Source organism: Thunnus albacares, chromosome 14 (assembly GCF_914725855.1).
Source record: "Thunnus albacares chromosome 14, fThuAlb1.1, whole genome shotgun sequence".
Lineage (NCBI taxonomy): Eukaryota > Metazoa > Chordata > Actinopteri > Scombriformes > Scombridae > Thunnus > Thunnus albacares.
This window is the reverse complement of record NC_058119.1, coordinates 19,092,191-19,326,121: the sequence shown is the minus strand read 5'-3', so window position 1 is coordinate 19,326,121 and position 233,931 is coordinate 19,092,191. Positions and strand designations below refer to the sequence as shown.

Genomic DNA, 233,931 nt, shown 5'->3' with positions numbered 1-233,931 from the left:
CGATAACACAACCAAAACACACCATTTAAAAATTTTGGGGGGTAATTTGAGAGTCCTTTTGTGAACCAATATCTGTTTACCTCTGCCAGCATTTGCCCCCCTTTGACACATGATCCACACCATGTGTTAATTTAGCATAGAAAGGAAACAGATATTTAGGTAGGCATGGATTGCTATTAGGACCTATCTGGATGCCATCTTGTTTTTTTGCTCCCGCCAATATCCATTGCTCTGCCCTGCAGGCCTGTGAGATCTTCAGTAGGAGTTTCAGGTGTTTCTGTTGTGAGCATCTTCAAAGAGGATGTGGTTAGTGTCACCATGCGTTTGGCTGCTGCGTCCACTCTTGCATTTCCTGTGGAAAATAGGTCAGTGTAATTAGTATGAATTTCACATTTACAGCTAGAAAGTTGTTCTGGTAACACTACAGCATCACCCACCAGCTTGTGATGTGCTACAGGTTTTCCTATAGCTGTCAGAAATGTTCTATTTTGGATTCAGCTGTTAGTTGCAGCATTAGTGTTGTTTTTGTATGCATGCTTTGTGGTTGCAGGTGTACAACTCTTTTACCTATGAATGTCATACTGCACGCTATTCTGTATATTTTAAGACATTCAGTGTAATGCTTCGAAGGCCTGTCTGTGTTTTCCCACTCCCTTATTTCAGTACTATGCCTCACCCATGGTCCCAAGTCTTTTGACTGCTTTGTTTTACTTTTTGCTAGCGAGATGCATGGTGCTGAGTTGTACAGTTTGAAAAACTTGTTTGAGGTCTTCTGGTATTGTGGCCCCTGCTGCACACATATCTTCCCTCATAGGAATCTTGCTCATAGGAAATGTGCATAGTACAGTTTGTCTGCTACATTTACGGCACTTCCTGTTTCTGCCTGTGTGTATGTGTTAGCTTAATTATCTCTGTACTCACTTCTCAAGGATAATTTCCTTTCCTTTTGCTAACTGTCACTCACATTATGCCCAAATTAAACATCAGATCTCATCCCATTGGGTTTACTGGAGAACATGATGATAGGAGAATATCTATCATCTCTGACAGAGGAACTGTGAATCATTCTTTGACAATGTTGCCACTAGTTTCTCTTGTTACCATTGTTCTTCCACTCACTTTTGGAACTGGAGTTAAATCACATCCTTTTATCACTGATTCTGTTGCCCATGAGCCAACCAAAAAATCTGTTTTCTGGCTTGAAACCTGTAGTGAAACTGTAGGCATAACCTTGTAAGCATCATGGGAGAACATTTCATAATTTGGTTTGTCAATGTTATCATTATCATTGGCTTCTTCTTTTTGTTCTAATGTTTTTTTATGGCTTAAAAAATCTGGGTCTCGACCGCTCACCAGCCTCGTGCACTGTCAATCTCCTTCAGTCTGCTTTTGGCGGCAGTCTCGGGCAAAATGTCCAATTTTTTCCGCAAATGAAACACATCCAGTCCTCTCGCTGCTTCTACCTCTGCCTTGTCCTCCATGTCCATAGCCTCATCCTTTCCCTCAGCCATGACTCCTGGCTTGAGCCTCATACACAATCAGCTGTACCATTTGAAGTTTGGCCATTGTGTCTTTGGTCTTTTTGGTCTTTTTCTTCTCATTCTCTTGGAACCTCCTTTAAGCATGGATGGCATATCTCTTTACTGCTGCCAGTCTTCCTGTATCACAGCTAACACAATGTCTTTCGACCTCAGTCTGGATTTCTGGAAGCAGTCCTTTTGTTAAGTAGGCTATAAATGTGCTTCCCATGCTGTTATGGCTCTTTCTTTCTCTTCTTGATCTGGTGGCGTGATTCCACTGTTTGCTTTGTAAATTTTGGTCAGCTGCACCAGATAATCTGCTACAGTCTCATTCGGCTCTTGTTTGCAAACCATGATCTTTTTCAGGTCCATTTATGGTGTGAACCTGGTTCTGATGCATTTGAGCAATTGGTCAACATTCTGCCAATACAGTTGGTCATTGCCCATGTTGTACCTGAGGTCATCGTGTGCGAAATTTCCAGCCACCATTCCCCACTTCAGGTGCCATTGTAGGAGGAGTTGTATTTCACCAGTCATGGGGTGATGTTGGTGAATTATTAGAAGAAGCACTCAACCCTATTTAGCTACCTCAGCCTCTATTGGAACTGGTACCTCAAAACCCACTTCTTTCAGGGCTGACATTGTCCACAGGTGGTATACCCACTGTGTCTATTCCTGTTCTTGGTCATTTGGCTCCACACTAAATCATGGGAAAGATGGGTCCTGGAAGCAGGTTTCCACCAGTCTCACTTCTGGTGTCATGAGCAGATCCTGACTGTCCTGATGGAGGGCTCAACCAATGTCCAGCTGCCCTCATGAGCCTGCCTGTTATGGTCCAGTCCATTCCAGTGTCAGCGGCAGGAGGTTTGGATGGTGTTAGAGGCACTGAGGGTACAGAGGGAGTTTGTTTCACTGGTGTTGCAGCCTCAGGGTCTGTCCCAAATTAGTTGGTAGGACTCCAGTTCATATGATGGAGGCTGAGAAGTTTGGAAAGGAGCTAGAGGTGCCCCCTGGCCACCCTCTGGTTCTGCCCCTGCTGCTGTGGTTGCTGCTGCTATTGCGGCTGTGGTTGGCGTCTTGGTGGCGGGGCTGTTATCCAGGCTGAGATCCCTAGATGCTTTAAGACACTGCACAGATCTTTAATAAACCCTGCCGGCATTTATGCCTGCATCTGTTTATTCTGCCTGTAATCTGTTCCTTTCTGCCAATCCAACACTAATATGTTTTGCTCAGGGAAAAGCATGAAACAAGTTTTGGAAATAATCAAAGGAGATGAAAACTCTGAAGAAACGGTTTGACATTAATAAATTATCATAAAACTTAATCCCTTGTGTTTGGTAATTGTCTACTATTAAAATCATGATCAATGATGTTGAAAGAGAAGAGAACAAATACTTGGGAGTGATAATAGATCATAAACTCTGTTGGAAACCACACATAAATCATGTTAAATCAAAAAATTCTAAATCCATTGCATTATTATATAAAATTAAAGATATCTTGAACCAGAACTCACTATATATACTGCATTGTTCTCTTATAGTTCAATACATTACTGGGAAAACACATATGAAACCAACACAAATTCAGTGTATGTATGTATGAGGAATGTGTGTGTATGTGTCCTCCTATTCTTCCCACAGCTCCTCTCCCAGGCTGGGGTGGCTGCCCTACTCCTGCAGCAACCATTCCAACTTCCGGTGTAGAAGGAGACACACGTGCAATCAGCAAAAGCAAACATCTGGTCTTCCTCTTACACTGAAGGTGGCAATTTGGCATTTAGTGAACTGACAGAATCAGCATCAAATTTAATGAACTGTCAAGCACACAAACGACTCAACTCAAACATCAGCTGTCAAACCAAAAGCACTGCCAAACAAATTCTTTTTCTTTTTTTTACTTTTTACTTGGACTGTTAACTTACAATTCCTAAATCTAATTCCTGTCTATACTCCCTCTCTTTTCTACTTTCTGCTGCCTTGGACTAAAGCTTCCATCTGACAGGAAACCACATTCTTTTACTCAAAATTCAAACTAACTACAGCTCTGCTCTCCATATCTTTCCCTCATGTGTCAGACCATGGGTGGCCTTTGACCCTCACAACATCAGCAGCTTTTTCACACTTTTCCTTGTCAGTTTTGGTACTCATAGCGATCCTGTCACAATTATGTATAGCCTAACTTTATATCAAAATTATATAATGTATAATAAATACTTAAATTATAGCCTATGATATCAAAAAACTAACTGTTCTTACAGCAATACAGCTTTTAATAAGGAAAGGAAACTCTTTCTTGGAGATGCTTTTAAGCGAGTCAGTGCTGGTCTCATGTCTCCGGTGGTCCACTTCCTACCCACCCAACCCTGTTTAAGGAGTTATTGTTGGGGGAGGTATTAAGACCTTGTCAGGGAACCCAGTCTCCTGCATGCAACACAATTTTCCGGTCGGCAGTGAGCTCGACAGTGGCTCACATTCAGCATCCCAAACTCGTCAACAAATTGTTGTGGAAAATAAAGATGGATTCACAGAGAGCGAATTGTCTTTTATTCCAGAATTACACACACGTACGCATATGGGGACTCTAACCTGCATTTTGGCAGAGAGAAAACCAAGGCAATGTTAAATAACACAGATATATATGTAGTTCCAGTCACACTTCTTTGTGGAAAAAAAAACTTGAAAACTTGAATAAATGTTAAAATTCCTCAAGATCTAAGCCAAGTTCCTGTGTCTTGCTTGCCACCTGCTGATTAAAATGAAGGGGGTTAGCCCCAAAGTTAGTGACAACCTGACCAGGCTCACTTAGGGTGGACTGACCTTTAAGGTGGACCAACTTTTCCAGCTGAGATTCTCATTTTAGTGACAATCTCAGCCACTCCTCTGAGTTTTGCTCGGCAACGCCCCCCCTCTCCTCCCCCCATGTCCTGCCCTGAAGATGGGGGAGCAGAAGGGCTAAACCATGCTTAATCTTGATTTTCAGCATGAATACAGACTGTGAAAGTGGGGCCTCACGATCCCTCTGACTTTTTGGGTTTTAAAACTTTTTAGGTTTTAATTTACCCCCATCCCCCACTTTCATTTGTTGTATTAGTCATATTGTTCTTGCCAAAGACATTTATTTGAACTCTTTGTATTGAAATGACACATTCATAATAAATGTAAACCACTAAGGAAATGATGTAATACATAACTTTTGTACAACTTTTTCATCTTGCACAACCATTGTTTTTTTTGAGTGACAAAGGTACAATTTTACAAAATTCCAGAGAGGAATGTGTGTATAAACATTGCCATGTGGCCAAAGCTCTGTTCACTGTGGCATCTGTTCATGACATTGTTATTCTGACTGTATTGTAGTACAGATATAAACAGAGGACTTTTTGAAGAAACTGTCAAGCAGGCGAAACAAAAGTTTGTACAAACATTCAAATGATATTATGAAGGTAATAAATGCATGCAAATAAACACCTTTTTTGTGTTTTCTTCTGCATGTTGCGCAAAAATGTTACATCTGACAAGGGATCAGTGTCCACAAGTGTCTTAAATATCCTTCTCCACTGTCTGAGAGTGGAAGGAAGATAATAATGATGATGATCCTATCAGGAAATTTCTAGAAAGGTCTGGCTAAACTAATTCCTCTTCACTTTGTTTCTTCCAGAATATTCACATACAGCTGAAAAGCAGTGCTCAAAAATTGTTAAAATGCCTGTAGCAAAGCACAGATACACTGAAGCCCCTGCTGTGGACTACAGTATGATTGGTGTCTTTTCACGTGCCGAAAAACTCCACTGACAAATTTAGTACCCATAAAAAATGAGGCTTGTAAATATGGTTAGATTGTTTTGCCACACAGTACACTCACTTCATCTTGGTTTCACAGTTTGAAAGGCTTACTGCGACCCATAATCAAAAATTGAGCACAGCGTTAGTTCAGCCAGGCCACAAAGTCAAGCTCAGCTCACAAACCCTTGCTTTAATCTTTAGTCTCCTCCTCTACATGCTGTGTCTGACTTAATCAATGTCATTTGTGTTGTCATTGTTGCCTGCTCTGTTCTGTACCTGGGTTCTTTGTTGCTGCTCTCCCTGCCTTAGGCTTTCCATGTATGGAAGCACAGGAAGGTCTCAGAACAGGGGGATACCGCCAAATATAACTTACTGCAGATGGCAATAAAAGTTTTCTTCGAATAGAGTGGTCCTGATTGAAATGCATACAAACAACCTGGTTGCATGCCATGTGCTTATGGTGCCATGTATGCCTACATGAGGCCTAATCCGCAGAGCCAGGATCTGCTTAATCCATCAGAATGAATCTGTTCTGAGAGAATATATACTGTACCATGAGAAAATATATATACACTGTACTACAGGGGAATTAATTCATTTTAAGCTCAGTTTCAAGTCCCTAAATTACTGCCCATCTGTCATGCCCACCTGGCTACTGGACTATCAAACAACTGGCTTTTTTTTTTTTTTGTACTATTTTTCCTTTTCCTCTCTTTTTTTTATTTTCAGGCCTGATCCATGTCACATAATCCAACCCTGACCTGTTTACTCTCTACTGTGCGTTTTCATTGTCCCCTATTTAATATCTGAGCTGCTCAGCAAAATCAGGGAACAAGACCACAGACTGTAAAGAATAGATAACCACTTGGCTTAATGCATTTTTTTCATGCTAAATTCTGTGCTCGGCAGTGTTCTTTCAAACCTCAAGGAGGCAGTATTGCCACTTAGAATTACTCTTCTCTAGGAAACCATGGATAATTGTTACCCAGCAACAGATGTTGTTGGGTACATGTTTTGAAATTAATAGCTAAATAACATTACAAAATTACTCTTTGCTTATTTTGGGGATTGAACAAACATGCTTCAAAAGGAAAATGTTAATCAATTATGACAGCAGAGACACTAACTCAAATCAAGGGGGCATATACTGTCTTTAATACTTATTTTACTTAGTAGTTTTGAATGTCAGAATTTAGTTTTTAAATGAGGAGACTACTAGAAGAGATTAAATTAGGTGTGTGTCTGTGACTGCATGCATGTTCACTAAATACAAAACAAACTTTCTCAAGCCCCATTTTGCCTGAGGAGGGGAAGGTGATTCAATTTTCCATTTCATTTATGATCATATTAACTGCTCCAAACCTTGTCCACAGGCCCTTTGTTTATGGCAGTAAATTAATGTTCAGATGGTGCAGAGTGAGAGAGAGAGAGAGAGAGAGAGAGAGAGAGGGAGAGGGAGCCTGTCATCCAACACCAATGAGCCCTTACCAGAAACAGGTGGTGCCACTGAACTGTGTTCCATGGCAGCTTGTGACTCACTGACTTTCTCCTTCTCTGTCATTATTTTCCACAGAGGCTTTCTGAGGTAAAGAACGCAGAACACCCTCATATTTGTATAACACCATAACACTGAATATGATGTAAATATTGGTGTGTTATGCTGAAGAGCTCAGGGGAAATGTGTAGGAAGGATGTTAAGAAAACATTAATTGTGGCGTCTTGTTGCCAATTTCTCATGTGATAAATAGATCCGAATCAGAATCTGTTCATTAGCCAAGTATGTAAGAATACAAAGAATGTGTCTTGGTGTTTGCTCCCACAAATCCAACATAGTAGAATAAAAATAGAACAAAAGAAGTAAGGTAATAATATAATAGTAAAATAATAGTTTTGAAATGGAATATAAAACTTGAAATGAAACATTGACTGTATAAAGGAAATATGGACTGTGCTATGGAAAAAGAAATGAAGGTGGCAAGAGCAAAAATTAAATGTGACGTGCAAAAAATAATTAAATTGTGTTACAGTGGAGGTTGAATGTAGTGTACAATGTTCAGTTCAGTTTGATGAAATATATTAAAGTGACTAGTACAGGGATTAAATGAGGGATGTGAAATGTAAAGTCCAGTTTGATAACATCAGAGCAATACTGAAGTCTAAATTCTACTTTACTCAGAAAAATTCTTCCACAGGAATAAATACACTGGCATTTTACCCTATAAAACAATCCCGTGTACATCAAGCATAACAGTTCTAGATATAAAACTATTAAATCACAGATATCAAAGTCTCTTCTTCTCACTGAGGGCAATTATCTGTATGGCACAGCTGGCAATCATTCTCAGTGCCCAGCATGACTAATGCATTTTCATGTTCTATTGTGAGAGAGACGGAAAGTGAATGACAGATAAATTGTAGCAAAACGAAGCTGTGGGTTCTTTTTTATCACTAACAAACTGTGCATTTAGTCAACAGCCTGCTGGCCTCCCCACTTAAAGATCAGCAGATTTCGGAGCATCACATATTGTTCTCATGAGCAGCTTGCCTCTGCAGGAAAGGTGTAAATGAGAAGAGCTGTGACTTGGTTGCTCGTTCATCATATTGGCTTTAATCCAGTGGACAGTATGCTCACAGTGTCTGATAAGTCTGGATCGATGTCTGTCTACCTGTTTATTTCTCATCATTCATTCCATCTCAGGCAAAATAACACAAAATAACACAAGACTCACTGAGACTGATCTATTCTTACTTTTTTAAATATCTGCAGCTCTTAGTGCATTCAGTAATATTGTTATAGTATGAGAATAATTGTTTTAGAAATTTATGATGTATTACATGCATTTAGAGTTTAGAAAAACATCTGTGATGAGATGCATTTTATTGGAATTCTGAAGGTGTTAAATATGATCATTGTTGAAATATATGAGCTTTGTGGTGTAACTGAAAGAAACTAAACTACTATAACATAACTGCATAACATGCAGCAACAAACATTTACTAAAAGTAACTTTTAATCAGCTTTTACTGACGTCAAACTAACCTGTATAACTTCATATGGGTCAAAACCTAGAAAATGAATAGTTGACAAAAGCATCATAAGCAATAAATAGTTTTGGCAAGTAGTATTTAGGGGATTCTTTACAGCCCCCATTAAGTAGAATGGGACACAACCAAACTTTAATGTACACATATTGCTAGGATAAGTAGCTCATTATGCTCAAAAGGAGAACTATTCATATTTCAACCTACAGCGAGATACACTAATCGGTTCATGTGTCATTTGACCAGTGTAGAGGAAGCTGGCTCTCCACTGGGACATGTAGGCTTAATAAGCCTTTTTACAGTTATATAGATGTCAACCTTGCAGACTTTTTTTTCTGAAGAGGGAACATTTTCCAGGCCCAAATGAAGCTTAGTTCCAACATGAAGACTGCTTTTTATATCCTTACTCTTTTTCTTTTGCTGCTTCCACCTCAATCAAGTGACTCAGCATGTTTCCACTTGACTTCTGTGAACAAATCATCTTATTTCTATCAGAATTTAAAACTATTTCTCTCTGGGATCCTGTCAGCTTTCAGTGTCTGACTTATTGATCCCCAGGTATCCCCTTCCAAGTCTAATCCATCCATATACATCCATTTACATTATAGCTCTTCAGCTGCACTCTTTATCAATTTAATTAATTTTATTAATAACTCTTTCAGCCCTTCTTTTAATTAGTCTCCCTTAATTAAAATGTGTGGGCCAATCACAGGTGCTTGCTGTTGCATGTTGGAAACAGTGTCAGTAGATTTTACTGCAACAACAGGATCACAGGTGAAAAGTGTTTCATTCTTGAAAAAGCTCCAATAAAGGGGGATTTCATTTGGAGGCCCACATGGCCATTATCAGTCGAACTGCAGCTAAGGCCAGAGCTCACATTGCAAATCAATGACACGCTTCATTTGCTTCCCTCAGACAAACGTGTTTGTGGTACGCAGTGACACACACACACACAAACACACACTCAGAGAGAAAGAGAAAGAGAAAGAGAGAGCCCTGGAGACTTGGTGTTGTTTTCTGCTAATGTAAAATGTTGTGGCCTGTTTTCATATACTGGCTCATAACTGACCTCTTGGATGAGAAGTGATGTGTAGTGACTGTAGGGTGTGTCTATGTGGGTGGGAGGAAGCACGTAGTAAGATATTTGGATTTAAATGTGGCTACTGCTCAGTTTTTCTTAATCTTTCTATCATTTTTAAACCTATTTGGCTTGTTTTTTTCTCCTACTCTTACTACACCTCTCTCCCTGCTATGTCTCCATCTGTCACCGTGTGTTCTTGCGGCCTCTGAGCTCTAAGCACAGCGGAGTGAGCAAATCAGAGTGGACTGCCAATACAGGCCACACTATGACATATAGTCACACTCAAACACAAACTGACACTGTCCACTGCACACTAACATGCACTTTAAAAGATCTAGAGTAACAGCAGGGAGAGTGGAGGACAAGTGTCATAGAAAGAAAGATGGTAGAAGGGATATAAGAGGGGAAAAAAGGTAAAAGAGGTGAGGAGGAAAAGAGAGAGGATGTGGCTGAAGGAGGAGAAAGGGGGAGGGGATGAACTTGGCTGGGTGTGTGTTACATGGGACACAGTGTCGCTCTCCCTCGTCCTCCTGCAGCTCTGCTGGAACACTGATGCTAACACATGATGACTCTCGCTGGAGGGGATACGGGTGGGTGGAGAGAGGGATGGCAAGGAGGATGGATTGGAGGTAGAATGAGAAGGAACCCTCCAGAATCCGTCAGCCTCCTCCTCCTCCTCCTCCTCCTCCTCCTCCTCTCCCATACCAGATAAGCTCAGCAGGCAGAGCGGGGAAATGGGAAGAGGGAGGGAGGCAGAGCGACAAAGAGAAATAGATGATGGCATACATAACAATGAGCGTTTTTTATTTGGTGCATTTAGGCCCATTTGCTGAGCTCTGGTTCTTTTTGTTTATGTTCACTGCTCATGAACTTTTGATGAGCTTACTCAGTGGTTTATGGAATTATAGTGGAAATAGAGTCATTTAAACAGATGCTGTGTTAATCTGTGGATATCAGAGCAAAGCTCTTTAGTAATCAAGGCATCTTAGACAGCAGGAGGGCAGTTGATAAGTCATACTTACAAGCTGCGTAGTACAGTAAATGAGTAAAAAATATATTGCAATATATATTGCCACATATAACTTTCCTACACTAGAGATGCATAGCAAAAATAGCTAAGAGATCATTTCATCTGTCGATGTTGAATCTGTACCAGCATCTTGTCCTGAGACACAGATGGCTCTCTGTTTGCAGGGAGTAATCAGCAGGCTGACCTTCACTTTTAATGAGTTGTATCTCCTCGGCAGGAAATTTGAGCCAGATGCAGCGTTGCCCCATGAAATCAGAGTGAGGAATATATTCAGACCTTAAGTGGTGCGTCTAATATGTTTGAATATGAATGCCACAGTGATTATGGGCTTACCAGGAGTTTAATTCGCCTGCCCGCCATAACCCCATTTTCTAATCCTCCAATGTGCACGAAAATGGTCACCAACTAGTTTACAGTTATCTGCGTGAAAAATGAAAATGAGATATGGGGAGATGCAAATGGTCACGTTGATCTTTGCACTCTCTTTAGAAGTGATGATGACGCAGTGTCAGTATGGCTTACACAGAGTGTGGCTTTCCCTCCTGTAAATGTAGCCTATAGAGCAGCACTACCCCCTCCTGCCCCGGTTTTAAACAGGATGACTCAGGGGTCCCCATAGGCGCAGCTGCAGAATCCGTTGTCCGCTGAATAGATAAACGCTCTGTCGCCTCTCTTCAGGGCGCCTTGTATAACACTGAGAGAGACAAAAACAAATAGAAAGTGACACCGCCTCACTCTGATGCTCCCCTGTGGAGTGTGGAGAGGAGACAATATTGCTGCGGGAAATATTAAACTGAAAATGACTCTGGGATTATCAGAATTGACTTCTCCATGGCCCAAGAGTGAAGCCTTCAGTGTTTGTTTAGCTGCAATTTAGCCATGCACTTGACCTTTTATGTCTTGGCAATCCTGTTCCTGTGGGCCACTGATAAAGAGGGTGTAGTAAGGGGAGATAATTACAACACACACACACACACACACACACACACACACACACACACACACACACACACACACACACACACACACACACACACACACACACACAGCCAAACATAACGTGTGGTTTTCTGGCTATAAACTGACAGGGTTTTGCATTTCATTATGTGCCATAATGTCTAAAACGCAGACGCAGATGCAGTCCATTCATTATGTCTCGCAATATGTCAGAGTTGTCCCCCAGCTCATTATTGTGTGGTCCATTTGCACCTGCGCTCCTGCAAGAGAGGGCTACACCTCACCAAATAAGGAGATGTGAGAGACACTTGATGGGATGACGTTGAACGTGAAATAGGAAAGAACCGGAGTGTTTAGATGGAAACCAAAACCGGAGGGGAAACACCGGGCTAATCTGGTTACATAAGAAACCATTGGATTTGCGGAACGTCTCTGCACTAATCCTCTGAATGTTCAACTGTCCCGCGGCGGAGTAACACAAGACACACTTGTGGCTCTGAAGGCACAGAGGCGCTGCGTGCACAGGGAGCGCATGAAATAAGATAAACGCACTGACTGGTATAATTTGACGTCTATACATTTAAATACATCCCCGCAAAAGCTGCTATGCCTCACGTTGCAAACCCGAACTGGCGGCTTGTGCTGTTCGCGCCCGTGACGATTCCGCTGACGCGCCACTAGCCGCACCACCCAGGAGACAGAGAGGAGAGCTGTGCGCGACCGAACGAGCGGGGAACTGACTGGAAACCGGTTTCTCTTTCTCTTTCTTGTCTCCCTCCTTGACGACCGTGGAAGGAAAGCCTGCTGCGCAATCCCCGTGGACGATATTCAACGAGTGACAGTTATTCACCAGTAGCATCACCCAGGCTCTTCTGCAGAGATGGAGGTACCAGGCTTGGCGCACAACATCACCAGTCCATTAAGTCCCTGCGAGGGGATGATCAAGGACCTGAGCTTGGACGCCATACAGTTATGCGAACGAGATGGTAAGGAGAATCAGTGTGGTGTTGAGACATTTGCACGCATTGTCGGTGCATTAGGGCCTATTGTTAATTTCCAAGAGCTGCTGCAACGCATACAGCGTGTTTTGTCATTGGTTTTAGCTGCATGCTCTACCCTTATTGTGCGTTTGAAAGGAATAGGGGCCGGTCGCTCCACCGGTTCTTTGGATGAAGGGATGGATGGATGGTGCGTGTGTGGAATAGCAGAGTGTCTTTTCTGTGGCAACAAGCTTTTGTTCATCCATATGATAGAGATCTCTGTCCAAAAGAAACGTATATTCCTGCAAACTGAGCAATCACAGGCGATAAAACAATGTTGAGTGATACAGTTCTTTATTTCAGCACCACAGACAGGGACAGAGGCCGGCAGCCACCCCACCTATAACCGCTGCCTCTTGTCTTTTTCTCAGAGGGCTGCCTTAATCAATTTATTTGCACACAGTGAATACAGCCTGTATGGTTCCAAATTGCTCGATTTATATTCTTATATTCCAACATTAACTTGTAAAAAGCTCTAATTCTTCAAGTCATCCAGCTGCATGTATGCTGGATAGTCTGTAGTTTGACTTCTCCGAATTCAAAAGTTTTCTGGATATTTACCATCAAATAAAGAATTTATATGATTGTAATCATACATGAGAAGGCATCAGTAAACCAGTTATATGTTGTCAAAATAGAGAAGCAGTTTTTACATGAGCAGGCTGAACCCTGATGCGAATTTAATGGTGGGGGGAAAAAAAGCAAGTCATCATCAGGAGAAAATGAGAGGCTCAAACATGGCTGCACCCACATGTGTGTGTGCACAGGCGGTGCAGCCCTACACACCCATCAGTGCAATTACACACAATCGTTTCCACATCTGAGTCAAGACGCATGACCACAGAGATCCCTTTTTAATTAAGATTCTAGATTACTGACATGAAATGAGATCACACCTTTTCATGGCTGGATGGATGTATTTGGGCTTCTTTTTTTTTTTAACTTCACCAGATTTTCTTGATCTGTGTGAGGATAGGCTGGTTAGAGCCAGTCTGGTTTACACACCACCCATCCTGGAGTCAATGGTGTGTCTTCACTGAGACTCTAAAAGACCCCCAGCATCTGATCACAGTGCAGTCATTGTGCCTCATTTCCTCATCTGCCAGAGCTGCTCCTCATAATGTAATAGCCTACAGCAGGATGCATTATATCCTCTTAGTGCTTTGCTGGCCTGGTTTTAAAGTTGTAATTTTAATAATGGTAGACTGTAGGATGTGGCTTGACTTCTCTAATGGACCCTGTGCTAGCTTTGTACCTCCTAGGCTGCAGGTGTACTGGCAAGCTTTTTTTTCCGACAAGCTTGGCATTTGCAGCACAACAGCCACTTCCCTATTTGTCGAGTAGTTTACCCAGTGTAAATAGTGTCTCTGTCTCCTTGAGACACCCACATACTCCCTGTTTATGGAGCAACACAGTCACAATGTCTACCTTTCTTTGCAGATTCCGCAGAACAATTAGTGGTTGTCGTATGGCCAAGTAGTTTCTAGAAATGCTATTTAGAGAATAAAGCTCAACTAGAAACACGCGCATAATCATCACTGCACAATTGATAACATTGTTATAAATGCATTAATGCCTTGCATCCACTCTAATGCAAATTCAGTCTGATCTCCAAGATTTGACATTTGACACATGTGGTAGACACAGTACTGTACTGTACACTATAAGATGCAATCCAATAGAATATTCCTTCAGTAAATAAGTGAAGCTTGTGATGCTAAATTCTGTGTGATGGTTTGTGGTGTTGATTGGATTATATTGGTGTTTCTGTTATTTTGACCACCTCTTTTTTTCTATGTAGCTTAAAATGACCTCCAGTTCACTTTTCCTCTGCCACACCCCATGTAGAAGACAGCATATCTTGTCCTTTCCTTTCTTGGAAATAGACTTGTTTTATTATAAGTCAATAAGAACCTTTTTCCAAGGACCATATTCATTTCAGTTCCACATAGCTTTCTAAATTTATCTCCCAAATCCATTAATATTTAATTGCAAGCATGAGAGGCTTATGTGCCTATGCTGACCCAGCAAATGGAAATGCATGCAGCTTCAGTAGGCCTACTGTCTGTGGGAAAGTGCTCACAAACACACACACATACACACACACACACTGAGGACTGTTTGAGCATTTCAATGCACAAAAGAAATTGTGGGATACAAGTTGTTTCTGTGTGTACCCTGTGCTAGAGGCACAGCCTTAATGGTTCAGTTTAGTGATGGGATTGTGACATGAATAAGTGGGGGGTCGTGAGTGTTTTGTGGTGAGTAGTAGGGAAATGACAGAATCTGCTCATGTGAATAAGAAATCTCTGCTGCTGGTGCTCCAAGGTTTGGGTACACAGAGAACTGCTTCCATGATGTTGTACTGGATGCAAATTTGTCACCAACCTCTGCAACTCAGACCACCATTTTGATTTTATATCCACAGTTAATGTGTACTTACAGGGGGTAATGAAATACACACTACATGTCTCGCAATGCCTTTGTGTGGTGGCTGCTGACATAATTAGCCTAAGTTACCATCATAGATGGCTGCCATTTACGCAACCAAGTACTGTGTCTGCACTTTGTGAAACTTCTCTGCCCGAAATAGCTAGCTAGCTAGATAGATAGATAGATAGATAGATAGATAGATAGATAGATAGATAGATAGATAGATAACCCTCCTGATGAACCCACTCTGTTCTGATTGGTGAGCTTTTGGAAGCTGCGTCATTGCTGACTTCGCCTGACTGACCCTCAGGAGGCTACGGAAACAAACAGTAGTAGGGGGATTTCACTTCTCTTTTTTTGTTATTTACTTGCAATGTCAACTTGTCAAAAACATCTGTATATGTTCGAGCCAAAATCCAATCTGAAAGATGTGAGTGGACAACACAAACAACACATGGAAAAACATTAGCAACCACCTTAGCAACGAAGGCTACATAACGGACGGCCATTTATGAGCATGCACAAACAATCTGACATCAGCTTGTCAGCTAGGTAGAAAAAAACATTGCAAACAAAGCGTTCAGATCAAACCCTGGTTTTTGACTAGCAGGGACCATTTCTACATACATTAACCTTAAGTTTCGGAACTTTGACCATGTTTAGCATAACATCAGAACAGTATATAAACCACAAAAAGCATAATATGTCCCCTTTAAAATATTACCAATTAACTCTGTCCTGATGAAGAAAGATGCTTCAGTGCTGAGCTGCCAATTACAAGACAGTGATTGCGTTGTTTCCTCAAAAGCAATGCATCAACACTTAAACAAAGGGCTTACTTTGCAATCCCTGCAAAACAAAAACAAACATTTTGGACACTGTCAAAAGATTTTTATTGGCCATCTATGGATGGTAATGTCAGTTGGTCAGGTGGCCAATCCATCACTTTGGTCCAGACTGAAAAATCTCAACAACTTTTGGATGGATTGTGGATTTTGTACCTACATTCATAGTCACCAGAAGATGAATCCTACTGACTTTGGTGATCCCCTGACTTTGAGTTTGACTTTTTTTTACTGTCTTGAATGAGTTGCCTTTGGTTCATGTTCATGTTCAGTTTGGTTCATGTCTCCCTCAGGATTAATTTTATTAACTCTGCAGACACATTTTTAATTTGTCCAATACTTTAGTTTATGACTAAATACCTGCAAAATTAATGGCATTCCCATAAGCCTCTGCTGTACTTTGAGCTTACTAATCACCAAATGTTAGCATGCTAGCATGCTAAAATAAAAAGATGAACATGGTAAATATTATATCTGCTAAACATCAGCATGTTAGCATTGTCATTGTGAGCATGTTAGCATACTGGAATTAGCATTTAGCCTGAAATGGTCAAAACCTCCAGCTGCACTTGTAGTACAAAGAACAACTTTATTAGGAAACCAACACATTTTGGCTTGTGGCTTTCAAGGCTGTTACTGGAGTTTTGACCCATTCAGACATTTTCCTTCCCCATGCACCTTGGAAGTAGGTGAAGTTCTGCTAGAAATTCCTACTCTGCTATTAGCATCAGTCTTGTTTAGAATATTAACTCCTCTAATGCTTACTCGGTGGACATGTGTAGAGCATATCTAGTGTGATCCAACAACAGCAGGACGGCCTTATGACATACAGCATCGTCTGAGTAAGCTGGCATTTTAGTTTGGCTGTGTTTTATGTCAGCAGCTGCGTGCCATGACTGTGTTGGCAAGACTTACAGGTACATATTATGCAGCTACTTATCATCTGCATAATAAATTCACTGGCAACTGACTTTACTGTATTCATTAGTTTAGAAAATTCTTTGAGATTGTTTGCAATGCAGTCTGACCCTAAAAGTCAGGAAATCCCCTAAATGTCCTTTTTCAGTGCCTGACTGCTGGTAGATAAAACTCTACAGAAATTAAAGACTTGTACCACAAAGAACACAGTTGACGCAGTCTGTTGTTTAGGAATTCAAATTCAATGCAAATGAGAAACGGTGACTCATTCTGGTTTTGGACAAGTTTATAAAGACAGAGCTGTCCTCCCTAAAGGTCTGGATTGAATTAATTTGCAAGAATATGGATGGGTCGATCCTGAACATAAGACTTCTCTTTTGCACTGAAGGTTGTGTTATTAAAGTGTCTTTAGTAAGTCTTTGTCTGCTGTTCAGGAGCTTATTGATGTATAAAAGGTGGAACACAGACTACGTAACCCTGATGAACAGGGCATTGTTTATCTCACTCTGGGAGAAAGATGCTTTTCTGTTGGCAGCTTCTCTCACTCCCAGCATGGTTGCTGTCTCAGTCTAGCCTGTGCATTGAGAGGAACAAAGGCGTGCTTTTCAAAGGCTTGTGCGCATTGATGCCTATTGAGTGTTACACTGCCTACAGTGTCAAAGTCTACAGTTCAATTTTAGACCTACTACTGCAACTTAAAAAGTAGGAGTTTTGCCTGTCTGAGTGCAGTGCCCACTTTTGCAGTCAGTGCTAGTATCTGCTGCCAGTTCTTTTCTCACATAGCACTATTCAAATTGATTTTTCAACATTAACCTGGACCAAAAGTTGACTTGTTTTGAAATAAAGAGCCTCAGACCTTTAAATGGGTGCGCCGCAACCTGACAAGATGGACACTTTTATCACCAGACACCACTAAGAGTGTACATTTACGTTGCGTTGATGGCCTGAGTGGGAATGAAATCACGCTCCTCTTGCCGGTAAACAGTGCTAACAAGTAATTCACAATATCAAGTCAGGTGTGACTGGAACAAATCTTACCACAGAGAGCCATTAGGGTGGCCCTACGTATGCATGTTAACAAGATTTTTATTGATCCTCCTGCATCTATTGCTTTTCCACACTGTGGCATTTGACTGCATGCTGAGCAAAAGGGCAATACTAGTAAGGTCCATTTGATTTAGCAGATTTAACCAAGTGGGCTTTCCATCTCTTGATGTTTAATGCTTTTGCTATGCTGCAGATACGTTGCTCTGTTCTGCATTTTGACACACTGCTTAAGCATGTACTGATACATGTGGACTCGTTCACATGTATCAAGTTGAATGTGCTCATATGTCGGTTTGAACCCCCTGAGCATGTGTGCACAGTATGAGTAAGCTGTGTTCCTCTAAGCTCCTAAGCATGAGCTCAAAAACTGACTAATTTTTCTTGATCATGATGAAGCATTCCCCACCTTTCCCCTCCTGCACAACAATGCAATAGATAATAAGACAAAATAACAAAAGTGCATTACAGTATAATAGCTTATGGGGTAAAATTATGACTCAACAATATCAATATTAGCCACAGTAGCGATGTAAGTACAAAGAAGTGAGAGCCAATGTACAATTATGGTAAACAATAAATTCAAGTCAGTATGAGGGTTTAGGCCTCCCATGTGAGATTGTAAAAGGTTTTACTTTCTCCCTTACCGCCTGACCTTCATGCTGCTTGGCTTCCGCTCCTCCATCTTTCATCCTGTCCTCTCACAGTCCCAGAGGATTCAGAGTACAGCTTGGTACTGGATGTCACGAAGCCTGCGGCAAGTCTACCTGGTACACATCATATTCAGATTAAACCTAAATTCATTGCCAGCAAATTGTAGTTAATTTTATTTATATTATGAATTTCCTAGTATGTTGGCATACTAGTAGCTCAATTTTAGTGTTCAACCTTTATATTATGTTTATTAATGACATCCATGTTTCTATATTGCTTGCCATTATGGTGGTTGCAGATCTACGTCTGTCTCATCGGTGTTCCTGTTGATTTGAAACCTTCAGAGTTTGTTTTCTCTGATAACATAACTTTAAGCTTGACTGAGTAGTCTTAAGAGTGTTATGCAGGGAATATCGGAACTGCATTTGGAAAGCTTCACTGTGTTGGCGTAATACTTCTGTTTGCAGGTTAATTAGGAAAATGTTAGAGTAAACAGGAGCTAAGTCAGCACTGTGGATCACAAGGAGCTGGGAGCGCGTAGACCTGCATGAGGTCTCCTTGCAGAGTTTTGAAGGAAAACATCAGTGTTGACATTAGCATCGTAAGAAGCAGAGGACAAGGATGTTACTCTGCTTCAGGCACAACACAGCAACTAAGTTAGCAGGTTTTTCATATTTGGTGTTTGGTTTAGGTTAGTGTTTACAATAATATGCTGCAGGTAGCCTGAGGTAATGAGGATTTGGGATAGAATACCCCGAAAGCTTATGATTTGTGATGAATGATTTATGATGAATACTTATGATGAGTTGGCACAAAATTTCTCAGCATAAAAAGATTCAAGATTCAAGGTAGTACTTCCTATTAAATATAAAACAATATCCACCTTTGAAATAGTTTTACTATCTGTCCTTTAAGGCCTGTATCAGCATTTTTAGTTCATGTCTCAACTTAGACATTTTGAAAACTTACAAACAGAAACATTTCACTGCCTTCGAGTGTATTGCATTTTCCCCTGACTCAGATATCAGATAGTGACAACAGGCCTTGTCTTTTACTTGTTTTTGTTAAAGGTCAGCAACATAAAGTCTCAAGTGGGAGGATACAGTGCTGACATCACTGTCTGGTCCGTGCTGACTTAGTGGAGCATTTTCTGACAGTGGTCTGCTCTGTCATGTCCTTGTCTTGACCCCTTCAGTCTGAGCCAAATTTATCAGCTCAGTGGGGTTTAAGTATGAGATGAGATGGAGTTTAAATGTAGACCAACAACAGAAGATGTTTTCACATATCAAAGCAGAGAGGTGTAGGAGTAGACCTGGGAGCTGAGCATACTGCAGATGAAGATTTAACTGCTGGTTTGTTTACAGTTTTAAGGAATCCCCTTCCCCCATTGCCACTAAAATCTAGTTTAAGCCATGTGCATTAAGTCCAGATAAATAAGTCCTATGCGTAAATACATTGGCTCAGCATCAAGACTTGTTTCCCAAAGACCCATCTGTTTTATCACTAAAAAGTCATCTCTCCACAATAAATTCACAATTCCAGAAGATAGACTTGGTGTCTTTCATCATGAGCAGCAGGTTTGTCCAAGCACGTAACACTTGGTGGTCTCTTTTGCGTTGATGATTATTTTTGGTAATCAGCTAGTAGTGATTAAGAAGCAGTAATTAGGAGTAAAGTAAGTGGGGGGTGTGATCTGGTCTGGGGGTAAAGAACATACATTTATCTCTTATAGATGTTATTTTAAAACAAGTCTGGGCTGCTTTTAGCTGTTTTCAACTCTTAAGGGCAAGATGCACATTGCAGGAGTTACCTCCTGGCTAACTATTTCCTAGAATGACTCAATCTATAAATGCTCCACTGTTGGAGCGTCATGTGTATAGAGGGGAGACAGGAGAGTCCACACAGCCCAATTATGGGATTACTCTTTTATCTCACCCTCTCTCAGCTGATGAGCGGAGATGGATGTTCTATGCTCTGCTGCTTCTGCCATTGTTTACTCTCTATAGAGTCCAGGCTTGTTGTGCATTACTCCTAAATTCTGCATTCTTGTGTTTTACTCACTCTCGTGTTTAGACCCCAGAGCATGCACAGAAAACACATTGTTGCCATGCCAAGTGGGCGTCTCCCCGTTTGACGCAAAGTCTATATTCATCCCAATTCTACAAAGCACTTATTCAACCATATTTTGACATTTTCATTGGCCTCAGTGGTCACTCTGGGTTTTGCGCATGTGCTACATGTTGTGTTACTCATGACAGACCTGACAGATGCAGCTCAGAGAAATGTAAGATTTATCTTTTTTCTGTGATGAAAAACTATGTTGCATTGGCCTTTCTGTCCCGGCTTGGAATGACATGTCAAAAATGTCAAACCAAACTTAAACGAATGGCTGAATTTCTGACATTCACCAGCATTTTAAATGTCATTGTTGCAGACTTGTATGCACTGCCTGCCAGTGTGGTAGCTGAGGTTTTTTTTTTCTTACTGCTGATTATAGATGGATCCATCTCTGCTGAGAGGAGAGGAGATTCAATCAGCACCATTTGAAATATTTAATGCCTCGTGTGTTCTCGAAAGCAGATAGGTGTGTGTTGAGGGGCTGATGTGTTTCCATGGCAACACATATGGTACTCAGCTTCGCAGGCAGTTCTTTGTATGTGATATGGTGGATATACTACTGTAAAGTGTCTAACTGTGAGTACTGTGTCTGTGGAATAATTACTGAGAAACTGCAGTAGTATAGAAATTTGTGGTCAGTGAGAAAGAGAGAAGAAAAGAAAGAATTGTGCAAGCTGAATGAAAGCTAAGTGTTATTGATGTCTCATACTAGTCATTATGAGCAAAATTAACATTCAGAACTGATACTGTATCAAATTGAAATAAGCTTTGGTAAACCAGAACATGATGTGTGTTTACAAAGTATTTATTGTTCATATGTTTTTCTGTTTGACATTCATATAAATCACCGTCAATATCACTTTTCATCTACACAGGAAGTAAATCCCAGGATGGTAGTATCTCTGAGATGGAGGAGCTTCCTGTTCCGCAGAACATCAAGATCAGCAACATCACCTGCGACTCCTTCAAGATATGCTGGGACATGGAGCCACGCAGCAAGGAGCGCATCACACACTATTTTATTGACCTGAACAAGAAGGAGAACAAGAATTCTAACAAGTTCAAACACAAGGTAACACATGAATCAGCAAACACCAAAGATAAACACCACTAAGAGCAACACAACAGGGAGATGACTCACCAAAAGGCTTCTTTTTGCAGTCTCACTGGAAAGAATTTGCTACATTTCATAAATAAGACAGAAATGTGTCAAGAATTTGTTTTTAAAAAAAATGTGATTCATTGAGTGAAAAAGTGAACATTCACAATGATGCTTAAATAGCACAAACTAGGCAATGAGCCAGTGTAAATTGAGAAAATATGAATGAATGATTATCTAATAACTGAATCCTTGAATCCTGAAATTTAATGAAGTACTTTGGGGCTTGTAAAGGACATAACTTTTTATGTATTTCAGTGTAAAATGTATTTTGCCTTTTTAATAACTAGTCATAAAAATACTGCATATCTTATTCAGACGTACATTTAAATACTCTGGCCAGTTTTTAACAAACTATTGAATAGAATATTTGTAAGTCATACATTTATAAGTAATGTAAATTTAAGAAAACAAAGTTTTTCTTCTGTATTTCTTCTCGCCACTGTAGGTGCCTCTTCCAAAAAATAAAACCTTTACCTAATCAGATAATGTCATTGTGATTAAGAGCTCTCACAGCAAAAGACATACGAACAGAGATAAGACCAAACAAAAGCAAACACAGCCTGTCACACATAGGCACATACAAACAGGATCAGAAACACAGACATCTCTATCAAGGTCTAAAATTAAAACTTTTAATTCACCCAATAAGATAAGATAAGTTTTAAATACCTTTGTAATTCATTGCATTTACATAGTGCATTTACAAGTTTGAGATTAGGCAGCAATGTTTCTATAATGTTAAAGGCAGACTGTAATCGAGACATTGCTTTGGTTAAAGAAGAGCCATATGTATACAGAATTGCATCATCTGCATAAAAATGGATATTGTAAGTCTGTGTTGGGGTAATGATAGTGTATGCAGACTGTTTATAATAATGGGGAAGTACAGAACCTTGTGGTGCCCCCTAAACGGGAGGCTGATGTGAAACCATTATTATTTTCTTATTTAGTTTTTTTTATTATCCTTTCAGAAAGTATCACAATAAATCCATGTTTGATATGATGTCTCAATTTAAAATCTCCACTTCTGTTAATTATGCTTTTCGGATAACATGTTGCTGCGTCTATGTAGTGCACTTGCACAGAATGAGATGTTTCTCTTAACATCCACATCCATCTTGTAATATCATCTGTAGGTGTAAACCTAAAATGACATACGTAAAACAGGTACACCATGTTTTACCCCAAGATAACCTTTCCTTTCAGGCAAAAAACACAAATTCAAGGTGGTTTTGTTCAAAGACTCCCTGGTGAGCCGTAGCTCCAAGCACTAACAGGATAATATCACACTCACACAACCCTCTCTGCCTGAAAGTAATTGCACCAGCATTAGCAGGAACACTGCAGCTCCTTTAGTGGTTAGTCAGTGAACTGGTTTGGTAATCTTACAGGCTTGTTTCATCAGCCTCCTTCCTTTCCTCCTGGAGTCACTTCCTGGGTGCTGTGTCACCAAAGGTTTCTCCTCTTTCCACTCTGTGATGGTGGGTGACCCCATACCAGTATTTTGATTTTGGTGCGCAGCAACAACAGTGTTGGTGGATTAATGAGCTGCTAAGATCCACTCAGACTTCAGGGGTGAATAGTGTATAGAATGGTATACATACATAAACAAAAGGGCAGGGACAGGTATAAACTGCCACCTATATTTGAATTTTGTGCATTTGTGTGTGTCTACATGGAGTATTTTTAGAAATCCCTGCATGTGGGTGAAAGAAAATGGTCCATAAATGGAGTTTCTGACCCTTTCCTCCTCATTTTTCTTTCCCTTTCTCCAGGATGTTCCTACCAAGCTGGTGGCCAAGGCAGTGCCGCTGCCAATGACTGTTCGGGGCCACTGGTTCCTGAGCCCGCGTACAGAGTACACCGTGGCCGTCCAGACTGCATCAAAACAGACTGACGGGGACTATGCCGTCTCCGAGTGGAGTGAAATCATTGAGTTCTGCACTGCTGGTGAGTAATATGCAGCTTTATGGTGGCAAGTACCTACATTTTTAGGATGTGTGACCTCAGTGCTGCATTTAATTTTGGCAGTTAGTGACATGTGCTTGACCAACTGAACTGAGGACAATTAGTGGAGGGCATGAAGAGAGAGGTTATGGCAAAATAAATGGAGCAGAATATGAGGGCGAATATTAAAGGGAGGCTAATTTATACTGAGTGGAGGGTCAGGAAGATGGATAGAGAGTTGGAGGAGGGGATGTTGAGGAAAAAGAAGGATTAAAGGAAGGAGGGGGGCTATGCTGTATATCTTCTGATGCAGAGGTCATTGAGTTCAACCTTGCTGGCTAGAGGCTTACAGTGGGGGAGGGGGAAAGGGGAAAGAGGAAGTGATGGTGTGGAGACTGGAGGGTAGGATTTGAGGGTGGGGAAGGTCTTCCCCGTGGCCTAGTGATCCAACACATACCATGTCATTGCAATGTCCCTGGTTCAATTCTGGTTGGGGACCTCTGCTGCATTTCACTTATTGACTTTGTGTCTACTACAACAGAATGACACATTGATCTAGAAACAAACCAGAGAGGGTGGGGCATTTGCTGAAAAGATGAAAAGCAGCAGTTGAGATGGGAGGGAGGAGAACAGGCAGGATAGTGTGATGAGGGCGTAGAAAGTGAAATTGATGAAGGGGCATGGTTAACAATGTTGTTGATCATCTGCATTCCAAGTGGGCAAGAGACGCCGCTGCCAAAACCTTCCATTACTGTAAAATCCTCAGTGTCTCAGTTGAGTTGTTTAACCGCCATTGATTCCTCCTGTCTTCCTGTCAACAGTGCAAGCCTTGCCATAAAAAATAGGCCAAAGGTCTAAAAAAAACCCAAAACTGACCATGTGTTTTTACAGCTACATTGCTGAGTGCATTTTACTTATCTGACCTAACCCTAACTGCCTGTCTGCTTTCATTTTTGTTCATGGTACTTTATCATTGCATGAGAGAGCAGTTTCTTCTTTAACCCAAATCCAAATCCTTGTTGGTGTGTTCAAGTGCTTGTGGGAAGACTGGGATGAGGAAAATGCCTTCACAATTCACAATTACATTTTTAAAAAGTTTGCTTTGGATAAAATCCACACCCGTTTGGCAGAGCTGCTTACATGGTAGGGAGTGAAAGGAGATCATTATAATACTGAAAATGCTCTAAATGCTGGGTCATTTCACGCTATGAATATGAAAAATACAAGGATGGAAGAATCTCAGGATCATTGAGTGCAGATGCAAAGTTCATATTCCATTATTGTTCCCTCTAATGAATTAACTTTATTTCTACTATTTCTAATAACATTTATACATTGGTTTCTCATCCCTCTGATAGAATATAGATTTTCGTAACGATACATGTTGTGTCTGTTTCCAGATTATTCCACAGTGCATCTAAACCAGCTGCTGGAAAAGGCAGAAGTCATCGCTGGCCGGATGCTGCGTTTCTCTGTCTTCTACAGGAACCAGAATAAAGAATACTTTGATCATGCCAGGTAGGCAGTCTATCTAGGTATAACATTTACAATTTTTTAATGATATTAGAAATGTATCAAGATGAAAGTAACTCCCCAGTCTGACACTGTCTGAGAGGTAGTGTATATTATTGCTAATTAAACTTTCATTCTGAGCTCTTCTTTGTTTTTTGGTGGTTCATAAGATTTTGAATCAATGAGACCACTTTCATATTATCACAATTAGCCTGAAACAGTTGTAATGTGTCTTCACCTATTTTTGATCTCAAATGTTTGTCTGCATTGCTTTATTCCACTCTCTCTCTCTCTCTCTTTCTCTAGTTTCTCTGCTAGTTAAGGCTAACTATTTCCCCCTGTTTCCAGTCTTTCTGCTAAGCTAAGCTAACCAGTTACGGGCTGTAGCTTTATATTTACTGTACATACATGAGAGTATCGATCTTCTCATCTAACCATCAGCAAGAATAAGTATATATCCTCAAATGATGAAAAATTCCTTTAAAATTGGTCAGTTAAGAGGAATGATCCAAGTCAGTTCTTTTACATTAGTATCTGGTGCCCTCTCTGACCTTAGAGGCTTGTGACATTACTTGATGCTAGTATGACCTTTAAACTAAGGAAGCAAGGCATATACTGTTAACATACTGCTGAGATAACAATGCTGTGATGCTGATGATGTTGATATTGATAATGAGAACATAGCAATGAAATGCTACATTATTATATATCATTCACACTGCAGCTCCTTTCTGTATGCAAACAGCATGAGGACTATGTAATTTTGGGTTAATGTATTCCCCTCCAGAGAAAGCTGCTTGTAGCCAAGCAAAAGTGAAGATTCAGCTGAAGGGTGCAGCTGCAGAAAGCATGTTGATTAGTTCCATAAATCCACACAAGTACGTCAAACTGCTGTAGCAGCCAGCTGTACTAACAGTAATCCATAGAGTCCCATAGAGTCATGGATTTGATCTTCCAGTAACCTCCTCTGTACACATACATACGAGTACAACAGAAAATGCAGCCACTTTTTCATCCGCCTTGTGATTTCCTTGCAGAGTGCCAAAGCCTTGTGTAACTCTGTCTGACAATAGCAGACAGTTGTTAGGGGATGCGGGGGAAAAGAAAGAAAGGGGAAAAAAACATGCTTGTGGCAGCAAAAGCTGCTCAAAACTGTTTTGATGTTAGAGGAGAGTGTGACAGATGAGGGAGAGTCGGAATATCTCTGGAGTAGCCAATTTTAGTTTGTACTGAAGCATTCTGCAGTTACAGTATATACTACATATTGTCTGGGTTTATTTTAGAGTATTTCTCCAACTTCCTGTCTTAACCTCCTCATGTAATGGTGTTGTCCTTTCTTCTCATATCTTCTCTCCCTCTGAGGAAATGGTTACAGTTTACCAAAACTCACAGTTTCTGTACTAAAACCACAGCTTGTGAGCAGTCTTTTGTTGAAGCTTTACCGCATGACATCATCTGTACAGACTTCTCCCTTTTGCTGAGTTGCAGCTGCAACAGTGTACCGAATTAGCCTCTGTTAAATTGCACCATCATGTGGGGAGAAATAGTACTGACAACTTGATGGCTCTGCCTCTGTGGCCTGGGTGGGAGCAGAATAATTCTGTAATGAACGCAACAAAGCATCAATTATGGATATAATGACAACCTCTGGAGTGATAGCAGTATAATTACAATTCATAATTGGAGCTCTGGAACTCCGATTTCATAATAAAAATAATAATACATTTAATTCATACTGCACTTTTCAATTATAGTGAAACTCACAGTGCTACAGTATTAATTGCATAGAACACACAACATAAAGAAAATATTAATAAGAGTTAAAATGAAAAAGCCTTCCTGAATAAAAAGGTTTTTGGCCTTTTTTTTTGAAAAAGTCTAGGGTCTGTGCTGGCCTCAGATGGTTAGGAAGGCCGTTCCACAAGTGTGGTGCAGCAGAGCAGAAGGCTCAATCCCCCATGGTGTGGAGCTTAGTACTGGGGGCCCGGAGGAGCAAGCTGCTGGCAGATCTTAGGGTGCGGGTGGAGGTTTTTGGTGTGATCAGTAGGTAGGTAGGCGCATGTCCGTTGGTGGATTTGTGTGTGAGTAGCAGGACTTTGTAGTCAATCCTGAGGTAGATAGGGAGCCAGTGCAATGAAAACAGAATTGGTGTTATATGTTTGTGTTTTTGCACTCTCATCGGGATCCTGGCAGCGCTGTTCTTAATGTACTGGAGCTTCTGGATGCTCCTGCCAGGATTTACTCTGTGGTGAAGATATGCAGCTGCCACAGAAGCATTAATTGCTTTGAATGTTCATCTGCTAACTTGCTTTCTGAAAGCTGCTTTTGTTTCTGGCAGTTTGCGTCATAATGATAGAGAAATGTTTTGTTTTTCATTAGAGCAATTTTCTCTCCCTAGATTTCTGTGAGACACACTGTACTGGGCTAATGTTATTATAGCTCCAGAGATAACCAAACTAGATTTGCAGTTTCTTGCACATTTAATCAGCCTTTTTCCCATGTGTCACACTCTCTCACACACTGTTAAACTCAAACCTGATGAAGTGATGTATATTACCACAGTCTTCCAGCATTTCCAAAATTACTTTGATTGGCTGAGGGGGAGCACAACAACTGTAGATAAAAGCAATGTGGCAGTTTTGTTACTGATCGCCCCAAAAGGGAAACTGATGACATGATTGCTGCTTGCTCATGGCCAGTTTAATTCTCTTTTTTCCAAACCTTAGGGAGGCGCAGGAGAACCGGATGCTGCCTTCGGTGAAGGACAACAGCGGCAGCCACGGCTCACCCATCAGTGGCAAGCTGGAGGGCATTTTCTTTAGCTGCAACACAGAGTTCAACACAGGCAAGCCTCCGCAGGACTCCCCTTATGGCCGCCAACGCTTTGAGGTCCAGGCTGACACGCTCTTCAACCCCGACACCAACCTGTACTTCGGGGACTTCTACTGCATGTATACAGCCTACCACTATGTCATCCTGGTCTTGGCGCCAAAGGGCTCTAGAGGTGACGAGTTCTGCAAGCAGAGGCTCCCTGCTCTTGACATCACCAACAACCGTTTCCTTACCTGCAAGCAGGATGAAGGGGGTGACGGCGGTCTGGTGTTCCACCACGCTCAGGACGTGATCCTGGAGGTGATCTACACGGAGCCTGTGGACCTGGCATTGGGCACGGTGGCTGAGATCAGCGGGCACCAGCTGATGAGTCTGTCTACAGTAAACGCCAAGAAGGACCCCAGCTGCAAGACCTGCAACATCAGTGTGGGACGCTAAGAAAAGGCAGAATGTAGGACAGGGACGGAAGGACTAGGGGTGACTGACCTCTACACACACAGGAAGTCTGACGATGTACTGACGATGAAGCAGACCAACACATGCATGACGCAGCAGATTTAGTAGACTCCCAGAAATGCACACCAACATATCTCTGACACCGCTCTGTACTCTCAAGAGACCATCATTCCCAAAGAAGAGTGGAGAAAACAAACGAGGAAGGTACACACACTCCGACACCTGCACCATTGTCTCCTCATCTTAGAAGGATTTCCCTAAATGTAGAAAACATACATAAAAACATTCTTAAAGATATCCCACATAAGGGACCACCGAGTGAGAAATCTAAACCTGGGACACCAACAACACAGATCCATCCATCCATCCTGCAAGTCAACACTGGCGTACTGACCAAACCCTTTAACTGTACTAACAAACATGGGCTGCTTGGATTCAATTTTCTGTTTATTTTAATCAGTTGTCCCATGTTTTATTAATGACCTTTGCCTTGTTATTATTGATATGCTGTTGATCGAGTGTCCACTGTCTGTGTGGACAAGCATTTTGTTGTTTCCAATTACTCTGACTGTCTCTTTAGAAATGTTTTGTTGTCATTCAGCAGTAGACAAGTTCAAACTTCTTTTTACCTCCTACTAGTGGCATGGACTGGTACTACAATTTTCTAGGGCTCAATTGTCATCTTTCTTTATACCAAAGGTATTAAAAACCAGACATAAAACCGCTGTGGAATCTTAATAGTTACTAATGCAACAGCCTCTAAAATGTGTACTTTGATGACCAAGTGTGAACTACTTGTTAACTTGTTAACCTTTAAAAAAAAGCATGATGCAGTTCTGTGCAGCATGAGTATGAAAGCTGTCAGTACCTCTACCATAGCAACCTTCTCTGCAACAGCCGCTCTTATTTTATTGTAGACAGTGGGAAGAAAGAAAGTAGAACCATAAACTGTGTTTAGCAGAATAAATGTGAAAAAATATTTATTTTTATTGATACATTCATATATATATAGAGAGAAAAATATATAAACCAGAAGTGCACAATGTCAAAAGCTCTGATCATTGTCAACAATGGCATTTAGGGGGAATTAACTTCATACAAGCAAAGTAGGGGGGATAAATTACACAAATTATACAGCTGATATAACTTGCACTATGATGCCAACGTTCACATATTGTATTTTCCAAGATGAACATGTAAATTGAATGGTCACAATTTAGTTCAACTATGAAATTCCTAATGCATATCATAGCACAATGTAGGACTAAAAAACTGACATGCACAAACACTACAGGATTGTCTCATTGATTGCATTTAAGCTTACACCTTTTTTTGCCAAGATAGCACTTTTAAAAAATGCAGATTCCACATTAACTATGGACAAAGCTGTCCAAAAATAGTATTTTGGCAAGGAAAAAAAGCAAGTAACAAAGTGCCATAATATACGTACAGTAATATTAAAATTACTTATATGTAACTAACATCAAGTTGTTACAGCTCTTCATCCTTGACATGAATTAGTGCTACATAACATACGCTTGCTACATCAGGTTTGTGTTAAGATGTGTCATGAATGACAAGGGATGTGTTTTTGGAACTTAAAAAAAAAAAAAAAAAAATTCTGCAGTTGCCCAGCAGTTCATTCAGATTGTCACCAATATCCACCACAGTTTTCCTCATGTAAAGTGCATCAACATAATGAGCATGGCATGAAACAAGACCAGAGCCACCAGCTTCTCAACCTGATTTTCCAGAGATGATCAAGTCCTGTAAGGTTAGAATAAAGCCCCACTGTGAGAAACTCAACTGGTCTTGGTTGAGTCCTGTTGTTTACTGAGCAGGGCCTCCAGGAGACGGAGCTTTGCTTTGAGGTTCTTATACTGGCAGTACTCCTCCGCCATCGGTCCACGGTCCTCCTTTTGACAAGTCCTGTTAAAAATACACGGAGGAAAGAAGATGCAAAGGCAAAACTTTGTTTTAGTAGTTTCAAAACAACCTGCAGCAGCTTCCATAACTGGTTGATAGTCCCTATGTTGCCTTACTCAGATAGCTTTGTACAGTGTGTATTGTAATCAAAAACTTACTGTATTTACTTTGGAGGACTAACATGTACAGTTCAAAGGATGTGTACAGTTCAGAGCAAACGTCTATCTCTTCGTCTCTTCCCTGAGCTCTCTGTGCTGTATTAACGTTAAGTGAGTGTGCATTACACTGTCGTACCATTACGATGGAGTTTTTTTTGTGGATGTTTCTTTTTTTGTTTGTTTTGTTCTTCACAATGCATTGTTGAAAACCAAATGTTCCAAGTTTATTAAAAGACAAAATAAAATTCAAAAGCCAAGTAGTTTGGATGTGTTGTGTGTGTTGTTTGTGTGTTTGTGTGTGTGTGTAACCTTTACCTGCCCGTCTGTGTGTAGAAATGGTCCTCAAACTCCCGGAGCGCTTGGTGAAGCCTCCGCTTCTCTGATCGAGCCATCCTGAGGTGATCCAGTAATTCTGATCTGTATGAAGAAAGAATCATAGAATTTCTTAGATTTTTTAAAATTGTCTGTAATTGGGAGCACTTTCATTAACCGTTACTATGACAACAAAAAGGTTGAAGTACTCCAGAGCATGGCTTCAACTGCTGAAAAAAAACCTTTATGATCACTTTCTTTTGCTACAATAAAAAATATGAACTCTAAGAGAAAAGATAAAAATCCTGTGATTCCTGATAAAAATGACAAAATCCATTTCCTTCAACTATAGCATGCTACAACTACGCACACACACTGTACCTGGAAGCTTCATGTAGTGTTGCCATGGTGATGATCTGTGGCTGGAAACCCTTGACCTCCTCCAACGGGGACACCTGTGGCGTTTCAGACGTTTCTAGGGGAGGCAGGTGGAGCACCTCATCTGGCGACACACACCTGTGAGGTTTCAGCCAGAGTTTCTGCTGCTTGGGGCTTCGCTGTTTGGGATGGTCTTCATCAGTGCCCTCCTCCTCCTCCTATGTACACACACAAAGGTATCGCATGTTTGTCACAGAAAAAAAGATGAGGTAAACCATTTAAGAGCAAAGAGTAGCATTTATTCTGTTGAAAGAACTAAAATGTTTCATAATAGTTTCATGTAGCTCTTATATCTGGCCACTAGAGTGCAGTAGAGTGACACTCTTCTGCAATGCCCTCAGATGCTGTAATCAGTGTCCTCATGAGTGAAATATAGTATGTTTTCCTATGTTTCTGTTTTGTTTATGCATTTATTCAATTTCATCTATCAATTTCATCATTTGTCATGCTGTACATTTTATACTGTATGTATACATTTTTTTTCTACATGTATTTTCTTTTTCAGGTTTTTTTTTTTAATGTAATTTTATTTATTTAGTATTATTTTGGGGTTATTGAGGATATATAGGATGGGGAATGGGTAAGAGAAATGGTCTGCAGTTGTGGTTACAGCATGATGTAATACATTCCTATATGATATATTTAAGTGACCTGTTATGCATGCACCTGTGGATATAATCATGTAAAAACTCAATAAAGAAATAATCGTGCAAAAAAAAAAAAAGAAATATAGTAGGTTTGGGCAGTTCTAGAGATCTTCTCCCTCTCTACAAGAAAACCCTCTCCCGCACGACTGTCACCCTCACAAAAACATTGCTCAAGTTTTTACTCACAATGGTTGTAATGACGGTTGCAGCAGCGGAGGAGAGCAGCAGCTGCTTGAGAAGACGGTACCGATCGTAGAAAGATTTTATCAGAGTCCGCTCCTGCCTGGTACTCTGAAGACACAGAGGGAGAGACACAAAGAGAAACCCCTTTGTTATTGGTAGGAATATATATATTCAACAGACTAGAAACAAGTGATATAAGGACAGGGAAGAGAGAACAGAACTACTAAAGTGGCAACATCAAGTACATAAAAAATAAGAGATAAACACAAAAGTGAGTCATGCAGGCTAGTCTTACTGGTCGTCCGTGCAGACTCTCAAAGTAGAGCAAACACTTCTGCAGGCTGGTCTTCTCCATAGTCATCTGGAAATGGGACATCTCCTGTGCATGAAGACATCATGAAAACATGTTAACAAGTAATCAATCCAGTTGACAAATTTCATAGATTATTGAAACAATATTTGTGTGTGTGTGTGGTGAAGGCATTTCTGCAATACCAACCTTAATGGTGTCGGGGATACCCAGCTCTCGTCGTCTTTCCTTCAGTCTGTTAGTTATAATATTCACGGTTTCTTCCACATTTGGCTTGGTGTTTGTGTTGTTGTTAAGTTGCTGCAGCTCAGTCCCTGCCAATACTACCCCCCTCTGGTCTATGTTGGTCCTGCATGTCTCAGCTGGTGGGTTTAAACCTCCTTGCCCTTTTAACCCACCTTCTTCTGACTGTCTCAGCTTCAGCTCTGAAAGGTGAGAGGGCAGCAGTTCAGAAAAATATGGTGACATGAAACCAGGAGCCATGTGTTTTCTGATAAACAACGAAAATGCATTTTCCATGTTTATAACTGCATAATTGCTTTAAACAAGTTGTTAATGTATGTTTACATGAATTGTTTACATAAGTATGTTTGTGTATGTGTGTTTGTATCTGACCTTTAAGCTGCTTGCGGCTCTTGATGAGCTCCCTCATCAGTCTGGCTATCTCTGGATGTGCTATCTTGTCATTATGGGCCGGCTGAAAAAAACAACAAAATCATGCTCTGTTCCAGGTTTTACTTAGCAGTTATCCACATGAACCAAACTAATATTTTTCTATTATGTACCAGCCCTTCCAAGCAAGAAACTAAAGGTCCATTGTGTAACAAAATTGTAATTGTAATTTTTGCAATGCACCAGTAGAGAGAGACATTCACCCTAGTATGTTTATGGTTAGTATCAACAGCATCAATGTGATGAAACATCACTGATTCATACCCAGTCAGACATGCACACACACAAAAAACTAGAAAACATATCCCTCCCATGGCTCTGTGAGAGCTGGTTATTGGTTGTAGGAAAAAAGCGACACCAACAATGTGAGGCAATAACTTCCAATTCAATTATGACTCAAGAGAATCCATTTGATTAAGAAGCTCCGATATCCTTCCTCACCTTGTAGTGTTTCTCCTGTTCAAAACGCTCCTCAAAACGCCTGATCCTCTTCCTCAGGGTGTGGATGTGTCTGTTAAGCATTGAGATGGACACAGAGCCATCGTCTGGCTCTGTATGAACACTGCAGCGAGCCCTGAAGACAGAAAAGCACATGTATATCCACTTGCACTCTTCACATTCTGCATAACGTTCCACAAAATAAGGACACCTCATAACGTGCATTTATCTTTTAGCCACCGACCTCACCTGATATTTTCCAAACAACTTTCAACAGTGCATGATGAACATAAAATTATCCCATCTGTAAGCCACTATTCGTAAATAAAGTTAGTGAAAAAAAATGGCATCTTACATGCGGATGTGCTGTGAGCATGGTGGAGAAGGGGCTGTATCTGGGTCTAGGTTGTAGCGCAGGCTGTAGCTGAAGTTGGGGCAGCGCGGTGAAGGGACAGGGCAGTCGCTCGTCATAAAATGAGAGAGGAGAGGGCTGGTGTTGTACCCTGGTGGGCTCAGCAGGTTGTCATCTCCTGAAATTCCCTCAGAAAGAGTGGCAGCGGAGAGGAGAAGACTGGACTCTGATGAATGTGAGGATGGAGTGTGTACTGCCAGAGAAAGAGCAAGAAGACAATATTAACTGAAATCTATAATCATTTTGACTATTTCTCATTTGAGGCAGTTAGATTCAAAATGTTATCTATTTTAATTAGTAAAGGAGGATAGATGGGACAAAAATGAGAGATGAGCGAGAGGGAGAAAAAGGGTAGGGAGGAGGAAAACAAGAAAGAGTAAGGAAAGAAGAGCTCTTTCCTATTCAAGTTACTCATATCTTCCCTGGAAAAAAATGAATTTGGACCATTAGTTACAAATACAGTAAATTCACATTTGAATGGCTTTAATTATTACAAATTATATGGTTAAAAATATATATTTATGGTATATTTATTATATGGTTAAACTCTGGTTTACTTGTTGTGTTTTGACAGAATAGAGAATGAAAAAAACATTTAATTATCTGCATTAATGTTAAACATATTACATTATGCATCAGTACATACTGTAAATTGAATATACAGTATGTATGAATTCATCACGTCACAGGTGGCTGTGTAGTGTTGTGACAGTAGCAGCATTGTACCTTGATGCTCTGTTATTCAACTTATCAAGAAAAGACACACCCAGCTCAAGGAAATGATGAAGCTCATAGCTCACTGTCAAGATTCACTGACTGTTATTTAACATGCACTAAAGGAATTACAGCAGCTGGGAAGATGCTCTGAAGGAGAACAGATGATGAATAAGATACTATAAATAAAGCCATAAATAAAGTATGTATGAAGTGTGGTTATTCCACTGGCGGGGTAATGGGATTGATTCCCATTGAGACCCCCCAATGCTGAAATACTGTACTGTCAAGTGCTATGAATATATTAGAATTCCCTGAATAAATGAATGACAAAGGTAGAAACATTTAATAGTCGGCAATGGGCCATTACAACTTCTACATTGTTTTCCTCTTTGCTTCAGTCCAGAAATAAAATGTTTAACACTGGAAGTTAAGAAACTTGAACATTGTTGTTTCACTGTATCTGCACTTTATTATCATCGTCTTACCAGGCTGTGATGAGTCGACCGTGTCCTGATCCTGCGCTGATGGTGATGGTGGCGAGTGGAGGAGCAGCTCGTGGTTCAAATGCATTCTTGGCTCTTCTGTAAAAAGAGGCTGTTGCTGGGCAGGTAGATTATCCTGAGCTTGGGGGTCCACCGATGCCGGCGGGGAAACCAAGTCAGCCTCCAGAGCTTGTAGCTTGAGGGAGGGGCTCTGGAAACAGAAACAGAACATGGCTTCAGGGATGCAGACGGGCAGGGAGAGAAGAAGTCAGAAAGACATGTCGTAGTTTGCGTGGAGGGAGTCTTCTGCGCTTCACATGCTGCTCAGGAATCTTGAGAAGTCCTCTGGAAACATTTCACTCTCTCCTATTAAAAGAAATATTCTGAAGCGCTGAAGCGTGGTTGGGCAGAGAGTTGCAGGGTGAGGTGAGATGAGTGGTTGCTTTGTCTTCAAGAGAAACGTTTGAGTCAAAAGGCAGAGTACAGCTCTAATAAAAAGCTGCTTTTTGGGGGTGGTCAGTTACAAAAGCAGATAGAAAAGGTCATTGCACCCAGCACATGCGAGGTGGTGCGTATTTTCAGTGATCCAAAAACAGACTTTCCTCTTCTGTAGACCTCCTCAGGTCTCAAAGCTAATCAGCATTCAACCAGCTAGACAAGAATCCCACTGACTTTTCTCAGTCAATGAGTCAGATTCTTAACGTGTCAGCATCCAGCATGGGATCCCTCATGAGCAACACGCTGTAATTCCATTAGCAGTATCGCTGTGATGCCCAGATCACCTGATCCATGTGTTTGCATGTGAGTGTGAGAATCCCTAAATCCACATGGTTTTCCTTCCAACCGGCATTCCCGGCACTTCTGTTGCTGAACTGCCTCCACATGGATTATTCATCATGCACAGAAGAAGAGGGGGGCGGCAGGAATACCGCTCATGTCGGTGCGTGCGGTGTGGGTGTGTGCGAGAGAGGAGAGAGGTACTGTATATGACGAGGCGTTTCCACGGCAACATTGTCAGACTGAGTCTATTTGATGGAGCTCCGGGGAGTCATGTAGCTGTTTGCCTTGGTATGTGTGTGTGTGTGTGTGTGTGTGTGTGTGTCAGTGGGCGTATACGCAGTGAATTCTGGTGCTGTTCTGCAGAGTGAAAAAAATATATATAATTGAGCTGCATCAAAATCATTCTGGTTGGAATATAAAGCTGTTTGGTGTTTTGTTCTTTTAGGCGCTCTCACATTTTCAGCGTCATCATCATCAACAGCAGCAGCAGCAGATAAAGCTTCGGTTTCTCCTTTCTCACCCTCCTCGGCTGTTCATTCATAAAAAAAGAAAACACTGCTTTGTGCGTCACACAGAGGAGGTGGAAGGACAGAAGGGAGGGCTTCTATTACAGAAGCAAAAACACCCACAGACAGGCAAGCTCACACCTAGCAATACACATACAGGTATGCACGTAAACACGCACGCACACAAAACACGCACAATCCCTGCAGGTATCAGTGGTCCTGTTGTCATAGATACTCTCATCCTTAAAAAAAAGTGTTAGTTTGTGTATCTAAAAAGACCATGGGGAAGGATAACTTACGTCACAGCTGATGTTCCTGCCTCTGGGATCATCGTGTCTGTCAGCAGAACCACTACATCCTCCTCCTCCTCCTCCTCCTCCTCCTCCTCCTCTTCTCCCCTGAAGGAACAGACAACATCGATGAAGTCTCATACCTGAAGCCCACTTACTGACACACACCATTGTGGGCCCTCAAGCACTCACGCATCCAGTACTACAATGATACATTTAGACATATAATGAATTTTTTTTTCTTTTATCCTTTTCACCGGATGTAGTTTTTTTCCTCAACAGTTGAACTTTAACAAACGGCTGGACCAATATATTTTCAAATTAAACTCATACAGAAAATAAGTTACTGCCCCAAATTTGATAGCAATTACCCTCATCATTATCATCATCCAGCTGTGGATGCCAAACAAAATTTTATTTTGTTATGTGTTAATATGGTAATTATATCTGAATGTTTGTCCTGGTGTCAATGAATATCTGTTTACCATTTAAAACTTTCAGTTTTTTCTTCTATGTTTCCTGGGAATGTAACCAAACATTCATATTGCTTTTAAACATTGTGTTTAATCTAAATTGTTTGGTGAACAGACTAAACTTTTTTTTCACCAGTGCATTAAAGATTTAAGGCTAGACCTGGCTATCACAGAATGATCCTCACTGACTGAAATTTAAAAGGTTGCCTGTGGAAATAATGTGGAGATGGTTTGCAAACGTCTGTTTACCTTCCACTCAGACACACTAGTTTTGTCTTCTGTCTTGTACTCCGTGCAGCACAGCAGGCTGAAAAACAACATTTTGTCAACAACAGGCAAATGCAAAACAGTTCCATCAAATATTGGTAGAAAAACACTCACAATATCTGCAACAACATTGTTATTCCCTCTGTTAAGATCACAGTCCATGTGACTCTAATTCACATTGTGCTCTGTCTGTATTTATAATCAATACAGTATCAGATCTGCTCAAAGGCAGGACTGCTCAGCGCTCTATGTTACTTTTGAGGTCAGACGGTTAGAGGGTCATCTGGCACTGCTGTTAAAGTTATGGCTTATTCATGTCTGACATTAATGAGGTATAACTGAGATGACCTGTCCTGTGGCACTGTGGAAGCAGCACAAATATAAAGTCAGCGTGCCACCATGCTAGGTCAACCTGATTGAGATAGTTGGTATAGGTCCACGTGAGCCATACCAACCCCTGTGGCGAGTCAGTGTTATCTGGACTGGAATCATATCAAAAGCATGACTGTGAGCAACACACTGTTCCAATAACCTACTTCTCAGCTGACTGCAGGGCTTGGAGATGATGTGAACCGAAAAGAAGCAAGCAGGAGCAAAAAAGGACAAAAACAACTGTAGCATCCAGAGGAATCAGATCAAATTAAATCCAATACACACTAATTAACTGCTACAGAACAACTAACAGGTCCCCCTTTTTCTCAATATTGCTTCTATTTGATTAGTGGTTGTGTTTGAATCTTTGTGAAATCTGAAAGTGTGAAATTAGCCATTTTGATTTCATATAAATGTTTTCTTATAACAATTTTATCTGTCATAAGCAAATGTGTACTGTTACAGAAACAATACAAAAGAGAAACAAAGGCAACAACTGCAACAAAATGTCATCTTGTGTTGTGCAGAAGCTTTCCTCTTTCCTCTCACCTCTCTAGGTCTTGAGTCTGAGTTTGGGTTTTGCTCTGTGATTCATTGGTTATGCAGCGGTCTGAAATTGATGATGAGTGCCCTGCATCAGCGAAAGCCTGAAAAACAATTCAGTCCATGTCATATAACCTTCCAGACAGTCAATGGCCAAAAGATTTTCCACTTCAAACGGTAAACAGTAAAAGCATGCTTGTGCTTTCTTTCTTAATTTAACACGCACAGAAACCACACTACACAGAGTGTTTGTTGCAGCACATGCAGGAAGCAGCAGCTTGTTTTATTTACCACATTTCAATGGATCTAGAAATAAATGTGAATGACCGGAGACACAGCTGACACTGAATAATATTCACAGCTAGAGATGGTGAGTGCTAATAGCTGGAGACTCAGTTTGATGTGCTCGAGAAAGGAAGAGAGGCAAGAGAAAGAAAACAAAGAAATAAACAAAGAATATGACAACTAAAAAAAAAGAGGAAAATCAACAATGCACACCAGTGAGCAGTCGTCTTTGATAGGCGTGGAAGGTGTCCTTCTATCCTCTACCTCGTCTCCTTCTTCCTCCTCTTTCTCCTTTGATATGGAAGTAAATAGTGGAAGGCTGTTTTGTGAAGAAGTCCTGTTGATAAAGAAACACTCATTAAACTGTAGAGGACAATTTATATATGTTGTGGAGGAAGTGACTGGGCATATGTTTCTCAAGTTCTCAAAATGATGTGAATAAGTTTGACACTGCTATCACCTGGTCAAATCATTTTAAGTGAAAATATCATCTGTGTATGAAAAAAAGGGAAGACAAACAGGAGAACCACTCACCCTTGTGTGGTACACTCCAACTTTGGCAGCTCCCCCTGGATGTTTTGAGATGGTCCACTCTGGGACTGATGTTGCTCTGGGCCTGGGTCAGTGGGGCAGCCTGCCTCTGTGCTTTCACTGCTCTCCTCCAGAGCCTCCTGGTCTGGAATCAGCCTCTGAATGCCAGCGCTGATGTCAGAACTGGTTTCACAACCCAGCTGCAGAATGTCAAGACTATGGAGAGACAGAGTGAAACAGACAGAGGGATACACACACAGGGGGAGATAAGGAGAAAATAAAACACCACTTTTTAATTAGGCACTCTTTTTAAAATGTTGTAATGGATTGCTAATGGTTAATAAATAATTTACTAATGCTTTATATATCAGTAATAAGCCAAGAACAACTACTGCTTTACTTTTTTATTAAACAATCAGTTCTGTCACTAAATATGTTGATGATGTCATTAATAAAGAATCACAGGTTTCTCACTTTCTGATAAGCCATCAGCAAAAGTACACCAGTCATCTGCAATTATACATGTTAATATAAATGCTTCTTAAAATAATCCATCAAGTCTGCAGTTTTAAATAAGTTAAATAAGTTGTTCCAGTTGCTCTGAAGCCCTTTCCTGGAAGGTAAGTGGTTGAATGATCTATTGTAGAGGTGTTCCTGATGAACAAAAGAGCTAACTAAAAAAACAAAGCAAATGTCACACTGGAGGCAGATAAATACCAGCCAAAAAGATTTTTCATAACTTGACAACCCAGCTGTTGTTTTTAATTAAAAACAATAAAGAATTCAGAAATTAGGAATTTACCATTAATAAAGCCATAATTTATAAACCTTATATGAAGTAAAATAGAAAGTGGCACAGAAGTGGTGAGAATGGCCAGAAAGTAAGAGTGAGGAGAGTCAGACAATGACAAAGAAAACAGTTAGAGAGAGAGATAATCTTTGTCCTTTTTACAGAGACATTGATATAGCAAAAAGTGAATACATTCCACCCACTTCACCAGAATATTAAACCAATACTTTGAAAATTGAAAACTCAGATACATTGTCAAATCAAAACAATAGATAGAAGTGTATCACTTTACATGTGAACATGAATTAACTTGAATGTCCAACAGTTAATCACTGGGAAAACTGCTGACCTCTGCAGCAAGTAGTTTGGAAAGCAAACATCTAGCAGGTCATGAATCAGCAGTGCTTAATCTAATGCTGCTCTGTGACACGTCTCATGAAGCTCTAATGAGGCGCTCCCAGCAAAAACAAGCACAACTGATTTGCCGCGACATGAACCAAAAACAGTCCATTGGTCACGTACTTGCTTAAAGCAGTGCATGACTCCAGAGCTGAAACCTTCAGCAGATGGGTCAGTACAGCAGCAGCAAGAAACTAATGATAGCTGCTTAGGCTATTAGTCAAAGCATGAGTGGAGCAGACAGCAGCCTCCAGTATGAACATGAATTACTTTTCTTCCTCTAGTTTCCCTTCCTCAAACATCCTTCATCTTAACATAGCCTGGTCAAAAGTGGCAAAAACAAACAAAACTCTGCATGAACAACTAGGATAGATATGCAAATACAAAGCATGATTGACCCCCTTGCTCTAAAGCAACTACTCTCTTTCCGATCTAAGTCCGCCTTTAGCTCACTCACTTGTGAAGGACTGTAGACCCATGGTTGTTGTCATGGATGCTGAAGCAGATGAGACAAGAAAACATCCTTTGCCAAAATGCCTAAACTGACAGCAGTCTAGCATGCAGATTACACGTGACAATGAACAGCTTGCTGTTTTGGAGGGACAGAGAAAGGCGAAGCCATAAATACGAGAGAGCACAGATGATGAGAACTTGATGGTCAACAGCGACAGCGAAGTGACACCCGGGAGGCAGAGGGCTCACCCGCCCCCTTCATTTATCCGAACACACACACACACACGCAGAGGCAGATTTTCAACTCAAATGCAGCAGTACTTAAGTCGTATTTGGGGACAACAATACCAGTTCCTGCACTGAAATATAGATGCAAGTAGGCCATGGAGGTAGAGACAAGAAAGCACACACAAATAAATAGAAGGCTGCACACAGCCACATACAGTTGAAGTCATAAGTTTACATGCACTTTAGCCAAATAAATTGAAACTCACTTTTTCAAAATTCCTGACATTTATTTGTAGTATAAACATTCCCTGTTTTAGGTCAGTTAGTAAATCAAACAAATCAAATCAGTTTAAACGTAACGACTGATATGCACAAGCAGAATTACAGCTGAGAAGTTCAATACTGATTAGAAAAAATGTGACTACATAGAGCAAACTATTTATGTTTAGTGACCAACAAATCCAATTATATGACATATATTGCTTGACCTATATATCTAGAGTTGACCTAAAAATAGATAATTTTAGGAATACATGGAATGACTGAAATGGAAGGAACACATGCTGTAAAATATTATTGAAGTAAATAGATGTCTGCACATCCTTTGTCCTTTTTCTAAGAATTAAATTTGTGTTTTTGAAATGTTATCTCCTGGTAAGACACAGAAAACAGACACTTGTTTTGAAATCAAACCCTTTGTGGGTATAATTAGACCAAAATCAATATGGACTGTGACATTAATGGGAAGCATAGAGGTCCAGACGTGACCAGACGAAATAGCAGGCAAATGCCAGACATGTTTGGAAAAAGCACAAATTCCCAGTGAGAAGAAGCGATTAAACCAAAAATGGTTCCATTCTTGTTTTTTCATGCAAAAAAGTCAAAACTAAAAAAACTAAGACATGTGGTTACTTGTTCTGGATCCTGTGCTGCTGCTTTTGGCATGTGGGCAGTTAATAAATACATGCCTTGAATATCTTTTCCCACCCAAAAATTCACTGTAGTTATTTAATTTGGAGGCCCTCACTTAGTTGAGAAAACAAGGCTTACACTAATAAGGAAGGAGGAAAAGCAATGTGTTTTAGATTTCAGACTATATTTTAGATCTAGAAAGACAGACAGTTACACATGGAATGATGCCACATCTTATGCCTGCTAAACAGATGAGAGTGGGAGGCTGCTGGATGAAAATACATTGATTTTTGTTTGCCCTATGAGTGCTAAGAAACAGAAACAGTGAGAACACACAAAACAGGCTTAGTATAGCTGCTACATGAGGCTTGGCACTCCTCCTCAGCAGGTGTGACAGATTCTACAGCTTAGAATCTAATATCTGTAGGAGTATCCATGTGCCCAAATGATACACCTGCAGAGGGTCCATAATGCCTGGATAAGAACTCCATATTCCTTTGAAGATGAACCTTTTTTTGCTCTACATGGCTACATGGAGATATTGTCTCACTTTCTGGTTTTATCAAAAAGGGTGAGGGCAGACTGAGGGACGTAAACAGTCCTCAGGCAGGGGGGCAGCTGAACTGAGTGTTGTGCATCAACGTGAGTTGTGGTAATAAATAGGGAGCTGTGTCTGCCAGTGTGCTATGCAAAGACCTGGACGGCCACCAACCCTTTCGCTTGCCAGCTGGGAAAGACGGACAGACAGATACACACACACACGTTTCATGCCACTTGTTTGACCTGTATACCGGCATCTACTGACTCCTCTTTAAACTGACACGTGAGGGTAGTTTAATTATGGTCTGGGCCAGGGTGACATCTGGCTGCCATGCCACTGCCTTTAAATAATCCTGTGACCTTCACATCTCATTTTGCCTTTAGTCCACAAGGATTTTATTAGTAATACCTCATGCTTGTTTTCAAAAAACATCTGAGTTCAACTGAGGACAAATCTATTTTGTCACACAGTTAACAGAACACAAAGCATGTCAGCTTAAAATTACAACCATAGTGTTTTCATCTCCTTTAACTTTGAGCAGAATTCCCCCAGGCGCACAACTATACTCACATACATGGGTGACAGAATTAATCAGAAAGTCAACATGAATGTCATGACACATACTGACCAGGGGGCAAAAAATAGAAAATATATCAATGTAATTCAAGGTCTGTATTGTAACCTTTTGACAACCAGCCGTCAGAATGTTGATTCTGTCTGGGGGACCAATTTACCATTGTTCCACTTCTCTGCTCTCTCCAGCAGCGAAAAGTGTGTGATCCTATTTTTAATTGCCATCAGAATGAAAGGACAGTCAACTGTACAAGCAACAGTACTTCTTCCTGATGACTACAGACAATTTGTGTAACAGTTTCAGAGAGGGGGTGTGTTGCTTCCTGGCTTTAATCTAATATTTTTTTCAGCAATTTATCACCTGCACCTACTGACCATTATATCTTTATGTAAAGAGAAATGAAACATCCTGAGACTATAAAATGAATGAATAACTTTAGGTTACTTGCGTGACCCCGGTTCTCAGAGTAGAAGCATTTCAGAAACATTTATCTCATTATGCCAATCCTGATTGGCTGGTGATCGACGTCTGTGTCAGGCAGAATCACCTACCTTCAAATAGGTTACATGACGACACAGCGGCATTCAAAATAAGCACTGCTTCTCCCTTCGCCCCAGCAAGAGGGGTTGTCTGGTGAGACATCTCATTCATGCTATTCTGAGATCCAGGGTTACGCAAGTAACTTAAAGTTCTCATTCATAGCATCTGTTTTGATGTCTCATTATGGAGACTCCCGAGACATCCAGCTCATAAAACCGGACAAAGGTGAGTGGTGAAGACCAGCTTGCTGCTGCGCAAATGTCCTGGATGGAAACCCCTTTAAACAGGGCCCAAAGATGTAGCCAGACCATGAGTGGAATGAACTCACAGACCCGTATGCTCTGACTCGTATAGGCTAGAGCAGTTGCCCCAACAATCCAGTAGGAGAGCCACTGCTTTGTAATAGACTTGCCCATATGGGAATTAGCCCAGGATACAAAGAGTTGGTCACTTCTCCAAAACTCCTTAGTTTTGTCCATGATGAGCAAGGCATGAACTGGACACAGCATGTGCAACCATCATTCTTCAGAGGAAGAAAAAGGTGGTGAAGAGAATGCCACAAGGTCAATGGGACAGCATGAGCCAAGCACCTTGGGCACAAAGACGGGGTTAGGCTTCAGTGACACTCTACCATGCTGTGAGGCAAACTGAGTGCGTGAAGGATGCACTGAGAACATGTGAATGTCACTGACCTGTTTAGCAGACACCAAAGCCAGCAACAACACTGTCTTCAGAGACAGATGTTTCAAGTCGATTTCCTCCAGTGGTTCAAATGGAGGACCAGAGAGCCCATCGAAAACCACTGCCAAGTCCCATGGTGGCACCAGTGGCCTGGAAACAGGGAAGAGCCTACACAGCCCTTTCATATAACGGCAGACCAAAGGATGTTGGCTAGCTGTTTTACCTTCAAATCCCACATGACATGAAGCAATAGCAACCAGGTACACCTTAATTGTGGAGAAGGCTTTTTGTTTGTCAATCAAGTCCTGCAGGAATGACAAAATCACACCAACCAGACATTGAAAGGAGACATGTCCCTCATGGGTTGAGCCCATAGTGCCAGGCATTCTGGGGGTGGGTGAACTATTGCCCCACCGGGCATGTCCCTGTGTAGTGGGAGTTGCCATGGCTGTCTGTACAGGAGTTGATATATCCAAACCAGCCAGTACATTGTTGGCCAGTGCGGGGTTATTAGAATCAGTGTGTGGCGGTGATCCCTCACTCTGGACAGAGTGGGGGGTATCAGAGCCAAGGGAGGAACAAGAGGACGAGTGGCCAAACATGCACAAGCGCATCCACGCCGAGAGGCATGTCTAGAGCATGCATTGGGAAGAACAGTGGATACTGCGCGTTTTCTATTGACAAAAACAGATCCACCGCCCTCTCACATTAGAGAGAGAGGTAGCGGCCTCTGATGTGTCGTCTGCCCTTTGTCCCCCGAATAATTGTATTATAGGGCCCTCTAGTGGCAGAACCCTGACTGGCACTGCACATGCACGAGATATTAGTAGCAGCGAAGCAGGTGTTGTCACTGAACACAGTATCACAGTAATCTCCTCCAATACAACAGGGTCCGGCTTGGTCGCCATGTCCTCACATAGCTATGCTTGATACGCTGTGAGCATGGAGGAAACATTCTGCATATCCATGCTGCTGGGGAAGGTGGCATGCTCTCGTCCTTGCCCCGGGAGGGGCAGCCTGAGCGGACAGGATGATCATTTCGTTCTCATCCTCGTCCTTGGCTATGAGGAGCTCCGAGGTGTCCTCGTCATCATCCTTATAATTCAGCTTCAGTACATCTTCCAGAGGCGAAGCCGCCATGGCTAGGTCCAGTTGTGAGCCCCGGCCGTGTAACAGCTAACTGGATAAATGCTCCAGTCTATGGCGAGGACTGGAGAGTCGAAGCATATCAAAGGCAGCTAGCAGCCAGCAAAGGAGTGGTTAGAAAGAAAGGTCCAGTCTATGGACAGCTAAGCTAGCTAGCCTATACAACAGGAGATACGCTCTGAAGTGAGAAGAGGTGTTTGAATGGCTATTTAAGGGTAGGTGGTCCTGCCTGACATGGACGTCACAATCACTAGTCAATCAGGACTGGCGTAATGAGATAAATACTTCTGAGGAATATGCAAGAAGGCGCATCCTATAGTGAGACATTGAAATGAATGCTATGAATGAGAACTAACCTGTAGTCTAATATTCTTTCATATCTTATCATCATAAACATGGACGGACTCTTGCTCTCTGAGTCACTGGACAATCTTAGATAATGATAAGCTTTTGGATAATGGCAAATCTTGTTCAACAACTGACAGGGCTCGACATTAAGGCTTGTCCGCTTGTCTGGAACAAGGGGATTTTTTTTAAGGACAGTGTGTCTTCACGTTATGTGCCACTCATTATTCGGCTGTTTAGTTAAATGAATAAATTCGGAATACCGGTTTGAAACAAATGAAAATTTTCCCCACAATACGTCCATCTCAGAATGGGATAGCTCAATGCATATTTTGTGAGCTTAGTGAATGTGCAGTCAAGAGAGCGAGAAAGAGTGAGATAGTGGATGTGTGATGGTGAGGCTGGCAACAGCAGCAGAGTATGAAGTTATCTGTATAGCTGTGAACGTAGCAGTGCAGTGTATGTATAGTTTAGACTATTTGTCAGTGAATAAATGCTACAACTCCTCAAGTCCCAAGCCAAGTTCCCGTGTCTTGCTTACCACCTGCTGATTAAAGTAAAGGGGGTTAGCCCCAAAGTTAGCAACAATAGGTTAGCCTAACCTAGCAGTTCCCTTGGACATAAGAAACCTCACTGTAATATGATCATGTTTATATTTCATGTTTAAACCTGATCAATCTAAACGTGAATGCAAAGTTGGCTAAACTACTTTTGAACCAGACGCTGGTACAACCTCCTCTACTGCCCAGTGTGCTTGACTCTTCTGCTGACAGTGCTGTCAGCAGCTTGGCAGGAGAAACACTGCATGCTGCACTTAGATTTTATAACTGAACTAATACTAGGATGCACACTTTTTATTTCCCTAACTTGGTGGAAATCTGATGTTTTCACCTCACAGATGTTAAAAAACAGCATTAAAGTCCCAGTGAAACAGAAGTTAGAGCGTCTTTTAGCTTCTGTACCGTGTCATTTTTACCTAGACAAGTGACTTTTGTGCCTAGACATGTGAAAGGTAAATTTACTTGCCCAAAGAACAAGTGCCTCAAAAAGTTAATGTTGAGCCCTTACTGAGTTTTATTCTGCTAAGCATTTATAGGCTTTTGCATCAAAAATTATGGAATTCCTCAAGCCTCTCGTGTATTGACACATGAAAGAATACCTGAAGAGCTGAAACAGATCACAAGCCTGATAGAGAACTCATGTCAAAAATAGCAGTGATGTCCTTGATTAGATTTTCCCTTCCCAATGGAGGCACACCTCCTGAACCATGTATACCACTAATGAAAAGCCCTAGTTTACAGAGGAGAACAGGACTGTCTGACAATTATAAAAACAAAGCAACATGGTTTGACACCTTTGTGGACAGGGTGCAAATAACCTCAAGAGGTTGGCCTAGATTCCCTGAAAATAACATCTCAGCCTTGTCAACAATGGCACAACTATTAACCTGACAACTAACTAAACAATACTGAATATAGAAGGAAAAGCTTGTGTATATTCAAATAACATGAATGCTCACTGACAGTTTAACTGCAGTAAAGGGAGAAAAACTGTTTTAAAACAGCTCCACTGATATATGTAAGTAATATATCTTATCAGTGGCGGCTGGTGACTCAAAAAACTGGGGAGGACAGGAGGAAAACCAACATGGAATCTTACAACAAACCACATCATACTACATCATTGTCACCCACCCGATGAAATCGGAGGGGTGGAGGGCAATTTTATATGCCAATAAAACAATTTGCTTTCAAAAACAAAAACCCTTGCGTGGTGAAAAGGCTGCTTCTTTAAATAAATTTACTATATACATTAAGAAGAAGAAATGCTCATTTTAGCCGTGGAGTGGTTCACAATATCTCATTTTACCAACAAAGTTAAATTCAAATCTATAGTATTGTTCTATTGTGACAACAGATTTATGTTCTCATCAAAAACAGACAACATATCACATGATTTACACATGTTCGCTATGTATTTTCTCAGTATACAGAAATCTATAAAGTACCACAAAGCTTATAATGTGATACAGGTTCAGATCAGTGCTGACCACCTGAAAGACTGAACACTAAAAACATTCACAGATCTAAAAGTGTAGGTTTACATCAGAAAGTATTAATGCATGTATCAAACACATGACTTACACACTCTTATCTGTATGCACCGCGGCTCAGCTTAAAAACGAACTGAAGAAAATGTCACAAGCAAGCAGCCAGACCTCCTGCACACTTATTCACTAATCACACAACATCAACAGGTGACTAAACAACCACTTAATTAAAAACGGGATCAATTCCAAATGAATGAGTGAGTCCAGACAGCTCACTGTAACTTCAACAAGCAAACTACCCACAACACATTATATGATCTCTGCTGCATTCTTGTTAAGGAGATAAATTCACAAAACAGCCACAGAGACATTTAACCATCAGAGATTAAATTAGCGACCAAAGAGACAGAGAGAGAGAAGCTGTATCTGACTCATGTTATCTGATAACTTCTTTCTTTCATGGAGATGAAGTATCCATGTCATAACGTCCATTTGTGGCTGTTGGTCATCTTGCTTGTTAGTTAACAGAACTTTGTGGCTGCTGGTTAATCAGTCTGATATCATTAGCAACAATGGCAAACAAGCTAACTCTCCTAGTTATTTCGCAGTTGGTTCACCCAGCTGCTCCCTGGGGGCATCCTGCCGCTGCTGTGCCACACAGTCCAGATCCATTCTCCGGTTAGCTTAACAACAGCCCTTAACAGTCCTCCATGGGTGTATAGAGTCCTTCAGGCTGCTACAATGAGCTAAGCAGCTATCTACTGCTAGATAAAAGAAGTGAAACATAATTTATCTATATCATTTTACGTGTCTTGGCAAATCATAGATTAGCATGAAAAAAAATGAAGTACATTAAATTGATGTAGGAGATCCTGCCCTAAGGAGGAAAGCAGGGGCCCGTCCTCCTCTGTCCCCCACTCCCCCTCCACTGCCCCCCACCACCACTTCACACACGCTGCCCTTTCTCCTCCTGACCTGCAGGTGTCACTGTTGAAGCATTTTAATCAGAATTTGAATAATGGATTTTTTCCAAAGAAGAGAGAAAAAATATTTTATAAATAATGCTGAGATTTGGTAATGGTTTATTTCAACCAAATATTCTTTTTTATATATATTTTGATCTCCCTCTTGCCTCTCAAAATATAGAGGAGGAGCAACCTCCTCTGCCTCTATGGACCAGCCTCCACTGATATCTATATATCTATCTTGGATGTGCAGTAACAAAGTCACTGATGCTAAGGTGATGACAGTACCTGGTGAGTTGAGATTGTATCCATGTTGTTTGGTTAAAAGCAGCGATCAATGAGTCAAAGGTAGTGTCTCCCTCAAACCTCTCCATACCACTCTGCTCGGAGTAACAGCTGCTGGGTCGGACCTGCCAAGGACAACAAGGGTGAACACACACACAACACTATAGTTGTATTTGTTGATAAGTGCTGTGATCTCTTACTGTGATATTGATGCTAGCACAATGTGTAAAAAGACAGACCACGAAATTCAATCAATAATTTAACAAAAGGGGGAAAAAAACAACATGGTTCACCTCAAAGTGTGAAAGAGCAGAGAGAGTAGGGGGAGGGGGTGAGGAGGAGGCCACTGTGTCCTCAGATGGGGCTGGAAGGAGAACCTCATGATGTCTGAGAAGACGGAGTAACAGGGCATTGCACACACTCTGCTCCTCCAGCATCCTGGGTCCAGCTGGAACACTGCATATAGAAGAGGAAGAAGACAGGAGAAACCACAACATAATCTCACAGGTATTAAGTATTGTGCATTCAAAATGGTCCTTTGTGAACAAAAAGATACTGCAAAAAGGGCTCCATCTGGTGGAGGAACGCATATACAGCAGCAAATGAAGATGAACTGGTCAGACTCAAAGGTAAGGTGACTCAAAACGTGACACTTAAAATAAATTTCCCATTGATATAACTCAACAGCCGGGCAGTGATAGCCTGTAAGCTTCCCTTTGAAACTGCCAACTTCTTAATTTCAGAGATATGAGCTGCTTCTGGTCATAACATTCAAAATACAGCCACCTCAGACCAAAATAGTTCTTCACATGTTTATCTGGAGGAGGCTATTTGTTTACAATATGTCGTGCTGTTGAAGTCACAATCCATTCAAAGGGGTTTTTTTTTAGGTCTTATCCGATGTATACACAGTAAAGTTTAAGATAGCATACAGTCAGGGAAGAGAATTTGAAAAACTTGAGTATTAATAGAAGTGTGTTTACATGGCAAGCAGGTCAATTGCTATGACAGGACAGCAGCAGCTTGTCACACAGATTACATAACAGACACATATGAGGGCAACAGGCTTTTTAGAAAGAGGCTTAGATGACATATGTGTGAGTTATGGGAGGCACACTGCTAAAGAAGCTGTCACACATGCTGCATGGCAAGAACATGTGCTACAGTGTCTGTAATACCAAGTCAATTCATTCTAAATTGATAGCAATATTATTAAAGTGTTGAGTCAAGAAAAAAAGTAGGTATACTATGCAGGATTTTCCTAAAAAAACAATGTATAGACTAATAAAAAAGTAATCCCTCTCAATCATCACTTACGACCAACTAGTAGTGTGTGGCGGTGTATGCAGAGACCTGCCATCTGCCTGTATTTTCTTATTATTTTGCTGTGTTAATGACGTTTCTGGGCGTCAACATTTGGGCAGCGGCTGTGTAGCCCCCAGCTAATAACAGCATTCAGGGTGTGAGGTCGGGACTCGTAGCACAGCAACCAGGTTACATCGCTGTCTCTGTCTCTCTCCTCTGCTCCGCTCTGTTCTCTGTCTCTGTGTCATGCATGTATAAAGAGCTGCAGGTCTGCATGTCTGCTTGACCGAGGGCGGGGCTGAGATACACACACTTGCACAGCAGAGAGGCCACAGTGGACAGGATGAAGCTCTGCATTCACACAAAATCCAGCAATGCAGCACCGTCCCACAGGGTTGTGAGGAGGTGTGCGGATGTGTTTATTTGTGCCTTAGAACGTAACTGTCGTGAATCAGAAAATAATGTTTTATCTATCTGATTCACTGCTTTATTCTCACCAGTGCCGCTCACTCTCTTCTTTCACTCTCTAGATTGCTAAACCACTGCTGCTCTCTCTCTCTCTCTCTCTATCGCTAAGCTGTCCAGATGGGAAGGAGGGGCCAACTTTGAATGCTGTGTGTTCACAAACACTGACAAATCCTGCATAGTGTACCTTTAAATGTAGTTTAAAAGCTACTACTTTGGGCTTAATTGTAGCTTTGTTCAGCTGGACATTTTTCTGCAGCATGTATCTGTCTCTCATTCATTCTCTCCTCTTTGCCATTCATGTCATAATAGCTTTCCTGTGTTGTTATTCTAATGCCTTCTGGAACCAGAGTACAGGACATGCTCCAACTCTCTACAGCTATTGCAACACAAATCCACCCCCAACTTTTTCCAAGCCTCTGCTGCCAACTCCACTCCCCCTAACCAACTCTTCTTCCCCCAGCTATAATCATCTGACATTTTCCCCTCACATGCAGAACTTAACAGCATGACTAACACTACATTCCACTGACATGTTGTTAAGTTTTGGAGAAAACAGGGGTGACATAGATGAGACTGAGTGTCCCACAGTCAAAAGGGTGTTGACTATAATAAGTCTTTTCCACAGTGGCAGAAACAACAGAAATCTAATTGTGTCCCCCTAGAGATTGAGTTTGTTTACAGTGACGGCTGAGTTCTGTAAACAGGAGGGAAGACATAACCGACAAAATCCTGATGACCTCTGTTATATCTGTCTGTCTTTTTGTGCGTTATGCTATCAACCACAATCCACACCCATTTCCTTGAGGAGACAAACCCATCTCCACCCCAATTTAGAGGTGTAGCTGTGGAAAAATGGAGCTGAACACACAACCACTGAGGTTGATGAATTAGTCCAGACACTTAGAAGGTTGCTCTCATGTCAAACAGACAGTGTTGGGTTTTTTTGTTTTTTTTTCCCCACACCACCGAATATGAAGAAGAAAAACTTGAAGAGAGACCACAGCAATTCACTTCCAGAAGAATATTTCTGGCTGTGCCTCTCTACAAAAGTACTTGTGAAAACAAAATATTAAGATGTATATAAACAGTCTTTCTTAAAGTTATACTGAGATAAGTCATTACACTGTCTGCTCAAGCTTAGAGTGTGCCGAGACTGCACTGATTTGGCTGGCGGAACCTTGTGTCCCAGTACTGGTCTGGAAAGGATTTGAATGTGGCATTAGCAACAGCAACTTACTGAAAGATACAAGGCCCAAAAATGGTTGCTAGATTTTCCACAGGCATGTGATTTGATTGGCTGTGAGCAGCCACTCTGGACAGGAAGTGGATGAGGTGAGACAAAATAACAAGGTTGTCATCAGGAAGGTGGCAAAGATTTTCTCTCAGAGACCGGTTCATCTCTGCCTCATCTGGATATCCTAAAAGAAGCAAAAACATGACACAAAAACAGCACATGACATGACACTGCAGCCACAAATCTTAGATATATATAAATATATACAACCAGTCTCAGATTCCTATTTGGCAGGTTAACACACTTGACAAAGAACTTATCCAACACAGAAGATAGCTGAGATTAATTTAAACACTGCAAAGTACAAGATGCTGTAGACCTCTTAACTTTGTACCATTATACAAAGTTACCATTGTACTTCTTCTGCACCATTGTAGCAGAAGAAGTACCAATCAATAAACCTTTTATAGAACAAACTTCCTGCAAGTTCTCATGCTGGCTTCAATCATTTGCCCTTTCATCCGTAGCTTAAAGAGATTAATCATCTAGGTTTCAAATACCTGCGTCCATTAAGTGGACAACAATTTAACATCGTGTCTGTCTCCTGAAAATACGGCGTTCATCTTTCCTTTAAGTGTCTATACCTCCATTATTCATGATTAATTTAAGTGACTATATAGCAATTATTATTGATTTGTTGGACAGCTTACTTTTAATCAATGGTAGTCTGAGAATCTACTTGTATTATCAAGCTATTTTTTGCTTGTTTGTTTGTTTGTTTTTTATTGGTATTTTTGCTTTTATTGGACAGTCAACAGTGAAGTTGCAGACAGGAAACAAAGGAAGAGATAGGTATGACATGCAACAAAAGTCCACGGCTGGAATATAACTGGGGATGTTGCAGTTATGTGGCATGCACAGTAACCATTCGGCTACCATAGCGTTCCTATAAAGCTGTGTTTATTCACTTAAGACTCTGAAGTACCTCAGAGTATCTATTCTCTAACCACATAACACAAAGAAACTGTCTTCACCCATTACAATAACCTGCTTGACACTTGTATTGTAGCTCTCAAATGGAGTCTTGATGTATATATACTCAGGATAGACCAGATATTGATCGAGTTCAGCAATGCCTTACCTTAATCTAAAGAGTATCATTATCAGCATTAATTTATTATGCCTATAACTAAGATCTGAGAAAGCAAATTAAATCTGATCCCCAGCAATACCAGTCCAGCAGAATTTCCTAGTACCTGTGAGGCTCAGGACCAGCTCCTTGCGCTGAGGTTCGGGAACTATGGGGGCGGGCAGCTCCCGGAGGAAGAGTTTGAGGAGCGAGGCCACAGTGGGGACATCTCCATCATGCTCCAGGTCCACCCTCTCCCCACTATCCCACCGCTGCCTCAGCTGCCTGGTCCGCACCACAGAACCACACAGACGAAACAAACCCCTATGGTGCATTCCTGTGATTAAGGAACAAGTAGATACAATTAATTCAGTACATACAGGTGATGTTTGAGTATTGCTTTGTGCTGTGAAAGTGAGAGGAAGAAAGAGGCAAGTAAGGGAAAGGGGAAAAGAGGTGTAAAGGATATAAATGAATGAAAGACTAGCAGAGGAGTCAAAGAACAAGAGATGACCTTTCTTATCCAGGTACTCCACCATGTCTCTTAAAACAAGGGGTATTCCACAGACCATCTGCCCGTCTTCTCTCAGTTTTGGCAAGGCAACACCAAACACACACCTGGCAGCCACTTCAGGCTCTGAGACCAGGGTGGGAGCAATGGGCTCTGGGCTGACCTTAGCGCTGGACCTCAGGATTCTCACTGAGGCTGGGTTGCTCTGCATGGAAAGAGGACATGCAGAAGTTGACTCAATATGCAAAAATCATATTGTTCCATTGTTAGTTTACTGTTGTCAAATACTACTGGATACTGTTTTAGTGAAGTGGTGAGAACTTTTAATGACATGAGGATCTCTCACCTGGACCCCAGTGATTCATGCTATGATGTAAAAAAGTTAGCGCCATAACAATTATGCAGATACTCACTCAGTCAGGACATAATGGCATTATTTCATCGCTACAACAACCTGCTCAGGAATTTATGTACATTTAACTAGCAAAAACAACATACTGGTAACGTTAACTGTGGTATAGTCCTCATACAATGCGCATTTAAATGTTATAAAACCAGTTGGCTTAGTTTTGTGTGTGTAATTACTTGATAATAAAGCTGCGAGAGAAGTGCTATGCCCCCCATACTTAATAAAAGTACCCTTAACAAAGTGCAATCGATTGGGTTATCAGCTCAAAACAACAAAATTATGTAATAAGATGGTAACTGCTACCGCAGCTAAACTTACACAGAGAGACACCGAAGCGCTTGCTCCCATTTTTCAGCTCAGCAGACGGAGACAGCACTCCATTTTTCAAATTGTAGACGTATTTTCTTCCCTTCGACAAGATGCGCGTCTTCCAGAAACTATGTGAAAGTCCGACACGTGAGGAATAATTACCGCCATCGCCCTCACATCCCAAATTTAGTCTTACGATAATCGAAAGCACCGTTGGTGAAATGTTGCCCGTTAGTTGCAGTTAGCTTACTTCCCAGCTCCCTGGAAAATTGTTTATGTTGCTAGTCACGTGACGCATGCGTAACCATGGTGACCTGCGTTACGGTTGCCAGGAAAAGGCACAAGAGGGAGAGGTAGACGGCTCTAAAAGGGGATGCTAAAGCTCGAAAGAGTTTGTCTCATCTGTATAGTATGAAAAGTGCTGGTATTCAGATTCCCTCGGGGACTAGTTTGGTCATTTTCCCGTTTGAGGAGTTTAACTGCAAAAACAGGATATTGCCAGTTGTTGTCATGGGTAGGGCTTTTGCCAACTGCGTGCCCGGTTACTACTAGGTTGAACAAATATAGCCAAAACGCTGTATTTACCTTTTACTTGGAATTTAAAATGTGGTTCATATATGACAAATACATTAGAAATCTAAACACTCAATATCATTAATCCAAAAATCCTTTATTGGCACTTTTAAAATAAAACAATAGAACAGAAATACAGACTTAAATATTATAATACTGACATTAAAAAAAATAAGAAAAAGGTGACAGCCAAACACACTGTCTTTTCTAGGTCAGTACAATTGTACTTCATCTGCACCCTGTAATTGCTTCTACAAACAAAAAGCAAACACTAATGTTCCAGATTTACTCTTACTCTTGAAACTGGAACTGTCAAAGACATTTGTAGTGGTCTATTTAACAACATTCAAGTGATTCTAAAAGTCTATTGCAATGTATTCATTACAATGATCACAATTATCAACTTCCAACCTAAACAATAACATTTTTACAGCCCTGTGGCCAGTTTTGTGCATATAAAAGTCACTAGCACATAGGACTTTACAAACTAGTGCTAATACAAAAGTTTATCAAACAATTCACACACACACAAACCTGCACACGTACATGCATGTGCAAACACACACACACACACACACACACACACACACAACATACACATTAAACATACTCACACAACATGATGGGAAAGGACCAGCCTGGTCAAAATTAATGCCAGCAAAGGTCATGATAATCATGCCACAAAGAGAATCAACATGCTCTTAAAGTTGGAAATACACTAGGATCTCGTCAGTGTTTTTACATGTTTTTGAATCAGCATAACTTATTCAAGAAGGTCTCTGTCTGATCCAGAAACTGGAGGTATGTGAAACCGTTTCAGAAAAGTATCAATTGAGTCAATGCACTTGAAAACAAAAATTATCTAAAAAGCAAGGCAGTTGTATTGTTCCAACAGGCATTATGTGTTGACAGGCATTAACTATCATTGATGCTTTGGTAAGATACATAGTGGTGTAATTAAGATATACATTAAAACTAAAATACAAAATAAAAACGTGTTGCTAAATTTACTGTTATTAAAAAAAACTCCCTCCTTCATTCCAATCCCTGTGGTCTCTGTTCCAGGAAAGATTTCTGGAGCAGAGATTTCGTTTTTTTTTTGTGCATTTGCAGAGTGGTTTCAAATGTTGGTATAGTGTTAAATTATCACCCAACAGTTCTACAGATTTTTTTTTCTTCCCAGTGTTTAGAATAGCACCATGTCTTCTGTCAGAGTTACAACAAAGGTAAAACCAGTGTTTACATAAACACAAGAGTTCGGGAGTTAAACAATATATTGTTTAGTTGACCTCGTAAAATGAGGCTATAATATAAAATCAACACAGGCATCAGGGTCAAACATTTAGAAAGATCTGCAGTAAATGATACGGACCTGAGAAATGCAGGCAAAGTACAGAGGACAGGCCTTCAAAACCTATGGCAAGTATTTTGGTATATTAAAACCTGGCAGCAGATATAAGGGGAAAGACTTGTATAGTCAGAGGTGGTTCAGGTATCAATGGACAGTTGCTGGGCAGTAGGAGGGGTGGGGGATTTGAATCTCTATGAAATGTACTCATATTTAGGCTACAGAGGCAACTTTGTCACAGTTGCTGGTGTAATGGACATCTGGTCTGTCGTTCTCAGAGCGCTTCCTGTTCCAGCAGGGAAGGGTGAGCAGAAAGAGGATGAACGATCCCAGCACCACACAGCTCCCACTGAAGTAGAATGCCAAGTCATATGACTGCGTCCAGTCAAAGAACCACCCTGGAAAGTGATGAGAAAAACAGACATAGTAAGCACAGTGAGTAAAGATTCCTGGAGGATGCAGTGGTTTGTTGAGTAATGACTAATAATTGCTGCTTATTGAAGTTGACATGACCTTTGCTTTGGTCTGTTTGCCTGCCTGCCTGCCTGATTTAACATTTTGATTTTGAAACTTTTGAATCTTTATAACCAATAATTACCAGTGTAGCAATGCTTACAAATTCATATAAGTTGAGCCCACCTACCTACAACAGGAGGTCCGAGCATGATCCCAAATCCCCCGAAGAACATGAGGATGCCATGGGCTTGTGTCAGTCTCTCCAAGCCAACAATCTTAGTGGTGATGTAGGAGGTGATAGACCAGTTTCCAGAGAAGAAACCCAGGATGGCAGCCAGGATCTGCAGTCCCACATAAGTCTTAGTAATAGGGATAAGGAGCAGCGCCACACCTGCTGCGAACATGGTGAAGGCATACAGATAGATGCCGTTGATCCACCTAATGTCCACCAGCATACCCAGCACTAGTTTGCCTACGCAAGTGGCGATGGCCCCTATCGATACCAGAGGAATGACACTAACTTCTTCAATGAGTCCTTCGCTCTGCGCCACATCCTCAATGAAGAGCACAGGAGGGAACGCTCCCAAGCTGAACAGGAAGACACCAATACAGAAGGCCACCATGGCTTGGTCTTGCAGGATCTCATACATGGAGTGCATGTACTTGGAGTAAGCGTGCTTCTTCTTCTTGATAATTTTCATGATGGCCAACCCAGCCAGGCCTTTCTTCTTCTCTGTTTGAGTGGCCAAGTCCTTGGAATCAATGGTGATGAGCATCTCCTTCACCATCAGAGTTTTTTCTGGAGTGGTTGAGGCAGGGGAGCCAGTTGTGACCTTCAGGTCATCCAACGGGGGCTTTTCGAAAAGCTGCTCCTCTGTGTTGCGCTCCAGGGCGGCCTTCTGTTTGAGGTAGTACCCTGGCATGTTGAGGGGCCTCATGAAGCCAGCGCAGGCCATGAGATTTAGTGCTAGAGCTCCGATGATTAGCAGGCAGCCGTCCAGGCCGTAGAGCACAATCAGCTCATTCTGAGCTGTGGCATAGATGAATGCACCAACACTTGTGCCTGAGTGAGCAGAGGAAGACAGATTTTAGTGTGTGTGTCAGAAAGTGACAGATCAATCAATATAAGCCACTTTGTCTAGATTTTTTTCTTTATTATAGCACCTCTCAAATTATTCTGATGGCATGCGTTTTTATTCATAGAAAAATTAGTCAATCCTGGTGATAACTGGTACAGTCTATGTGTTTCTTTAGCTCATTCATTTCCAGGTTCTTAGGTCTGACTTTGGGGTGTCAAAGTCAGAAATTTTCAAATTATCACCAAAGTTTTGATTTTCAGCCAAACCAGACCTGGTCACTGGTCACCAGTCCTCGTCCCCACCCAATAAGCCACTCTGCCTGCACTACTCTACAGATGATTACCTCGGCATCTCAAGGCTCCCAGCATGCATGAAAGAAGTGAGCATGGAGAACTGGTGTGCACCCAGAGCTCAGGGCGGTAGTACCTGTGGTGACAATGCCGAGGGCAAGGCCGCGTCTCTTGTCAAAATACTGACAGGTGATTGTCAACGTGGCTGCGTAGACAAGACCGCAACCCAGGCCTATGTTAAGAGAGAGGACAAGGACAGACACAAGAAGAATTTCCATTAGTGAAAGGGTAAAAAGATCTTCACTTCTAAAAATACACAAGAATGGGAATTCCAATGTTTTGCACATATAAGGAAAATGTGTTATGTAAAGGCCATTTATATTTCTTCCACATTCTGGAAATATGTATATATTAGGCTACTTCTTTGCAGTTGTTGGTTATACAATACTGCAGAACGAAATTGTCCTCAGTATATTTCGGACAGTTATTACAAAGAAATCTGTGCACAGTACATTAGCAAAACATGAAGGAACCTTACGCTGAACAGTAAACAAGCCACACGTGCATGTGGAGCCAGACCATGATCTAAGGGCATCTCTAAAAATAAACGACTGTCTTCAAATATGCATGGCCTCCCCTCTCAGGCGCTTCCTCTGCGGAAGGCAGTGCTGACTGTAAAGGGATTCACCAGCATCAAGTGTGGCTGAGCTGTCACTTAATGCGCGATAACAGGTGGTGGTAGGCCCATGCAGGCACACTGGAGAGGGTGCAGAGGCAATAAAGGGTCACTTGGGGATCAGGTTAAGCCATTATGTTATTATTCTGTCAACATCCCCCATGAATACAAACAGCAATGTCAAACAAATGTTGCTCTGACCTGTATCTTCTCTTGTTGTGATTTTACATACTTTCAGTGGTATTCATTAACTGGTGATTGAAGATATAGTGAGCCTCTGATGTTGCATAACAGTTGGACTTGACATGTGCTCCTGCTTGTTTCAAATGATTATACAATGTGTTACGAGATTCTCATATGTTAGGGGGATAAGAAGCTTAGTTAACTCCCATGACCAAAGCCACATCAAATACAGACTTTTTTTCCCACACTGACAAAACCAAAGCCTCTACCTGACTGTCTGTTTGAGGCAAAGGCCACATGAGTTCTCAACGCTGACTACAGCATTAACTTGTCTCTGCTGGACTATAAAACACGGGGGAGGATGCACCACAATGTTATCAACAAGTGTTTCCTTACCAACAACAATCCCATAGGAAAAGATGAGGAACTGGACATTGGGAGCAAAGGCACTGAGCATCAAGCCGCCCGCCACCATTACACCACTGAAAATGGTGACAGGACGAGCCCCAAAGTTGTCCACGCAGGCGCTGCAGACAGGACCTGAGGGAGAAAAGGGAGAAAGACAGAGAAAAGAGACAGAAAGTGTCAGGTGGTGGAAGAGATATAGGAAGGAAAAATGAGTGCTACAGGATCAAAAACATTCCAGTAACAGTGGATGATAGTGATGATATTATGCTGCTTCTGGATATCAAACACAGTTTCCAAGAAAATAAAATCCTGGCTAACAAAGCACTGCTGTGTCTGACCGGGAAGCTGACACATCACATTAGGTTCAAACTGGTAACCTGTCAGAGGTGTTGTCACATTGCTCAGGAGGACCCTGAGAGGTCCAGTGTGAACATTTTACATAATGTAAACATTTCAGACAAAATTTCTTTTAAAATTGAAGGTTGGAAAAATCATTTTATTCTTCATTGTCCAACAGTATCACATTTATAGTGATACTATAAAGTCTAATATCTATAAATGAGACTATAAATTAAATATTCAAACCCAAGACTTTATTTTTTTTCCCATGCTTGCTGAAGACTCACATATCCTGAGGCTGCTTGACTCACACACCATGCGACATTTACTGTTTACCTCCCCTCTGACCAGGGGGAAGACCCTGCTGTTGTGCCGCAAAAACTGCAGTGCTGCAGCTGTCTGACAGCTGGGACACGTGTCCAGCACTTGGCCAGGCTTGAGGCCAGATCTGTCCAGTCATGATTTTCACCTCAGCCCTTTTGAGAGAGAGACATCAACAAGCAAGGCTAGTTGGCAGGCGGGCTCTGCCTTAGACGGAAATGTCAACTAAGACCTCTATCTATCACTGATCCTGTTTGCTGAGTACAGTCATGGAGCATGTTTTTATAATATCTTCAAAGCATTACTGAAAGGTGACTCTGTGTGTGTGTGTGTGTGTTTTTTTTTGCATTCTTTCTCATCTTACATTCAAACTTATTTTCCCTTTCACCATGTTGCCACACTTTCAGACTCTTCTCCTTTTCTATTTTCGCTTATGTTTGGTTTTATGTGAGTTCACATACACAACCTTGCCACAACCAACTTGCTCAACAAATACAATATTTGTTAAGTCTCCATGTTTCACTTCCTATTTGTCTCTGAATCTTTCTTTTCTTTCTTCTGTGGTTACATTAAGGGCTGAGTGATTCTCCTACATTCATAGCATGGATGACTTGCATTTGCTTTGCTCTCCTCGAAAAATCAATAACAGCAACTGTTCTTGGGGAGCCACAAAGTGCACATCTGTGAGACGGCATTACGTGTTCTCTCCATCCTGCTGAAACATTATAGTAACGAGAACTCTTTAACACCTGTAGCTATTGTAAACATCTTCCTTGGTGATAGTTTGATTGCCCCTATCACATAGACGTCAGTGCTCAGACTTTGAACAGACTATTGTGTCTGCTTTATCAGTGTCATCATGTGGTATGATGGTTGAGAGGGAAATGCTAGAAAGCCAAGAGTAAAGGTGAGCATTTAGTGCTCTGCTTTTTGCACTAAGCAGATATAGTATCTCCCCCTCAATCGCAAATGTCAGCAGATAAACTGCCCATACTAATATGTAGTACCAAAACATAAATTTCCAGCTCAGTGTTGATTTACCAGATACTACAAACAATATAAAGTGTCCATACTCAAATATTACACACATTTTTATCCATTTCCATCTATTTCTATAAAAAGCCTCTCAAACATGATTCTAAAACTTCACTGCAGTATCTGGACCCTCCCAGACCCATCCCATTGATCTAATTCAACGTCAACCCAATGTGGACCCACGGCAAGGATTATGACATTATTACTGTGTGTGTGTGTGTGTGTGTGGGTTACTTACTGGCTATGAGCCCCACTCCAGCCACAAGAGAGCCCACCCAAGCCGTCATGCCTTTGCCCTCCTGGAAGGCATGCAGCCACTCGGGGTAGAGGACGCCCACAGATTGGGGTGAACCGTAGGCCAGGAGCTGGGCCAGGAAGGAGGCCACAACAATCGCCCATCCCCAGCCTCCATCCAGCACTTCAGTAGATGAAGCCATGGTGCTGATGTTACTGCTGCCCTCTGTGATTTGCTACAGCTTTGACAGAGGAGTTCCTGGAAAGAACATTAAAAAAAACATTACAGACATACATTTGATAGCAAAATAATTAAAAAGATGAGCCTATGGCAATAATTTTAAACGGGACCTACAGTCCTACAAAGCCTTGATGTAGCGAAGGCTGCTGCAGCACTCGGACTGGCCTAACAGGCAGGTCACCTGTGTGATGTCCCGTACACAGACTGACTGCACCTAACTCATAGCCAGCTGCCCCTTTTGTTCGTTTCTCTATAACCACACCTTGGAGGAGGAGAAAGTAAAGAAAACTGCACTGCTCTGTGCCCCATCCCCCTGCACCTTTAACCTACCTCCTCCACCATTCAGCTCTGGTCCTTACTAGACACTTGGGAGAGGCTTGTCTCCTGTGCTGACCCAAGTTTTTCAGACCTCTTTCCATGAATAATTTGCAGCCAAGTGCAACTAAACTTCACTGCAGCAGCATTAACCACTACTGGTCACACTTTGTTTACAACAAGGCTTCTAAGTGGGGGAAAAGTTGGTGGACAGCTGCTCAGATTTCAGAAAATCTTTGCTTGCTTTCAGATCAGGATAAATATATTTTGACAGTAAACAGGATATTTTTACCCAAACATAAGACAATAATATCCTGAAGAAAATCAGCATATACCATATACGTTCTTTACATTTACCACCTACAAAATCCGTATTTTCTTACTATGTTGTCATCTTAACCGATGTCAACATAAGCACACTGTGCTTGTTATTTTAACGAAAGACATGCAGCACTCACCTCAGCATCTATAAAAACAGCAGCAGGCGCCTGCAGAGCTGCGCGCTCTATGGGAACTTTCCATGTAGGATGGCTTCCCTATTAAAATCGCTGCTAACAGAATCAGTACAAATGACGAGAAAGCGTCACATAATTACGTTGGGCTATATATAAGCTGGAATCTATGATATCCGCGCATAAAGAAAGCACTCTGCATCAACAATGCGCACTGTGCATCCGTTTCTTACAGCTTTGTAGCCGGCGACAAAACCGGTTCAAAGCTGTTCTTGCTGGTCCAGCAGCAGCTTGAACGCAGATACTGGAGGAAGAGCGCTGCTTCCTCTTGCGCGCCTGGAGCGCACAGAGTACACACAGCTCCTCAGAGATGTGACGGCTGGGGTTGGTGGGTCATAGTGTAGCTACACTTTATGATTTTTTCCACATCTTAAACTGTAAGTCACTGCAAACTCACACATGCACATGCACATAGGCACAAAACTGTTTACCTGGTATGTAACGGGCCGTGAAACAAAAATGAGGTTCTTTAAAAAAAAGAAAAAAAAGAAAAAAAAGAAAAAGAAAGAAAGAAAGAACGAAAGAAAGAGAGAACGAAAGAAAGAAAAAGAACCTCAAAAAGTATTTAAAAAAAATAATATTACACTTGAATGTAAAAAGCCCCTTTGCTCAGTTAACTCGAGGTCTACTTGCAGTCAAGCTGGAGTGAGTTGGGGGTTCGTGTACTAACGATGGGGGCTGGGTGTATGGGTTACTTCTCTCCAGGAACATTGTTAATATTGCCATCAGTCCAGTCTGAACCGGTTGATGGATGGTAATAACAACAACACCACACTACACCAGCAGGGCGCACTGCTTGGACTCCTCTGCCTGGTGAGCGCTGAATAAAGGAATATATGCATAAAACTCTTGAAACAAATCTCAGTCTGCCTTGTGATCACTATAAAATAAAAAATTGAAGATAAACGAGTATAAGAACGATACACAAGTTGGCAACAAAACGAGACAGTCTGTGCAGCTACTCTGAGTTAAAAATAGCCTGAGGGGAATCATACAGGAAGATAAATAGACCCTGCTGAATGTACTTACTGTTTTAGCAGCACCGTCAGATCCTGTATAAATATTATAGGAATAAAATAAATCTCAGTAAAAGATTGCAGTGACCTATGAAGCAAATAGATGTAGCCAAGGATACATTAATGTATTATGGACCTATAACCTGAATTTAGGCTATATATTGTCTACTTTCTAATCTCATTTCTATTTTTCTCTTTCTTCTCTTCTTTTACTTTGAATTGCACATTTTTTTTTTTTGCTTTTGTACTGTGAGAGCAGAGACAAGAATTGCTCCTTGTCACATTGCAGCATCATAAAAATTATATCACCCTCTGACTGCACCCATTCTCATAACCTCAGGTCAGAACCACCGAGTAACAAAGTTAGCAGAGTAAAGCAGAGGAGAGCAGAGGAGTGGAGAAAAGAGATGGGAAGGGAGAGCTCAAAGAAAAGTGGAGAAGGCAGATGAAAGGAGGAGAGTGGAGGAAGAATGGGGGAGGGATGAAGAGACCACACCACAGGTCAAACTGGTTTTCACACTGAATGCACCTAAAATTCTTCAGGAACTTTGATGCTTTTTCCCATAGCTGAGGTCCGTTGCCAGGAAGGGTCTTACAGGAAAGATTTAGGCTCTGTAATCCCCTTCTGCCTGAAAAATTAGGTGAACAAGGGAAGCACAGTTAATTGTACTCTACAATGGCATTACATTGACATGTTGTGCTAGACCAGTTTCAACCAGATATAGTGCATGTAGGGGACAGTGCAGGAAATGTGAGGGAGGGCAGGGAGTGGCTCATAGAGTGGCTATGATCCACTTCTAACACTATTGACCGATGCAAGCATCAGTGTTTGTGGTGAATTTCAGTTGCTTGCGTAAGTTATTCCACATTTTTCATTTATTGATTCATTTCTGTTTGTTGACCACAAATTCTATCACAAGTTAGATAAGGAGTAGAGGTTCGCTCTCGTACCATTATCAAGAATAGGAATACAGTTGAGCTTTGAATAGCTTAATTGTTCAACTTCACCATCTTATCTGTGTGATAACTAACCTATAGTAGCTGACGATTCATTATCTCATAACTGAGATGATACAGGGCACCTGAGGGCAGGAATAAAGTCTGGATGTAAACCCTCTTTGTCTCTTTGTGATAATGATCCTGACATTACAACATCAGGTGCTTACACTGCATTAAGGTGACCTGAATAATTATTGGCCTAAATCTAAGCTCCTAGAGTTACTGGTGAACTCACAAGTTCCTGGTGGTCAATAAATAATGTCTTCTAGCCACATCTGTCAGGGTTTAGACGTCATTGTGACTACTATAACTGATGCTACTCCTGTTGCACAATTTATTTTAGCTATTATCAAACTATTGGTCGCCCTCTTGGAGTATCTAATTCTACCACAATGACATTTGTACCTTTGTTAAACACTTGGAAAAACTCTCCTACTCAGCTATCAGAAGGATCACAAACTTGTCTAGGGCTGCAAACTAAGAATTATTTTCATTATCAATTAATCTGCTGATTACTTTCTTGATTAATCATTTCTTTTGTTATAAAATGTCAGACCATAGTAAGCATGTCCGTTATAACTTCCCAGAGTCGAAGGTCACGTCCTCAAACGTCTTGTTTTGTCTGATCAACAGTCCAAAATCCAAAGATACTTAATTTACTATCATGTATGACATCAAAAAGCTTCATAGCCCCATCAAGACATGTTAATCACTTACTTCTACCCTAGTTGTAGTGCTCAAATTACTCATCCGCAACCCTTTATTAAACACTCACACACACAAAGTTCCCAGCTGTTTTACATGAGCTGATCTGATACTCTGATGCTTTTATGTGTCTTTTCTTTTCCTCCAGCACTTTTGTGACACCTGAGAAGCAGCAGCCCGCTGTTCTTTTCCGTAAGAGGCTTGGCAGGTGTAAAAAATACAGAGCCACCCTGCAGGCTGGATAAATCTCTCTTGGTTCGGCCACCTAGCTCCGTAAAGCTGCAGAGGTGAAAGGCCACTTTCGCACCCAGCGTGGCTGCCCTGAGCCTCCAGTCCAGATTCCTGCTTGGATTAGTTCAGGTTGCTGGCTTCAGCAGCAAGAGAGAACACTGCAAAATAGTAGAAAAACACAGGATACACTTCAGTTGTGTCAGGACTCTCAGCAAGTCTTTGGACAAAGGTATACTCATGTCACTACGATGGGGTGTGTATTTTGATTCTGGTTGACACAACAGTATGTGCAAATGGACTTCAGTTACCTGTAGAGACCTAATGGACACCTAATGTGTTGCGTAGGCTGTCATCCGTGCCATGTTCTCTTCCCACACAGGTTACTGCAGTCACATTACAAAGGTTTACTGTGTTAAATGATCCTGGAATGATTGATTGGTGGAAAACACTTTTATACAGCCAGTTAGAACCGGTCAAAACCATGTAGACTGGAAATGAAAGTAAGATACTGGCACAGGATCAAGAGTCAATGGAGCTGCTGTGTGTAAGACACTTATCACATGATGTAGTTGTGTAACAATAGATTAACATCAGAGAATGACTGATTCAGTATTTAAGTTTTTAGCCATGCTAGACTTGGCAATATCAGTCTGTCAGTCTACAACTTTGGATTGATTTGAACACATTTCATTATAGTACACCAAGGCCTCGTAGCATGAGAACATGGGTGAAAGGCAGGTTTTTGTTAGTGTGAGTTAAAATGATTTGAAGGGTCAAATGTCAGGAACCCGGAAGTGAGCAAAATACAATCATTGTGATTTGTTATTAATACAGAATCAAAGCACGAAACATGTTGCTGCAGATATTTTCAGACACAACTGAATGACATACAGCATGTTTTAGTAGTGTGTGTACTGTATATTGTAGCATTAATTCTGTCTGAAGAAAACAAAGCTAAAAAAAGGGAAGTGTTTACTTACTTCAAAAGTAAAAAAAAATGAGAAGCGTTTACTTACTTCCAAACTGGAGTTACCAGTTTCTATCCAAACTATTTATTAGATGTTGTCTTTTCCACCTGAGATGCTGGAATTTGCACTGCCTTGTGTAGTTTTTTTTTTGCTCTTGAAGAAAATCATTCATTTAAATAGTTTGATTATGGACAGTTTTTGTCTGGCTTTCGTAAACAAAAACTCCAGAACAATGGAAAGTGCCAATTGGTTGTCAGTCCCAAACTCTGACTGCAGCTTTGAGCCCAGACAGTCACTCACTGCTCAAGATCTGTTAAGAAGACAGACCGACATGCTAACATGCTCACAATGTAAACACTAAGATGCTGATGTTTAGCAGGCATGTTTGACATTTGCTAAAACACAAAGTACAGCTGAAACTGATATGAATGTCATGAGTTTTTTTTAAGTATTTGGTCATAAACCAAAGTCAACTGAAATTTTGACCTGATGATGGCTCTTGATGAAAGGTCAGGGAATCCAATTTATTACAACTCAAAAATTCTGGGGACCATGGATGTCTGTACCACATTTCACAGCAATCCATCTAGTAGTTGCTGAGATTCTTAAATAAAAAACAAAAATGTCAACCTCTTGACGGCACCACCAGAGTCATTAATACTCATTATGATACATCGTCTGCACAACATGAACATCTGTACCAAAGTTTGAGCCAATCCAGGTAGTAGATGCTAAGATATTTCACTGAATAAGTGAAAACTTTAACATTAGAACCACAAAGTCAACCTGATGGTGGCACTTGAGGAAAAACTGGGCGATCACCAAAGTCTGTAGGATTCAGCCTCTGGAGAATAACTGTAGAAAATTTCATGGCAATGCATCCATTTTAATGTAATATTTTCAGTCAAGCCAGCATTTGGTCAGTCCACCACTTTGATCCATACTGAAATATATCATATATCCATAAATATTGGATGAATTGCTATCGAGTTTTGTACAGACATTCACGGCCCCACATCACTAAATTTACATCTAATGATAAATGTTAATATTTCTTTCTGCCTTCTCAGATAGGTTGTGAGCTTTGATGGTACGGATTTATTTAAAAAGGCACAAACATTTTCCATCAACTACTGAAGAGATTTGACGTGATGTCATGATTTCAACACAGAAAATTCAAGTGAAGCTAAATGCACAAAAAAGATCAATCTAGTTGTAAACCTGTACACCTGTTAGAATCTGTTAAATTCAGCATGTGCATCAAATTACAGTCTCCTGTCCCATTAAAGATACTGACTGTTATAGGCAACAGTTCTCATGTCAATATTAAACTGTTTCTCATAGTTCTCACATTACATAAAACTGACAATTAAAAACATAAGTTGTCATCTCAAGAGCTTTAATCATACATAGAAATTTAGTTCAACAGTACCATTCATTTAGAATGTTTTAGCAGTATGTATATTTAGTGTAAAGAGCATTATGTTTTTTTTTTCTTTTTCTGATGAGGAATATCCATAAGGATGATAGAAGCTTTCAGAAATACACCAGAGAGAGAGAGAAGAGCAGAGAAGAGACTGAGTACATGACTAAGTTGTAACACCTCAGACTACATTTTAAACACCTCAAAAGGCGACATTTATCTGTGGTTTATGTACCAGTGTCCATCCTTTTTTTTTTTCGTTTCATTTTAACCGTAGAGCAGCAGAGCCTTGAATGTTTTCAGGAACAAAAATAACTGTGGCGAGAGCTCCGTTTGATCAATGCCCTATAATGGATAATCCTAGCAGTCTTCTATGACACCTCTCGTTGACCTAATCAATGCCGTGTTAAACTTGGGGTCAGGGTGAATAGTTTACACTGCCTCAGAGACAAAGGGAGTGGGGTGAGCTGGAGTGGAGACATTACTGCAATCGAGTGTCATATTATAGGCATGAAAAGAATCGACCACATCCATTTATCAATTCATCCATTTCTCTAGCCATACATCCATCAATTGATCCAAACATCCAACCTATCAGAAAACACCACCATGACACATACAGTATGTGCTGTTTGTGCTATCTTAGAAGCGCCACAACAACAATTCCAACCAGCTAAAGTCCCAAGCAAAGAAAAAAAAAAACATAACATGTACAAGACAGAATGTGGAACAGATAATTGGCCTACAAATCCCAGAAGCGATTATTTTTCAGTCCATCCATTCCTTTTAAGAGTAGTTAAGTAACGCCACGCGTGGATTTGGCAGGCGACTAGCTTCACTGAGGGTGCGCTGCCGTCGTTTCTCTCCCCTCGAAAACTTTTGAAGCTGCTTCTTTTGTGGAGTTGGTAAAGAGTAAGAAACTTGACTTCCAGAGCTGTTAATGATGGAAGCTGCTGTTGCGGTAGCGTCGTGGCATTCAGTGGGCGCGCTCACGCGCAAAGACAGAGACTGTGTGTGGCGTTAAGGCTGGGAGGGAGGCTGCTGTGCTGCGTGCTGCGACATAGCTGCCGGGGAGGACATGGACTGAACCATGGGCTGGGCTGGTGGGGGCAGCGGAGGCTGAGGCTGCTGGGCCCCTGAGTGCGTGTTGGGGGAGGGTGGGGGTGTCGGACGTTTGAATTTGTCAGGGCTGGTGCTTCTTCTTGGGGAGGGCCTCTGTTTGAGAGAGAAATAGTGAGAAAGAGAGAAAATGCATGAATGAATATTCCTGATCTTACAGTGAGCAACTGGATGGCTGAATTCTAAACATTTCCTATAGAAAATGGAGTTTGCAGCAAACTGAGGTCTTTGGAGAAAGTTGGTCCAACCAATGTCACATGAGGATATTGTCATATATCTTTTTTTTCCAATTCTTTCTTTTATTTTAGGTAGATACAGAACATAAAAAAGAGAGGTAACTGTGGACAATGTATCCAGTATTACAAACTACTGAAGGAAAATAAGATTGTGAAGGGCTGTGGTTACTTGTCTCAGAGTTTTCCTCCCCTTAGCTGTTGGTCATGACCTGACAACTACAATCCCACTCAAAAGAAAGGAATGAGAAAAGAAAAAAGCAGTTTAGAGAAAAATGTAATCTGTCTGAGGTTCTGATCTCGCAGACAGACCTCTTTCCCAGTTTTACTCCTGGGTGGGCTGAGTGATGATGGAAAGATGTGGTCTGTACAATCCACATGCAACAAGGGAAAATGAGTGAGAGCAAGAGAGGGTGAAAACTAGAAAGACACGGGTCCATAATGGCATGAAACAGTGGAGGGAAAGGTTTAAGTATGGAAGGAATAAACTGCATTGAAAGGAATTTAAGCACTATCATTATTATTGTTGTTGTTGTTGTTGTTAAGTTATTCAATAATTTAAACTGTCTGTACATAAATATGGCTTTATGTCTTGAACAATAATCTTATGAATTCTGCTACTGCCATGGAGTTTGGTCAAAAGTTTCAACACTTACCACTGTAAAGCAACAACAAGGATGCCAATCACACTGAAGTGTTCAGTAAACACTGGTGTTTCCCTAAACCTACTTTCTAAAACTTGCCCACATTTTGAGACAGTTCCTCAAACCAGGTGGCATTTATAAAAAGGGCCTGGCTAACCAGGATTATTTAGGCCTCTAAAGTATCCGATTCTGAGAATTTAACTGACTAGCCAATATGCCACGTTATTCTGCTTTACTTTACTCATTTTGTTAAAGGACCAATGTGTAGGATTTAGTGGCATCTAGTGGTGACGTTGTAGATTGCAAACACTGGATAACCCCTTGCCCCCCGCCTCCCCTTCCAAACATGTAGGAGAACCTAAGGTGGCTGCGAAACTTGCAAAAAATGCAAAAGGCCCTCTCTAGACCCAGTGTTTGGTTTGTCCGTTCTGGGCTACTGTAGAAACATGGCAGGCTCCATGGAAGGGGACCCGCTCCTTATGTTTAAGTTAACAAAAACAAAACAATTCTTATTTTCAGGTGATTATACACTAATTAAAACATTGTTATGAATGTTATAACATGTAAAGGTTTGAATGAGAAAATAAAAAAGGGGTGAAAGGTAATTTGTGAAAAACACAAAAATAAATAGAGTTGAACTTGTAGGAAACAAAATCATTACAAAAGGTTAAGGGATTAGTCAAAGTTGTCTCACAGTTGTGGTCAAGATCTCGGTCACAGTGACCTGAATAGCACAAAACTGGTAGAGTTCCCAGGAGAATGAGAGTGGGAGACAGAAGGAGACATTACATAACTCTGTGGAGTAGTGAGCAGGTACAGATGAGCTGGGTCAAAGAAAATTCTTCTTCTACACTCTCTTTTTAAAATCACATTGTCAAACTGTTTTAAAACCAACAGATGACCCTCTGACATAAAAAGGAACCTTTAGTGCTCTTTTTTCCAAAACATAAGGTATTATGTATGTTAAAACAAGTGCACACAATCGCACAATTTCATTTACTAACATCTTTAAAAGTCCATTTCCCCCTTAATAGTAAACGTAAAACAGAGCAGTCAGGCTGTTTACAAAGCAGTCCTGCTGTCTGATATAACCTTATTTGACAGACTGTTAATGTAGGTGTCAAAACTAAAACTACAAATACAATCATTTGATAGGAGAGCGGTTTTAATGGGGCAATGACCCTGCTATAAAATAATAAAGTGATTAATAGTGCCATAAATAAAATGTGTTCATTCAGTTATCACAGAAAAGATAAACGCACAGCTGACTAGACCTTGGGACATTTATACAGCTAGATACGTTCTCCTTTTATCAATGGTATGAGTGCGCTATTTTATGTGATCTAACAACAATATCTGCATGAAGATCAAGCCTCCTCTTTGGCAGGATTAAGGTTTGTGAATGTTCACTACCATGTAGACTTTTAGCCCTTTTTACTCCTGTTGATAAATATTAAAAAATAGATATAAACCAACTACATTATCTACAGGGTTCATCAGATGTGGATGTAAAGACAGTCTACCTGAAAGACTGTAGTTAACCTCATAACCTCATAACATAATTATGCTGGAGTAGAGAAATAAAAGTGTCCCAATACTGACCGATTGCACTGTAAAGCTGCGTTTTGACGGCAGGAACTTTGTCCAGGAACTAAGAACCTTTTAAGGAACTCAGTTCCTCTACCTACATTTCCACCAGAGAGGGTCCCTGCTGGGTGGGGGATGGGGGGGTAGTACTTTACAAAAGTATAGGAACTTTGGGGGCAGGGTTTGCAGGGATGACCATCGTTGACAGGTCAAACAAACACAGCTGCTTCAACTTGTCTACTACTTCATTCATGAGACAAGAAGTGCTCTAGTATTGATTTGGGAGCAGTTGAGGAAGATTGGAGGACATTTCTCTTCGTTTGTTAATGTTAAAATAAAGTTAGGCTTTGTTGTCAGCTTCCTGTCTCTTTTAAAAATGAACAAAAGAAAAAGAGAGAGAGCACGAGCGACAGAGAGTCAGCGTGGCAGTGGTTGAGCGAGCTAGAGAGTGAATGAAGAGAGAGTGGCAGTAGTGAATGAGAGAAATAAAAGGTTATTTTCTGATTGTTTCATGGTGGTTGTGTTCAAAAGCATAAATAAATAAACATCAAACACTCAACAGATGATTTACTGTGGAGACAGATGCTCATAGTTTGTTTCATTTTCCTCCTCTGCATTTCTCCTCTTCATTGAATCATTCATCACATCCTACTCATGTAACAGTAAATAAAAACAACAACAACAGGACAAACCTGTGTTGTTTTTTCCTGATGTGTGAATGCTTTGTTTCAAATGCCGCCGTTATTTTTACAGTTCTCATGGGTCTAATTTGTATGGTCTCCCTGGTTCCTCAGTTGTGGTGGAAATGCAAACAGGACTACACCACAGGGACTTTAAGTTCCAAGTTTGGTTCCTGAGATTAGTTCCTCTGGTTCCAAAGTACCTGGAACTTTTGGTCAAAATGGGGCTTTGGCAACAACAGTGGCCTTGAGATTACAACTAAAAGACTGATTTATAAATATTTCAATGAAAGAGAAGGTGTTCTCATTTATTGTTAAAAGTCAAAACTGTCTGAGGCCTTTTTACCAACTATAATATTATTAATAGTGGAAAATCTCACTCTATAACATGTGTATGTACAAAAAAAAAGATTCTCTCCTTTATGTGCCTGAGCTCACAATTGAAACTTTTCATTATATGATTTGTTTATTATTTATTTCTATTTACTTGGAAAGCATCTTGCTTTTCACCCACAGCTTAAAAATGTAGCAATTTTGCAATACAACCATTTTAAATGTGAACCAGTATTTTTACATTTTAATTGGAGCAACAAAATTTTTATTGGATCCTCAAACCTTTTGCAAAAAAAAAAAAAAAAAAAGTTGAGACCCGCTTTGCAAACTCCAGACAACTACGACTAATCTGAGTAAAAATGGAAAATGCCATATCCTGAAAACACCGCTTGCCAGATGTTTGGTTATGGATGTGTGGGTGGATGTTACTTACCGCTACAGCGTGAGAGGAACTTCCGTGGACGTGCAGGGCGGGGGTGTTGTAGTGGGAGATGGCAGCTCTAGACAGCGTCGCTGGAGGGGTGAAGCCAACTGTGTGGCTGCCATATGAGAGACCTGTGACAGAGACAGGAAGACAAACAGGAAAAGAAAGTTTCACATCTGTACTTTTGTACAAGTCATTATTTAACTCTTGACTTCGGCTCTGGGTGTCGTTTATCGCTCTACTTAACGCCAGTTGCACTATTACAGGTGAATGCGACTCATAACCTTTCTGACAGAACAGAAAAACAGCAGTGCTCGGACACCTCGGGCTGCTCGATTTATTTTCAATTACGATTTTGGCTTTCAACGATTATGAAAACAAGATTATTGAGATAAAACGATTATTGTGCTGCATTCTGTTTCCTCGTTCTGTCTAGTATTACAAATCCAGCGCATTGTGTGTCGGAGCAGCCAGACAGCGCAGTGAGAGACAGACAGTGAGGCAGAGCGGAGTTCTTCCTCACTGCGCCAATGTGTCTAAATTTAACAAACTATCAAATGTTCAGCAGTGGAAACTGACTTATTTAGACATCTACAGGCTTCTTTGTTTTAGTTTCAGTCAGACTTTGGATGCTTTTATTTTAGATCCAAGGATTCTTCGCTCCATGTAACCGTCTCTCCTTTCATCCAGCCGCTAGGCGCCGTGCTTTCTCTGTCTGCAGTCTGTTATTGTGCACATGCTTACTTGTAAAAAGCTGATTAGAAACCTGGTTACGTGTATACATGGCAGAGAAATCGGTGTTCTTCAGAGAGTAAAATCTACCTGTGGAAACCAGGTTTTTCTAATCCCATATTCAGATTACAGAAAGCAGGTTTCTTGTTCACACAGTTAATGATTTCCGTCTAACCTCTTGTTTCTCAAAGTAACATGATGAATAATCATTTTAGTATTAATCACTCCGCACAACATGCATCTTAACAATCACTACAATAACATGATCTCAATTATTTTGATCTTATTTATTTTAATTTAGTATTTTTATATTATTTATTTTAAAAAATATATAATCTATTTATCTCTTTTTTAGATTTACTTTTTTAATTTGTTTTTCAGTTGAATTATATTTTAAGTTCAAGGAAATCCACTGTTGAAAAGACAATTAAAAAAAAAAAAAAGCTCACTTTATGCATGATGTTTGCAAAGTCAGTGAATAATCGTTAAATAATCGTGATCTCAATATTGACCAAGATAATGGTGATTATGATTTTTGCCATAATGGAGCAGCCCTACTGGCACCTGAGGTCTGTTTTTATCACTGAGCAAACCTTCAGCCTGTAATCTGATAACTTGCTGAATAATACCAAACATGATTAAGCAGACTTTAAAAGGCAACATTTCCCCCTGCACAGTGCACGGCATTTGGCAGAGAGAAAATAGTGGGAGGTTGGGGATTTATTATGAATTCCTCTATTTGCAGTTACTAACCTGACATGTTTGTGTAATTTTGTTTCTTTTCCTACACTTTTTTTACACTCAGTCATTTATCAACCAATTTTAGATCATTTATTACAATTTTGAAATTCTTACAGATGTGATAAACTTAAAAAAGTGCAACTTTGTTTTTCTAGTTTTGTGTATAGCAGTTCAGCAGTTGACTCCACTAGAATACTGAATTGTTATACACAAACACACACACACACACACACACACACACACACACATCATCTTTCATAAACTCTGTAATCCTAAAAATGAATTTGTTATGCAAGCATGATGACTTTTTATGATCCTCCTGATTTGCAGACATAAGGTTTTTTGATGCTGCCAGGTGTATTATGGAAGAGAGCAAGAAGTGGATTTGATTGGACAGTGAGGACAAACGTTTATTTTTCCACTGTGATTTCTTTATGGCTCCACTGACCTTTTGGAGACTTAACATTGTTAATGAATGCTTGTTCCAGATTTGACACTAGATAAATTGGATTTCAATGGTGAGCTTTGTAACAAAGATAAAGCTCGTTTTCTGGCACCAGTGATATTAACTGATATTAAAGGTGCTTTTTATTGTTGTGAGGCCAATTATCCTTGACAGAGCATACCTCGTTGACCTCTATATTACATGGACAGTGGCCACCTTAAATGCACCTACCAGGTGATATGGGTCGGCTAGAGCTGGGAGAGGGGGTGTAGGGGATGGGGCTGGACACGGTCCTTGCTCGCAAGCCCTGTGCAGACATCTCGTTGAAGTACCTGAGGGGATGAGACGACCGGTTAATGAAAATTCAGTAAAACACAGAAAGTTTAAGTAGAGAAAAAGAGTTGTACAACATGAATAAGGATGGTTAATGAGAGGCCCTTTCCGGTGCAGGGTGAAAATCTGTTTTACCATACTTAAAAGTTTGTGTTTAAAAAGTGCTCCATTTAGTCTAACTGGCAGATAAATCAACCATGAAAATTTGCAACTTAACTGAATTCTGTCCCTCTGGGGACCTGCTGCTCCCTTAATAGGGTTGGGGACCGAACCGACCGAATCACATTGGAACTAAGGAGTACTTATTCATATTAGATCAATCAGTGCCAAATTTCAACACAACCAACTTGAGAGCGGGCTGTATTATGAATTCAAATAACTATTTATAAGATTCCTTATGAGCCTTTCGGAATGAAAAATCCCTCCGAGTTCACCGCTTCTTGCAAGTGCACATCTGGGTGAGACAGTAGGCTCTATATGTTAGAAACAAAGAGACAGCGAGACTATATTAACCCTGCTCTAAACCTACAACTTGTTCAAGTCCGACACAGTCAGGGCAATGGCGAGCTGAAAACGGTTGAGTTTTCCCAACCCCACTAGTAACTAACCTCACTGCTACAACTCCTAGATCTTGGGAAGGATATCACATGTGCTTCCTCCAAGACACACACAACAGCGTTCTCACACTATGCACTGGTGACTGTGACAGGCTGGAGGTTGTACGGACGGGTTTGGGAGGGGAGAGGGAGGTAGGGAGCAATTTTATAAAATGTTGTAAATAAATAAAAGTGTTGAAATTGAGAAGTTTGGACTTATTTTTTACAACTGATATTACACATTTGTTATTACAGAGTAAAGTGCCAGAAAAATGGTACTATTGGGTACTGGTCCTGAAATCCAAATACTGGTTTAAATGTGAATGGTGGAGCGCTCCGTTAGCTGAATGGTTACTGCGCATGCCACATAACCACAACGTCCCTGGCTTCATACCCATCTCTCTCTCCCCTTGTTTCCTGTCTGGCTCTTCGCTGCTCATTGTCCAATAAAGGATAAAAAAAGATTAAAAAAAAAAAAAACAAGACCAGGTCAAAACCTAGTATATGGCTAGACTGTGTGTGAAAGGTGTGAAATTGTGGCCAATTTGTTACAGGGATCGTCAGTGGTAGTGTCTATAATGTAAATTCCTGGATATTAAATGTTCATCTGCAGTTTTCTGTAGTGGTCCCAGTAATATTTGCTACATTTGAGTCATTAAAAAAAAAAAAAAAAAAAAAAAGGTTATAAACGCAGTTACAAGAACAATATTTTCCACTCATATTTTGGGATGTTTGATTTGAAAGAGAACTTATTTTAATTGTAATTATAACTATTCTAATGACCTATCTGTTAACTCTCCCTGCTCTCTCATCTGTTTCACTCTGCAGATGTCTCGTTTTTCACGCTGCGTTGAGTGTTTTGTCAGTGTGACTGTTATTTGGGGTGCATGCGCCTTTCTTTCCCAGTCGATGATCACAGAGGCGGCGGTTGAAACTGTTAATTAAAACTTTTGACAGCATTATGGGTGTAAATTCAAGAGGCTTATCTCTGCCCGGTTACAGCAGTTAGTCAAATAAAGTGCACCTGCAGAGCGGCAGTCCCACACTAAACTGATATAACAGCCTACATGAGTCACATGTTTAACCTGCAAGACTCATTTGGGCATCACACTGGACAGTAGAGACGCTGGTACGCGTTTGTTTAAACAGGAGTTCAGCCAACTTCGCTGCAGTTAACAGCGGAAACACTCAGCCCAACCAATGGTGACACTCACTCACAGATAACTGCGGTTATAGGGCTGGTCCAGGAAACCAAAAAAACCAAAAAAAACTGACCCAATTTTTTTTTTTATCCAGTTATTATATGGCATCTTTTAAAAGGCTACAAAAGTGTATCAGAAAACAGGAGCACAAACATAAAAGCCTAATAACTAAATTAAATAACAAGGACACTGACATGACAGGCATTAATGTCAGTGCAGGAGGAAATATAAAAAGATAATGAGATGTTTACAGTATTAACTATACTAGATGATCTAATACTAAGGGAGATGGAGTATTGTTTCAGTGTTTTATGACACACATAAAAGTCCTGTCTGGATTTCAGCATGGAATTGGGGCCATCTTGGTACCACTTGGCTGTCTGAGCTATCGGGGTGATGACTGCTAGTAGTAAAGGGGATCTGAAATCGGAGTTAAAATAAACCGTTTGCTCAAAGAAAGAAGGCCGTTTTTGGCTAAATGGTCTTGATTTGGCTCCTTTTCAGTTACAGCAGGACAACACAGATCTGGCAAAATAAAACTGAGCTACTACTAATTATTTTAATGTTTGCCAGTGTAAACACTGGTTTCTGAAGCAATCATGACAGCATAGGCCTGAATTGGAACCGCATGTATTAAACATTTAAAACATTTATTTTTTATTATAGGAAAAGAAAAAATACTGAGGCAGTGTGGAGCTGTTTAAAGCTGGGTGGGTTGTGTGTCTGACGGCAGCCTTGCTTAATAGACATCATGTTGTTACTTTGCTAATCACTAAAAAAAGCCTAATACATCACTAACAATGACTGGCAACAGGGAGAGCAACTGCTGTGTGCTGAGGTGGCACACATGCCTGCTTTTTGTATCCCTCCCTCTTTTGTTCCTTCATCTTTTCATTCTCACAGGTTCAAGCCCCCTTCATCCAATCAGCAATGTCAGCCGTGTATCTGCTGATGCATGTGACGTGATTTTGCAACCAATCGGTCGTATCGTGTGTCCCATCCTTTACCTCTCGTCGTCCATCTCCAGACTGGATTCACTCTCTGACAGCTGTCTGCATAGGGCCTCCCTGCGCTCCATTTCTCTCTGAAGCTTTCTCTGCAGCCGGATGTTCTCCTCCCTCATGTGTCGCTCCTCCTCTATGTACTGGGCACGCTTCTCTGTGTCTGGGAGGGGACACAACAGAAGGAATGACATCAGTTGAGATATTGTCCAGCTGGGCTGTTACCAACATTGTCGATCAGTCTGCGGAATATTTTCTTGATTAATTGTTTGGTCTATAAATCATCAGGAAAAAATGATGAAAAAAGGCCATCATAATTTGCTAGAGCATAAGGTGACATCATTCAATCTCTTGTTTTGTCTGACCAACAGTCCAAACCCCCAAATTTTCAATCTACTATGATGTCAGACCAAGAAAAGCTGTTGCCGTTTTTGCTTGAAATGAGTAAACAATCAATCCATTATCACAATAGCTGAAGATTAAATTTATGTCAATCAACTAATCGACTAATTGTTGCAGGTCTTTTGACAAGCTCACATCCTGACCACTGTATGTCAACATGAACAATGACTGTATTAATATGCAGTATCGTTGCACTTGTAAAAACTCCACAACAAAAATAAAGAGCTTTATCCAAGAGCTGTACATAATCTCCTCCAAAGACCTCCAAGAGCAGCCCTGTTTGTTTGTTTGTGCAGTACAATGTTAGTTCTGTTTCAAAAAAGAACCGGAGTGGGTCAATGCCAATCTCTAGTAACTCAATGGATTAAAATAAGTCAAGCAATGTCATGAGCCGCTTTCTCATATGAACTCCAGACAATGTCCAGAGAATTAGGTCCAGACATTGTCTGGAGTTGCCTTTCACACATGTAGCACACAAAAGGAGATTGTGTCAGACGCTTGCTCGCCTAATGGAAATACTCTATCTGATTTAGGTGAGAGGTGGCACATGGGTAGAGCGTGCAGGGCAGGACGTGACGCAAAAAGTACGCTGCGGTTGCAAGTCAGCATTTTTAAGCTTTTCACCAGAAAACGGTTTTTATTTTACTAGAAATTGCAGTATGTCCTCTCTCCCATTAGTGCTAGCTTTCACAGCGGAGCGCTCAGGGCCAGTCAAAACAATGCAGCTTAGCTGGCCTTCTGTGTTTATCCGGTGCCAGCCGCGTGATAGAAACGTCATCAACACACCCACTTGCTTGCCATGAATTCTCTGGAAAATAACCTGCTGTATTCACACATGGGCTCAATTGGGCATTACACGAATTTTGTACTAGGGGGTTGGCGGGGTAAAGTCCGTTCAATGTCCGCTCCAACTGATTCAGACATTTGCTTTCTCACATACAGCTCCTCCAGGTGATGTCCCGATAACTTAATGGTTGCAGTGCATGTGTGAAAGGGGCTATGGAGGGTTTCTTTTAGTGGCACTACACTTCTGCTACTTCATTCAGCATCTCAAACTATGTGATAAAAGTTGGACTAGCTACTCCCTCTAGAGGCCAAAACAAGGCATAGGCAGAATAATGGTGAGTCAGGCTTTCAGGCATGTGTTTAGACTTCCATTAATTAATTAATTTCTTCATGTTCCCTCAAGATAAAACAAAACCCGACTGAACAACAAACAAGTGTTATTATCTTCACCAGAATTCTGCACTGTGAGATGTTTGTTTTATGATGTCCACGCCCTGACTTTGTTCTTCAGTGGAACCCATAAAACATGAAAAGCTCTGTTTTCAATGTGCCTGCAAACATAGATGATTATGCACTGGACTCATTTGGATTTCAGCTCCCAGTACCACAAGCCCTCCCAGTCTGTGCTCTCTCCATATGCATCATGTTTTGGGGAGACAATCCAAATATTCAAGCATGTTATTGAGGAGAGATACTAGGAGAAGATAGTTTCATGTCATTGGGATCCACAAGTAATAAAATGTTTACTATATTATTTAATTGCACTTTTGTTTAACTGGTCAGTGGACTTTCCCTGATGTTTTCTTTAAAGGAATAGTTAAACGTTTTGGGAAATATGCTTACTTGCTAAATATAAGATTACAGCCAGCAGGTGGTTACTTTAGCTAAGCACAAAGACTGGAAATCGGAAAACAGTTAGTCTGGCTATTTCAAAAGGTATCAAAGTCTTTATTTTCTGGTGCATTAGTTTTCAAAATAACCCAATATCCTAGGATTTGAGAGTCACCTTCCGAATAATGTTCGATTTACTGGCCATTTTTAAATAACCTGTTAGACAAAACAGAAGCATATGGGCATGTTATGGAGCAGATAATGTGAATATGGTTGTTTCATGCATTAAAAAGATTGCTCCAAGTCTCAGATGTTGGACCGCTGCTGAATGCATCAGCAAGATAATGTTTCAATCACAAGTGTCCTTAAATACACCAACAAGGACACTTCTCAGAATGGTACCTGCCAGCAACTGCATTTCCTTGCTGTATTAGTGCATGTAATATATATAATGCATCAGTTGAGCTGTTTAGCAAATCACAGGTATGGTCTCAAAATGTTTTATTATCTGTGTCTCTGGTTTTAGGTCATAACTTTTTACATCAACAGAAATGACAGACCGCAAGTGCAGACTGCGAGTTCAGCAATCGCCCATCCTCATGTCTTTGCCCCGTTCTGAGAGATGCATGTATGTAAATCAAATGCAAAGTCAGTCAGAACAAACAGAATTTGTTTAGGGGGTTAATACCTTACAAAGACTCAACTACGTCAAATTAAGATAAAGCTCAGATATCATGGGCACCTCTTTCAAGAGGGAAAAAGATTGTTGACCGTACATAATAAGACTTTCTTAGAGGCTTGTTCTTGACTATTGTGCTGTTCCACTTCTTCATATACCCTTAGGTATAAGATGACCAATGAAAAACAAGAGCTTAATGATGCTGTAAACTGTGTCATTACAAGGCAAGAAAGTATCCAGTTCCTTCTAGTCTACGTAAAACAAGCCCAGTCTGGGTGTAGGGTGAATTTACCCCTCATATCTTAACTGAGGATCAGTTTTACCCAATCACATCCTTCATCACCACTTGAGGGCACCTGCCCACCACAGAGCACACACCCCCTTGGATCATGTGACAGTTTGAGAGGCCACTTACGCTGCAGCTCAGTGGTGCGCAGGCTTTTCTTAAGCCTCTCCACCTCATTCTTCAGGAAGCGGATATGCCGCATCATGTTCTCTGGTGAGTCTATCTCCATGGAAACGTCTCTTGGGGAGGGAGGGGCTGACACGGGCTGGTCCAACTTCTCCTGAAGGATTCTAGTTTAGAAAAATATATAAAATACGCGTTATTAGAATTAATTAACTGAAATGACAGACAAAAACACCTTATGACTTTTAGAATATCAATCTATTTGAGATCCCCAACTTTTAACACGAGCCTAGACAGACTATTTATTCAGTTTTTGAAAAATGAAAAACCTTTTCACCCTTTTCTCATTTGTCGCATCTTCAGATTGAAAATGGCTGCAATTTGAAATAACTGACAAATTACAGATATTATCAGGCCATCAGGAGGTAATTATCTAGCCTAATATAATTTACTTTTCTAAAAACATTGCCCTGAAATGTTTAATATAAATCAGAAAGCTACTATTTTTCGATTATTAGTAATTCTAGTCTGCATCACCACTGAAGCGGAGTCACTTTCATTATTCATTTCACTACTCATTACTGAAATATGGGATACACTAAACTCAGTCCTGTCAAAATAATGCATTTATCCTCATGTAAGTAAAAACTTTTTTGGAAAGTCACAGCAGGCCACTGCAGGACAGCTTTCAGTGCAAGATTTAAATAAATCTATGGGAGAAATATTTATATTATTACATATTTGGAATGTAAGTAGAGTATTTTCATATGGTCCGTGTCACCGCCAACCAAGCGAGTTTAATATTTATGAGCTGTGCTGAAACTACAAGCCGCTTTACTGAGTAGTCAATCCATGAAAAATGAATCGACATCAATCTGATTAATTAATCACAGCTTCTGCAGTGTGGGAATTTGCAACTTCTCTCTGCAACATTTAATTAGAAACTGAATCCAGTTGAGTTTTTTTTAACCGTTGCTCAGACAAAAAAGACACTGAAAGTTGACACCCTGGGCATTAGGAACTTGTGATGGGCATTTGTGCTCATTTCTCACGATTTATAGATTAATTGATCAATTAATCAAAACATGAAAATCTAATGAAAATAAAACATTTCATCAGTTGCAACCTTATCTATTACGTAACATTATTTCAGTGGTCATACTGACAGTGAGAGCCTTTGTCTCTTCCGTTGTCACTACTGAAGAGATATAGTGATCAAACATGTTCAAGTATGGATACGGACTTAAACAAGCTTTAAATCCAGGCCTACAATACATAGATTGTAAGATATCCACCATGTCTAGATACTGCAATGGTTATTACATAATATGATCATTACATACCTTTTCTCAGCCTCCAGTTTGTCCATCCGTTTCCAAAGTCTGTTGACAAGGGCTTCTTGTTCCTGCTCTAATGTGTTCTCAAGGTCGATCTTCTCCCGCCTCAACTGGAGAATAAAAACAGAGACTGACATTAGGAGATAGAAAAACCTTGATATTGAAATGCATTCACAGGACGGCACACAAACACACTGTACAGCAAACCCTAGCTCTCTGTCCAGATAAGCTTCTCTTTCATCAAGTTACAGTCCCTATGCCTGTTTGTGAGTGAGCCACAGTGACAGAACAACAAAGCATGATAGTCTATAAAGATTCCTTTATTGCCAGCTGATATAAAATAAGCTACCCATTTGTGTTTTTTCTGTTGAAATTAGGGCTGTGCGATATGACGATATATATATATATATATTGTGTGATGATAGAAAAACGTCTATCGTTTCATATTATGCTCCATCTAGGGATGTAACGGTACACAAACTTCATGGTTCGGTGTGAACCTCGGCTTTGGGATCACAGTTTGGTACGATTTCAGTACAGCAGGGAAAAGAAAAGTAGAAAATAACATTTTTTATAAGAGGGGCTACTTCTGTCGCATGGACGCAGTTTAGGTATGAAAAGTCAAACACGGACCAGAAAACCATAATTTGCAAGTTATGCCGCAGATTGGTCCCCACAACAGACTCAAACACCACTAATCTCTTTTACCACCTACGCAAGAATCAGTGTCAAAGTATGTATGTGTGTGTGTGAGATTTTGGTCATATTGCACAGCCCTAGATTAAATGAAGTCATATTTTGGTAAACATGTTAAGCTCTGTATAGTCAACATGCACAGAAGCATTACAAATGAATCACTCTGACACATACATTAACAAATGAGCAGGAATAATGTATGCATGGCTGCATATTCACTGTCAAATCCCATCATTAGAGCATGGAAATATTATGGAGTGGCTTCAGCACACATGTTTGACTCGGCCACAGACGAAAAATGTTTTTTCCAGTGAACATTCAGTGGGAAGAATTAAGGATAGTTAAACTTTGGCATGTCACTCTACTACAATAACTGGACATGCAAGTTCAGGGATAAGTTGTTCCACACTGGATGCTGAAGTCTTTCTTGCACTACCACAATAAGTATACCTGTTCGAGGGTTAGCTGCTTTGAGATGGTTTCATTCTCCATCTTCTTGATCTTTTTCATGAGCTTGTTAACCTGGAACTCCTGCTCCTGCTCCAAGTGCTGCTCCAACTCTGCCTTCTCATGCTGGAGCTGGGATAATAAAAAAAAGAGGAGGATAATGCGGAGACAGAGGGAAAGAAGAGGAGGTGGATGAAACAAGAGAGATGAGAGAGCAGGAAGAGGAGTAAGAGCGCAAGAAGAGCCTCATGGTGAGTCACATAAAAACTATTTGATGACCACAGTGAACAAACACACTGTTGTCAGATCATCACGTTTAAGCTTACACATTGATAGTCAAACAAAACAGGAAGCCAATATTACAATTCTATCGGATTTGTGGTTTAAACTTCCCAGAGGAATAAACAGTGTAAAATAATGATCTGGCAACCAAAGTAACCACCTTTGGCAGTAAACCAATACAAAGAAAGGGTGCGGCTCAGCACCAATTCAAAATGGGACGGCTGTTTAATGGATTATATAAGCGATTACTCATTATGGGGAAAGGGATGCAAACTCATTTATAGGAAAAGACTGGAGAGGGAAAAATAACCATTTCCATTATGCTAAAAAAGTGGTAGAACACCTCACAACAACACCATTTGTTTTAACTTACAATGACTACATTCATATGGAGTTCTCTGAAGTATTCTGGATAAAAGAACGGGTCACCAAATTTTGCCACACCCAGTGCAGCCATTTTTTCCTCTAATTAACACACTGACAATTTGGAGGAGTTGTTTTGATAATGCGCCTCCCTTCAGCCATTCCAACTACCATCACAGCTATTGTATAACAGGCCTCCACCCCATTGTACTGTGTGGTGAGTGGCAACTATGACTCTGAGTCTGTGGTGTGTGAGCATGTATCTGTTCATTTTCAACCTCACAACACCTTGCAGAGATATTTTATCCTGCTTGGGTCCTTCTGTCCTTTCGAACTGTTTGTAAGCACCGCATGCTCTGAGTGCATGTGTGTATATATGAGTAACTTAGTGAACATTTTTTTCCATCCTTCTCTCATGCATTAGTAATAACAATTGAGCCAAAACAGTGTGAGACATTTTATCAGTGTCCTCTCTAAAAGAAACCTCTATATTGGCACTTAAAAAGATATCAGGAAGAGGAATGCAAATTACATTGTACATCAAATTGACAGTGTGTAGGTCATAAAATGTGCTGGGGTGAAACGTCCATCATCAAAGGTAATGTCGGGGAGAATGCAAGTCAGACAAAATTGTTTAAAAAAAAAAAGTGTTTCTGCACAGGAGCATTCGCACACCCAGTAAAATAAATGACCACATTTCCGCAGTTCTCTCTCTCTATCATCACAGGAGTATAACGCATGCCCCTGGATACACACACACGCGCGCGCGCACACACACACACACACACACACACAGAGACAGACACTATAAGCTGTCTACAGGCAAAGGCAGATACAGGCCTGTTTCATGTTAAGTGAGAATGCAAGATAACAAAATCCCAAACAAGTCCATCTGTATGACCTTAAGCAGGGTCTGCTGAGGCACTTGCACGTGTCCCTTCCAGATTCCCTCTTTTTGCACATCAACAAATCATTAGTCAGCCTACAGCTAGCCATCGAAAGTGTGAGAGCATGCTGTGTGCTCTGCAGTTGGAAAAATAAGATGTGGAAAACAGACTGAACCAAATAACCGACAGACGGGAGGAGAGTAATTTGAGAGTCATTTAGAGTAGCTACAAGCCGCAGTGAAGTCATCTTGAGCCTTTCCAGGCTTCAGGCAACTACCAATACAGTTGATGATAATGCACTAGCTGCTGAACACTCATACGTAAGGTTGCGTGCAGAGACACACAACCGGCGAGATCACTTTGAACAATACTACAACCAAATACTTTGCATAAGTGAGCATTAAATAAACATTGCTGTGCCACAGCGATATTTGCTATTAATATGATAGGTAATCACATAGGGTGACTGCTTGAGGCTATTCTCCATTGTGCAAAATAATAAGTCTGGTATAATCAACCTCAACCAGTAGACAAGCACTGGCATTTTCCCATCTTGTTCCCATCACTCACATGCATGAGTTTCCTTGACAGTTCATTGGTGAGAAATTCCTCCTCCTTCTCATAGTTGACCGCCAAGGTCTCCTTCTCCTTCTGGAGGGCCTGGATCTTCTTAAACAAGGTGTTGCTGATAAATTCTTCCTCTTGCTCCGCTCTTGCTTGCTGTAAGAGAGAGACAAATGAAAAACAGGAAAGCACCAGTGAAGCAGAATCATCGATCTGGCACATCAGTATGTTGGATTTGCACATTTATCTTAATTACATTGCTACAACAAGCAGTGTTTGCATATGGGCGTACTGTAAACACACATACTCCGATCAACCGAAATCTGCTGCAGTGAAGTGTGCCAGCCAAAGACGAAGCAGAATTTCCCCTGATGACTCGAGGTTTTGCAGTAATGGGTGGCTTACTAACAGTGAGGGGAAGAGTGAAACGTGGGGGCACTGAGGAAATGTGTTAGGACTGCTGCTGTAACAGCTACCATTACAGTGTGATGATACAGCACCAGTCTCAAATTCTCCATCCTCATTCTTCACTGACCTCAAAGCTAAACTGTTCTGCAAGCTGGGAGAATGTGTCCGTTATTAAAGAACAATGAGAGGGGACAAAAGAAACCCAACATCTAGTTATAAGCCTCACACATCCCCAGAGGATGATCAGTGTGGCTCACTTACCAACATATGAGGTTGGCATCAGGCTAGCTCGCTAAGTTTGGCCTACATACTTCCCATCTATCCAGATCGGTTACACATTTTTATGAAGCGGAGGCTGATTAACCGACCACGAAGACATATGACGCATTGGTCTATGCCAATGCTGCTGCTGCCGGGGTATTTATTTTCACTCAGTAATCGTGTCCTGGTTGGACATAACGTGGTGACAATGTCCAGCAGTGGGTAGTCAGCTGACACAAGTCCGGTAACTTACATCGTGAGGTGCACAGCTCATCTTTAACGCCTCTTAACTTAGCCGCTGAGCTAACGTTAGCCAAGATTAGCAACGCAAAAACAAAACAAAGCTTACTAGCTGGCCATCGCTGCCCAGCCATCTAGCAAACGTTAGCTCCCTGGCTAATTTAGCCACCTTGCTAATGTTAGTACAGCTAGCAAAATATTAGGATGCTGTGCTCCATTACAAATATTCTATACATGTAACGCATTAAATGTGGTAACATTTACTATTTAGCACAACACAAACAACACTGGCCACAGCTAAATTACTGACAAATGTAATATAATAATTGGCGTGGGGCTAGCATCTAGCTAGTTCGTTAGCTAACATTACTCACAATGGTGACGCTAGCTTTGCGGAGGTCCCGATTCTCCTCCTGCAGGGCTTTGCACTTGAGTTTGAACGTCTCCAGCTCAATTTTAAGAACTTTATTCTCTTGTTGTAGCGAGGCCAGGCGGTTCGTCAGTTCCTCCAGACGAAACTGTGAAATGACTATGCTGGGTTTCCCCGAATTTGAAGCGGAGGACGACATCGGGGTGGCCGAGCTGCTCCCCGCTCCGTCGGTGTCGCTCTCGCTTGCGCTGTCCGCCATGGCTGTGCGACAGTGTGGAGCAGAGGAGGGGAAGACGACGGCAGCTGCAGCGTGTGAGCAGCGCAGATAGCAGAATGGTACACCGTGTGACCTTGCTCACGCGTGTCTGCACAGTGCCACCATCAGGCTGTCTCCAGTACCGCCCAAATGCACCCCTGACGAATGAAACTGAAACATTTAATACATCTTTATCAGCTCCATGCACGCATGAGTTACCAACCGGACAAAGTACAGCACCAAGACCCCAGACCATAAATCACTTCATTAGCTGAAATCTAGAGGGCCTTAAAGTGGGTCATGTATCATTACCTTGTCCATCTGTCCTTTCTTGTTTTGTAGATGGGCTCTGAGTAAAAAAATACATCCTGGATATTCTAAAAAAATAGATATGAGTTTAACCAAAGGACAACAAACGGGGGTCACTAAGGGGCCACAGATGACTTTGTGGCATGTCATCATAAGGATGATATAGGAAGATCTGCTGTAGCCTATAGGATAATAAATAAACAGTAGGTGGCAGAGCATTTCCCTATTGTGTTCCACCTCTGTAACAAAGTACCACACTCATTTTGGACAGTACCACTAGTATTACTTTTATAGTAGTAACTAGTACTTTCACAGATTAGTCTCATCCCTCTGTGGGATGTATAAAGTTCATGTATAAAGAAAATGTTGAATAAATTGCATAGAATATCCAGTTGCTATGGGCTATGTAATGTCAATAAATCACACAGCAAACCCTACAGAGCCTAGACTAGGTTAGACTCCTTTGAAAGCATTTTTTCCCTCCACCTTATCATCTGTTATCACAAAGAGCGATATCCTTATAGGAAACTTTTGCCCCCGCAGGGTCTCCAAGCAGCCCCAGAGATTCTTGCTCAAGGACACTTTGGTGGGAAAGAAACACATAACTTTGAAAGGACACTGTCTGTCATTACTCTGTTACCCTGCTGCTAGTACATTACATCATGAAAAAATTTCAAGGACACAAAGACAAGAAGAGAAACAATCGTATTGCGAAATCAATGCATTTTTATTTATTTTTTTTATTTTTAGGTTGATTTTTTTTTAAAGACGTCTGAAACATTTGTGGTGGCATCATTGCTGCTATAGCCTCTAAAAGACCTTGAATAACCAAAGTGCTAGAATAGTTACATTTCAATGGCTTCACTCTGTTAGTAAGAATTGTACATCAAAAAATCTGCTCAGGTGAAAACACATATCAAACAAAATTGACAAAAATTGATAGTTCAACCATATCAAAGGATCCTCTACCCCCTGATTGACATAGTAGTATAAGGGGATGTGTACAGCACCCTTCCTGGCTTCCTTTATCCCACCCCCACCCCTCCCAAAAAAAAAAAAAAAAAAGTTACATAGTTTTCATGTCCACAGCATAGACATCAGCATACTGAGCCATCGCACCAGTAGAACACCACACTTGAACTACATGGGCATCTAATGAAAACCAATACAAAGATAATTCCTAATGTATTGTAAAGTAAAATTTGCCAATGAGCTAGTGAAAACAATTCTATTCGACACTGCATATACAGACTCTCAAGCCTAAAAAGATCACACAGTTTCAGAGTTAAACACAATTTATTTAATGCTTAAATAATTGTTTTTGACCATCCAGTGTTTTTGTCATACAATATGCTATTTAGAGCTACAATCAAATAATGTCTTTATGTATCCTTAATGTGAGTAGGTTTTTAAATGAGGGAAATACTTCACCAAAAAATTCAAAATGAAATGCCCCAGTTTTCCTTTAATACCACAGCAGCCGTTAGAAAACCAAATTGACACACTGCTAAAATGATTACAAACAGTCTAACAGTGTACAGAGACTCCTACACCTTATAGCCAATACGCACAATACAGTTATAATTTTACAGCGAGCCAGCCTACTAGCATTTACATTCAGATAATTTCGTTCTTGTAGCAGAAGCTGCCCTCCGGTTTTACATAGACAGACAAGACATCGCACCCTCAAGAAGCTATAGAACTTTTTTCATCCTCACTCCCAACATGATAAATGCTTTAATGGTATCCTTTTTCAATTTAAAATATAAAATCGGTGACAAATGTTAGGGCTATACTGTACGTGTACACAGATAAAGGGTTTTATTTGTCATTTGAATACAGTGTTTGCAAACTTGTAAAAATTGTACTTAAAATAATGTGAACAGCATGCATGAAAATATGAGTACTCTGAAAGGCTGCTTTTGCAGGATTAGATCCATTCCCACTTTGGGAATTACTGAAATTTGATTTTCTGGAAATTTCCTCTGTTAAAATCAAACCAGCTTTTTTTTCATGTACAAACATTATACCTGCTCTAATAATTAATTATACAAGAACCTGTGTTACACTCAAATCTTTAAAAGTGGAACTGCTTCAATACATTTTGAAAGCACTTGAAAAGGTTACTCTCCTCAGTGCGTTCTCAACCGTATCCTTTTTAAGAATTTTACACATTGTAATTCTATATACAGAAAAAAGCTTTTTGTGTTAGTTTAAGTTTTAAAAAGGAAGAAAAAAATTCCCAAACAATTTACATCCTGACAACAATGGGTTCAAGAAAAAACTATAAGGCGAGTGTTGAAGTTGGTTGAAGTGTTCCATTAGAATTTTTTTTGTGTGTTATTTGTGTCTATTTCATACTTTCCACCAACCATGTGGATTGAGCTCTTGTGCCATCTTTGGTCACAGTTGCACCTGTGTGGTTGTCAGTAATTGGAGTCTTTGTCGTTTCTCACAACAAAACGATGCTCCTCAAAAGCTCTCACGACAGCAGTGGACCGATGGCACGTAGTGTTTCACACAAAACAGGAAGCAGAATCATTGTCCACGGGTCCACAGTCGGAAAGTGAGAACCTCCCGGGTCCTTTGATTGACAGGGAGTGAGTTTTTCATGCTCATGCGTAAGTCAGAAGGGTCGACTCCTCTCACGTGAAAACCATTTGTTTGAAGCAGAAAGTTGCAGACTGGACCCTTGCCTGAAGTCCTCACACTGGAACTCCCCAGTCTTCTTCTGTAACACTTATTCCCAGGAAACATCTAACACGGTTCCTGTACATCTGTAAGACACAAAATAGGACATCAGACAAGTTTATAGATTATAATTACCAGAATTTTTTTGGCAGGAATGCTATTTCATAATATTAACCCATGTAAATGATTTCTAAGGAAAATATCATCATTTGAATATTAAATTCAATATCAAAGTGCAAACTTTTGCACATAAAATGTTTCTACATGAGAAATTACTTTTTTTCAAATCTCAATCACGATCTTTGTATGACAACGTGGTGACAAGACCTGATGGTCCGTGGGTTGTTATGGTGACCTCTGTTACCATAGAAACCCTTTGCCAGACTTCACATATTATTTCTAAGTCAGTTTTTGTACAGATGGAATGATTCACTGTGAATGTAACATAAGGGTGAGCAGCAGCAGGGATTAACAGTCTGGCTGGTGGGATAACAAACTCTTTCTGGATGCTACAATGCCGTTGTGAGTTGGGGATTTAGTGGACAAAAACAGGCACGGAGGGCATCAGTGGGACAATATAATGCTGAGTTGTGTACTGCCCATCGCCCCTGTTCCCTTTGTAACTGTTCCCTATTCACACACACTCAGTGAACACACAGGGCAGAAATGTTGCCAGGGGATAACCAGGCTCAGACACTAGTCAGCCTTTTGAACTTTTGAGTCTGTGTAGCAGAAACAGAGCAACTAAGGGAATAGTTTGACATTTTGAGAAATACACTTATTTATTTTTCTTGCTCACACTTAGATAAGAGGATAAAAATTAATGTCATGTCTGTGCATTGGTTTTGGAGCTGGAGCCAAGAGGCTTGGCATAAAGACCAGAGGCAGGGGAAAACAACTAGTCTGGCTCAAATATACCTACCAGCACCTCTTAAGCTAACTTTTTAACATAATGTATCTTCAGTTTAATCAGTTCACAAAACAATTTTTTTTTAAAATTACAATTTGTAGTTTCAATGGATGTTTTGTACTGTGACTATTCTTTGACGAACAACAGTTTATCCATCTGCCCAGCACTTCAGTGGTGTGACTCCGCTGGTTGCCAGGCAACTTCACAGTGACGTCGTGACTCTGGGAAGTCACTTTGCCTGGCTGTTGTTCTTCGAGAAATAGCTACAGCATGTAACTGCCCCTAAAACCACAAATTGTTGTTTCTAAATTACCGTTAGTGAACAAATGAAACAAGACACAGGTGTGCATATTTTTTAAGTCTAGAGATTCAACAATGCGAATAAGTGTATTTCCCAGAATGTTAAACTATTCCTGTTAAGTCAAGAGCAGTAGAGAGTCATTAAGTGCAGTGTACTGAAGTGAGTACACTGTAGAGTTCAACTAGAGTCAAATACAGGACCTGAGTATAACAAAGCTGAACGTATTAAAGGAGAGAAGAGCAGACCAGAGAACTGACTGTAATACAGAAGCACTGAACAGAGTAGCAATAGACTATATAAGGCAAAGACAGTGCAGATGTGCAGCACATTAGAAATGAGGATGGAGCAGTGGAGTATGGCATGAATGTAATATATGTAAAAAGGAAAAGAATGCACATAACACGATACATACACATGGACAACAAAGACAAGGGAACAATAATGGTTGTATTACAGTGAAGGTCGGCAAGCTACTGTACCTGGCAGAGCACAACCATCCCTATGAGTGGTGCTTTTTATCTCCAGATCTTCTATCCTCCTTTCGCCTGCTATTTCTTGATCCTTCTCCTTGCTAGAAAACACAAACACACACAGAAATATAGTTGAGACATGGTATTTTTATCTCCTGAGAGGAGGCCAAGTTGAAACCCAAAATGGCAAACTGAGAAACAAAGGAAAAAGCAACACTCCACACACCGTAGGAACAGAAATCTGAAACTAGCAAATGTTAGTAGTAGCTTTGTTGTTAGGTAATATAATTAGGGCCAAAAGTACACACCAAGACACCTGGAAGCCGAAAAATTGTGTAATTATGGAAAGAGTTAGAAACAAAAGAGACAGACTGTACTTTCACAGCAGAGTCACGACACTCATTAGTCATACTGTTGACTAATCAGTTAAACACTTTAAAATGAGTTCAAAATATAACCAGAATTGTGTCAGCGGACCATTAAAACCACACAGTCAGCATCCCCTTTGTTATGAACACACAATGGACACTACACAGTGTCAAAACACTACATGCAAGGTTGCACCTCGAATGGCAGCATTAATGTGTTTTGTATTTTTGCCCAGAGGAGAGATAGAGGGTTTTATCCCAAACCAATTAATGCAGTGTTAATCAAAAAATTCACCTCCACTGCTGGAGGAAAACCTAATCAAATCTAAATGATCCCCTTCCCTGGACACAACTGACTGACTTAAAGCTGCAATAACATATAACTTCAAGGTCTTCAATGCTTACAAATAACATTATGTGCTGTTCTGGAGAAAGTGGCATGATTTCCCCCTTGAATTTTCCCTCAATAAGCTTTAAAGTTGGGAAAAGCATTTCATCCACATGCATGACAATGTCACACACTGTTTATATTTTGTACTGTATCTGCTTGTCCCAAAACTTCAATTAAGTCAAATATTTGAACCCAAAACATGCTCTTCGCTATTCATATCCGCTCTGTCACAGAAATTGAAATATCTTATAGATGTTATTTGCAGAATTTCACACGCATATCAATTAAATTAATTAATTTGTAACCTTTAAAACCTTGTTAAATAAAATAAAGTTCTGTGGGTTTGAACAATGCTTGGCTACAGACCTCCTAATGATGGGCCTGCCAGTGGGACTCACAGGTTGGAAGAGGTTGTTCATGTACATGTTTTTTTTTCCACATAAAATGTTTTCTACTGCAGCTTTAAGCCTTACTGTTGCATCAGCTGTTCACCTTACTCTAATTTTGTTCTCCTAATTACTGTTTTCTGACAAGAGGATAACAATATTCCAGGCATCCCATCAAGATTAGACTTTGAACCCTGGATCAGTGTTAAAGGTTATCTTCGTGCCAACCTCTGGCCATTCTTCCTGCAGAGTGGGACTATGCTGAAGGTCTCGGTGCCACCTGTCATCTCCTTGGTTTTCTGGTGTGGGAGTAGACACCCGCCGAATGACCTTCCTGATAACCTGCCCGAGGCAGAAGGATGTCGACAAAGAAAGAAAAAGTTCTGATGGTGTCTGTTTTTATAAAGCCAATAATCTTCTCTCCCTGTAACAGGTTGTATTGTATTGCTGCATGGAAAAATGGAAATTATAAGTTATACATTACTTTTCTACTGATGAGGTTACCATCTCGGTCCATGTAGTGTTCCTCTGTCATAGATTCGCCAGGGATATTCTTTGCTTGTTCTCCCTGCAAGTGTGTGTGGTTAGCATATGAATATAGTGTCAGAAATGACCAATTGAAACATCAATCCTTCACCACCACCACACAAAAATTACACTTCAAGAGAGAGGAACATCCATGTCAGAAAGAGACGGGGCACTTGGTTAGTCTGCAACCAGCCAATGTAAACAGCATGGCGATGAGGTACCATGAACTGTGAAGACAGGCTCAGTTGTGCATGTACACAAACATCTACTGTATGCACCCATATGTCCACACAAACAAATAGAGCACAACTATCTGTACACCAAGCAAAACCACTACAATGCACACCAGACTGACCAATCGAAACTAAACCAAACCAAACCAAACCAAACCAGCGCCCAGGCCAGCCTCTGCTCCAGGTTTGCAGGGTACCTTTAAAATGAGACGGCGCCTGAAGATTCTGGTGGTTACAGTCTGTTCTTCCTCTGAGCCAGAATCTACACTAACTCGCTGCTGGAGAAGGCATTTCAAAATCATCAAAACATTAAGGGAGTCAAGAGGAGAAAGAAACACATGTAAAGGAAAGAGAATTTGTCAGTTGCAACATTTAGTTGATGTCATTTATATTCTTCAGCTCCATGGTTGGCTGTATCAGAAAAGAGACACCTGGAATAAAACACTGGAGTTTATGTTTCTTAAGCACAAGTTATAACATGCAAGAACAGAATCACAATACAATGTAGTGCTTTAGTAGATACAAAAAAAGAAGGGAATTTAGAGCCTTTTTTATTTGATTCTATTAATTATTATCATTGTTATTATTTATAACATTACCTGGACTTTCTTCTCCGACACCAGTGATCCCTCTTCCTTTTTGCCATTCGATGACTCAGATGAGCCGCCCTGAGGTGAGTGCCGTGAGTTGTCACCGTTGTGTCGGGACCTCCCTGATTCGCCCCTGGACGAGGAAGTGATGGAGTCACTAGAGTTCTCTTGGCTGTCGGGTAAAAAAAATCAGAATCAGGATTATATAGTACAAAGAACTGAGAAAACTGATCATCTAAGATCTAAGATTTCAGATAGATTTCAAATTTAGGTTGGCAAAAAAATTGTTGTCTTTTTAAGGGATGCTGTTTAAAGCTCCTAACGTTTTAAATTATTCACCTTTCCCGCCTGTCGAGCAAGTCCGAGCTGACACTGCGGCCTGGCGTTGGTGGTTCCACATTGACGCTGGATGAATCACTGTGCCAACCTGAAAGTGAACACATGTCTTTTTCTGCCTGTTCAACCTGATCGGGAATCTCCTGAACCCTGGCCTCGGTGATCTCCTTGTCCTCCTCCTTCTCCTCTGAGCCTTCTTCTTCGTTCTTCACCTCCTCCAACAGAGATCCTAATGCCTCTTCTGTGATTTCTTTGTCTCCATCTCCCTCATCCTCTTCCTCATTGGATCCAGACTCACTGGGCTGGCGTTCCCCAAGCGCTTCAACCCAGGCCTGAGGGGAGAGGTCAGTTGCAGCCTGGTCCTTGACTGCCTGGTCTCCTTCTGATTTCAAGGAAATCTCTCCTTCATTGCTACACAGCCCTCCTTCATCCTTGAATTGCAGTTCTCCTTCTGTGTCATCCACTCTGTCACCTTGGTAGACCCTTTCCTCACTGCTTCCATCCACTTTTTGTATCCCAGGTGTTCCATCAATACCCTCTTTGACAGTCTCTGCTTCTATTCTATCTTTTTCCATTTCATGCCCAATTTCTACCAAATGATGCTGCTCTTCTAACAGATTCTGCACATCTCTCACCTCCTCCACCTCACAGACTGTCTCCTTATTTCCATCTTGAATAGGGACATGCTGCTCATTTATCACATCTTTCTCCTCCTCTGCAGACCCCTCCTCCTTCTGTTCCACCAAAATGTTATTTTCCTCTTCCAACTTAAACCTATCTTTTGTCACAATCTCACATTTTCTTTCCACATTTTTAATCAAGTCCTGCTCTACCCACCTTTCCACTAATCCATTTCCCTCCCCTAACTCTGCTGCAACCATCTCAACAACCTTCTTCATTTCTTCTGTCACTTCCTTTTCACCTCCTTTCAAACCTACATCCTCTTGTACCCCATTGGGGTCAACCATCTGTACTCCTCTGTCTCCTATTTGTGCTCTGTCAGGCGATGAAGGTGTTATTGATGATACTGATGATACTGAAGGGGAAGATGTGGAGTAAGCCATGTCGATGTCTAACTCACACATCGCAGGGAAGGAGTGTGACTTGGGCTTGTGGCTGAGCTCCATTTCTTGACAAGACCTGTCCTCCTCCTCGCTCAAAAGCAGCTGATCGTTCAAAGCGATGTGGGGCTTTTTGACCTTGGAAGGGACAGGATCAGGGAGTTCAAAGACTGGGACGGCCAGGGCAAGCTCACAGGGTCTAGGGGGACTCTTAGGGGGGCTGTCTGGCTCTCCACTACCAGGCTCTATCTCCGGACTCCAGGGCAGGGTCTGAGGCTGGGAGTCAGCCAGCAAAGGGGTGTCTGGTGCTGGGTAATGGTGGTGTTGTTGGGGGGCAAGGGAAGGGTTGGGGGTGACGGGGAGTTCGGGCTCCAGGAAGTGGGGGTCAGAGTGCAGTGTGGCGGGGGACTGCAGCTCCGCTAGAATGGTCTGATAATCTGTAGGTGACAGGATGACAAATGTAGAGACATACGCTCACCGAAGCATGCTACGAAAGAATATAACAGACCACAACACACACACCCTGACACATACATATATGACACGGGCAATGGCACAGAGACTGAAGTGTAAAGCATGTATCCAGACAACCACTAGCAGCAGTTATAATGGCAATATGAAATACAAACATATGCAGTAAAATGTATTAAATATATTTCACTGTATATGTTTGAAAATGCCACATGTGACACAATAATAATAAAAACAAAAGTATATTTAATTTGACGGTAATCACAAAAGCAATGTCAAGTTTATCTGGAGTTCTGAGTGTTGAATGTTGACAGTTGTGGTGAGGTAAGACATTGAAAGTGGGACACATTAGTGACATAAGGCCATTATGTAGCGTGGGATGTGATGAGTGTAAGATATTAATATTTGCTAGGGTGTTCTGTTACATGCTCACATGAGATAGCTGACAGATGAGAGATGTGAGGTGGAAAAGGGGAGGAGAGGGAACTAGATAAAAGACAGCATGCTAAATAAATATTTCCATTGTGGAGGAGTTATTACGGGCTCGAGTGGGAGGTGGGGTGATGGAGGGCGAACAAGTACACTGGCAAGCAGGACAAGGAGACAGGGATCGGAGAGGAGGGGAGGAGGGACTGGGGCTAGGACAGCGGGATCCAGAGGGAGAGATGGGAGGGAGAGTAGACAAGGAGAGAGGTGAGACAGGGCGTGTGGAGGCAGCCAGCTGGGTCCCTAAAGACTCTCCGCTTGGAGAGGCAGTGACAGAAGGCGAGGCCCTGCTTGATGGTGAGGAGGGGATGGGTGAAACAGGTATGGTAATGGATTCGGTTAAGTTAGGGGCAGCAGACGAGGGTACAAAGCTGGTGGGTGTGGTTGCAGGTTCGGAAGGGGCAGCAGTATGACCAGACAGATCAGAGGTAGATCCAGATAAGAGAGAGGAGGAGACTGCTTCTGCTTGTGAAGTGTTTGGAGTGGGCGTGGTGAGTATGGGAGAGGTTGGGGGAGAAGTGGGGGAGGATGGTACAGGTGTAGCTGAAAAAGGAATGGGTGACGGAGAGTCAGCAGCTGATGAGAAAGGTAATGGTGAAGTGATGAGGGGGATCGGTGAGGACGGGTGGGGTGAGAAAGGGAAGGAAGGGGACTGACGTGGGTCAGCAGGGCTGAGCTGAGAGATGAGGGATGGAGAAGGAGGGCAGAGGAAGTTGAAATGCTGTTCAAATGGCGCTGGAGGTGCCAAATCTTTGAGTGAAATGGAAGACTCATAACTCGGTGAGCGGCGCGGGGAAAAGGGACGGCAGTGAAGTGCTGCAGTAGGTGTGAAGGGAGTGGGTGGGGGTGTTGGGGTTGGCGTTGTAAAGAAGGGAGTGGGTGTCTGCAGGATGAAGGCAGCCTGAGTGCTTCTGGGAGTTAGAGGGATAATTACACAAACTATAGGAAAGGAAGAAGGCAATATTTATGCAGAAGAGACCAAAAGAAACAAAAAATGAATTAGAAAAAGAGGGAAAAAGAATACATAAATGTTTGATGTGAAACATGCTTGCACAACAGGACGATGAATGAATAACGTGACTGGGGGATCTGTGGAGGAGGAGGCATGTGAGGGATGAGAGGGTACATAGATATCAGCAATACATGACTCTTAAATGATTAAGAGCTGTTATGTGCTGTTATCAGCAGTGGATACTGCTGTGAGGAAGTGATGGGAGGCAGGAGGAACAAGAGGAGGAGGAGGAGGAGGAGGCAGTCTGGTTTCACAGAGGAAGAGATTCTCTCATCTATCCAAGGAAGGCTCAGAGGAACTGGAGGAGAACTAGGAGAACTAAACTAAATCAACAAAGAAAGGCAGACTCTACAGGGTTACGTAATTTCTACTTAAGTCAGACATCATTGAAAAACATTTAAAGCAGTATGTTACAACATGCACTTAAAATTGGATTTTACAGTGGATATTGCTCATTTGTGACAACTGGATACACTATTTGGTAGAGGGGGATTTCAACTTGAGCCTGATTTAATAAAAAAATAAAAATGCATAAACAGGGTGATAAATTCCAAAGAAGCCAATTCAAAGTCTATTAAATATATGGGTATAATTCAAATTGAAAAGCAAGACGGATTCAAGTTAATAAACCGTAAAGCGTGGAAACCAGGAATGCATTCAGGGAACGGTAGGAGCCAGTTGTCCAAACAAAATCCAAATCTGAAAACTTCCCTAGAGATTAGCACTAGAACTACATGTGATCCATGCACTGGCACAACAAAAAAGGTAGCAGGGAGAGGTAAGAGGTCAGCTAGACAGAGCTAAACTTTACCATCAGCCTGATCCCGGAAAACAGCGTTATCATCGGCAAAACATCTCGTGCCTGAAATGTTACCATAGTCAAATATTGGGCCCTCCAGTAAAGTCACAATATCCATCCGATTGACTTTGGTCAGCACTGCAGTTAAGGCATCCGCTGTGGAAGAAAAGAAGAAGACAAAAAAATTTAAATTCAGACACCTAAAAACCGATGAAACAAGGTTTGTAAATATGAGCAAAATTGCTTTTTCCAATGTTGAGAACAATCAAATATATGGCAATTTTTAAGGAACATTATTCTCAATACAAAGAGACAGAAAAGTAATATTTTCACATATTAAAAATAGTCTTACTTGTGGCATTTTTCCCTTCCCGGCTGACCCATTTCTTTAGTAGCATGAAGCTCTGTGCTGTCAGAGAGTTGGGGTTCTCTAGCCTGATGTGGTTGATCTCATCCACTGTGAAGTTCATCTCCCGAGCCAGCTCTGCAATGTGACAGAAATAGCAACTCAGACATACACATTCAAACATTACTGTGCAGTATTTAAGTGTTTATTATTTTGTTCATAGTACAAACACACAACTGGGAGAGGGTAACATAGAATTGTTATGTACAGTATGTATTTTAAAATCATTAAATCATGTGATTGATAAAACAGCTTTTAACCTCAGTCGCATCATCACTCTCATCACTACATTTACTGGAAATTTCAATGCTTCTCTGTGACAGGAGATTGTTCTATTATTTTCTGTCCTTATTAAATGATCATTAGCTTTTCCTTTTAAGGGCTGTGTAAGAACAGCATAGATTCTGGGTAAGATATTCTGTTTGCCTGAAGATGGCAGTAAATAACACAGGTTAACACAGATGGGGCAAAGATAAATAGTGAGGTGGAAGGAGCCTGAGAGAGAAAAAAATAATGCTGAATGTTCTCACCTGTCCAACTGAGTCCCAGGTGATCTGCAACGATAGCCATGCGCAAGTCTGTTCGCTCACAAGGACTCTGGGGACCTGGGAAGATAGAAGACAATGACTCATCAATACCTTTCACATTCTTCTCCTCCTACACACAAATGTAAGAGAAAAATAAACATGTACATAATTTTCCTTTTCTGGCCACTTATTCATAAGTATTAACACAATATTAATCAAAGTAGTGTTTATAATACAATGGTCAGCATATTACTGTAATATGGTTGCAATATAGATTCAATTATTTCCCCAGTATGGCAAGAAAAGGACATTTCAAACTAGAGACATTATGGGCAACTTAAATATGTTCATAGAGTAAGAGGTGCTCTGTGACTGTTTGTGGTATGTATCCTCTAAGCAGGCAGTAATTGTCATGAGAACCACACAAAACAAAGCATAACATGACTCTCAACAACAGACTTGTGGTTCTATAAATCTAGGGTGAAAAGATCTATGTTAGAATCTAAAATGTCAACATGCGAAGACGCTTTTTTGTGTTCTTTGCTAACACTAGTTAGTTTAAATGACAATTGATAGCATGGAAAATTTTGTAAGAACAAATTACTAGAGTAACTCGATAGCCACCCTGCACAGACAGACAGACAGACAGACCAGGGAGTTGTCAAACAAGGGACTGGTTGTGCCAGTGGACCAGTCACTACTACTGGCATGCTCACTCTACTATACAGGGTTTAGAAAGGGTTGAAAGAGGGGAACAGAGGGAAGAGAATCTTACAACAAGGACAATACAGTACACAGTACATCAATGACAAAAAAAGAAATTTAAATGACAGCTACTGTTCTGAAGGAAATATGTAAACACTCCACAGGCATTCCAGTCAATCCATTAAACGATCACAACGATGTCATGCAACTAAAAGTGAAATATATAAATATATAGATGTATTTTAAACATAGTGTGAAAGTTTTACAAACTAGGCTTGATCTCTGCGATGGGAGGCGTTCGAGACCCTGTGAGTCCCTGACTGCCCTCCTTCCCACCAGTCCGCCTACTCCTCCTGCTCCTCTCACTGCCGGAGGCCCTGTCCGTCGTCGCCACCTTTGCCCTTACGGACGCGGCCCCGGCCTCAGCCCTCGAACCTCTACCAGACCTGGATGAGCGGGAGGGCTGGGAGGGCTGGGAGGGCTGGGAAGGCTGGGAGGCGTCCGACAGAGAGGTGCTCCGGGAGGTGCTGTCTTCCTCCGACTGCTCTGTCTGCGTCTTTTTCTCCTCGTCTGACAGGCGGTCCACCAACTTTAGCGTCTCCCCGCTAATGCCTTTAAAGTATTCGATGGTGCGCTTACAAACCTCACTAGGGTTCTCCTGTCTCTCCTGTCTACAAGCTCCCTCACTTGTAACATTGCTGACTTGATGCCTGTCCTTCAGTGGTAGCCTTGAGGGCAACTGTATGGCTGCTCTCTCTGTGTCCAATGCCCTTGTTGGCTGTGAGGTAACCTGAACTGAAACAAGTGAGCTAGCTGTGGCAGCAGGACTGCTCTTTTTAACATCCTTGATTGGTATTCTAGACCTGGGTTCTACTTTGGCTATGGCTGGCTCTCCTCTTTTCCTGACCTCAACTGTTACTGCTTGTTTGGGCTTCTGTTTGCCTATGGCTGTTCCCTGTGTGTGAAATGACCACCCTGATGCTTTCACTGGAAGCCTGGACTTGGGCTGCTTCACTTCACTTTCTTTAGCTGCTTCACTTTTCTGCTCCTGCTCTTGATTGCTGTTGTGTACTTCAACCCTCTCTTCTAAATCCCTACAGAACAGTGTTTCTATCCTGCTGGCTTTCTGAAGAGTGGGCTCAGAGGAGGACTGCAAATTAAACACCACACTACCACATTGAATGTAGTTGGCCTGAACGCTGGAGGACTCAAGGTTATTGTTGTTGTTGCAGTTTTCAGAAGGGTAATCTCTTCGTTCTAACTTGGGCTCAGTGTGTCTGCTAGACTGGTTCTCTGTACACTGACCCTCTATACTAATGTACTCTGGCACCATCTGACCCTCTGACATCTCAGCTTTACAATCAGCGAGATCCCCTGAGTCTTTTTTCACAGTTATAGAGGCAGCTATGCCCATCTTAATAGGAGTGCGTAATTTGGGATCAACCTTAGAGGCTGTGATTGTGCATGAGGAGGCAGTCTCAGCTATGGCTTCACAGGTGGGGGCATCAGTACCGGTATAGCCAGTGTCATTGCCAGGCTGTGCAGGGCTGCATTTTGCTGTTGTTGTTGCTGGTGTTGTTGGTGTAGTGCTGCTGTCTGTGGTAGTATCTATAACCTTCACCTTCCCATCTACTGTGGCCCCTGTTTTTGACTGAGAGGAAATTACACCCAGGATCTTGCCCCCTCTCCCCCTTTCCCCTGTTATAGGGTCAGAGGAATGCTCACCAATCTGGAAAAACTGAAGTCTCTCTTCAACAAAGTCCCGCTTGCTCATGTCAATAGCACCACTGCGGGTCATCTCAAACATCTTCCCTTCGTGGAAAGGGAAGGGGTTAGGCTCACTAGTCGGTGTGCTCTCATCAGTCGGTGTTCGAGCAGGGGTTGTGTCAGGTGTTGTAGCCTGTGATTTGTCCTCCACCGATAAACCAAAGGGCTTGGGATCGTCCTCTTTTGTTTTGGAATCAAAAACTCCATCATCACTCCCTTTGGTGGACCAGGGGTCAAAGTCCAGGCTTTTTGTGGCAACAGTTTTAAAGGTTGAATTCAGCTCCTCTTCAAGTTGGTAGCCAAAGTAGTCTTCTCCAAAGACCTGCCTATCTGGATGTCTTCCTTCAAGGGTATAATCTTTTTCATCTATACTGCTTTTTGCTGAAGATGTGCTGGTTTTAGTTTTTCCATTGTCCCCCCCATCCTCACATTTCTCTTCCTCTATCACTTCAAGCTTTGACTGACTAAACGAGCGGTCAGTGGTTTTTCCATCGTTGGACAGGCTAGATGTTTTAGGATCCGAGCTCAGTCCGTCATCCTCATCCTGAAGGTCATACCCATCTAAGGAGTCAACTTCAGTGGCATCTGTGTCATGGGAGAACTCAGCAGTAGTTGCTAAGGAGCAGTCAGTGATTGACTGGTCATTGCCATTTTGCTCAAAGTCAGCATCCTCCCCCTTTACGACACCATTGATCCCAGACTCCTTATTATTTCCGTTCTTCTCTGATTTTTTTTGTTTCAGGCGTTTCTCTCCCTCCTCTTTCATTTTGAAGGTGTACTTTTTGATAGGGATGGGGTGGAAGACAGACTCATCATCACTAGAGTCACTGTTATCAGCTCCAGGGGGAATTGGGGATGGAGGCTGGACCCTGATGATTGGCTCGGCTAAGAGGTGCCTATCATGCTCCTCTTGGAGATTCACCTCCATCATCTCTGTCTCTGCTTCAGAAGAAGCACATGACCCCCTTTTCTCAGGGTCTGACTGCTCTGCCTCTAAAGGAGGAGGAGGCGGAAACTCTATATAAGCCACTCTTTTCTCCTTTGACTTCTGTCTCTCTGCTTCCTGCTTTTTACTGTGGTTCTCTGAGGATGCTGGCTTAGATTTTTCCTTCGAAGGCTCCCTATAGATGAAGGTCTTCCCTGAGTCCTCCTCAGACTCCTCTGGGATAGGGCTTGGCATGCCAGGCATGAAGCCTATCACAGATTCTGGTGTTCTTGAAGTCAGACTCATTTCCTCTGAGCTGGGGGTCTCAGGGGTAACAGGACTCTTCCCAGAGCTGTCCATGAATGTCACTTGTTCTAGAGTGTCATCTTCTGGACTTCCTTGAGGAGATGGAGATTGCTTTTGTTTAACAGTGTAAAATGCACCCCTGGTCTCATGCACTGTCCTACTCTCATGGCTTACAATTTTTTTGTATGTTCCCAGCTGCCCCGAAGCTGTTTCTTTCTCATACTGCTTTCCTACTTGGATGCTGACATACACAGGTAAGGGTTTAATATCTTTGAAACCCTCTGTGACAACTACAGGAGTTACTTGATCTAAATACTCTACTTGGTCACTATCAACACCGTTACACACTACATTTGACTGGCTATAGTCTAATGAGTCTGTGGATTTTCCTACTGATGATCCACGAGTAGACTTGTTGGATTCAGAACTACTGTGTAATCGATTTCTAGCTAAAGTAGGTATATGAGACCCTGCCCTCTCATATGCTTCAACAGTGGTATCTAATTTTAAAGAGGTGGATTTCTGATTTTCTGAGAAATTAGATGGCTTTCTTACAGGAATTTCTGATTCCGAGTTTTTTTTTAGACTATCATTGCTATTTGGACTTTCTCGAACAACAAATTCTGTGTAGATAATTTTCTTGGTGGTTTCTTGTCTTTGGGAATCACTATTATTACCATCTTTCATAGAGTGACATAGTTTGGGGGACTGGGGTTTATAGTTCCCATACCCTTGGCTCTCCCATGTTTTGAATAACTTTTTCTCTTCCTGATCTTTTCCACTGATATCATGCTTTGGTGAGAACTTACTTGAATCACTATCTAGACCTCTTCTCTGGTTTCCTGGACTGTCTGGTGTTTTTGGAATGTTTGGACCGGCAAACACCTGATACACAGGTAGTTTACTTTCCTGGAGTTTCCTGATAGGAGGATTTGAATTTTGGCCACCCTGAGGACTCCTATCTGGTCTTTGAGCCTCTTGTTCAAACTTTAGCCTCACTGCACTGACTTTGGAGGAAGACATTTGAAAAGGTTTAGGGCTTTCACCTGTGCTTCCCTGTGATTTACTGTCTCCCTGTTTTCTTGGATCTGAATCACTGTACTGTAGTAATACTCTCCTCTCTGGGCTGCTGGGTAAGCTGGCACATTTCCTATCACTGGAGTTGAACCTGTCTCTAAGCCTGTCTCTGCTCCACTCTTCCCCACTACCACCATTCCTATAAGCTGACCTCTCTGGACTGCTGTGTGTGGAACTGGGCCCTGACCGAGATTCCCTGAAGTCTGGTCTGCGAGATTTCTTCTCTGGAGATGAGAGCTCATCATTGAGCTGTTCTGTTTTATCTCGAAAGAACTGAGATACCTCACTGAGTTTTTCTTCTGCCTCCTTTACAGTCCTGTCCACTCTGTCCTCATACATAAGTTGTTCTCTCTCCTTAATCTGCGTGTCATCTGACACACGCATCCAAACTGACTGCTTTGGGCTACCAGGCTCAGAAGAATACTGCAAAAGTGTCAGTTTGTCAAAGTTATCATCAACATTGGCCATTCTTCCTGATTTGTCAAACACATTTCTCGACGACCTAAAAACATACTCTGTCCTTGGCCCAACTGATCTACCCTCACTGTGACTGCTTCTATCGGGTGAGTGGAAGCGAGACCTATCTCTCAAATATTCCTCTGTGTCAGAATGAGACTGGTCAAATTTCTCAGAGAGTAGCATTTTCTCTGCAAAATTATAAGATTCTCCCCTAAGCTCTGATGATTCGTCCTCATTGTACTCTACAGATTGCTGGCTAAGTAGCCTCAGTGTTTTGTAAGAGTCATCTGCCAGGAGCTGGGCTGAACTAGGGCGACTATCTTCCTCCTGTGACATAGGTGTGTTCACTCTGGGGGAATCAAGGTACACTGGAAGTGACTCTTCAGGCTCCTCATCTTCCTGTCTATTCCCTGGATAGTAATACATTTCCTTTTCTGCGTGGTTTTTTGTCTCTCTGATGATGACCTCTGTTGGTTCTGTTTTATTGCCTTTTTCAATGTGAACCTCAATTATTCTTTCAACCTTAGGCTTGGAGTTGATGTCCTCGAGGACTCTTTGTGATGTTTCTTCATTGCCAGACTTGTGTTCAAACAGTCCCGCTAGCTCTCTAGAAGGGTCCTTGCCTGACTGAAAGGCCTTCATTATGTCATGAACAGACATAGTTTCCTCACACCTCTCTGATGCTGTTTCTTTGCCAGGAGGTTTGTGATACACCATCCTGGTGGTAGTAGTGATGTGAGTCTCTTCCTTTACCCTCATCCCTTTTCCCATTGGATCCTCATCAGGGCTGACTTTTATTGAATAGCATTTATTCTGTTCTGGAGTTAATGTAGTTTGATTAAGATGCCCTTTAGAATCAGAATCAATATATCTGACAGGATGTGTATCCTCCATTGCAGGTTGTTTGTTATCCTCTGGGGGCTCATAGCTCCTGATGACATGGACAACCTCAGTCCTAGTCTCAGTGATCACTGGGGGAACTGGAATATCCTGAAAAGGGGCCTTGGGGCCCATTCCTTCTGCACTCTGAGGGGCAGAGGGTGTCCTTTCACTCCTTGTCTCAAAGCCACTGTCTGAGAGGGGGCTTTTATCCTGTTCATGTGAGATATCATCCGGGGATTCTAGCACAGTGTCTGCTCCGAAAAGCGCATCTGCTACTTTACTGATCTCTTTGTCTGAAGCTGAAGAGCGCATGTTTGTTGGAGGCATTTTGAGCTTATGCTCCTGAACTGCTATGGTGGGTTTTAGGACACGTTTCTGCTTCTCCTTGCCCTCTCCTTCTCTCTTGCCCTCATCTGCTTTATGCTTTGTGTCATGCATTTTGGAGAAAGAGCTGCTACCAACATCATTGGCCAGGTAGTCAACTACTTTAGAAAGATTGAAATCTCTATCTGGTATTGTTTTTGATTTGGCCTGAGGAACCACAGTCTCATATCTTGGCGGATAGCTCCAGTTGCTTGGTGGTTGTTCAACAGGTACTTTTGAGAAGTGTATGTCATCCAAGGAACCCCTTGCCAGGGAAACCCTACCATCTTTCACAGCGTCTTTAGTCAGAATTTCACTCACTTTTACCAAATCTTGTTTTACTTTCTCCACAATCCTATATGGCTCCTCATCTTCTATCTTAGCCTCTTTGGGAGAATCAGACTGAAATCCTTTATTGGCTGTGGAATTTGGGTCTGTCTGCAAAATGGCTGACATTCGTATCAAGTCCTCTTTCATTTCAGCTACATCCTTCAGAATCTCTTGGCTGGATGACAGTGGTGAAGTAGTGTTTGACTTCAGAGCAGGAGAGAAAAGAGGGGATTTGACAGGGGAAAGAGTTCTAACAAAGGAAGACTGCAACTGAGGATTGATCTCAGCAGGCATCATCTTCCGAGGGGACAGAAGGGCAGCAGCTGACTTGGACACCTCAGGCAGCTTTTTAAACTGGGGTTCTGGCAGCACATTAATAACAGAGTACACAGGGACAGTCATTGTGCTGGACGTTACAGCAGTGGTGGCATTAGGAGGAGACCTTAGAGAGGCGTAAAGGGAATTAGAAGCTGATGATCTAATGGACTGATACGAGGAGGATGCAGAAGAGGACAAGGACTTCAAGGTGCCATAGCCTGCAGAACAAGAATTAAATGTTTTTTCAACCTCATCAAAGGCTGCATTGACACTTGTTGTTGCAGCATTGGTTGTTGCTTGTATTCTCTCTTGCAGACTGCTGGTGAGAAGAGATGTTGGTGATGAGGCACGGTATTGTGTAGGCGACACAGTTCCATTGATCAGAGCTGCAGCACTTGGAGAGGTGTTGGATTTAAGTGGTGATGAAAGAGAGGAGAAGAGGTTCCTTGCGTGGCCTGACACATCTGAGGCACAGGAACGAACAGAGGAGAGACCAGGGACTGTTTTTATGGGTGAGGAGGAAGATGCCGTGCCACTCGAGCCCCCCATAACGGTCTTGTATGGCAGGGGTGAACTGAACATACTCAGAGAAGATTTGGGAGAGGTTGGAGGAGTCATGGCTATAGATGTTCTCTCAAGAAGAGGGCTTCCTCCTCCACAAGTATTTATAGGGGAGGTCCTAGCAGACAATGCTGCCAGTCCTTTCATTGATATAGAGTCTGGGGCACTTTTCCCTGGTGAAGCCAGGGGACTGGGGGTGACCTGGACTGGGTACTGGGCCTGCTGGACTACAGTTTTTATTGGAGAGGAGATGGTTCTGTAAGATCGGATTGGCGAAGCCATGTCACTAACTGACTTGACAGAGGAGGCAGGTGATCCAGGGATGTTGGTCTTGATTGGGGAGGCAGAGTTGATGGACCAGACAGACTTTAGTGGAGAGGCAGAGGGCGTGTTGGATGACGAACTGGAGAGGGAGCCAAAACCAGACTTGGCTTGGCCAGGGACGGCGACAGGAACAGGCGACCACGCCTGATAAGATCTCGTTGAAAAGACAGGTTTGTGAGGGTAGCTAGAAGGCTGTGTTCTCTGCGGGCTTCGATCAGTTGTTTCTTCCACAATAATTTAAATCAAAAGCAATAAGAAGTAAACATAAAATGTAACGTAAAATAATTTGAAATAAAACATAAAAACCAGAAAGAGAAATTTGAGTCAGTCAGAAACAGCATTATTCATAGCAGCAAGTCAAAATTTTACTCATGAAATGTAAGAAAGGCCCCTATTCAAAAGCCCAGGATGACATGACAAGTGGTAATCTAAAATCCGTGACTAATGACAAAATACACCCAATAAGAATGGACCATGTGTAGGAACAAAAATGCTTGACATATGGTAGAGATGACAAAAAGTGACATGATAAACAAAGATACAATTCCATTGACTTTTGATGTGCTTAATCTATTTGCCTCCTTGCAACAGTGCCTTTTACTGTACATGTTTGATTGACATGTGTTTATCCTTTCATTGGTTCATTTTCAATGCCAGAGATGACCCCACAAGTGTATACAATCAATAAAAAAATATCACTTTACTTGTTTGGTCATGACTTAAAATAAAACATGAGGTTGCACTTCACAAAAAAGTAACAGTATATCAGCCATTTATGCATTTGATTTCATACCTATGAATATATTTTGAATCATATTAAATCAATGTTAACATAGATATTTTTTTTTTTTTTACAAAAGACGCAATGGACAAGGCTGTAATGATAAAACAAGACATAGACAGTACCTCAGAATTGGTAAAACTTCTGTGCAGAATTAAAACTGCCACTAAAATATATAATGGTTGGATGGAAAAGTATGCCAATCTTTTTTAAATACCAAAAATATTAAATTGTAGAAAAATGCTGGCTTTAACATAGTCTCACAGTAGGGAGAACAAGTTCATGTAAAGTGCAACCTGTTCCACATTAATATACACAGCCGCACACAATCATAAAGCCAATAAGAGTGAAATGGCCACTAAAAGAATGAGAACAATTAAAAAGAATATTTTTATTCAACATGAATTAAAACATTTTTTGTCCAAATGATAAATGAACAGACAGACATTGTAATCCCGGTGTTTCCACAAATGTAAAACAAAGTAACAGTTGAAACAGAGAGTTTTTTTGTCAAAATGGGATGGGTAAGCAAAGCGTAACACACAGTAATCCATGCAAATGTTTGATGACTGACAGATGATCGAAGAGTAGGTGTCGGGTGAAGAGAATAAATGATTTGATAAACAAGTTTTGTCATGTAGATCTCTTTCTATACTATGGGTATATTAAAATATATACACTGTATAAAGGGACCATCAAACACTAAAACTACAATTAAATTTACATAAATATCTAAAAACAATTAAAGGATTTCATGTAAGTAAAAATGGGAAACTCACTCGCTGCTGGGTCGGTCAAATAGCTGTAGCGCTTACGCAAAGCTAAGGAGGCAAAGGTATGACGTCGTTCTGGCTTTTCAGTCTGAAACAAACAAAAAAGAACAAAAGATGCTTTAACATAAAAAATATGATGAAATGTGATTCTAATCTATCAAAATTAGGTCTCAATAATAAAGTTAATTTGTTCATTTAGATACTGTAGAGCATGGATAATCCTGTTTTTAGTCAATCAGTACATGCGGTTAGTACTGGCACAAGGAGCCACTGCAGGTGTATTGTAGTGTCTCCTCTGGAGAGTAATGGACTGTTTCCCTGCATCTCTTCACTCACTGCATTTCTCAATGTCATTGCAATGAAATAACTACAGATGATATGTGCTTTGTCTGTATGGCCTACTGTAGCAAGTCGTAGGCATATAAAAAATCCAACTTCCAGTTAGGTACAGTATGTTAAAGAACTGTCCTCTCATGATGAAGATGTGCTCTTCAAATCTTCATCAAATGTGATGACATGGTACACCTTATTCAAATTACAATGATACGAATAGTAGTAATTGTGTCAATTTCAATATTAGGACAATGGTAGATATTCAGCCCAGTCTCCGGGAATTATGTTCATTTTAGACAATCCTGCAGAACGTGACATACAATACTTGCCAACATTCAGTGCCAAGAGTGCCCTTTGTGTAACAAGGTGAAAATTAAAAAGGTGTGAAGGCAGTAATGAATATGAGTCTAGTGTGTCTGCATGTCAGTGACCCGTTTGTGTCCTTCTCAGATCTACGATGTAATCAATTTTTAAACTATGACTAGAATCTTTTGCAGACCATAACCAAGGTTTTTTTTTTTTTGCAAAACCATAACCATACGGTAATCATACTGTATGTTTGACCTATAAAATGTCAGTGAAAAATGCCCAATACAATTTCACAGAGTCAAAGTTGATGTCTTCAGATGTCCGAAGACCCGAAGACATTCAGTTTACAATCATGTATGACAAAGAAAAGCATTAAATCATCAAATTTGAGGAGTTGAAAACGGCAAATCTTCTGCCTTCTTGATTAAAAAAATGACTAAAACAATAAATCAATTATCAAAATTGTTGCTGATATATTTTCTGTTGATCAACTAATTGACTAATTGATTAATTGACTAATCGTTGCAGCTCTACTGTAGTTGCAATGTGTGGTTATTGTTGGAGTACTTAATCTGTTGGCACTGATTGTTCAAAAAATTGGATTTTGTAGAATCGTCCAATATATAACACCTAGGGTCACTACATATAATGTATAGACTCAAACATGAAAACATCCTTATCTCCCTTTGATTAAATTGTCATATAAATGTTCTGGCATGCAGCTGAGAGTGTTAGTATTCTGTGTAACAGACAAGCCAAGGACAAGGGTGAAGAGGGGAACCTCTAAATACAACAAAACAATGACCAAGTGGTTAAAAGATAAGGGTTAGGCTTTCATCTTTAGCTGACAAAAGATACCATAGTCCTGTATGAAACTTCCTGAGTTAATAGTAAGGATGGAGAGATGGTGATTTCCTGTTGAACATGTATGAAAAGGAAGATAGAGATGACAAAGAAGCCGAGGTGTATAGCAATTGGCTCCACTGGACTTGGGATGAAGACAATAAATAAATCCTTGCTAATTAAAGAAATTGCCATTTCCACTCATGCACTACATGGGGTCACTTCAGCAAAGACACAGCTGTGTAAAATAACGCGAGCAGTCAGAAGCCTCTTCCACACCAAGGTACTGTACAGCACAAAAAATATATTTGCAACACACATATTTACTACAGCATCTGCAGTAAAGCCAACAGAAAAGACCACAAAGAAGAAGCAGTTCCATGTGATGATGAAGAATCTGTTTACCTCATCATCAGGATCAGACTCCATATCCTGTGGTATTCCAAGATGCATTGCAGGAGAGGAGAGAGATGACACAATGGAGAGCAGGGACGTTATAGTGAGCGGGGAGGTGGAAATAAAATTCAGGGGATGAAAATGGAGCAGCAAAAACAACAGAAGGCATCAGAAAAAATCTATGGGATTAATTAAATAAATGGCAAAATAACAAAAGCAAAAGCAAAACAATTACAGTTTCGTGTGATCAATCACCACCACAACAAAGAAACAAATGAATAGTGTCCTTTTTTTTTGCATAATTCGTATGTACCCACAGTGAGCCAGGCAATAGAACAAGGCAAGGTATGCATGTGTGGCTGTATGTGTACGCTGTGGGGTCTTAGGACTGGCACAGGCTTTTAAAACAGTAATAAAAGACACAAGCAGCAGGCAGTCCTTTCTAAACCAAATGAAGTTCAATGGCTCCTTTTTGATGTCAGGACAACATAGCTATCTGTCTCTAAATTTCATTTACATGTAGATGATATGATATGGCCTAAAAGAATGAACTATTCAACCATCATGAGCCTACCTTCTTGTGGTTTGGCAGTGTGATATTCAAATTGCATATGGCAGTCTGTGGAAGACCTTTAGAGGTTTTTGGTTCTTTCAGGAAGGAGAGACGGCCACATGGCTCTTGGCCCATGTCTCTGATCTGTAGAAGACAGCAAAACCAACTGATGAGCTGAGCGTAACAAGCAGTCTTATACCTGCAAAGTGAAAACTGTGGGAAAAAAAGCTGCTTTTCCTTAATCCAGGTGTAGAAATTTCTGTGAACATTTTCTAAGCCAACCTATTTCACATTCCTAAAGATGTGACAGACAGAATGCATTTAATCTGTCAGTCTGCATGTATCTCTAAAAGACTAGATTCACATTAGTCACTTTCACTTGATTCTACAATATGACACTGTACCATTTTAATTTCCTTTAATGCTTTATTTGAAAGGTTTCTTAATTTTATAATAATTTCCTGGAAATCTTTGGCTTAACTTGCAGGTATTTAACAGTTAATCTTTAGGACATTTTACAAACAGGGTGGTGCAATTTGGTACAAATTATTTCAAAAATTGGAAAAAAAAAAGTGTTATGTAGGTTTTGTTGGTAAGTGTCCACTCGATATATTTAAGTTTGAATGTAGTTCTTAATTTACAAAAATTCTCAATAAATTTGATTCTGAATAATTCTTCAACAGAAGTAGTTTTATGTGTCAAAGAACATATCAGCATGCAACCAATTTAACAATTTCAGCAGCCTTTCAGTAAAATGTCCTCAAATTCAACAGTTACTCTGAAAACTTTCAGGAAATTTGTATAAAGTGTTACCTAATGTTCCTGCTATTGACAATGCGTCAGACTGTGCAAAAGAAAATTACTGTTCAAATGAATGTCAGCTAATATGAAGAGGATGATCATTTCTGACATAATTTAATCAGTAGGGCATATTTACAAAGGATGCCAAAGCGAATTACATACACAGTAAATGGTAGCAGACAGAGATGGTGATAAAGACAAATTTTCTACCTTCACGTTGAAAGGAAGTCTGTTTTCCTTGAAGGAGAAGAAGTTAAAAACCAGCTGCTGCCCGCTTTTGGTCAGAGGGGACAGGTTGCCATAGCAATCCACATGGATAGGTTTACCCTCAAGAACCTACAGATGTCCATTGACCAAAAAGTTAGTACAACAACTTAAACACATTCTGGAGATGAGACTGATGAAATTGGTGTTGTATAGCATGTCAATAACATACTATATTAGACCCTCTTACTGCATTACAGTGTTTGCACACCACATCAGCACACAACCCCACCTCAATGTCTTTGCTGCGGGCCACTTCCTCAAAGTTCTCCTGCTGCTCGAGGGTCTTGTCCACTTTATCGTCTGTCATGCAGAAGCAGCGCAGCCGAGCCTCAATAGCATCGTTCATCTTGGCGAACACCACAAACTTGGCCAGGTACGGCACGCAGATCAGCTCCCGGTATAACTGAGACGCTAGACTCACCGTCTCAGGAATCTGGTGACAGTCTGCGAGCCAGAACCTGGAAAGATCGGAGGTAAGAGAAGAGGAAAAATCTGGAAGTCAGCAAAGAAAACAATTTGCCTAATGTAACGATTATTTACAACTGCTTGAAGTTTAGAAGTCTGCATATTGAAGCCATTCTTGTATCACACATTTCATAGGGCTGCAACACTGTAATGCGAGTGAACATCTTAGGTAATAAATCAAACGAGCTGGGTTATTTCTTTGAAGGGTGAACACAGGCACATGACAGCTGTGTAGTAATCTAATTACAGATCACCAAAGGGTACTCTGTTAATATCAGACCACACACTCGCCACATGATTCCAATCTAGTTAGAAAGAGTTCATGACTTTGCGTACTATAACCAAAAAGTTCACTTGCTGGGGTCATTTTAGCAGCCTTATTACTAAACATGCCTTAACAATGAATGGTTGACATGACTTTGTATGAAGTATAACCCTGTTAGTAAAGAGGGCTACAGAGAAAAAAACACTATTACCAAGTCTCTTTTTTTTAATCTAATAGACAGATTGATGTCAGCCAGTAACATATAGAGTCAGACATACAGGCATAGATCAGAAGAAAAGTAAAATTTTGTTAATATAAGTTGTCAACTGACAGTAATTTGAGTTTTTCTCTTGTGATAGATTTCAGGATTCACTGCCAACTTTCCATTGCTCTGTGTTTCTGCACTGTCACCACTTTGAGGCTTACTGTGGTATCTGCTGGCGGTGATCTAAAATTCCCTGGATTTGCCTTCTGTTTCCTCCAGGGCGGGAGGACAAATATGCATTTCATTTCTAACTGCAAGAAACTGCTTTTATGTCCAACTCGCAATTAAACTAAGAGACATGAGACTGAGACTGAACTTTTTGGCCTTTTGTGAGGACACAGCCTAATAGATCAATATAGTACATAAAGTATTTAATAATCCAAACAGTAAATTGCATTGTTTATATTGTTCCAATAAATGCCCATCAAACCGATCAATCCCATTAATCACCTAATTTGCTCCAGCAGTCATAATTGGCTTAAACAATCAACAAAATATTGTAGCTCTAACGTATACATGAACATAATTCACTACATGACATTTAAGTGTGTGTCTCACCTGGCCGACACATTTGTGGTGAAGGAGACGCAATCAGTTACAAAGGAGAGTGGTGTGGTCCCTGTGATGTCCTCCCACTGAGCAGGGGACGTTCCTCCTGCATGCAACAAGGGCAAAAAGATGAGCTCACTCCCTTTCCAGCCTAACCAGTGTTCTAGCTTTTATAATCCTCATCCTTTGATCTTCTCAGTTCTTCATCTTCATTCTATCGACCAGTGGCTTTTGACATCAAAGTGGGCCTGATGGGCCCACAGCTATAGCGACTCTTGAGTGATTAACTCTGTTTCATGTGTGATAAATGGGTGAATAAATATGCCTGGAATCACAAAGGACATACAATCAGCATTTAATTTTACAATAATTTTTCAAATTACTTAAAACTCAACTAAAGGCAAGTCCTGAGGATGCGTTTGGTTAGAGGTACCTAAAACGTAATGTCATGCTCTAGTTATCTCAAGACGTGCCTGTGATGCTGCAGAGCAGACGCAGGCAGGGTGCAGAGTCGCCTCGGTGGCCGCTGGGATGGCCTTCTGCTGATCTAGGTGGGACAGGGATCGTCATTGTGATTGGCTTGTGGAACTTCCTCCTCCTGGGCTCCACAGTGACGATGGGGCTGAAGGTGGCTCTGTTCCCAAGCACCGCCCTCACCATGTCATCAGGTACAGGCTGGGCCTAAACAAACAAAAAAAAAAACACAAAGGAAGACAGAGAAAGGATGGAGAAGATGAAAACTGTGTATGTTTGTTAATTAAATCTCAAGAAAGGTTCGGTCAAACCTCTCCTGAACTTTCCATCAAATGAAGGCATGTCAGGCAGAATCAAATATTCAACCAAAAATAGGTCAGGTATAAATAAATAATTGGTCATTGCATGGCATTTGCAAGAAATACAGCTGAATCATTGAGCAGGTTGAATTTGAGCTGATCCAAGGAGTCGTGCTGTACCTGCAGGCCAACACGGATCCTCTTGGTGAGTGCCCCCTGAGGGAAAGAGGCCTGGACCATTGGCACAGTGCTGCTGGAAAGCATGCCTCCATCAGGACCCATGTGGTTTGACTCCTGCTTGATCCGCGACACCACAGCGAAATACTGAGGGAAATCTCTGGTGACGATGCGGCAAATGCGCTTCTTCTCCAACTCAGCAGGGCTGTCCAGCTCTGTTAAGAAGAGATTAGCGGGCAACAACAAAAGATTACTTTCATTAACATGCTTTCAAGAAACATTTAATGGTTTTTTTGTACGTAAAAAGTCACTGAATACAAATTATGACTGTATAAATGCATGTAAATGTACAGTGCTACTGAGATAAGACATTTTGGTTAGTTTCACTATAAAAAGGTCACTAAAAAAGTTAAGCAGCTTAGATAAAAAAAAAGGAGAATCAGAGTGTCATCAGTCATCAGCATATATAGCCCTGGGTTATGTAGTATAGCTCTACTCGAGTGGTTCAGTTCACCTTCATCCATTCAGTCATACCGTCGACTACATAGCTGTCTTTGTTAAATATTGGACCATACTGAAAAACTGATCTTTTACCTTCATCCATCCCAATGAGCAGGTCAGTGAGGTCTTCTGGTCTGGCATCAGACTGGTGCTCCTTCCACGTGTCACCATTGTCACTCCTCAACACAATCAGCTCCCTCTCTTTCCCCCGCATGGACCCAAAATGAGGGATCTCCACAATCACGGGACTGAAAGAATGAAAGATAGTTAGAAGAAATGGTTGATCAGCTGAGAAGTTTTCTTTCATGACTTGTTAATTAGCTGCACTAGCAATATATATTCTCTAAGTCATGATATTTTAAGTATATATTAAAAGTATCTCCTTTGATTTGAAACTGGTCTGCTAAAAACTGCAACTCATCAACACAGAGACAAACTCTCAAGGGTCCTACCCGAGGAACTGAGCCCCAGCTGGCCCGACCTCCACCAGCCGGCTGACCAGCCCCTCTCCCTCCACCATGGGTGGGGGGTAGGCCAGCTTATGCCTCTTGGCCAGGCGACAGGTAATGCGTGTGGGTGCTGTGCACTTCCTGGGGGGAATGATGATGCGCATGCCATTGTGGCGGCTGCCTCTCATGGAACCACCGCGGGCGTCTACCATGAAGCTGACTAAGAACCTACCAGAGGAAAAAGAACAATGTTAGAGGATGAAAAAAAGAAAAAAAAAGAAAGAAAGATAGAGAGAAGTCATACCACGGACACAAGTGAGGAGGACGATTCCCATGCTGTGATCACTGTACACCCAAACAAGGAAAGGAAAAGAGAGAAAATAACAAAAATAGAGAAAGAGCAAGAGAGAGAACTACAAAGAAGGAAAAAGATGCTTCGAGTTCTGAAAACTGGCAGTTCTCACCTTTATCTGCCTCAATTTAGAACATTAAAATACGTGTGAAACTAAACAGGGTGCTAATGAAGTTGCAGAAAGTTTAGTTTCCTGTTCGGAGGCTTAAGGTGAGATAGTTGCCAAAGTTTCAGCTCCTCTAGAGCAGCATTCAGTGATCAAATATTAAACACCTGCACAAATGTTTCACCAAGAGAGGGTTAATGTGATTAATATGTGATGGGTCCCATGTGATGGGAAATTAAGAGCATCCCATTAATATTATGACACAAGTAAGTGAGGATGTAGTAGGGTGCAGGCATAGAAAAACTCCTCCTTTGACTACAAGTGTTGTGTTATGTTCTGTTTAGTTGTTTTTTTCTATGAATTCCATATATGTTGCAAATAGCAGACTCCCTGTAAAGTTTTGGGAAAGATTTATTTTAATGTGCTCTGCGAGAGAGAAAGATGGCACATCAATGAAAGACTCCCATACACGCTGACTTCACACTTCTAAGATCTAGGCAGTGCAAATGAAACACCAGACCACACACACGGATGAGACGAGCACAGGCTGAAGAAGTAGAAAGGGCTAAGGGGGAGAAGAGAGGGTGACGAGGGGAGAGGGAGACAGAGGTGGAGGAGCGAGTGACATCACTGAGCGGCGTCACGGGTGAAAGCAGCGAACTCAGTCATCACCTGGAGTCATACTGAGGGAGCGGGGAGGAGAAGCTGTAAAATAAACACATGGAGACAATGCAGGAGGCAAACCCCCAAAACCTAGATTTAGTATCAAAGTTTCACAATCACTGTTGGGATATGTAATAACTACTGAGGACTAACAGATATGGGTGGAAAATTAAGGGAAACAGAAAACAAAACACATTGAGGGAAAAAATGACAAAGAACAAAATAACACATACATAGACAAACACATGACGATGAGTGAAAATAGGAACCTAAAAGAACCAACACTTGACATGACAGATCCTGCTATTTATTTCTGATATTTCCATTTAACAGTAGTATCACCAAAAGTATGATGCATGATGTTTTTGCGCAAAAACTGCACCATTCACTAAAGAGCATACATCATTTTATAACGCCATATATTCAAATTATGTGAATGACATGAGAGCAAAATCTTATCGGTTTATTCAAATGAAAACACATGAGCCACTTTGCTACGAGCTCAAACAGAGTCAGCACTTTGTTTCTGCAATGGTAGAAATAGTTTGTCAGTGAAAATGAGGGTGACATCAACATTAGAGGATGAACTTTGTCTTTTGTTGCTGTAATGTCATGTGTACAGTAGCAGCACTGCAGAAATCCCACAGCCCTGCACCTTGCCTGCATCAGTGCTGCAGCCTTTGCTGAATATTGACTCTTCGGGAGAAAACAAAAGACAACACGACAGTAGTGTGCAGTAAGCATATAAAATGTTTTCTGCAATCGTACGTGCAGTGTATGTGTCTGTATTGAGCTACCATCCAAAACGTGTGCATGCTTGTAAGCATATCCAGACACATCAGATGAGACAGATCAGCTGTTCTTACCCAGAGTGAATGGGGCTGGACACAGTGTTGTGGCTGTGGTCCACGGTGTCCGGAGTCCAGCTGTAGCGCCGCATACTCTCCGAGCTGTAGTCTCTGGTCACAGCCAAGTGCTGGGAAAAAGGAGGAGCGGATGAAGAAGAGATGAGACAGATGATGAGGTGAGAAGAGGCAGGTGTAAAGGATGATCACATTTATGAGCAGAGAAAGAGTGAAAAGGTGAATAAAGAGAAGCATGAGGAATAGGTGAGAAGAAGCAAAAAGGAAAAAGATTGAGAGGGAGGAGATGAAAGAATGACAGTAGATAAATCATTCAAATCATAAGCTGCAGAGTTACACCATGAAAAAAGACAAAAAACAAAAGTTATCTATGACCATCCCTCCTTTTTTAAAAATCTGGTATGACATGCAATGAGCTGATGACGTGACCATCATGGAGCCTGAAAATCAGGACTGCAAGCAGTTTTAATAAATCGTTATTTATGTGAACACTGAAACACAGGAACTCATATACACTGAGAGTATCATGGGAACGTCCATTTACTAAACACAGACCAACACTATTGAATGAGATGAGAATGGAACAGACCCAAAACAAATAGATATACAATGACAAAACTCAAGAGAGATGTGAGCTGAACCACTGGTGACAGTGACTGAAAAACAACACAACTGACAAATGAGTCAGACATCCATCAACGCTTTATACCTTATTGAGTGGGTCAACCAAGTAGGAAATGTCTTTACAGACACTCTGAAGCTTAGGGGAGAAGAGAGCCAGTTTAGAAATCATACTGGAGGCACTGTGTGGCCCATAGAAATGTATTTATGGTGCTTTGTTTTGCTGAAGGATTCGATTTCCACCGAAGAAAACATGATCTTATCTCCGTGAAAATGAGACGGTCCAACGATATAGGCATCTAATACAAACTATCTCACTATGAATTGTAGCAGATGTGACTGCAACTGAAATCTCACCTATCAGATGTAGCAGATTATAGTACTACAGCACTAAAATTAAAAAAATCAACCTTATATACTGTATATTTTCATGGAGATATAACACCAATCTAACGGAGAGCTCTTTGGCACAAGAAAAGTTGTTTGGGTGTCAAGATGTTTGTGAAAAGGGAGTGTTGAGGTAAGCGCATATTTTGGCCATGTATAGTTTGAGGTTTTGGCTGATGTCATTGAACCTGTAGGTTAGACTACTAATACTGTTTATAATACAAGAGGTTACTGTTTCTGTTTTAGCTCCTGACCACTAAAACAAGTGTTGAACAGGCAGGATGAGCTCTGCACTTTTCCATGAGAAAGCAAGGGGGGCCTCCCAAAGCCCTTAGCTTTGAGTAAACTCTTCCTCAAGGTGCTATACACTCACCCTCAGCACTTTGGCAAACACGAGCATGACATCAACACTGCTTATGTTACGACCTTTGTGCAAGACAAGCAAATCTACATTGCTCTCGTTTTTAATCCTTCCCAGGCTGTGTTTCCACCAGAAAGAAAAGAAGAGATGCAAGAGGGTTTGATGACGTAATAAGAGATAAACGCTTAAGTACCTAAATAAAGATAAAGATAAAACGTAAGGAAAGAGTCAACAGAGACTAAGAGAAGCAGGTTGAGTGTAGTTAGAGTAAAGAAAGGGCAAGAACGACTGAAAAAGAAACAGAGGACAAGAAGGAAGACGAAAAATAAGTCTTACCGTGTCCTTTGTGGGGGCGAGAATCTCTTCAATCATCATACTGTCGCGGGCGAAGGAGCTCCGGTTGAGTGTGTTGGACCTATCCGAACTGAAGGAGCGGAGGCTACATGTTACCACGCAACCCAGCGCCGCGGGCAACAACAAGTGACGGATAGGGGAACATGACATAAAACAAAAAGCAAGGAATCCATTACTACATGCAACCTCCAGGGAACCAGTTTTTTTTTTGTACTTAGTGGACAGAGAGTCCAAAGGTGGAAAATAGAGAGAGGTGGAAGAGCCCGCATTTGGGCGAGGGTAAGATACCACAGCAGGTTATTCAGAGATGGAAATGAGCTTTGTTTGCATTAAGAGATAGAGGAGAAGAAAAGTGGGCAGACCAAAAGAAGGCACAGACGACTGTTTCTATGTGAAGGCGTGGTTGGTGTGCATCACAGATGTAACTAGTTGTGTCTAATTGATGAAATATGACAGATTAGTGGACTGTAAGTATTAGCACCTGGCTGGCAGGTGGGAGTCTAAGAATCACAAGAATGACATTAAAAGAAATTAGATTTACCCAAAAGTGTTTGAAAGTGTTTAATCCAACTAGAGTTTGAGTTGACAACACTGAAGACTGACATCGCTTTAGTCTAAGATTAGCAGTTGACCCAGACCTGTTTCAGAGCACCAAACTACAAAAGGAAAGCTGGTCTTTTCTCCAGTCTGCTTTATGGCTGTGTTTGTGGTGATGTGTGCCTATTTTTTGCAGCTCAATGCGGTGCTGTCGGTGAGTCCTTTCAGTTTTGTTTTTTTTTTCCTTGTGCTGTTTTTGCAACAGGGATTTGATCAGTGCAGCTGAGCCAAAACGCTCGTGCGAACACAGTTACACTCCCTTCATGTGCTTTGCATTGTGTGCGCGTTTGTGTGTATTATATAGTATATAATGAGTTTTATGCATGTGTTTGTGCGCTACAGTATCAAAGGCTCTCAAAAAGATACATCCATAGAGACAAAACTGACAACTCTGCAACTTATTTTCTCAAAGGCTATACTGTATGTGCGTACTGATGTGTTGTGTGTGTGAGCGCGAGGGGGGTGGGGGGGTGGGGGGGGCGAGAATGGGTCAGCGAGGGGGAGAAAATGCAGAGCTCAGCGTGTTTGAGTGGGCACACCATTCAGCACAGAGAGAAGCCCTTTATTCAGCACAGCCTGCCTACCCCTCCATCGAAGTTACCAAGCAACTCTGTACTGCCTGAATGGACTCGCTGGCATGGCAAGCACAGCGCTGACCCCCCCCCCCCCCCCCCCCCCCCCCCCCTCTCTACTGCTGTCGGATGGACTCTGTTTGTTCTTCACAGCTTTCTCCTCTTTCTCATTCTGTCTATCCTCATCTCTTCACTCAACAGCCGTGCTCACTCCTCCTGCTTTTTCCTCCCCCCTACTTTGCTCTGATTTCTGTCTGTCTTCCTGTCATGGCACCTTCCAGCATTCTTCTTTACAATGCTGCCCCATCATCTCTTCCTCTCTTTACAGTTTCCATTTCAGAGTCATGTTGTTATTACTCTACAGTGAAGTTGAACCTTCAATTCTCTCAATAGAGGAGGTTTTTTTTTTTTCTTTTTCTCCTACTTGCCTTGTTCCTCTTACCCCACCCTTCTCATTCGCCTTCCTTCCTCTTTCAACACCACTCCATTCATTTTACTGTTGATCAATCTGTCTGCCTTTCTGTAAGCTGCACTTCCCATTATCCTAATGGCGTTTTTTTCTGTTTCACATCTCCATGTATATACATGTGTTTTAGTGCATGAATGCATTTACGTATGTGCGATCAAGTGTTTGTCCTCGATGTATGTCGGACATTTCTAAATGGTGGTTTTCCATCTCTGCAAACCATGATTGAAAATCCTGAATCATCCCAAATATTGCTGGGACATCTCCAATTACTAAAATGTAAACAGGATGGATAAAAGGAGCGGATTTTGAATAAACTGATGTGTTTGATCCCTGGAAGTTACACTTAGTGGCACTGCAAAAAAAAATAGAGCGCCACTTAAGAACAAGTCAAAAAAGTTGGGGGATTAGTCCATACAACTCAAACTAAAGAAAAGTCAGGTTTTCATAACATCACAAAACACAAGTGTTGCTTTGATTTTCTCATTTCCGGCAAGATTGCGTCTATTACACAACTGTAGCAAGATATGATGACTTTGTTAGACGGATGAGAAAATACGATGAATGATGATCACGAAACAGCAACAAAGTGACAAAATCTGCTACCACAAACAAACAGCAACACCGGATAATGCCAATTTACAAGGGGTGGCTCTCGGTTTGGGTTAAAGGATATATGGGTGTAAGATCACAGGGGGAGGGACACCATTCAAAACTAATGTTTCCTACTACTACTACTACTCTTTTCTTACCTGAGTCTAGGGCTAGAATGAGGGACAGGGTGCAGGAAAACAAGGAAAAGAACAAAATAGAAGAGTGAAAAGCAAAGCATTTTGAAGACATTCAAGCATGATGTGGCGTTCTTTTTTTCCCCATATGACATTGATGCTGAGCATGGTTGTAAGCTACGACTAGGCACAAGTGTTTCCTGGTTTACATCTATGTGAGTGTGTGTGTGTGTGTGTGTGTGTGTGTGGGTGTTTGTGTGTACGCAGCCCCGTCAAAAAGCAAACCATGCAATGTCGATGTCATAAACAGAAAGGTAAGGAAAAGAAAAGAACTTGCTCAGCATCATACATTCTTTGATCAATAAAATATAGTGTTTCACAGCAATACATTCACCACCCTGAAAAGAGACATGTCAACAATCATCTCAAAATCTATTTCAGCTCACAACCTGATGTTCTACTGCATATGCAATTACAGAAAAGCAGCAGTGAACAGTTAAACTATTTTTAGCTGTTCTTATGTAGCAGATAGAGACATTAATAATGGTAACTTTATCTGTAGCACTCTTTTTATTCTAGGTATACCAATAAACCGTAACCAGAAGTACACAAACAGCAGTTTGAGCAAATCGCTGAAAATTCAAACCCGCAGATGTGATCTTACTCACTTCTTGTGTTATTTTTAGACTGACAACAATCCACATTATGACACTCATGAACACATTCAAAACTCTTTCCAGTATCGACCCAGCCTTGTTTACGTGGAATCTCTCCATATGCCTCAGTGTGTTTTTCGTGTTTGCTGTGACCTGCTGATGTTGGCAGCTTCCTGTCACGGTTAGGGTAGTTGTTTTTTTTATCAATCCAGCCATCACAGTGCATCTGCCATCTGTCAGTGTGGCTACAATAGACTTTAGATCTGCACAACGCTTGTCCTGTGTGGCGCTGATGTGTTTTCACTGGAGCCTGCCAGTTTTCCACTACATACTTTGTCCACTGTTTGAAACTGTTGTTGGGCCTGCGCTGGATCCCCGAAGTGCAGCTGTTCACTGAGATTATCAAAGGTATCAAAGCTCAAAGATACAGCTTATATCTTTTGTATTATACTATAGGCAGTTTATAATCTTTGCCTTGGTTTGAATGAGGCCACACAAAACGCTGAATCATTTTGTCAGGTTGAATCATTACATGGCAACTTTCCAGTGGCTTTCTCTGGCAATTTCCATTATTCTGTTTGTGTGTGAGTGTGTGTTGGAGGGACTGTACATTAATTAGCCTGTTTCAGTCCAACATGCTCTATACACTCTGGCAAAACTGCACAGCATATCAGACATGGTATCAAAAATCAGTGTACAACCACAGCATCGATAGAAAACATAATGCAACACTTTAGTTAGTTACTTTAGACATAACCTGACCAGCATTTTTAACTAAAAGCAAGTTGGACCAAATGTCAGCACTGCACCAGAGTACATCTGTGGCTTTCATATGTATCTAATAAATATGACAGGTGCTTACCTGGCTGAGCGGGCTCCTATACTGAAACCCATATACCCCTCCTGGGGGAGAGAGTCATCCCCCAGCTCTTTGAGGTCCTGAGGCCGCAAGTATTTGTCCGTGTCCCCGGTCATCGCATCCTCACCTGGTTTGGAAGGATGAAATCATAAGATCCTCATGTTAACTTCAAAATGCCATCCGGGGCAAGAGAGGCGATGCGGCACTCCAAGAAAGGAAAATAAGCCCTCACTGCCGACATCGTCTCTCACTTATTTCATTATACTTACAGGAGGCCTTGGATAATTTATCAGCACCACTCTGACGTTAACTCCCCCAACATACAGTAGCTCACAGCAACTGCATAGCCCACTGCAACTTTTTCTTTTGTCTACTCATATGACTGTGGCACAACAACAACAACATGAAGCTGGAGCACAGAGCAGCCCCGATGCTTGAAACGACACAGGTTAGACAGTAATCATTTTTTTTAGAGAGAGAAATGCCATCAGAGACAGCAGCAAAGCCACTTTGCGGTATATCTGGAGCTCCCCTGTAAAACCAAACGCAGCTCCTTTCACAACACTCAAAAGGCAGAGCAGCAGCAGAGGGGTGTTTTTTTTTTTTTTTAAAGCTACCAAAGCCTGGACACAAAAAGCAGGGAATGCGCAGAAAGTGCAGAACCGCACCGCACCTCGATCGGCGGACCGGTGGACGATGACACGCCGGTCAATGAAGCCGGCGGTGCGGCTACAGTGTTTCCCCTTCTCCCTCATGTCCGGCTCCTGTCCTGCCTGCAACACTCTGCTCCTTCACCGCAGCCCCTCCCCCTACCTTCGATACTGCCGCACTCCGATCACACACCAGCACCACTGTCAAGTTAGGTGGAAGCTTAACAAAAGCGTTTCCGGTGTCAAATTTCTAAATAAAACCAACTCTGTCATAAGGTTTCGCTCTTCTAATTGGTTGTCACGTTCAATAAACGCACACATGACAATGATCGATATAGGCCCTTGTCGTTATTAAGATAAATCTAGTGGAACCACGCGGACATCTCACTTCAGGAACACTAATTTGGTTAGTTGGGGAAAGGTGTGCTTGCAGACACATGCTGGATTTCTGCACATGCTTGGTGTATTCACACAGTACTACAAGAACCATGATTTACATGATTTTGCTTAAACGACCCACATGTGTTGCAATCTCTACAATCTACATAAACAGGTTTGTCAATAAAGAAAAGTAGCACACAGCTGCTATGTGCACCCAAATAATTTCTATGTTTTTTCATGTTTAATGCATGCAGGAATATTCTATTAAGTAGTGTAGTACATTATATGTCAAGTCAAGTCAAATTTAGCTATAAAGCACATGTAGAAATAACCCACGTTGACCAAAGTGCTGTACAGACCAGAGCAGGTAGCTAAAATCACAAATACAAGACCGACACAAACAACAAAGCACAACACATGGGGATAGGCGCAAGCCAAAATTCAGCCACATCAGGAGGATTCAAACGCTGGTGAATAAATGTTTTGAGCCTGGACTTAAAAGAGTCAATGGAGGGGGCAGATCTGATGGGAATGTTGTTCCACAGTCCAGGGGCTCAGGTCACCCATGGGCTTAAGTTTAGTAAGCATATTTCAATTTCCTACTTCCAAAATGAATCTCGGCTTATCCAAAGAGAACGCTGTGAACATTTTGCATTTGCCAGTATGAAGTAGCAGCCTATAGAGAGTGATGACAAATGCAATAGTATTGTAATAGCGATGAATTGTGAGATGCTTCCAGTCATAAAACAAAAAAACAGTCGATACAGTGACTGAAAAAAGCAAACTGTGATATAAAATGCTGACTCTGATGTGTTTTTTTCCTCTGTGTGTTTGGTGGATGTTGACATCTAAGCCTCTTTATTCTGACACACTGAGACAGAATATGTTATCTTTAGAGCCAAAACCACTTTTGTCATCAGTTGTCCACACAGGAAGAAGAACAATACTACCATGCATAGGTTAGTGTTAAGGATTTTGAATATGAGACAGGATGTTTTTTTGTTTTGCTTTGTTTTTTTTTTTGTTTTTTTTGTTTTTTTTAAAAAAAAACTGTTTTCCTGAGACAAATATTACGCTTTTATTCTGATGGTATAATTAATCACCGTACTTCCTGTGTTTTTCTGGCTGTTTCTGTCTGACTTAACATAACTGAGAAACAATCGGCTCTCCGCTGCTGTAATAATGTGTCACCGTCCCATTCAAGCTCAGGTACCCCCGCGCGACACACACACTCAAACACACACACACACACACACACCCTGTCTAGGGTTTCAAAGTCACCTCATCACACACTCTCTCCCTCATTAGCAAAAAACAAACAAACAAACAAAAAAAACCCGAAATAAATACATAAATGTCCACATCAAACAAAAATACTAAGTGAGCTGTATCAAACGACAGAGAACTAAATCAATAAAAGTTAAACGTAAGGTCTATAATGTATGACGACATTCTCCCACTTTCTGTCTCCTACTGTAGATCCTCAGCAGTTTTTTTTTCACACCGCAACCTCTAAACAACATCAAAACTTCTTTTGATGCTCCAAAGACTTACCTTTGTCCCAGGCAGCCATATTGATCACAACTCTTCTTATATGCTTTTTCTAAAACTTCACAAAACGTTCCCAGGATAAAGAGTAAATCCAGAGAGAGGTGGTGACTATCAAGCAGTCCATTCAGGGCTTCTGGTGCTGATGGAAAATGTTGCCCTCTCTTTACCCCACGCACTTAACTCCACTCAGATCAGCTTGCGCGTTTGACGCTGGTGCGCACATCTCTGCCGCCCTCTCGCAAAGAAAAAAAAAACCCCTCAAACTCTTATAAGTTTTGCGTCTTTTTCCCGCAAAACAGAACACGCTGCTGAGCAGAAACAGTAAGAGTCAATGCCATCTGGCGTCGCCGGCAAAATCAGAGTTAATTCTCCTGTGCGGTCAGCTCAAAAAAGCTCATCTCATTGGATTTAGAGAATGGGAGCCTCGGTGCGTCCCTGGCTCAACAGCATCCACAACAAACTCCGGCTGACGAGCGTCACCAGGGGCCGCACTGGAAGTGTTTACCGCTCTGTGCTGGGCGCAGTCAGCTGACAGGTCGTTTGGGCAAATGCTTTTAGTGAGGCAGAGGGGGACCTCAGTGGAAGAGACAGTGACGGAGAGAGAATGAGAAAACTCTCACTGAACACTCCTTCTGCCTTCTCTTCCTCTATGGTGGAAGTTACTGAGGGAGTCTGGCTGAATGTCAAACTGGGAGGGAGGGGGGCTAAAATAATGATGAAATAACCACATCGTGCATCATTTAGCCGTTTCTTTAAAAAAAAAAAAAAAAATCTTGAGCAACAATCTCTGTCTAGTTCTCCCTTCTACATGTTGACTCAAACTTGCACAAGAGTGAGTAAATTTAGAATAATTACGAAAGAGCTGTTTGACGGTTAAAGACCTTTAGTATACATAACACTATCTGAAGTAATAATATCTTCTAAGGTCAGCACTTTTTCACAATTATGGAAATACTCTACAATGTGATGAAAGCAGACTACAACAAGGAGTTAAGATAGTACCTTTAGTAGCTACAGAAGTCTACAGAAGGAATGAGATGAGCGTGTGATTGCACAGGCAGGCCACACACACACACACACACACACACACACACACACACACACACACACAACAGCCAGAGACCAGGAGTGACTAGTCACACTCACTCCAACATACAGCCTAATAGGATTGGCTTCCCTCATATAGGATTAAAGAGAGATGTGGAAACTATTTACTTCCTCTAAATCTTTCTCTTACACACACACACACACACACACACACACACACACACACACACACACAGCTGAAACAAAACATCCCAGGCATGAACGCAACAGCTAACTGAAGCCTGTCTGTTGCTGAGAAGTGAATATCAAAGCCGCTGCTGCACAAGTACAATGCTGATGAGTTATGCACACTGTATAAACAGTTTATGTGGTGCACATGAGGCCATGGATACTCTTATTATTTATAATTCCTGCATGGTAGGGATAACAGTCGATGAGGTTCTTCATCGTGCAGAGCTACAGTACGACCTCATCCATTGTCACCTGATATGTGTGTGCTCGTAACTTGTTGAGTCTAGCTGTATCACCTGACATAGAAACTCCACTGCCCCGGCTGTCCCCTAAGCAACAGCCCATGAACAAGCTCATCAATTTTACAGGCCTGTTGGCTCTGTGGTTCCAAAACAAAGCACAGAAGACTGAAGTGGGCATCCTCAAACAATGTGACTTGTACCATAAACTACAGGGCTACAGCAGCTATCGTACTGCTAACTATGATATCAAGTAATTTATTGAGGTTTTATAAACAGTAAGATGTGATTATTTCAAAGAATATATGTAGGTCTCTGTCAGGTAAGTGCATACTCATTCTGCCGCCTGTAAAGTGAGTGACGTTGACCTCGTTTTTCATTTTTCTCACAGCAACACCTTCAAAGAGATTGTAGCACTGATGTTAGGATGATACATCACAAGGTGCGTTTGATGAGGAGAATCATGCAGTATGTGACTCACGACGTTCAAGTAGTTAAAAATAACAAATGTTGTTTTTGACTCGCGGTGAAAATAACATCAGCAGTGTCAGTTTGTGAACAGAAACAGGACACTCCAACCTGTCAGGAAAAAAAAGTCCAGATCTGAGGCCAAAGCAGCTTAAAAATGTAATGTTTGCTGATAGATTTATTGGACAAAATTAGGATGGAGATTTTGTGCAGGCTATAAAACAGTAAATAAAACAAAAACAAAGCTCACATTGCAGGATATCTGTTCCGTCTGACCCCCTCATCAGCCATTGAAAATAATTTTACTCAACAGCATATCTATCTGATTCATAGCACCTTACTCTGTATCGTAACTTAACTGCATAGCCACAGATCTCTGTATAAGTGGAAATGTGTGTGTGTGTGTTGTGGCTCTTGAGTGAGAGTGTATTCTGATTTTGACTAGAAAATGAACCACAAAGCAGAATCGAAGGGTTAGCTCTTCAACAAGACAGGTGAGTTATTTTAAGTGAGCTATGTTAAAAGAACACAAACAAACAATAGAGCGGCGCAGACAGCAAACTGATGACAAATACCTTCATCAACATCTGACAAAGAATCCTCATTGAGAGTTTCAGGCACATTGACCCCGACTGTGTGATTTGAATACATATACAGTGAAACATGCAAATGTTAATAAAAATGACATCATAAGTCTATGGAAATCATGCGGTGTATTAATATTAAAAACAAAAAATAACCGTCTCCAAGTATCAATTAATTTAATTTTAGTCATCAATGGCTGAGAATGAGGAGAATTCTTCACGTACCTTCATCGTCCGACATGTCGAGGAACTCATTCATGGTCTCTGGGACATTGATTTTGTGTTTTTCTGATGCACTCTGTAAATACGAAAAGTAGATGGACAACTGTTTGTTTGTTGCACATTTGCATACTGTGAACCTTAAAGGTACGCTCCCTGATACTGTTAAAACACCCAATAACACCACAAATCCCCCAAATTTCCAAAGTTGAGTGGAAAAATCCTGGGATTTAGGGGTGCCATAATAAAATCAGGAGATATGTATATACTGAAGATTAACCATTTCAAAAGTATTAGATCACCTGAAACTGAAACAGCTGTAGTCAGTTAATGATTAATTGAGATCCAGCATTTACAATACAACTTAAGCCTGACCTTGACAGTGTATGCACAGTCTATGAGTAATGTAAATAATGATACTGTATGCTTGAAGGCTATTTTTCCCCACATCACTGACCAACAAAGATCCCGCGGGCTGCAGCTGCAGGTTCAACAGAGACATAAAAGAACAGCAGATGCCTCTGCACACTAAATAATAGATCAGTCACACACAGGTGTAGGAAAACGACCTTGATCAAAAGCTACGTCACAGTAGATAGAGATAGTTGTGACTAATACACTTTGCTGCTGATTGTGCAGGTTCCTCAGCGACCTCTGTGTCCGTCTCTTCAATCACTGTCCCCCTCACACTCCTGTCACCTCTTCATCATCCCACTGCCTCTTGTTCTTTCCCGCTTTCTCACTCTTCTTCCTCCCCCTCTTCCTCCCAGACACGTGTGTGGATCAGAACACTGTTAGTGACCTGGGCTATTTGAGGAGATCTAAGCCCTCTCTCTTTCAATCACACATGTGACACAGCGTGACTGACTGACTGACTGACTTGCCGGCTAATTTACTGGATTCACACACTGACTCCACTTACTGTATGACATTGGTTGACTAGCCAAGTCTCAATTTGGGCTGGGATACACTTGAATCAGGCTGCAGGCAAGCATATCCCTCACTGGTTTCCATTCATTCCACATTTGAGAATATACTTGCAGATCAACCAGCAACATTCTTAATTCAACAAACAACCAAAATTATAGACTATTTATTTCACATTGTTCAAGTTTTGGTCATTATTTGCAACACTTTTAGGTAGCTGGCTCTTAAATCTTAGGTGCCAGAGAATCCTTGAACATACCAACCTTAAACATACCTTTTAAAATCGCCCCTGCTCACAATTGTCTCAAGTTTAACAGTTATAGTATTAAAAGTGATTGAAGCCAATGAAATGTTGATTGTGGTCGATTACACATCTCTAGTTTTGGGTTGATTTTCATACCATTTAGAGGTCAATAGAAAATGATGGCATGATGGGAAACCCCCCCCCCCAACCTACAGTGGCTGCAAAACTTGTGAAAAACGGCCTCAGTGGAAGAGGACCCGCTCCCTATGTAGATTTAAAGGGCTCATTCTAAGGTAACAAAAACACGATTACTATTTTCAGGTGATTATACACTAATTAAAACGTACTTATGAATATTATATTCCATTTCTGCCAAGTCTGTTTCACTAGATGCCACTAAATTCTACACACCGGTCCTTTAATAGGCCTAAACACATAAAACCACCAGAATGATCCTTTAAAACTTGGATACTGAAATGCAAACTAAAGTTTTTAATGGTTTTATACTGTCTCATATTGTCTCAGTACTTTACAAACCTCTACAAATTCAATGGAAACAACTTTCTAGTAATATGTAAAAACATTCTTTCCTTAAAGACACATTTTTATTGAATATAAAATGTATTGTGTTGGCCTGGCTCTAGACATCATATACAGTACATAGTGGAAAAATGTTAAATAAATGAATGAAATAGAGCAAAAAATGATACAAGCTCACCATAGCAATCAAGTTGTCATCTGTCACAGGCCTCAGAGTGTCCACCACAGAGATGTACCCAAGACGACGGGCAATAGATAGGGCAGTGTTCCCATTCTGACCAGTGACAGCCAAACAGGAAGTTATTCACAGGAACAAGAGATGGACAGAAACACAAAAAGCATTCATTATTTCATCAAGCTACAGCTCTGTTGGAGAGTGCGTGTGTGTGTGTGTGTGTGTGTGTGTGTGTGTGTGTGTGTGTGTGTGTGTGTGTGTGTGTGTGTGTGTGTGTGTGTTTGTGTGCGCCAGTGTGCACTGACCATGGTGAGCTCGTTGGCTGAGGCCCCGTGTTGAAGCAGCAGGTTGATGATGTGTGTGTGGCCCTGCTGAGCTGCTTGGTGTAGTGGAGTGTACCCGTTCTAGACAGAAAGAGACACAAAAAAGATAGTCAGGGAGAGAGAGGAATTATTAAACTGAATCCTCAGAACGAGCCAGAAAACAGAGCAAAAATATGATGAAGGTAAAGGAATTGTAATACAAGACTTTGCATGTAAGTGTAAGTATAAGTAAGTGGGGGCATGCATGTTTGTGAGTGATGTGTTTGTTTACCTTTGTTTTGCCATTGACTCTGGCATGGTGCTGCAGGAGGAAGTTTGCCATCTTTGCGTTGCCATAGTGACAAGCCACATGCAGCGGCGTGTAACCCATCTGCATGAATTAAAGTAGGTAGAGGAGGAGACGCAGACATGAAAGGACGAACAGATGAAAAGAAGAAGAAAAGATAGTTACTTACACCTACCAGAGGTCTTATCTTGTTACATCACAGAAAGAACTGGTTGTTGTTTTGTAAAATGGATTTTGTAAGAATTCTACAACAATTGTGTAAATGTAAGAATTTTTTCTTTTAAAAAAGTCTCCACCTCTTAGCATGCTATCTCTAAATGTAATTTCAAAACTGCATCATATTTCATGTCCCCATTGGAATGTGTGAACAGTGCAAAATCGTAATGGAAGAGATCAGTGAGTGAATAACCTATTCGCTGTAACCGTCCTGTCAGCACAAACACACAAATACACACACACACACACACACACACACACACCCACACACACACGCTAATACTATATAACCTTCAGCTAGTGCAGGTTTGTCTCAGTGAACGTGAGCAGCCTGTTATTGGGCCCGTGTGTGTATGTGTGTAAGTGAATGTAACAGAGTGTCACTGAATATTAGAGCATGTACACCTTCATGTGCATGTTTGCTGCAGTGTGTGGTGCATCCATAAAGACATTAATACCTTCCACTCAGGTATCAATCCTTTATTTATGTAGCACCTGAGAAGATGTGTGTGTGAGTGTATTTGTTTGAAGTCAGTACTATTCAGGTAAATCCAATTCAAATATAAACAAACACATAGACAAGAAAAGTCAAAGATGCGTGTCAACAAAAGGTTATGCATCTAACTTTAACTACAAAAAGAGGTTTTAAGACCTTAATCTGTGTGTGTATTTACAGGGTGTGTGTTTGTGTGTATTGTGTGCATCACAAGAAAGCTTTACCTTTGTTTGTGGGTTGACATCAGCCCCATGGTTGAGAAGGACTTCTGCAACATTGACCTTGTCCTCCTGAGCTGCTAGGTGGAGTGGTGTAAGTCCGCTCTGTATATAAGGGAAGGACACACACAAACACGTGTGAATGAAATAAAAAATTGTTAATGGTGGGAGCACATAAAAAAAGGACTGAAACATACCGTACTACAGTATCTCTCAGGGGACAGGATAATTACTGTGTTTTTCACTTGGTTTGGCACGTGCAGGTGAAAATTAGCATGTTAATGATGAAGCTAGATGAATGCATCTAATTTCAAGAATGAAACGGGGATGGCTTATCTCTACCTGGTAAGAGGGTATGTTTGTGTATAAGTACCGGTGAACCTTTCAGTGTGTGATTTGTTTCTGCAGGAGTGTACAGTATGCATACATAATCCCACACTTGTAACTGTGCATGCTGTGTCACTGATTCTACCTTATTGCACATATTGACGTTGGCGTTCTTGGCCAGCAACAGTGACACCAAGTCCACGCTGCCCTCCTGCGCTGCCAGGTGAATGGGGCTGATGCCTTGCCGCGTCACCGCGTTGGTGTCAGCGCCGTACTCCAGCAGTGTGGTCCCAATGTCCATTTGGTTCTTTTTGGCAGCAATATGGAGCGGCGTGTAGCCATTCTGAGGTGAAAGAGATGAAGGAGTTAGCAAGATAAGCTTCAGTGGATTTGATGGTTGGTGTATTATTTTATCTATTTTATTGTTATACTCAGTGTATAAAACAGATAAGATTTTCATGTGAACCAATTCTATAATGTATTTAATTCCATTCTGGATCAAAATGGAATTGACTTCATACATTATAGACTATAGGGTGGACAAAGTTGTAGGATGACAACTATGGTTAGGAGGCTGTTGTTTTCTAATAAATGTCTAATACATTTATGTTAAAAGAATGTGCTTCAGAACAGAAAAAAAATATTTTTGCGGTCATGACTGTGGACTGGAAGGACTCGATCCTAAATCAAAACCCTGACATGAAGCAGAATGATGAACCTCTGCCAAAAAACAGTTCAGAAGGTTCAGTAGTTGAGCAAAGGGAGTTCAGTATTACTGTAAGCAGAGAGGTAATGCCAATATTAAGTACTGGCATTGGATTTGGCAGTGTTGGTATAATACAGGAATGATCAAGTCAGAGAGGAATCATTATACAAAGATTTGCAAGTTTTGCATCTAAAAATGTAATTAATTTGTGGATTGACCCACAGATACCATATACAAGATAATAATGACAATAATATTAGATTAGATTTCAATTCACAGACAATCATAGAGGCTAAGGTGCCAGAGACATTTTGTCTGCCGTGCGGTAAATATTGTTTAAAATGACCCTTGAGATCAGGTTTGACTGATTCCTTTTAAGGAACAAGACTATGCAAAGAGCTTGTCAATGAGCATCTAAGACAAACACACAAAGGTTTCACTAAGCTGGGAGAACACATATACAACACAACAACACCAGTTAGGGGAACAGCTGAAGAGGGGAGCAGTCCCCATTCTGACATTCCTCACTTGGGTCACCATGGAGAAGACATTCGAGACAGCATTAAACTAAAGACTGCATTTGAATACATTTCCGTGGTGGGATCTCCTTTAGTGGTAGCGTGAGCTGCAGGTGGGCTTTATTCAACTCTCTGAACAGCTTTGAGGTCCACAGAGGGGTGGGGTGATTTTAGCTTAAATAAGAGCGAGTAAAAGGTTGAGTTGAGTGTGGAAAATTAGAGAATACTGATGTCTTTCTTGAGTCTGTGTGAAGACTGACTTCACGTGTCAGAATCTCATGGGTGTGGTCGGAGGCATATAGAGATGTAGCGCAAGCATGTGTGTGTTTGCACACATGCATGTCCAAAGGCCTTTAAACAACCCCTCAAGTTCACGCAGATTGACTCCTTTCCAAAGCACTTAAATTAGACCAATCACATCAACTTTAGCACCCAGCCAAATGAAAAGCAATTTATAGAGGGAGAGAGAAAGGGAGGCAGTGAGGAATGACTAAGAGTGTGGGAAGGAGGCAGGAAAAGTAAAGGAATAAATAGAGACAGATACAGATTAAAGGAGAGAGAGCTAGCGAGAGACAGAGCCAGTGACAAAAAGGGAAGACAATGAGCGAGGATAAATTAGCTTTATGTTTTGGTCTCTTCTTGCGGGATGTCTGTCTCGGATGTCAGTGGATGGTCCAAACAAAAACAGGCATTTCCTGCCATATTTCAGTTGCCAGTTCTGCCACTCAGCTCATACTTGTTCTGTGGTTTTGACAGACGACCAAAGCCTAGCAAGAGACTAACCACAACTTGACCATGTGTCACTGACCATGTGTGTTTGTGTGTGTCAGACATTTCAACATTACTAAAGTGTTTTGGGTTTTTTTTTTGCTCTTTATTGAGAAGACATAAAATTTACAGCTCTGGAAAAGACATCACAAAAGTGTGTGGTTTGAAGTAGTGACTGACTCTGTAGTAATTTACAACATATATAAGACATCACAAGCCGCTTCACGTGTGCTTTCCAGTTTTGCTTCATGAGAAATATGAAATATAGCATCCCGTAAACCACTGAGCCCAATATGCTGACCGTGTGAGCTAAATTCTGGCCAATGGAGTGATTTCAAAGACTTTCCTGAGCTCAAAGAAAAAGCCGCACTTTCACTCACAACGTTAAAGACGAGACAAGATGGGAATGGAAGAATGGGAGCAAATGGGTGAGTGTTAGCTCTGCATACATACAGATGAAAGTTGTTAATGGCACCGAGGGCATAAGACAGGTAAGTTCATGTTAGTATGTTTGTTAATGTGTGTTTGTGTGGATACCTTGGCGGCAGCGTGTGGGGAAGCTCCCTGATCCAGCAGCAGCAGTGCCACTCTCTGATTATCGTAGTGAGCGGCTACATGCAGTGGAGTTAGCCCACTCTAAAACACCCATACACACACACACACACACACACACACACACACACACACACACACACACATTCACGCACATACGCACACACACAAGCATGCAACACAACACCCAGTTAGAAGATCACTGAATACACACAAGCACAAACACGCCCATAAGTAAAATGAGAGCACCGAATCAACAGGATGTAAAGACATGGAGGGAGATGGACATCAAACTGAGGAACTTCCAATCCACAGGAGACAGTTTAGAGCAACAGCTTCATGCTGAAATCTAGAGGAAGAAGCTCAGGGAGGATGGCGTTATCAAAAATGAGCATGTTGTCACTGTCCTTTGAAATGTATCTCCAAAATGTCAACTTTTTTGCCAATTGGTTTTTTAAATGGTTCATGTAGCTTAGAAGCAGTAGGGACATTTAATCCTCAATGTTAGTTGAAAAATTCAAAATCGACAAATTTGGAGATACAAGGTTTTCATTAGACAGCTTTGATACAACACATGAGAATTTATCATTCTTTTTTTTAGCAGGAGTAGCAGGAGTAGTAGTATCAAGAGTGCTAGCAGCAGCAGCAGCAGCATGTTGTTGTCATTGTTTAAAGATCCCCTCCAGACATGTTCCCAAACTAGTTGTGATATCACAAAATCCTTGACTCAGTGAAACTTTCCCCCTTCAGCAGATTAATTTTAAAACAACCTTCTAGTGTCAAAATGCACAGCTATCAGTGCATTTTTAAGTGGAGGGGGTCTTTAAAAAATCACATGTTTTATCACTTTTTATCACTACTTCTTCCTATAGTACTGTTATAAAGTGAAAACAAAGGCTTAGAGTTAGTTGATGGTACCTTATGCCTCTGAGAAAAACCCAAAGTATTCCAAGAACACAGTATGCTACTATATCCCACTCAGCAACCACTACTGAGTCACCAGGATGCTCACTAAGCCACTGGAATGTCCCACGCATTTAACAATTACAATATTCATAAGAAGTGTGCACAAAATATTCTAATGATCTCATTGGATGTTGTGATGTGTTGTTATAACTGTCATGGAAAAGTATGAGAAATGGTGTTTTTTGGTCCAAACCAAATAAATTGATGTGTTTCTCTACATCTCTAAAGGGAATAAAGTAATTAAACTGCAATAAAGGCCTGATTTTGCTTTGTGCTTAGACTCAGTACTACAATGGGACTGATTATAGCGTGACACCACTATGCAGTGTGGAAGCTTCATTATCATACCTAACTGCCATTATGTTAAATGCTCTCAGATGGTGGCACAGACACACACACACACGCACACACACAACAAGCTAACACTGTAATCAGTGCCAGTAGGCCTGTGCTAAGTAAGTGTGTCAATATGTGTGTATGTGTGTGTGTGTATACAAATGCATTTATACAAGGGTGCATGTGGAGGTGGAATGAGTGCATTTCATCATGAGAATAAAAGCAAATCTGCCTAGAGGGTTTTTGCAACAGGACAAGCATCTGTTGGGCTGGTTGTCCTGGGATAAGTCCTAAACCTGCCACTCCTCCTCAACACCCACTCTCTGTCCAGCTGCAGCTTGGAAAATACAACTCAGAAAGGGTTCTGTTTACTTTCTTTGAGACAGGTTGGATAAGGGCAGGCGACAGAAAGACTTGGAGTTTGATAAATGATCTTGGTATCTGAACGACTTCCTGATTTGGCTCATTTGTTGGCTTGATCTCACCAGAAATGTTGACTGTGCTATCCATAATTAAATATGGTCAAGATATGTTTGCCACTGAATATGTATATTTCTTTTTTGATATTTTGTGTTTTATATATCAGGTTATTCTTTGGAGGATTACTTATGGTTCTGATCCTGACACACCTTGTGATTGGTTGCTTGCACTAATGAAGAAGGAATTTGAGTTTATGTTCCTCTTCCATTTATTGTCGTCCGTTCTGTTTAAGAGTGTCATCATCTGCCTAACATGTGCTTTCTGTGCCAGGCCCCTCCTTCCCCAGACAGCTCATGTTGTCTGGCAGCAACTCATCTAAAAACACCCTAAAAATGTCAGTCAAGATTGAGCATGATTCCCTAAAGTGTCCTCTTCCCCTTTTTTTAATGACACCTCACCTTTCCAGCAGCATCAGGTGCAGCTCTTTTCTGTAGGAGCAGACCGGCCACCTCCATCTTGCCGTACTTGGCTGCCACATGGAGGGGACTGAACCCTTTCTGTTGAACACAAAATAAGATATATCATCAAAAATGAAAGACAGAGGAAAGATGGAGAGGACAGACAGGATAAACAGAGAGGATTATACAAACAGGAAGTAAATATTTGTATTTTTTAAGTCATGAGTTCAGTTCTTGCTGGCCTGGGGTCAAGTCCAGCCACATAATATCATAGTTTCTCACATAGTTGTAAAGAACTCATCTCAATAGTTAAGTTAATCTTTTTTACTTCACAAGATAAAGGATTTGTACACATAAAGTGTAGCAGCACAACTGACAGATGAAAATGTACTTTAACAAAGATTTTTTGTTTTTTTTACTTAGACTGAACCATATCAACCATTTAAAACCCATTTAGACTATTAAAAACAGACTGTTTCACACTAAAATCAACATCTCCGTCAGCTACAATGTTTGAATGACATTTGAAATTCAAAGGCATTGATAAACTTAATATCTGTTGTGGAAGAAATTGAACACGGTGATGTAAACCTACTATACTATAATTTACCAAATACAATTTTATATTTATCTATTCCTATTATCTGTATATGAGACTAATTTAGTTGAAACAACATAAAATTATTTCAAGGCATGTGATACCCTGAGAAACTAAGCCAAAGGCCCTTATTTCTACATGTATTCCACATCTTTAAATGCTGGCTGTTGTATAATGCGATCATGTTAATCTTGGCTTCCTTCCTGTGTGTATGTGAAGATATTTAAAGACATTAGGTCATATTTTCCAGAGGAATGTGGGACTCCCACAGATTCCCATTCCATGCTCTGAAACTCTTGACCTCATTTGTTTGATTTGCTACAGTCAGTCCTCATACAGTTTATACAGTAACTAATCATTTTAAAGACATGATAGGTAGCTGGATAGAAAGTTTAGTTTTATTTAATTTTCCTTTTCTATTAAAATATAGGAACTTTAATGATATATTTGCTTCATAAACATCACAAATGAGTCAGTTCATGCTCCCTATACCCCCTCCCCATTTTCAATGCCCAGAAAATTATGACATAATTTCCTTGAACAGCTGACTCAGGTGATGTCCCAAAAGATATGTTACGATATACATATGATGTGTGTATGTGTGTGTGTGTGTGTGTGTGTGTGTGTGTGTGGGTGGGTGGGTGGGTGGGTGTGTGTGTGTGTGTGTGTGTGTGTGTGTGTGTGTGTGAGAGAGAGAGCGAGAGAGAGAGAGAGCATTGGCACCATGGGGTTTACCCTTCATTAATCTGTTCCACTGACAGAGGTCACCTTCAAGGACAGCCCCCAGCAACATAGCACACACATGCACAAACCAATTCCATAAAGTCTACTCTACATCTCTTTTTGACCTTGCTCTGTGCAATTAGTCATATGTGAAACCACTACCACCAATATCCGCCCATGGTTGACTGCATGGATAAAAATAAACCTCCTGAGCTCCTAAATTAGTCAACACTAATACTAGTACTGACCTGATAGTGAACACTATAGAACTGATGTGACTACATGACTGTGACAGAACTTAACATGGGTGAGCCTCGTAAGCTGGTTATAGGCAGTTTATGAGCCCCATAACTGGAGACTGGGGATGCAAACTCTGACTAATAAACAAGGTAAAATGATCACCATGACAGCTATTGGCAACAGAGACTGGTGCCCACTATTGGAGATACATGGCACTGAAAGTGCTGTAGATGATCTGTGCTGTGATGTTTTGGTTCTCCAGATACGTTTGTCTGTGTTTGAGTGTATGTGATGTCATATGAAAGAAGGAGAAATAAACTCATTTACATCATGCCCTCACATACTGTGTACTTCTGTGAATTTGCATAACTGTGTAAGATCCTCCTCAAAACCCACCTTCGTAGAGGAGGCGAGTGAGGCTCCATGCTCCAGCAGCATGGCAGCGACATCATGGTGTCCTTCGCGGGCAGTCAGGTGAAGGGGGGTGTAGCCTGAGGTGGTGGCTGCATTAGCAGAGGCGCCGCACTGCAGCAGCTGTTGGACGATGTCGACTTTCCCCAGCCGACTGGAGATGTGCAATGGTGTCTGGTCATCCTGCAGAGAAGGAGAAAGTGACTTCTGGCCCAGTGTTTCATCATTGTTTGACAAAGAGATTCATAATAGGGCTCAGTGTTCTAACCTTGGACTTGGTCTCCACCTTGGCTCCATTTTTCAGCAGGTATCGGACTACGTCTGCCTGGCCTGCCCTGGCTGCCATGTGGAGAGCTGTTTCACCTCTCTGGAAGACACACAGTGGTGTTAGCTTTCCACATACGGTGACGTGAGAAGTGAAATCTGGGCGGATATTCTTAAAAATGTGTATTTCTTAACATGGAGTCTTAACATGTAACGGTGCATGATTAAAAAATGATTCACTCACTACATTGGTGGTGTTAGGCGATGCACCATGGTGTGTCAGTGAATGGACAATGTTCTCATGGCCCATGAATGCTGCTACATGGATGGGCGTCAGGCCAGACTGCAGAGAAAGAGATATGGTCATTATCATAACATGTCACCTTACGCTCTTAATTTAGAAGTAGCACTAAGACAAATCCCTATTAAAAGGAAAGCTGGAATGTATTAATTGGTATAGCTCTGAATAGTTAGAAGTCACTACAATTTATAGGAACCACTTCTGGCACCAAGTGGTAAAAGGCAGAGTCAAGTAGAGTAGAATAAACTGTGGTCCGTTCTGCTGTAGTACCTCAGTGACAGCTTGGATAGAAGCTCCATGTTTTAGCAACAGCTCCATCACTTTGACTCTGTTCTTCTTGCAGGCGATGTGAAGCGGGGTGAAACCGTTCTGCACACAGACAGAAAAGAAGAAGAAGAAGAAGAAGAAAAAAAAAAACAGATCAGTGTAAAGCCCACACTCCAGTATCTTCAAGATGGAATTTCCACAGCTACAAAACGAAGAACAGCTGTGTGGCTCTTTTTATTAGGCTGATAGGGAGAAGCAAATGATCTGCCAGGAAATGAACGAGTGGTAAAGAAAATGACAGTTGCAAACCACAGGGGTGAGAAGGAAACCTTTTCTCTCTCAGTTCTTCTACTCCTCCTCAAATCTTAGAAAATTCCTTTTGTATCTTTTTGTGTAAATCAAGTTAAATCTACTCTTCAAAATTCGAGATTTCTACCACCTTGCTTCACCCTCTTGCACTCAAAAATTCTCTGCTTTTCTTCCCCACTGCATCATGTATCAATTTTTTATCACTTTCGGGTGAAATTTGTACGCCTTAGTGTCCAATCCTTTTCTCATTCTCTTGAAGTGAATCAGTGCAGCAATAGCCTACTGGTTGAATCATTTTACATCATCTACAGTAGATGATAAAAGCTCCTTTCTAACCAATCATCATTATTGATCCATTATTCTTTACAAAGGGACATTTTCAACACTGAACACTCGTACTCAGACAACGATCAAATTTAAAAAAAAATGAACATCAGCACAAAGATATTGTCTTTCAGCAACCTTTGTCCAACAATGTCACTTTTGGTCCAGAATCTGCTCCCACACGACCCTTTGACTTTTTACTTTCAGTCCCATTCTTCCCACCCCTTCAGATTCCTACCAGGGCCTTGGCGTTTGGATTGGCCTTCTTGTCCACGATGAGCTTGGCCACCTTGTAGTGACCACAGTGAGCAGCAACGTGCAGCGCGGTCAGGTAGTCGTTGGTGACGTCGTCCACCGGCACGTCATGCTGGAGCAGGAGCTGGACACAGTTAAGGTGGTCCCCCTGAGTGGCCATGTGGAGCGGTGATAGGCCGTTCTACAGTGGGGGGGAGAGAGAGGGAAAGAAAGAGAGAGAGAGAGGGGGAGAGAAAGAGAGGGGCAGACAGAGAGCGAGACAAAGAGAGAGACAAACACACACGCAGACGGACACATAGACAGATGGACAGACAGACATAGTAAGTTAGGGCGTGGCCATGCGCTGCACAGACAGACTGTGAAGGAAGTTGCTGAGAAGGTTACAGAAGCATTGTTATAACGAGGCCATTACAACAATGTCTATTTTGTTACACTGGTCGTCCTGCGCGGTCAAACTGTAGGGCTACGCAGCGGAGACAGGGTGTTCTGGAGAGGTCGCACAGACGTTATGGAGACAATGCGACAACACTACAGCAACAACAACAGGCCTGCTATCTGACTGGATAATAGATTTCAAATGGCGCTGTGTGGTGAAGAGAACTAATTTATACAAACAACTGTGTTTATTATAATGTTACTGTTGAAATGTGACCTATTCTATTCTATTCAATTCTATTCTATTACTGCCAGTGAGTGTTTGTGACCTTTCCTTTCCTATTCTAAGTAAAGCAGTGTCTCCTGAATTGAGCGTCCCAGTAGCTACCTTGGTCTTGGACAGGAAAGGAGCTCCTCGGTCTAGTAGGATTTCTACCACCTGCTCGTGACCGCTCCTCGCCCCACAGTGAAGAGGTGTCAGACCATCCTGGAGAAGGAGAGAGCATTTGTGTTAGAACAAAATAGAATTAAATAGAAGATACAACTTTATTGTTGTGAAACCATGAATTTCTTCCCTTGGGTTAATCAATAAAGTTTTATCTTAACTTATCTTACTTACTAAAGTTTAAAATTGTGTAAAAAAAAAAGTTGTAAAGGGTACAATTTTGGGTGCAGTATTGATGAGTATAGTTGCATTATGGAAACAAAATGAGTAAAGAATATGTACATTTGACATGGATTGTGTGGTGTTTCATTTGATGACTTATCCCTTATTGAACGTTAAGAACTGATGATCTTAAATGCACGTCAGCAGCTGATTTTTCTACAAACTACAGTGACGGATTAAACCTACGGAGAATTCCCTTCAGCATCATGTGTCTGTGTGTTTGTGTTTCTTACTGCTCTTATGAGAACTGGGTTCTCACCTTTGTCTTGGCGTCAATTTTGGACCCTCTGTCCAGCAGCAACTTGACCATGTTGCTGTTGCCCCTTTTTGCTGCCACATGAAGCGGCGTGATGTCATTCTGAACAAAAAAAGAGGACATTAGTGTTGTGATTCACCTGTCAAAATAGATGTAATGGTTCATTATTTGCACAAAAGCAAACATTATGGTCATCAACTGAAAATGTCTGTAATTAAATTTTACGTATTTAATTAGATATATTAGAACATATAATCTGGTGGACTGTAAATAGATTGTAATGCTTTTAATGATATTTTCTCAGCTCTAATGGAAACCCTACAGTACTCCTCATTAAGGGTGCACAGTCTCTTATAATTAAGCAAGCAACAGTGGTGAAACAGCTTCATTGTTTAATCCCTCCACTTTTGTAGCATGACTCCCTGGATCCAACATGTAATCAGTGTCAAAAAGCAGCATAAGCACCAACACTCCTTCAGACACTAGCTGATATAATTATGGACCACTGTTGACTCTGGTAAGCTAATGTGACAACAAACACATTTTTGAAGGCAGGCGCTCTTGGATTATAGTAAATATTAAATAATACCCTGCTTATTATATCAATCTTTAAGTAAGAGTGCAGTCACCTATTATGAACACTGAGATGCAGATCGGCTAATGTGACAAACATACTGCTGGCTACTTTATTTAATGGAGAGTAGGGAATTTGATTCTTTAAATGAATGATAATGATGCCCCTTGTCAGTTGGCGTTGTTTACAGTGTGTAACTTTAAGAATGCACCCACAGCGAGGTGTAGACCAATATGAGCTTCAGTGCAAGTCCGTCTAAATTAAAGCATGTCTCACAACTCTTCTCCAGTACACCATTCTTTATTCACCAAACACTTTTGGCTATGTTGCCTTCACCAGTGTGGCGTTTCCTTGTATACAGTTTTTTGATCAGTCATTTGACTTGTAGATCATCATAGATACTAAGTATAGAAATAGCTTTACCATAATCTCTGTTTTATAATACAAAACAGCAAATTCGGTACCTTGTTTTTTTAAAAACACAATATATCTGTAGGTGACCTTAACACATCTATCCTATAGCTAAACTTCCTGTTGTTCTCAAAAAATGATGTTTTTTTTAGAACAAATATAATCATCATATAAATAAGTGTACTGTATTTTTCTCATTTAACCCTCTTGGTTAAAAGTGACCAATTTAGGAACAGAACATCCCTTGATCTCCTCCTGTATTTGAAAGAGACACCTTATCAATTCTTATCTATTTAAGGGTAGAGACTGGATTAATTCTTAATTTCTATGAAACATGCTACAACTGAATAGATCTCTTTTTCACATTGTAAAGTGTACTGGAAAAGAGGTGTGCACCATGTTTTAATTTTGGTCCTTTACTGTGATTTTTTATTTGTCCGTGTTGAAAAGTTTCATTAGATGTAAGGGAAAAACAAGAGAGAGAGTTCAACAACTCATTACAGTTCATGTGGGTGGTTTTGGTTTCACAGTGTTTTTCTTCTGCCTTCACCTCTCAACGCCAAGTCTACTAATAAACCCAGCATGATACATCCAATGTTTTACATGTTGTGTCTTCAGCTGATGCTCTTTCCCTGACGAACTCAACATGTATGCAAACTGTAGAATGAGTTGGTGTTTATTAATGGCTTTCATTTGCAAGGAGTCCAACATGAAGGCGTTAACAATACAATACACCTCTGTGTTTCCCCAGTGGACACTGTTTTCACCATATGTGGTTAGTGCATCTTTACTACTGTTTACCGTCAGTGTTGGTAATACCCCTCTCAGACAGCAGAGGGCAGAATAAACTCACCCTCGCCATGAAGTCCACAGCAGCCCCTCGGTTCAGCAGTAGTGTGGCCACGTTAATGTTGCCATAGTGAGCTGCGATGTGAAGCGGGGTGAAACCACTCTGAGGATGGGAGAAAGCCGTACAGCACACACATGCAAACACACAAACAAGCACACACATCATGTTACAAACAGTGAAACCTGCCACACTTGTAAAAGTCAATACAGACCTTGAGTTTTATAGCGGACTACACAGGCCTATAGCCTACGTACAATCACACTCAATCAGACAAAGACATATTCAACTATACACTGTTACACTGACACCTGACTTTTCTCACAGGGGCAGAAAAAGTCCTTTTATTGAAGCATCAAACATGGGGCCAATGGTATGCTGACAACTAAAGGGTATAAAATTCAGTATACCATATGAGCTTCTATGTGCTCTGAAATATAACTCATTACGCATAAACTACTCGTTTATCTGTCAAACTCATATCTATCAAACTCATGCATTGTTTACCACAGTGTACAAGTTCAACAGAAACTATTTAAATGTAATTATAGTAAATCTAAGTCATCTCATTTATAACATTTTGATCAATTTGTTGTGCTAAAATTGTCCCGCAAATGAACCTAATGTCTGTTGGATAACATCTTGAATGAGAGTCAGATCCTGGTAAAACCCCTGGCTTACTGTGCAACAGCTGTCAAAGCAGCAGGACACTGGAAAAGGTCTCATCCAATCAGTGAATGAATCTCACATTAAGCTGTCTAATTATTTGAATCTCAATTTCAAATAATTAATAATCCAGTGGAAAGCAGGTGTCTCAGACATGTGTATCCACTGTGCTGATATCCAATGTCCCAAACATCCGGACCAAAAACACTAAAACTATGAGCATTTGTTACACAATCACATTAGAAAAGTAAGGTTTAAACCTGACACTTTGATGGACCAACAGGATGTTAATCTTGTTCTTGTTTTTTCCTAAAATCTGCACTAACTTTCTTCCATCTTCCATCCACTGATAAACAAACTTGTTTACCATGATGCATGAGCCTCAGATCAACAAAGCCATTTTTGGATGAATCATAGCAGTTATCTGGTCAGCCTGCCAAAGCCAGAAACAATGCCAACCAAAACAGGGCCACACAGAAGGTGGCCACCTGGCTTTGGTGTGATGAAGGGGCCTGTGTTACCATAGAAGCAGTGTTGAGGTAGCTTGTTGCTTTGGTCCCATGAAAAATGCTTGAGGTGCAAGGGTTGAGGATTAGAAGTACTAAGAATGAATAAAGGGTAAACTAATGAACTAATTAGACTAGCTGTCTGTTGCTAGAAGGCTGGGTTCCTTTACAGCTTAATGGAGAATTGGTTGCCATGCAGGTTATGGACAAACCACTACTTTCTAATAGATGATAACCATTTTTCATGCCAGCACTGGTTATCATGTTAATCAGTTTCATGGATCGACTGTGTCAGAACACATCAGGACAACAGTTAGTCACAAATAATTTGCCAAAAATAACAGCCGAAACATAAACTTTAGGCACCATGAAACCATTAAAATCATGGACAGTCTGGATACCCAAGCCTTCAGCTTCAGGCTTTGCTAAATCAGTAGTAGTGAAACATGCGCTGTAATTCTGACTTTTGCTAAAACTAGAGATATCTGCTACATGAATGAAGCAATGAACAGGAGGAAGACGAGACTGAGTTAAAATGGAAAAGGGGATGCGACAAAGGGCTGCAGAAACACTACTGCATTAAATCAGGGGCACTGAAGTGTTTAGGGTTTTATTTTTCAAACTGTTTATGAGCTGCGATGGAGAGACTAAGTAATGTACTGAGTAGAGGTGTACCTCTGTTGTTCTATTCACCATCATCTACAAAGTCAGCCAAGAGAGGAGAGAATGGGCAGTTAGTGAGCAAAACAACAAAAAAGGGCCTCCACTCACATGAAGTGGAGGAGCAGAGAGAGGGGATAAAGAGCTCAATATGAAATAATTCAAGGGAAAAACGTTCTGCACTTATAATCAAAGTTGTTATTTAAGAAGATTTTAATTTTGAGAAAGTTATTTCTCAAACTAAAATCCCTCAGCGTGATCATACATCCACATCTCCTCACACCTGTCATCCTAAAGGATACAAGTTATTATACAAGTTATGTACAACAGTGTGATTCAATATATACAAAAACAAAAATGTACTTCTGCTCCCTTCCCCTATCTGCCAAAAAGAGCATCAAGAAAGAAAGAGAGAAAAGGGTAGCAAGAAACAAAAAACTGAAAGAAACACAACCAAAGGCATCAATAATTAAAGAAACAATTAACTGTTCAAAAAAACAAAAAACAAAGCAACTGTCTAGAGACCGTTGCTCACCTTGGACTCGACGTCCGCGTTGTGGTCATTCTGTAGGAGCAGGGCCGCGGCCTTGGTGTCGTCCTTGCGGGCAGCGATGTGCAGGGCAGGTAGGCGTACCTTGCCCTTTGTATCGTTCTCCAGCAGCAGGGAGACCACCTGGTCATGGCCCTGCTGGAGGGCCACCGCCAGAGGGGTGAAGCCATCCTGCATGTGAGGAGAGAGAGAGGAAGTCAGTGGGGCTCAGATGGGTGCCAAATGCATTACTGGTGATGGAAGAGATATGGGATGGTAGTGATGACATGTGCGGGTTAAGAGCAGGTTATGGAGAGATGCTGCTCCAATATTACATTTTGCTGAATTATTATTTAGCTGCAGGCACAGAGGAAAGCAATGCAAGACCCCTTTAATTGTGTAGAAGTGTTAAAGAAGAGATAATGCAGGTGTTATTAATGATCCAATGGATTCAGGTTTGTTTTGTTTTGTTTTTTTTAACATATTTTTTGTTTTAAACGACAAATCTTTATAGTGCAAAGGTTTAGTCTGAGAATGAGCTAAAATTTGTGATTTGTTTTTGCATAAATATCCATAAATGTCACTAAAAAAGCTAAAGTGAGGGGTAACATAAGGGCAACAGTAATATGCCTCTATGTTAAACTACAAACATTTTGTTTTTAAGGGTAATTTTGCCAGAAGAGTCAGAGATTACATTATGATTTTTTATCTTTTAGTAAAGCATTACCGGAGGTTAATTTTTAATATTATATATATAATATACTATTACTAAGTCTCTTGTCTCAGTGTTTCCTTGGGAGGTCTCAAGAAAAAAAATCATCTGGACACTCAAAGCTCAAAACAGAAAACTTTTGAGTTCAACCTCCTGACATGTTAGGAGTTGAATGCTTATAGCATTGAGGATGGTAAATCATAACTTAATACCCCATGTGTCAAACAGATATAGAAGTTACTGTACATTTACGAGCCTCCTCTCCATATAGAACTCTGATGTAAGTTACATAATGAGAGGATGGGGTTGAAAAAGCACATGTATCTCCCACACACATTCCCCTTATGTTGCATAATTTAACTGTCATATCGTGCTTTCTGCATACTGCATGTCTGAATGTGTGTGCAGAGGTATTTGTGCACTTGCATATGTGCCTGCATTCATATATCATGTTCACACAAGTACTGGATCTATGTGTGTGTGCGTGTGTGTGTGTATGTGCGAACATATTCTATGTGTATGCATGTCCTGAAGGGCATCCCAGTGTTCTTCCATGTAGCCCATTGATGTTAACCAGCAGACTGTAGACTTCCTGGGTATTCCATTAGCCCCATCAGCTATTTATCTCCATATGTGCACGTGCTTGTGTGTGTATACGTGTGGTGACTGATAAGTATTTGTGTGTGTGTGTGTGTGTGTGTGTGTGTGTGTGTGTGTGTGTATGGGTTCCACAAGCTGAGCAACGTAAATCAGAGCAGTAACGGCAGCAGCAGCCGTGAAGGAGAGGCAGTGAGCGCAGCAGACCTCATCAGTGACCCACTCAAGGTCACTCTGCCTCCACCACCATACACTACCAATCAATGAAGCTTTGCCTAGTCCCTCGTGAAGAGATGGGGAGGGAGGTGGGGGGGGGGGGGAGCGGAAGAAGGGGCAAGGCAGAGGAGGAGGGTAGAAAGAAGGGGAGAATGTGAGACAGACAGGATGAGATAAAAGAGAGGACAGAGAGATGAAGAAGAAACGGACGGAGACACAGACAGATGTAGAGCGAGTAGAGGGTTGGGATGGTAAAAGGTGGAGGGGAAGGAAACAGAGAAGGAGAGGAGACGGAGGTGGTTAGTACAACAGATGTAAAGACCATATATGACTGAGGCAGAGAAAATGCATGGAGACACAATGGTACGACTATAGAGAGGTGGAACGCAGGACTGGCACACATACACATTGAACGCACACACACACACACAATAACAAAAACACACACACACACACACATGCACAGTACCTCAGTGGCCATACTCTGGCTGGCGTTGTTCTCCAGAAGGAACCGCACCACCTCCAGGTGATTCTCCTGGGCTGCCATGTACAGAGGGGTGAATCCATTCTGCGCACACAAGCATAAACACACTTAATGTTATAACAGGCTAGACACTTATGCTTCAACTAGTTAGACATGCTCTACACAGTTTTGAAGTGATTGTTTCCTTGTTGGCAGATTTAAGATGTCTACTTAAAACCAGCTCAACAAACAGCCTTCAAGAAAAGAAACAAAAACAACAAAAAATGAAACCATATGATATAAAGCCTCTTTTAGATTTGGTTTTGGGTGTGTTTTTCATTATGAGATAATTGCAGGCTGTTTTGTCTTTTTTTTTTTTTTGCATATAAACAACATCATAAAACATCCTGAAAATGTCCCAGTATGCCTGAAATAATACTCGCTACACAATGAAATGATCTCTCAGTTATAACCTTCAGTTTGTTTAGGAAGTTATTTGGATGTGTTTGTATACAATCAAATTTTACCTATATCACTGAGTAATTAACTTATTATTGACGACATAAAAAGATCTAATAGACATACTAACTTTTGTGTTGCTGTTGATCTGAAGTACATCTCTACTAGCTGTTTAAGAGTTTGATAAGATCAGAGGAAGATGACAAGAAGGTGAGTGAAATCCCTCTTCTCACCTTGATCTCATAGAGTTAAATGTAAAACGCAAAGAGAGCAGTTTCCTTGAGAGACCGAGGCCTAGTTGGCATGATGCCACATTCTGTGAGTGAGAATCTTTCCACTGAGTGATTCCCTCAAAGTCAGTGACTTGATGATACATTCATCTAAATGAAGGTGTCCATCACAGCAGGGTAAGTAAATTGAAGTTGTTTCAGCTCCTACATGTAAACCTCCATGACCTCGTTCACTGACATTATGTGCGTGTCATGTGCATATCCCACCTGAGATTGTGCGTTGACATTGGCGCCATTAGTCACCAGCTCTTTGACGACTTCCGCTTGGCCAGCCAGCGAGGCTATGTGCAGAGCAGTGTTTCCTTTCTGGATTACATGGAACAACGACAGGAATGTGTGTTAAGCTCTGCCCCACCTGTCCAATCGTTTCGTGTGTGTGTGTGACTGTCTCGTGTGTGTACCAAAGTCTGTATATATATCAATGTCGGTATCCATGTGTCCTAGTGAATCCCCTCACACTGACCATACTTTAATACCACTGGTATTCCAGCTCTGGCACCCCCCCGCCTGCACTGCCAACAATGTGTCACTTCCGATACCCTATGTCCCGCACATAAATGAGCTCCCACTGCGCCTCGGACATAAATAAAACTACAGGAGGCTTTTTATGAACCTGTGCAGGTCCTTGTGAAGGCAGAGCCGACCCCCCCAGACTGTCTCCTGGCCGCGTGACACTGGGCTCTGTTATTCGTGACAGTGACCTGTCACATGCACTGTATACTGTAGCAGTCACAAGGCAGATTAATAATAAGACAGACAAGACTGTTTAGTATAAAATGTAGATAAAGATACAATAACAGACAAACCAGCTCTACTATTACTTTATGATCTAAATCATAAATCTAAATATTGTTACTTTACAATGTTGACAGGCCATCTCACCGATTATGCTTTATGTTACACTTCCTTACTTGCTCCCACAGTAACTCTACTGCATTTTATTTTCTTTGTAAAATGCTACTTTTCAGGGACATTAGTGTAATATAGTGCAATCCAACGCAAAAACTCTGCAATATACACTCACTACCTGGATGAAGCTGATAAGTTCCAGCGTTTGTTGAGAGAAGTGTTGATTCAAGTCTTTTGTAATTTTTGAACACATCTGTGTTTGAACATCTGTGAGAGATTGGCAACACATCACACTGTTGAACAGATTCTGACTATGGCCCTATGCACTACTTGGTCTTGAACATCTTTAATGTTAGTGTAGTCTAGTACGATGACAACACTACAGCCTAAAAAAGAAGCAAAATAACTCTTCTCTGACTGTTTCAAATTGAACAATAAAAGCTTCATGAAAAACCCCAAATCACAGCAGAGTTAAAGCAACATCTCTCTAACAGTCTCAACATTGTAAGCTTCACAAGTCTAGCATTTGTTTTAGAGCTGTCGAAGGCTAATGAACCGAGGACAAGGCCTCTTGTTTAATTCTAACAGAACAAGAGCAGTGCAACATTAGAGTGACAGATACACAATTAACTTTAGCATCAAACACTCACACAGCCTAAATGGAACACTCTGTTTTATTAAATCTAGGTATCCTTGATAACACTGCCTCCTTGATTGTCTCCCTCGGCTGCATAAAATAGAAATTGATAGGCATTGGGGCGCAGGCAGTGAATCCCCAAGATCTTAAACTAATTCCTCAGCATCCTCGGGGTCACAATTGAGAGGCTTTAATTGGGGAGATTTTCTCCTTGATCTTGAATATTTCATTGTGTCCTGTGTTTATGTCAGCACTAGGCCTGTGGCCTGTGGCAGAGAGGCTGAATGAGACGACTGGATGGGAGCCTTCCAGGCGCAAATCTGGATAATGTTTTTAATGGCTCTCCCTCTCAACTCCTTTTAGCATCTGAGGAAAGAGGCTTCAAAGGGAGAGACCCTCCCCTGATGCATTATATTAAATGATATCACATTGTTCAGTACGTAAAATATAACACTATTGCTGCAACTACTTTTCAACTTGTACTTTATTTCACACATTTCCAGTGAATGAATTTAGCATTGAAATTGTCAGCTCTGTATGTTATAGTGTGGTCTTTCTGCTCGATTCTGGCATATATTTTATTTTTCCTTCTCAGCACTCCAGCAGCAATCCCCACAGGGATCATTACATATTTATCTAATACTAAACACTAACGAGGGCTGCACACTTACAGGAGTTGTACTGTAGCTGCGTGCAGTTTAATCCTACAGTGCAGCCATGATTTGTGCTGGATCCAAATAAAGTCCTCTGTAACATCAGCTGAGCTGCTGCGATAGGTGATGGGGTGGGCCTTACCTTTGTGGCTGCATCCACAGTGGCTCCGAGCTTCAGCAGCTCGGCAACAACCTCCACATGCCCCTCCTTGGAGGCTAGATGAAGAGCATTCAGACCATTCTGAGAAAGAAACATATACAGAGGAGTTAGAGTAGCTAATGCAGTATGATATGGAATGAAATAATGGTGTTAATTGGATGGCTTCAAATCGTAACGTATTACTTCTAGAGGCTGATCCTGATTGTTCAGTTAGAGCCCTTTAGATCAATTGACATCAATTTGCAATTCGGCTGATGCAGCATAATGACATGAGTATGTTCATGCGTGTAGAAAAAGCATAACTTCAGATTCTTCTTTCTTACAAAGCAGCACAGACACCCATAAGAACGTCTCAGCTTGTTAATAACAGTGTTAGAAAACTCACCTGATTGCAAATATCAATCTCAACCCCAGACTTGAGGTAGTCAAGAACCTTTTCGAGGTTCCCTGCCCGGGCTGCTCGTAGGTAACTGGCATTACTGTCAGACTGGAGAGACGAAAAACGAGAGGGAGAGAGAGATAGAGAGAGAGGGAGAGAGAGAGAGAGAAGGTGAGTAGATCAGGTCAGGCACTTGCCACGAGCTTATTCATCAAATCATCCAACTGTTACAATTAGGCACACAGGAGAACAAAAACAAGTAAAAAGCACATACAAATGCCAGAATTTTACTGTACCAGATAGAACTCTGTCATCATTTCTCAGACATCCACAAAACATCTTAACAAAGGAAAAAACAAAGCCAATATCCACACACACAGTAGGTCCATTGTCCCTTTAAAATTGACGTTTCAGAGGTCCACCGGTGTCTCAAAGCAAGACAGAATTAAAACACAAATATCTCAGCGAGTGAATCCATGAGAAAGCCAACAGAGCCCCAGCATAGTGTATCATCCCAACAATTCACGTCATCCTCCGTCATTCAACACATCCCAAAGGATGTTCAGCTTTATCAAATCCAAATGTCTCTAATTCCCAAAGGTAGGAAGTTCAAAGACCGGGCGATTCTTACAGCTGCCACGGAGATCTCCTCTGTATCCACCAGTAAATCAGTTGTGAGTCTGTGTCGCGGTGCTACCAGAAGCACAGCATCCTCTATTCTGCTTGACTGTCCTTTACAGAAATAGGGCTTTGCACACCAAAATAAAATGATGAGGCAAGCATGTTTTTGCCCCTATAACAAATGTAGTGTGCATGTGCGCGTATGTGCATGCGTGTGTGTGTGCGTGTGTGTGTGCGTGTGTGTGTGTGTGAGGAAGAGAGAGGGAGGGGATGGAGATCGAAAGATGGATGAGAGCAGACAAAGAAAAAGATGGAGAAAGCTAAGAGAGAGAAGAAGAGAGAGAGGTTGGGTTTCTTTTCCATGTTCATGTTAAGTCTTATGACACTGGGTTTGACATAAAGTGACACACAGCAAACTCTGCACATTTTGTCACCCTTCTTCGCAGTAGTCACACACACACACACACACACACAAAGCATTTTGTAAAACTCAGCTCTGGAGCTGCTGAGAGCAGGGGGGAGGGAAGCTGTGATATGCTGCTTCATAATAGAGGCTCAAAAACCAAATTCCCCTGAATTATCAAAAGCCCAGACCTGCTATATTTAGCCTTGCGTCCAGAGACACTTAGGATAAACTCAGTAGGGCCAAATGGTACAAGCGGTTATCCAACACTGTACTCTCCGCCTCCCCCACCAACATGCTCTTCCAGAAATAACTCTGACGGACGTAGAGGGATCTGACCCAATGCCAAAATGTGAGTGAACAAAGACATCCAACAACAGATTGTTCCACTGATAGGCTGTGTATACATGCACAGATGTGTAGACAAACAAAAATAATGGAAGATGAGGCGGTGTTAACTGGAAACTAAGTCATTTCCTGATTATAAGAGACCATTAAGCTGAAGCTCATATCTCTGCAGCCAATCAGCCCGCATCTAGAAATGTCTTCTTCCTTTTTCAATACCACCAACCCCCAGAGGACTGTTTGATAGCAGTGAACCACTAATGATATTTCTGTTCCAATGGGAACTTGAGAAAAGTCCTGATATAGCAGACTGTGTCACTGGCACAGGGCCTGAACCAGCATGATCACTACAAAGATGAGGCACAGGCTACATAAATAATGCAACATGTGCCATAAACAGACAAAGCAGTAAAAACGTTTAAAGCAGCATGGTAAAATCCTGAGGATGATTTGTAAAAGAGGCTCCTGGTCAGATGCTGCCATAAGCAAGTCAAGTGAGAATCTCTGGCACCAGCTGCAAAAGAATCATTAATATTGGCAAGGCTGAGGTACATTGTGGCACAGCTGCACTATACAGTGAAATAGATCTATGAAAACTCATAAATCTCCAAAGCAGTGGCCTGAATCTGATCTGCTGTTACTACAGCCTAAAAACAAAATGTTTTAGAAGTAGTGTGAATATGGATGATGACCAAGGAAAGACAAAAATGTTTAATTTCAGTGGCGATAAACTGGGGACCAACTAGACAAACACACCATTAAATATATAATTTACTGTAATTCTATATCATAATCATAATAGCACTCACAAAAGCCCCAAAAGTCCCAGACTGAGGTCTTCTACTTGTTGGTCATTGACATGGATACCAAGTGTGCTTCATGATGACCTGTAAGAAACACCTTGCAACCCAGCCAGCAGGCAATCTTCACTGCCTCACTGTCATCACAGCGTCACCACCTAAACACTGCCACTGAAATTAACTCCCTGCCACTTCTTCAATGATACTTCATCCATCCCCTGCATTTTGGCTACATGTCATATGGTATCAACATAATTCATGGTGGTTATTGTTCACAAGCAGTGCTCTTCAGGAATGAAAACAATGTTGTCTTGATGAGAAAGCATGCTAGCAAGAAGGGAATATAAACAGAGCACGATCATGGGGTCATTCCCCCAAAATAACCTTCACACACTTCTTTAAAAATTTAAAGGGGGTGTATCATGCGCATTTCCAGGTCTGTATTTTTATTCTGGGGCTCCACTGGAATATCATTGCTTGATTTACACTTCAATAAACTCCTGATTTATCTTACACTGGCACTTTACGCAGCCTCTCAGTTTAGCCTCTGTCTCTTTAAGGCCCCTCTCCCGATAAGCCTACTCTGTTCTGAGTGGCCAGCTCTTGGAAGCTTCAGTAATAGTAGGATTTAACCTCTTGTTCTCATTCTTTACTGGAAATATAAACTTCTCAAATATATCCATACATATTTGAGCCTGAATCCAATCCGAAATATGCGAGTGGACAATGTGAACGACCCATGGAACAACCTCAGCAACAGGGGCTACGGAACGGACAGCCACACGTGAACAATCTGACGTCAGTTTGACGAGGAAGTAGAGGTAACTTTGCAAACGGTGCATTAGTTTTTACATACGTTCCCCTGAATTTTTAGAACTTTGACCATGTGTCAAACATGGTCGACATCAAAACAGTATATAAATGACAGAAAATCACAAAAAGCATGTTATGTCCCCTTTAACTTTATTCATAAATCCTATCATTTCTTCTTCTCCTTTTACCTCTTACATTCTTCTCCTCTTCTCCTTCTGTTGTTTTTAACCATTTGCCAGGGACATTCTTTTTAAGATGTTGCAAAATCTATCATAATTAATTTTCATTTCTTAGTTATCTATACATTTAGTATACTTTTCTTGCATTCATCTTACTGTATTTTTAACCTCTCTAGTAAAGCCCTTTGGTCAACATTTCTTGTTTGTAAATGTGCTCTATGAATACATTTACTTAACTTTCCTTTAATGACTGAAATCCAAGTTTATACCCAACTCCAATTTGAAGATAATCTCAGAATATCACCACCATTCCTTCCTCCATTATCAGTTAATCAAGTCAAAGTCTCTTCACATAATATAATACCAGTGCAGCATGTGTGTGTGTGTGTGTGTGTGGGTGCACGTCTGCATGCTGGTACACATCCCAGCAGACGTTTTGTATCTTACATAACCGGCATGTGTCCTAAAAGTGTGTGCCATGGTGTGTATAGCATGCCTGTGTGACCCACGACTCTCAGGCTTTGTTGAGTGTCACCAAATGTTTGACCGCTCTAAAACCTCTGACACGGAAATGCGGGGGTTACACAGCTGTGGACAAGCAGCCTTCATGGCAATTTCTCAGTGATTTGCACACACATCAAATATTATGTAAGTCAAACATCATACGTAATACTGTAGTCCTCCAGTCCTCTTTTAACAGCGTGATGCATTGATATGTAATTGAGGACCACTTGTTGGTTTGTACTGGCAGGTTTTAAAATCATTAAATGTTGATACACTAATACATACCTACAAAAGTAAATGTGCTCTCTTTGGAAATAGACACATCTCAAAAACAGTCTAACAGAGCATATTAAAAGTTTACATGTCACCATTTTGCTATAATCTTATCAATATTATGCAGTTCACTTTGCTTCTCCTTTCTTTCTCTGCCAAAGCTTAAATGCCAACAGATTAAGTAGTTTTCATCCATAAGTCACTATTCATTGCACTCATCAGTTTATCCCTTAATGCCAGCAGTGAAAACCAGCGACTAACATGTCTAACCCTTCATCCCCATCCCATCTATGTCCAACATGACGTATCTTGAAGTCTTTGTGAATGAAGCATTACATAGGACAGGGCAAGAGATTAGTAAGAGAAATATCATTAAGCCTCCGCAGATCAGAGGTTCAAAGAAAATGGGGCCATTAAAGACTAGGTTAAGCCTGAAGGAAAGCATTAATCTAATGTTAGATAGAGAGGAGAGGATGAGAGAAAGAGACCGAGAGAGAAATCTGACACACAAGTGATAGCTGGAAAAGCTGAGTTATAGCATCACTCCCAATTAAAGTCTCACAAAGTCAAAAATGCAGCTAATTTCCGGGTAAGTCGCTGTAAAAATGACAATTAACCATCTCAGTTCTAATTAAAAATGCCCTCTGGTCACTGACTGGTGTCTGCAGATGCTCCATAAAAGGGAGAGGAAAAACTGAACTGAACAGCGTGTCTTAGTGTTGCATAGATTATATAGGTTGAATCAGATTACTTCTGTTTCTCATTTTGAAGATGTCAGACTTTACAATTGAAATTCTTTGAAGATGAACAACCCATTAAAAGCTACATCTGCTATAGTGCATCAACAAAACCTCTGTAATTTTTCCATAGTATTAATGTGTCCGTCTAAGCACTGGAGAGTCAACTAAATCTAAGAATTATGACAGTAATTTTTAACAAGAAATGTGAATGTAAATAGCTGATTTTGCTATATCAATGATAACAAACTCTGGAGGAACTTCTTGGGGAAAGACATTAAAGGAAGTGTCCCAATTCCAAAAGACATAATAATTCTTTTCAATATGATCACAATTTAAAACAGTATATGCATGGAAAAAATGTTTGATTTTGAGTGTGATGGATACTCTTGTCCTTCAATGAACTGGACAAAAGAAATGGAGGAGCTGCTCACGGCTGCAAAACATTAGAATACATGATAGAATATAATATAGAGATCTTTAAAAACAAAAAAATAGTATTAAAAATGTTTGGTTTCTCTTTGTGTCATTACAAAGTTGCAGTTCGATGTCCACGGTGCACACGATTTTTGTGTATCTCAAAAAACAGTATCCTATGAAGAGTAGTATATAGAACATCTTGTATACAGGTAGTATGTAGTATGGAATTGGGGCACAGCATCTGTCATGATCTCAAATAGTGGCTGAGCAGTCAGTTTTTTTGGGTGGTTCACATTTTTGTTGCATCCATCTTTCTTGGTATCGAGAGTCATCTCATTTTTTAGCCACAGAGCTTTTGCTTTCATTTCTGCTGATTTGTACTTGGCACTTCTTCTCATGACATCATCTGAGTGATTATCTCAATAGATAGAGGATATTTAGTTGTATAGAGACTGATATCCCCTGGGCGCCAGACTCCGGTGATGTCAGTTTGGCACTTTGCACCGAGCGTGTAACACAACAAAATCTCACCCCGACACACCGCATATTGTGATGCAGCCATGTATAATGCATGCAAGCATTTTTGGACATTGTTTATTTAAAACATATGCAGGCAAAAATATGTACATACAAACGCAGACCTGCAGGGCATGTTGATGTCAGTGCTGCAGGCTCAGGGTGAACTGAGCGAGCTTAGAACTGGACCAGACCAGAGAGCCTGACCAGCAGCGGCTGTATTGTTTCACTTTATCCCCTGCTCTCCTGACAGCACAAAACACACAGAGCTCCACAGCTCTACAAGCACAAAGCCAGGGGCATCAAGTGGCAGGCCACAACACCCACCGGTGCCAAAGACCTTCACCCCACCAACCAACCAACACCATCCATCTCTCTCATCTCTAAACTATCGAACTTCCCCAATTCCCCGACCTGCTTAGTCCTTCATCCTGCATCCAGCATCCTGATTTCTCTCTTTCTTTCAAGGCTAAATATAGCAAAGCTATTGATGAATTAATGCCCCCATTTCACTGTCAACATGCTCATAACAAAAATCATTATTAAAGCTTAGAGAGGAATGGCTGCAAAGAGAGTTATTGGCAAAACAATAAATGGTAACCTACAACTGGATTCTTTACGTTTAGATCCTCCTCAGATTTCAGTTGCACAAAATTTCCAATGCAAGGTGCGTGAGCATCTGCTTCACTGCCCTCATGGCTGTAAACATCATACTCTATGCTGTTATTTCGGGCACCAACATCACTCTAAAATATCCCTCCGTTCTACGCATGCTGCTAATGGAAAACACTGCACATTTCAGGAGCACTGCAAAGAGACAAGTGGTTTATTGGTCATGCTTGCTAAAGGCCACTAGGAGGAGTGTCTATGAATGACAGTATGAGTGAGTAAGTAAATGAATGAGTGAAAGAGAGTAAATTACTCTCTGGATCTGTTAAGTGTTTCACCTCTGAAAAGACTGCAATAAATAAATGTTCCTAACACATTCTCCGTTGATAGAGAGCTTTACTGGGGGAAAAAAAGCTTTGTTCAAAATGTGCCTCCATTTGGTATCTTCTGTCACATCTTTTTCTTTCTTTCAGAGAGCCAAATGTCAGTAGACATAGAGTGCTTTAGTGTGTGAAGAGCTTAACACACTGCTCGATGAATTCCTTACAGCTTGGCTTCCATCTTAAAGGAATAGTTTGACATTTTGGGGAATTTGCTTTCATGGTGTGGGTTAGATGAGATGATTGATATCACTGTCATGTTTGTATATTACATAGGAAGCTGGTGGTTAGCTTAGTTTAGCATTAAGAGTGGAAGCAAGGGGAAACAGTTAGCCCGGCTCTGTCCAAAGGTTAAAAAAATCAGCCTACTAACATTCAAAAGCTCACTAATTGCAAAAGCAAAAAACTGCATTTCAGAAAATACCAAAACTATTCCTTTAAAAGGAAAAAGCATCCAACTTGCACAGTAATACATACAAACCTTAACATTAACAACATGAAGAGACACTGTACATTTTGGAGATGCAGGTGCATGTGAAGCTACCTGTTTACACACCAAATTTCTTCATTTGATTGCAGCTGACTTTAAATATTCAGACAAAAACACAAATGTCATAATGCATGATACAGGTCATTCTCGCACCACTCCATGCACCACTCATCCATAATATCAACCTTGGAGACAGTCAATAACCATGTTTATGTTTTTTGAAGATAATACCAAATCACAACATTAATCTAAGTTTTTAAATTTAAAAAAACACAATAAAAATTGTAAGAATAAACCCAAATGTTAGCACTACTCACTTGTGTCAGGAAGACAGCACCCTCTTCCACAGCCATGTTCTCTCCCTTTCTCTTTCCCTTCTTTCTTTCTCTCCTCTGTATGAAGAGGAGTGAAACCTGAGCTCAGAGTGGCCAGGCAGCCAAGCAGCCAAGTAGTCAACCAGTCATCTATTCACTCACTCAGTCACTTAGCTCTGTCCTTATCTCAACCTCACGGGCATCCATCCTACTCGGAGGAAAGAGCAAGGTGCCACTAGTGGCAAAAAAAGAAAAAAAAAGAAAAAAAGAAAAGCACACTAAGAAATGCCAGACGTAACTGTTCCTTCCGCTGTCTGGTCGATGCCCTGCGCATAAGGTAGAGGGATGATGGGAGTAAAGCGGTGTGTAGGGAGGGAAGAAGAGGATATGGGGGTCTGTTTAATTCTCCAGTGATGAGTAAACAAAGCGCCGAGCCCCTCGCAGTTGTTCACGCTGCAGAAAGGACACACGCCAAATCCCTTCTGCTGCCTCTCTCCCTCCCTGTCTCATCTATCTCGTCTTTTTTTTTTTTTTTTTTTTTTTAATGTGTCTACAAGGGTAAATCCCCGCTGCCTCCCAGAAGCTGGCCCCTGCCCCAGAAAGCACCTTCGAACAGGGAGGGTGCAGGAAGAGCACCCTGACTTACCATAATAGCTGAGGCTTCTCCCTCCCTCTCCGCCTCCTTCCTTTTCTTCCTCACCTTCATTTACTCTGAGGGGTGGGGGGGCTGGTGTCAGTATGATCTTGATATCCAAGGTTGGGGAGGCAAGCGGGGAGAGGGGCCAAACTGAAAATAGAAGCTGAAACAAATACTTTAGCTAAAGTGACTCGGCTGGGATATGTCAACCCCCCCCTCCTCTCTTGTTATCCCACCCACTCTCCCTCTTTCCCTCCCACTCATTCTCTCTGGTTCACTCTCCCTGCCTCCCTCAGCCTCTGCCAGCACACGGCTCTTTATTGTCATCTTGCTTATCAGCTTTTTTTTTTCCCTCTAACAAAAACCACTTTGAGTATTGTGAGTGTGTCCTGGCTGGGTTAACTCTACCTGGTTACATTGACTCAACCAGGGGGGATCTCAGTGCATGGGAGCTTGCAGTTGTGAATCAGTGTGCTTTTGTGTGTAGGAGGGGGGTTTTTACTAGTCCAATAACAGCAGAGAACAACAACAATAACACCAGACGCTATTTTGGGGGCGAGGGGACCAGTGGGGGCCTCCCCCAACAGTCAATGAGGACACTTAAACAGAGGATTAGGGGTTTTTCCCTTGGTATTAGGGACACCCTCTGTCCTCCTACCTCTCACCCCTCAGCAGACACGCCCCACTACAGTCAGCTGAGCGGGAGCTGGGGATGAGAAGCTCACCCCCACTGATTTCTCCTCTCAAATCCTGCCCATAGCTGAGCTCTAGCACAGGAAGATAGCAGCCAAGCATACACACTGCTCTCCTGGAAAAGGTGGATCTGATCATTATCTGTGAGCAGAAGGGAATCTACTGTTGAGGTTAAGCGTAACATGCAGTGTAACTACCGTATCCATGTTATATGTTTGATTTTGGGTTATTATAACTGTGGGTGGTAAAGTATGTGATCTGATTATCTTATCTTCCAGGATCACCCCTGACAGTGTAGCCAACGTTTTTTTTAAAGGATGGTATTCTATATTTCTCTTATTGTCAACAAATCCCAAGACCAACAATGTGTTAGACCATCTCTCAGTACTTTCTGACATCCTTATCCTCTCTGTGACCTCAGCTCAAGCCTATTCGTATCCACTGAAGACATAAATCTTTAAAAATAGATCACAAATGTATACTCTAATTTTAAAAAAGCTTGGTAATTTCCTAAAAAGGCTGTGTTCCGTAGGTTTTTAGCAAAGATTGTTAAACAGAGGTAAAATGTATTTATTGGGAACAATTTTCAGCTGTGGATTTGGTGCACTAGCGGTGTGCTATTGTTCATCGTGATAAAAGAAAATGTCACCCAGTGAAACAATGTGGCTCATTGATGTGTTTGAAACAGTTTATGGACAACAATGGACATCTATGGCAAAGAGAAATAAGCTATATCACAGACAATACTGTACTTGTCAGTCGGATTTATGTCTTTTCATGGGATTTTTAACAATAAGAAAAGTTATAGAATATCAACAGACTTATCCTTTAAATGATCTTCTATTACGTTTAGGGAAACATTATGTTTATAGGCAAATAATATGGTTAAGGATGACAAATTTGGAATTGAAATTAGGAAAAGATCATGACCAAATGACTGCTTTTCCGTGACGGGATGCACACTTGGGTCATTTTGCACTAAAGGCTCATCCACCATCCCGACCTCTACACCTTTACTGTCGTTCAGAATACAAAATTAATGTGATTCCTATGGGGATACAAGGCTGAACGGATGTTTTTGCTTCAGTGGAAAATCCAGTCTATACAGGTGAGTAAACAAAATCTGTAGTCATTAACCTCCAGCATATGGAAAATCCTTGGGACACGCCGCTCTATGGTCACTCTCTCCTTCTGTCTGTGGTATTTTGATAATATATGCTAAGCACATCTCATCAGCATCACACCAATACGTGTTATTTATAGCAGGAATGCTGCTGTTCTGGCAGCGCTGCCCCGTAATATCACACACACTAACGTACACATACACACAAACAGAATAGACAGTCACAGCCTCTGCATTCACATTCTCTCACACTTCCACAGGAATGGCATCACTTGCATCATGGGTATGTTCCAGTGCTATCGACTTTCAGACGAGAGACAAAGGGAGTTAGAGACATTCAGAGAGAGTCAGAGAAGTTCAAAGGAGAGTGCGAGACAGCGGGGAGAGAGAAGTGTACATGAGAGCTGACAGAGGGAGTGACAGATGCTCTGGACCAGACGAGACGAGTTGAACATGTGATTGGTGGATCACAGGGCCCTTCACGCTAACACTGCAGTGAACAGCCTTCCTTGGAAACGGCAGCGTTACCATGGCTACGGGGGAGGTTACAACAGAAGAGGAAGAGAGTCAAGCCTACTTATGGAGAATTATCTCTTTTGACACAGTTGTGCTCACACACACGCACACAGTAACTCAGTCAGTCCTATGTGTCAGTCAACATTCACACACACAGTATGGATCAATACATCATCCAAGAAGATAAAAGTGTAATTAGATATTTTGCGGTGGTATTTTTGTGTTATTTTACATACATTTATGCACTTATTTAAGTGTTCGATTGAGTCTATGAGCATTGAAATTCTATTAGTGGCAAGTTTATAAGCTCAAGAGGTGGTCAATATGGATAAAATCATCTATCATGGTACTGTTTGTGTATCTTTATATCACAATAGTGATAGAGTACAGTTTCTGGACATTCATTTCAGAAACTGTTTATAGATTAAATTAAAATATAGGATTTATTAATAGGTGATACTAACAAACTTAAATATTGTGATATCTTTAAACCAATACCTCAATATACCAATATAACAATATACAGTTGGGTAGTGCTTCATGAAACACTTTCAAAATATACATGTAATGTGAATATGATGATCAAATAAGAAGAATAATTCACTCTTCATTTTAAAAATAGCCTTAAAGACGTGGAAGAGATATATTTCAATATTACATTAACTAAATCCAAGTCGCTATTAGATCGTATATCGCAATATATCGATTTATTCTCCACTAAGAGTTTCTAATCACTGCAAAACTGGGATGGGAATTCATATAACTCAGTAAAAGTTTTGAGTAATATAAAGGACAATAACAAGGCACCAATTTTACTAAATGTGCAATGAATTCTGTCACAGAGTACTCATCAAAAACACTAACATTTCTTGGAAGTAGTGCTTTGCTCCAAAACTGTATTTGGCTTGTCACAACCAACCCACAAAAAGAAAAAGTCTATGTATTCAAAAGCTTCTGGGCTAATCCAATTGTCTCCTGGCTAGCTTTCTTTTCGTGGTTTCACAAACATAACAGGCGAGCTCAGCCATCTCAGAGGAGCTGTAAAATATCAGACCGGAGCTCGCTCAAGGGCACAGCTCCCCTCTGTCACCCGGGACATGAAACCATTGGGGAGAGAGGGGAGAAGGAGAGGAAGAGAGGGACAGGAGAGGAGGAGGCAGAGAGGAGGAGAGGAAGTGTAGAAAGGAGAAAGAGAGGAGGAGGAGGAGAACTGGGAAAAAGAAAAATAGGTGAACCATTCAACTAGAGCAGCGAGTGAATACACAAACGTCGTCATCATGCACCACCGCCACCCAGTTTGGCTGACATACATGTTCGTCAGATTCATTATCAAATTATTACTTAATTAGAAAAGCCCTCCAATGTCGACCTAAGTATGATATTTATAGAATGAATGTTAAATCCTAGAAGGGGTTGTTTCAAGGGCTTGGTAATGTAAGTAATATTCTGTATGACTACAATACTTCAATCATTTACAACCTTATTACCATATGTAGTCATGCAGTTCTACTACTGCTGCTGCATACGTGAAGTCTCCTGTCTCTCCGCTGTCTAGGACCAGGGACAATAATGCTGACACTGACATGGGGAGAACCTGAAAGTCGCATTGGATTTCTTCCAACTGACTAGTCAGCTGTGCAGGTGAAATCTACACACTAGTGCACCATGCTGGATCAATAGCCGTCCCGCCAAAAAGTCACCTGAAAACCGGCCCCAGAAGAGCAAAGGTGAGACGGTGAAATACAAACAGAGGAGGGGGAGAGATAGAAGAATAGAGGACAAGGTGGTGGGGTTAAGAGGAGTCAGAAAGTGCAGCAGAGATAGTAACAGAGAGGATAGGAGTATTATACACATGAGAAACAGCAAGAAACTGTGATAACAGAAACAGAAAAAGAGAAGTCACATCACGGCCACAGAGGCAAAGACTGAGTAAGGAAACAGAGGGACAGGGCTCATAGCCAAACAGCGACAAGGGAGCAAAGAAAAGTAAACAACATACCAGAGTTTTTCTAAATCTGGCACAAAGTCAGAGACATCCCTTCGATTGAACTCCTCCTCCTCCTCCTCCTCTACCCTCTGCTCTTCCTCCTCTAGCCTCAGTTTGACCTGCAGCAGACTCTGTTCAACAGTCAAACACTGGACTCTGGTGGACAGTCTCTTGCATGACAACATCACAGGCGTCTCTATGACATCTGTCAGGGCTCTGCAACTGATGTGTGTGTTTTTTTTAATTTTTACAGCAGGATGCATATGAACAGACAAGTTATAAAATGTAGATGTGATTCACAGTATTGAATTACAGAATCCAGCTGTTTCTCTTGTTCAGTTTGGTGATTAGTTTTGTCAACAACCTTGTCTGAACTGGACTATGATGATATTTATTTGAATACCACTACATAATCGACACTTCAGTCATTACATAACTGGTGTTTCTTGGCCACTTGGGGTCAACGGAAACAAGCAATAAACACAACAGTGACATATTACCTTTTAAGTTGATATGGAAAACTTGTTGGCAATCAGTTGCCTGTTTACACATCCGGAAGATACAGAGCAACATTATCATTTGGAGTTTCTGTCCAGCTGGACAATGTCAGTCTAATATTCACTCTCCTTTATCTCTGTTTTTGCTCTCTACCAACTCCTGTGGGAAATATCTGGCCTTTTGGGTGCTTAATGTTCCACTATCAGTTAGTTGCTAACTTTGTCAGTCTGCAGTTGGTTTCAAAGCTTTTTTTGGCTAAACAACAGCTTCCGAAAATGACGCTATGGGAGTAGTGGGAGTGAACCAAAGTCTGATGATTGTTCTCTTCACTACACCCAACCCCTTTCACATTACACTTAGTCATTTAAACTGTTGTTAGCATAAAAATAGTAATTATAGCCACTATAATTATTTAATGAATGAATTTATGAATCTCTTTCCACAATTGCAACTATGCAAATGGTGCAAGACACATACAAGCAGTGTCACACGGTTTCCCAAGCGAGACATGAACTAGCCATCTCAACATAATGACTAAAGCGAAGTCCATAAACCATCTTAAAACACCTTTTGTGTCAAAAAGGCAGTTCTCTACAGAGACACACTAGTGGGCTCCCCTTCTTTGTGATTCAGTAATAGGACATAAAAATGCAAATGACTACCCGGTAGATGGACTGAAATTACTATTCGCAATAATAAGAGCCAATCTTGTGTGAACAGCAGGTAGTGTACGCAGGCTGCAGGAGCTGAAAGTGAGATGAGTTGTAGTGTGAGAGTGTTGCTGTGAGAGAAAAAAGACATACATGTAACACGTTATTCTATGAATCTCCATGAGTACGTGGGTAAAATGTGACAAAGAAAGAGATCAGTCCTTTGAAAAGACATCAGTAAACAAAGGCTCACAAGTGTTCACATTAACAAAGCCTCTTCTTTCAATCCCAAAACTCAGCAACTAGTGTTTGTCTTAGATTCTCTGCTACTTACTTCTCTTTTGAGTCTCTGGACTCAAAATGTTTTACTAGAAATAGTAGCTAGAAACATCAGAGCTGTGATAACTAGACTTTTCTTTACCAAGCAGAGACACATACTCCTACCTGAGCAGTCTGAATTTATGTGACAAGACTGACTTTTCCTGTTAAGGGGTTTGTAAGCAGGCTTGCAGTAGGGTATCTGTTACCAACATGTTAGATCAGCCACTGATCCAGAAAAGGAAGAAGAACAGGAAGATTGTGCTTGCTCTGAGAAATTATTCTCTATCTTCCACTTTTTCCTCTGTGCTGCTGGTAATGCAGGAGACAAGAGAAATGGCTCTCTAAGTCTCTTTCACAACAGCATGCAAAGGTGCATTATTAAAACACTTCATCAATTGCAGACATCCATTACTGATGATCGTCAATCCTCTCCTCCCCTCAACTCGTTCAAATTAATTTCTAGTGGAAAAGAAGTGGTTGTGATGGAGGGGAAGATGGATGGATAACAAGCTCCATTCCTTTCCACCTTTATTTCTCTTACTTCTTCTTTTCCTTTTTTTTCCTTCCTTCATCTCTCTCACTATGAAATCTTTACAAAATTCCCAGTCTCTTCTCACTCTCATACACGTTTCCACTGCCTCTATCCAATTACTGTACGCATTTCTTCGTGAGCAGTTTCTCTCATTTATCCTGTTTCATTTTCTTCATTTGTCTATCATACGCAGCCTTCACCATCGACTATCTCAAACTTGTGTGTATTTCCTCATCCCGGAAGACTCGAATCTGCGATCCGGTGGGTATAGAAAGCCTGTGCAATCATGCTTTTTACATTTCTAAGCTACTTGATGCTCTATCATCCATATAAGCAATAGAGAGCAACAGGTTTAGCTTATTCTTTCCACATTACACATACATATTTCTACATATATATGCTATGTCCAGTCTGTCCCACAGCTGGGCGACAGTAAGCGACAGTACTCTGCACAGAGCGTGAGACTGTATGTCCATCTGGCCCCTAAACTCAACAGGGCGCAGTTAATGTGAAGTCAAGATGACTTTTAGAGTTATATAATCAAGGAGTTTCGTGTGATGTTTTGCCAGTTGCTCTGTCATGCAAACCTAGACAATTTCTATAAGCAGTTTACACATTTGGTGTAGGTAGGTATGTGTATGGCTCTAGTACAGATACACGAAACTGTAGGTATGTGAGTGTTTGTGACTGTACGTCTGTGTGTGTGTGTGTGTGTGTGTGTGTATGTGGTGATAATTATCTCTCCACTGAGACCCCTACAGCAGACAGAGAGACTCTTCTCCAGACTTTATGGAGGGGAAAAAGCCAAGTCTAAAAGCTTCTTGTCCACGTTATCACTTCTCACAAAACCACCACAACAGAGCTGTACATTTATCTCGATGCTCTCACATCCAGAGAAACAGCTACTGTATGTGGGGTGTGACCACGCTTCACTTATATGGGAAGACTTTCTTTATTCTTGTTTTAGTTTTATTCGTGTTGAAGACTGGACCTTTGATAAAAATAGTTTAGTGGTACTGTACTTGATTTCCAAAACTTTACAATGAAAAAGAAGGAAAAAATGAAACAATCATAATTAGTATTTTAAAAAATCGAATAAGAAAAGCAACATGGGATAGTGTTTGATGATAGACACACTTGCTCATGAAGCCTTAAAACTGTGAGAACCAAACAAAGTGATGATCAATATTGGCACACAAATCTTAACAGAAAGAAAATCAGAGGTTGAGTTGACAGTAACAGAAATTCCTCTGACAAACCATTAAAACAAAGTCTTGCAGATTGAAATATGGCATTCAAACACATGCCTTCCTCTGGTCAAAAACAATGTCTTAATGTTCCAACTAAAAACTTCCCACAGCAAAGAGCCACAAGTACAAAACCAGGCCGTCATGGTCAAATATAGTCTGTCAGCGAAACAAAACAAAAGCTGCTGTAAATGTCACTTCTGTAACTTCTACCATAACATTTTGATAGCCTATAAAGCTATCTATAAAACAGAAAGAGGTCTGTTATTTTGGCCTGTCTAGCGGGGACTGAATGAAGTGGAGAGGGCTGTAACCGTTTTCGCCTGATCTTTGGCAGGCAGAGAGCACCAGACGAGAGCAGACCACGAGCCATCTGTCCTCCCTGAGCCCCCCTCAGTCTCCACACAGTGTGCGCACACACACGCACGCACACATGCAGGCAGACACAGTCACGAACGTGCACACAAGCGGCTGAAACTAAACATACTATACATACACACACGGATGGCTCAGTAAACACGTTAAATTCGGAGGACAATCTTCTAATCCTTCATGATCACCCTTTGACACGAGGCCAAGCGGACCAAATGCTCCATCCAGACATGGAGGATGTCTGAGAGACGAGGAAGAAAAAGGAAAAAAGAACGGTGAAGAAGAATGAAGTATTCCATTATCTCTACTCTCCTGTCCGCTTACTTAATTCTTAAAGCTATTTACCCTCCTCCACAATACAAACACACTTTACAGTCCGCTATACTACAGAAATGGCCTTTCAGATCTTGGCGTTTCTGCTTGGCAAACAGAAGGCTATTAGATGCTGAAACAGCCAGCTGCCCCTCAGGCAACACAAAGTAATAGGCTGTTGAATGGGGAGGCCCAAATCCATAATAGCAGCACTCCCAAAACGTGGCAACAAGACAGGCAATATGGGAGTTGAGAGTGAACAAATTCACCTGCATTTTGCTATGAAATGCTAAATATTCCCAAAGAAAAAAACACTGCAACTGCATAATGTCCTTAACAGCTTAACTGCAGTCTGAAATGTATTTAAACATTTCAGATTTGTAAGTAAAAGTCTGCTAATTTACAAATTCTATTTCTGACTATTCTAATTGTGACTGGTTGGATGGCAGAAACAAGCCAACTTCAATCAGCCTCCCTTATAGCAATAATGATGCCGTGACCAACCCACACCATCAACCCCAAGAGTTTAAGGGGTCAACCTGGTCAAGCGTGGCCTGGAGAAAGACTTCAATATATTTAAGGGGACAGAGCAGCGGAAGGGCCGTTCAGTCTGTCTCTTTAGAGCAAATCATTTAGATTAATAACACCAGCAGATGTCAGTACAACAATCCTAGTCCCAACACTTGAGGTGCAATGGCCCTGAGAGTCATATCATGTGACTTTCTAAAAGGAAAAAAAAAGGAAAACAGGAAAATAAAAAAACTCTCTCTGTGTTGCTGTCTCTCTTTCTAACATGGGCTCTGCTTATGGGGCAGTGGTGTCCCTCTACCAATTGTGCTGTGTTTAGCTCAGGACATGAGACACGGAGATCGATGAAGGGAGGGGTACAGGATGATCCAGAAAGTCTCTCTCCCTCTTCTCCTCCCTGGCTTGATTTTGGTCGGCTATTTTCTTTCCGCAGGAGACTGCAATATGAATCTGATCCACTGCTGTGTGGTAATACAGTAACTCTTGGAGCATCATGCAAGTCAACATTTAGAAGTTTCTAATACTTACACTGCACAAAAGTACTAAATAAAAGTAGAGAAAAAGTAGAACTTGCTAAAGGTGCAGCTTTAAAGTGCGTCTATGTCCTGTCTGACATCACAGTTCACAAAGTGCAACATAAAAAATTACAACTAAAAGCATGCAGTATTTCCTTTATATGATCAATATGCTCAATTGAATGAAAGTGGCAGGAAAACACTTCAGAAAGAGCATTTAGATAACCAACAAAAAAACTACACAGAAGCTAATTAAATCATTATTATCATCACCATAATGCATACTTATTCACAATCAAATCAAATGTGATCTTTAAGAGCTTTTACTGTAATATTCATCAATTGTACCAGACTAAAATCTGATCAAGCTGCACAATAAAACCAGCTTTTGTCCAATATAATGACAAACTACTATACTAGTTTAACCTTGGTCTCTAAAATGTCAGACTTGAAATATAATGGTCTTTACTAGCTCTGACAATACATCCAATATCTGGGTGAGAACTTGATGATATACTGTAGTTTGCATATCTCTGTGTAACTGTCAGAGTAAGTAAAAGACAACAACCAGCTAATGACTGCTGGCAGTTGGGACTCAGCCTATTGTCTCTGCGTGGCAGACAATTTTTTATCGTAGGCGGCAGCACTTTTACTTTAGCACTAGCACTAAAATCTGTGACTGACATCCCTGTGAGTCTTCCCCGCCCCCCTCTGTATGAGGGCGTGTTGGCTGACCCTCTCTGACCCCCACCCTCCCCGTGTCAATCCATCCATCACACACAGCCAGAGCTGACTGCTCATCAAGGCTGCAGCCACGTGTGCTCTCTCTCTCTCTCTCTCTCTCTCTCTCACACACACACACACACTTAAAAAACAACACATACTGTAAGCAGTCTTGAACATGTATTTTGTACAGTGCAATAAAGCAGCACACACACACATACACACACGCTCATTTTGCCTACTATAGTACATATACACATGCTCCAGCAGGTAGCGTCAAGGTCGCAGCTGAGCAGAGAGACTAATGACCTATAATAAGACACAACCTTGACTGATGGGTACAGTCAGTTAGCTTGGCTGTAGCAGCCAACAGAGCAGCACACATACTCTTTCTCCCACACACACACACACACACACACACACACCTCTGCTGCTTTTTGCTCATAGCAGCTCAGCGTCATCGTTCTGTACCTGCTGTTTTGACTTGTGCTGTTTCACTGAGGTGGATTCTACTATGCCACACTAAATCTTACCTCATTTTTTCAGCCGTCTCGTCTTATCTGTCTCTCTCTTTGAACTTTGTGTTTCAGTTTTGTTGTCTTTTGTTCTCAAAAGGTCCTGAGAAAACCTCTTAACAAAACGTTAATCCTAGTGACTTCCTACTCATTCAAGAATACGTTTTAAATGATTTCAGCAGGTGACATGTTTGTGACGTTCTTTCCTACATGTTGGTGACTTTGTGGTGAAATTGCTGATGACATGATGTATTTCTTTTACTACAGGAAGGAGAGACACACATTTTTTTTTATAGCAATGAGAAATCGAGGTCATCTTTACCAGGTTAAGGGCGTTATATGTTCCCATAAGGACTCTTTGAGGTTATGACGGTGTCAGCAACAACTCAAATCATCAAGTCACGTTTGTTTAGTCTCCACCCACACAATCAGCTCACCTTCAACTGCCTCCTACAGTGTTACACTATGTTACACTACCACGTATGTACGACAGGCACACATTCAGACAGGTATAGCCACAAAGATTCAAGCACAGATGCATGCATGTAGAAAGTACACACATATTATACATATACACACAAAATATACACATATTTATACAAACATATACATCTCTGCCCCCACCCATTCAATCAGCCATTTGTACTGTAGCCCCTTACTACACTTCTTGTAAAATGCATCTCATAACATTATTGACTTGATGGTGACATTGAATTGAGCTGTTGAATCTCAATTCTGCCTGCACATCATAATGTGATATGATAGACTCTTAGCACTCATTTCAAGCACTGATAAAGGCCTAATTTGTTTTAATTCAGCTAACAGACTCATCAGCAAGATCTGAAAGGCATTTAATTAAATAAATTTAGTAACAATCACAGATAACAACAAAATCTAAAGGTTAAGACTTAAATGATACAAAAGTCACACTGACCTTGTCGAAGGAAGAACAAGCACAGCTATTTTTTTGTTGTTGTGGTCTACTGTGTCATTTCTGCTTAGTTACAACACTTCTTCTAATTGGTCACTTCAGCAACTTGTGTGTGTGTGAGTGTGTGTGTCCACGGGTTTTCCTAACAACTGGAGCGACCATTTGGCCGTCAGGAGGGAAGGTCCCAGAAAAGTTAAAAGTGCACTGTGGGTGTCAAGATGGCTGACACACAGCTGACAACATCCCAGTCAGCAACACACACACACGCACACACACACACACACACACACACACACACACACACACACACACATAGTGACAGCAACCTAGTCAGCAGCAACGCTAACGACAACCTGACTCATATTGCTACGTCTCGGTGCATTAGATCAAGCTTTCATGCTGACAGATAGCAAAGTGTGCGATTAGACAGAACTTCATATAGACAGAGAGGATGATGTAGTGTCTGTTTTTTAATACTTAAGTGTATTATTCCTTACAGTAACCTGCTGGATTGGATCCTACAAAATAGCACTGCCACTAAAGGTCCTTTTCATTACTGATTAACCTGTCGATTCATTTATGATTGTCAAGATATCATTTAATCTAAAAAATGCCAGAACATTTTTAAAAAAACACCCATCACAAGTTTCCTGAGCCAAAAGTGATGTCATCATAATGCGTGTTTTGTCCAACTAACCATCCAAAAAACAAATATATTAAATTTACAACCATCTCAAACAGAGAGAAGCAGCAAATCCTCATATTTGAGAAGCTGGAACCAGTAAACGTTGGACAACTGAAGTCATCTTTTATCTCAAAACTTTAATATCCAAATAAAAAGTGTTGTTTATCATATGGGATCTGAAAAACTATAACATTTTAGTTATAAAATAGTGACAAACTGATAAGCATCAGCAATGTTGCAGCTCTTGGTATCATTACTCACTTCCCCTCCAGGTGGGAAGTGGCTGGGTGGGATCATACTACTATAGATATATGATGAAGCTCAGATGAGACAGATCACACACAGAAGGTCGGATGTCTCTGAGTCGAGCTGCTTTCAAAGCAACAGCCAGAAAGAAAACTGAAAATATCCAGTGTGATTGTCAACATGACAATACTCATCATCAAGAGAGCTGGGAAGAAGATGCTGTAGGGCTTTTCTATTTTCAACATGTTGGGTGTTTGTGAAAGCCGATGTAACCAAACATAAGGAAAAAGAACTACTAGAAGAGGAAGAGTGATGATACTGAAGATGATATGCTATCAACTTGCTTAGTGATGATATAGAAAATATATTATTCACATGGGAAATGAAAGACGTTGCCATGACTCAGTTATGTTTGGGAAAGCAGGTCCAAGTGTTGGTAATGAAATGACTGTGTGAGGTGAAAGCTGATACAACAAAGATTAAGTTTCACCTTCATCATCAATCAATAACAGTCATCATCCTTGCTTGATGTTTCCTAAAGCCCAATCTGACATCTTCAAATGTCTTGTGGTGTCCAACCAACAGTCCAAAAGCCAAATATTTTCAATTTACAATTATATTAAACAGAGAAAGGCAGCAAACCCTCACAAGTGGGAAGCTGCAACAAGGTAATGTTTGGCATTTACGCTTCTTTCTTAGCTTCCTAAAAGGTTTACTCCTGTCCTCTCCTCTCACTCTGTGTTTTTGCCCTTGCTGTACAGTATTAGTGATGGATTTCTGGCAGGAGCAGTGGGCTCAGAGGGCACCTACAGCCACCAGCACACAGCAGCATCAATCCTAAATACCTGCTCTACCCTGGGGGTAAACTCATATCACAACGTGTGCAGATAATGCCGCTCATAGCAGCAATCCTTTCCTGTAATGAAATGTTATTCGGGGCTGCATACACAAATAGGTTCAATGGGACTTTTTCAAAGCACAAGGTTTAACCCAGTTTAATTCAATCTAAAAAAAAACCCAAAACAAAACAGAATGTACCTAATGTTCAAAGTAAATGTGAACTCACACTGATTCGTGCCCTCAAACTAACATTTGTTGTACTGTAACTTATCTTATTGTACTATACATCAAGAAACTGGGATCAAACATAGGTTAAATCAAGTCAATTTTGATTTATATTGCCCAAAATTACAAATCACAAGTTTGCTTCAGGGGTCTTAACAAGGAAAGAATGGAAGAAGCCTCAGGAGGAGCAACAGAGTAGGGATCCCTCTTCCAGGACAGACAGACATGCAATAGATATGTGTAAAGAATAGACCAAGAAAACAAAATTACAGTTATAAGTAGTAATTTCTGTTTTTGACAGACATAGTAACACAAAACACATTAAAATTCCTCTCGGATTTCTTTTAAGAAAACCACTGTTTACATGAATTGGTTAATGCAAATGCACAAATAATAATAGATCACGATGATGATGAGATTGATTGGATGATGTCGGTGTGGTGAAAAAGATGATGGTGATGGTTTTGGTCAGAGGACGACAGAGCAGAGCCCACAATTCTTTGCAAACAACTCCCGGCCAGGCATTGATTTCCCTTCTTTGGTTACTCAGGAAGAAGAGGACAAGAAGCGAGGACAGAGGGGAAAAAAAATCTAAAAGAGGAACTTCAACTTCTAAAATTGAGGACATTTGGAGAGAAGCACAAATATAGGCACGATTAAAATCAGCACTTTGCCCTCTCCCCAGCCTCATCCTTGGATTTCAGACATAGTACAATTTGATACCGCGATTCTGTCAAACCACTGCGGGAATCCTCTCTGACCTTTCTAAATCGAGTGTACAGTCAGTCTATGGTAAACCAGGTGCTGTTATCATTTTGAATTTTCCACTACTGCAGTCATGTTTCAGTGAGGACGGTCTTCATGGGGATGATAAAACACACTTCCATCCCACAATATGCTGTGTTCTCCAATAACAGAAGAGTGCAAACATGTTTGGCAAAGCTGCTTGTGAATAATTCAGTATCAAACGTTAAGTAGACAGAACGCTTGCTGTCCACACAACTGTTAATAAAAACACAAGAAATAGAGCCAAACACTCTCTGCTGTGTGTGTGTGTATCTGTCTATACTGCTGTACTGTCTAAAGGTCTATTTTTCCAGTGATCTGACACATAAACAGCTGTGTAAAAGAATACCAATCCCACCTCTGAGCTACAATCAACCTTTCCCCATCAGCCGGCATTATGCTGGATTACTGCTTTCTGCACAAGCTTGCTTTTAAGGACGCACAAAAAACTAGCTAGCAGATGACAAAACTGATCATTTCACTCCTTGTTTTACCTCCCACTGTACTGCACAGTACACCCAAGGCCACACACACACACACACATTGAAAATACAGAATTTCCATGCTAAGATTACACTGCAATAAAGACTGCAACCTTTTCACACTAAATTACCTCCTTTAAGGTGCAATGGAGTCTTTCCCTCAGGGCCAGAAGCAAAAGCACACACTATATATGTTGTGACAAAGTGGTATTAAGAGCCTGTGTTGTAGCTGAGTCTATTAGCTGGACATTGCAGGAGCTTTATTGTGCTTCAGAGGGTAATAATACACATTTCAGAAAAGAAGAAATGCGACACACAAGGACCATAACGGCTTAATCCTTTAGAGTGAGAAAAGCAAAAGAATGGGAGAGTCTGCACATGCTAAAGCTAAAACTGTTTTCCCAACACAATCAGGTTGGGGCATGTTCACACAGAGGAGTGTATCCATGTTTGGGAGCTGGGATGGGGGGTGGGGGGGTTGGTATGAATATTTTTTCGCTAACCATGAATCCAGGCGTTTTTCTGTTCCCAAGGGGGCCCTGCATACACCAAACCCGCCCCCCAAAGCACCCCTTACCACCACCACCACCTCCTCTGCACACACTCCCTCTCTCCGTCCTTCCTTCTCCCTCCCCCCATGCCAGAGAGCTAACTGTGAAGAGGTGTGATTACCATCGATCTGTCCTAACACAGCCCATTTCCTCAGCTCCAGAGCCTCTGAGCTCCAGCCTGCCAGGGCCACTCTTGCCCTTGCCCAGGGACAGAGGCTTTTTCTAGGGGAGAAAATGTGAGAAGGCTGGGTGACGGCCCCAGAGCTGTTGACAGAGATTGTAAATATACAATCTGATACATGATATTAAGTAAATATTAACTTGTAGAATGTCAAATAGACTATGTGACGATAAAAAATTGGGTTTTTCGTCATTTTGTCTTGCATTCACAGTCGTGCTGGGAAGTCACAAATCGAGCCGGACGACAAAATTGATGACCGCGTGATTCTACTTATCGCTGCGTGTGATGGCGGAGTGGCAGGTGGTTAAGTGGAGGACAGGGAGACGGTGTGGTGGTGGAGGTGGGGGGAGAGCAAAAGAAAGTAATTATCAAGCCGTCCAGGCGTGAGTCCCAAGGGTCAGCAGAGTATTGTGTGTGTGTACATGCGTGAAAGAAAGACAACACCATTTCAATGGGACAGGCTTTATCTGTGAGTGTATGAGGAGCACCTGCCATATATGCATAAATGTGTACACACCCACACACACGCACACAAGGCCATGACACACCATTTGGTGCATTTAAGAGCCTGATGGAAGAGGTCTGGCATTGATGCACAGTAGGGGATTAATGAGTGTGATGGTGGAGTGGGGGCGTTGTCACTTTCTCTCTCTCTCTCTCTCTCACTCACACACTTACACACACACACATATGCACAGTGCTGCTCCAGTGAGCTGTGTTTGACCCCAAGACTTGTGCATCAAATGGACAGGGAAAAAAGAAAGCTATGTTTTTAAAGTACAATTAGGTGTTAACAGTAGGTGAAAGAAAGGGAGAGTTACTCATTCACTCTCACATTGCGTGTGTGAATAGTAGACATTTTTCTCTGCTGCCTTTTAAACACTAGTTCTAGCATCGCCCGTCATCCAAGTTTCTATTCTTATCCCTCTTTTCTCTCATTCCATGTTTTCAAAGTGTCACCTTTTCCCCTCTCTTCTTTCTGCATCTCCTCCACACCTGCTCCCCCCTCGGCCTCTCTTTCTCTTCCTCTGTCCTTGCCTCATCAACTCCACGTTCTCCCTTATCTCCTCCTCTTTCTCCTCTCCCTGTCTTCACCCTCCCCTCCCCCTTACATACCATTCAGCCCTGTAATCACATCATTAAGCAGCATTACTGTATCCGTAACTACGTGTGAATAATCTCACGGTGAACTGCACTTACTGTGCTGCACTCCTTTGTGTGACACCCCTTTAACATCAGAGGTCAGTTGGTTCTATTTAAGATGAGATGAATGATGGAGAAGCGAGCCCATAGTACAGTTTGGTACAACTTGGTGTTGCTTCACTTTCATAGAAGCAACATCTCCTCCACTGAATCTCACTATTCTCTCATTTGGCTGCTAAATGTGTTGGCATTGAACTTGAGCTTGCAATCGGATATCCGATATACCAGCTTATATTTCCAGCGAGAAACACTTATTTATCTGCAAATATAGTACTATATTCTGCTGAGAGGACTTTTCACCCTCTGTTACTAAGCAGCGTTGGGGTATCATATGCTTCAGATGCCAACAAATGAATTGTGTAGCCTCTTATATTTACATACAGCTCAATTGTGCAGTAGTACGATTACATAACAAATACTGGTTTATGTATTTACGTGCATATTACATTATATTCTCTGTTCCTACAGCAGCAAGATATGATGTTTCTGTGTTAAGATTAGGTGGATTATTTCCTTGATTCATCAATTAATAATTGGGTCTATAATAAGTCATAAAATAGTGAAAAATATCCATTACAGTTTCTTAAGCCCAAAGGATGCCATCAAATTGCTTGTATTGTCTGACCAACACTCCAAAACGTAAAGATATTGAGTTTACTTGCACATGAGACTAGAAAAGATATCACATGTGAAAGGATGAATTCATATTTAGGCACACGTGGTTTTCTCACATTTATGACATGTGAAATATTGTATCATTTCATATAACATTAATTTTATATGCCGTAGTCGTCCGATGAAACCATATATAATCTGCATTGTCACAGTGCTTAAAATGAGGCTGTTTACATTTTGGAGATAGATGTCATTGTTTGTGTATGTGTCCAATTTAAAATGAGTCAGAAACAGGCATTGAAAAAATATAAAATGTGAATTTTTTCATATGTAAAAACGCATCCAGTAGTTCCACAGAGAGAGAGAGCGAGAGGGAGGAAGAGGAGGGAGAGTTCACGTATACTGGAGGAGCAGCAAGAAAGACGCCACTCACCTTCAAATGACCTTTAGGCTTACGATCATGCTCTCTCCTCTCTCTCTAATTCTTTCCAGCTCTCCTTATCTCTCACTCTCTCCTCTCTCACACACACATGCTCTCTCTCCCTCTCTCTCTCTCTCCATCTATTAGTCCTTATCTCTTCCACTCTCTTTCTACCTCCATCTCTCCTCATCTCATCGCTTTTCTCTCTCTCTCTGACTCTTTACTGCACACACACTTTATCCAGCGCCCATGTGACTGGAGGAAGGATGTCAAAATTTAGCGTTGAATGAATGGCAAACGCACAGGAACAGACTGTCAGATGTAGCAGACCAACAACCGCAACTAGACAACATGGATTTTTTTCCCCCAGTGCTAGGATAAACAAATCCCCATACACACTGGTTTCCAGTTACGAAGTCTCCCTAAGAAATCCCATCACCACAGACACACACGTACACACACACACACACACCATCCCCCAGTGGTAGGTCTCTGTGAGGACCCTCGAAGTGGTGGATCAATAATTAGAACAATCCCTATTACACGCTCTCATTTCCCCTTAGAGACTGGAGCTAATGTAGAACAATAGCAGCATACAGTAGAGTGAGGGCACCGTGTCGCTCATTGGAGGATCCTGCACGTTTCTGGTCATGTGAAATACAAGAGTGTGGATTAAAATGGATTGATTAACTTGTATAATGATGTGTGTGTGTGTGAATGAGAATGCATACAGCCATGTAACATGCATCATCAAGACTAAGGAAGTGATATGTAATCCTGGATTTGAAAGATTCGACGTAGTTTGATCTATAGATCCAAGACTCAGTCTAGGTTTGATCAGTCAGAAAACATCACGAATTGGTTGCTCAGTGCTGACGACATTCTAGGTTTGATGCACAGTATTTTTTTATGGATAGAGAAGCAATGTAACTCCTACATATAGTGTTTCATTCTGGATTGTTTGTAGCTTTAATGTTGCTAGGCTAGCGAGTTCCTTCAAGTCTGTTTTCGTCTTTTAGAGTCAGTCAGCCCTAAAAGTGTTTGGTCAGCCAAGTTCCTTAGTGGAAATACATTTCTGACACATGAAAATGATTTGAAAGCGTCTCCCTACAAATGTGACTGATAGACAAGCTACACAAATATGGAATTTACGTTCTACTATAAATTTATTTCATGTTTTACTGTTACAAGAGAAAAAGCTTTAAGGATGAGGACTATCTTGTATTTCTATCTTGTACTAACAGTATTCTGGGGCCAGTAAAGAATGACAATAGACTAGACTATCATTTTAGAAATATAAACACACCTTTCAGACTAACAAGCCCTTCAGTAAATTAGTATTTTTTCAGAAAAAGCTGTAGAAAGGATTTATGTGTTTCAATTTCCCTCTGTATGTCTTTCACTGTATGTGTAAATGTGTGTGTGTGTGTGTGTGTGTGTGTGCAAAGTCAGGATGGTGTTTACAGTTTGACGTTCACTTCACTTAGATGAGTGGACATTGACCGATGAGGTTATTCTCACTGATGAGGGTTACTACTGCCCCTCTGGGATTAACACACACACACACACGCATACACACACGCATACACACACACACACACACACACACACACACACACACACACACACACACACACACACACACACACACATGCATATGAAGTGCTACTATATACTGGACAGATTAGAATAATCGAATCTGACAAAATCACACACATCAGAGTTAATAAAAATGCAATTCAAACTAAATCAATTGTCATTATTTCTATGAACAGAAGCTTGGCAGCTTCCTAAGAGTCAAGCGCGCCGGCCGTCCAGTCGGTGGCCATCTTGATGGTGAAAACATTTTGTAATACTGGGAGGAGTTCCCAATGCCAATGCAATTAGCTGAGGCATGCATGAGTGCTGAATTCATTAACCTCCATCTTTTATGGGCTGGTGGGGAGAAGGAGGAGGCGATGGAGTAGGTGGGGGATGCAACACGCGTGCCGGCTTTGTTTCAGCCAAACCAGAAAGTGAGTGAAGAGAAAGAAATGAGACATCAAGAAATAAAGAAAAATAGGAGAGATATCTATTAAAATATGAACAGATATTATGTTTCCTCCCTGCCTGCCTGTCTGCTTGCCTAAAGCTTCATGACTCTTTTCCCCATGGTTAATTTTTCCTCGGTAGACTCTTGCTGTGCCACTGTTGCCATGGGCTTGCTCCGAAGGCGGCACAGGGCTGACATCCAATTTCAAAACTGCCATTCGCCTTCCAGCAGTCGTTCCAAAGTCTCGCTTTAGATTCAACACTGTGATCCAGATTCAGACCTCTAATGAACAGTGATGATGGGGATGAATGGTGGTGACATTCACCTCTGATGAGAGGGACGTGCCGGTGATCTTTGGAATTTTAAATGAAGTGGATCGAATTTCTCAAATGCACTCTCGTCAGTTCCTTTTTTTTTTTTTTTTGTAAAGCTTCCAACACAGAAAATAGTACAACACTGGAGCTCAGGCACTAAATTTCCTCGGAAGATGAACCTCCATGTGATATATATGAGAATAAGCCAATGAAAAAAAAGCTAGCACATGGCCCATATAAGCTCTATGAGAGAAACAATAGGTACTGTACCAACGCACAATCTGTGTACTGGAACGGTGCATTAAACTGGGACACGGCAGCAGGAAACCTATGTTTTGCTTAGCTCGGTCTCTCTCTCTCTCTCTCTCTCTCTCACTCTCTCAGGGAATCCATTGAGGGCTCCTGGCTCTAGATAATGTCATTAGAAATAAAGCAGCTCGGAGAATTTATGTAACAGTGTAACGGGGGTTTCCCGTTCAGATGACCACTGCGGCTACTGACTGACTGTCCATTTCTTTTTTCTCTCTCGTAGCAGCAGCCTTCACACAAACATACACACGGAGAAGTACATTAGCTGTGCTGTCTCTTCTCTTTTCTTGTTCTCTGTCTCCCAGGTTAACATCCCACTATTCCCAGGGTGCTAATGGTAGGAACTTTATCTCCCCCTGTGCTGCTTTCCTGATGATACGCACTTCAAACAAACACACACATGCTACACCAAGTTGTTAGGCATCTACAGCAGGGATCTCTCCCTGTGCACCCTGGACTCCATTAGGCCTACGCTGAATTGAGTGGTGTCTAATAAAAGCAGCAGGCCCCATCTCTCTCACATCTCTGCTTTTTGATAGTCATTCTCTTATTATTATTATGTTGTATTCCGATTTTAACCCAAAAAGAATGACAAATCACAATAGAAACATGTTTTCTGGTTACCTTACAGAGACCATCTGTGATCCAAATTTAAACACCAGTGAAGATCACAGGAACCAGAACACAGGACTGGAACTTGTTATCATTCCCAAATTGATTGACAGATCTTATACTACACAAACTAATACTAAAATACATATATAAAAAAGTTATACACGTGAATGCACCTGTGGTTAATACAGAACTATCATGAAAACAAGAAGCTGTTACTGCTCAACTTAAATGGAGAAAGCCAAAAAGGTAGAACATTTTGCAGCCTTTTGTGACTTATACAGTAATCCACCTGCTTGTTGTAGTGGGAAGACACACCACTCTGCATTTACAAGTGTTCTCTACAAAGAGTTTTGTAGCTGCTCTATACCGTCTAAATATAGTGTCTGTAGAGCTGCGAAAACAGTGACTCAAAGCCATTTGTTGCAGAAATGTGCACCAAGACAGCCACAACAGTTTAGTACAGGAGCAACAAGGCAGAAATAAAGGGTGTGAAGTTAAATAATTGAGGGAAATTGACAATATAACTCAAATATGGAGGGAGTTTCTTCAGTAATTAATTGGACTGAAAGGTCCAATCAGCAACAAATTTAGACGGCTGTCTTATTAGGAATAAGGTCAGCGTGTGCACAGTCATTCCCATTCTCTCTGTTGTTATCGTTAAAGTTCTCTCAAGTAAACAACTGACAAACAAATTAACTTTAGTGTTTGACTTTGTTTGTTGACCGTGTGTTACACGAAGGCATGAGTCAAACAACAGCACAAATAAAAAAGAACATAAAAGGGAGAGATGCGTGAATGGACAGAGGGATGAGAGGGAGAGACGAGAGACGGTGAGCAAGAAGAGACAGAGATACAGAAAAAGAAAGTGATTAAAAAGACAGAGACAGAGAAGGGAACAAGGGAGAGAAGAGTAGACCGGTGTGAGGACAGAAGGAAGGACGCGGGGCAGGCCGAGGTGGGAAGGGAAAGCTTATTATCCTCATGGATGGCGTTATGCACAATCCAATCAATACAACTCTTTCCTCTCTTCTCCTCTCCTCTCTTTTCCTCTCCTCTCCGCTGTTCTCTTCTCTGAAATTTGACCCCTCATAAGAACTATAAAACCTCCTATACAGATCAGCATTTCGTATCATTTTCACACACGCATGCCTATGTGTATACACATGCCCACAAACGCAGAGGAAAGGGAAATGAATGTGCACTTAGGCACATATGCAGATTTTAAACATGCTCTACTGCACAGAAAAGCAGATACATAAATTCGCTTGACCTTATGAATCTTTTTCTTTTTTCGGTTTGGAAAAGATTTGGCCATGGTAGCTTGCTTCTTGTTTATGCTCAGGTCAAATAACGTCGCCAGCAGCATAATTCAAAACCGGGCACCCATGGGCGCAAAGTACAGTAAATGTCATTGTTATTGAATAGATCTCTCACGGTCAAATCTGCCCACATTCAATACGCAGAATGTAACGAATGCTTTTGCTAAACACTAGAACAATTTATGTAAATACACAAAGATGGATAGTAAACTCTTGTTAACGTTCCTATTTGGATTAGAAGTAGCTAACAGTTTGCTGTGATGATTTGACATGAGTCTCAGCCGCTGCTCTGTTCAAAGTAAAGGCAAGTGTGTCCATCTGACATGTAAGAAAGGAGGAAGAGGAGGGAGACCCACGTGCATTTCAGTTCCTCCTCCATCATATGAAAAGCTTTGTCATCAATAAATCAGTCGTGTATGCATTATACATGGATGTCTGTGCATCCAAGCACACACACACACACACACACACATACACATACGAGCAAGAAACCACAAAAACCCACTAAAGCACTCGCACACTTTTTCAAAACCATGATCAAGTAAAAAAAAAAAAAAACAGCATGAGAGGAGTTTTCTGCATCTTGACCCATTTGACAACATCTGTTCTGATTTGCCATTTAAAAAAAAAAAACAATGTATGCATGCCCTCACACTCTTTGTAACTCCCACCATTCATCTTATTTGTTACACTGAACACAACATGGTCAAGTTATTGAACGCTCGTTTACTAATGATTCACAGCAAGACAATCGTGACCCCTTTATTTCTCATCTAATAGGACAAGTCATGTGTGTCAGGCTTTACTAAAACAATATTAGGACACGCAGAAAGAGTCAAATGCAAGAAAACAAAATGCTCAGTGTGTGCTGCTTTCACCTCATCTAGAGAGCTACGATCATCACACATACACAGGACAAATCATTCTCACGTGCACGTCTAGAAAAGACACACAAACATATGCAAACACTTCACATGCATACCGGCAAAACACACACACACAAACATGCAGATCACACACATACACTATAAGAGGAAAGAGATGCTTGATGCTTTTTAAAATGCACAGCATGGCTAGTGTCAACAGAAAACTGAGGCTCCACATGTGTGTTTTGATTCAAGCACAGATATGTCCATGAATGTAGTTATGGGTGACGAGGCAACCTCCAAGCTCACTTGATCTAGATACTCAAGCTGTGGGAGATGCGTGCATACACACACATACACACAGAGAGAGAGAGAGAGAGAGTCACGCTCCGATGATGATAGTGGAGCGGAGCAGATGAAGCCACCAGCCAGCCCTGGTCTGTTACCTTTCTCTTTTGTTCCCGGGACGCTGCTCTCCTGCTCTTCCTCCGCTTCTCCTTCTCGTCCTCTAATGCATTCACATCCACTTCCCCCCGATTCTTCTTCAATTGGGAGGCCGCGTGAGCCATGATAGGTAATAAAAAAACTGATGAAGCACCACACACTACACACGCGTGCCTCACCTGAAATCCCAGAGAAGTTCAGGGGCTGTAATTGACAAAACCGGGATCTCAGAGGAAAAAATCGGGGTAGAAAAGGAAAGGGGGGGAAAGGGAAGAAAAATGCCCTCCTTGAAAAGGAGAATGGAGAAGAGTAGGGTTTCTTTTATGTATATATGTGTATATCCTGTGTGTCCTTTCTTTTGGTTGTTGCTCTGGTCTGGTCTGCTCTCTCTCTCTTTTTCTTTCAAAGTGACGGAAAGACTGGAGAGAAGAGACATCAGCTTCTCCTCGTCTCCTCTTCCTCCTCCTCCTCCTCGTGTGTCATCCGCTGGCAGTGTGAGTGGAGCGCGTCCAGGAGAGGTGAGGACAAACCGGATGGAGAGAAAAGAGACACGAGCATCACCAGCACAGAGGTGGAGGGAGGAGAGAGAGAGAAAGAGAGAGAGAGAGAGAGCATGGAGGGAGGGTGCGAGGGGAACGGTTACCACGGCAACCACGCTCTGTTTCAGTCCGTCCTCTCTCTCTCTGCTCCGGTCCCTGCTGCTGTTGTACCTTGCCTGGTGCTCCACCATGCAGACCAGTGTGTGTGTGTGTGTGTGTGTGAGATAAAGGGTGAGAGAAAGAGATAAATTGCGTGTGATTGAGTGAATGAGGTAAAGGTTCGGGTAAGGAAAGGAGAAGAAACAGTGGCGTCCAGCAACAGCAGAATGGGTGATTGTGTGTGTGTGTATGTGTGTGTGTGTTTGTATACCCCCCCACCTATCCATTATCACACACACATACACACATGGACACACATTACCAGCTGGGGGTGACCAAGTAAGGGGTTGGAGAACATGTAAAGGACACGGGTGAAGGCGAACAGGGAGGGAGGAGAGACTGAATGATCCTTATGATAGTAGTGCACAAATATCACATACACACAAATATATATATATATATATATATATATATATATATATATATATATATACACACTGGAAAGAGGGAGCTATAGCTGAAAATATTCAGTAGTGCCAGCCTGATTGTTTCCACTATGACAATATGTTTGACTCATTCACATGCTCATACCTAAAAATTGATCAATAAATGGCAAACCAAACCAAAAACCTATCAAGTGAATGAACCAGGTAACAAATAATATATGACTGAATAAATAAATGATTGCACAAGTCAAAATTAAAGAAATAAACGTCTATTTCCCTTCTCAGCTCTTCAGTGCTTCTCTAACCTCAGTGTGGTCATCCCACCATCGGGGTTCATTGACATCATGATGGAGAGGTCAAACTGGACCAGGGAAGCTTTTGTTTCGCAAAATCACTCGGGTCATTGTTGAAAACAGAGGGATGGAGGAGGAGGAAGAGAAGAAGAAAAAGGAGGAGGAGGAGGAGGAGGAGGAGGAGGAGGAGGGAGAGACATGAAAGAAGATGTACACAGGGAGAGAGAGAGAAAGAGAGAGAGAGAGACAACAAAAAAAGTCTGTTTGATTTTCTGTGACTGAAGAGAGAAAAGAGATAGAGAGGAGGGATTATTTAGGATGTCCTTCACATCCGCCGTGCTCACGTCAGACATGGCATTGTGGAGACAGACGGAGCACGCAGCGGCCATCTTTGTGTTTCTTTCCCTGCCTGCCTGCGTGTCAGAGGCACCCAGGAGCCTGGCTGGGTCCTGCCGACACTGAGAGGCTGCCTCATCACATGCCTGTCCCTTTTCCACAAAACGTAACGTATGTATGTAGCGTATTTGTGCACGCCTTTAACTGTACATATGGACTGAATGGGAACCATATGGAGAAAAGCTGAGAATGAGAAAGGAGATGATCGCCCACTGCTGCTAGAGAAAGAGGGGAACAACCCTCCAGGGACACATGACAGGTTTAGCCGGTGGACACCAGCCATGTAACGATATGAGCGTGAAATTCTCTTTTCTCTTCTGCAAATATATTCATGCTCCCTGCTTCATTTTTCTTTCTTTTCAACCCCAAACACCAGCCACCAGCATCAGGGGGGAGGAAGCTGACTTGCTGCCCCCATCATGCATCAGGGGGTGTCACATTATGCCAAATTATCATGCGGTTGCTAGGCGAGGGCCAATGGGGTGGCTTCAGGGAGGACAGGATGGATGGATAAGGAGCGTGGAGAGGTAAGAAGAGGGATTGGGATGGAAGAGAGCAGGGGGGTGGGTACATGTGCATGAGGAGACAGGGTATGTGTGCACATGATAAACAAACCGCCATTCTGAAAAGAAAAAAAAATGTCCATGTAGAAATATGCAATTAAGGAATTATGACAAATGTAGACAAAATTACTGCCACTGAATAGAAAAACAAAATTTTTTGAAGTGAAATAAAAATGCTGTAAAGAAACAGCACAGAAAACCTGTTTCATTGTGCAGACACAGACATCTAGCAGCTGCCAGTTGTACTGACTTCTGAACAGTTCATTCATTGATAAAACTCCACTCATAGTCTGATAGCCAACAAAAGATCCTAACCTCCCATAGTCACACTCGTAGTAAAAGCCACTGCCAAGGTGTCCCATATTTCAAACCACAGCATTTTGCAGGCAAAGAAAGTCACGACTACTATAAGAGAGCAGAGTTGGCTGGTGGCCGGTGAACTCTAGAAGTGGACGATTATTGGAAGTTTTCCACCGTTTTCCAGGCACGATGCCATTTAAATACAGCCACTGACAGGCTCCGGTGGCCAGAAAAACACAACCACCACAGACATAAATCACAAAAATGAAGAATATGTCGGCATAAAATAGTTCTACAGTATGTACGTCACAGGCTGATCTCATTTGAAATCAGTGCATTATTTTATTTAGTATAGTGTATATGTATAATAGTCTTCTCTGACAGTGGACTGAACATATTTGGGTGTTGGACAATTAGTCGGACAAAACAAGCAAGTTAAATAAGTCAACTTGGGCTTTGGGAAATGGTGATGGAGATTTTCCACTACTTTCAGACACTGTATAGAACAAACAATCAGTGAATCAAGATAATATTAATGCAGATTGCATTACTGCAGATCAACAGATAATTCAAATAATTAGTTGTAACCCAACTTCTTCTTTTTGTGCAGCACTAATGTTTTTTTAATGTTTTACCTGTATTTTTGTCAGAACTATTAATGTGACATTATTGTCACTATTATCAGTAGTAAATTTCTGTATTGTATGAACATCATACTGTAAAAACATGGCAGGTGAGAGAACAAACTTTCTAACTCCCCTAAGACCATGTTGTTTGGGTCAGTTACTTATCTGTAGTGAGTTTTCCAGAGTCTGCACATCCCACTACTGAAATTCCCAGGGGTGCAACATGACCAATCACAGCATCAATCTCATTGGCCTTTTTGACCTCCGCAGCCACAACAGTCTGTCCCCACGGACAAAGACAGGCGAAGGGAAAGAGAGCATCTGGAGCTTTTGAGTTCGACGTGTCACTGTGAGGTTACAGAATACCCAATTACCCTGATGCCTTTAATTAAAATTGTTACAGGGGGCTGTGATAGAATTTTTTGGTAAGGTGCTGTTGGAAGAAGATGAGATGACAAAGATTCATCTGAATTTTTTAGTTTGTTGACTTTGTTCATTCACAAAAAGTGCAGGTACTGTCAAATGACTGCATGATGATAGAAATGAATGCATTTTGAGGTTATGAAAGTAGAAAAATGCTTAGCAGTGTCTCGTCTGGTCTTGATTGTACTCGTTCTTTGTATTTTGCTGCCCTCTAGTGCTCATCAGCTTTAACAGCCTAAACTGTCCTAAAAGTGCCCAGTTAATCTGGTACAGTCTGGTCTATTTTTAAAGAAACTGTCATTAGAATCAAAAGCAACAACTTGAACTGAAATGACTAAAGAGCACCAAAACAAGGTTTGAATTCATCCAACATAACCTGAAATATGAATATGTTTCACCTGATCTCCAAATACATACCTTCTCTCATATGGAATCTCGATTTTCAAGACTTTAAGATTTCTATTTTGCTTCCCTTCTTCAGCCTCTCACACCCGAAACACCAGAAATTAGAGAGTCTGCTCATGCCTTGCTTCAGCTACAGTATATGAGAGTACACTTATGCTACAGCAGGGAAGACTTGTCTATGAAATCTAGCCAGCACACCTTTCCCCTCTCTGCTGCTCCCCAAGTATGGAGAAATCTTTGTCTGGTCTGACCAGACTAGAAACGCCTCCAGGAAGAAGAAAAAGAAGGCAGAGTATGAAAGGTGGAAGGTCAAATGGCAGGTGGTTTAGACTGATGGGAAATAGATCCACCCACGCAGAGAAACCCCCTACACCACCTACACTCACCCCAAGGGCTAGTGCATCAACATGGGGGGATGTGATGAGAGGCGAGGCGGAGGATTGATAGAAGGAATTGAGTTAGAAATAGCATATCATAAAATACAGTCTACAGAAAAGAAATGGAAAAATACAGGAGAAAGGAGGTAATATGTGTGTAATATCTGCCTCCAAGAGAGGAGAACTGAAATACAAGATCAGCATTGAACATCTAAAAAAAAAAATAGATTAAAAACTCATAATGAAGTATCAATTTATATTCCACAGTAGAAAGATGTTTGCAGTCCGGAAATTAAGGCCACAGCTGAAGGCCAAATATGGTAGTTGTTTTTGTAAGGTTTTTTTTTTTTTTTTTTGCTTCATCATTTCACATCCACTCTGGCTCAACCAAACACACAAACTGGGTCTCACTCATACACACACACACACACACACATACACAATCTCTCTCTCACATCCATTGTTTTTCTTATCCTCTCCACCTCTACCTCTCTACCTCGATATCCCTCTCGTTCATCCCCTTTTTCTCTACTCCATCACCTTAATTATTCTAATGTCTCCCCTCTGGATAAGCAAAATATGCCATGAGGCGTGCGCTTTAACCCAGTTAGCTACCAATAACCTACCTAAATGTGTGTCACGACCAAGCGGTCCCCTTCAAACCAGACCAAAATGTCTTTCCACAGTTTCCCCACTGAGGGGCAGACAGACATTCACAGTGGAGAGGATAAGCACTCGAGAAAACACACACACACATGCACACACACAGGCAGACAGGGTGCAATAGGCTTTGAGGTGGGGTCTTGACTGACTGTAGGTGGAGGGGCATGTTCTTTTCAGTTTGGTGAGGAGAATTGAATGGACATGGTATTTTTAATATGCAATGTTAGGTTGAAAGAATGAAAAATAAGAAAGACACATTTACATCCATCCACATGTATGAATTCATAAAAATGTATGTGGGTCATGAGGCCACTAAATTAATATATCATCAGAAAAAATATTCCTGAAAATGTGGTCACAGTGCAAAAAGAGAAGATCACAGGATGGGTCCGAAGTCCGAACTATGAGATTATAAACAAGCCCTCATTTCACTCTGCACAGATAAACCAGCTAGAATTTCTATCAGCTTCCACATCAAAGCATACTTTTCAAAACCTGAAAATCCCTGCAGTGTTAACAGTAGAGTATAGAGTCTACCTGCTGTCTACTGCTACATTCATGCTTCACTTCTACCTCCTTCTCATCACCAGCACTAGAAAAGGATGAGAAAAGGTGAAGACAAACAGCACCAGAATAAACCACTGGGGGAAGTGGCATCTAGACATGAAACAAAACTGATTGAATTTCTGTTTTACATTTGAAGCCCATCAGCTAATTTATCTCAGGTTTCAAATGACTTTATAGAGCCAAAATTGTCAAATGTTAGCCACAATTTCAAGCACTATAAACCACTGTCCATTATGGTAGAAGCAAAGTAGTCATAGTTATAACTCAGACATCACTTGCAAGCAAAAAATGCAATGTATTTCATTCCAAACGAGCCAAGAAAGGGTTCATTTGACCTGACAACAATGTGAAAATACTAGAAAAACTGCTCACATCCCTGTTGTGTCATCTGCCATTTCACTATGAAGCTAGTGTTGTGGAACAAACCTGAGTCAATACAAGGAAAACTGAGAAAATGTAATCAATAATTTTAATAGGTCGAAGCTTTTTCCCTATAATCTCTTCAGGCTATTGCGACAACTCCAATTGGACATCCAAATAACAACAAGAACAAAACACAGTTGCCTGTTGATTAAGAATTTCCGGTAATCAATGGGGAGTTCATTTCTTGGCTGAAACAAGTGGCGGTCTGACTGCGACGGCTGTTCAGTGGGGGGAAGTGATCTCTTTTCTGTTTTACACAGAAATGGCAGCAGAAGAATAAACAATTTCATGGTCTGTTGGGAACAGTAATACACGGCCTCGCACAATCACACCCAGTGTCTTCCTAGTCAGAGGCTGTTTTATATCAGCATAGCGCACTGCAATAAGTCATTTCACTGAAGCACAATATAGCCAAGTGGCTTTAAAAAGTAGAGAATATGCTGGTCAAAAGAATGAAAGACAGAATTTGTCATCTTGGTCCTGGAAATGTCAAAACTCTGCAGTTATTTAAAAGTGATGTAAAGTTTCCATTATATCGCAATAAATATGTTCCACTGTGCATTAAACGTACTGCTTGATTCTCAATACTTGGCTGTTGATATACAGTAAGTCCAATTGAATTATGGTGCTCTGGAAATCTGTTGTGGACAGAGTGATTACATTTGTGCCAGAGGAGAAAGTTCAATTTGAGCATTAAAGGACGACTCCACCTGCGTTTTTTTTTCCAGTTTGTTCAAATGGAAACGCCCATTCAGCTGTTAGCAAAAAGCAGTGACGTGGGTTAGAACGCTAATTGCTGATGCGCCCCGCCCCACCCAACACACACACACAGTTCGCTGACAGTATCTTCCTAACATACTCGCTCGCTGTATGTTAGAGCAAGGAAAAATTGTCCAGATATACTATGAACGATGTTGCAGCGCTGAGTCTGAGTGTGTGAGATGTTTAGAAATTCACCAGACGGAGCGAAGGGGCAGACAGCTGATGACTGCCGGGAGCTCTGGAGGAGAGAGCCGGGAGCAGAACCGGCGCTTCGGGATGAATAACACCCGCGAGTCACACCGAATTCTGCTCCGATCTGGAGGCATTCACTGGTGGGACGAGAGCTCAGAGTTAATTTTTTAAACTTTGAGCGGTAGCAACAGTGAATGCTCCGTCTTTGTGTGTCTGTTAGCATGTTTAGCAGAGCGGCAGCAACAGTGAGCGCTCAGTCCGTCTCTGTGGCTACTGGCTAGGTGGGCTAGGGGGTTTATATCGCTTTATATGTAGCAACATCATCATGCAGAAACCTATGTCAGGTCACGTGGGAAAAAGTTTTTAGAAGGGCTTGAAAAAACAACATTTTGACACTAAAACTCAACCAAAAATAGAATTTTGGGGTTTGAATACACATGGAGCACTACTGTGAAGCTACAGACTGATATAAAAACCTCAAAAAAATAAAAAATAATGGACCCACCCTTTAATAAAACACAATTTCCTGATGGAACCATTATGAGTCAGCCTGAGTGGTTTTTAATTGAACACATTAGAGAGAAAAAAAACTGTGATCCTTTTATCTCATGGGAGAGTGATGATGGAGAGATGGGGGAAAGTGAAGACATGAGAAACAAAATAACAAAAATAGAGGTTTGATTCATTGAGAAAGAATAAAGAGGAAGAGAGGCGGGTGAATTAGTGACCTGTTGTTGGCTACAGCCTGTGGGGATGACAAATCATGACCCAGTCACTCCATTCAATCACAGATCTCGGCTCTACATCCCACATATAAACCTCTAGGAAATGGCTTGTCACCAGGGTGGGTTGTTCCTATGACAATACAGTCCCAGAGCAGTTATAGACTGAATCCTCAGAAACTCTGTGGTGGGATATTCCCAGAACTTCACACACAGGAAACATCAAGAAAACAAATGTTGCCATGGTAACTCAGCTTGAGTTTGCTGAGGTGGGCATTAGGATGGTGTTAAAGGACTGAGAGCTGCACCAGTTTTCTCAAAAAAACATTTAGCCTTTATTTAGCCTAATAGCCTCTGGTTCATAAATAATGATGTCATTGGTTTTGGCATTATAATCAGACACACTTCTCATGAATTCATACAGCATTGTCCCATTTTTTAAATTGATAGGTCATGTTTACTATATTTAAAAAAATATATAATTAATGTCCATAAAATCATCTTTTTTCTCACAATTTGTCTAGTTTATAATTCTTTTAAATCTCAAATTCAAGTGTTTGTTTGTTTGTTTGTGTACAAAACTTAAACACAACTTAAAAACAAATCTCTCACATGTTCATGGGTGTACAGGTTTACAATCATTTGACTCCTCCATGAGACAACTTTTACAAAATGATGTAATACAATTATAGCATTTTATACAGCATTGTGGGAAAAAAAACTGCAGTATTTTGTTGATTTCATGATCAATCCTGTTATTGCGAAATCACAAAAACTGAGGTGGAAGCTGCAGCAAAAAAGTATTCTGTTTTGTTTAGTTTGTTTGTTTTTTTAAATAATGAGACGAAATTATGCAACCAAAACAGTTAGAGATTTTTTAGGCTGTACTCTATGTGCTGTGCTATGCAATTTGGAGTCTGATCAAAGGCGAGCACAGTGCCTTCCTCCCATGTGAAGCAGCAGAAGCCACCAGCACCATATGTGTGTGCCCATCAGTGGGTCCACATGCCATATGCCTGAATGTGCTGGTGTAATGCTTTCTCTGTGCCAATCATCTCACTGTCCGCTCAGCGACGGGAGTGTTCATTAGTGCAGTCCTGGGCTAGGGGTGTGTGCACGGGTGTAAATATATTTGTGTGTTTATCAGTATGTGTATCCATGCGTTATGCATACTTCAAGGAGTTACATATTAGTTCCATATCTGTGCTTTTCTTTGCACATGTTCTTGACCATGTGTGCATGAGTTTGTGTACTGAAGTGACAAAGTGCAGGAGTGCGTGAAGTCCTGTGTGTTGGCGTAACCGCGCCACACCCGGTTACTGGAATCGCAGGAGCTGTGTGTTTGTGCAGCCGTGTTACTCTCCCTAAGCTGCCGGGCAGTGGAATATCCTCCCCAGTGTCGAGTTTCCCCGTCATGATGGAATCACAGAGATGTGCCAAGAAGCGTTGCGCCTGGGGAGCCTCTCTCGCTCTAGCTCACTACACCAGCCCCATATCAAAGTATCATCAGACACACAGACGCACAAATACACAAAGCAACTACCTGGAAAGTACTGCTGCACACAGAGAACCCCAAAGTTTTGTGTTACTGCAGAGCGAACACACATCCAAGCACAGACAAATACCTATACACATGCTTACACACCGACATGTTCTGTTGTTTATTTTAATGGAGGAAAGGTCAACTCCCACCTGACTATTTACAGTTTGTATGTTTCATGAGCATAGAAATATTTACACCATACTTTCTGGTCTCTGGCATAAAAATCATTTATATCTATCACCCAAAAGTATTCATTAAGAGATTCAAGCGTTTTATAAATGTGGTGCCAGTGCACCTAAGGCTTATTCACCTGTACAGGCTAATGCACTGTACAGGTGATATGGCAAGATACTGGAGAGTAAGCATGTATAGTCAGTCATGGTTATTAGGTATGCCGATGAAATGTGTGCATGTGGGAGCAATACTCAATAAAATAATTTCCAATAAACAGACTGTAAGGTCACCATAACTTTCTCTATTTTTAGCAGTATCCTCAAAGCAAGGTGAAATATAAATACTCACTACTATCAGTTTCTCAATGCTCTCAATTACATTGCACTGTTAATCATGCTAAACAGGTGGAATATACTGTTTGGGAATAGACCATTAGGCAGAATTTTGTGCGTTTTTTCAACAAGGTTGCCTCCAGATCCATTGTGGACAAATTCCATACAGCCACATTGTGCTTTGAAACATTTGCATTTCCACTGCGCTCTGTGCAAACAGATAATTCCTGGGAAGGTTTACAATCAAAATAAGCTTAGATACACATGTATACCTGCAGAGAGGAATAAAAGCTTCAAACTGGAACTCAACCGGACTTGCTCCAGTAGTAACCTCTGGCCTAGTAACAGTAACAGCTCGCACGTTTGAGCACATGCAAGCTTCATTTTCAGTCACTGAAAAGAAGAGGTCTTGAGTCAGCCAGAGGTGCTAGCCATCCAGCAAGTGTCTACAACCAGTTCTTGGTGATGGAAACGTAGCCCTACTACGCTTGGCTCATTTCATTTCTAGTATTAAAGATGGCAAGAGGTCAAAATGGCGTGTGATATAGTATCTGGGAATGAGAGAGCATGGAAAGGTTACAAATATAGGTTTATTGGAGATTTAATTGGATGCAAATCAGCTAATTGCATTTGCACGGCAAGAGCAGAGCGGCGCACTTGGTGAAGTACATGTGCAAGCACACATACTGTACATACAAACAAAGTCTGGGTCACACGAAGCCAATCACCTCATCTTTCTCACATCTTAGCAATGATCACCATGCACACACACACTCTCACTGGATGGTCAGGATCCTAGGCACAGGGCAGGGCAAGATAGAGGTGGTGTAAATGTCAAGTCCTCTCACTAACCACATTACAAACTTGAAGACTGTTACTCCACATTTCCATCCCATGCCTCATGCACACACATAAGAGATTTTTCTCCTATCAAAATGTATGAGATTAAGTATAATTAAATCTTTATACAAGTAATCAAAATATTACACATAGTAACTTCATATTTCTGTATTTTGCCAAAATATGTCAGTGAAACTCTTAAGAAAGCAGCAAATAATAAAAAATATTAATTGAAATGGCATTACAAACACTTAAGAGTACCGGAATACAGACACTGTCTCCTAACCAGAAACCCATTAACATTCAATGCACTGATGTGGTTTCATAAATGTGGAGCTGAAAGCATCATTTATCTCATCTTAGGTAGCTCAGAAAACAAAACCAATGCCTTTCTGTGAGATAAGTCTAATGCTGCCAACACCACAGAGAGGCTATCATCCGCTCTATCACTGAAAGCAATAATGCAGAGAGACAGAGAAAGAAAGGAAGAGAGAGAACTTATCAATGTTCTCCACCATAAGCCATAAAGCTGCGAGATCTTGCCAAGTCTGATAAGCAACATCCAACGCTCCTCTGTCTCTCTCCTACTCATTTCACCCCCACCCCTTCCTACTGCTCTGTCTTGACAGCTGGGGCCCCAGTCCCACATCAGTGGAAATTTCCTGAAATGTCACTCCAGTCGACGGCCAGAGTGATTGGTTAGCGTGGGGAGTATTGCTGCAAAGGCCATACGCAGACATACACACAATACTCCCTCGCCCTATTGTTCCTTGTCCCCACACGATGGCTGTCACCCCGACTTCGGCACTCGCAGGCAAAAATTGTTCGGCCATGCATGTATCTTTCTGTCTCAAAACCCCACTGCTATTCGGCTCCCTCAACCCTTTCATATCGTGTCCTCACCTTTTCGTCCTGAGAGTTCAGCCTGTCATGGTAACTCAGGCAGGGGCCAGAATGAAAAGGTGAGGGGTCAAAGGGTAAACAGGAAGTCATTTGGGCCAAGTTCCTCTATCAATCAAAGCCTTAATGGTTGTTTTTTTGTATAACATTGGAATATTGCCTTAAAATGAATTGCAATCAGACTGACTTTATCCACACTGACTGTATGTTGTTTAATCAAGAACAAGACTGAGAATCTACAGCCATGCAAGCAGCTCTGTGAGGCTGTACTTAAAGGCAGACTATGCAGGATTTGTCAGTTGCTGTTTGTAAACACAGCGCTCAAAATTGGCCCCTCCTTCCCGGCTAAACGACACCAGAGAGAGCAGTGGTGGTTGAGCGAGCTAGGGAGTGAATGAAGAGAGGGAGTGGTGGGAGAGAGAACAAAGCAGTGAATCAGATAAATAAAACATTATTTTCTGATTGTTTCACAGCAGTTCCGTTCTAAAGCACAAATAAACATGATCACATCTCTGCACACCTTTGCACAACCCTGCAGGAAGGTGCAGCATTTCCGGACTTTGTGTTAATGCTGCCAAAGCTTCATCCTGTCCGCTGTGGCCTCTCTGCTCTGCGTGTGTGTGTGTATGTGTGTGTAAGTGGAGCTCAGCCCCGCCCTCAGCCACACAGACACAGACAGAGAGCAGAGGAGAGAGATGGAGACAGCGATGTAACCTGGTAAGTTAAGATGTAAGTCCCGACCTCACACCCTACATGCTGTTATTGGCTGGGGGCCACACACCCACTGTCTAAAGATTGATGCCCATAAATGTCCCGAACACAGCAAAGAGTTGCAAAGCTGTGATCAGACGCGTTCAGTAATGGCTCCAGTTACACCACGATTTAATGTTTTAAAACAAGATTTTACAAGCTGATAACTGCAGGAACAGACAGCTGGAGAGTTGAAGAGCTGCAGGGTGAGATGCAAGGAGGATTTCTGTCGTTTTTCTCGCTGCCAGCTACGACTTCTGGCTCATTTAAATGTTGTTGCACTATTTGTCTTCCTCTCATTATTATTATATGTCACTGAGCAACTCCTTCCCTCCTGCCTTCCACAGCTAAACCCCTTGACCACTTCTGAGCATTTTAACATTGTCAGTGCTTTGAGCTAAATACTAACATGCTAACAAAAACAATGCAAACAAGTTCAAGTTCAGTGGCTGCTTATGATTCATTCTCTGGGGATTATGAATGTCTGTACAAGATTTCATAGCAATCCATCCAATAGTTGAGATATTTCTCTCTGGACCGACCAACAGATCAACATTGCCATAGAGTCATGATGCTAGGATGGCTAAAAATGAAAGTGAAACAAAGTGAGAGTGACTGTGACAATGTAGTTTCATTAGATCGAGAGCTGTCTTACAAAAATATACATCTTGTAAGTAGTAAGTAAGTAGTTCAGGAATTGCAATAGCACTTCCACTCATTGGCTATCAAGGTGGCAAAAGGAAGCAACATGGATCCCGCTTAACTTGACCTCAACTTAACGTAGACACACACTGACTTATCCAACTAGCAGATAAATAGGTCACCAGTGTGTTCTAATTAGCAAAACCACAGCCCCGTCAGCCTAGCGTTAGCCACTCTGTGGGAACGCTTGTACTGTACTGTACATCATACAGAAAAGTGCTTTCAAACTCACCCCTTCAACTCTTCGCATCTTCAGTTAATCCTGACTGTCTGTGACATTGTCTACTTGTCAAGAGCACCGGGTTCAAACAGGGAAAGTATATCGCAGGCCATTAACCGACTAAAGATGGGACAGTGAGAGTGTACATAAAGCCGTGCCCAACCCACTTCAGCGGCAAGTACGTAGCAGCAGGGGTTACAGGCAGTTAATCAGACAAGTGCTAATCTAGTTAGGAGATCAACAAATGAGCCTCTCAGTGCTGAAAAGGAGGACACAACTCCACAGACAATAGAGCAGGTCAATGCCATTGTGTAAGAGGACAACAGGAAGAATACAAAGGGAGTATTACTATCATAATTTAGATCAAAATGAGGATGTAGTGTATGGCAGGGGCATTAAGCTGTGCCTGCTGGTGGGAATTTCAATTGGAATAATGTCACATTGGACTAATTGTTGAAATGACTTGATGTCTCAATGCAACACGTCCTCTAAAGGTTAATTTTTAAGTGTCTCAACGTGACAAATTGAAAATGTGTTCATTTGTTTGGGTGAATTACTGTAGAAAACATTTTGAAAGTATAATATTTGATATTTTTATAAATATGAGTGAGAGCACTGGATGGGGTCTAGAGGAACTAGTCCAACCTGTTCACCACCTGTTCTTTTTAATTAGCAATGTCAAGACATTGTGCCTTTGCAAAGCGTCCAGCTGTGAAGGGCTATTAAAGGTAAGTGGTGGCGGCTGGCAGCATGTATGACAAAGCCAGTGACCACAGAAGGGCTTCACGATTCTCCACACCTCTTTTTGGTCTCCATGGAAACAAGGACAGGAACGTTCAGGCACACGGGAGCCGTGAATAGACCCTCGCAAAGGGAAGAGAAAAACAAGCATTCTCCTACTGGCATTTCACAGACTCCAGTCCAGACGTTTTCACACCCTCTGGAATCAAAGTGTTGTTTGTATGCTACAAATTCAGAGTAGGACATCTCACTGCACACCTGATGCCTCCTGTCTGTCTTTCCACTGTTAGTCTTCTCTAATTGTGCTTCAAAAACAAAAAAAACAAGCCTACAGCCTGATAAAAAAAAAAAAATGTCAGACACAACAGTGTCTGGCATATTTAAGCACGTTGTGGCTGCCAGTCATTTTAATCCATCTATAAGCCAATACAGATCTCTCTTTAAATGATGGTGTTTCTTTATGTTTCACACAGTCCTCCATTTGTCTGGTTACACGCATTTTGGTCTCAGCTGGAAAAACTAAACGGATTTTTTTCTTTTTTCTTTCTTTTTTTTGTCAGTGCCAAAACAGGATATAGACACGGTCTGGTAATGACTCTGTGCTTATAACTGTTAATGTTCCACCAAGAGCATCTGTTAACTGCTATAAACACACTAAGACAGTGTTTGTTAAACTTTGCAGTCACAAAAGTGGGAAATGGCTTTTACTGTCAAGCCCATTCAAAACAGTGGCTGCTCTGCAACAATTTAGTGTGTGATGGTTTCTTGTCTCCCCTTCCTCTGTGTGTTGTGAGTTTCTCCTGTGTGTATGTGGAGTCTGTCCCTCTTTCCAGGTCTCCATGGTGATGGAGGGGTTAGAGTCCTGTCTGAAACCTGGAAGTTTTGTCATCCTGTTTGTCCATGCTTTATTTCTGTAATTTTGCTTTCATGGTCTATTCTATACACACAATATCTATTGCATATATGTCTGTCCTGGGAGAGGGATCCCTCCTCTGTTGCTCTTCTTGAGGTTTCTTCCATTTTTTCCCTGTTGAAGGGTTTTTTAGGGAGTTTTCTATATTCAAGTTGAATGTCAATATGAAGGATAGAGGATGTTGTATGCTGTACACACTGTAAAGACCTCTGAAGTAAATTTGTGATTTGTGATATTGGATTATAAATAAAATTGACTTTATCTGACTTGACTGTAATAGCACCCATCCCTGGATTAAATGACAAGGTATTTGGTAAAGTGACATTTTTAATCTCTTTAGCTAGAAAAAAAACAAACAATTGGCCATATTGATTAAGTATTTCTTGTTAATTAAAATGTACTGCAGCTAACTTATTCAGTATTATTTGGTTCATGCAGCTAAATGCTGTCGCAGTTGCAGACACATAGGCTGTTGGATGTTTTGGAAGGGAGCAGATGACAAAGTATCAGTTGCTGACCCAGACAGAAGAGGTGGGCGACTGAGACTGGGGCACAGACAGACAGACAGACAGAGAGAGGGAGAGAGGGAGAGAGAGGGAGAGAGGTCTTTCCTCGCCAACTGCAGAAACATCATACTCTACATCTGACCCGTATTACTGCTAATGCTATCTGCCGTACTTTAGAACCAAAATATGGCAAGGCAACAGGAGAAACAGTATAAATGCACATTTGCAAGCCCAGACGAATATTTTCTCCATCGTAGACATGCTGTAAACAAACACACACACACACACACACACACACACACACACACACACACACACACACACACACACTCTGGGGGCCTTGTTAGAGTGAGCTTGCAGGCAGGTTCCAGATGCCACATGCAGGGCTGAGTGGCTGTTGGCTGTGCTAGAAGAGGAAATAGACATAGGACTGGGCATAACACATACATTTCCACTGCAGCTTCACAAAGCAAGCACATATAGTGATGTACAAACACAGACATAAGAACATTTGTACATTGTTTTCTGTCTCTTTTACATTCTGTTCCAACATCTTACTCTCCCACCTCTTTTCTGTCTCTCTCTCTCTTTCCTGGTCTTCCCAGTGATCTGGCAAGTCAGGAGGCAGAGAGTGACGGGAGCTTTGATGATGAGACAGTGTGTGTGTGTGTGTGTGTGTGTTACTAGGCTTCTTAGTCAAAAATTCTGCCCTCCTTCAGATTTTCACAGTTCCTTACCGTCACTCTGAGGCAGCTGTGAGAAAACGAGAAAGCTGACAGTGAAAGAGGAAACTGAGGAGAGAAGGGAAAAGAAAGAAGAAAGTGGGAGAAAGGAAGAGAGAGAGAGGTGCAGCAGGATTCAGCGAGTGTGAGGAGAAAAGGAGGTCAAACAGTGGATAATGTTTTGTTGCACTGAGCCAGGAAGCGTGAATATACGGGAGCGTATTGCTGCCACCATGACAAAAAAAATATTTGCTCAGTTTCTTGTTATAATGAGAATAATACGATTTGCCAAGATTAAAAACTATATGTAAAGCTACACTTGTGGGAAATGGAGAAACTCAAGCATGTGTTCAGTCGCTGGTCCAGGCGTGGATGGAGTGGTGATGGTGCCCATGTTGTATGAATAATAAATCATGTTACATTGTTGGTCTACGCTACAGTAGCCTCAAGACATTTTTCCTCTACAATCTCATTCCCGGTGACTCTGAAGAAAATCCCTTCAGAATTTCAGATGAAACTCTCTTCAGTAGGCTAATCTAACCACAAAGTCAGATGGATACTTCATCGAGGAGAGCCACCAAAAAGAGAAACTCTCTGTCTTAGCCTTAAATGCCCCTGGCTTTTTAAAAATTCATGTTTGCTGTAATTTACTAGACCCAAACTAAACTGCTCTTGTGTGTAAACCCAGTTCGGTGCTGATTTCAAAAGTGGAGCAGAAGTCACGTTAACTTCATTTGCATCCGTCTACCACACTGTTAGCCACATCTCTTCATGAGCAGCTCTCAGCACATTACCCAGTCACAAGCCCATGTAGGGTCAATACTAATGCTGTCTTCATCCGATTCTAACTGTGACTGTGCTTGTAAAGCAGACAATTAGCTGCCAGTTTCAGTTAGGAAATCATATTTTCTCTGAAATGTATTGGAAGTTTTATCACACAGGGAGGGCCTTGTGCAGAGCCATTAATGCAATGATGCTAATCACAAAACTATCTGTTGATATTATTGAATTAAACACAAGCTTCCAGCAGAGCAGCCTTGTGGCAGATACTAATATGGAGGATGGCACCTCTCAGAGATGATATGTGGATATTCAAAATATGCTAGCTACTTGAAATGTCTTTCTGGTCATGCTTCCTTGTATAAGTAATACATTTTTAAAATGTTTTACCATCTGGATGAATGTAGTGAAGTAGGACACAAGGGAGACCCGAGAGATGTTTAAGTAGTCAGTTGCTAAGGAGGATGCCTTAAAGTCCATGTCTTAAATACAAGGATGTAGTCAAGTACAGTAAGTCACCTCTAAGTCTAGACTGAGCACAGCTGTGTGAGTCAAGACAGAATCCAAATGAACATGAACTTGGTTGGACTTGGAAACCAAGATAAGATCCAAAAAACAAGTCCACTCCCAACATCATGTTTGAACTAGAACTTGTAGTCACAATGTAGTTTGCAGTTAAATGTAGCTTTACTGTGCAAACAAAAGGTGATCTTCCTCCAAATCCCAGTGAGCATGCTGCGCACATATGCTATCATATGACAGAGGAAATCCCACACTATTAAACTTTCAATTATCTGCCAAAATAATACATTTGGTAGTTAGCAGTCAAGTATTAGAACACTCAAACAACAGTTTGCAATCACAAACAAAAGCCAAAAACCACCTGTAACTTCAACCCACCGCACCAGCCTCCTTCTCTTACCAAATAAGGTGTTGAAAACCAAAATTACACTGACAATGTCCTGTTTTTGTGGATGTGAAATTCTGCTAATATCAAGACAATATCAAATTTATAAGAAGAATGCATTTTCTTTTTAATAATCATACAATATTTTTAAGGGAAACAGAAGTCCTGCTCAATGTTACTAACTAAAGTATTGCTGGTAATATGTTTCAGCACTTTGTGTGTGAATATAGTATCTTACAGCAGGATTTTTGGTCAAAGATCAAAGATAATGGCCAGTAGGACAGAAGAAATATTAGAGAGATTTGTATCTCCCCTTATGAACTGTCTTCGACTAGACAAACTCTACAGTTTTATTTAATTGCTGTTAGCTTGTGTTATCTTACCTCACAGCGACTGCTGAGCTGTGGTCAGTGATCAATAGACAATCATATGTTTCCATACGACTCAAGCTGAGGCTTGAGGCTTATGTGAGCGATCCTGGATTACATGTTACATTACATTCTGACTCGTGTAAGTCCGAGATGTTCTTAATTACTTGTGATAAATGCTTCACTCTGCAGAGAAAAGGGAATATTTTATCCTTGGCTCTCAATTCTATCTCCGTCTTTGTCTCTGTGCCTTTTTACATGCCTCTGTCATAAAGAAACACACATACAGACACACACGGAAGCCATGACGAATAACATTATCAATCACAGCCATAATGAAACATAGGTCTTTCCAGAACCACTCAATCCCTCTCTGTCTTGGCCAGCGAGGAGGATGTCTCCATTGTTTAATGACACTGAGGGAGGAAATGGTTTCTCTTTGTTCCCTTACAACTCCATTACTGTCTGTACGGGTGTGCAGTACTGTACCGAGCTGACAAAGCTACATCATTTAGTAACTTTGACTCAATTTTTTTCTTTTTTTTTTTTTGGTGCTGATCTTGTCTTCCCACTCGCTTTTATATAACACCCTCCTCTGTGACTGTATTAGAGGGGGCAGTGATTTTTAGACAGGTATTTTGTATTTAATATTTAGAAGATTCAGGTACATGTAATCTAGCCACCATAATATATATATATTGGTTAGTGCTGAAATTTGTCAGTTTAATCTATCTTCTTTTTAATATTGTTTTTCTGTTGTTCACGCAGGTAATATTCAGTACCGGGGATGTCCACATTGTTAAATTGGTTTCCCTTTTCCCATACTTTAGGAGTGGTAGACCTGAGTTGTGCTGGGTAATTGATGATGGATGAAGCAATCATAAAGAGTCCCCAGCTGGTAAATTACGACTTGGCTTATTCTCTGTGGGTAAACTAGGCCATCTGGGATGAGCTATAACTATGAAACCTTACTGGTCCATGCTGGGCTAGACAGCAAGGAGATCTCAGCAGTGATTTATTCATGACTCAAGTGGGTGAAGACTCAGCCTTCCTCTCTAATCCGTGCTCCCGCTTTCCCAAGCTGCTTCCTGGACACCATCACACCATCCTCACATCCTCTCTGCTGTATCCCACCATAGTGCCCACATCCTCCCCCCCGAATCCCTCCCTTAATTTTCTACCTACTTATATTAATCACATCAAATCACTGTGAGTCAGAAGCAATTCATTTTCACTCCCACTTCATGTGGTACATGTGTATGGAGAGACATAAGTGAGCAGAGACTATTTTAATAACACGATCACATCAAACAGATTTTAAAAAAGTACATGAATGTATTTAAAAGATTAATTTGTAAGGCATAATATTAAGTTTAATGCAATAACTTTAACGTATGCAATGAACACTGAATTTGCCTTTCAGCTTTAATTATCACTTATCTTCCTCTAGTCAGCAAGACTTATTTTATCTGGATTACTGGCTCAATAATTCATCTGCAGCACTACTGTGATCGGTATGGCAGCTGATCACAGAAACAATCTCTGCATGACCTCTTATAAGTTGTCCAGTTTGTTCCATTAACAAACAAATCCACACACATATACACACATGCGCTCCTGCACGTACAGGTCCAGAGGGCATCTCATTAGCAGACTCACACCCTCACAGCTGGAGGTTGTCACATTGTGTGTAGCGTCACTGACCATAGGGCAGACCGACCCTGAGACTGTTAACAGCAACCAACCCACACACACCAGCCTTATGCAGCCTATGCTATACAAACGGAAACACACACACAATATATACATATACATATATATATATATATATATATATGACAATTGACAATTGCCAAGCTATCCCTATAAAACTCCCGCATGCCCCATACAAGCCTCAGGCGCTGCTACTTTCACTCTTCAGCTTATTGCGAGCCCAGTAAACACAGTATAGACACACAGTGTATGTATACAACAACAACAGCAACTGTGGCTAGAGGTCAGTATGCACTCGGGCCATGATTAATGATGATTTTCAAAAACTATAATATCTACAGTTTCAGGTATTCATCCATAGTAAACTGGTATTTTCCACCCCAGAAAGTATAACTTTTAGTAGTAGTTTAAGTTCTTTCCAGGGTCCAAATATTAAACTCCAATGTCATGTTGTGTCAGCAGAGAAAACAGAGCTTTACAAAATTGCTGAAGTGGTCGTCAACATTGGCCGACATGGTTAACTACCTAAATGTAGCAACAATCATCAGATGCCATTACAAGGCAGCTGATTTGCAAGATCACGACATCACAAGATCACATGAGAATCCATCTTGTCAGGCATCTTGTCAAGCTATGCACTAGTGTCCGAAACACCAGTGGTTCGGCCCAATCAGCATCCTATGAGGATTCTCTCGTGATCTTGCGAATGCAGCTGCCTCACAACGTAAGATGGTGATAGACGGTGATAGACAGATGGTTGATCCAATCACCTGCCAAGTATTTTTTGAAAGTGCCTGTCCTTTTCCAAACAGTTTCCAAGGACAACTTCTCAGATGGTTCTGTGTAACAAACCATCTGGCGCGTCAGGTTATAGATGCCAACTGTCTGTCAAGATTCTCGACACAGCTGCTCAGGAGTTAGAGGAGTTTGCCAGTTAGCAGGAAGCATTTATGACCCTCAATCAAATCACTGTTTAATGCTCATGCTGTCATCTGAGAACAGTCAGTGACTACACCTGTATTCTATGTTCAGCCTTGTTGAGACATAAATTAAGTAATCACAGAGTGACAGACTGGAGCTTCAACCTGTTCAGACTAAGCAGAGTCAGTCAGAATCAGTCATCTAAGTCAAATGGCCCAAATCTTGTACATACTCATGTTCTATCCCAAAAGAAAAAGCAGACAAAGAGATTTAACCGCTTCTGCCCCTACCATCCATAGAAATCTTACACAGGACAGTGAAATATGGCCCATTGGTATGCAACTTTTCCATTTAATGGGCCATTACATCACCACTGTTTGTACAGTGGACATCATAAATGGAGTTCTTGAGTCGAACAACAATAACATCTTGAGATGTGTGTTGCTGAGCGAAGCAGGTGTTTTGGAAAATGACAGCACATATAAACACTGCGGGCTCCTCATTAAAATCAATGATGTGGAGAATGGATGAATGTTGAAGAGAGGAGAGGATAGGGCTACACTGATTTTGCTGCTTGTGTTTTCAATAAGGTTGTCTAATCATTAATGATTTAAGTTTGCAATACTGGGCAAAAAGGTTTAAAATGTCCCCGGGCAAATGGGAGGCCACATAAATAGCAAGCAGACATTTTTATCCCCAAGGAGCACAGAATATCATCAAATCAAAACCACATTGGTGTGGACAAAAGAGATTGAGTTATCAATATCCATATCAAGAAAATCTCATCTGTCTGACTCCTCCACTCTGTAACAGTGAGAGGAAAGGAGAGAGGGGGGCAGAGCATGATACGGAAGAGATGAGGTGAACACTTTTGTTCTTGGAAACCTCAACAAATGTCATGTTTTCATTACAGCAGCAAGGATATGACTTCTTGAGTTACATAACACTGTGATAGAGAAAATTGTGCAGGTACTGTCACTGTCACCGAAGCTTCTGGGTATGTGGATCTCATGCATGCCTGTAGGGGTTTATTTTAGGTGTACATATGAGCATTCACTCGCATATATTCTGATCCGCTTCTCCTACAGCTCCTCTCCTCCTACTCTTTCTTTTGCTCAACAGTTCACAGTCCCCTGCGGTTTCACCTGCCGTGATTCTCTGTGCTTCGCTCTCTTTTAAAGATGCAATGCTCCCAGTCTTCTCCTGTCTCTAATCCATCATCGTTTCCCTGCCTCGCCTTACCTACTCACCCCTTCCAATCTTCTTCCCCACGCTACCATGTGGTTCAGGTGATGTTGCCTCTGGGCTCACATTACCCTGCTGTCATCCCTGAACAGAAAAAAGGGGGGCCTTTAACATGGTCCTCAGAGTCTGCATACCTCCTTACACCCCCGCACCTCTTCCCTGTGCTGTTTGAAGAGCCCCACTGATAGGGTTGCCCCTGTAGAAATCCACCAGACAGCCTGGGAAAAACCATAAAACCATGAGTAAGGGAAGCGTAACACTGTGGAAGCCCTGCTGAAGGCTGACAGCGAGCCCAATATTCATGAAAAATTTGATATGCTCACGAGTGTTAACAGCAATTGTTACCCAATGTTTCATTGATCTCCGAAAGGAAATTCTTCTTTTCACAGCTGATGTGAGGCAGATGTTTGACAAGAGGCCCACAACGGCCCTCCATTTTGGAGAAAGGGAACGTTTCAAGGCAACCTTTTTACCTCACTATGATCACAATTACTAATTTGAACAAATCTTTCTCTCTTGACCCTGTCTAAACAACCTCCTCCTAGAAATATGTAGTATACTACTAACTTTCAACGGCAAAATAAAATGTTGATATTGAATGCGTCAGTAAAATGTTCAATGACATTTCATTTGTTTCCCTGCAATGCCGCTGCTAGTATCGACTCAAGCGTAGTAAAACTTTTCTATAGTTGTGTTTAGGCAATTCAAAGCCCCTGCTCTTGGTTTAGTACTGGAAAAAAATGACTCGAAGCACAAGACCTGACTTGTTTACTTTATTAACGTTCGTTCGTTATTAACGTGATCTTTCCTTGCAGTAACTTAACTAACGTGCTTTTTTTGCCTAAACCTAAGCACACGTGGGACTCAGGATATGAATCCAAGTCTCCAGTCTGAAAGTCTCTTGTTTTCCGTGCCCACCATCCACCCTGACCACCACACTTCATTCTCTGGGAAACACGTTCCAACCGATCATAGTAGTATATACAGGTAATTTCTTGTTGTCTGAAACATGCAAATCAGCACAACTAGACCATGAAAAGCTTTTACAGATGACAGTGAAAAAATCTTTCTTAGTACAGCACGTCTCCAGGATGTCTCCCTCACCTGGTTTTTCCAGTAACAGTTTAGTGTGAATAGTGCAAAATTGGCAATCTGCTCTGCATTTCAAAACATGGCGTCAGTTCTGTGGCTGATCTGTCAGACATTTTGAATTTTTAGCGGAAGCCAGATCCTGCTGTTAAGTGCATCTTCAAGCTGAGAGCCAACAGAAGGGTCTTAACACATGGCCTTTTTGAGAGCGCGGACTCTGTGCACTTTCAAAAGATAGTGCAGACGGCAGCTATTTGCTCTGACTGGGATTACACAGTTCATTATTCATTTCATTTAGCTATTTTATTCACCAGCGAGGTTTCATTCTTCATCCCGTGGAGGAAGCTGGGGTGAGCCAGCTGGCTTGGCTCCGCTGCAGATGTATTACGGATCCCGCAATACATATTTCAATTCATATGACTCGAATAAACAACACCTGAGATCCAAAGGCACAATGAGGGTTGCAGACCCCTTTTCTCCCTTTGCAGTTAAATTGTGTTTAATGTATTCTTTTAATTACCAAGCACAAATGGCTTTGAGTTTTCTGTCACTGGCAGCATCAACCTCTTGGCAGGGCCACTGATCTGAAATCTGAAACTGAAATCTAGACTGCTTTCACCCACCACAGCGTGCTGTACGCATTTATTGTGAATAAACACAATCAGCCTGCACATCAAACATGATAAACAGGAATTTATGTCACATGGCAAGATATCTTTCCCCTGCTGCTTTACTGTGGGAATTAATGTGGGAATAGTGTGATCTTTGTCAATTCTCACATAATAGTTTTAATGTTGTACTCCCTGCATCGTGACATAAGCCTTATTAACAATTCTAACATCGATTTCTGTGGTGCTAATTTTTAGTCCAGAACAATTAACAGCTTGTGCATCCATGAGTCAGTTCAGTTAAGTATGAACTATAAATAAACCGGTTATTTTAATCTGATTGCATATATAGTCCGTTTTTGTACAAGATATAGTGAAAACACTGATGTTAAATAATTGAGAAATAAGGTGAGACAATGGCTGCGGTCACAACAAGGTCGGCAGACAACACATTGAGCATAAAGCACTGTTATTGCTTTTGGTACAGAACAAAAGCGTTTGTTATCCTGCTCTGTTGCATTTAACAGTTGCCATGGCGACACTGAGCCAGGAGAGGCTTAAGGAGGATCCCAAACTCGATAAAAGGGGTTTCTAAATCTGACAGTGCAACTCTCTATTTGACTCCATCTCTTTTTCTTCTCTTCTCTTGTTTTCCATTACTGACTCGTGCTGTGGAGTCTTTTGAAGAGGAGAGGAAACGAAGGGAAGAGAGGGATGGAAAGAGCACGACAAGGCGAGAAGTAAAGAGCCTTCCGGACGAAGCTGTGGGAAACGGAAGAGGCTGCGGGGTTCAGGCAGCACTTACTGCCAGCAGAGGAAAATACCAGTAGAGTGGATATGAAGGCACACATTAATACATTGTAGTCGTCTCAAGGCAACGCCAATCTGGGTCACCAAACTGCCCAGGTTGGAAATCCTTGCATTCAAATTTGGCAGTTATTTAACTATTTTATTCATATGAAATGGGCCATTTTTGCTGTAGTACTGTATTTTGATTGTCCAAAATGGATGCTATTCAGTGCTCTGTAAGTTTAATTTTCAGGCCTGACCTCTTTTAAAACTTACATAAAGGGTATAACATGTGTTTATTAGACAGAAGCGTTTTAATACTAGCTACCAGTGAAACATTGGCTCTGGCTGTTGCTTACAGGGAGAGAAACTCATTTTAAATTGCGCTGAGCTCTCACTGGTATCGATTTCTTCTCGCCAACAGAACATAAAGAAACTCACCAAGGCATTTCTTCAAATTGCTTGCTTTTGTTGTTGGGGGGGATATGGAGGGATGGATGGATAGAGTGAAAAGTGGCGAACTCTTGTTAGTCTTTTCTGTTGATTAGGTCTGGTTCAACAGCCTTGTTAGTTGGCCAAGATCGCTCTATTTCTATCTGTGGTCTGTGAGAGGGTCTGCATGTATTATATAATTGTATTCATTGTAATTGTAATTTATCTAAATGTATGTGTTTCGGTTTGGCAACAACAACTGCCTCAGATTTGTATCCAGGAAGCTGATTTATGAGTAAACCCGCGAGTCAACCTGGTAGGCGCTGTTCAAAGCAGTCGACCAGTAAGTTAAACATCCATGCAGGACTCGTAAAACTCCCCTCCAGCAGATTGGAGATCAAGAGAGAAGGGAGCTCCAGACAGCAACACTCTTCCTTCACACTTCCTTCTCCCCATCGACTCCTCTGTCACTCCCCAGCTCACACCTCACTCGCACTTCTCTGTCTTCAGTTGGCCTTCTTGGCCCCTCTCTATTTCACCTCCTTCTCTCTCCCGTCCATATCCCTTTCTCCCCTGGCTTCTCTCTTTCTTTTTCACCTTATCCCTTTCTCCCACCCCACCCCCCCTTCACCCCCCTTCCCTCCCTCAGTGGAAAGAGAGGAACAGAGACAGTTCATCTGCGTGTGATGGAGCTCTGACAGGCTGATCCCTCTGCCCTCTCCCCAGGGCGTGCAGCTGTGCCTGGGCCCTACGACGCCTACCTCCCCGAACACACATCCACACAGAAACGGCAGGAATACACCCACCTACACACATGCATGCATGCATTTATAGAGCTACCGAGGGAGCACACATGTGCACATACTCACACCTCCACACTCTTATACAGCACATGTGCATGTGTGTACTTTATGTAAGTTATCACATTTCTATGCTGCAGGTGGAGGTGATGTGATGGAGAATCATGGCTTACAGGAATTTGTTTTTGGCCTGATACCAATATCAATATTCAGGCTTTTTTTTCTGTGTGTGTGGTACTGCAAAATGTTTGCAAGGAACAGAGTTAAATATACAGTAATTCTACAATCAATCTTAACCAGATTTGACATTTCAAATGCTTTTTTTCTTATGTGTCAGTCTTCATTCTTTTAGTATTCTTGCAACTAAAAAATTCAGTGCATTAGTTTCATACTGTACATATTGTGGCCAGTATTGACAAACACATTGGTCCTTCATTTTGCAATATATTATATTGCATTTACTGTATTTTTCCCCTTAAGCACACACATTTCCTCCATGTATTCCCTCCCAACTACCCATAACCTACACCTCTTAAGGTTTTGATCTGTGCCAAGTCCATTAGCCTAATCTGAAAAACAAAAACAGCACTTTGCTCTCTCTCTCTCTCTCTCTCTCACACACACACACACACATACACTTCACATCTTCCATCAGCACATTCACCAGTGCCCCGCTGTTATCTGGGGGATGTGATGTGCCATTTCTCTTTGAAGGCACTGTCACAGAACAGCTTATTTCACCAGTCCTCCAGACGCGGGGCTCTCTGTCTCTAGCAGGGTTTTTCCACCCAAGACAAAGAACAGAGCTGCCCGAGCTTGCTGCCTGGCTGACTGGCTGTCTCATTAGGCACAAGACAACAGAGGCAACACAAAAGAGAGATGTACACAGTCCAGTGAAAAATGGAAGGATGAGGAAAATGTGCTGAAGTCATCTGTCTTTTAAAAAAAAAAAATTTCTCTGTTAATTCATGCTGTTGACGTTGCATCTGTATCTTTAACAGTAGCTGTGGAGAAATCTGATCAGCAGCAGTGGCTTGTTTTTAGTGGTACCACATTTCTCAACTGTCTCCATTCATCAGCAGCAACACTAACAAACAGCTCTGCTTAGGTTTTTTCTGACAGAAATACCATTGTTCCTTACACAATCATCTGGAGTGTAAACTTACATCACACCTTGTAGTTAGTGCAGTCTATTTATAGAAGACATAAACCTGGTAAAACTGGTGTTTCTAAAGCATTTATATGTGAGCCTCTCTTATGTAATGTTATGTTTACTTGGTTGAGAAGATTTATATGGAAAAGCCACTTGATGTGGGAAAACGACAGTTATCTTTAGCACTACTCTTTCATTATGTAGCCTTGTCTAACATCTAAGATTTCAATTTGAATTGAATTCACAGGAGATTCACACCAGATGCTTTAATAATCTGCATCTACCCTGGGTCTGCTCTTTATTTGATACTGTATATGCTACTGTATATAAACAATATAAGGAGCACTTATGTAAGTCGCTGCATCTGTGCAACCGAAATGTATTTTTACAATCCTCACTATTTAAGCATTTTCTTTCCTCTTCTAGTCAAAGCTCGAATTTAAGTGCTTGACAGTCAAGCATTTAAATTTTGTTGAGCTTAGTTATAGTTATTAGGATTCTGGAAGTGAGATATTTCTATATCAAGTCCCCTGGAGTCTTTTTTATCTTGCAGGCACATTTTTCTCCCTTATTTCTGTCTTTCCTTGAGCAAGAAAACTCTTCTGAGCAATTTAAGCAGCTAAACTATACTACACTAAAACCCAAAAGAGCACAGCAAACCAGATGCCCAATGACAAGTGTGTACTTCAGGCACACGCGCACACACACAAACCCACACACAAGTATTTGATAAAAAAGGGTTTCACTTGACCCAACAAATGCTTCTATGTGTTGGGGATGTGCACAATTGAATTTCTGTTAATGCTGCATTTGCGTGCCTGTGCGTGTGTGTATGTTTGTGTGTTATATAAACCTCATTATCTCTATCACTACATCAAATTCTTGTCATTAAGCCGATGTGAGATCATAGAGCATTTGGAGAAACATCAAAGTGCTACACAAAGTCACTGTCAAACACAAATGCGCGCACACGCTAGACTTAAATACACATACGCACACTCCCTGACAAGCACAAACACCCACAAAAAAAGCAAACACAACGTTATGTTTGGTGTTGATTTATGACCCCTGTCATAATCGGGTTAAGTCTGAGACCTTGAGTCCAAAGATATTTGATTGTATCCTTGAGCTTCACCCGTCACAGCAGCTGTCTCATGAAAAATATATTTCTGTTCTGGCCACCAAGTTCACCAGTCCACCCCCTCTTCACTCTCTCTCACTCCTGCCTGCTCTCACCCTCGACATCTTTCGCTCAGAACAGAAACTAGTTGCCATGGCTACAATCATTAACACATCTGGCATAGTTATCTGGCATAAACATGCGTACGGAGTGATTCTCTCTCACACACACACACATGCAAAGACACACAGTTGCACATGTACACACACACACACAACAAACAAACAAACAAACATGATACAAATGTAAAAAGCATTAATATGCATGATTTTGCCGCGCTGTTTCGCGTTTCTTGGCTGCAGTCTGGAGCTTGTGTGGGAGAGATAACGGGCCAAGGCTTGTTGGGGAAAATACATAAATGGAGAACTTTGGGCCTCTGTGATAATCCTGCTGGTGAATTTAACCCAACCTTCTTTATCTTAATCCGCTGGGAAATGGAGCTGATGTTAAGAACAATGGAGTCTTCAAAATACTGGGCTGTTCTGAAAATGATATATCTAAAGTTCAGCTTGAAAACATTATTCAAACTTCACTGTCTCTGTACAATCAATCATATTTCTGAGGCTGATACCAATATTGATACTTGAGAGTTTGAAAAATCTGATAACATACAGTATATTCATTGAGATCCCTTAACTGTGACCAAAACATGTTCTAAGCAGTTGAAGATTTACCTCGTCAGTTCTCTTTGGTGGACAAAGTATGTAATGGAGATACAATGTCTCTATATTACACATGAAACTTATCATAATATCATAATACTTTACTGCAATATTTTGTTACTTATTGGCTGACATACATGACAATATGCTAAAGATGCTGATAATATCAGCACAGTAAATTTTTGTGATGTCGTATAACTGCCATCATGTAAAATATCCCCTGAATATATTCAGATATACTATATATCATTTCCTTATATTTGTATTTTTTTCTTTTTGACACTTTGCTTTTTCATACAACTGTTATTTTATATCAGTTTGTGGTTGAGGTGTGCTCACATTTGTTCATTATGAACAGATCGTCCACTGCTAGATAAGTGAGATTCCAGTATTTCAACATTTCATTACTTAAGTCAATAGTGTAAACATAATGTCTCTTGCTATCATTGAGGAACCAGACTGACAGCTTTCGTTTTACCACTAACGCTGGCACATGTCACAGCACCTATAAATTATTTAATAGAAAACACAGAATATATTTCCTTCTCAATAACAGGCTCACTCAGCCTTATAAAATGTATAGTAGCTATCTACTGTAACTGTGCTCCTCTGCTTTGCTTTGGTCTTTCCCCGTCCTATAAATCCCCGATCTCAAGGGCCACCCTGAATATAGCTTTAGCATCATCCCAGCTCAAATGATCTGGAAAATACTCTGTGTGTGTATTTTGTGAGACTGTTTTTGTACGATCAGTGGCTTTCACCACAAAAACACATTTATTATGGGCTAGCCTCACTAATACAAGAGCATGAGAGGCACAGGAGCAAGCCAGAGCTGTGCTTTAGTATTGTTATACCACAAAAAGATTCATGCTCACGGTGTTAAGTTGCGGACCACGACCAGAAAATCACATATGAGTACATACATGTGAGTACAAGCTCACGCACACGCAAACCAACATTCCACTACATGAGTCAAAACATGTTTCTGTGGCCCCAAATGCTTTCAATTAAAAACCATAATAACAGCTCCTGAGGAAAACAACATGACAGTAATGCATCGGTTACAGTCAGTGCATGTGTCTCATATACACACACACGCTCGCACACAGACACATCCACGCACACACAGCTGTGGAGGAGTTTGACAGTACAACAGATGCCTGTGCGGTGCGTGCATTCTACTGCCCCCACCCTAACCCCCGAGGACATCCCCCTGCCTCCGATTATACACACTCTCTCTCTCCACTTTACATACCACCGCTCCCCCAGCCAATCACCCAGAGCAAAACAACCAGACCAACCAGTCGCATCGTCAGGATTATAATAACTAGTGACTGACGGATGGCATTTCAATGGGCTTTGTTAGCATTCCAGGTGAAACAAAAACAAATATTTTTTTGAAAACCACATGTGAGGTTGTGTAAGATTCATAGAAAAACAACCAGGTGTATAGGCTGTGCTTTAAATAAACCAGCTGTTACAAAATCAAGAATTGATCAGACTAATCATCAAAAAAAAAACACACACACACAATAAAAACACACCTTCAAACACACCTTCAGTCACTTTCTAATGGGTTCATCAAACCTCACCCATTAATGTCACCTCATCCAACTACCTGTCACTTCCCATACAAACACATAAAACACCTTTTGCCAAGCCTAAGCAACAACTGAGCAAAAGGAAGCGCACGCCAAGACAAAGAAAGCTCTTCTCCTCTCTCATACCTTTTTGCCTTTCTTCTTGCGATGGGCTGCTTTCCCGCTGCCTGATTTCTCTTTAGCTTCCTCACTCATGTTCAGAGATCTCCCCCTGTTCCTCTCCGCTCCTCACTTTTTCTTTTTTTTTTTTAATCCAGCATGTAGGAGCTTGTGAAGTGGAGCGGCGGCAGCTGCTGTCTTCACTGGTGAAACGTTGCCACAGAAATGTCCATTTAGAAGCAGTGAAGGAAGGATTGTTCCATGCAGAGTGGGTGTGCGCGTGAAGAGAGGAGAGACTGGGAGGACTGTGCTGATGCTCTCCCTCCTCCTCCTCCTTCTCTCCTCTTCCTCTCCACGTTCACAAACACACACACACACACACACACTTGCAATCACGCTCGCCGAGGTCCACTCCCACTTGCTGCCTTTGCCGTGCGCAATTGGTGACTCTCTCCAGCGCACTCAGAGGCAGGGTGTGGAGGCAGGAGGAGAGTAGAGAGATAGAGACAGAGGAGGAAGATGAGGAGGAGGAGGAGGAGGGAGTGTTGATATGTGAAGGAGGAATAGATAAAAAGAGAGAGAGGTAGACTGAAGAAGTGTATTCCTGACTGGATGTGGTGCTGCCTACCTGAAGCTGGAGACTGGAGACACTCTCCCAAAACAGACACACACACACACACACAGAAAAAACAGAAACAAAGAAAGTAAGAAAGGAAAGAAATAAAAATGGGTGGGTCAGAGAGATAGGAAGAGAAAGAGGGAATGAAGGAAAAGAGTGTGAAATGGTGTTACTGGTGTTAGTGAAAGGGAGAAAGAGCAGAGACAGAGAAGAAAGGGTGGGTTTGATCCACTCAGTCGCTTCACTCTGCCGGCTGGATGATCTCCGCTGTTGCTCCCTACACAGGCGTTTGTGATATGAAATGAGACTCTCTGTTCCTCTGACAGGCCAGTAGAGCGACAGAGAGAGAGAGAGAGAGAGAGAGAGAGAGAGAGAGAGAGAGAGAGAGAGGGAGAGAGGGAGAGAGTGGGGGGGGGGAGGATCATTAACACGATGCATCAGGTCCTTCCAGAAAAGGAAGTCTCCCCACTAGCCTCTGCCAGCAGGATCAGCTTACTGGAAAATGAAACAGAACAGAACTGCACCCAGCACTGACTGACTGACTGACAGAATGGGTTGATCGAGGTGTGTGTGTGTGTGTGTGTGTGTGTGTGTGTGTGTGTGTGTGTGTGTGTGTGTGTGTCTGTGTGTGTGTGTGTGTGTATGACCTGGCAGGCGTAGCAGACACAGCGAGCGATAAGAAGGCTGGGCATTTGAGGAGAGGAGGGAGAGCAGAAAAGCACACAAGATTGATAATATCCCAACAACATTCAACCAATAACCATTCAAATGTCTGCGTGATGACTCAAGAGAGTTTGCAGAGACAGTAAGACCACGCCTTCCCAACCTCAACAAGCTACAGCTCTCCACCAATGAAACATCTAGCTAATGAGGCAGGAGCAGAGCGAGTGAAACGGGGAGAAAACGGGAACAAAAAGCCCTGGGTGACACAGAGGGAGAGATGAGAAAGAGGGGTGGGGTGAGAAACTGACAGTGGGAGATGGGGAGGAGTGAGGTAGGGAGGGCGAAAAACAATGTGATATCAGTGAAACAGACAAACCAAGGAGGCATGGCGAGGATGAAAGAACAAATGAAAAAACAAATGAGAAGACAGAGGCACAGAGAGGCAGGGTTTGTTGTAAATGCCCTCTAAACAACAGGTTCTTTATTCTGGGGGGTGTATTGCTGTTAAACCTCTCACCCTCCCTCATGCGCTGTCGCCACAGTGCTGTTTGATATCAGTTATGGCCAATTATGACCAGAAATTTCTAGATTTTTTTTTTTTTCTCAATGGTAAGAGAGAAACATATGCTGATTCGTTCTTAGCAACATGAATTTAGGCAAAGATATGTCTACTCAACTTGAAAATGTTTCCACTTAAGTAAAACATGTGCTCTTATCTCGAGGCTATTATGTTAGAACTTCACTTTATGAATTTACAAAAACACAAGAGAAAATAATTAAGTTCCTGGTAAGAGCTGAGCTGTATCAAACACACAGGCACACTTCACACACACGCACAGAACTGGTACATGTTAGTAGTGGGGTTGCACGTAATAATTTTTTTTATTGATGAATCTATCTATTATTTTTACGATTAAAAAGAAAACTCTGCTCTTCATAATTTCTTGGAGTCCAAGTTGACACTTGTTACATGTTTTGTCAGAGAAATTACAATTATATATGACAAAGGGAAGCGGTAAACATTCTAAAAGCTGGAATCAGTGAAAAATGATGCACAGATCAATCGATTACAGATTAATCGATTAAATGACTTACCGTTTCAGCTCTAGCTGTTTGCTAGCTGGAGCAAGCATCTGTATCACGTCCAGCTGTTATTTATGGCCAATAAAAACTGACTGCAAAAACACTCCAGGAGAGAAAGAATTTGCATAAATAAAATGTGATGAAAATTCACTTCATATTCATCCCAAACACACTTAAAATCCTGCAGCTGTCATTGGTGGGCTGGAGCCATGACAACATACAGAAACATATAGAATTAATCTTAAATAAGGGTCGTTTGAAGAGCAACTTCAGCAGATCCGTAACTGTACAATTATAAGGAACAATATTATATATGTAAAGGAATAAAAGGAACAAAAATCCCAGTGAAGTCAGTTTGACTGAAACTACTGACACAAGGCTGCACCGTCCGTAAACATTCCTGGTAAGACAGTTTAACACATTTCTCAGCACACTGAGCACACAGGACAGGTAAGGTTAAAACACTTTACTCTGAAGTCAGGCAGGTTGGAGCAAATCCACCAACAAAGAACATCTCAGCTCACACCATAAAACAATTTGACTTAAATTAATTTGTAAATAACTTTGAGCTTCAGAATTTCCCTTTAAGGCGACTTTAGTATCAGCGGTTTTAACTATAACTCACAAGTGGATATCTGCCATATTTAAAGTCTTTTTAGCATCAAATTCCCTCTTTGTGTTTCCTCAGACAGTGTTTCTCTGTTGAGCTGTGGTGGAAGTATAGAACAATTCATTTCTCATTCATTGCAATTCATTTCATTTGGGCAGCTGAAGCTTCATATTAGCTTCGGATTAACTTTTAAATACATTTTTGCACAGAAGGAGGACCTGGGATTTTGCCATCACTTACATTGTTTGTGCATGAAGGGATCTTCTAATGGTCAGTATGAACAGGGGGAATGACTAAATCAAGGAAAACCTATTTCAGTGTTAATTTGGGCAACTGACAGAAGTTTTAAGACAGACGTGGTTTCATGATGTTTCCCCAAAGCACACGGTCACACAACCAGCCCGTCCTCAAAAGAAAAACAACAGTATAGGTTGAAAATTCAGTCGGCAAAAACGACCTATAATTACGTTTGAGTGACAGATGCCATCTAGTGGCTGTAGAAATCATGATCCGGAGAGGTGACACAGTTCAGATGACGTCAATATAAGGTTACAAATTTCCATAATCAGAGGTGAGGGGTTGGGTGGATGGCTAGACAGATAAATGGCAAAAGTGGACTTAGCTGCAGGAGACCGCTGTTTGCTTCCCGTTGCCAACTGCAAGTGTCATATTTCCAAAATGAGTTGGGACAGTTTTTTTAAAAACTGTAACTACAATTCTCATGGTGTTTACTGTTGCCATGACAATGAAGGTTGCCTAACTTTACGGAAGTAGTAACCCACACCACATGTCAAGTGATCATTTTAACCTAAACTATGATCTTACCCTAACCCTCACCAAGTGGTTTTTGTGCCTAAACCTAACCAGACCTTAACCACAGCGTTGTCACACCATAACACATGATTGTTTTTAACAGTGATTTGTAACGATTTTGAAGAGCACCGATAGAGAGGCCATATTAGAAAATGCTCCTATGAGTTGTTCTGGAGTGCATGGCGCAATCGACCTATGTGGTCTAATGAGGATGTGTTGCACACAACACATACCACACTCAAAGTGAAAACACTAATTCTGAAGAATCAACAGATGACAATGAGAGCCATGGCACTATTCCAATCTTCATATGTCTGGGCATGTCACAACTGTGAAAAGTAGCAGGTGTGTCTTCATTTACAACGAAAAACATCAACTATTCTACTGAAATAATAACTGCTGTATTTTAATGTCATGCGAAGCTACAGTACTAGTATACAACATCCCACAAGTTTGTGCAAAATCTAAAGTTTCACAACACCTTGTACAGGTTGTGAACATTATTGCCACTGAACATTAGTATTAGTAGAACAGCGGTACTTTTAGAGGAATCTCAGTGAATTTGTAACTAAAACTAAAATTCTACATCAATGCTGAATATCGTCATTGTTTAGTGTGTACAGTATGTGACTCTTTTAAGATCAGTCAAGGCTTTGTAAGGAAATTTTCGGTTATTAATGAGGGGACTTGGCCCACTGTCAAAACAATAAACATGGTTGATAAAACAATGATGAAAAAGTAATATATATATATATATATATATATATATATATATATATATACATACATATATATATATATATATATATCATCATTAGTGACTCAGTTATAGTCATACACTGCAAATGTTTAAAAAGAAGAAGGCGTATCTTCATTTTTCAGGAAAAGCATCAACTATTCCACTGAACTGCCCTAGGCTTTTAAGGTCATGAGAAGCAAAGGAAAATAAGCAGAGCCCATAACAACAGCATAACTGCTTTGAGTCCACCAGATTTGCTTTCCTGATATGCATATTGAGACCCAACCACAATGCGAGATTACAAATACCAAGTCTAAGTGGGAATCTGAGAATCAGAGATCGTTGTAACTGTAACAAAACACAGCATTTTCCAAACAGTGTTCAAGTCACAGAAGACTTGTTGATCACATTTTCATGTTTGTTGTCACCATAAAAGGTTGTAAACACCATTAGAGCAACATTTTCCAATTCTCTATAAACGTTCTGTGAAAGTCACACTTTTAAACCAGGTTTGTGATTAAATGACAAAATCTAAGCAAAATAAATGGCCTTGTGTCATTTACTTAAAAAAAAGGAAGATGAAACACTGTATGATCAGAAAGCTACATATACAATAAGCATTTAATTTAACTTTTAAACATGACATGGTTTTCTTTATTATATACAGTATATTAGTAGTGAGGCAATTTAGATGATCTGACTAGAGATCTTTACGGGTCCAAAATGAAAATTTACAGTGTAGTTGTGAGGAAACCACTTGGCATTGGCCTTACATGCAACTACTCTCCAGAGACTGAAAACACGGTCACTGTCATTAGTCTTTGGAGCCATTTCTAACCAAAACTAATGTAACCAACCTCTTTATAATGAAGGAGCATGTCACCCCGTGCAGCAGTGTGGCTCATCTACAAGTCTGTGGCACAGTGGATCCAACAACAGAGGTCTACAGCACAAAGGAATACAATATAAGTAGACAGTTCATTGTTGGTTTGGCTCTGCTCATGAGATTTGTTGACAGTAAGAAAATATAGAAAATCGCCAGCTTTATCCTTTAAAGTAGAGTATGAGCCTTTGTATGGAATTTCTGGGCCTTATGTTATTTGGATAAGGATGTGATTGTACACACAATGAAGTAGCATAATGGTTACTTTAATTTTCTACAGTAGCATACTATTTAATGTAATATTCTACAGCAATGTGTTGATTTCTGTAATTTCTACAGCATCATACAGAAACATAGTAAATTACTGTAGATTTCACAGATTTTATTGTGCAGTTATAAACCTAACTGACTGAAAAATGATTGAAATATCCATTCTTAAAATGTAACCTATCTTCAGTTTAAATCGTTGAGATCTCAGACTTTTTTCGGCAAAGTCCTGGTCAAGAGACACAAGTAGAAACAACAACTGTGATAATGTGATAACTGGGTAAATGATCGTAATCATGTCTGGTGGCAGAAAGGAAACATCTAATTAGAGATGGAAAACAGAGGGACTGTGATGACATTACTTCAATCTAGTTTACTTTTCCATCACCACTGGCTTTGCTGCTGTTTGTGCTCTGCTTCAACTCCTCTCTAATCTACCTGGCACATGCATAAGTTCAAAACTCGAATGAGATGAGACTGCACAATTACATAGTTAATGAATCAAACCAAGAAATAAATCAAATTAGTTAAATGACTGTTATTTGGGTTAATGAAGGTATCAGGGTAGGGCGTTTACATGACAATTTCCATGTAGGGTGTTGCCTAAATTTGATTATAATTGAATTATTAGTGTGCATGTAGTTGTACTTAATTACATGTTACCATACCAAAGGATCTAATGAGAACGAGAGGAGGGAGAAGATGTGTCACATGCTGTAATTTTTACTTGTCAGAGGCAAAAGGTGATTACTGGATAAAAAGATTAGAGATTATTCATGAACTTCTCCAAGTGTAGTATGTACACACATTAAATCAAAACTACAGAATTTGAAACAATAATTTACCTTCTTTTATGGTTTCCTAACTGTACAACTGTGCTCTACCTCAGTGAAAGGATTAGTACCAGTGACACATCATGTCCTCCAGTGAAGACCATCATCCTCCTCTCTGTCATCTTCTCTTCACTCCACCTTTCCCCATCAACTACCAAGTCCTCAGAGCGAGAGCAGAGACGGATTACACACGGCTTCACACATTAATCTGCTGCTGGAAATGTTCTCTTTGCTCCATTTTGCGGGACAAACTGTGTGTATGTACAGTGGCTGATGGGGATATGTGCACACGTTTGATTTTGTGGGTGCTTACAGCAGATGTTCACTGTGCACATTTATGTGTGTGTGTGTGTGTGTGTGTTTCAGGGTATAGTCCCTCTGAATTGGTGCCAGGAGCGGTTATCACTGAATGTGCCAGGAGGCAGCTCCATCTACCAGCCGTTCATTAAGATTTATGCCCCCATGCCTAAAGCTGGGAAACACCACAAAGTCATACAGAATTTAAAACCATTCACATCTGTTTATCTCTGCTTACAGCAGCATATTACTACCATCACGAAAAAACAATCTGCTCAGTTTCTCATTACATGAAGACACTCTGAAGATAATTTCATGTTAAAATAAAATGTCTTATAACAGCGTGCCGAATTATCTTGCTACAAAGAGAAAAGTTAGATAAAACTGTATGTCAAAACACTTTATTACAACACACACCTTGTAACCTGGTTATAAGAAGGAAATTATCCCTTTTCTCATAAACAATAAAAAGATCTCACTGGAGGAAAGAGATGACAGCAGCAAGAAAGATAATTTTGCTTTTGCAACTTATTGTTTTATTTGTAGCAAAATGTCAGTTTTAAATCAACAAGAATATTGCACAAATGTGTTGCCTTATCTTAAGAGTGTGCATGCTGCAGTACACACTAAATAGTGCTACCAGCTTTGTTTATCTTTATGTACACTTGGATTGGCTTGCTTGGTGGCTATAACTGCTGACCTAACCCAATAACATGAGCACTCACAATTCCCGCTGCAGTTTTTTAGAGGGGGTTATATTTGGTGGGGATGTTGGATTTCCATATCAAAAGGAGTGTTTCTCTCCTTGCAGTAATCCGCTAAACAGGCTGCCGGAGCGTTCCCAAATCAGCCGTAACTGCCCCGATAATACAGTGTTGCGAAAAGAAGGGAGAGAGAAAGAGATGCAGATAATAATTTGACTGACTGACAGGTGAACAGAAAGAAAGAGACAAAACATGTACAGTGTCACCATTTCCTCCTTCTGCCACTTTTTCTGCTGTTTGTTGAACCATTTTTGTATTTACTGTAGCCATCACTGTTGTTGAAATCTCTCTGGCTAAAACACACCAAATAAAACATTCATCTTTTTTTTTTTTTTTGTCATTTTGACAAGTCACAAAAAAGGCCCATATCCTGGATGTAAGAATTACAGAATATTCAACACATTCGCATTCAGGAACAGTTTAGTGTGTGGTGTGTCTTGCCTGAAGTCTGTGGTAAAGGTGGAGGTTATCAGTGAAAAATGACACTGTTTACTACTAGGTTATCTCTGGCACAGTAGGTTATCTATAAGGCTATCAGTCACTGTGGTCATCCATGTCTAGTAATCCATATTAAAAGGTTTACAGTTGTCATGTCATTTTTAATTACTTGGAGAAGCACTAATGAGCTGGTAGTAATTACAACCTGAAAAAAAAGCTTAAATGTACTGATCAGTTATATAATATGTCCAGTATACTAGTACAGAGTGTACTGATAATGATACCAATAATATTTGGAATGGTGAAGAATATTCAGTATGCTGAGTATGATAAAAAAAAATCATAAACACAATGATAATAAGGGAATAATATTGTTCTTTGTCTCCATAAACAAAGTTTCATCATAGGATCTACATATAGGATATGAGCATTTGATGACTATGGCTTTAACAGTATTTACTGACTTTTTTTGGCAATTCATCGCCCTTTTTTGTGGAAAGTATTTACTGAGGATTTGTGTACTTGCTGATAGAGGCGAACATTAAGCAAGTGACAAAGGGGAGAGGTCAGTCTCTCCAGATCTGTCATTATTTAAGTCTCGTCCTTGTGGCGAAGACCAGACAATGTCATGAGATCAGACTGTGATCTTTTGGCTGCAGTTACATTTTCCATTAGTGCGACTTTGATCATCCAAACACAATCAGACACATGAAGCGACGCGCAGAAATCTAATTTTGCCCTCATCAATTTCAAAACCAAAAATGGGAGTGGTCAGCACAGAATATTTACACTTTATAGGCAATATGAGGAGATGGAGGGGAGTAGGAAAATATAACTATGATTTATGAATAAACACAGTCCTACAGTAAGGGAAACAGTGTGGCCGTACAACAATCTCATTTCATGAAATTAAGTATTTAAAATTGCATCTTCTGAAATTGCATCAGACTTAAATGAAAAGTGGCCTCCTTTCCTAACCATAATCTGTATTGAAATACACTACAACATGTTGGAGAGTATGTTACAAAAATATTGAAAGGTGCATTGATTTTGCAGATTGCATGTGTCCTCTCAGGGATACAGTGCTAATCCCAGAAGCTGTACTAATAGAAAACCTCCACTAAAATGGCTTAGGCTTTTCTAATGTACATGTAAATCTGGGAAGGCATCTCCGCCACTGTAACTCAGACGTGTCAGCTACCCAGACTGCGACTAAAGCCACCTTATAAGCCTCCGCATTGAAATGTCTTCTCACATCCATCATGCCTGAGATCGAACATCTCTGATCAATGTGCTGTATGCAGAGGCCAGATAGGGCCTGACAGACAGCTCTACAGGGGGCTACCATCCCAGGCCCACAAAGGGAGGGGCTCTATACAAATCAAGCGCTCCCTTCACTAGAAATCAATCACCGCATAAGATGAATGCTGCTCCCTCCATGAAAACAATCCTCCAATGAATCATACCCAGCTAAGCATCAATTCAATGACAGCCTTAGTGCACAAAATAACAGCGGATGCAACTTCTATCTCACTTCAGTTCACATTTCAGAATCGACTAGTGTGTTTTCAGGAATCAATAACTGCAAGAGAGGTCATTATTACCCCAATCAGTTTGCCTATGACAGCAGCTCTTGTTTTATTGCAGTAATCTATGGATAATATGCCAAGTCAAACACTGCACTATGAAAATGTATTTTTAAGACCTCACCAAGCAAATTTATAAAACTGCATTTTGGATTACAGATCAATATGGTTGGTCATAGTGACATCCTACTGGCGTGCTGTTTTGTTATCTTAGCCACAAGGGAGCCCTCGCCTCAGTTGGTCTGATGAAATGGATGATACTTTGGCATTTTCTGTGCTGTAAGTGGTGAGTTCGTCACTGGTCCAGGACAGATAAAACACACTCTGACTAAATAAGGAGCATCATTTAAATAATGGAGAGGAAAATAAAAAACTGACTCCTGGCCAAATAATTGCACACATACACACACACACACACACACACACACACACACACACACACACACACACACACACACACACACACACACACACACACACACATCTCTAATCCACAATGATCAATGTAAATAAAATTCTTCTTTGATTACTCTAATTCTTACTTCTATTACTCTTCAAAGCCCCCCTCCTGACGAGCCCATTCTGTTCTGCTTGTCCAGCTCTTGGAAGCTGCATCTCTGGAGACTCTCCAGAGGCTCCAGAGGCTACGTCAATAAACCATGAAACAAACTATAGTAGTAGGATTTCACTACTTTTTCTTGTTGTTTACTCGGAATGGAAACTTCTCAAATACATCTGTATATGTTTGAGCTGAAATCCAATCCGAACTATGCACGTGGACCACGCAAACAACCCGTGGAACAACCTTAGCAACAAAGGCTACGGAACAGACAGCCATTTATGGATATGCGTGGCAAGCTAAGATCAGCTCATTGGCAAGGAAGAAAAAAAAAAAACGTTGCAAACAAAGCATTCAGAGCAGGTTGAAGCCCTGACTTTTGACTTTTGACAGGGAGCATTTCTACATATGTTAACCTCACGTTTTGGAATTTGAACCATGGTTAGCATAGATATCTGACATCATAACAGCATATAAATGACAGAAAATCACAAAAAGCATGATATGCCCCCCTTAAGGCTTAGAACAGTGTACCAGGTGTGTCCCATCTCAAACCCATCTAACAGAAAAACTCAGCTGCTTCATATTAGAGCATGGATGGATGATTCAACGTAGATTGACTGGAGAGCTGGGTAAAGCTTATACACACCTACATGCACATGTGTCTTGTGCTTCTGCCATTGAAGACCGTACATTGACTCCTAAGCTCTAAATTACTCTGACTGAACTGAGACAAAATGGCCACATGCTGTGACAGAGAGAGACACATAGTTCCTTTTTAACTCTATCCAGCCTGTGCAGAGCAGAGTTGGGGGCTCATTTTCAGCCATGTCATGTCAGGTAGTCTGACAGCAACGAGAGTTAAATACAGACCTACTTTCCTCTGTAATCAGGTCATGTCCGGACAGGTGCTCCCTGACTGATAAAGAGCTGTGGGGATGGAGGGCTTCATTTTTTACTGACGATCTTAGTCTAACTTTTGGGGAGTCCTTTGTATTACTAACTGATATCAACACACAAATGAGCATAACAAGCAACCTGATTCCCTTTAGCAGAGCTAAAACACAGTGAAGGTGTTACCAAGCTTTGATCAGTTAGGATTTATTTAGATTTGAGGAGAGGAGAGGAAAAATTTAGACAATTTTTCCAAGTGTATACAAACCAATACTGGCTTCATTATTGTATTTTCTATATTTTTTTTCCCGTTTCAAGCACATTTTATAGATTTAAACTACCTTTTGAATTGAAACCTAGTCATCTACATATTTGCTTGTGCAAATATGAAACATACTGCATGACGTACAATAAAGTTTGCTTAATTTATCCAAGTATTTATATTTACAGTTACACACTAAAACTAATACTAATAATAATGTGCAGAAGCACAAATATGAAGCATAATGCATGTCCGTCTCTCAGCATCAGTTAATCGGCTCTGTAAATATTGTAACTCTCGTACAAACACATCATCTTAGAACAAATAAACATGATGATTAATTGGCAGAGGCGCATTCTGCTTTGAAGCAAGCGCTGTTCTTGAAAATCAATACTGTTGTATTGTATTATTCAGTGCATTGTTCCTGGTGCCAAACACTTGCATCAGGAATGACTGCCTTCTGTGAAAATTAATGCTGCATGCAATGCAAACATGACAAAGAGCCGGCTATTGATTTTTGCATTTTGATTTTCCTCTCGAGACATCAGGTTTTGTAGTCAGGGCCCTTATGCAGAAGCTTTTCACTGCATCTATGGACGGTATATGTAAATATCTGTGTGTGTGCCAGAGAGAGAGGGGCTTCAAGAGAAAGATGTGTATTTGTCTAAATACTGGCCTGTACAGTACAGTGAGCACAATGTGAATGGTAGATGTGCTCAAGACTCTTGCACTTGCCTCGCTGTTGCTGACACTGCAGTGTCCAGAGGCTGCCTGATCTCTCCAGTCAATCCAGTCTCACAGAGCTGGAGCTGCCGGGGGGAAGCAGAGGAAGGGGGTTACTTAAAGAACAAGAACAGGCAAACAGTAGATTCGGTCATGATGGTACACCAGAAACTCCTAAATTACTCTAATTTTGTGAAATTACTACTTTTGCTATAAAGCGGCCACTCCCAAAGCAAAGTAATAACAGTACAGTAATGATGGCACATAGAAACCCACATTCATCCTGACATTTATAGTGAACAGAAAGTGGAAGCAGGTGAGATTTATATACGATTTAAAAAAAAAAAAAGAAATATGATGAGAGATATGCGAAAAAAGTTGCTTTGACACAAATCATTTTCCTTCTTTTGGCATCCTCAAACAGGTGGTGAAACCTGAAGAAACTTGTACTATTGGATTCACCTCAAAACAGCCACACATCACTGTAATGATAAATACAGCCAAAGGGCTTTGACAAGAAACAAGTGCCTTTGTGTTCAGTCTATGCTCCCTTATGATTGATGATCAGGCTCAGTCAACTGCTCGACTGAAGAAAAACGACTGTGGCTTCATTATGGAAGTCAAGTTCACTTCAAACTGGAAGTGATTGTGAGTTAATGTCACTGTTCACTTCAAGTAACTTACAAGGTGGTAAGTTTTTAAAAATCGAAACAAAACTGTCATCTCTCTCCTCTTCTTCAACTTGAAATTGGGTTAATCTTTCTCTAGATTTACAGCTCAGTAAGTTAGCAAAACATATGTGAAGCGTAAAGTAACACTTTCTAAATGGGCAGATGAGGCGCCCGAAGCAAGAAATAATTCACCAGTGGTTCAGGTGTGGACTATAACTTGATGGTAATGGTTTGGGTTTGAATTTGGCTTTTTTCTTATTGTTTCATCTCACCACTCTTCTCTACTTCAAATCCTCAGTTGCTCTCCTTTGTTTCATCCTCTGTTGATCAATGTTTGCTAGAGTCCTGTTTTTATGTAAACATCTGTATACTTGGTGCCAAAACATTTGCTCAGGTATCAAGGGAATAATTAAAAACTAAAATTATTATAATTTCTCTAAGGATGACTTTAAAGCCTTGAAAAATTCCATGTAATCTCTGAGCTCCAACAAAGAGCCTGACGTCCACAACAGTTCAGAAAAAAAAAAAAAAAAAACCTTTCATATTTTACATCAGATTTAGAAATATGGTTTATTCATGTTCAGCAGACACTATAAAGTTGGTGCTGGCATTGATATCTGTACTGTGAACTTTAATATTTAATGAAATGTCTGTATTTCTCACATTTACACTACTACCACTATTACTAAATGACTCTACTGACTTATGAATAATCACAGCGCTGGTTGATAACAATGTTGACAATCAACGCTGCTTTGTGGTTCGTTTGTTCTCTACAATTGTTGAGTCATGGAATAACTGAGCAAGAGGGCATCTGGATCGTGCCTTTCTATCCTGGGAAATAGATGCAAACTTATTCCAGTGACTCAGCACAAAGCACCATTACCTACCATTACAGCTTGACATAACTTTATTTGAAACAGCATGAAATTACATTTATCTGCTTAAATGGGCCATTACTGTCAGGATAGCATTCCCAGAAGATGGAGAGCTGGACTGAGAGAGCTCTTTTTTTCTAAAGAGGGCAGAGAGAGCCAAAGTAAATGTAGTGCTCGTGAGAGAGGTGATGAGAGGGAAAAAGTAGAGGTAGGCTCTGTCTGTGTGGCCAAAACTGGCACGATACAAAGTGATTTAACTGAGGTTAAAATCAAGATTAAACATGTAGCATTTTAGAAGGAGAAACACCATGTATCATTAACCCATATCCCTCTGCATGACTCACATCTCAGTATTGTAAATACAAGACTTACCCCATTGTGCTCATTACAGTAAAATGTCATTTGCTCTCCCCCGTAGGGCCTGCTACTACATCACTATGTTTTCATGTTGAAGTGATGTGTTGAGAAATCTGATTATGCTAGAAGTCTGTAACCCCTCCAGCTCTGAACGTCAGTCATTGTTGTCTTGGTTAATATCATCACGATGTATTCTGCTATGTTATCTCCCCTCAGCAGCCTTTTGGCAAAGGAGTTCTTTTGCTGTGCTAAGCCCTCTTCACATGCAAACAGGGAGTTGAAGGCACAACAAAATCAAAAACATCGCTTTAAGGAGAACAAATCACTTCAGATATCTGTTGAACATCTTTAAAGAGTATGGTTAACATAATTTTAGTTTTGAAGGATAACCCCAGTGTAATGCCTGTAAACCCTCCAGTGTATTGTTTTTGCCACAGTCAGAGGGAGTGATGATCAAAGCATGGTGCAAAGTCTGTCGACGCTCTCTGTCTTGCTGAGGTGGGCAATTTTTTTGTCCCCATGGACAACCAAGAGACAAAGGAACAAAAATATTTGCCTATTTGTCAAATAATCAGAAGCTCCAACTAATCTGTTATTATTGATTTTTAAGCTCCTTTGAGGATTCAAGCTATGACAGGTGTTGCGAAGTGGAAAGAGCTATCCGGAAGCAAAAGTCCATTCATTTTTCCCATAGACAATGTTTTATGACTCACAGCTGGAGCTCTTGTATGGCTCAGATCAGCCTGAAACTCTCCCAGTTGAATTATCAGTAAAAGATTAACAAATGCATTAAAAACTATCATGTATATATATATATATACTCTATCTGGTTCTTTGATAAAAAAAAAATCTTAAGTACAAAAGCCTGTGGACATAAAAACTTGTGGGGAGAAGTTAACTGCAACTACCAAGGTTTATTTTGGCAACATCCAATCATCAAGCTTAACGTTTTGTTACGTGTGCTGCTAACAGCAGACGGAAACTAAGGATTTCACTGTTGAGAAAACTAACAATATAATCTGCATCTTAAATTAACTTTTGAATTCAGGGATAATTTTGAATTAAATCAGCAACTATGGTGCCTTTTATCTTTCACAAAGCGTTTGAAGTATTTAGAATTTGATACCGCTCTGATTTGTGCCTCTGACTGGCTCCTTCTCCATAGCAACGGCGGCCAACGCTCATGAATATTGTGGTATTTACAGCCCTTCTAAGAAAATAAGTTGAAATCATTAAAACTGGCATCCATAACACAAACCTATAGGATTGTTACATTTTCTGAGGGAGTCCTGTGTTTCTAGAGTACCAGTCAAAAGTTTGGATACACTTTCTCATTCAAATGAATGGCAAGGTGTGTCTAAACTTTTGACTGGTATTGTATGTTAAGTGTTGAATGATGATATTGTTTAAAGAAAAAAATGTGAAATGGGAGTGTAGATAGAGGAAAAATACCTTCTGAACCAGCTTTCCCTTTCACTTCACAACTTTTCCAGCGAAAACAACAAACAGGAGCACATCTGTTAACTGGCTTTGAGGTCCTTGAAGATTCTTGCAGGTGTTTTCAGTTATTCTGGTTGATTGACTTCTGCTCAAGTTAAAGTTGGGCAGAGCAATGCTGGGAGTTATGTGAGGTCACCAAACTTGATGTACCAGTAAGAATTATTAGTAGTGAGTTGGCACGCACAATACCAGGAATGACTGGAACATTTCTTATATTATTAATTACACCTGTACTTTGTGCTTTCCATGCCATGAAAATCAAATATTTCTTAGTATGCATACAAACTCTTTTGAGAATACACAAATGTGTCATTTTTGCAGTGTAAACACACTTAAATATTCTTAGTGTTAGTATTGGACACAGCAAAAAACTCACAACAATGACAGTTTAGCTTGTCAGCAGATTAGCGTTAGCAAACAACTGGACACAGGAAAGTAGCTAACTCATGGTGGGAGTAGGACTTATGTTACCTGTAAAGACTTCTTTTGTTGCATGGTCCATTTCTTTGGTGAAGAAATTGAACGATGCCTTTATCCTTCAAACAAAAAAAACAACAACTCTGCAGCGTTTTAGCATCTATAAGTTAATTGTTTTGGTTTTACAACTTGCAACATTACTGTTTTGGTTAACTCTCGTCACTCTCATCAGTTTCCAGCCATAGCACGCAACTGTTTTCAGAGAAAATGTTCACTACCTGACCAGCACCAAATGGCAGACAAAGTTAGCGATTAAACACAGTGAAAAATTTAGCTACCAGGTTAAAGAGTCAGATTTATCTCTTAGGGGTGAAGACCAAAAACAGAGCTAAAAGAAGAGAGAATACTGGACTTACATTCATCAGGTGGACACAAAATGACTCCAAATGAATGCTGATGCTGATCAGTGTGTAAGTAGGTAAATTTGCCATCATGGTTGCTATATCATCTGAAAAGCTGATAACATTAGTGCTGTTTTTAGAGCTTGTTAATGTTTAAAACTCAAATTGGTTGTCTATTTTACAAGCCTATAGCTTGGACATAGGTTGGTGAAGTGGTATTGCTGCTACTAGGAATGGATATTAATTCAACGATACAGACATTTGGCTGAACGCCAACGGACTCACTGAAAAAAAAAGAGAGCGTGAGAGAGAACAACAGGTGGAACTGAAACATAAACGAAACATTATCTGAATACTGAATTTAGTGTAATTCTCTTGCATATCAATAAAGTGTATGGAACTAAACTACAGACTCTGGTCTTTACTAGTGTCTGCTATCTCACCTGTTTAGTACCCCTCACTCTGTTGAACACGCCAGCTATATGTTAAGCAGGCACAACCTTCAGTCTTCTTGATATTGCCTCAATTATTTGTCTTGAATTAATTAAACACAGCCACTCTGCAATAACCTCAATAGAATTTTAAATATAGAGATTGCATCTGAGTTATGAGTGTGCAGTCATTTGAGCCAGCACCTCAAATACCTTTCAGTTCTTTTTTTTAAGTGATTTTCATTATGAAAGTGATAATAACCTCTGAGAACACAAAAGAAATCTCCCAAGGGGGTAAAGTAAGAGCTGATACAGAAAACAAAGACTCCGTAAAATCATATGTTGCATTGAGGTAATAGTTGCCACATTGTTTTTTGTTTTTTTTCTATGTAGAGACATTTAGGCTACAGGGCACATGATGCATTCCAGCAATGTACACATAGTAAGAGTTGTGGTATTCCATGAAACTACTGTATAACTAAACCAGTATACCATATTTTGACAGCTGTCCCCCAAACTCTCCACCTTCATCTCAAACCATCATTCACTCATGTCTCATAAACACACACCTCAGCCTTAACAATGACTAACTACTCCTCCCCTCCATTTCCACCCCCACCACCTGTGAAATTGCCATTAACACCTCTCCATCACCATGGCATCCAAAAGCTTTGAGCTCAGTTTTAGCAAGGTGGGTCACAGCGGGTCGACAAAACAAAGATGCTTTCAGAGGCAGATACAAAAGATTTTTCTTTTAATTTTCAACTCAACACCTGCATTGTGCCACTGCATCATCATCATCATCATCATCATCACTGTCATCACTGCAGTTTTGTGTGCAGTGGCAAGCTTTGGGTACCATTTGCCATTCTTCCCCTGACAAATAAAAAAAAAAACTCACTGAAATTCTGAGTCAAATCCAATGTGCCACATCTTAACTGCTTCCGGATATTCCAGTTCTGTAGACATGTAATTTGTATCTGGTATCGTATTTAAGTATTTAAGTAGCTGAGACTAAAACAGCCATTAACTGTCAAACCAGATTTCTCCTGATGTCGATGTAGCCAAACAGTTCCTCAGATGTAATAATTTATGAATGATACCACTCAGACTCCTCAAATGTCTTTTTTTTGAACATTGTGAATAACATGAAAGATGGGGCCGAAAATGTATTATTACAGTTGCTTATCTTGACGGTTAAGCTCGAAAACTTGTTGTTAAATGTTGCTTTGTTTTTCTGTGATAATATGCGTGTCACGAGAAATTGGTTGCACTCTCTGCTTGTCACATCCTGTACCATCAATCAATGGTGAGCGTGGCATTGCTTATCAATACAAGCGGTTTGTTTTTCTCCTCAGATTTGACAGGTCACGTAGTTATCCTAAGACTGAAAAAGCTACCTCACGTGCATTGCTAGACAACCAAATTATCCCTATTTTGAGAAGGAAAATATGATGCTTTCTCTGTTTGTCTCCTGTATACCCACACATCCACACAAATGCATTCATACACACACACACTCACACACTGAAACACATGGTTGATTCGGGACTGCTGTTCTGCCAGCAACATCATCACTCTCCTTCCCACCCTTGTCTCCATGGAGACAAGCTTCCAGAGCTGGCTGGTTCCTGACCGTTGTGAATCAGCACAGACTAAAAAGGGGAGGGGAGGGAGGTGGGGGTCTCTTTGTGTTTAAACATGACAGAAAGAACACTGTGAGCTGTGTGTTATCTTAGTTCCAACGCTGAGGTGATCAATGTTTCGAGCCATTCATGCCTACAGATGTGAAAAGGAACCAGTTATATTCTGATAAACACATCTGTATATTCAAGGTTTGTGTTGTCATCAGTGTCATCAACAATATTCACATGGTATATGATATTTTCATGTCCTTTACTAACACGATACCTTTCATTCATGCAAGACCAAAATAATATTATTTGATTTGGTGTTGGTTGTTGCTCAGTGTTCATTTTAAGGCACATTAGATGTAATTTCCTCCTTATCTTATTCACTGAAGCAAAAAAAAAAAAAAAAAAGAAAATCACAAAATGTACTGAGTGAGGATTGTTTAATTGGTTTTTACTGGCACGATTAGCCCCCAGTACAGCGTATAGCACGACTTCAGTAACAAAAATCCTGCTCCTGACAATATTTCATAACTTCTCCAGATAAACTTGATGTGTCTTTATGATGTCAAAGTGGATCTCTTGCTTACTCTTGATCTTTTTCTTTAGCATAGAAGAGAGGACTTTGGGTATCTCATTAAAAACAACAGAACCCCTTTTCCCACTGCTGTTTTATGTATTCTCTGAATTGCACTAATAATACATATTACTTATTGAACAAATGAAGCAAAATCTACAACAGTTCAGGCTGCTTGAGTCTGCTGCTATTCTCACATGACATACTCCTCTCACTGCAAAATACAGGATATCCAATTAGGACTGAAACTAACAGTTATTTTCAATCTGCCAGTTATTTTCTCAATTATTCAATTAATCATTTATTCGTGAAATGCTAAGAAAATTCTCAGAGCCCACTGTGATGTACTCAATTTGCTTGGTTTGTCAATCAAAAACCATAAGATATTCAATTTACTGTGATATATGTCAAAGAAAAACAGCCAATCTTCACATTTGAGAGGCTGGAACCAACGAACATTTGGCATTTTTGTTTAAAAGATGACTGAAGCTATTAATCAATTATCAAGATTGTTTCTTTTGATTGATTAATCAACTTATCATTGCAGCATTATATCCAGTGCATCCTTTGCATTGTGTTGGTGTACCTACGCTCTTTTCCTGACATGCCTGCGTCCACAGCGCTCGGCCCTGACAGCTGTACCTTGCTGCTGCTGCTGCTGCTCCCGCTGTTAGTGCAAACAGCATTGGATAATTTCTGTCATAATTTCAATCATTCGCTGAGTCTACGCTTCCCTAGGGGGGAAATTATCACCGTCACTCCCCAATCCCTGCTGTGCTGAGCTTGTTCTTTGTGGGGAGTGACGAGGTCAGGATGTAGGCATGCTACATTCAGATTCCATGTAATTTAAATGACTTAAATTAGTTTGACAGGCTTTTAGCATATAGCTATTCCAGTTTACACCTTTATTTCACATGACCATACTCCGCCCATTGTTTGTACATACCCCTTTATTTGTAAGATTAGTTTCTCCAAACAAAACCCATGTGTAGACCTGCTGACATCTGAAGTTGCTGATGTGCTCAGAGGCTGCAGTAGCTGGAATTGGATGGTGAGTC

The 233,931-nt window shown here is 41.1% G+C and overlaps 5 protein-coding genes across 17 annotated transcripts; 1 reads left to right on the top strand and 4 right to left on the bottom strand.

Annotated features, from left to right (window-relative positions):
- The first annotated feature begins 11,792 nt into the window (after positions 1–11,792).
- On the top strand, positions 11,793–29,633 carry phyhiplb (phytanoyl-CoA 2-hydroxylase interacting protein-like b). The gene is made up of 5 exons (XM_044373258.1): positions 11,793–12,401; positions 21,343–21,539; positions 23,405–23,579; positions 24,977–25,094; positions 27,815–29,633. The coding sequence occupies exons 1-5, from the start codon at positions 12,296–12,298 to the stop codon at positions 28,356–28,358; spliced, it is 1,140 nt and encodes a 379-aa protein (XP_044229193.1). The 5' UTR covers positions 11,793–12,295; the 3' UTR covers positions 28,359–29,633.
- LOC122997222 (protein FAM13A-like) lies at positions 29,340–54,692 on the bottom strand. Its single transcript, XM_044373253.1, has 21 exons — positions 54,402–54,692; positions 53,678–53,879; positions 53,291–53,500; positions 52,038–52,218; positions 49,321–49,483; positions 49,031–49,152; positions 39,122–39,334; positions 38,801–38,924; positions 38,309–38,406; positions 37,370–37,427; positions 36,657–36,755; positions 35,075–35,282; positions 33,816–34,065; positions 33,464–33,596; positions 32,966–33,047; positions 32,540–32,775; positions 32,336–32,419; positions 32,044–32,148; positions 31,154–31,368; positions 30,776–30,877; positions 29,340–30,305 (listed from the first exon to the last, which is right to left on the bottom strand). Exons 1-21 carry the CDS (start codon positions 54,429–54,431, stop codon positions 30,179–30,181), a joined length of 3,042 nt encoding a protein of 1,013 aa, XP_044229188.1. The 5' UTR covers positions 54,432–54,692; the 3' UTR covers positions 29,340–30,178.
- A 349-nt stretch (positions 54,693–55,041) lies between these two features.
- On the bottom strand, positions 55,042–63,121 carry LOC122997223 (monocarboxylate transporter 9-like). Of its 3 annotated transcripts, none has more exons than XM_044373254.1 (6): positions 62,834–63,121; positions 61,339–61,593; positions 59,394–59,537; positions 58,275–58,370; positions 56,957–57,832; positions 55,042–56,711 (listed from the first exon to the last, which is right to left on the bottom strand). In XM_044373254.1, the coding sequence occupies exons 2-6, from the start codon at positions 61,535–61,537 to the stop codon at positions 56,527–56,529; spliced, it is 1,500 nt and encodes a 499-aa protein (XP_044229189.1). In that variant the 5' UTR covers positions 61,538–61,593; positions 62,834–63,121; the 3' UTR covers positions 55,042–56,526. The 3 variants fall into 3 exon arrangements, with proteins under 3 accessions (XP_044229189.1, XP_044229191.1, XP_044229190.1); XM_044373256.1 differs by lacking the exon at positions 62,834–63,121 and adding an exon at positions 62,349–62,439; XM_044373255.1 differs by lacking the exon at positions 62,834–63,121 and adding an exon at positions 61,690–62,292.
- Positions 63,122–67,699: 4,578 nt separating this feature from the next.
- LOC122997225 (coiled-coil domain-containing protein 6-like) lies at positions 67,700–87,133 on the bottom strand. The gene is made up of 9 exons (XM_044373257.1): positions 86,781–87,133; positions 85,504–85,653; positions 83,405–83,533; positions 82,265–82,368; positions 80,928–81,088; positions 77,821–77,977; positions 74,914–75,014; positions 72,774–72,895; positions 67,700–68,959 (listed from the first exon to the last, which is right to left on the bottom strand). The coding sequence occupies exons 1-9, from the start codon at positions 87,033–87,035 to the stop codon at positions 68,765–68,767; spliced, it is 1,374 nt and encodes a 457-aa protein (XP_044229192.1). The 5' UTR covers positions 87,036–87,133; the 3' UTR covers positions 67,700–68,764.
- A 978-nt stretch (positions 87,134–88,111) lies between these two features.
- LOC122997441 (ankyrin-3-like) lies at positions 88,112–214,881 on the bottom strand. 11 transcript variants are annotated; one of them, XM_044373564.1, is made up of 48 exons: positions 214,005–214,881; positions 151,860–151,961; positions 151,457–151,555; positions 149,383–149,481; positions 148,433–148,531; positions 146,445–146,630; positions 144,084–144,182; positions 142,249–142,347; positions 141,711–141,809; positions 140,931–141,128; positions 140,063–140,161; positions 139,736–139,834; positions 139,496–139,594; positions 139,213–139,410; positions 137,256–137,354; positions 135,061–135,159; positions 132,677–132,874; positions 132,211–132,309; positions 131,260–131,358; positions 130,971–131,069; positions 130,669–130,764; positions 128,786–128,858; positions 128,552–128,608; positions 123,413–123,536; positions 121,919–121,930; positions 119,514–119,616; positions 117,812–117,921; positions 116,955–116,987; positions 115,828–116,052; positions 115,469–115,623; positions 114,878–115,089; positions 114,398–114,605; positions 113,934–114,030; positions 112,610–112,838; positions 112,324–112,449; positions 111,334–111,456; positions 110,769–110,795; positions 108,885–108,966; positions 99,311–99,385; positions 98,727–98,858; positions 98,387–98,530; positions 94,549–96,043; positions 94,219–94,381; positions 93,817–93,897; positions 93,343–93,426; positions 93,087–93,200; positions 91,723–91,814; positions 88,112–90,118 (listed from the first exon to the last, which is right to left on the bottom strand). In XM_044373564.1, exons 1-47 carry the CDS (start codon positions 214,071–214,073, stop codon positions 91,743–91,745), a joined length of 6,789 nt encoding a protein of 2,262 aa, XP_044229499.1. In that variant the 5' UTR covers positions 214,074–214,881; the 3' UTR covers positions 88,112–90,118; positions 91,723–91,742. The 11 variants fall into 11 exon arrangements, with proteins under 11 accessions (XP_044229499.1, XP_044229501.1, XP_044229500.1 ...); XM_044373566.1 differs by having other exon boundaries at positions 119,514–119,601; positions 214,005–214,880; XM_044373565.1 differs by lacking the exon at positions 121,919–121,930.
- Between the last annotated feature and the right edge of the window lie 19,050 nt (positions 214,882–233,931).

What these genes read in the sequence shown, in the direction of transcription:
- LOC122997441 (XM_044373564.1), bottom strand. Translation starts at nt 214,073, where the DNA reads ATGAGTGAGGAAGCTAAAGAGAAATCAGGCAGCGGGAAAGCAGCCCAT. An exon ending in ATCCAAACGCCAAGGCCCTG is followed by an intron (nt 140,162 to 140,930) that starts GTAGGAATCTGA and finishes GTCTGTGTGCAG; the next exon opens with AACGGTTTCACCCCGCTTCA. An exon ending in TTGCTCGACAGGCGGGAAAG is followed by an intron (nt 94,382 to 94,548) that starts GTGAATAATTTA and finishes TTTACCCGACAG; the next exon opens with CCAAGAGAACTCTAGTGACT.
- LOC122997223 (XM_044373254.1), bottom strand. Translation starts at nt 61,537, where the DNA reads ATGGCTTCATCTACTGAAGTGCTGGATGGAGGCTGGGGATGGGCGATT. An exon ending in TTCCTATGGGATTGTTGTTG is followed by an intron (nt 58,371 to 59,393) that starts GTAAGGAAACAC and finishes CTCTTAACATAG; the next exon opens with GCCTGGGTTGCGGTCTTGTC. An exon ending in GCTCGGACCTCCTGTTGTAG is followed by an intron (nt 56,712 to 56,956) that starts GTAGGTGGGCTC and finishes ATCACTTTCCAG; the next exon opens with GGTGGTTCTTTGACTGGACG.
- LOC122997225 (XM_044373257.1), bottom strand. Translation starts at nt 87,035, where the DNA reads ATGGCGGACAGCGCAAGCGAGAGCGACACCGACGGAGCGGGGAGCAGC. An exon ending in AAACTGGAGGCTGAGAAAAG is followed by an intron (nt 81,089 to 82,264) that starts GTATGTAATGAT and finishes TTTCTAAACTAG; the next exon opens with AATCCTTCAGGAGAAGTTGG. An exon ending in GTTCCTCTCACGCTGTAGCG is followed by an intron (nt 68,960 to 72,773) that starts GTAAGTAACATC and finishes TCTCTCAAACAG; the next exon opens with AGGCCCTCCCCAAGAAGAAG.
- LOC122997222 (XM_044373253.1), bottom strand. Translation starts at nt 54,431, where the DNA reads ATGGGAGCAAGCGCTTCGGTGTCTCTCTGT. An exon ending in GCTGGTCCTGAGCCTCACAG is followed by an intron (nt 52,219 to 53,290) that starts GTACTAGGAAAT and finishes TGCTTCTTTTAG; the next exon opens with GATATCCAGATGAGGCAGAG. An exon ending in CTAGTGTGTCTGAGTGGAAG is followed by an intron (nt 36,756 to 37,369) that starts GTAAACAGACGT and finishes CTGTTCCTTCAG; the next exon opens with GGGAGAAGAGGAGGAGGAGG.
- phyhiplb (XM_044373258.1), top strand. Translation starts at nt 12,296, where the DNA reads ATGGAGGTACCAGGCTTGGCGCACAACATCACCAGTCCATTAAGTCCC. An exon ending in ACAGTTATGCGAACGAGATG is followed by an intron (nt 12,402 to 21,342) that starts GTAAGGAGAATC and finishes TCATCTACACAG; the next exon opens with GAAGTAAATCCCAGGATGGT. An exon ending in CTAACAAGTTCAAACACAAG is followed by an intron (nt 21,540 to 23,404) that starts GTAACACATGAA and finishes CCCTTTCTCCAG; the next exon opens with GATGTTCCTACCAAGCTGGT.